The 288,358-nt window shown below is 47.2% G+C and overlaps 3 protein-coding genes across 4 annotated transcripts; 1 reads left to right on the top strand and 2 right to left on the bottom strand.

Moving 5' to 3' along the window:
* Window positions 1-7,416: 7,416 nt before the first annotated feature.
* On the bottom strand, window positions 7,417-119,125 carry LOC123764816 (GDP-D-glucose phosphorylase 1). Its single transcript, XM_069302835.1, has 10 exons — window positions 119,115-119,125; window positions 118,572-118,707; window positions 113,080-113,307; window positions 99,444-99,590; window positions 97,952-98,139; window positions 58,020-58,122; window positions 34,023-34,123; window positions 24,815-24,963; window positions 22,927-22,992; window positions 7,417-8,837 (listed from the first exon to the last, which is right to left on the bottom strand). The coding sequence occupies exons 1-10, from the start codon at window positions 119,123-119,125 to the stop codon at window positions 8,707-8,709; spliced, it is 1,260 nt and encodes a 419-aa protein (XP_069158936.1). The 3' UTR covers window positions 7,417-8,706.
* Window positions 119,126-148,135: 29,010 nt separating this feature from the next.
* LOC123764817 (RING finger and SPRY domain-containing protein 1) lies at window positions 148,136-248,500 on the top strand. 2 transcript variants are annotated; one of them, XM_069302673.1, is made up of 14 exons: window positions 148,136-148,220; window positions 162,686-162,982; window positions 164,467-164,561; window positions 166,207-166,990; window positions 181,728-181,893; window positions 183,885-184,070; window positions 186,653-186,860; window positions 203,479-203,594; window positions 207,438-207,581; window positions 222,322-222,536; window positions 227,757-227,912; window positions 236,410-236,514; window positions 238,219-238,339; window positions 245,447-248,500. In XM_069302673.1, exons 4-13 carry the CDS (start codon window positions 166,953-166,955, stop codon window positions 238,331-238,333), a joined length of 1,449 nt encoding a protein of 482 aa, XP_069158774.1. In that variant the 5' UTR covers window positions 148,136-148,220; window positions 162,686-162,982; window positions 164,467-164,561; window positions 166,207-166,952; the 3' UTR covers window positions 238,334-238,339; window positions 245,447-248,500. The 2 variants fall into 2 exon arrangements, with proteins under 2 accessions (XP_069158774.1, XP_045608955.1); XM_045752999.2 differs by lacking the exon at window positions 166,207-166,990.
* On the bottom strand, window positions 248,000-266,739 carry LOC138351193 (involucrin-like). The gene is made up of 2 exons (XM_069302834.1): window positions 266,473-266,739; window positions 248,000-248,314 (listed from the first exon to the last, which is right to left on the bottom strand). The coding sequence occupies exons 1-2, from the start codon at window positions 266,737-266,739 to the stop codon at window positions 248,000-248,002; spliced, it is 582 nt and encodes a 193-aa protein (XP_069158935.1).
* Window positions 266,740-288,358: the final 21,619 nt, after the last annotated feature.

Here is a 288,358-nt window from a genome sequence, read left to right as displayed (position 1 = left end):
CCTCGCCGCAGTAGGGTGTGGAGGGGGGGGGGGTTCCGGCTTGTCGTGGCTGCGAATAAAGGGAACAGAAGAAGCCGGCGTTGAGCGCCAAGCGGGCAGAGCGCAGTGGAAGGAATAGCGGTTGGAGGTAAGGGCCCCTAACCTAATGATAGATGAGGTAAAATTAAATAGAATACTATTACGTAGTAGGAAACAACAATGGCGAAGGAACAAGAAGAGTAAAATAGCCCAGAAGGCCGGATGGCCAAAGATCGTTAGCGACCGTATGGCCAACAGCATGCTGGCTGCGCTGGCCAACAACAAGCTGGCCGACGTCATGCTAACCGACTGGCTTGAGCTTGCCGAAAGGAAGGCCGAATGGCCAGTTTTTGCATGACACCGTGCGCGAGGCCATGCTAAACTTCTCGGTAGCGTCCAAATGTAACTTAATGTACTGTCGATACGATGAAGAATGGGTGGTCAAATATAATGCACAATATTCAGAATATATAATGAGGGAAACGAGTGTAATAGGACGAAATAACCGGAGGAAAAAAAAAATTGTGGGGGGGGGGCCCCCACCCGAATGCACTGCAACTAGCGTACCCTAGCTGAAAATAACTTAAAGGCACAGAGGCAAAGCAATAGATTAATACAAATCCTAATTGATAGTCCCTTAATAACAAATTGAACGTGAAACTTAAACAAAGAGTAAATTGCGGGAGAAAAATTTGCCGTAATAAATACAAATCAAATTGCGAGTCCAACAATAACAAATTTAACAGATACGCAGACGTAGGAGGAACCAAGGGGACGTTTCCCACAGGCGAGCCCGCACGGCTGGGGGGGGGGGGGCGGAAATGACAGAGGGCCGAAGAGAAGATAACGTCGCCGAGGCGCGCTGGACGGCACACAACCCGGTCTGAGATAGGACATAGGCCCAAAAGCGAGAGGCGATAACGTAGAATGGGATGGAAGTAAGCGGGCGAGACCGAGTAAACAGGGAACCAGGGGGGGGGGGGGCAACCGATAAGCCGCGGCTCGCGCACCGCTAGCCATACCTAAACATACCTAGACAGGAAGGGGAGAAGCATAAAGGTAACCCAGCAAAAGACTAGTAATTAGTAATTAGTAACTCTGCAAATAGCACATCCTGGCTGACTTTACTTAATAATTTACTTAGTAACTCTGCAAATAGCACATCCTGGCTGACTTTACTTAATAATTTACTTAGTAACTCTGCAAATAGCACATCCTGGCTGACTTTACTTAATAATTTACTTAGTAACTCTGCAAATAGCACATCCTGGCTGACTTTACTTAATAATTTACTTAGGAACTCTGCAAATAGCACATCCTGGCTGACTTTACCTAATAATTTACTTAGTAACTCTGCAAATAGCACATCCTGGCTGACTTTACTTAATAATTTACTTAGGAACTCTGCAAACAGCACATCCTGGCTGACTACTTAATAATTACATAGTAACTCTGCAAATAGCACATCCTGGCTGACTTTACTTAATAATTTAATTAGTAACTCTGCAAATAGCACATCCTGGCTGACTTTACTTAATGACGTAAGGCAAGGAAAAATGAACAAACATACTGAACACAGCAACGCAAAATTAAACATGCGACATGAGCAAAGCATCAACTGTCGGAGTAAATTAAGGTAGGCTGTTTGGGAAAAGGAATCCGTGGTAATCTGAAAGCAGGAGGCATGTTAGTGCTGAAATGTAGAACGTAATTAAGAGGAAGGGCAAGGCATGGCGCGAGATGTCTGCCAGTACAAAATAAGAAAACCTTCCATATAAAGTGAGTAAAAATCATAATTTACAGTGTCTTAGGAAGGCTAAGAACGGGATATCATTAAATATACGACGTTCCCGACGACGCTTCGACGCCGCCATCTGCTGGAGTGTACCGTGCCCCAGGCAACGTGGGGGCCACCCCCCTGTCCAGGTCACCTGAATAGGGGCAAGGCATGGCACGTGATATCTGCAGGTACAAAATAAGGGTATACAATCGGCGTGCATATATAACCCTTTTTACATTAAGAGAACGGAGGTGAAGCATAACATAAATATAACCAAATAAGTAACGTGAATAAACTGCAAGAGCCAAGCGTAAATACTGTAACCACTGAGGAAACCAAACTGCAAAGCTAAGCATAAACTACTGTAACTACCGATGAAACTAGGCAAAAATGCAGGGCCAGGAGACGAGAAGCTAAAATAAGGGCCCGCGAATACTGCAAATAGCACATCCTGTCTGACTTTACTTAATAAATCTTAGGAACTCTGCAAATAGCACATCCTGGCTGACTTTACTTAATAATTTACTTAGTAACTCTGCAACTAGCACTGCCTGTCTGACTTTACTTAATAAATTACTTGGTAACTCTGCAAATAGCACATCCTGGCTGTCTTTACTTAATGACGTAAGGCAGGGTAAAAGTGGGCAAGCATACTGAACACAGCAATGCAAAATTAAACATGCGACATGAGCAACGCATCAACTGTCGGGGTAAATTAAGGAGGCTGTTTGGGAAAGAGAGTCCGAGGTAACCTGAAACAGGAGGCATGTTAGCGCTGAGATGTAGAACATAATTATGAATAGGGCAAGGCATGGCACGTGGTATCTGCAAGTACAAAATAAGGGTATACAATCGGCGTGGATATATAGCCATTTTACATTAAGAGAACGGAGGAGATGCATAACATAAATATAACCAAATAAGCGACGTGAATAAACTGCAAGAGCCAAGCGAAAGTACTGTAACTACTGAGGAAACTAGGCAAAATGCAGGGCCAGGGAACGTAAAGCAAATTAAGGGCCCGCAAATACTGCAAATAGCACCTCCTGGCTGACTTTACTTAATAAATTACTTATAACTCTGCAAATAGGACATCCTGGCTGACTTTACTTAATGACGTAAGACAAGGAAAAGTGAACAAGCATACTGTAACACAGCGAACGCGAAGATTTGAACGTGCGACATGCACAAGGCTACGAATGCCTGAGTAAAAAGTTAGGCTGGTGGCAAAGTGAATCCGAGGTGATCTGGAAGCAGAGGCATGTCAGTGCTGAAATGTAGAACATAAATATGAATAAGGGCAAGGCATGTTGCGAGATGTCTGCTAGTACAAAATAAGAAACCTTCCATATTTTCTCACACCAAGTGTGAGAAAGTCTTAATTTACAGTGTCTTAGGAAGGCAACGAATGAGAATCATTAAATATACGACGTTCCCGACGACGCTTCGACGCCGCCATCTGCTGGAGGATACCGTGCCCCAGGCAACATGGGGGCCACCCCCCTGTCCAGGGCACGGCCCCTGGAACTGGACGCCGAGGACTTAACGGACATAACGAAGTCATCCTGGATTGCCGGCGGCAACGCCGAACCCAGGGCCTGTGGTGCGTACCGTTAGACGTAAACCTGCCGTCGTCGTCGAGCTGATCTCGGGTCCTTGCTCCAACGCCGGCGTCTCCCTCCGACGAAGAAGAACAACAGACGACACAGGCGGACGAACGCTGAACTTACGACGTAGGAGGAATCCCTGCTACAACGGACGTGCAGGGCGCTTAAGACAAACACACCAGGCTACACTGGCCAGGCGGGAGCGCCTGGGAACCAACCTGCCGGCAACACCGGCCAGACGGAGGACATGGAGTAACGGTCCTGGCTACCCCCCAGGCAAGCAGGGCACGTGCCTGAGGGCCTGGACGGCGGAAAGCTTGAAATAACACCGGGCAACACCGGCCAGACGTACGTCTGGGGACTACATGCCGGACTTACACCGGCCGACGGACGTCTGGGGACATCTTGATCGGCGCCACTCTGGGGAAGACGTACCTGGGGACTCCGGGACACCGAAGAGCCTGGGGCTAACACCCCGGGCAACACGGCCGGGCGAGACGTCCGAGGGCGACGTGCCTAGCAGAGAACACACCACACACGGCAAGGACCCCGTGGCCTACCAACCACGCGCTGCCACACGGCATGGTCAGGGCCTAGACGAAAAGGGGAGGGGGGGGGGGGGCCGCACACAGGCGCGGCCGTACGGGCGCAAGGCAGCCCGAGCCCCGACGTGGGAAGCTGTGGCGCAAAGCCACGTGGATTAGCACACAAAAGGGAACAGGAAGGGCGGGACACAGCCCAACCGTGCGCGCCACGGAACGCCGTGCCACGTGGCAGCATGACCAGGCGCGTGCCCCGTAGCAGGCCCGGGCGGAGGGCTGGACCTGGCCACGAGTCGTCGCCAGGGGCGACGCTTGTCCGCTCAGGGAGACCCGACCCCTGGGGACATCCCAGGGAAGCCGGCAGACCGGCAACAGGGAACACCCGAGGGAAAAACCGGAAAGACGCAGAAGCACGCCCTGCCGGCCAGGCACGTGACGACCCGGCAAGGCATGCATGGGCCCCAAGGCGGGGCCCGCCATAGGGCCGCCCACGCCTGGCCACGTGTCGCCGCCGCCGAGAACATGCGCCCCGGGCGTAGGACCGAACCTGGCCACAATCCGTCGCCGACGGCGACACATGTCCTCGGACAAGGCGAAGCCTGGCCCCCTGAGACACCCAGGGAAACCCGGCGGGCCGGCGACAGGGAGCCCCGAAGGAAAGGCGGGAAGGACGCCGAAGCACGCCCAGACGACCAGACACGTGGTCGATGGCGGCGAGGGAAGGGCCCCAAGGCAGAGCACAAAGTGCGTAGGGCCCACCACGCCTGGCCACATGGCGACGCCGGCAATGGCACGCCTGGCCGCCGACGGGGCCCCGGGCAGGGCGCGCGCCTGGGCACGCCGCGCTGTGGGGCCCCTTGGACACGGACGGGCACGGCTGGACGGGGCCCCAGAAGAGAGGAGACCGAACGCAGGCCACTAGGGACGCGACCCGGGGCACGCCGACCCTAAGCCAGCCACGCGACCAGCACGGCACGGGGGCGCCCGGCACAGGCCCAAGGAGGGCGCCCCAGCTCTCTGGGAACTAACAGCAGAGAGCCCAAAGGACTAACTAAGGCGGCACACACGTACCGCGAGGGGATGGCGCATGGCACACGCCGCACTGGGGAAGACCTGACTAGAATTGAACAGAAAACCTCACCTTGGGTTTAAAAGTGTAGGGCAGGAGGGCCCTGCCGGAACAGTCTGGGGTGTCGAGGGCCCCAGGATGTCCGTGAGAGAGAGGTCAGGTACCGAGGCGGCTGGCGTGTTGTCCATCTCGTGCGAAGTCGGGCGGCCGGGGAGTGGTTGCGAGGGCAGCGGCGAGGGCAGGCGGAGTGAGGCAGAGCCCCATTGTGCGCCCGTATTTATACGGCCCCAAACTGCCCGCGCAACGCCGCGGGACGCGCTGCGCAATTGTTTCTTTCTCCCCCGCCAGAAAAATCCCCGCTTGCGATCAAGCAGTGACCATTTGTGGTACAGCAGTTGCTCTGTAAACATTACTTAATAAATTAAGGTACCCCCACTCCTGGCTTGTTTTTTCTCCCCGATCAGAATAGAATCTTATCTGCACACCCCACTTGTTGCTTCCCTTCCGGAAAATCAAATTCAAATTTAAATTCAAATTTAATTTTTTATTCAGGTAAAAGTACATACATTGATGAAAAGTTACAAACATAATGTTGGATTTATAGATAGAGCTAGTACATATAATACCTAAAGCCACTAATACGCATAGAGTTTCGGGCAAATCAATATTTGCAATGGCGTTCATATGTACATTGAATAGTGTGGGGCTTAAGACTCTGCCTTGGAGGGTCCCGAGTGCCATATTTATCGTTCTTGCGACAAATTTATTGAAGCAGACCTTGGCTATCCTCCCTGTGAGGTAGTCTTCAACCCATCTCATGAGTCTCCCCTTGACACCCATGCATGCAAGCTCGTCCAGGATCCCAATTCCCTGCGCTTTGTCGAAGGTTACTTTGATGTCAACAAATACAGAGTACCTAGCCATGTCAATAGCCAAGTAAACAAAAAAAAATAATTAACTATACAATTTGCTGTGCTCCGTCCTTTAATAAATCCATTGACCCCTCCCCTAACCTGCCTATTTTGTGCAACAGTCGGTTTAGGATGGTCCTTTCAAGCATCTTGCAATTGCATGACATGAGACAAAGTCTCAAAAAAGACTTCCCAATACTCATGTTTGTGTTAGTTTATTGTGCACCCCATACTCATGTTGAGTGGTAGTTTATTGTGCACCCCATACTCATGCCGAGTGGTAGTTTATTGTGCACCCCATACTCATGCTGAGTGGTAGTTTATTGTGCACCCCATACTCATGCTGAGTGGTAGTTTATTGTGCACCCCATACTCATGCCGAGTGGTAGTTTATTGAGCACCCCATACTCATGCTGAGTGGTAGTTTATTGTGCATCCCATACTCATGCTGATTGGTAGTTTATTGTGCACCCCATACTCATGCTGAGTAGTAGTTTATTGTGCACCCCATACTCATGTTGAGTGGTAGTTTATTGTGCATCCCATACTCATGCTGAGTGGTAGTTTGTTGTGCACCCCATACTCATGCTGAGTGGTAGTTTATTGTGCACCCCATACTCATGCTGAGTGGTAGTTTATTGTGTGCCCCATACTCATGCTGAGTGGTAGTTTGTTGTGCATCCCATACTCATGCTGAGTGGTAGTTTATTGTGCGCCCCATACTCATGATGAGTGGTAGTTTATTGTGCGCCCCATACTCATGCTGAGTGGTAATACATTGTGTACCCCATATGCATCCTGTGAGTTGTGGGGAACTCACCACTCACAGGATAGTGATGATGCAATGAAATGGTTCATTGTGTGAATAATGTACCCCATATGCATCCTGTGAGTGGTAGTTCATTGTGCACCCTATACTCGTCTTCAGTGGTACAGTAGTTAATTTTGTACCCTATACTCATCCACAAGACGTGTATTTCACTAGCATTTTAATATAAATTAAGAATAAGGGCTCAATTGGCTTTTGGACCCCTAATCAAATTAAGAGCCATCACTAATTATCATGACAAATGGCCTAGACTCCACTTCTGCCTCTGACAGGCAGAGGCAGTTTTGATTATTGCCGCAAGAGGTGGGTAGTTTATCGTGCACCCCCCAGTTCTGGGCAGCAGGCATTGGAATGTGAGCATATGACCCCATCCCCTCCTATGTTAATAAAAATATAATAATAATAATAGAGAGGAATTTTCAGGGGAAAGTGCCAAGCCATTACGACTATATAGCACTTCGAAGGGCTCAGGATAATGATTTGGGATGGGATGGTGGGGAAAGAATGGTGCCCAACTACTTGGATGGTCGGGGATTGAACGCCGACCTGCATGAAGCGAGACTGTCACTCAACCATCCAGCCCAAGTGGTTGGGTTAATAATAATGGAAAACTTACTATAATACCATAGTGCTTGAATGAAGGTGAAGGAAAGACTCCAATAAATGTGTAAGTGTATTAAAAACTTTTGGATGTACCCTACATCCTTTTTCAAGATACCGTATACAATGTTCTGTTCTGAACATTGTATACAGTGCATCAGGATGCATCCCCACAACAGTTAACTCCTGGGAACCTACTTACTGCTAGGTGAACAGAGGCATTAGGTGAAAGGAAACGTGCCTAACAATTTATGTCCCACCCGGGATTCGAAACCGGCATTCCTGATTGTGAGTCGAGAATGAACTGAATGGTAGCACTGTACAGTACAACTCTCATACTATGTTTAGGATAATGTTGTCATTGATACTAATGCATAATGTACACAAGTTCTCTGGAATATTATACTTCCTGGAAATATATTTATGGATGATAACATATACATATGCATATGTTTACTTCACATAAAAGAAGGCCTGGGAGAAGGGGGATGGGAAAGGACAAGCTGGAATGGGGGAGAACAAGGCAGAATGTGGGAAGGCAATAAATAATGGGAAGAGTAGCAGAGGGAGAGGATATTATGTCAAAATATGTAGGTTTTTATTAGATTTGTCTGATTTCATAGAAGTAGATAGCTAACTCTTGGACATCCTGTATATTAGCATCAATATCTAGACTTTGTATGTGAGATTATGATTCACAATGCTTCAAGTATATGTTCTAGAAGAATGAAGTGAACATCCTTTTTCTGATACATTCATAAGTGCTTACTTCCTGTGAAAATGTGTTAAACGTGTTATGTCAATAACAAGGGAATGATTTACACAACGGCACATTATCTTGTTTTAGTACAAAATCTAAAAACAATCACAAGACCTGGATAAACAAGTATCATATTGAGATTCTTATCTTGAGATGATTTTGGGGCTTAGCATCCCCGCAGCCTGGTCCTCAACCAGGCCTCCTTTTTGTTACACATACTCCCAGGAAGCAGCCCGTGGCAGCTGTCTAACTCCCAGGTACAGTACCTATTTATTGTTAGGTGAACATGGGCAATCAGGGTGAATGAAACTCTGCCCATTCCACCTCCGCCGGGGATTGAACCCCGAACCTTAGAACTACGGATCCCGAGCGCTGGCCACTCTGCCGTCTGACCCCCAGTGCATAGTAGTGCATAGTAAGAAGACGTAACGTGTCCAGAAACATACATGGTACAGTGTAATAACTAATCAGTAAACGTTAACAATTCTCAACAACTCATAAAAATTTCTAAAAACTTTAATTTGTATTTATTAATATTTTTTTAATTTTGACAAATGGCAGACACAGCATCAGCAGCATATAAAAGCAGCTTACTCTAAAATACTGTTTTCGGAGAACAACTCGGTAATTTTGTCATTCATGGCTACAAAATGGTCTTCACACACACTTTTTGTAGTGTGGGTGATAGCTTCCTCCGACAGGCCGCTCCAATGTTCACTTGCTGAAGGAAACATGAAATTTATTAGTATTTTCATCACACACATTATAGAATAACCAATAAAGATACAGTTTACACTTCTTTCTGAGTATCAGTAGTCATACACCAACAATACTGTATACAGTACAGTCACACACCAACAATACTGTATACAGTACAGTCACACACCAACAATACTGTACACCAGTACAGTCACACACCAACAATACTGTATACAGTACAGTCACACACCAACAATACTGTACACCAGTACAGTCACACACCAACAATACTGTATACAGTACAGTCACACACCAACAATACTGTACACCAGTACAGTCACACACCAACAATACTGTATACAGTACAGTCACACACCAACAATACTGTACACCAGTACAGTCACACACCAACAATACTGTATACAGTACAGTCACACACTAACAATACTGTATACAGTACAGTCACACACCAACAATACTGTATACAGTACAGTCACACACTAACAATACTGTATACAGTACAGTCACACACCAACAATACTGTATACAGTACAGTCACACACCAACAATACTGTATACAGTACAGTTACACACCAACAATACTGTATACAGTACAGTCACACACTAACAATACTGTATACAGTACAGTCACACACCAACAATACTGTATACAGTACAGTCACACACTAACAATACTGTATACAGTACAGTCACACACCAACAATAGTGTATACAGTACAGTCACACACTAACAATACTGTATACAGTACAGTCACACACCAACAATACTGTATACAGTACAGTCACACACTAACAATACTGTTGTAACGGTTCTATTGTTACGTAAAGTATGGTGACAAATAAACACAGACACTAAGATACTATATATATATTTGGTCGAATATACAGAAGTACACAGGTGATACGTTGGTGTGAGTTGAGCGCACTGAGCGTTGGTACAGTATCTCGCAAGTGTCTGCTCTAGACCACACTTGAAAGTAGACTAGTTAATGTTCGCTACACCGCTGCTTATATTGCTCGGGCATCTCACCGTGTTGCCCGGGCAACGCCTCACCTCATTCATCTCCAAAGGTTGACAGGAACATTAACACTATATTTGGAGCGAGTATATTATTGGGATAATCTACTCGCTACAGAACTCCCCCTCCCAGGGGATGAAAGGAAAAATACTTGATCAAGGAACTTAGCTGGTCGGTGAATTGTACGCCCTGCTCGCGTTACATAACCATCAAAGTTAACTTCCTCCTCTTCGCTGATGTCATCTAACTGGGGTCGTAGGGTGGGAGGTCGCACAGGATCGTCCGTCGTCGTAGGATCAGGTTGTGGTGCGGCTGGTAACTGGGGTTGTAGGGTGGGAGGTCGTACAGGATCGTCCGTTGTCGTAGGTGGCGGTGCTGCTGGTAACTGTGGTCGAAAAGTGAACTGCGTAGTCGGAAATTGAAATTGAAATTGAAATTGAAATAAGTTTATTGACGGATGTCGGCGGATGTGTCTCTGGATTTAGCAGTGTTGCAGACGTTGAGACGAAGCCTGGAGCAGAGCAGAGAGCTGAGTGAGGCCGGAGTCGTGGAGCTCTATGTGGGAGAGCATGGCGGCTCGATTGAGAATTGTGAGTGTCTAAACTCGGGGAGCGAGAGCGTGGCGGCTCGATTGAGAATTGTGAGTGTCTAAACTCGGGGAGCGAGAGCGTGGCGGCTCGATGCGGTCGTAGTCTGCTGTCTGCTCTGTGTCGAAGCTGTAGCGTCTTGGATTGATTAGGACTGTACACGCCGAGTACTACATTGTTGACTGTGGAAATTGTAGTCTGGTACTAAAAGATGTAGGCAGTGTGTGGACAAGCTCGGTGTAGCAGGAGAGAAGAATGTGCATAATTGTTGCGTCCTTGGGTCGCTGGTGGAGCATTTAGATCCGGGGCGGATGGGCTCGGGCACCAGGACATTAGGAGGTAATGTAGGCACGTAGTTAGGACAACGAGGTAATCACATCTAGAGCTGAATTGTCCTGAAGGCGACGAAGTGTCGGAAACGCAAGCTGTAAGTCCTGTACTGCGCAAAGGGCTTGAGTCGGCCGAGTATCAAAATACAGTGAACGTGTAGACGAATCTGATGACAGAGCAGCTGTCGTGGGCGTAGGACGAGCAGTGCCCTGGCAGCGACGGAGAGTCGGCAGGACAAGCTGTAGATCCAACATGATGTAATCATTGATGAGGCTGTCAGATGAGTGAGTAGTGATCGTGGAGCAGCAAGCCGTAGTAGATGAAAATGCAGAGATGATCGCGATGAAAATCATAGCTGTGGCAAGGGTGTTGGCAACGTTCCACGACAGGTGGCTGCGGTCCACAGCAAGCAGCAGCAGTGGAGGTCCAGTGAGAGTCCATGTTGTAGTCCATCGTGGCTGGGTATCGTCGAAACTCTCTGGGGTCACCAATGTAACGGTTCTATTGTTACGTAAAGTATGGTGACAAATAAACACAGACACTAAGATACTATATATATATTTGGTCGAATATACAGAAGTACACAGGTGATACGTTGGTGTGAGTTGAGCGCACTGAGCGTTGGTACAGTATCTCGCAAGTGTCTGCTCTAGACCACACTTGAAAGTAGACTAGTTAATGTTCGCTACACCGCTGCTTATATTGCTCGGGCATCTCACCGTGTTGCCCGGGCAACGCCTCACCTCATTCATCTCCAAAGGTTGACAGGAACATTAACACTATATTTGGAGCGAGTATATTATTGGGATAATCTACTCGCTACACTGTACACAGTACAGTCACACACCAACAATACTGTATACAGTACAGTCACACACTAACAATTCTGTATACAGTACAGTCACACACCAACAATACTGTATACAGTACAGTCACACACTAACAATACTGTATACAGTACAGTCACACACCAACAATACTGTATACAGTACAGTCACACACTAACAATTCTGTATACAGTACAGTCACACACTAACAATACTGTATACAGTACAGTAATGCATCTACTGTAGTGTACACCAGTAGAGTAATGCATCTACTGTAGTGTACACCAGTACAGTAATGCATCTACTGTAGTGTACACCAGTAGAGTAATGCATCTACTGTAGTGTACACCAGAACAGTAATACATCTACTGTAGTGTACACCAGTAGAGTAATGCATCTACTGTAGTGTACACCAGTAGAATATTACATCTACTGTAGTGTACACCAGTACAGTAATGCATCTACTGTAGTGTACACAAGTAGAGTAATGCATCTACTGTAGTGTACACCAGTAGAGTAATGCATCTACTGTAGTGTACACCAGTAGAGTAATGCATCTACTGTAGTGTACACCAGTAGAGTAATGCATCTACTGTAGTGTACACCAGTAGAGTAATGCATCTATTGTAGTGTACACCAGAACAGTAATACATCTACTGTAGTGTACACCAGAACAGTAATACATCTACTGTAGTGTACACCAGTACAGTAATGCATCTACTGTAGTGTACACCAGTAGAGTAATACATCTACTGTAGTGTACACCAGTACAGTAATGCATCTACTGTAGTGTACACCAGTAGAGTAATATATCTACTGTAGTGTACACCAGTACAGTAATGCATCTACTGTAGTGTACACCAGTAGAGTAATGCATCTACTTTAGTGTACACCAGTAGAGTATATCTTGAGGTTACCTTGAGATGATTTCGGGGCTTTTTAGTGTTCCCGCGGCCCAGTCCTCAACCAGGCCTCCACCCCCAGGAAGAAGCCTGTGACAGCTGACTAACACCCAGGTACCTATTTTACTGCTAGGTAACAGGGGCATAGGGTGAAAGAAACTCTGCCCATTCTTTCTCGCCGGCGCCTGGGATTGAACCCAGGACCACAGGATCACAAGTCCAGCGTGCTGTCCGCTCGGCCAACCGGCTCCCTTAATAATAATACATACATCTATTGTAGTGTAATACATCTACTGTAGTGTACACCAGTACAGTAATGCACCTGATATACTGTACACCAGTACAATTATCCACACACTCGTTCACTGAGTGTGGGTCTTGTTATGTCACCTTCAAGTCTCTTCTCTACTAGCACTGACATCTTTAACATTCTTAACCCGTCAGGTGCGCACACAAGTGACGCTACTAAAAAACCAGCGTTGAATGTAATGAAACGCCATTTTCTGGGTGAGTCCCGGAGGCTCCTCGAAGCTATCTCAGGCTGATATCCTAATGTCAGACTTTGGCATCAGTCATGTGTATGGAGTTCTTAGGCCTACCGGGGACCACGGCCAGAACCAGGCTCCCTCAGAGAGGCAAGGGGAGCAATGGCCTATAGAAGCCCCCGTGTGGTTGGAAGCATTATATGTCTGCCAACGACCGGAACAGGCACCCCAGAAAGGTAAGCGCCTCAAAACAAACCCCTATTCTGGTTAAAATTGCTACCAAAAGCCGAACTAGTGGAAAGAACTTCCCAACAGAAAACAAGCAAACTAGTGTGACGCCGCCGCGCCGCTGTCTGCGCAGCACCCCCCTTCCCGGGAGGGGGAAGGGGGAGCCCCAGACCCTCCACGCTGGCTACCCACACCTCAGTTCTTGAGGCTGGATGTCAAAAACGTGAAAAAAACGCCGACCGGAGGGAGAGAGGGAGGGATGCCGGGGAGCCTCCGGGACTCACCCAGAAAATGGCGTTTCATTACATTCAACACTGGTTTTCTGGGGGAAGCCCCGTCGGCTCCCCAGAGCTAACTACCCACAGACGGAAAAAGAGGCACTTACCATGGAGGCGGTCATCGCTCACTCCTCAACTCGAAGAAGAGACAACTGGCTGCAACCGCCGACCCAAAGCAACACAGGCCTGACGTAGCCCAGAGACATTCACAAGGTAACGAGCAGCCAGGACCCTGTTCGACCGCCAAAATCTCCGCGCCCGAATATCAGACCAAGACATATTCCCAAAGACGGCAGGAAGAGCCGCGAACTTACGAACGTCATGGGCACGAGGATAGACCTCAGGCTGGCTGGACTTAATAACCCTGCGGACGACCTGGGAGACTCGAACCTGCGAACAGGGAAGAAGGGAAACCGGATCAACCAACAGCGCGTCCCCAGACACAGAAGCCGTGGTGCGCAAATAACGGCAAAGCGCCGCAACCGGACATAAAACATGATGCATCCCCGGCCTGACCAACCAAGCATCAACCACCCATGGACCCCTCCGGAACGCAGCAGTCTCATTCTTCGCCAGAAAAGAAGGAGATGGCTGCAAGCGAACAAAACTATCACCACGACCAAAAGAGCAGAAACCCCTGCGCCGGAGGAGAGCATGAAGCTCCTCTACCCGACCTCCAGAGGCCAAAGCCAACAAGAAAAGTGCCTTGGAAAAACAATCCTGGACCGAAGGAGCCACAACGAAATGAGAAGATGAAAGGAAAGCGAGCACTCTGTCCAAAGACCAGGACGGCTCAGGCGGCGCATTAGCAGGCCGGAGGTGAAACAATGCACGAGACACCTTACGAAACGGCGCAGACGTAACATCGATACCGAAGGCAAGCTGAAGCGGCTCCGCCAGCGCCGCACGATACGAGGCGACAGTGTTAGGCATAAGATGATGGTCCTGAAACAACCACGAGAGGAAGGACAAGACCACCCGAACAGACAAGGAACTAACATGACGAAGACGCAAAAAGAAACAGAAGGACCGCCAGGAAACTTCATACTGACGCCGAGAAGAAGCCCTCAGGTGAGACACCAACAAGGAGGCCACCTGATCACCATAGAGATGATGATAAACTCGAGTCAAAAAACCCATACGCGAAGACTCGAGGAGAAAATCGACCCAGCCACGTGACGTACCAGCTCGAACTGCTGAAAGAGGTGGAGCCGCTGGAAAACCCTCGGGTTCGGACACCGAGCAACCAGTGCATGAAACCAAGGCTGGGCCAGCCACCTAGGGGCCAGAAGGACAACTCTCCCCTGTTAACACTTTCAGCGGATGAGGACTCCTCCCGGCGTCCTGTTTCGCCTACCCGCTCCCGCATGGTGGACATAAATTTATGTCCTCTTTTAAAATATTTGTATAAAATTCAATTTTTATCCGATTTACTTTGGGTTTGTTTTAAACTGCGCGCCATGAGGCTCTCTTTCTCACCACTAGGCTGCATGGTACAATAAGTTCATGAAAGGTTCACAAACATAACAAAAGTAAAAACATTTCGTGTGTGTTTGACGCTCACTGATATGTTCCAGCGTAGTTTTATATTTGGCGCTATTCTATCTTACGCTTTGTTGATCTTTTTTTACCTACGGGCTCATAGAACATTCTATTGCGAACACATTGACACAAAAATGAATGACGTACATAGAATAATAATGTCATGAGAGTGAAATAAGTATAAACTTTCAAAGCGCCGTGTGTCGTCCCGTCACCGATACCGGGTAACAATTTCACCACTTCCCACACTCTTGCGGGTGGGCCGCAATTATTATTCTACGCTTATATTCATATCACCGTGTTGGGAATTTCATTGCGAGTCCAATGATGCCAAAATTAACGCTGTAGGACAAGTGTGGAGGTGATAACAATCCCAAGAGTAAAAACATTTTGTTGCTGTTGGGCGCTCACGGCGAGTCATCTTCGTAGTTATTTATTTGGTGCTGGTATCCCTATAAGTTTTGTGACTCTTTTTTACTGATGTTCTTCTAGAGAATTTTATTGCGAACACGTTGGTACCAAAATGAAATATGTAGCTCGAGAACTAAGGTCAGGAGAGTAAAAAGAGTATACACATTTTTGTTTTTACGCTTACGCGGCAAAAACGCCGCGAGCACATACCGCTTTTTTTTTTTTACCATCCGAATGGGGCCCGAAAGTGTTAAGTCTCTAAGCAAGTCAGGACATGGAGCAACAGCCGAACTGGGGGAAAAAGGTACAGGAATCCCCACCTCGACTAGTCTAGCCGAAAGGCGTCGACCCCGACGGCCTCGCGATTGGGGAAGGGCGCCGCATAAACGGGAAGACGCCGCGACCACGCCAACACAAAGAGGTCCACCTCGGGGCACCCGAACGTCTGGCAAAGCCAATGGAAGGACTCGTCATCGACCGTCCACTCCGTGGAGAGGGGAACGAAGCGAGACAGGGCGTCGGCCAAGACATTGAACAAGACCTGTACATGAACCGCCAGGAGAGCCAAACCCCGAGAACTCAGCAGACGAGTCACCCGAAGCGACCAACCCCAAATAGACAAGGACCGCATCGAACCCCTGCGGTTCAGGCAATGAACCACCGGAGAGCAGTCCGAATGGAGCCGAATCGTCGATCCGCGGGCCACCCGAATCCTCCCCAGAGCAAACCACACTGCCGCGAACTCTCGCACCGTGCTGTGAGCTCGACGGAAGGATGGATCCCAACGCCCCTGGCCGGCCTGGTGAGCACTGATCACAAAACCCCAGCCGAGAGACGACGCATCTGTGTATACATCGAGCGAGGGCTCGGGTAGGCGCCAAGGCACTGAACCCCGAAAAACCCGAAGATGAAGCCGGTGACGCAGCAACCAATGCAAGGCCCCTGGGGGTCGAACTCTGCGATCGCGAGAGAGGCGGAAGGGGGAACCCCGAAGGAACCAGAACAGCCGACGAAGCCAAACCCGACCCGGCGGGTAGACCACCATCGTGAAGTTCAGGCTCCCACACAGCCCCTCGAACAACCGCCGGGTGACCCGAGGGCCCTCCAGAAACAGACGAAGGCGGGACCGCAGCCGCAGGAGAGACTCCGGAGGGAGAGACAAGGAGGCGGTTCGAGAGTCCCAAACGAGACCCAGCCAAGTCCGAACCTGAGAGGGAACCAGATGGGACTTCCTCCAGTTCACCAAGAACCCGAACCCGGCGACCTGGGAAAGAACCAAATCCCTGGCTAGCAAGCAAGCTGACCGGCTGGGAGCCCAAACCAGCCAGTCGTCGAGGTAGGCCAACACCCGAACACCTAGGAGACGCAAACGAGCCACCACAACCCGTGTAAGGCGCATGAACACGCGAGGTGCCAGGTTCAACCCGAATGGGAGAGAACGAAAGCGATAACTCAGACGCCCCACAACAAAACCGAGCCAGTCCCTGAACCGTGGATGAATCGGGACATGCCAATAAGCGTCCCGGAGGTCCAGGGACACCATCCAAGCGCCCGGCTCCAAGAGGAGCCAAACCTGAGACAGCGTAGTCATCCGAAAGGAGGGGCAATGAACCCAGGGGTTCAGACGGGACAAGTCCAGAATGAACCGCAAGTCCGCGCAGTCCCGTTTCGGAACCGAAAACAGACGGGAAACCCATCTGAGGGACGACGTCGTTTCGACGACACCCAAGCATACCCACTCTAAGACGACTCGACAGAGCGCTGGGAAAGGAACCTGCCCTGCCAGCCCCGACCCCCCCCAAGGGGGGAGGGGCCACCCAACGCCACCGCAGGCCGCCAGACACGACCCGAAAGGCCCACGAATCGTAGGACCAGGCGCAGGCAAACCGCGCAAGCCGCCCCCCATCGCCCCATCAATGGGGCAAACTGCGAAAGAGCCGGTGACCCCTACGAGACCCAGAACCCCGCGCCGACCAGACGAGGGAGGGTCCACAAGAGGAGCCAAACCCGAACCTGACACCAGAGGCCTACCACGACGAGAGGAACCCCGAGCCCTGGCACGACCCTTCCGGGAAGACCCACCCCAGGACCCCCGGAAAACTAACAAGTCCGACATCAAACGACAAGCCACCGATGTAGCCTGAATAAACTGCGCCACGGCCGACTCCTCAAACAGAAGAGGACAAAAAGGTGAAGAACGCCTAAGAGCCAGAACCCAAGCAGATTCCACGGAGGAACCCAGCACCGTCTGCCGACACGCGAGACGGGAAGCATAAAACAGGGAAACCGCATCCCGCAAAATCAGCGTGAACAGCTTCAACAAGGCAGCCGACGAACGCGTAGCCGAGGACAAGGTGGCAGACCCCGGGACGGACCCAAGCGTCCTCACATCCTCCACGAGCCAATCCGAGGACAGCTCTAGGAGGGGGAAAAGAACCGCAAGGCCGAAGCCAAAAGGCCCCGGGCGCGCAAGTCCTCCGCAACAAGCGCCGCCGAAAGGGTGGGAACCTGCACATGGAGCTGAATAACGCCCACATCGCGGGGAAGGGCAGGGGCAAACAAGCACTCATTCAGGTACTCAAGCTCACCCCCCAGGAAAACCTGAAGCACTGTGGAAGCTTCCCGCCACTCCAGTGTGCGGGAACGACAGAAGGAATGCCAGGAATCCAGAACAAACAAGGGGCAGTCTGCTAGCCAGGACGACTCCGGAACCTCGTAACGGAGCCAGAAAGGGAACGAAGTCCCAAACCTGAACATGGACGGATCCATTTCCGAGGCATAATCCGGGTCACGCAGGAGGTAAGCTGCAAAGGCCACCTACACCACACCAGGTTGGATGCGATAAGCTGAAAACCTCCGAAAAGACGGAACCGACGTACCCGGGGGAACACGGAACCGAACCCGGGAAGGGGCCGACACCAAATCCAACTCGTAAGCAGAGGGGGGAAAAGAAAACCCCACTCCTTGTAACAATAAGCCCCGCTCAGAGGGAAGAAAAACCCAGGCGGGGTCAAGCGGGGCCCAAGGCCCCCAAGTCAGCCCCTCCCCAGCCTCGAGGTCCTTCACCACAGGACCCGAGGCCGAGTCCTCTCCCCAAGCCCCGACCCAACAAGACAAGGACGGAGCAGCCGGAAAAGCTGGAGGAAGGGGGGCCCACTGATCAGACCCAGAAGCTTCGGCCAGGAGACAAGACTCGAATGCCTCTGCCGCCCCCCCGGAATGGGGCACCCCCCGAAGCTGCCCGAGTCTCGAGATCAAGTAACCCCTGCTCCGATCCCGAAACCCTCAGACGCTTCGGGGCCGGAAGCAGGAGGGGGGGGCCAGAACGAACAGAAGGGGAAGGACGAAGAGGTGCGGACTGAACCAGGATCGAAGCAACTCCCACCCCCAAGTCCGGGTCTCGAAAAGCAAAGCGGGGCAGCCCCGGGGCATCCGGGTGAGCAACCAACCGAGGGCGTTGCAACAGACGAAACCTAGACTGCAACGCCGCCTGTACCCAAAGAGATTCATCAGAGGATTGGGTAAATTGAATCACAAGCAAGCAGCAACACTCTCAGGACTCAGGGTCGAATGTATCACCAACCCAACAGGCAGAGGCAAAAACAATGAGGGTCACCCTGAGACAAGGGGACCAAGCAACCCTCAAACTCGCACACAACGAACGGGGACACCGGGTTCACATCCATCAGACCCACGCGCCCCCTAGGGGATTCCCAGGGTCCTGAGCGTTTACTTTAACCCTTAAACTGCGCAACGCGCCTGCAGGCTCATGTCTGGTTTGCGCAACGCGCCTCCGGGTATTTGTATTTTTCACGTTCCATTCAAAACTCCCGCGGCTACATGGGGTTCACATCAGCTTCCTCAGGGCTCTTGTAAACAGACGCCATCTTTAAAAAAAATCGTGGTCCACCTTCCCGAGTGTGAGAGCCTCAGTAGTGTGTGAGCAACCAAGGCTGGCGCTTGCAGCATGAGCGCACAGCACTGCTGTTCAGCATGTGACCACAGCATCGCCTAATAATGTCAAAATATATATATAACTTGTATTATTTAGCTATGATAGTGTTATATTAGAGCCTGAGTGTGATAATGACTGGGTACAATGTTCAAATATCAGTGATCCAATGCTGTTCACAATGTTCACAGCGCTAGCCACAGCACCACAGCATTATTTCGTTCATCTAGGAATCTTCAAATGATTTCTTAGGTTCCTTTTCAAAATATACGTGTGGTCAATTATTCATTTACAGGAATTAGTGACCAGGATTGTGATAATAGCAGGATTGTGGTTATAATTAGCGTTGTGCGTAGTATTGTGGAAGGAGGAATTTTGATGAGGGAGGGAGGGCGGGCAAGAATTGAGGTAGCCTCATTGTGTGTGTGGCTGCCACTCTTGTTTTGCTCACCATACTAGCTTAGTGGTTCGCTATGGGCAACACATATGTACATGGGTATATATAGTGTGTGTATATTGTGTAAGAACAGCAACAGGAGAATGTTGAGAGGAGCTATTTTGGTGAGGGAGGTGACGTAATCGTAGCGTCATCTGCTGTGTGATTTTTCATGCAGTGTATGGTGGCCACTGTACTGTTTGGACACAATACCGGCTTACTTGCATAGTTCTGGTAAATAAAACATGTAGATAGGTATATAGAATATGTGTAATAAGAACTATAACAACATGGTGGGAGGAGCAATGTTGGCGAGTAAGATGTTGGAGTGAGGGAGACAGGCTGGGTGTGGCTGCTCTCACTCGTGGTGTTCTGAATGTGTTCATGGCCAAATGCTCCTATAGGCCCATACGAGGCAGCTGCTATTGGCCCATACGGGAAAGCTGCTATTGGCCCATACGAGGCAGCTGATATTGGCCCATACGGGAAAGCTGCTATTGGCACATACGAGGCAGCTGCTATTGGCCCATACGAGGCAGCTGATATTGGCCCATACGAGGCAGCTGATATTGGCCCATACGAGGCAGCTGATATTGGCCCATACGGGAAAGCTGCTATTGGCCCATACGAGGCAGCTGATATTGGCCCATACGGGAAAGCTGCTATTGGCCCATACGAGGCAGCTGCTATTGGCCCATACGAGGCAGCTCCTATTGGCCCATACGAGGCAGCTGCTATTAGCCCATATGCGGCAGCTGCTATTGGCCCATACGAGGCAGCTGCTATTGGCCCATACGAGGCAGCTGATATTGGCCCATACGAGGCAGTTGATATTGGCCCATACGAGGCAGCTGCTATTGGCCCATACGGGAAAGCTGCTATTGGCCCATACGAGGCAGCTGATATTGGCCCATACGTGAAAGCTGCTATTGGCCCATACGAGGCAGCTGCTATTGGCCCATACGAGGCAGCTGATATTGGCCCATACGAGGCAGCTGATATTGGCCCATACGAGGCAGCTGATATTGGCCCATACGGGAAAGCTGCTATTGGCCCATACGAGGCAGCTGATATTGGCCCATACGGGAAAGCTGCTATTGGCCCATACGAGGCAGCTGCTATTGGCCCATACGAGGCAGCTCCTATTGGCCCATACGAGGCAGCTGCTATTAGCCCATATGCGGCAGCTGCTATTGGCCCATACGAGGCAGCTGCTATTGGCCCATACGAGGCAGCTGATATTGGCCCATACGAGGCAGTTGATATTGGCCCATACGAGGCAGCTGCTATTGGCCCATACGGGGCAGCTGCTATTGGCCCATACGGGGCAGCTGCTATTGGCCCATACGAGGAAGTTGCTATTGGCCCATACGAGGAAGCTGATATTGGCCCATACGAGGCAGCTGATATTGGCCCATACGAGGCAGTTGATATTGGCCCATACGAGGCAGCTGATATTGGCCCATACGAAGCAGCTGCTACGCGGTGTTCTGAATGTGTTGATGGTGAATGTATATAGTGTGTGACAGTGTATAGTGTGTAAATAGATTGTATATATACACAAATTAGCATGATACATAGTAAATATGTGCTGCATATGTGTACACAAGTTTCATGCACGTAACACAGTGTCTACAGACAGTACGGATGTTGTACTGCGATATTATAGTGTACGTGTTCATTATACATTGGATTGGCACATAAAAACAATGAAAATGTATTTGGAAACGTGCGCAAAAAATGAACGAAAATATATTCGCGGCAACTCGCGCGCCCTGCCCCGAGCGCCCCACCGCCCCCGAGAGCTTATGGCACGGGCGCACGGGGAATGATGACGTCACGCCCCATCTTCCGGACCCCATAGCAGCCAAAGTAAGTACAATTTCGACTTTTTTTTTACATACCCATACTGAGGGAAGGGTTTTTGACACTTTAAAAAGAAAAAAGAATTTTTTCCAGAGAATTTATTTCCTGCGCACTGCGGGGGTGTCACATTTGGAGGCAACGCAGTTAAGGGGTTAAGAGGACTCGCGCTCAGGTAGTCCCAGGCAGGGCGCTGCTAACCTACGCCAAAAACTACCAAGCAAACTTCTATAGCTGTACCCCAGGGACGTGTACACTCACGGGGACCTAGCAGGGGGCGCCACCGAGGAGAACAGTGGAAGGGCAAAAACTAACGGAATAAAATGACAGAACCCCCCACCAGGCAAAAACAAAAAGAAAAACAAAACCCCGCAAGAGAACAGCGAACCCCAAGGAACAGAGCCGGCCGCTATGTTGGGAATTCAAGCTGTGCAGCACCCTGCGCCCCTACCAGTGCAAACTGCCTCTTACCTGCCGGTAACAAGGGAGAACAGAACACCCAAGAGCCTAACAGGCGGCCGAAAAACTGAAAGGTAAAACGGACCAGCAGAGGCAGACCCCAAGGAGCCTGTGAAAGGTGGCCCCAAGCCCCAAGGGTAGTACTTACAGGGCACCTAGGGAAGGCAGCTCTAGGCGCATGCAGCCCGAGTACTGAAGATAACTCCTGGCTCTCGCACCCACAAAAACAACCACCACACGCAAAGCACAGTGCTGTAGCAACACCGGAGCCAGAGCACATGACCTTCGCCTATAGCATCAGCCTCAAGAACTGAGGTGTGGGTAGCCGGCGTGGAGGGATTGGGGCTCCCCCTTCCCCCTCCCGGGGAGGGGGGAGCTGCGCAGACAGCGGCGTGGCGGCGTGTGACGTCACACTAGTTTGCTTGTTTTCTGTTAGGGAGTTCTATCCACTTGTTCGGCTTTTGGTAGTAATTTTAACCAGAATAGGGGTTTGTTTTGAGGCGCTTACCTTTCTGAGTGCCTGTTCCGGTCGATGGCAGACATAGAATGCTTCCAACCACACGGTGGCTTCTATAGGCCATTGCTCCCTTGCCTCTCTGAGGGGGCCCGGTTCTGGCCGTGGTCCCCGGTAGGCGTAAGAACTCCATACACATGACTGATGCCAAAGTCTGACATTAGCATATCAGCCTGAGATAGCTCCGGGAAGCCGACGGGGCTCCCCCCAGAAAACAGTATCTTAGAATAATAACTAATTTTATTTATAGTACTTACAGTATATGGGTACATGCCCAGCAAGTTCACAGGCTGCAGCAGCAAATACAGTAATATCCTTTATACCTGCACATGAAAAAGAAAATGTACAGTACAGTATATTAATAACATTTCTCACAAAAATCCAGTGTTGAATGTAACAAAATGCCAATTTCTGGGCAAGTCCAGGTCCCTCCCTTACTATATACCAAGAGGGTACCCTCAACTAGGTCACATCAGTCTGTAGGCCTACCAGGGACCAGTGCTAGAACCAAACCTTCTCACAGAGGTGCAGGGAGCACTGACTTTTATTTTTGCCACTTTATGGGTCTATACCATGGTTTATCCTTCCCAGGTTGTCTGCAGTGTTATGGGATCTAGCTACTTGTGATCTACCCTTGTGTGCAAGATGTTGGGAACCAGTACACTACGTTGGAAAATGCCAACATTGTACCAATCTATACAAATGTTGATAGCATGTTGGGAAGTATGCCACTATTTCAGCGGTGTTTGCGAACATGTCCTGGGCTGATATTTGGGCGCAGGGGTTTTGGAGGTTGAACAGGGTTCTGGCAGCCTGGTATCTGGTTAATGTTTCTGGATTTCGGCACCCTTGTGTGGCTTTGGTCATGTGTCTGGGCTGGGGGTCTCATCCTCGTCGCATCTTCTGCAGTGCTTCCTCCTCCCTGGTGTGTTTCCGTATCTTTCCCTTCTCAGTGGGTAGTTACGTTCAGAGAGAAACAAGAGGCTTCCCCCAGAAATAGAGTAAACTATTCTATGAAGGTAGTGTTTCTCAAGAGCAAGTAAAACTAAACCACAGACATGGCCATACTAGTTTTTTACCCAAACCTATTAACCTGTAATAAAGTTTAAGGTTAATACATGATGATCAAACTACACATAAAAAAACAAAGAAAGAACGGTGTTTGGGCCGTCCTGAACAATTAATTTAAAATCGTGATAATGGTCCAGAACAGACCAAAGCCTAGTTTCTTCATTTCCTCATGTGTGATTTGGTCATCATATCTTCAGCCCCATTATGTAGATGATGAGTCTCAGTAATATTAATACATTTTGCAGTTCAAACCTAATTATGTTAAACCTTGTGTTGCACTCAGGTGTCGGGTCAATGGCCAGTCAGCCTGGTGCAGATAGTTCTCAGGCGTCACAAATATCCAGTCAGCCTCATGCAGTTTGTTCCAGTTAGCTTATTGTGAGTAGCTCTCAGGCACAAAACAAATACACTGAAATGAGACTACATATAGAAACGTTGAAAATGGGATACCAGAAAAATATAAAACAGATCCCAGCCTATAATATAAATTTTTAAGAAGCAAATTGCAAGTAAAATATAAAAACCTGAGATTAATAATAAGAAACAGATTCAGAGACCAAAAAAGAAATGTGTGAAACATTAAATGAACAATTTCAAAGTGTGTTTGTGTAAAACAAGGTTTTTCAACATCCAAACACAATAGGGAATCTAGGGCATAACCCAGAGTTATGGCCTAACTATATGTACTAGATGGAGTTGGACCTTGGGTTATGAAAGAACACACACCCCACGCACAACATTCCACTACAAACAGGCAATCCTAGCAAACATATGGAAAATGCCAACATTGTACCAATCTATACAAATGTTGATAGCAAAGTCAAAATTATAAATCTGTATCATTGTAAGTCACATCATTGGAAAAGATAATTCAAACAAAATAGTAGATTTCTTGGACAAATGACATAATAACAGACAAGACAGTATGGCTTTCCAACAGGAAGGTCTGGTGTAACAAATTTACTTGGCATTTGTGATACAACCACAGAGATCTTACATGAAAGAGATGGTTGTGTTTAATAATACTTATTTTAGAACAAATTTCATTGCTAGACAAACATACAAGTAACCTACCATAGCAGAGTTTGCGAGCCCAGAGAATAACTCTTATTGTGTCATATCTGCCAGCAATGGAGTTACCATCCAGAGACGTACCACGAGTGATGTATAAATTATGAGCCATCTCTTCACGGTGGAACAGTTTTATGACTTTCATTACAGACCTGTTCAAAGAACAAAATAATAAATAATGTAGCAAATAATCTCTCATCTGAGGTAGTCCAGTTGGCCAATTATACCTATGCTATGGTGAATAAAATTTAAGAACTGTATATTACTGAAGTAACATGAGTGTATGAAACACCTACTTCCGGTCAACTGGCCTCCACACCTGGCAACAAGCCACAGGCTTCTCAACCAGTTCCACCATTGACAAAATTGTGACGTCAATTCCAGAAGTCTGGAGAAATCACAAATAGGTGTCACCAATTACTCTTCTCAGATGCTCAGGGTGTGAACACCTTTAGCTGTCATTGATTTTGCTATGGCAGGTCATTATCAGGTTATGGTGTTTTGGTAAAGTATGTTGTAGCCTTTTGGGTGTATTTAACTTGTCTCAATCTCTATCCAAGTCTAAAGAGTTTTTTTCAGTGTTCTTCATTTATGTTTGTTTTTAAGTATCTGGGTGTACTCATGTCGGAAGACATTACCTTTAAAGAACACAATAAAGTATCCGTCACAACTGCAAGAAAAATGACAGGTTGGATAACAAGAACTTTTCACACTAGAGATGCTATACCGATGATGACACTTTTCAAAACCCTTGTGCTCTCTAGAGTGGAGTACTGCTGCACAATGACAGCACCTTTCAAAGCTGGAGAATTTGCTGACCTGGAGAGCGTGCAGAGATCCTTTACTGCTAGAATCCACTCAGTAAAACACCTAAACTATTGGGACCGAATAAAGAGCCTAAATCTGTACTCCCTTGAGCGCAGGCGGGAGAGATACATAATAATTTACACGTGGAAAATATTAGAGGGGCTGGTCCCAAACCTGCACACAGAAATAACATCACATTTGACCAGAAGACATGGCAGGATGTGCAGAATAACCCCGTTGAAAAGTGGAGGTGCAACAAGTACTCTGAGAGAGAACTCTATCAACATCAGAGGCCCGAGACTGTTCAACACGCTTCCGCTACACATAAGGGGCATAACTGGCAATCCCCTCACAGTGTTAAGAGAGAACTGGATAAGCACCTCCAAAGGATACCTGATCAACCAGGCTGTGACTCATACGTCAGGCTGCGAGCAGCCGCGTCCAACAGCCTGGTTGATCAGTCCAGCAACCAGGAGGCCTGGTCGACGACCGAGCCGCAGGGACACTAAGCCCCGGAAGCACCTCAAGGTAACCTCAAGGTAAGTACTGTGTACACACCAGATTGTATGTCAAATGTTAAAGTAATTTATTTTGTTTTTTAATTAAATTAGTTTGTATTTTACTTGAGTGTTTTTCTGATACTTTAATTCTTGCCCCACTATACTTACACCGCAAAAGCAAATGCATTTTCTGTTTTCTTCTGTGTCAGTGTGAAGCCTACCACCTGTTGGGTCTCTGTGAATCCTACCACCTGCCAGGTCACCGTGAAGCCTACCACCTGTTGGGTCTCAGTGAAGCCTACCACCTGCCGGGTCACCGTGAAGCCCACCACCTGCTGGGTCACCTTGAAGCCCACCACCTGCTGGGTCACAGTGAAGCCCACCACCTGCTGGGTCACAGTGAAGCCCACCACCTGCTGGGTCACCGTGAAGCCCACCACCTGCTGGGTCACAGTGAAGCCCACCACCTGCTGGGTCACCGTGAAGCCCACCACCTGCTGGGTCACTGTGAAGCCCACCACCTGCTGGGTCACCGTGAAGCCCACCACCTGCTGGGTCACCGTGATACCCACCACCTGCTGGGTCACCATGAAACCCACCACCTGCTGGGTCACCGTGAAGCCCACCACCTGATGGGTCACTGTGATACCCACCACCTGCTGGGTCACCGTGAAGACCACCACCTGCTGGGTCACCATGATACCCACCACCTGCTGGGTCACCGTGATACCCACCACCTGCTGGGTCACCGTGAAGCCCACCACCTGCTGGGTCACCGTGAAGCCCACCACCTGCTGGCTATTACCGCAGTACTTTTTCATCTAACAACACATAAAGGGCATTTAAGTACATCATAAGGGGAAAGCACCAACAAGACACAATAAGAGAAAAAGACCTGCCAAAGCTCATTAACTTTTTATACAGGTAATTGGAAACAAAGCCGTCGAAGATTGAGGAAAGATGTACACGTTCGTAAGTACTTGCGTAACTTCTTCGTGAATCTGGTCCCTGGGAGTGGATATAATCCCAACACTAACACAAGACACTCATGTGAGCAGGATAACATCACCAGTATATGGCAAGTTAGTAAAAATAAGAACATTATTTAAGAATCTAAACAAGGAGGCTTTATAGTCCATACACTGCCTACGTGAGACTATTACTGGAATAAGCACAACCAGCATGGAACCCACACCTCATAAAGCACAATTAGAAACTTGAGAAAGTGCAGAGGACAGGCTGAGGGAACTCACCCCCTTATAACCTTAGAATGGTGAAAAAAAGCATAGGGGGATATGATCACTACATATAAAATCCTGGTGAAAAGGACTTAGGGGGATATGATCACCACATATAAGTCCTGATCAGAACAGAAAATGTGGAAAAAGGAAGCCTATTTAAAATAAAAGGAGGCAAAGTAAGAGGATATTGGTGGAAGCTGAAAACCAAATCAAGGTATAAGGCAATTCTTGTACCCTTTACAGATCAGCAAATGGAATGTACTGAAGAAAGAGATTGAAGCCAATTCCATCCACAACTTAAAAAAAAACCAGCGTTAAATGTAATGAAACGCCATTTTCTGGGTGAGCCCTGGAGGCTCCCTGGAGCTTATCAGGCTAATGTATGTTATGTTAGACCGAGACATTAGCTATGGAGTTCAGACCTACCAGGGACCAGCGCCAGAACCTGGCCCCTTCAGAGAGGTTTCAGGATGCAATGGCCCTGGAAAACCCCCCTTGTGGTTGGAGGTTTTCCTTATCTGCCATCGACCGGGGTCAGGCACCCAGAAAGGTAGGCATAACACAACAAACCCCACATGGTAAAAACTACAACAAAAACCGAGCAGAGAGGTAGAAAACTCCCTACAATCCCATAGAACAATCAAACAATCAATTTACTGCCGCGCTGGTCGTCCGCGCAGCCCTCTCCCCCCCCTCCGGAGGGGGACGGGGGCCCCGGACCTCACCGCGCCAGCTGCCTTCAGTTCGGAAACTAGGCTTCAACCAACACGAAAAACCCCGCCGACCGGATGGGAGGGAGGGTTGCCAGGGAGCCTCCGGGGCTCACCCAGAAAATGGCGTTTCATTACATTCAACACTGGTTTTCTGTGGGGAGCCCATACGGCTCCCTGGAGCTAAATACCCAAAGAGAAGGAATTAGGGACTTACCCGGTAGGCGGCGGCCACAAACTCCTCAACGCGAAGTCGAGACAACTGGCTACAACCTGCGACCCAAAGCAACGTTCAATGGGACGTTCACCAAATAACGGGCGGCCAGGACCCTGTTCGACTTCCAAAATCCACGCGCCCGAATATGAGCCCAAGACATGTTACCAAATATGGCAGCCAAAGCTGCAAACTTCCGAACGTCATGGGCGCGAGGATAGACCGCAGGCTGGCTAGACTTAATAACCCTGCGGACAACCTGGGAGACCCGAGCCCTGGAACAGGGAACGAGGGAAACCGGATCAACCCAAAGTGCATCCCCAGCAACCCTAGCTGAAGCGTGCAGGTAACGGCGAAGTGCTGCAACCGGACACAACACATGATGCACCCCTGGCCGAACCAACCAAGCATCATTGACCCACGGACCCCTCCGGAAAGCAGCCATCTCGTTCTTCGCCAGAAAAGATGGAGAAGGCTGCAAACAGACAAACCTACCCCCCAGGACCAAAAGAGCAGAAACCCCTGCGCCGGAGAAGAGCATGAAGCTCCCCTACCCGGCGCCCAGAGGCCAATGCCAACAAAAACAAAGCCTTGAAAAAACAATCCGGAACCGAAGGGGCCACCACAAACCGAGGAGAGGAAAGATAGGAGAGCACCCTGTCCAAAGACCAGGATGGCTCAGGAAGAGCATGAGCAGGCCGGAGATGAAACATAGCACGGGAAAGCTTACGAAACGGGGCGGATGTGAAGTCCACCCCGAACGCTAGCTTGAACGGCTCCGCCAGTGCCGCACGATACGAGGCGACAGTATTAGGCATCAAATGACGGCCCTGAAAAAGCCAAGAAAGAAAGGACAAGACAACCCGATCCAAAAGAAGAGACAACCTACGAAGAGCCAGAAAATGGCGAAAAGAATGCCAGGAAACTTCATACTGTTGCCGAGACGAAGCTCTCAGGTGGGACACCATCAACGAAGCCAATTATCACCATCACCATATCACCATATCACCGAAGATCACCATAGAAATGGTGATACACCCGCGTCAAAAAGACCAGATGCGAAGAGCAGAGGAGAAGTTCGAACCAGCCCTGTATCGGACCGGGTCGACCTCCTGAAAGAGGCGGAGCCGCGGGAAACATCCCGGGTTCGGGCACCGAGCCAAGAGCATCGGAAACCAAGGCTGGGCCGGCCACCAAGAGGCCACAAGGACTAATCTCCCTGGGAATGTCTCCAACCGAACCAGAACCCGAAGCAACAGCTAGACCGGGGGAAAGAAGTACAGGTAACACCACCTCGACCAGTCCTGCCAAAAGGCATCCACCGCGAATGCCTCGCAGTCGGGGAAGGGCGTCACATAGACTGGGAGACGCCGAGACCACGCAGACGCGAAGAGGTCCACATCTGGGAGACCGTACGTCTAGCAGATCTAACGAAACGAGGCTCCGTGGACAGGGGATGGAAGCGAGACAGACCGTCCGTCAGGACATTGGACACTCCCCGGACATGAACCGCACGGAGAGCCAAAGCCCGGGAATCCAGCAGACGAACCACTCGAAGAGACCAACCCCAAAGAGCCAAGGACCGAAGAGAACCCCCACGGTTCAGGCAATGAACCACCGGAGAACAGTCCGAATGGAGGCGAATGGTCGATCCCCGAGCGACCCGAACCCTCCGAAGCACGAGCCAGATTGCCGCGAACTCCCAAACCGTGCTGTGAGCCCAATGGAAGGACGGACCCCACCGTCCCTGGCCTGCCTGGTGAGCACTGGTCACAAAGCCCTTGCTGAGAGACGACGCATCCGTGAACACATCGAGCGATAGCTCGGGAAGGCGCCAAGGCACCGAACCCCGAAAACCCTGAAGAGGAAGCCGGTGACGCAGCAACCGACAAGGCCCACGGAGGACGAACCCAACAATCGCGAGCGAGGCGGAAGGGACGTCCCTGAAGGAACCAAAACAGACACCGAAGCCAAACCCAACCAGACGGGTAGACGAGCACGGCAAAGTTCAGACTCCCGCACAACTGCTCGAGCAACCGCCGAGTGACCTGGGACCCCCTCAGAAACAGCCGACGGCTGTCCCGCAGCTGCAACAACGCCTCTGGAGGGAGAGACAAGGCAGCGGTCCGAGAATCCCAAACAAGACCCAGCCAGGTCCGAACCTGGAACGGAACCAGATGGGACTTCCTCCAGTTCACCAGGAACCCGAACCTGGTGACCTGGGAAAGAACTAAGTCCCTGGCGAGCAGACAAGCCGACCGACTGGGAGCCCACACCAGCCAGTCGTCGAGGTAGGCCAAAACCCGAATCCCTATTAGACGCAGACGGGTCACCACAACCCGGGTCAGACGCGTGAAAATGCGAGGTGCCAGATTCAAGCCAAAAGGTAGGCATCGAAAATGGTAAGCGTGACGCCCCACCACGAAACCTAACCAGTCCCTGAACCCTGGATGAATAGGAACGTGCCAATAAGCGTCCTTGAGGTCCAGGGACACCATCCAGGCACCCGGCTCCAACAGAAGCTGGACCTGAGACAGAGTAGTCATTCGAAAGGAAGGGCAAGGAATCCAGGGGTTCAGACGAGACAAGTCCAGAATGAACCTCAGATCTGCACAGTCTCGTTTCGGTACTGGAAACAGACGGGAAACCCACCTGAGGGACGTAGTCATTTCGACCACGCCCAAGCACACCCACTCCAATATGACTTGACGAAGCGCAGAGAGGAAACCTGCCCTGTTAGCCCCGAACCCCCCAAGGGAGGACGAGGTGCTCAACGCCACCGCAGGTCGGATGACACGACCGAAAAGGCCCACAAATCGTGGGACCAAGTGTGAGCAAACAGAGCGAGCCTCCCCCCCCCCCATCGCCCCGTCAACGGGGCAAACCACAAAAGGGCCGATGCCCCTTACGAGAACCCAAATGTCGAACAGGGCGATCACCGCGCCGACCAGACGACGCTGGCCCCAAAGGGAACAACGGCTCAGAAACTGGCACCAATGGCCCACCTCGACCAGCGGAACCCTGAACCCTGGCACAACCCCTCCGAAACTGCTGAGAACGACCACTTCGGAGAATCAACAAGTCCGCCATAGGACGACAACTGGACAAAGCCGCGTGCAGAAACTGGGACACCGATGTCTCTGCAAACAGCAACGGACAAAACGGAGACGAAAACCTAAGAGTCAGGGCCCAAGCGGATTCCAAAAAGAGAGCGAGCACAGCCTGACGGCACGCGAGGCGAGAAGCAAAAAACAGAGACACCACTTCCTTCAGGATGGGCGCAAAGAGCTTCAACAATGCAGCCGACGCCCTAGCTGCCGAAGACAGCGCCCCAGACGAAGGCCCTTCACCCAACGCTCCCACATCCTCCTCAAGCCAAGCAGAAGACAGCTCGAGAAAGGAAAAGAAACGCAAGACCGAAGCCAAATGCCCACGGGAGCGCAACTCCTCCGCAACCAATGAAGCCGAAAGCTGAGAAACCTACACGTGAAGCTGGAAAAGGGCAACATCCTGAGAAAGCACAGGAACAAATAAGCACTCATTAAGGTGCTCAAACTCGCCCCCCAGGTAAACCTGCATAAAAGTAGCATTTCCCGCCAATCAAGCGTCCAGGTCCGACAGAAACCATGCCACGCCCTCAACGAAAAGAAAGGGCAGTCTGCCAGGCAGGAAGACTCCGGAACCTCCAAATGCACCCAAAAACAGGAAGAAGAACCGAACTCAAACGAGGACGGATCCAATGGGGAGGCATAACCCGGGTCTCACAAGAGGTATGCAGCAAGAGCTTCCCGAGCCACCTTCGCGGAGATGCGGGAAGTAGCAAACCCCTGGAAAGACGGATCCGAGGTACCCAAAGGCGCCCGGAACCGAACCCGGAGAGGAGCCGAACCCAAATCATACTCATACAGGGAAAGGGGGGTAAGAAAACCCCCTCCCCCTGCAACAATAAGCCCCGCTCGGAAGGCAAAAGCACCCAAGCGGGGTCACAGGGGGCCCAAGGCCCCCAGGTCGACTCCTCCCCCAGCCCCAGGATCCCCCACGTTGGGACCCAGGGCAGAGCTGTCCTCCAAACCCTCAACCCCTGAAGAAAAGGCAGAGTCCAAGGGAAAGGCAGACAAGAAGGGGGTCTGCTGGCGGGACCTAGAAGCCTCGGCAGGAGGAACCGGCTCAAATGCCTCCGTCCACGACCCGGATGGGGCAGCCCCCGAGGCAGCCCGAGTCTCATTACCAACTAAACCCTATGCTGAGGCCGAAACCCTCAGACGTTTCGGAGCCGGACACAGGGAAGGAGGTGCAGGAAGAACCACAGGGGAAGGACCAGGGGGCGCAGCTGGAGCCAAAACCATAGCAACCAATGCCCCCAGGTCAGGGTCCCTAAAGCCAAAACGGGGCAGCCTCGGGGCATCCGGGTGGGAAACCAACCTAGCACGTTGCAATAACCTAAACCTAACATGCAACGCTGATGCTGCCTGTACCCTAATAGGAACATCCTCAGAGTAAAACTGGAGCACAAGCAGAGAACATGACTCGCAAGACTCCGGGTCAAAGGTGTCATTGACCCAACAGGCAGCATGACGGAGGCAAAACAGGTGACTGTCACCCTGAGACAAGGGCACACTGCAACCTTCAAACCCGCACAAGGCAGGCTGGAACTCGGGAGACGCATCCATGGGTCCCCGAGCCCCGACATGGGTTTCCAGGGCCCGTAGGTTAGCAACTACGGGAAGCCCGGGAAAGGTGTTGCTTACCGGTTGAGAAACCCAACAACAAAGGTAGATGATAACACTGAAAATCCCCTGGGACGTGTACAAGCATGGGGGGCCTAGCAGAGGGCCACCAAAACAATCACCATAGAAATGGTGATCTAGGGAAGGAAACCCCTAGCCGCATGCAGCCCCGGCACTGATGAGGTACTCCTGGCCACCACACAATACACAAAGACAGCAGAGAACGCCACACGAGGCAAACACTGCTCAGGAATTTGAGGCCAGAGAAGCGTCTATCCCGGTTGACACTAGCTTGCGAACTGAAGGCAGCCGGCGCGGTGAGGTCCGGGGCCCCCCTCCCCCTCCCGGGGGGCTAGGGAGGGCTGCGCGGACGACCGGCGCGGCAGTAAATTGATTGTTTGATTGTTCTTTGGGATTGTAGGGAGTTTTCTACCTCTCTGTTCGGTTTTTGTTGTAGTTTTTACCATGTGGGGTTTGTTTTGTTATGCCTACCTTTCTGGGTGCCTGACCACGGTCGATGGCAGATAAGGAAAACCCCCAACCATATGGGGTTTTCCAGGGCCATTGCTCCCTGAAACCTCTCTGAAGGGGCCAGGTTCTGGCGCTAGTCCCTGGTAGGTCTGAACTCCATTGCTAATGTCCCGGTCTAACATAACATACATTACCCCGATAAGCTCCAGGGAGCCATAGGGGCTCCCCACAGAAAATATAGTAGAACTTTTAACATCGAGAGAAGTAATTAGTACATCAGGTATAAATGGCCAGGAGATGAGGCATTACTGCAATAGTGGTTTTTTATGTGCGAGATACAGAGGACCATAATGAATCATGACTGTGCTGGGAGGTATTAACTTGGGTACAAGTGTTTAAGAAATTAAAGATGTATTACAACTGACCAAGTGATAATGTGTAGTAGGACAGATATTCTAATATAAAGTTTACTTGGATACAAGACTGATAATTACTATGGTTGAAGTTTGATATAGGTAACGTCAATGTAACGGTAAATCACCTGGTTAACTCATCAACGGCCCCATTTTCAAGCTGAAAAACATAACCGGGAGCATGGTAGTCCTTGAAGATATAACAAGGTCCAGCCAGTCTCAGACATTCCTGAAACGAAATGAAAATGGTACTGTCTCCACTCGATCATCCGGACTATATGGGAAGGACCCCCAGCCGGATTATCACATTTTTCGGATAATGGTACTTTTTCACCTACGAGTCCAAAAGTGACCATTTCCAACTATTTTTATACTACAGACAACATAATTTGAATTGCCTTGCCACATACAATTATTAAATATTCAACTAGAAACCTCAACTTACCTTGTTGGTGTTCGTCTTCTTGATTGATGCCACACATCTTGAAGTTAAAAATTCTTAACAACTTACGTAACCTATACTAACACAACACTAAAATTAACACTTAAAATTACTGTACAGTTCATTAAGCTAAGTTAGTTTTGACTGCCAGCTGCTGAAGCCTCACTGGTTGAGGGCATTTGGGTTGCCTGTGAGGCCTCACTTGTTGAAGGCGCTTGCTTGCACCTCACTTGTTGAAGCGCTTGCTTGCGCCTCACTTGTTGAAAGCGCTTGGCTTGCCTGTGGCGCGGCACTTGTTGAAGGAGCTTGGCTTGCCTGTGGCGCCTCACTTGTTGAAGGCGCTTGGCTGCCTGTGACGCCTCACTGTTTGAACAACACGTAACTTGTCTTTAATTGCTAGGACAATCTTCTTCCTCTTAACACTTCCAGAACAATTGATGCTGCTACCAGACATATTCTTGGCCAAAAATGTTCAAAATTACTATGAAAATTAAGAAAGTTATTTAAAAAAATATTTCACTAATGGCGCAACACTGTGAGGCCGCACTGGTTGAGGTGTATAACAGTGACTTGTCTTTAATTGTTAGGACAACTTTCTTCCTCTTAACACCTCCAGAACGATTGATGCTGCTACCAGACATAGTCTTGGCCAAAAATGTTCAAAATTACTTTGAAAATAAAAAAGTTATTTAAAAAAATATTTCACTAATGGCGCAGCACTGTGTATAACACGAGGGACGGCCGCACATGGGTTGATCAGTGTTGGACGGGTCCACTTGGGGTGGGGCAGCTATAGCACGTTACGTAGGCCGCCAGGAGGAAAAAAATTCACAATATTTTTTAAGGAAACTTCAGCCTTTGCACAATGCTTTTAGGAAACTTATTTATTTGTTATTACATAATTACTAGTACTTATTTCATTTGTTTTTGGCTATGATTAATTGTTCTAAAATTAATGGTAATTCCTGTACCCAGGTGGTCCCTCCTGACGCACCCCTCCCACCCTCCCAACACCACCCACCCACCCCACCCCCCTCCTCCACCATGCGTCTAGAGCCACAGACGGGATTAATACGGTATGGCCGTATTTTCATCCGGCCAAACTAGCTTTTATCCGGTTCCTGTGGCCATTTTGGCCGGATATTGTGATAACTTTATCCGATCACGATTTTGGCCGTATAAGGGCGTTTTCCGGATGTTTGAATCCCGGATAATCGCGGGGTTACAGTAATTGTTACTTCATTACCTTAAATTGTCACCTCACAGAAAACTCACAAATGCTTATAAATATGGATTTAAATATATCAACATGAAACAAAGATTACAAACTGAATATATAAAAATTCATGAAAGACCTGAGCAAATGGTCAGGTCTTTCTTTAACCACTGTGCTGCACCAACCGAGAAATCTTGTTCTGAGAGTTGTACAATTTTTTTTTAATTAGGCTATATTTTAATGTTTTTTCTGGGGGGAGCCCCGTCGGCTCCCCGGAGCTTTACCGGCTGATATGCTAATGTCAGACTTTGGCATCAGTCATGTGTATGGAGTTCTAGGGCCTACCGGGGACCACGAGCCAGAACCTGGCCCCCTCAGAGAGACAAGGGGAACAATGGCCTATAGAAACCCCCGTGTGGTTGGAAGCATTCTATGTCTGCCATCGACCGGGTCAAGCATCCAGAAAGGTAAGCATTCCAAAACAAACCCCTATTCTGGTGAAAATTGCTACCTAAAGCCGAACTAGTGGATAGAACTCTTCAACAGAAAACAAGGAAACTAGTATGACGTCATAAGTCACCGCGCCTCTGTCTGCGCAGCTCCCCCCTCCCCGGGAGGGGGAAGGGGGAGCCCCAGACCTCCCACGCCGGCTATCCACCCATCAATTCTTCGGCTGATGCTATAGGCAATGGTTATGTGCTCCGGCTCCAGTGGTTGTTTCAGCACTGTACCTAGAGTGTGGTGTCTGTTTTCTAGGTGGTGCGTGAGCCGGGAGTGATTCTTCAATACTCGGGCTGCATGCGCCTAGGGTTCCCTTCCCTAGGTGCCCTGTAAGTACTGCCCTTCTGGCTTGGGGCCACCTTCCACAAGTTCCTTGGGTCCTGCCCCTGCTTGGCCGTTTACTGCTTGGTTTTCGGCCGCTCTTTGTGTGCTCGGGTGTTCTGTCTCCCTTGTTCGCCTTAGAGTAAGGGGCAGTTTTTGCACTGGTGGGGCGCAGGGTACTGTGCAGCTTGTCTTTGCCAATCATAGCAGCCGGCTCTGTTCCGCTTGGGTACGCTGTCCTCTTGCGGGGTTTTCTTTTTCTTTTTGTTTATCTACCTGGTGGGGGGGGCCTGCCTTCGTTCTTGCCCCTTGTGTCCCTTGTGTTCTGAGTATTTTCTGGTGGTACCCCTGCTAGGTCCCCGTGAGTGTACACGTCCCGGGGGTTCAGCTCTTAGAAAGTTGTTTGGTAGCTTTGGGTGCCGGTTAGCAGTACCCTGCCTGGGATTACCTGAGCGCGAGTCCTCTTATAGTAAACGCTCGGGACCCTGGGAAACCCCTGGGGGCGCGCGGGTCCGATGGATGTGACCCCAGAGTCCCCCCCTCACTTCCAGCGAGTTTGAGGGTTGCTCTCACCCTTTGTCTCTGGGCGACTCTCTGTTTTGCCTCCATCTGCTGCCTGTGGGGTCGGTGACACCTTCGACCCGGAGTCCTGCGAGTTTGGTTGCTCGTTGTGGCTCGGTTACCCAGTTGTGCTAACAAAGCGGGTGCGGGCAGCAGGGGCGTTGCACTTGAGCCTTGGTGGTGGCAACGTTCTCGTGGTTTCCTCCCCGGGAGCCCCGGGGCTGCCCCGTTGTAGTTCGTTTTGGGACTTGGGGGTGTTGGTTGCTTCGGTTCCATCCACGCACCCTTGTCTTTCCCCTGGATCACCCTTCCTGCCTGCATCCGGTTCCTTACCGTCTGTAGGTTCGGGGCAGGGTTTTTGATGGTGTTGAGACTCGGGCAGTCTCGGGGAATTCCCCTTCCGGGGTAGTGACGGGGGCATTTGAGCCTGTTCCTCCAGCCATGTTGTACGAGTCTGCCAGTGGGCTCCCTTCATTAGTGTTTTCACGGCTGCCCTGGTTTTCTGGTACGGCCGGGGATTTGGGGGAACGGCTCAACCCCGGGGCCTGTCGTGTAGGTTCCCGGGGCTGGGAAGGGGCTGACTTGGGGGGCCTTGGCCCCGTTGGACCCCGTGGGGGTTTTTATCCCCCTCTAGGCGGGGCTTGTGGTTACGCGGAGTGGGTTTTTCCTCCCCACTCACCGTACGTGCTGTTGGGCGTCGGCCTCTCCCCGGGCTCGGTTCCTTGGCCTTTGAGTCGGTTGGTTCCGTCCTGTGGGTGGATGTTTCCTCCCACCCTTTTTTGGGACGGTGTTTTCGTCATGTTTCCCCGTTCGATGGGGTTCTGCGTGACTTCTGATCTCGGGTGCGCCTGCGCCTTCGTGTGTCTTCGGGACTAGTGTTGGCTTCTGTGTTCTCGAGGGTACGGGAAGGTTTTTTCGCTACTTCCCGCATTATTGGAACGTCTGTCGGCTCCTCGTCCTTGTCGCCCTGTTGGGCTGCTTGTCGCCCGGTTGGGCTGCTTGTCGCCCGGTTGGGCTGCTTGTCGCCCGGTTGGGTTCCTTTTTGGGCTCTTTGCTTCTTTGGCCGGTTTTATTGTTCCTGCTTCCTCTTTTGGCTACTTTTCTCGTGCAGTAGTCCTGGCTGGCGCCTTCCCACAGGGAGGGTGTGCGGTTCGGCCAGCGTGTTATGCGCATGCGGCGTGGAGTTTGTTTTGGTCCGGGCAGTGTTTCAGTGCTGGTGTTTTGCGCCCTTTTGCTACAGTGCTTCGCCTCTCGTTCTTCTCCCTGGCTGCGGTATGTGCCCCTTCGCGCCGGGGGTGTCCTGGTTCCCAGTTGTGGGGAGGACACCGCGGTTTTCCCTGTGTCATGGGTGTGGACCGCCTCCTTTGCCTCTCCCTGCTCTCCTGCGGGTCCGGCAGGGTCCGGCTTTGGCGTCTTCACCTGGCGGTGCTCCCAGGTTCTTCTGGGCACGGTTGAGTCGTGTCAAGTTCGTGCCACCATTCGCCAGGTGAGTTTCTGCGGTCTGGCGTCTTTTGGCCGGGCGCTGGATGCGGTGTTGTTTATATACCTGTCTTTATTTAGGTATATTTTTGTACGACTGAGACCGTTCGCACACCAGTGACTGTCCCTTTTTTCAACCCTTCCTGTCCCCCTCATGTGCATGTCCAACCCATGCTGGAGTCATTCAGGGGACCCTCCTTTTTAATGTTGTGAGGTGTGGGGGTTGCAGGGTTGGTTCTGTACTCACCTGGTAAGGCTCCTGGCTGTGCTTGCAGGTTTTGAGCTCTGGCTCTTGGGTCCCGCCTATCTGGTAGAACTTGCGGGATAGTACCAGTGGAGTGCAGTGGTGCTATTGGCACATTTGGGGAACACTGTCTTACCATCAGAGGTCTGTGCTTGTTACACGACCTACTTGCGTGCATAAGCCTTCTTGCTGGTTCGTCCATGGACTTCCAGGGCGCACTAGCCTGTTTTCGTATGGCAGTTCTGGCCCGTCCTGGTTGTGGGGGTATGTGGGCCGGTGGACTGCTCCTAGCAGCTGCCTGGTGGGCCACCCTCTGGCCGGTCTAGCCTGGCCTTGGGCCGGGCTTCAGGTGTAAAAGAGCTCCCAGTACCTCATCCAGCGGGTATCAAGCGGGGTTTCTCCGCCGTCGGTCGCCTGGTGCAGGTTTCTGGGCCTACAGGGTTTTGTCGTGTCTCCGTTGGTCCTGTCTGGGGTCTGCTTGCTCCGTTCTCTGCCTTTGCAGAAGGGCGTTGCTATTTACATGTTGCATGTTGCAGTGGTGCCTGTTGCTGCTGCTGCACGTGTGCATTGGTACCGTGTTTCACGGTGGCGTGTCCTTGTTCCTGTATCCGGTTGTGGAGTGGCACTTTGCTGCCGTTTTGTGCCTGGAGACTGCGTGGGGGTTTTTCTGTCCCTGCCTAATTGTCCACCCCTGGTTGTTCTCCGTGGGTTTTTTGTGCTTCTGCTCTTTCTTCCTGCCTCCTCTGCAGCAGGGATGTTCTGCGTGTGTTCTTAGGCGTTGGTCAGCCTGTGTCCTGTGATGTGCTTCTTTGTCTCGGTCTATTGCAGTTGTTCGTACCCCTTGGTTCGGGTACTGTTCTGGCGGCGACCCTTCCGCCTTCTTTGGTTTCCTAGCTTGCCCTGCCGGTTGGTTTTTTTTGGGGTCTTGCGATGTCTCGCGTCGGACCCGTCGTTTCTGAACTCCTGGCGGGCTTGCATGCTTTGGGGAGTTTTTCTGTTCGGCAGACGTTCCATCTCCTTGTGCCGCCTGGGTTTCGGTGGTCGCGCCCGAGATCTTCCCACGGCTCCGCCTTTTTTCCTGGGCTCGGAGGGGCCTTGTCGGAGCTGCTTTTGTTCTGCCTCGCGGTCTCGCCTCTGGTTGGTGGTCGGGTGGCTTCGTGGTAGTGTCCCACCTGCGTGCTTCTCTTGGCGGCAGTATGGGGTATTTTGGCGGTCCTTCCTTTTCCTGTCCCTTCTTAGGTGGTTACTCTTGTTAGCTTGGTTTACTCTCGGCTTGGTTTTCTGGTGGGGGTTGGGGGCCGTCGTCTTGCCACATACTGTCGCCTCTTTTCGTGCGGCGCGGGCGGAGCCGCTTCAGCTTGCTTTTGGTCTTGGTGTTGCTTCTGCACCGTTAGTCAGCTGTCTTGTGCGTCGTTTCACGTCCGGCCTGTTCGTGCGCCGCTTGCACCATCCTGGTCTCTGGTCAGCGTGCTCTGTATTCTCCTCGGTTGGTAGTGCCCCTTCGGTTCCGGTGTGTTTTTTCGTCGGCTCTTTCCTTTGGGCCTTTGCCTCTGGGGGTCGAGTCGCTGAGTTTTCTTGCTCCTTCGGTTTTAGCGTTTTGGTTGTTTGGTGGCAGCAGTCTCCATCTTTTCTGGCACGGGGTGGGGCTGCTGCATTCTGGAGGGGTCCAGGGTTTGTTGGTGCTTCGTTGGTCGGGCCGGGGGTGTGTCGTTTGTGTTCAGTGGCGGCCCTCCGCTGTTGTTTGCGTGCCACGGCGTTTGGGTCCGGAGCGCGTTTTGCGTTGCTCCGGTTCTGTTCTTCCCAGTTCGCGGGTGATAGTGTCCCGGGTGGTCAGCCGTGTTCTTGCGGCTAAGCTGCCTGTGTTCTTCCCTCATGCCTGTGGCGTTTGTGGCTTCGCTGCTCTTGCTGCCGTCTGGGCGACATGGCCTTGCGGTCTTTCGGGCATGGATTTTTGGTGTTCGTGCAGGGGCCTTGCTGCTCGTGGTTCTCGTGTTGTTCTCGGGATTTTCGGGGCTGTGGCGCCTTGGGTTGGCGTTTGCTGCCGGTTGTCTCACCTCCTTGGGGGGTGCGTGGTGTCCGCCTCCCGGTTCTGTTCCTTTGACCTTCCTCTGTGGGTAGTTAGCTCGGGGAGCCGACGGGGCTCCCCCCAGAAAACCAGCGTTGAATGTAATGAAACGCCATTTTCTGGGTGAGTCCCGGAGGCTCCCCGGCATCCCTCCCTCTCTCCGGTCGGCGTTTTTCGCGTGTTTTGACATCCAGCCTCAGAACTGATGGGTGGATAGCCGGCGTGGGAGGTCTGGGGCTCCCCCTTCCCCCTCCCGGGGAGGGGGGAGCTGCGCAGACAGCGGCGCGATGACGTATGACGTCATACTAGTTTCCTTGTTTTCTGTTGGGAAGTTCTTTCCACTAGTTCGGCTTTTGGTAGCAATTTTAACCAGAATAGGGGTTTGTTTTGAGGCGCTTACCTTTCTGGGGTGCCTGTTCCGGTCGTTGGCAGACATATAATGCTTCCAACCACACGGGGGCTTCTATAGGCCATTGCTCCCCTTGCCTCTCTGAGGGGGCCAGGTTCTGGCTCGTGGTCCCTGGTAGGCCCTAGAACTCCATACACATGACTGATGCCAAAGTCTGACATTAGCATATCAGCCGGTAAAGCTCCGGGGAGCCTCCGGGTCTCACCCAGAAAATGGCGTTTCATTACATTCAACGCTGGTTTTTTAATGTTTTCATCACTCTTTGTTTTGAAATTAAAATAGTTGAGTTTGGAAATGTTTTGACATTAACTTTACCTTAACATTTATAAAAACAACAAAAATATGTCCTTAACAATTGCACTAAAAAGTTTTTGCCAAAAACAGGTGTGCAGTGCAGGGGTTAAACATAACATTGTTTTGCCATTACACTTCTCTGGCATTAGGGTTATACCTGGAGCATACCTGGAGTATGGGGGTTCTTCTACTCCCCAAGCCCAGCCTGAGGCCAGGCTCGATTATAGGGTTATAAACTAGTGGAACAAATTACCTGCCAACATAATATTGTGGGATCACTGGAGTGGTTCACACGAGGCAAGACGTATATGCTTGGGTGGACATAATCAGCAGCAGGAGCCTCATGTGAGCCAATAGGACTTTGGCGGCTACCTTTATTCTTATGTTGTTGTCCTTGAGTACAAGTACTGTATAAGTACTATAACTTGACTCAAGTACATACTCAAGTACAACTTGAGTATATACTCAAGCTGTGTGATATGGGGCCTGACAGCTGAGTGGACAGCATTCGGGATTCGTAGTCCTGAAGTTCCGGGTTCGATCCCCGGTGGAGGCAGAAACAAATGGGCAAAGTTTCTTTCACCCTGATGCCCGTTACCTTGCAGTAAATAGGTACCTGGGAGTTAGACAACTGCTACGGGCTGCTTCCTGGGGTGTGCAACAAAAAGGAGGCCTGGTCGAGGACCAGGCTGCTGGGACGCTAAGCTCCGAAATCACCTCAAGATAATATTAAGATAACCTATACTGTGGCATGCCAGAGGCTGCTACAGTGTGACGCCAAGTCATCATGTGTTCAATATTACACAAGTTTGTCTTAAATTTGTTGCATTTTTTAGCAGTGTAGAAGATCGTGAAGATGTTGAAAATATCAACTTTGGAGAAATTATTAGTTGTAATTAATATTTTGCTTGAAAGGGATTACTCAACTCTAACAAAACTACACAAGTCTATTGCTTGTAACTACATAAGAAATAGAGAGCACCACAGCAGGCATTTTGCCCATGCATATTGGATAAACTGTCTATCTTAATAGCATTAACTGGCAGCCCTTTTCTAACTAACCGCAAGCTTCCAAATCACAATCCAGTTCCAATTTGTATATACAGTGACACCTCGACTTACGAATGCCCCTCTTTACAAATTTTTTGGGTTAAGAGCCCAATTTCTTCGTGAAATTTGAATTGGGTTGCGAGTCCAATTTCTTTGTAAAATCTGATTCGGGTTACAAGCTTTGCCTCGAGTTACGTAGTTTGTTGATACGCACATGGGTGACCAAGCACGTGGTTCCTGGTGGCACGGTTGCCCGCGCTTCAGTTTACTAATGCCTCCCTTAATGACGATCGCGCATGAATACTTTGTAAAGAATTTCATTATTTTTCTGCTTTTTGGGGTTTTGAACATAAAACCAGCGTTGAATGTAATGAAACGCCATTTTCTGGGTGAGTCCCGGAGGCTCCCCGGAGCTATCTCAGGCTGATATGCTAATGTCAGACTTTGGCATCAGTCATGTGTATGGAGTTCTCAGGCCTACCGGGGACCACGGCCAGAACCGAGCCCCCTCAGAGAGGCAAGGGGAGCAATGGCCTATAGAAGCCCCCGTGTGGTTGGAAGCATTCTATGTCTGCCATCGACCGGAACAGGCACCCAGAAAGGTAAGCGCCTCAAAACAAACCCCTATTCTGGTTAAAATTGCTACCAAAAACCGAACTAGTGGATAGAACTCCCCAACCGAAAACAAGCAAACTAGTGTGACGTCACACACCGCCGCGCCGCTGTCTGCGCAGCTCCCCCCTCCCCGGGAGGGGGAAGGGGGAGCCCCAGACCCCCCGCACCTGAGGCTGACTCTTGAGGCTGGATGTCAAAAACGCGAAAAACCGCCAACCGGAGGGAGGGAAGGATGCCGGGGAGCCTCCGGGACTCACCCAGAAAATGGCGTTTCATTACATTCAACGCTGGTTTTCTGGGGGGAGCCCCGTCGGCTCCCCGGAGCTAACTACCCACAGACAGAAAAAAGAAGGACTTACCCGGGAGGCGGTCGTCGCTCACTCCTCAACTCGAAGCCGAGACAACTGGCTGCAACCGCCGACCCAAAGCAACACAAGCCCGACGAGGCCCAGGGACATTCACAAGGTAACGAGCAGCCAGGACCCTATTCGACCGCCAAAATCCCCGCGCCCGAATATAAAACCAAGACATATTCCCAAAGACGGCAACAAGAGCCGCGAACTTACGAACGTCATGGGCACGGGGATAGACCGCAGGCTGGCTGGACTTAATAACCCTGCGGACGACCTGAGAGACCCGAACCCGCGAACAGGGAAGAAGGGAAACCGGATCAACCCACAGCGCGTCCCCGGACACAGAAGCTGTGGCGCGCAAATAACGGCGAAGCGCCGCAACTGGACACAAAACATGATGCACCCCCGACCTGACCAACCAAGCATCAACCACCCATGGACCCCTCCGGAACGCAGCAGTCTCATTCTTCGCCAGAAAAGAAGGAGATGGCTGCAAACGAACAAAACAATCACCACGACCAAAAGAGCAGAAACCCCTGCGTCGGAGGAGAGCATGAAGCTCCCCTACCCGACCCCCAGAGGCCAAAGCCAACAAGAAAAGTGCCTTGGAAAAACAATCCTGGACCGAAGGGGCCACAACGAAACGAGGAGATGAAAGGAAAGCGAGCACTCTGTCCAAAGACCAGGACGGCTCAGGCGACGCATGAGCAGGCCGGAGGTGAAACAATGCACGAGACAGCTTGCGAAACGGCGCAGACGTAACATCGATACCGAAAGCAAGCTGAAGCGGCTCCGCCAGCGCAGCACGATATGAGGCGACAGTGTTAGGCATAAGATGACGGTCCTGAAACAACCACGAGAGGAAGGACAAGACCACCCGAACAGACAAGGAACTAACACGACGAAGACGCAAAACGAAACAGAAGGACCGCCAGGAAACTTCATACTGCCGCCGAGAAGAAGCCCTCAGGCGGGACACCAACAAGGAGGCAACCTGATCACCATAGAGATGATGATAGACTCGAGTCAAAAAACTCATACGCGAAGACTCGAGGAGAAGATCGAACCAACCACATGACGTACCGGCCCGATCTACTGAAAGAGGTGGAGCCGCGGGAAAACCCTCGGGTTCGGACACCGAGCAACCAGCGCCTGAAACAAAGGCTGGGCCGGCCACCAAGGGGCCAGAAGGACAACTCTCTCCTGGTAAGTCTCTAAGCGAGTCAGGACCTGGAGCTACAGCCGAACCGGGGGAAAGAGGTACAGGAACCCCCACCTCGACCAGTCTAGCCGAAAGGCATCGACCTCGACGGCCTCGCGATCGGGGAAGGGCGCCGCATAAACGGGAAGACGCCGCGACCACGCCGACGCAAAGAGGTCCACTTCGGGGTGCCCGAACGTCCGGCAAAGCCAACGGAAGGACTCGTCGTCGACCGTCCACTCCATGGAGAGGGGAACAAAGTGAGACAGGGCGTCGGCCAAGACGTTGGACACGCCCCGTACGTGAACTGCCAGGAGAGCCAAACTCCGAGAACTCAGCAGACGAGTCACCCGAAGCGACCAACCCCAAAGAGACAAGGACCGCATCGAACCCCCGCGGTTCAGGCAATGAACCACCGGAGAGCAGTCCGAATGGAGCCGAATCGTCGATCCGTGGGCCACCCGAATCCTCCCCAGAGCAAACCACACTGCCGCGAACTCCCGCACCGTGCTGTGAGCTCGACGGAAGGACGGATCCCAACGCCCCTGGCCGGCCTGGTGAGCACTGGTCACAAAACCCCAGCCAAGAGACGACGCATCCGTGTACACATCGAGCGAGGGCTCGGGTAGGCGCCAAGGCACTGAACCCCGAAAAACCCGAAGAGGAAGCCGGTGACGCAGCAACCGACGCAAGGCCCCCGGGGGTCGAACTCTGCGATCGCGAGAGAGGCGGAAGGGGGAACCCCAAAGGAACCAGAACAGCCGTCGAAGCCAAACCCGACCCGGCAGGTAGACCACCATCGCGAAGTTCAGGCTCCCGCACAGCCCCTCGAGCAACCGCCGGGTGACCCGAGGGCCCTCCAGAAACAGACAAAGGCGGGACCGCAGCCGCAGGAGAGACTCCAGAGGGAGAGACAAGGAGGCGGTTCGAGAGTCCCAAACGAGACCCAGCCAAGTCCGAACCTGAGAGGGAACCAGATGGGACTTCCTCCAGTTCACCAAGAACCCGAACTCGGCGAGCTGGGAAAGAACCAAATCCCTGACGAGCAAGCAAGCTGACTGGCTGGGAGCCCAAACCAGCCAGTCGTCGAGGTAGGCCAACACCCGAACACCTAGGAGACGCAAACGAGCCACTACAACCCGTGTAAGGCGCGTGAACACGCGAGGTGCCAGGTTCAACCCGAACGGGAGACAACGAAAGCGGTAACTCAGACGCCCCACAACAAAACCGAGCCAGTCCCTGAACCGCGGATGAATCGGGACATGCCAATAAGCGTCCCGGAGGTCCAGGGACACCATCCAAGCTCCCGGCTCCAAGAGGAGCCGAACTTGAGACAGCGTAGTCATCCGAAAGGAGGGGCAATGAACCCAGGGGTTCAGACGGGACAAGTCCAGAATGAACCGCAGGTCCGCGCAGTCCCGTTTCGGAACCGGAAACAGACGGGAAACCTATCTGAGGGACGATGTCGTTTCGACGACGCCCAAGCGTACCCACTCCAAGACGACTCGACAGAGCGCAGGGGAAGAAACCTGCCCTGCCAGCCCCGACCCCCCAAAGGGGGGAGGGGCCACCCAACGCCACCGCAGGCCACGAGACACGACCCAAAAGGCCCACGAATCGTGGGACCAGGCGCGGGCGAACAGTGCAAGCCGCCCCCCCCATCGCCCCGTCAAGGGGACAAACCGCGAAAGGGCCGGCGACCCTTACGAGACCCAGAACCCCGCACAGCGCGAACACCGCGCCGACCAGACGAGGGAGGGTCCGCAGGAGGAGCCAACCCCGAACCCGACACCAGAGGCCTACCACGACGAAAGGAACCCTGAGCCCTGGCACGACCTTTCCGGGAAGACCCCCCCGGGACCCCCGGAAAACCAACAAGTCCGACATCGGACGACAAGCCGCCGACGCAGCCTGAATAAACTGCGCCACGGCCGACTCCTCAAACAGAAGAGGACAAAAAGGTGAAGAACGCCTAAGAGCCAGAGCCCAAGCAGATTCCATGGAGGAACCCAGCACCACCTGCCGACACGCAAGACGGGAAGCATAAAACAGGGAAACTGCATCCCGCAAAATCGGCGTGAACAGCTTCAACAAGGCAGCCTACGAACGCGCAGCCGAGGACAAGGTGCCGGACCCCGAGACGGACCCAAGCGTCCCCACATCCTCCACGAGCCAATCCGAAGACAGCTCCAGGAGGGAAAAGAACCGCAAGGCCGAAGCCAAAAGGCCCCGGGCGCGCAAGTCCTCCGCAACGAGCGCCGCCGAAAGGGAGGGAACCTGCACATGGAGCTGAATAACGCCCACATCGCGGGGAAGGGCAGGGGCAAACAAGCACTCATTCAGGTACTCAAGTGCGCCCCCCAGGAAAACCTGAAGCACCGTGGAAGCTTCCCGCCTAGGAAGCCACTCCAGCGTGCGGGAACGACAGAAGGAATGCCAGAAATCCAGACCAAACAAGGGGCAGTCTGCTAGCCAGGACGACTCCGGAACCTCGTAACGGAGCCAGAAAGGGAACGAAGTCCCAAACCTGAACGTGGACGGATCCATTTCCGAGGCATAATCCGGGTCACGCAGGAGGTAAGCAGCAAAGGCCGCTCGCACCACACCAGGTTGGATGCGATAAGCCGAAAACCTCCGGAAGGACGGAACCGACGTACCCGGGGGAACACGGAACCGAACCTGGGGAGGGGCCGACACCAAATCCAACTCGTACGCAGAGGGGGGAAAAGAAAACCCCACTCCTTGTAACAATAAGCCCCGCTCAGTGGGAAGAAAAACCCAGGCGGGGTCCAGCGGGGCCCAAGGCCCCTAAGTCAGCCCCTCCCCAGCCTCGAGGTCCTTCACCACAGGACCCGAGGCCGAGTCCTCTCCCCAAGCCCCGACCCCACAAGACAAGGACGGAGCAGCCGGAAAAGCTGGAGGAAGGGGGGCCCACTGGTCAGACCCTGAAGCTTCGGCCGGGAGACAAGACTCGAAGGCCTCTGCCGCCCCCCCCCCCCCCGGAAGGGGCACCCCCCGAAGCTGCCCGAGTCTCGAGATCAAGTAACCCCTGCTCTGACCCCGAAACCCTCAGACGCTTCGGGGCCAGAAGCAGGGGCGGGGGACCAGAGCGAACAGAACGGGAAGGACGAGGAGGTGCGGACTGAACCAGGATCGAAGCGACCCCCACCCCCAAGTCCGAGTCTCAAAAAGCAAAGCGGGGCAGCCCCGGGGCATCCGGGGAAGCAACCAACCGAGCGCGTTGCAACAGACGAAACCGAGACTGCAACGCACGCGCCGCCTGTACCCGAATAGAATCATCAGAGGATTGGGTAAATTGAGTCACAAGCAAGCAGCAACACTCACAGGACTCAGGGTCGAAAGTATCACCGACCCAACAGGCAGCATGGCAGAGGCAAAAACAATGAGGGTCACCCTGAGACAAGGGGACCGAGCAACCCTCAAACTCGCACACAGCGAGTGGGGACTCCGGGATCGGACCCACGCGCCCCCTAGGGGATTCCCAGGGTCCTGAGCGTTTACTTTAAGAGGACTCGCGCTCAGGTAGTCCCAGACAGGGTGCTGCAAACCGGCACCCAAAACTACCAAGCAAACTTCTAAAGCTGAACCCCAGGGACGTGTACACTCACGGGGACCTAGCAGGGGGCGCCACCGAGGAGAACAGTGGAAGGGCAAAAACAAACTGAATAAAACGACAGAACCCCCCACCAGGCAAAAACAAAAAGAAAAACAAAACCCCGCAAGAGGACAGCGAACCCCAAGGAACAGAGCCGGCCGCGATGTCGGGAAATACAAGCTGAGCAGCACCCTGCGCCCCTACCAGTGCAAACTGCTTCTTACCTGCCGGTAACAAAGGAGAACAGAACACCCAAGAGCCCAACAGGCGGCCGAAAAACCGAAAGGTAAAACGGACCAGCAGAGGCAGACCCCGAGGAGCCTGTGGAAGGTGGCCCCAAGCCCCAAGGGCAGTACTTACAGGGCACCTAGGGAAGGCAGCCCTAGGCGCATGCAGCCCGAGTACTGAAGATAACTCCTGGCTCTCGCACCCACAAAACCAACACCACACGCAAAGCATAGTGCAGTAGCGACACCGGAGCCAGAGCACACGACCATCGTCTATAGCATCAGCCTCAAGAACTGAGGTGTGGGTAGCCGGCGCGGGGGTCTGGGGCTCCCCCTTCCCCCTCCCGGGGAGGGGGGAGCTGCGCAGACAGCGGCGCGGCGGTGTGTGACGTCACACTAGTTTGCTTGTTTTCGGTTGGGGAGTTCTATCCACTAGTTCGGTTTTTGGTAGCAATTTTAACCAGAATAGGGGTTTGTTTTGAGGCGCTTACCTTTCTGGGTGCCTGTTCCGGTCGATGGCAGACATAAAATGCTTCCAACCACACGGGGGCTTCTATAGGCCATTGCTCCCCTTGCCTCTCTGAGGGGGCCCGGTTCTGGCCGTGGTCCCCGGTAGGCCTAAGAACTCCATACACATGACTGATGCCAAAGTCTGACATTAGCATATCAGCCTGGGATAGCTCCGGGGAGCCGACGGGGCTCCCCCCAGAAAAGTAATTATTATATATCATGCCATGGGTCCCAAGAAAGTCAGTGGTAAGGTTCAACCTAAGAAAACACATGTGAGGATGACCATAGAGCAAAAACAAGAGATCATTCATAAACATGAAAATGGTACAGGGGTTGTTAAACAAGCTAGGCAGTACAACAAATCTATGTCAACAATATGCACTGTAATTGCTAAGAAAAAAACCAGCGTTGAATGTAATGAAACGCCATTTTGTGGGTGAGCTCCAGAGGCTCCCTGGAGCTTATCGGGCTAATGTATGTTATATTAGACCGGGACATTAGCTAAGGAGTTTAGACCTACCAGGGACCAGTGCCAGAACCTGACCCCTTCAGAGAGGTTTCAGGGAGCAATGGCCCTGGAAAACCCCTTTGTGGTTGGGGTTTTCCTTATCTGCCATCGACCGGGGTTAGGCACCCAGAAAGATAGGCATAACAAAACAAACCCCACATCGTAAAAAACTAAAACAAAAAACTGAACAGAGAGGTAGAAACTCCCTGCAATCCCAAGGAAACAAGCAAACAAGCAAACATCACACTTTACTGCCGCGCCGATCGTCCGTGCAGCCCTCCCCGCCCCAAGAGGGGGAGAGGGGAGCCCTGGACCTACCGCACCGGCAGACTAGCATCAGTTCGGAAGCTAAGCTTCAACCAACACGAAAAAACTGCCGACCGGTGGGAAGGAGGGTTGCCAGGGAGCCTCCGGGGCTTACCCAGAAAATGGCGTTTCATTACATTCAACGCTGGTTTTCTGTGGGGAGCCCCTACGGCTCCCTGGAGCTTCATACCCAACGAGAAGGAAAAGAAAGGGCTAACCTGGGAGGCAGCCGCCACAATCTCCGCAACGCAAAGCCAAGACAACAGGCTGCAACCTGTGACCCAAGGCAACATGAACGCACAGGAGCACACGCGCATAAGGAATGGGCAGCCAAGAACCTGTGCGACTCTCAAATCTCTGTACCCGAAATGAGCCCTAGACATCACCAACACAGCAGCAAAAGCTGCAAACTTCCGAACAGCATGGGCGCAAGGACAGACCACAGACTGGAAATCTGAAAAACTCTGCGGACGACCTGGGAGACCAGAGCCCTGAAACAGGGAACGAGGGGAACTGGATCAACCCAAAGTGCATCCCCCAGACACGGTACGCAGGAAACGGCAAAAAAAATAAAAAAAAATAAAAAAATAAAAAGCGCAACCAGATAACACAGGACGCACCCCCGGCCAAGCCAATCAAGCATCAATAACCCAAGAACCCCTCCGGAAAGCAGCCGTCTCAACCGTCGCCAGGACGGAGAAAGGCTGCAAACATACAAAACTAACCACCAGTACCAAAGAGCAGAAACCTGAACCGAAGGGGCTACCACAATCTGAGAAGATAAGAAGGCACCCTGATCAAGGACCAGGATGGCTCAGCCGATGCATGAGCAGGCCGGAGGTGAAACAAAACACAAGAAAGTGTACGAAACGGGGCAGATGTGACGTCCACCCCGAATGTAAGCCGGAGCGGCTCCGCCAGTGCTGCACAAAACGAGGCGACAGTAAGAAACATCAAATAACTGTAGTCCTGAAAACCCAAGAAAGGACAAGACAACCCGATGCGAAGGAGAAGACATCCTACGAAGAGCAAGAAAAAGTGCATAGAAACACCAGGAACGTCATACTGTCGCTGAGACGAATTCGCAGGTGGGACACCATCAACAAAGCCACCTGATCACCACAGAGATGGTGATACCCGCATCAAAAAACCAGACGCGAAGAGCCGAGAAGAAGGCCGAACCAGTCCCGTACAGGACCGATCCTACCTGCCGAAAGAGGCGGAGCCGTGGGAAAATGGCCCGGGTTCGGACACCTATCAAGCAGCGTCTGAAAATAAAGCTGGGCCGGCCACCAAGGAACCATAAGGACTACTCTCATGGGAATGGGCTCCAACCGAGCCAGAACCCGAAGCAACAGCTGAACCGGGAGAAGAGGAACAGGTACCCCCACCTCGACCAGTCCTGCCGAAAGGTATCCACCGTGAATGCCTCGCAGGCGGGTAAGGGCGCCACATAAAATGGGCGACGCCTAGACCACGTCGACTCGAAGACGTCCAGGGCCAGGAGTCTATACGTCCGACAGAGCCAACAAAACGAGTCGGCGACGACTGGCCAATCCGCGAACAGAGGAATGATCCTAGACAGCTGTCTGCCAGGACGCAGGATACACCCCGGACATGAACCTCACGGTTAGCCAAACCCCGAGAATCCAGCAAACAAGCCACTCTAAGGAACCAACACCAAAGGTCAACACCTAAGAGAAACCCTATGGTTCCGAAAAAGAACCACCAGAGAACAGTCCGAATGAAGCTGAATGGTAGAGCACCGAGTGACCCAAACCCTCCGAAGCGCAAACCTGACAGCCACGAACTCCCGAACCGTGCTGCGAGCCCGACGGACGGACAGACCCCACCATTCGCGGCCGACCTGGTGAGCACTGGTCACAAAGCCTCAGCCGAGAGATGACCGTCCGTGAACACATCGAGCGAAGGCTCGGGGAGGTGCCAAGGCACGGAACCCTGAAAACCCCAAAGAGGAAGCTGGTGACGCAGCACCAACACAAGATCCCCGGAGGAACGAACCCAACGATTGCAAGAGAGGCGGATGGGAAGTCTCCGAAGGAACCAAACAGACGCCGAAGCCAAACCCAACCCCGCGGGCAGACCAGCACGTCGAACTTCAGACTCCCGCACAACTGCTCAAGCAACCGCTGAGCAACCTGGGACCCCCTCATGAACAGCCGAAGGCGGGACCACAGCCGCAGCAAGACTTCTGGAGCGGAAGACAAGGAGCGGCCCAAGAGTCCTAAACAAGGCCCAGCCAGGTCCAAACCAGGGACGGAAACAGATGGAATGGCCTCCAGATCACCAGGAAACCAATCCCGGGGATCTGGAAAGAACGACACCCCTGGCGAGCAGACAAGCAGACCGACTGGGAGCCCACACCAGCCAGCCGTCGAGGTAGGCCAGACACCGAATCCCAAGCAGACTCAGACAGGGCACCAAGATCTGGCAAAGATGCAAAAATAAACCAAGTGCCAATTACAAAATAGGGAAGGCAACAAAAGCGGCAAGCCTGAAACCCCACCACCAACTGTGCCAGTCCCGGAAAACTGGAGAGGAACGTGCCAAGAATTGACCTGGAGGTCCAGGGCCACCATCCAGGCACCCGGCCCCAACAGAAGCCGGACAGGAGACAACAGTCCTCCGATGAGGGCATAGAAACCAGGGCGCAGACTGAAGAAGTCCAGAAGAACCGCAGATTCGACAGGCCCATGTCTGCAAAGAGCAGACAGGAACCCCAGAAGAATGGGGCGGATCGACTACGTCCAATGCACCCACTAAGATGACATGACGCAGCGTAGCGGAAGAAGCCCACCCCGCCAGCCCTGAACCCCCCCCCCCCCAAAGGGGGAGAAGCTGTCCACCGCCGCCACCAGAGGCCAGAAGACAACCAAAAGCGCCCACTAACTGCGGGACCATGCGAAAGTCAACAGAGCAAGCTGCTCCCCCAGCGCACCGTCAACAGAGAAAGGAACAGAGCCCCTTCCGAAAGAAAAAGTATACATACACATATATACATATCATGTACTGTATATACACATACATATACACATACACAAGGTATGTTACACACACGTGTGTATGCACATACACATGTGCACACACACACAGTGTACATGCGTACACACACACACATACACGTGAAAAGAAAAGTACAAGCCGCCGACCAGTGGGCAGAGAGCACCACACCGGCCAGGCAAAGAAGGCACAAAACTGCATCAAAAGGCCCACCTCGACAACAAAACCTCAAAGTCCCAGCATGACCACAACACGTGCCATGGCCCAAAAAGATCAGTCTGCAAGCCAAGAAGACCCCGGAACTCCAGAAGGCAGAACCGGGTCACACACACACGAGGAAACAAAGGCCCCCCCTGAACCCACAAAGGGGGCCCAAGAGGAAGAAACCTCCGAAACGAAACCAAAGAACCCAAAGGAACCCGGAATTGAACCAGGGGGAGCCCAAACCACCACATTTGCCGGCGGAGATACACCACAGAAGGCAAAGCACAGCCCCCAGACAGAAACCCCTGGGAAACGGTCAAAACAGACAGAAAACCGAGGGACAATGTGTGGGAGCAAGCATAACAGCCAGGAACACTGAGCCCAAACCCAAGGGCCCAGACCCAAAACAGACAAAATGGAAAACCCGGTGTAAAATCAACACGCAAACGTTCCCAGAGGAACAGGAAACGGGCAGAAAACACCAGAAAAGCAAAGAAACGACAACAGGAGAATAAAACCCCTGAAAAACGGTGAAAACTCACCCAAGACACTCGCTCGCACACCCAGGCGCATGTAAACAAACCGCAACGCCGCCCTGGTGGCCACGCCGGGAAACCGGTAGAAGAAAATGACCACCAGAACAGAGGGCTGTGACCAAAGCAAAAAATAGGAAAACACGCCAGCAAAAGTGGGAAGCAAGCAGACTGGATGGGCGAAAACTCCGCCCAAAAGCAGAAAACCCAGACAGGGGCAAACCACCCCAGAACTGCTAGCAGGCATCCCCCACAGCCCCGGGAACCAGCAAAAGAGGCCCCAGGGCAGAGCCGTCCTCCAAACCCTCTGCCCTTAAAGAAAAGGAAGAGTCCATGGGAAAGGCAGCAAGAAAGGGCCGCTGGTAAGACCCAGAAGCCATGGCAGGAGGAACAGGCTCGAAAACCTCTGTCCCCAACACAAACGGGGCAGCCCCCGAAAACCGCCCGAGTCTCGGCCCCAACTAAACCCCGCCCCGACCCCGAAACCCACAGATGGTCCAGAGCCGGGAACAGGGAGGGAAAGGGGCGAACAGCACCTAACCAAAACGGGCCGGCCTCGGGGCATCCGAGTGGGAAACCAACCTAGCGTGTTGCAGCAACCTAACCTAGCTTGCAACACTGATGCCACCTGTACTCTGAACAGTAATAACATCAGGAGAGTACTGGAGAACAAGCAGAGAATATCTCTCGCAAGACTCTGGGTCAAGGAGTCAGTGACCCAACAGGCAACATGACGGAGGTAAAAGTGGCGACTGTCACCAGGAGATAAGAGCACAGCAACCAACGATCCTGTACAAGACGGGTTGGGACCTGGAAGACACATTCAATGGTCCACCGAGCCCAGACAGGGGTTTCCAGGGCCCGTAGGCTGACTGCTACGGGAAGCCCGGGCAAGGTGTTGCTAACCGGTTAAGAAACCCAAAAATAACAAGAGGGAAGAGGATAGCACTGAAAACCCCTGCGACGTGTACAATCACTGGGGGGGCCTAGCAGAGGGCCACCAAACACTACCAGTGGAACTGTAGCCACACTGGGCAGACCCCCACCAGGCAATTGAAAATAAAAACAAAAGAAAAAACCCGCAAAAGTACACAGTCTCCAAAGGCAACAGGAACCGGTCGCCGCGTAGATGGCAGGTCGCGCAACACCTTGACGCCCTAACCAGCACAATACCAGTCCCTACCAAGGGCCAAACAAGGGCCCCAAGCCCCAGCTGGCCCCAAGGGCGAGGCAAATACCGAGCAGCAAGAACCTCTACAGGAATGGTTCCCGAACACCCCAGGGAAGATAACCCTGTCACGCAGGGGCAGTACTCACAGGGCGCTTAGGGAAGGAAGCCCCAAACGCATGCAGCCCCGGCACTGATGAGGAACACCTGGCCACCGCACAACACAACACACGGCAGTAAACGTCACACAAGGCAAACACCGCCTAGGAAACTGAGGCCAGAGAAACGTCTATCCCGGTTGATATTAGCTTACGAACTGATGCTAGGCAGCCGGCGCGGTATATCTGGGGCTCCCCCTCTCGGGGAAGGAAGGGCTGCGCAGACGATTGGCACAGCAGTAAAGTGTGATGTTTGCTTATTTGCTTGTTTCCTTGAGATTGTAGGTAGTTTCTACCTCTCTGTTTGGTTTTTTGTTTTAGTTTTTTACCATGTGGGGTTTGTTTTGTTATGCCTACTTTTCTGGGTGCCTAACCCCGGTCAATGGCAGATAAGGAAAACCCCAACCACAAGGGGGTTTTCCAGGGCCATTGCTCCCTGAAACCTCTCTGAAGGGGCCAAGTTCTGGCGCTGGTCCCTGGTAGGTCTGAACTCCTTACCTAATGTCCCGGTTTAATATAACATACATTAGCCCAATAAGCTCCAGGGGCTCCCCACAGAAAATATTATGAGTGCTAAAGTGGCAAAAGGCATATCAACAGTTACGAAACAAAGAACACAAACACTTGAGGATGTTGAAAAGTTGTTATTAATTTGGATACACAACAGGAGTTAGCAGGTGATAGCGTTTCAGAGACCATCAATTGTGAAAAAGCAAGGCTACTGCACGAATATCTTATAAAGAAAACCCCTGGAATGAGTGATGCAGATATGAAAGCGTTTAAGGCAAGCAGGGGATGGTTTGAGAAATTTAGAAAAAGAAGTGGCATTCACAGTGTTGTGAGAGTTGTGAGTTGGTGGAGGAACACAGCGAAGAACTGACCACCGAAGAACTCCCAGCCTTTCACAAGGAGCAGCAACAAGAGGCAGCTGAGGAAATTTCTTCAGGGGAGGAGGAGGAGGCGTACAGAATGTCCCTTCCTCAACAATTAAAAAGTGGTGCAGACTATGGGAAGAAAAGCAACCTTTGTTGAAAGAACTCACTCAGAGCAAGCTGTAGTAGGCCATTGCCTTAACCTTAACACTTTCGCGCTCTCGGCGCTCAAAAAAAACAATACCCCAGATGCTTTCGGCACTTCGCGCGCCTACGCGGTAAGACCGAAAAAGTGTACACTCTTTTGACTGTCCTGACAAAAATTGAAGGCGCACGTATTTAAATTTGGTATCACTGTGTTCGCAATGAAATTGTCTATAAGAGCATACCTATAAAATGCCGCCCAAGCATAAGGAGTATCAACACCAAATAAAAAACTATGCAGATCACTCGCCGAGAGCGCCAAACAGCAACAAAATGTTTCCACTTTCTTAATGGTTGCGAAGCCTACAGTTGTCCTACATCGCTAATTTTGGTATCATTGGAATCGCAATAAAATTCTCTACACGGACATATGCATATGAATGTTTAATATAGGTAATTGCCCACCCGCAAGAGTGTGTGAAGTGGAGAGTAGTTAGCCGCGAGCGCACTGGCGAAAACACAGGGGGGAAATCATGCTTGGAAAGTTTATACGTTTCCTGACCCTACTTTTCTATGTACGTATTTCTTTTTTATACCAATGTGTTCGCAATAAAATTTTCTATAAGATGAACTGTATAACATTGGTACAAAGCATGTGTAAGAGAAGCGCCAAATATAGAACCACGTCGCTCAGTATGCGTTCGCGGCAGAAACGAACGCATTGTTTTCGTTCGTTTGATGTTTGTCATGTTTATACTTGTTGAAACATTTTATAATTTGTATGACAGTGATCGCAGTAAAATTCCCTACACAGACATATACATAACACATACAAATATTTCCCACGTGTTGGATATATCAACGGCTAAAGGGAACCCTCTGCCACACGCTCGCCACACCCCCAAACATACTTTGTGTATTTTTTTTTTTACTCATAGAAGTTTATGTGATATAATATTCATTCTGGTACCAAAAAATTCGCAAATAAATTCTCTACAAAACAAAAGTATCCCCATCCATTTCGGTTAAAAAATGGAATTTATAGAAATATTTTTTCGATTGACGAGAAAAGTAGGCAGTTATGCGGAATCGTAAGAAAAACCAGTGACGAGTTATCTCTAATATAAAGCGCGAAAGTGTTAATAATGACACAGTGATGCCTCACTACAGACAAGTGTTACAATGTAGGGAAAACAAGTCTCCATGGAAAGGTTTTTAGTGAAAAAAACAAGCAGTGAGCCACAACCAGGTTCTAGTGGAATACTGTACATGCAAAACATAGGAGAGAAAGTACCCCAGAGAAGTCATCACTTCTCTACTAAATATTTGTGTTTATTAGGTATGAAATGTATTTTAATGTTAATATTATGGGGAGTGTGGAATGGATTAACTCAATTTACATTATTTCTTATGGGAAAATTCGTTTCGGGTTGCGATTTTTGCGTTACGAAGCGTCTCTGGAAATGGATTAAATTCGTAAACAGAGGGGCCACTGTTTTATCATCGCTAAATAATAGCAGTTATATATATATTTTGACTTTTTAGGCAATGCTGTGGTCACAAGCTGAACATCAGTGCTGGTAGCTCATGCTGCGTGCACCAGCCTTGGTTGCTCACTCAGTACTGAGGCTCTCACGCCCCGACAATGTTGCCCACAATTTTTTTTGTAAATGGCGTCTGTTTACAAGAGTCCTGAGGACGCTGATGTGAACCCCATGTAGTTGCTGGACTTTTAAATCTTACATGGGGTACTCCCAACCATACATAGCTGTGGTGCACAGTCCTGCAATAGTTACTCACCCCAGCTATATATGTATTGTGCCTTAAAAAGGTTAAAACTTTATAATGCAACAAAAATGAAGAAATCAAACAAAGCTCAACAAATTAGTGCGTATAACTGATAAGACAAAGTACTTATAACATTCAGAATAATAAAGCTTACAAAACATTGTGTCTACTAAAGCTGATCAAACATAAATAATATGTATTTTTAAGACAAAAGTGGACAGCCTCATAGGGTGCAAAACGCTGAGGGTAAATCTTGCACAAGCCACGGACTTCCTTTCCCTGTAAAACAAATATTTAAGTGAGTCCATTGAGCACTTACAGCAGTCTCAATGTGAAGTTCGTGGGGCAGGTAATAGATGTGGAAGTGCTGATGGTTCACTGATGCATAGCCACCAAGAGAATTAAAAGCAATTCTAAGATCTCTGTAAAAACAAATTGTGAAAATTAAGCAGCACTATTAAATTACCTATCTGTCACCAGCTCATCCTCTTAAGGTTTCCTAATGTCAAGAAACTGTCGTACTAAAGTGCCCTTATCCGAACCTACCAGAGGATCCAAAACAGAAAACAGGACAACCTGTCAATTTCATGAGCTGCTACCATTTTCTAGTACTATGGAATTTGGTCTTAAGCAGAGTATACGTCAAATGCAACATTCTATTAGGAGAACAGGTTGCTGTTATATGGTATTCACAACAAGATATAATAAATTTATGTACAACTGAAACACCGCTGCAGAAACCACAGCAAACAGTATGAGGGGTGACAACATAAACTGAAAGAGAGAAGACAATGATTAGGTAAAAACCCAGCATTAAATGTAATGAAGTGCTTCTTTCTGGTTGAGCCCCGGTAGCTCCCTGAATCTATCCCATTGAGGTTGCTCGCTTTTACTAGGCCCCCATCAGTTATAGAGTTCTGCTTGGCCTAACGGAGACTGAAGCCATAACTTGACCCTCCTCATAAAGGAACAGGGCGCAAGTAACATTCTGCCACCCCATCAGGAAAGCATCTAAAAAGTCAACAAAGCATTACAGTCCACTGCTGAGTTCACAAGAACCAAAACCTCAAAAATTGAAACTCCCCAAACAATATACAGAGCACCACTTGGTTTCCGAACTTTAGTTATCTGAAACTTCCAGTTTCCCGATTGGGGTTGGTAGGAAGGGGTCCGCCAAGCGTCACGCCGGCCTGTGGTGGTGGGTGGGAGATGGTCCAGCTTGCCCACTGTGACTTCACAGATTCACGCCCTATTATTCCTATTATTTTGAATTGTCATAAGGTTGAAATGTTCATTCTGTGCTTTTGTTTTACATATCTGCACAATCAAGAAACATCTGTGCACTGTGTCGGCTCCAAATGCACACACTGCGTCAGTGATGGCTGACTGGTGGGTGGATGGATGGGGGAGCTTAGGTGGTAGGCAGTATGAGAGAGAGGGGGGGAGAATCAGTGAGAGAGGGGGAGAATTAGTCAGAAAGGGAGGGAGGGGAAGGTACAACCCGTTCTCACACAAGACAGCACATATATGACTTAATGCTTAAAGTCAATATGTTGAATGTGATTTAGTACATATGTGATATATTTCCAGTTACCTTTTTTACCAAGGCCCAAACTCATGCTCACGTACCAATTTACGTCTCACAGTACCCGTCCATCAACGTAGACAGCAGAATAGTCGTGATTGGTTCAATTATAATGAAAATTGTAGTTTTCAGGTCCCACATGGGTTGTGAAATTTACCTACTATTGTCCATGCTCTTAGAATATTACAGATCAGCTACTTTCTATTGAAGGCTCGTAGTTTTGTTTTGAGAAATATTAGTTGTTCTTAGTAAATTATAATAAGCACTATAAATTATTACATAGAATAACAGTGCTTCACCAATCAATATTATATGCCATAGTTTGCGCTTTAAAAATCTTTAAAGAATGTTTTGTAGGAATGCTAACAGAAAACGATTTTATGTTGGAATGTTTATGGGGTAAACTACTGCAAACTTGGGGATCACTTCCACCCACAGTAAGGGTATGGAGTCCAATACCATCCACTGGATGTGTATGGCGTCCAGTACCACCGACAGGATGGGTATGCGGCTCACAACCACCCACAGGATGGGTATGGGGTCCAATAACACCCACTGGATGTGTATGGCGTCCATTGCCGCCCACAGGATGAGTATAGGGCCCAGTATCGCCCACGAGATTAGTATATAGGGTCCACTGCAGCCCAGAGGGTCGGTAAAGGGTCCACTACCGCCCACAGGGTTGGTAGGGGGTCAACTGCCGCCCACAGGGTCGGTAGGGGGTCTACTGCCACCAACAGGGTCGGTATGAAGTCCACTGCCACCCACAGGGTCGGTATGGGGTCCACTATACTGCCCACAGGGTCGGTAGGGGGGTCAACTGCCGCCCACAGGGTCGGTATGGGGTCCACTACTGCCCACAGGGTCGGTATGGGGTCTACTGCCACCCACACGGTCGGTATGGAGTCCACTGCCGCCCACAGGGTTGGTATGGGGTCCACTATACTGCCCACAGGGTCGGTAGGGGGGTCAACTGCCGCCCACAGGGTCGGTATGGGGTCCACTACCGCCCACAGGGTCGGTATGGGATCTACTGCCACCCACACGGTCGGTATGGAGTCCACTGCCGCCCACAGGGTCGGTATGGACCCTGTGGGCGGGAAAATCTAATTTGTTGATGTTAAATAATATAAGGTTCAAATTTATTAAGATACATACTTTAAAAACTATTTCTATTTGAAATTTAAATAACATAAAAAGAGTACAGAATATAACAAATACCGACTATATAAAAGACCTGACACTTGCAACACTTAATTATGCTATTGTAACACATTGAAAGTAATAACATTATTTGATTCAGCAAAGCATTTGGTAAGGTTATAATAATAATAATAATAATAATAATAATAATAATGTATTAATTAAGTATTTTAAATTATAATTCACAACTTGCTAGCGCACAAGAAACAAATCCACGAATCATCATTACATTCTGTAACACCTACACATGATCCATGGTTCCAAATATTGCAACGGTCACAGCATACCATCAGCTTCAAATCATTTGGCTTTTTGCAAATGCAGTACATTTCCATCGAGCATGACCGGATGATTCGTTTTCTTCTCAGTGTCTAAGCTGCAGGGAATGAGATGAGGCACTTTCCTTCAAAGTTCTCTTAAAGATGTTGTCTCATTCTGCACATCATACGAGGTTCACCGGATCTACACCACTTGCAAGTGATGCAGCAAACGCCACAGCATATACCCCACTCATACTTGAGTCCCTGTGTCTGCTGACATTCATTATATTGCATGTCAGCTTATCATCCTGGCAATTAGCAAGAGCACACACAAGATAACTGCAGTAGATTTGGATGGTAATTTATGCCTGGTGTCTTATATGTTAATTTGTCCAGTTACTCCAATGTTGGAAACGTTGATGGTTGGTGACCCAGTGACAACCATTAACTTGGATAATTTGAATAAATTCACCAATTGTAACTGACCAGGAGAGGTCCTGCTACAACGCTGGGTCACGAAGGCCTTCTACGCTTGGCACAGTTTGATGAGGTCACATGCAGATTTTATGTGAAGGTCAGAGAGCTGTACATTTGTTCCAATGTTCATTATCTCGTCATCTGTTAAATAATTTAACATTGTCGAATGTGAAGCACTGTTATCACTCTCCTTATTGTTGCATTGGTGTGAGGAGTGGCAGTGATTGGTGCAGTTTATTTTTTCTTTAATAGGGACATATATTTGTACCGCAGATACCAGTACAGTTGCACTGTTTCTTTATATATTTTATACTTGGGTTAGCAAGGCGAGACTCTTCTCTTAACGTGATACTGTTGGTATCAAATAGAAATAGTTTTTAAAGTATGTATCTTAATAAATTTGAACCTTATGTTATTTAACATCAACAAATTAGATTTCGAATGTTAAAACCAATTTCAACCAATTAAAGAATTTATCCTTTAATGTTAAAAATTGTTCAAACTGAAATAAATATATAACACTGTACAGTATAGTTGTGTTTGCCTGCCATAGCCTGCCACAGCCTTGAGAGCACGGAGCCTCTCTCTACATTGGCGACCCAGTCTGGCTAAAACATTGCGGTACAGTAGAACCTCAAGCCCAGGTATTTGTATCTGGTTACATAGTCGAGCAGAGAGCCATCATCCAACTGCATTTTGCGAACGGCCCCACCCCGTCTGGGTGGGTGTCGGTTCAGGATCTTTGTTTTCTCTACTGAGATGACTAAGCATAGTTCCTAACATGTGTACAATACAGAGTTCAGAGCATTTTGGGTGTTGGTATACCCATTGGTGTGGATCAGTATATCATCCACATAGCTAATGATGTGTTCGCTGGACCTTCTAGTTACTAAATTTAAAAGTGCATTGATTAACACATTGAACAGAGTACGACTGAGGACACCTCCCTGTGGAGTGCCAAGTTCAAAATCTCTCGTTACACGCCTATACCCTTGGAACAGTACAGATGACTTCCTGTTGAATAGATAGCCTCTTATCCACCGTAGAAGCCATCCTCCAACATTCATTTTAGCAAGTTCTCTCAGAATGACGTGTGGGTTAGCAATGTCAAAGGCTGACTTAAGATCTAGGAAAGTGGTATATGACCTATCAGTATGCAGGGTGAGGAATGTGGTAATACAGTGACGTTCACTCTCTCCATGCGTGAAGCCATATATCTGGGGAGACAACATATTATTAATTTTGTAAAGGAGACGGTTGAGAACCATCCTCTCAAGACACTTACAAAGACAACTAGTGAGGGAGATTGGGCGAAAAGCACTCGGCTGGTGAGGTTTAGGAATGGGAATAATAACACTGTTGGTCCATGACTTAGGAAGCTCCCCATTTACATAGCTCATATTATACAATTGAAGCAAGGGATTCCCTGGAACTAGCAGAAGCATATGCAGTATGGCGTAAGTAACTCCATCCTCCCCGGGTGATGTAGCTTTGCCTTTATGTAGAGCAGAATCTAATTCGTATTCAGTAAAAAGCATGTCACAGTCATCCTCTTGATGAAGCATGAAGTCAAGGAGCCTTGCTCTATCAGTATATCTATTATTTAATTCATTCTGTGAGGGTAGAGGAAGATTGTCAAAGCTGGAAGTCGTGGCCCAAGCATCAACAAGCTCATTTGCTCTGTGCAGAGGATTAGGGTACGAGATCTCTGCAGCATTTTTCCCATTGACCTTGTTGATATCTTTCCATGCCCGACTTAGTGCCGTGTGAGAATTGAGACCACGGACAAAAGTTTCCCAGTCTGTCTGCCCCAGCTCCACCATACGTTCCCTGGCCTTAGCCAGAGCCGCTTGAAAGAGCCGAAGCATTTCAGCAGTGCGGGTCCTTCTACAAGCTAGTCCAATTATTCTGGCAGTGCGTTTTAGTGCATGCAATTTAGAATCATTATAATAAACATAAGTGCTATGACCAGTGCAATTTGGGTTACGTGGCCCAGACGATGGATCAAGTGATTCTATAAACTGCTCGATAGTACCTGTGAGCTCATTGTTAAAATCTTCAACTGATGAAGGCTCAGATGAACTGCACCAATCTGACACATGAGCAACAAGATTGTCTCGTTGATCGATGGGCTCAGCCAGCCTCTTCCGCTTGAACACTCCACCAGGGAGGATAGAACTGCCAATGTTTACAGTGGCTAATATGCCCAGATGATCAGACGCCATATCTGGCACTATTGACGAGGCGCACACGGCGTGGGAGACGTTGACACCCAGACATAGATCAAGAATCCCTCCGTAGATATGCGTCGGTTCAAGGTCACCCACAATCTGTGCATCATCGTGACTACCTAATAGTGACAACAGTTGGTTGCCGTTACGATTATTGAACTGCGAATTACCAATATTCCTATGCCTAGCGTTATAATCACCTATAATGATGGTAGGCTCAGTCTGAATACAGATAGGAAGGTCAGCATAATTAAAGTTACAAGGAGTTGATTATTTAGTACACAGTTGTTTTTCTCTTTAATTGGATGATAGAGGGGGAGTCTTTAACGTGATTGGGAATACATACATACACACACACACACACACACACACACATACATACAAACATACATACATACATACATACATACATACATACATACATACATACATACACGTCCAGTCAGCATATAGCTATTTCGAGACAAAATCCAATACAGTTTATATTGGTGAAACGCCACTGTGATATGAGGAGTTGAAATATCACAGGAACTGTAGGTTAATGTGTGACATAAGTGAGGTTAGATGAGGCATCTACAAGCATCAGCTGGTGGCTGATGGAGTGTTGTGGAGGCTGGTGGTACTATGTCCAGATGTTGGAGGGTGGATTTGACTCTCCCACCCTCCCTCCCCCTCCCCCCCCCCCACATTGACCGCAGTACGTCTAAGGTTACTTTCCACTCTCGCTTACCAAGGGTATAACCCCCGCCCCTCCCAACACACACACATGCATCAGATTCTTAACTTACAATATTTATGATTTACCAATTTATGTTACTACACTGACTGTCAATTTCACAATATTGTATAAACTTTGATGAATCGCTCGTCTATGGGTCATCCAATAATGTTATTTTATTTTTTATTTTATTTTATTTATGCATATACAAGAATGTACATAAGGAATGTGAGGATACAATTATGGTAATTACAGTCTTGTAAAGCCACTAGCACGCGCAGCGTTTCGGGCAGGTCCTTAATCTAAGAAAATTTTAAGGAGGTAAATACTTGCAAAATTTATAGACAAAAAAATGATAACAGATTACATGGAATGAAAAAAAAAAGATGAGAGAAAATTATAGGTACAGTATATTAAAGCACATAGGTAGCTATGATTGATTGCAATGACAGCTTAAAATGGTAGTTGACAACAAATTGGTAGGCACAATACAGCAGAAACAATATAAGATTGATTGCAATGACAGCTTGAATGGTAGTTGACAAAAATTGGTAGTCACAATACAGCATATGGCTAGCACATAAAAGAAGACAGCAATGAACACAATGATAAGGTTGTTTGATATTACATAAAAATTAGGAGATTGGGTACCACTAGGTACAGAGCAAATTTAAAGCTCAGTGTAGGAAACTAAATAGATGAAGTTAGGTACTTTTTGGTTTTGCTTTTAAATAAGGCAAAAGTTTTACAGTTTTTCAATTCACTAGGGAGTGAGTTCCATAGACTAGGTCCCTTAATTTGCATAGAGTGTTTACACAGATTAAGTTTGACCCTGGGGATATCAAAGAGATATTTATTTCTGGTGTGGTGATAATGGGTCCTATTACATCTGTCCAGGGAGAGTTTCAGAGCATGGTTTGCATTTAAGAACAGGGTTTTGTAAATGTAGTTGACACAAGAGAATGTGTGGAGGGAGTTAATATTTAGCAAGTTTAGAGATTTAAACAAGGGAGCTGAGTGTTGTCTGAAAGCAGAGTTAGTTATTATTCTGATAGCAGATTTTTGCTGTGTGATGATGGGCTTAAGGTGGTTTGCAGTGGTAGACCCCCATGCACAGATACCATAATTAAGATAGGGGTAGATTAGTGCATAATATAGTGAGAGGAGAGCAGAGTTAGGAACATAATATCTGATTTTGGAGAGTATACCAACTGTCTTAGAGACTTTCTTAGTTATGTGTTGATTGTGGGTGCTGAAGTTGAGTCTCTTGTCTAGGAATAGGCCAAGAAACTTGCCATCATTTTTATTACTGATGTTAATGTTGTCTATCTGTAGCTGAATTGCATTTGATGATTTGCTTCCAAATAAGATGTAGTAAGTCTTTTCGATGTTTAATGTTAGTTTGTTCGTTGACATCCATAAGTGGACTTTTTTTAATTCATTATTCACAACATTATTTAGTGTATGTGGGTTGAGGTTTGAGTAGATAAGGGTAGTATCGTCAGCAAACAATATAGGTTTGAGAATATTAGAGACATTAGGCAGATCGTTTATATATATAAGAAATAGAAGAGGTCCTAAGATGCTGCCCTGTGGCACTCCAACGGTAATTGGTAGAGTGGAAGAAGTTGTATCATTGATGGTTACATATTGGTGTCTGTCACTAAGATAGGATCGGATGTAGTCAAGGGCAAGGCCTCGGATTCCATAATGCTGGAGTTTAAATAAGAGGTAGTTGTGATTAACAGTATCAAAGGCTTTTCTTAGGTCAATGAAGAGTCCAATCGGAAACTCATTTTTGTCAAGGGCTGAGTAGATAATGTCAAGGAGACTAATGATTGCATCATTGGTACTCTTTTGGGACCGGAAGCCAAACTGGCAGGGGCTGAGTATGTCGAATTTTACGAGGTAGGAATAGAGCTGTTTGTAAATAATTTTTTCAAATATTTTTGATAGAATGGGTAGATTTGATATTGGTCTATAATTGTTTATGTCCGCCGGATTGCCTCCTTTATGGACTGGCGTTACTCTTGCTTTTTTGAGGATATCAGGGAAGGTGTGACACTCTATAGATTTGTTGAACAGTAGTGCTATGGGTGGGGCAAGGGCATGGGAGGCTCTCTTGTACACAATGGACGGAATTTCACTGGTGTTCCCTGCCTTGGTTTTTAGAGAGTGTATGATGGACACAACATCTGCCGGGCTGATTGGTGAAAGGAGAAGAGAGTTTGGATAGCTGCCTGAGAGATATGTGTTAATATGTGTCTGAGTCTGTGGGATTTTACTGGCAAATGTTAGCAGACTTCTAGATGTTACCACTGCTAGGTTTAGGCTCAGCTACAAGTACCTCTGGAAGTTTGTAACATCTGATGATGTAGATTTCAACTCTTTAACATGCCTAACTACTCAGCAATTCACAACTGTCGTCAACTTCAGAGAGGTGGTGGCACTGCTCTTTACTACCACCAAGAACTAACATGCTTAAAAGAAATTAGAACTAGAGACTGCTATGGGGAGTATATCTTCGATAGCTTCAGAGTCAAGGGTGCCGAGTCTGTCCTGTCTGTGGGTGCAGTCTATAGAATTCCCAACACTGATGTGTCTGTATTCAACTCAAACCTTAGAAATCTAATACTTGATAACAGACTGAACAAAAACCACCTAATTATCGCAGGGGACTTTAATATTGACCTCTGCGAGCCTGAACACCCTACTGCTGTTAGCTTCCTCAACTGTATGAATTCCTGCTTCCTCATACCCTTAATCACTAGACCTACTAGAATCACTGATAGCACTGCCACGACTCTAGATCACATCTGGACCAACATAACCTCTCCGCTTACTTCAGGTATAATCACCGATAGCACTACAGACCACTACCCCACATTTCTCTTAACTAACATTAGCAAACCACCTCTAGAAACAAGGGAGTTAAGCTTTAGGCTGCACAATGAAACTGCTATAAACAATTTTATAACTGCTGCTGATAATGTCAACTGGGAGTCCGAGTTAGGTAACATAGGGGACATCAACCTAGCTGTGCAATCTTTTCTACAAACAACTCTTAGCCTTTATAACACCCACTGTCCTAGGCTTACAAAACAAGTCACAAGCAAAAGGCTTAACAATCCTTGGCTTACAAAGGGAATACTGAAATCCATTAACAAAAAACACGACCTTGAGAAGAAGTATAGGTTAGGAATTGTCTCCAAAGAATTCTCAAAGAATTACTCATTATTGCTATCTAAGATAATTAGACGAGCCAAAACTAAATACTACGAAGATAAATTTACTCAAATAAAGAGCAACATTAAACAAACTTGGAGCACAATTTCACAAATATTGGGATCAAAGAAATCTTTAAATAACAAACCGACTCTTCTGTCTAATAACGATGGTCAGCTTTCAGCCTCTGATTCTGCTATTGAGTTCAATAGGTTCTTCTCTTCCATTGGTTCATCCCTTGCAAATGATATTCCATCTTCCAGTACTGACATTAAGGACTATCTTACAGGTAACTATCCACAGTCTCTGTACCTAAAGCCTATTAACTCCACTGACGTCAATGAGATAATCCTTTCCCTTAAAACCAAGTCTGGTGCCCTTGAGGAGATACCAACTTTAATTTACAAAAAAGCCTCCAGATCTTTAGCCCCTGCTATTGCTTTGCTCTTCAACAAGTCACTTGAACTCCAAACCTTTCCAGGTATTCTAAAAAAAGCGAGAGTAACGCCTGTCCACAAATGTGGTGACCCCACAGATGTTAACAACTACAGACCTATATCAATCCTGCCAAACTTGTCAAAAATTTTTGAAAAACTTATATATAAGCAGCTTTACTCATATCTAGCCAAACTCAATATACTTAGCCCTTGCCAATATGGCTTCAGACCCAAAAAAAGCACTAACGATGCACTTATTAGTATGCTTAACTCGATTCATACAGCTCTTGATAAAAAGGAGTTCCCTGTTGGGTTATTTGTGGACCTGCGTAAAGCTTTTGATACTGTCAACCACCTTAACCTTCTTCTTAAATTACATCATTATGGAGTCAGAGGACACTCCCTACAATACCTCGAGTCCTACCTTACTGACAGGCTCCAATATGTTTCTGTGAATAATACAATTTCTCCCACCCTACCCATCAACATTGGTGTTCCTCAGGGCAGCATACTTGGCCCTCTCCTCTTTCTCATCTACATTAATGACCTTCCAAATGCCTCCCAACACCTCAAACCAATTCTATTTGCTGACGACACAACCTTCATTTACTCCAGTCCTGACCCTCTTGCTCTAAATGCCACAGTAAATACTGAGCTAAATAAAGTCCATCTTTGGCTAACTGCCAACAAACTCACCCTTAACATTGACAAAACTTTCTATATTCTGTTTGGCAATAAATCCTCTAGTCATATAAATCTCAAAATAAACAATACCCAAATTTGTAACAAATTAGATGGCAAATTCCTTGGCATTCTCATTGACCACAAGCTGAATTTCCAGGGACACATTCTAAATATATCAAAAAAAGTTTCAAAAACTGTGGGCATTCTTTCTAAGATCAGATATTATGTACCACGCCCTGCCCTGGTGACTCTCTATTACTCCCTTATCTATCCTTATCTCAACTATGGTATTTGTGCTTGGGGTTCTACTACCCAAAATCACTTACGTCCTCTAATTTACCCAACACAAAGCTGCTATTAGAACAATATCCAACTCTGGCCCCAGACATCACTCGGTACCCCTACTCAAATCTCTGAATATGTTAGATATTAAGTCTCTGCACATTCTCTCATGTGTATTATACATATATAAAACGCTAAACTACAATGCCAATCCTGATCTTAAAAGCTTCATAGAAGGTTGTAACAGAACCCATGAGCACCACACCAGAAATAAATACAGTTTTGATATTCCTAGAGTACGTCTTAATCAAACTAGAAATGCTCTGCAAATCAAGGGGCCCAGAATGTGGAATGACCTTCCCAACCATGTTAAAGACTGTACCTCTCTCAACCAGTTTAAGATAAAAACTAAACACTACCTAATAAATTCCCTGTAATCTACCTCACTCCTCTATTGTCAACCCATGTCTGTTATTTTCTTTTTTTTTTAATCAACACTGTTTGTCAACCTATTGTATTTGTGCTGCTTTTTCAGTCATGTTCCCCCTTTTTTATCTTTATTTGTATTTGTTCTCAACACTTTTTATTCTTTATGCTCAATTAGTATTAAGTTCTAGATATTAATGTTTTTCTTGCCCGAAACGCATTGCGTAATAGTGGCTTTAGGCACTGTATGTACTAGCTCTATCTATATATCAATCCATTAATGTAACATCACTTGTATGTATATACCTTACCTGAATAAACATCTGAATCTGAATCTGAATCTGAATTTGACTAAATGTAAACTCTGTCAGCAGAACTATTCGCATACTTTGCGTCTTTATATAATGGAATGTGAAAAATCGCGGAATTTAAAGATAACAACATCAATAGTGTCCATGAAATGTGTAAGTACTTCATTCATAATGATGTGCTGCTCGAAATCTTAGTGAAGTATCCAAAATTTGCTTACTGTAGGTAATGCATACACATGACTGTAAAGCTGCCGCCCAGTTGGGTGGGTGTGGAGCACATGACTGTAAAGCTGCCGCCCAGTTGGGAGAGTGGAGCACATGACTGTAAAGCTGCCGCCCAGTTGGGTGGGTGTGCAGCACATGACTGTAAAGCTGCCGCCCAGTTGGGTGGGTGTGCAGCACATGACTGTAAAGCTGCCGCCCAGTTGGGTGGGTGTGGAGCACATGACTGTAAAGCTGCCGCCCAGTTGGGTGGGTGTGGAGCACATGACTGTAAAGCTGCCGCCCAGTTGGGAGAGTGTGGAGCACATGACTGTAAAGCTGCCGCCCAGTTGGGTGGGTGTGGAGCACATGACTGTAAAGCTGCCGCCCAGTTGGGTGGGTGTGCAGCAAGACTAATAACTGTGTGACTCACCATAAATGTAAAGTGCCTTGTATAGTGACTGTTGTGAGCCTCTTGTTGAATCACTTGTGACACAAAAGATTACTGATGTGTGTATTTGTGGTGGTGATTAAATATGTATGTGTATGTATATATGTATACATATGAATATGTACATGTATGCATAAGTATGTGTACATTAATAATTTTGTAACTAGCGTCAAAAGATTGTTATTTGCTTAGCTAAACGAACTAGAGGGTTCAGTTCCTGAACCAATTATGTGCCTCTGTAATCCTTTACACCACCGCCCACGGGATGTGTATTATGGGGTGCATAATAAAGAAAGAAAATGAATGGACCGAACCCCACAATTCATTTAGCTAAGCAAGTTACAATCTTAATGAGCTAGTTACAAAATTTACTATAAGTCGTCACATCATAAATGGGTTCGAGATGGACCACAAGTAGTGCATTACATAAATTTATCAGTATTGTGCAGCCTGTGATCCCCGCCTGGCTGGATACTGATACCTAGGTAATTTTCATGTGTCCGGACACCGGCAATAAGGTGGTATTATTTATTTAACTTAAGATATATATATTTTTAAATGTTGTCACATTAACGGCTACATCTTCCTTTCTTCTGACATATAGATTTTTAAGATTAATTAAAATATATGGAAACTAATTATACAATTTATTGGCTGGTGTGCAGGGCTTCACACTCTCAGAGCAAGCCATCAAGTAACTATCAAAACGCATATATCTTCGTTTTCACTTCAGTTATATTTATGACAAAGGATTTTAAATGTAGCCTATATTTCTACCTTTCAGATGACATAAATACTTTCGTTAATTACAATATCTAGATCAAACTAACATTGATTTTCAAAAGGTTGTATATTTTCCATCAATGGAGTGCATCAGCCAAGAAGCCTTCTTTAAAATATGAATATCTTTCCTCACCCAATAAGATCTAATCTCTGAATAAAACGCAAAAAACGACTTGATTGTAACCTATCCACCGCTGCCCATTGGATGGGGGAGAGGGGGTTATGTGTAGGATAAACATATCAATTGTGACACTAGCCCTCCATATATGTCAGTTGCTTAAATTATAAACTGTACTTGTGGTCGGACTCGAGCCCATTGTTGATGTGACAATGTGCATTGACTTTTGTAACTAGCTTATCAAGATTATAACTTGCTTGGCTATATGAATTGTGGGGCTCATTCCCTGAGCCCATTATGTGCCTCTGTAACACTCCACTATCGTCCATAGGATGGGTATGGAGTGCATAATAAATGAACTAAATTAAGCTCTGCCTTTTTGATAACATATACAATTATTAGCTTTATTTGTGAATCTCAATTAATTAAACAATATATCGCAGAGCCTGTAGGGTTCGGTGAGATGAGCGAAGAGACATGGGAGATTTTACATAAGTACAGTACATGGTAGTTTAAGTAGCGAACGCATGTCAACGAATAACGAGTATATATAACAAAACCATTGTCCTATGAAGTCGATTTAACTTCCAAACATATATTTTTTAATTAATGTTAAATGTTTTCTGGCTAGTTATGTTAGATTTTATTAAAAATACGTATTCTACTTGTTAACATTATAATTTAAATTTGTGATAATTTGAGCAGAGAAGTGCGACAACTGGATATGCCAACAAACACTTTCCAAACAACGATATATCTTGGATAAGTCGCTCCACAACATTGCTGCTTGGACCATCGACTTCCTTTGATGCTACTTATTTCATAATGAAATTATATTAGTTTGGAGTATATATATGTTTTCTCATGTTCTGCATTCAGCACCCACATTATAGTGAGTAAATATATCATATTACTTCATTACTTAAATAATGCTAGGAGGGTTTGAGTAGCTTTGGGTATTTAGTGCACAGAATCTCCAATAGATGGGGCGAGAGTCGCCCCATCTCTCTCACCCGAGAGAGAGAGTCGAAACTTAATTTAAAATTTATATATCTTTGTTCTCGAACATGATATATTTCATTTGGTGCAATTATAATAATGTTCATATATCGGTCTTTCTGGAGGCATATAAGATTTTAGGCTTTATTAGCGTATCTTTGTTAATTATACAATATATCGGCAAGTGCGTAGGCGTCTGCACTCCATGCCCGACAAGCTACTGAGCACTACTATAAAAACATATGTATCTTCACTTGAGCTATAAATATGTCTATTGTAATGTATTTAAAATGAAGCTCTTATTTCTATCTTGCTTAAGACTTATAAAACATTTGTGTTTATTAACGAATTTACGTGAAATAAACATTGATCTGAGAGAGAGTTGCTCTGTCGTTCAGTCTGTACGGGGTGGGAGCTCCGTAATTTTTAAAATACAATAATCTTCATTAGAAATTTAAATATGTCTATAGTAAAGTGTTTAAAGTGAAGCTTATATGTCTGTCTTTCTTGAGACATATAAAACATATATGTTTACTAACGAATTCACGTGAAATAAACATTGTTCTGAGAGAGAGTTGCTCGGTCGATCGATCTGTCCGGGGTCGGAGCTCGGCTATTATAAAAGTACACGTATCTTCGGTTTAAATTTAAATATGCCCATGGTAAGGTATTTAGAATGAAGCTTATATTTCTATCTTTCTTGTGACATATAAAACTTTTACGTTTATTAAGGAATCTGTGTGAAATAGGCATGGTTCTGAGATGAATGCTGCGGTTTTCGAGCTTGACGCGCGGCAATGGACGCCATACACATCCAGTGGGTGTTATTGGACCTCATACCCATTCTATGGGTGGTTGGAGCCCCATACCCATTCTATGGGTGGTTGGAGCCCCATACCCATCCTGTGGGTTGTAGTGGACGCCATACTCATCCTGTGGGTGGTATTGGACTCCATACCCTTCCTGTGGGTGGATGTGATCCCCATACTCATCCTGTGGGTGGATGTGGCCCTCATACCAATCCTGTGGGTGGTATTGCACCCCTTACCCACCTAACAGGTGGTAGTGGACAATATACCCATCTTAGCTATAGTTGGTATAGTAGACACAATACCATCCTGTTTGCAGTAGTTTACCCAATAGACATTCCAACGTAACATCGTTTTCTGTTAGCGTTCCTACAAAACATCCTTTAAAGATTTGTAAAGCACAAACTATGGTATATAATATTGATTGGCGAAGGACTGGTATTCTATGTAATAATTTATAGTGCTTATTATAATTTACTAAGAACAACTAATATTTCTCAAAACAAAACTACGAGCCTTCAATAGGAAGTAGCTGATCTGTAATATTCTAAGAGTATGGACAATAGTAGGTAAATTTCACAACCCATGTGGGACCTGAAAACTACAATTTTCCTTAAAATTGAACCAATCACGACTATTCTGCTATCTAGGTTGACAGACGGGTACTGTGAGACGTAAATTGGTACGTGAGGAAGAGTTTGGGCCTTGGATAAAAAGTAACTGGGAATATATCACATATTTACTAATTCATATTCAACATATTGACTTTAAGCATTAAGTCATATATGTGCTGTCTTGTGTGAGAACGGGTTGGGAAGGTAACGAGAGATGCTACGAGGTTGGCAGGAAGGGAGGGAAGTAGTGAGAATTAGGGAGGGAGGAAAAGGCTAGCAGGCAGGCTGGCTGGCAAGCAGGATGGCCAGCTGACAGGCTAGCAGGCAGGCAGGCAGGCAGGCAGGCAGGCTGGCTGGCAGGCTGGCTGGCTGGCTGGCTGGCAGGCAGGCAGGCAGGCAGGCAGGCAGGCAGGCAGGCAGGCTGGCTGGCTGGCTGGCTGGCTGGCTGGCTGGCTGGCTGGCTGGCTGGCTGGCAGGCAGGCAGGCAGGCAGGCAGGCAGGCTGACTGGCTGACTGGCTGACTGGCTGGCTGGCTGGGAAGGAAGCAGGCAGGCAGGAAGCAATGTATGAGTGTTGAGGTGAACCACGTGACCTTTGAGAGAGTGTGTGTGTATGGGTTGGGGGGGGAGGGGGAGGTGTGTCGGTGGTGGCGGAGGGACCAGCTGATTCCGTAAGCCTAACCACACTCGACAGACCTGTGACCCAGATTTGTTTCTTAAATGTACATCATCGTATATTTTAGGCAGGCTGGCAGGCAGGATGTTCCTGCAGGCTGGCTGGCAGGATGTTCCTGCAGGCTGGCTGGCAGGATGTTCCTGCAGGCTGGCTGGCAGGATGTTCCTGCAGGCTGGCTGGCAGGATGTGCCTGCAGGCTGGCTGGCAGGATGTTCCTGCAGGCTGGCTGGCAGGATGTTCCTGCAGGCTGGCTGGCAGGATGTTCCTGCAGGCTGGCTGGCAGGATGTTCCTGCAGGCTGGCTGGTAGGATGTTCCTGCAGGCTGGCTGGCAGGATGTTCCTGCAGGCTGGCTGGCAGGATGTGCCTGCAAGCTAGCTGGCAGGATGTTCCTGCAGGCTGGCTGGCAGGATGTGCCTGCAGGCTGGCTGGCAGGATGTTCCTGCAGGCTGGCTGGCAGGATGTTCCTGCAGGCTGGCTGGCAGGATGTGCCTGCAGGCTGGCTGGCAGGATGTTCCTGCAGGCTGGCTGGCAGGATGTGCCTGCAGGCTGGCTAGCAGGATGTTCCTGCAGGCTGGCTGGCAGGATGTTCCTGCAGACTGGCTGGCAGGATGTGCCTGCAGACTGGCTGGCAGGATGTGAATGCAGGCTGGCTAGCAGGATGTTCCTGCAGGCTGGCTGGCAGGATGTGCCTGCAGACTGGCTGGCAGGATGTTCCTGCAGGCTGGCTGGCAGGATGTGCCTGCAGGCTGGCTAGCAGGATATTCCTGCAGGCTGGCTGGCAGGATGTGCCTGCAGGCTGGCTGGCACGATGTTCCTGCAGGCTGGCTGGCACGATGTTCCTGCAGGCTGGCTGGCAGGATGTGCCTGCAGGCTGGCTGGCAGGATGTGCCTGCAGGCTGGCTGGCAGCATGTTCCTGCAGGCTGGCTGGCAGGATGTTCCTGCAGACTGGCTGGTAGGATGTGCCTGCAGACTGGCTGGCAGGATGTGAATGCAGGCTGGCTGGCAGGATGTGCCTGCAGACTGGCTGGCAGGATGTGCCTGCAGGCTGGCTAGCAGGATGTGCCTGCAGACTGGCTGGCAGGATGTGCCTGCAGACTGGCTGGCAGGATGTTCCTGCAGGCTGGCTGGCAGGATGTGCCTGCAGGCTGGCTGGCAGGATGTGCCTGCAGACTGGCTGGCAGGATGTGCCTGCAGGCTGGCTGGCAGGATGTTCCTGCAGGCTGGCTGGCAGGATGTGCCTGCAGGCTGGCTGGCAGGATGTGCCTGCAGGCTGGCTGGCAGGATGTGCCTGCAGACTGGCTGGCAGGATGTGCCTGCAGACTGGCTGGCAGGATGTGCCTGCAGACTGGCTGGCAGGATGTTCCTGCAGGCTGGCTGGCAGGATGTGCCTGCAGGCTGGCTGGCAGGATGTGCCTGCAGGCTGGCTGGCAGGATGTGCCTGCAGACTGGCTGGCAGGATGTGAATGCAGGCTGGCTGGCAGGATGTGCCTGCAGACTGGCTGGCAGGATGTGCCTGCAGACTGGCTGGCAGGATGTGCCTGCAGGCTGGTTGGCAGGATGTGCCTGCAGGCTGGTTGGCAGGATGTTCCAGCAGGCTGGCTGGCAGGATGTGCGTGCAGGCTGGCTGGCAGGATGTGCCTGCAGACTGGCTGGCAGGATGTGCCTGCAGGCTGGCTGGCAGGATGTGCCTGCAGACTGGCTGGCAGGATGTGCCTGCAGGCTGGCTGGCAGGATGTGCCTGCAGACTGGCTGGCAGGATGTGCCTGCAGACTGGCTGGCAGGATGTGCCTGCAGACTGGCTGGCAGGATGTGCCTGCAGACTGGCTAGCAGGATGTGCCTGCAGACTGGCTGGCAGGATGTGCCTGCAGACTGGCTGGCAGGATGTGCCTGCAGGCTGGCTGGCAGGATGTGCCTGCAGGCTGGCTGGCAGGATGTGCCTGCAGGCTGGCTGGCAGGATGTGCCTGCAGGCTGGCTAGCAGGATGTGCCTGCAGACTGGCTGGCAGGATGTGCCTGCAGACTGGCTGGCAGGATGTTCCTGCAGGCTGGCTGGCAGGATGTGCCTGCAGGCTGGCTGGCAGGATGTGCCTGCAGACTGGCTGGCAGGATGTGCCTGCAGACTGGCTGGCAGGATGTTCCTGCAGGCTGGCTGGCAAGATGTTCCTGCAGGCTGGCTGGCAGGATGTGCCTGCAGGCTGGCTGGCAGGATGTTCCTGCAGGCTGGCTGGCAGGATGTGCCTGCAGACTGGCTGGCAGGATGTGCCTGAAAACTGGCTGGCAGGATGTGCCTGCAGGCTGGCTGGCAGGATGTGCCTGCAGGCTGGCTGGCAGGATGTGCCTGCAGGCTGGCTGGCAGGATGTGCCTGCAGGCTGGCTGGCAGGATGTGCCTGCAGGCTGGCTGGCAGGATGTGCCTGCAGGCTGGCTGGCAGGATGTGCCTGCAGGCTGGCTGGCAGGATGTGCCTGCAGGCTGGCTGGCAGGATGTGCCTGCAGGTTGATACCTGGTTGATGGGGTTCTGGGAGTTCTTCTACTCCCCAAGCCCGGCCCGAGGCCAGGCTCGACTTGTGAGAGTTTGGTTCACCAGGCTGTTGCTTGGAGCGGCCCGCAGGGCCACGTACCCACCACAGCCCGGCTGATCCGGAACTTCTCTTAGAAAACCGTCCAGTTTTCTCTTGAAGATGTCCACGGTTGTTCCGGCAATATTTCTTATGCTCGCTGGGAGGACGTTGAACAACCGCGGACCCCTGATGTTTATACAGTGCTCTCTGATTGTGCCTATGGCACCTCTGCTCTTCACTGGTTCAATCTTGCATTTTCTTCCATATCGTTCACTCCAGTACGTTGTTATTTTACTGTGTAGATTTGGGACCTGACCCTCCAGTATTTTCCATGTGTATATTATTTGGTATCTCTCTCGTCTCCTTTCTAGAGAGTACATTTGGAGAGCTTTGAGACGATCCCAATAATTTAGGTGTTTTATCTCGTCTATGCGTGCCGTATATGTTCTCTGTATTCCCTCTATTTCAGCAATCTCTCCTGCTCTGAAGGGGGAAGTGAGTACTGAGCAGTACTCGAGACGGGACAGCACAAGTGACTTGAAGAGTACAACCATTGTGATGGGATCCCTGGATTTGAAAGTTCTCGTAATCCATCCGATAATTTTTCTGGCTGACGCGATATTTGCTTGGTTATGCTCCCTAAACGTTAGATCGTCGGACATCATTATTCCCAAATCCTTGACATGCTGTTTTTCTACTATGGGAAGATTCGATTGTGTTTTGTACCCTGTATTATGTTTCAGATCCTCATTTTTGCCGTACCTGAGTACCTGAAATTTATCACTGCTACCAACATCATGTTATTTTCTGCTGCCCAATCAAAAACTTTGTTGACATCTGCTTGTAGTTTTTCAATGTCTTCAGCAGAGGTAATTTTCATGCTGATTTTTGTGTCATCTGCAAAGGACGACACGAAGCTGTGGCGTGTATTTTTGTCTATATCAGATATGAGAATAAGGAACAGTAGCGGTGCAAGGACTGTACCTTGAGGTACAGAGCTTTTAACATCGCTTGGACTCGATTTTATCTGATTGACTGTTACTCTTTGTGTTCTGTTCGACAGGAAATTGAGTATCCAGCGTCCTACTTTTCCAGTTATTCCCATTGACCTCATTTTGTGAGCTATCACCCCATGGTCACATTTGTCGAACGCCTTTGCAAAGTCTGTGTATACAACATCTGCATTTTGCTTTTCTTCTAGGGCTTCTGTGATTTTGTCATAGTGGTTGAGTAACTGTGACAGACAGGATCTTCCCGCTCTAAATCCATGTTGTCCTGGATTGTGCAATTCATTGTTTTCCATAAAACTAGAAATTTGATTCCTAATCACTCTTTCAAACACTTTTATTATGTGTGATGTTAGTGCAACTGGCCTATAATTTTTTGCCAAGGCTTTACTCCCCCCCCTTGTGCAACGGAGCTATATCTGCAGATTTAAGTGCTGCTGGTATCTCCCCTGTATCCAGGCTCTTTCTCCATATTACGCTGAGTGCTCTCGCTACTGGTACTTTACATTTCTTTATGAATATTGAATTCCATGAGTCAGGCCCAGGAGCTGAGTGCATAGGCATATTATCAATTTCTCTTTCAAAGTCTTCCGAGTTTGTGGTAATATCCGTTATATTATCTGCAGCTTGAATGTCATTCATAAAGAAGCTGTCTGGGTCATCAACTTTCATGTTGTTTATTGGTGTGCTAAACATAGCCTCATACTGGCTTCTTAGAATTTCACTAATCTCTTTGTTGTCCTCTGTGTACGTACCTTCATTTGTAATTAACGGTCCAATACTGGTCGAGGTTTTGGATTTTGATTTTGCGTATGTGAAAAAATATTTCGGATTTTTCCTTATCTCTTGTATAGCTTTCTGTTCCAATTCCATTTCCTCAGACTCATATGATCGCTTCAACGTTTGTTCTATTTCCTCAATCTCCCTGCTTAGGCTTGTTTTCCTTGCTTGTGATAGTTGTGTCTGCCGAAGCATTTCCGTTATTTTTTTCCTTCTCCTGTACAGTCGTCTCCGTTCTCTTTCTAGAGTGGTCCTCTTTCTGCCCCTCCTCACAGGCACGTGCTTCAAGCAGACCTTGTAAGCTTCAGCTGTCAGTTGAGCTATTCCCTGTGTGGGAGTTTTGTCGCTTAAGACCGTCTCCCATTGAATGGTTGCAAGGTCTACATTTATTTTTTCCCAGTCAATCCTCTTATTGTTGAAATTGAATTGATTGAATATTCCTTCTCGCTTGTTTGGTCTCTTAGACCTACTACCGTTATTTATGCTAGTTCGCACTTCAATGAGCTTATGGTCTGAGTATGAAGTATCTGAGATTGTGATATCCCTGATTAGTTCATCATTGTTTGTGAATAACAAGTCTAGTGTGTTTTCGTTCCTAGTTGGTTCTGTAATCTGTTGATTGAGCGAGAATTTGTCACAGAATCTCAAAAGTTCTCTAACCTGTGGTTGGTTATTTCCCGGGTCATTCCCTGCTATGATATTTGTGTTTGCCGTTCTCCATCTTAGACTCGGTAAATTGAAATCTCCAAGAAAGATAATATCTGGAGCTGGGTTTGCTAGGTTGTCAAGTATGTTCTCTATTTTGTGCATCTGCTCTGTGAATTCCTCAATCGTTGTATCTGGCGGTTTATATATTAGAATAATAATTAAGTTTAGTTTCTCTACCTTCATTCCAAGTACCTCTACCACCTCATTAGTTGAATTTAGTAGTTCTGTGCATACCAGGTCTTCTTTAATATACAGACCTACTCCTCCATTTGACCTAGTTTTTCTATCACATCTATATAGATTATAATTTGGAATCCAGATTTCACCATCCATGTAATCTTTTGTATGAGTTTCCGTGAATGCCACAAATATTGAGTTTGACTCTAATAGAAGGCCATTTATGAACTTAACTTTATTTCTTGACTTTGGCTTTAAACCTTGAATGTTTGCAAATATGAATGATTGTCCATATTGTGTGTCACTTCTGGAAGGTTTTGGTAGTTCTCCCTCCTCTCTACCCTGACCCAGGGTGTGTTGTTGTGGCAATGGTTTGTCCAGTTTTGGAAGTGATACTGGGGAGTGTGGTAGTCTCTGTGTAGTTGGGGGGGTGTAGTATGTGTGGGCTTGATGCCGAACTGTAGTCCAGTCTTGGGCATTGGGCTGGCTGGCAGGATGTGCCTGCAGACTGGCTGGCAGGATGTGCCTGCAGGCTGGCTGGCAGGATGTGCCTGCAGGCTGGCTGGCAGGATGTGCCTGCAGGCTGGCTGGCAGGATGTGCCTGCAGGCTGGCTGGCACGATGTGCCTGCAGACTGGCTGGCAGGATGTGCCTGCAGACTGGCTGGCAGGATGTTCCTGCAGGCTGGCTGGCAGGATGTGCCTGCAGACTGGCTGGCAGGATGTGCCTGCAGGCTGGCTGGCAGGATGTGCCTGCAGACTGGCTTGCAGGATGTGCCTGCAGACTGGCTGGCAGGATGTGCCTGCAGACTGGCTGGCAGGATGTGCCTGCAGACTGGCTGGCAGGATGTGCCTGCAGACTAGCTGGCAGGATGTGCCTGCAGGCTGGCTGGCAGGATGTGCCTGCAGGCTGGCTAGCAGGATGTGCCTGCAGACTGGCTGGCAGGATGTGCCTGCAGACTGGCTGGCAGGATGTGCCTGCAGGCTGGCTAGCAGGATGTGCCTGCAGACTGGCTGGCAGGATGTGCCTGCAGACTGGCTGGCAGGATGTGCCTGCAGGCTGGCTGGCAGGATGTGCCTGCAGGCTGGCTGGCTGGCAGGATGTGCCTGCAGGCTGGCTGGCAGGATGTGCCTGCAGACTGGTTGGCAGGATGTGCCTGCAGACTGGCTGGCAGGATGTTCCTGCAGGCTGGCTGGCAGGATGTGCCTGCAGGCTGGCTGGCAGGATGTGCCTGCAGGCTGGCTGGCAGGATGTGCCTGCAGGCTGGCTGGCAGGATGTGCCTGCAGACTGGCTGGCAGGATGTGCCTGCAGAATGGCTGGCAGGATGTTCCTGCAGGCTGGCTGGCAGGATGTTCCTGCAGGCTGGCTGGCAGGATGTGCCTGCAGGCTGGCTGGCAGGATGTGCCTGCAGACTGGCTGGCAGGATGTGCCTGCAGACTGGCTGGCAGGATGTGCCTGCAGGCTGGCTGGCAGGATGTGCCTGCAGGCTGGCTGGCAGGATGTGCCTGCAGGCTGGCTGGCAGGATGTGCCTGCAAGGCTGGCTGGCAGGATGTGCCTGCAGGCTGGCTGGCAGGATGTGCCTGCAGGCTGGCTGGCAGGATGTGCCTGCAGGCTGGCTGGCAGGATGTGCCTGCAGGCTGGCTGGCAGGATGTGCCTGCAGGCTGGCTGGCAGGATGTGCCTGCAGACTGGCTGGCAGGATGTGCCTGCAGGCTGGCTGGCAGGATGTGCCTGCAGGCTGGCTGGCTGGCAGGATGTTCCTGCAGGCTGGCTGGCAGGATGTGCCTGCAGGCTGGCTGGCAGGATGTGCCTGCAGGCTGGCTAGCAGGATGTGCCTGCAGACTGGCTAGCAGGATGTGCCTTCAGGCTGGCTGGCAGGATGTGCCTGCAGACTGGCTGGCAGGATGTGCCTGCAGACTGGCTGGCAGGATGTTCCTGCAGGCTGGCTGGCAGGATGTGCATGCAGGCTGGCTGGCAGGATGTGCCTGCAGGCTGGCTGGCAGGATGTGCCTGCAGGCTGGCTGGCAGGATGTGCCTGCAGACTGGCTGGCAGGATGTTCCTGCAGGCTGGCTGGCAGGATGTGCCTGCAGGCTGGCTGGCAGGATGTGCCTGCAGACTGGCTGGCAGGATGTGCCTGCAGACTGGCTGGCAGGATGTTCCTGCAGGCTGGCTGGCAGGATGTGCCTGCAGGCTGGCTGGCAGGATGTGCCTGCAGGCTGGCTGGCAGGATGTGCCTGCAGACTGGCTGGCAGGATGTGCCTCCAGGCTGGCTGGCAGGATGTGCCTGCAGACTGGCTGGCAGGATGTGCCTGCAGACTGGCTGGCAGGATGTGCCTGCAGACTGGCTGGCAGGAATGTGCCTCCAGGCTGGCTGGAAGGATGTTCCTGCAGGCTGGCAGAATGTTCTTGCAGGCTGGCAGGCAGGCTGGCTGGCAAGATGTTCCTGCAGACTGGCAAGAAACATCTAAAGGATGTTTGCCAGACGTCTTAACAATCAGCTAGGAACAATTAAGGACTTTTATAAAGCAGATCAGGACTTCACTTATTGTCGAGTCCAAACAAAGTACGGTCGCATTTACGCTATGAACCTGTCGATTTTTTCCCCTAGAGTTTTATTTTATTTTCATTTATTTTTTTTTAGAAAAATTTCTTTTTACATTTCTAGTTTTTTTTCCCTCTATTTCTCGTTTACGAACTGACATGTTAACCGACGGGTCTCGTCCCCAAGGGGTTCGGAAACCAAGTGGTGCTCTGTAGACAAATGATCAAATTTCCAAAAACTAACTTCCAAAATTTCCAAAATTCACACAGCAAAAATCTGCTATCAGAATAATAACAAACTCTGCTTTCAGACAACACTCAGCTCCCTTGTTTAAATCCCTAAACTTGCTAAATATTAACTCCCTCCACACATTCTCTTGTGTCAACTACATTTACAAAACCCTGTTCTTAAATGCAAACCATGCTCTGAAACTCTCCCTGGACAGATGTAATAGGACCCATTATCACCACACCAGAAATAAATATCTCTTTGATATCCCCAGGGTCAAGCTTAATCTGTGTAAACACTCTATGCAAATTAAGGGACCTAGTCTATGGAACTCACTCCCTGGTGAATTGAAAAACTGTAAAACTTTTGCCTTATTTAAAAGCAAAACCAAAAAACCAGCGTTGAATGTAATGAAACGCCATTTTCTGGGTGAGCCCCGGAGGCTCCCTGGAGCTTATCGGGCTAATGTATGTTATGTTAGACCGGGACATTAGCTAAGGAGTTCAGACCTACCAGGGACCAGCGCCTGAACCTGGCCCCTTCAGAGAGGTTTCAGGGAGCAATGGCCCTGGAAAACCCCCTTGTGGTTGGGGTTTTCCTTATCTGCCATTGACCGGGGTTAGGCACCCAGAAAGGTAGGCGTAACAAAACAAACCCCACATGGTAAGAAACTACAACAAAAACCGAACAGAGAGGTAGAAAACTCCCTACAATCCCAAGGAAACAAGCAAACATCACACTTTACTGCCGCGCCGATCGTCCGCGCAGCCCTCCCCACCCCGGGAGGGGGAGGGGGGAGCCCCGGGCCTACCGCGCCGGCTGCCAAGCTCCAGTTCGGAAGCTAAGCTTCAACCAACGCGAAAAAAACCGCCGACCGGTGGGAGGGAGGGTTTCCAGGGAGCCTCTGGGGCTCACCCAGAAAATGGCGTTTCATTACATTCAACGCTGGTTTTCTGTGGGGAGCCCCTACGGCTCCCTGGAGCTTCATACCCAAAGAGAAGGAAAGAAAGGGCTAACCCGGGAGGCGGCCGCCACAAACTCTGCAACGCAAAGCCAAGACAACCGGTCGCAAACCTGCGACCCAAGGCAACAAGAACGCCCAAGAACAGACGCACATATGGATGGGCGGCCAAAAACCTGTGCGACCCCCAAATCCCTGCGCCCGAAACGAGCCCGAGAAGTCACCAACACAGCAGCAAATGCTGCAAACGTCTGAACAGCACGGGCGCAAAGACAGACCGCAGGAAGAAGGAAAACACTGCGGACGACCTGGGAGACCCGAGCCCTGAAAACAGGGAACGAAGGAACCGGATCAACCACAGCGCATCCCCAGGCACAGTACGCCGACAACAGCAAAAAGCACAACCGGACAACACAGGACGCACCCCCCGGCCAAACCAAACAAGTACCAATACCCCAAGAACCCCTCCGGAAAGCAGCCGTCTCGACCGTCGCCAGGACAGAGAAAGGCTGCACACCAATAAAGCTACCACCAGTACCAAAGAGGAGGAAACAAACCGAAGGGGCTACCACAAACTGAGGGGAAGAGAAGAAGGCACCCTGAACAAGGACCAGGATGGCTCAGGCGACTCATGAGCAGGCCGGAGGGGAAACAAAACGCGAGAAAACGTAATAAACGTCATACTGTCTCCAAGACGAAGCTCGCAGGTGGGACACCGTCAACAAAGCCACCTGAACACCATAGAGATGGTGATACCTGCGTCAAAATACCAGACGCGAAGTGCCAAAGAGAAGGCCGAACCAGTCACGGACAGGACCGATTCGGCCTGCTGAAAGAGGCGAAGCCTCAGGAAAAACGCCCCGGGAACGGACACCTATCAAGCAGCGTCTGAAAAGAAGGCCGGGCCGGCCACCATGGAACCATAAGGACTGTTCTCGTGGGAATGGGCTGCAACCAAGCCAGAACCCGAAGCAACAGCTGGACCGGGAGAAGAGGGACAGGTACCCCCCACCTCGACCAGGCCTGCCGAAAGCCTCCACCGTGAAGTCCTCGCAGGTGGGAAGGGCGCCACAAAACGGGCGACGCCTAGACCACGCCGACCCGAAGACGTCCATGGCCAGGAGTCCATAAGCCCAACAGAGCCAACAAAACGAATCGGCGACGACTGGCCAACCCACGAAGAGGAATGAACCGAGACAGCTGTCCACCAGGACGCAGGACACACCCTGGACACGAACCACATGGTTAACCAAACCCCCTGCGGTTCCGGCAAGAACCACCAGAGAACAGTCCAAACAGAGCTGAATGGTAGAGTACCTAGTGACCCAAATCCTCCGAAGCGCAAACCAGACAGCCATGAACACCTGAACCAGGCTGTGAGCCCGACGGACAGACAGACTCCATCAACCTCGGCCGACCTGGTGAGCACTGGTCACAAAGCCCCAGCCGAGAGACGACCCGTCCGTGAACACATCGAGCGAAGGCTCGGGGAGGTGCCAAGGCACGGAACCCCGAAAACCCCAAAGAGGAAGCTGGTGACGCAGCACCAACACAAGATTCCCAGAGGAACCCAAGGAATGCAAGAGGCGGAAGGGGAGTCTCCGTAGGAACCAACCGACGCCGGAGCCAAACCCGACTCCGTGGGCAGACAAGCACGCCGAAGTGCAGACTCCCGCACAACCGCCCAAGCAACCGCTGAGCAACCCGGGACCCCCTCCTGAACAGCCAAAGGCGGGACCACAGCCGCAGTAACACTTCTGGAGGGAAGACAATGAGGGGCCCAAGAGCCTGAAACAAGGCCCAGGTCCGAACCCGGGACGGAAACAGAAGGTAAAACCTCCAGATCACCAGGAAACCAAACCCAGCGATCTGGAAAGAACCATCCCCTGGCGAGCAGACAAGCGGACTGACTGGGAGCCCACTCCAGCCAGTCGTCGAGGTAGGCCAGACACCGAATCTCAGACGCAGACAGGGCACTAAGATCCGGTAAAGATGCAAAGAGTATACAAAGTGCCCTTTACAAAATAGGGAAGGCAATAAAAACAGCAAACCTGAAGCCCCACCACCAAAGCATTATATGACAATCATATGAAGACATATTATGACATATGACAATCATTATATGACAATATGACAATTATAATCAAAGCATTATATGACAAAGAGTGCTGGGAAGACGGGACACCACGAGAGTAGCTCACATCCTGTAACTACACTTAGGTAAGTACACATAGGTAATTACCAACCGTGCTAGCCCCAGAAAAACTGGAGAGGAACGTGCCAAGAAGTGACCTGGAGGTCCAGGTCCACCATCCATGCACCAGGCCCTAACAGAATCCGAACAGGAGACAACAGTCCTCCGAGGAGGGCAGAGGATCCAGGGCGCAGACTGAAGTAGTCCAGAAGAACTGCAGACTGGAAAAGCTCATGACTGCAAAGAGCAGACGGGAAGCCCAGAAGGATGGGGCGGATCGACCACGCCCCACGCACCCACGAAGAGGAAATGACGAAGCGCAGGGGAAGAAGCCCACCCCGCCAGCTCTGAACCCCCCCCAAGGGGGAGAAGCCGTCCTCCGACGCCAGCAGAGGCCGGAAGACAACCCAAAGCGCCCACCAACAGCGGGACCAAGCGAGAGGCAACAGAGCAAGCTGCTCCCCCAGCGCCCAGTCAACAGAGAAGGGAACAGAACCCCTTCAGAAAGAAAAAGTACACTACCGAAGTCATGAGGAGACAACGGGAATGAAACCACACTTCACTGGAAGATGAAGTGAGGGGAGACCTGATCACCACATTCAAGACACCCAAGGGAATCGACAGGGGTGATAAGGACAGGCTATGTAACACAAGGGACACACGCACTAGGGGACACAGGTGGAAACTGAGTACCCAAAAGAGCCACAGATTTTTTTTTTTTTTTTTTTTTTTTTTTTTTTTTTTTTTTTTTTTGTGTCAGAATGGGAACGGGAAAGCACTAGGAAGTAATGTGGCGACTCCTCACACAAGTAACGAGGCTGACCCCCATACAATGTCACATGTAGACATGACAGAGCCCAAGAGGCACAGGATCCGATACACCTGGAGGTGAAGCTGGAGGAGGCAGAAGTCACACTGCAGCAAGCTCCTGGAAATATCGAATTACCTAAGTATTGGGAACAGGTTGAGGGCTATAGTGGTGTCCCAGGTTACATAAAGGTTCAGGGAAGAGTAAAAGCAAATAAAATACAATAAACAAGTAAAACTGAGTGAAAATAGTCGAGTGGAAAAGTTTGTTTTGGTCTAGAACAAAATCAAAGATGGCCGCCGCCGCCACCCCCACTGAGAAGGTAGACACACCATCAGATGATGGTTTCAAAGGATTCTCACCACAAGATATAAGGAAAGGAGGTGTTCTTGGCAGGTTAGAGATAATTGAGGACATGCAAATGAAGTATGAAGAAAAAGTGCTTAAATTAGAAGAGGACAATGGAGCTCTTTGGAGTGAGCTTTGCACTCTAAAAGGGAGTATGCTTCAACAAGGTAAGATTATTACTGCATTAACAGACAAGGTAACAAATCAGGAGGAGCAAATCAAGGAACTAGTGAAAGAAAATGAGGCATGGAAAGTGAAGTGTGGTGACTTTGAAGAAATAAACAAGAAGATAGACTCATATGGTGAACAACTCCAAGCAAGCCTAAGGGCTAACATAGAGTTAGGTAAGGATCTCCAACTGGAAACTTCACTGACAACTCACATAGAGGTGGTGAATAAAGAACTAGAAAAGTATAAAGAAGAAATAAAAGCGACATATGCTCAAGTTGTAAAAGAGAAAGAGACTATCAAAGAAGTGTGTTCGGAAGTCAAAACCAGAAATGACCAACAAGAAGCAGAAATTAGGCAAGCAATTAGGAAAGAACTGGTTACCAACAGTAAACTGGTACAAAACACTGCAGATAGAACTAAGTCCATAATCATTTTTGGATGTTTAGAGAAGGAAATTTCATCTAGGGTGGACCGAGCGGCAGAAGAGATGAAAATCATAGAGAAAATAGTAGGTTTAGGAGAAGGCTCAAAGGAAAATGTCAGTGATTTTAGAAGAATAGGAAAATATGAGAAAGAAAAGAACCGCCCCTTAAGGGTGACCTTTAATGGAGTGAAAAACATGATGGAAGTGCTAAGAAATGCCAGGAAACTGCAGAGTGATGAGGTTGGCAAATCTTGGTCAATAAGACAAGACCTCTCCAAGGAAGACAGAGAAAAGCTGAAAATGAACTTAATTGAGGCAAAACGGCTAAATGGGGATAGAAATGAAGAAGACAGAAATTCTTTTTTTTACAAAGTGACAGGGACTGGAAAGCTTGTGAAATGGTACATAAAAACAAAGCAACAAGATCAGTAGTGGAAGGGGGAGTAAAGAGCAAAGGAAAAGGGAACAGGTTCCTGAAAATTGTATATACCAACATAGATGGAGTGAGGTCAAAAACTTTGGAGTTGCAAGATATAATCCAGCTTAGGGTCCCAGATATTGTTGCATTATCAGAAACGAAACTTGAAGGAAATATAATAAATGAAGTCATATTCCCAAGAGGCTACTCAGTTTGGAGACGTGACAGGAAAACTAGGAAGGGAGGAGGAGTGGCTGTACTGGTGAAAAAACACCTGAAGGTAAAAGAGTTAATATTTGAAAACCCTCGAGATATTGACATAATGGCATTGCAGGTCTGGAATCAGGATGATAACCTGATAATTGTAAATACCTACAGCCCACCAGCAAGCAACACGTGGACAAAGGAAGAACTGGATGACAAACGAGAGGGCCTCATAATGGTCATGAGAGATATTATTGTACAAGCAGATAAAGATAAATCACGACTGTTGATACTGGGGGACTTCAACTTTAGAGCAATAGACTGGGAGGCCTATGAAGCAAGAACGGAGGACTTTTGGACATGCAGATTTGTGAACCTCATTCTGGAGACATTCTTGTATCAACACATAAAGCAAGCCACAAGAATGAGGGAAGGAGATATACCGTCAGTACTGGATCTAGTATTCACCAGGAAAGAAGAAGAGATTTTTGACATCCAGTACCTTCCTCCCTTGGGAAAGAGTGATCACGTCCTGTTAGACATTAAATATGCTTTAAGATATCATCTAGAAGAAAATGGGGACATTGAAACAGTTGATAAACTCGATTTAAAGAGAGGCAACTATGGGGAACTTCGAAATTTTTTTAATGAGTGTAATTGGACAGAATTGTTGCTAGGCAGGGAAGTAAATGAAATGTATGCCAAATTTTTAAAACTATACGAGGAAGGCACACAAACATTCATACCAAAACAGAGATGCAGGACCAGAAAACAGGATTGGTTCGACAGAAATTGTGAGAGGGCAAGAGACCAAAAGACACAAAAATGGAATCAGTATAGGAAGAGGCCAAACCCCCAAACATACCAGCGATACAAAGATGCGAGAAACAATTATACAGCAGTAAGGAGAGAGGCAGAAAGAAATTTTGAAAAAGGGATAGCATATAAATGTAAAACAGAACCGGGCCTATTCTACAAATTCATAAACAACAAATTGCAGGTAAAGGATAATATCCAGAGGTTGGAAATGGGAAACAGATTCACGGAAAATGAAAAGGAAATGTGTGAAACATTAAATGAAAAGTTCCAAAGTGTGTTTGTACAAAATGAAATCTTCAGAGAACCAGACACAATAAGAATTCCAGAGAACAACATAGAGCGGATAGAGGTGTCTAGAGATGAAGTGGAAAATATGCTAAAGGAGCTCGGGAGGAACAAAGCAGCTGGCCCAGATGGCGTTTCACCATGGGTTCTGAGAGAATGTGCATCTGAGCTCAGCATTCCACTTCACCTGATCTTTCAGGCATCCCTGTGTACAGGAATCGTAGCAGACGTGTGGAAACAGGCTAACATAGTTCCAATCTACAAAAGTGGCAGCAGGGAAGACCCCCTCAATTATAGACCTGTATCATTGACAAGTAATTACCTAAGTGTAGTTACAGGATGAGAGCTACAGTGTAATAGTGAAAGTATTGGAAAAGCTAATCAAAACTAAATGGGTAGAACACCTGGAGAGAAATGATATAATATCAGACAGACAGTATGGTTTTCGATCAGGAAGATCCTGTGTATCGAATTTACTCAGTTTCTATGATCGGGCCACAGAGATATTACAGGAAAGAGATGGCTGGGTTGACTGCATCTATCTGGACCTAAAAAAGGCTTTCGACAGAGTTCCACATAAGAGGTTGTTCTGGAAACTGGAAAATATTGGAGGGGTGACAGGTAAGCTTCTATCATGGATGAAAAATTTTCTGACTGATAGAAAAATGAGGGCAGTAATCAGAGGCAATGTATCGGAATGGAGAAATGTCACAAGTGGAGTACCACAGGGTTCAGTTCTTGCACCAGTGATGTTTATTGTGTACATAAATGATCTACCAGATGGTATACAGAATTATATGAACATGTTTGCTGATGATGCTAAGATAATAGGAAGGATAAGAAATTTAGATGATTGTCATGCCCTTCAAGAAGACCTGGACAAAATAAGTATATGGAGCACCACTTGGCAAATGGAATTTAATGTTAATAAATGTCATGTTATGGAATGTGGAATAGGAGAACATAGACCCCCACACAACCTATATATTATGTGAGAAATCTTTAAAGAATTCTGATAAAGAAAGAGATCTAGGAGTGGTTCTAGATAGAAAACTATCACCTGAGGACCACATTAAGAATATTGTGCAAGGAGCCTATGCAATGCTTTCTAACTTCAGAATTGCATTTAAATACATGGATGGCGATATACTAAAGAAATTGTTCATGACTTTTGTTAGGCCAAAGCTAGAATATGCAGCTGTTGTGTGGTGCCCATATCTTAAGAAGCACATCAACAAACTGGAAAAGGTGCAAAGACATGCTACTAAGTGGCTCCCAGAACTGAAGGGCAAGAGCTACGAGGAGAGGTTAGAAGCATTAAATATGCCAAAACTAGAAGACAGAAGAAAAAGAGGTGATATGATCACTACGTACAAAATAGTAACAGGAATTGATAAAATCGACAGGGAAGACTTCCTGAGACCTGGAACTTCAAGAACAAGAGGCCATAGATTTAAACTAGCTAAACACAGATGCCGAAGAAATATAAGAAAATTCACCTTCGCAAATAGAGTGGTAGACGGTTGGAACAAGTTAAGTGAGAAGGTGGTGGAGGCCAAGACCGTCAGTAGTTTCAAAGCGTTATATGACAAAGAGTGCTGGGAAGACGGGACACCACGAGCGTAGCTCTCATCCTGTAACTACACTTAGGTAATTACCTGTTGATGGACGGTTGAGAGGCAGGACCAAGGAGCCAGAGCTCAACCCCCACAAGCACAACTAGGTGAGGACATATATTGTAAAAGCACAAGCCGCCGACTAGTGGCAGAGAGCACTACACCGGCCAGGCAAAAGGCACAAAACTGCATCAAAAGGCCCACCTCGACAGCAAAACCACAAAGTCCCAGCACAACCACAACATGTGCCAAGACCCAAAAAGCTCAGTCTGCAAGCCAGGAAGACCCCGGAACCCCAAAAGGCAGAACCGGGTCACACGAGGAAACAAAGTCCCCTGAACCCACAAAAGGGGGCCCAAGAGGAAGAAACCTCCAGAACGAAACCAAGGAACCCAAAGGAACCCAGAATCGAACCAGGGGGAGCCCAAACCACCACATTTGCCGGCGGAGAACACCACTAAAAGGCAAAGCACAGACCCCAGCAGAACGCCCTGGGAAAACGGTCCCAACAGACCGAAAACCGAGGGGCAAGGTGTGGGAGCAAGCATAGCAGCCAGGGGCACTGAGCCTAAACCCATAGGCTCAGACCCAAAATCAACACCCAAACGTTCCTAGAGGAACAGGCAACGGCAAGAAAACACCAGAAAAACAAAGAAACGACAACAGGAGAACAAAAACCCTGAAAATTTTTTGAAAACTCACCAGATACGCTCGCTCGCACACCCAGACGCATGTAAACAAACCGCAACGCCGCCCTGGTGGCCACGCCGTGAAACCGGCAGACGAAAATGGCCGCCAGCAGGGGCTGTGACTGACGCTAAATACACAAAAACACGCCAGCAAATGTGGGAAGCTAGCAGACTGGAAGGGCGAAAAACGCCGCCCAACAGCAGAAAAACCCCTGAAGGGGCAAAACCGCCCCAGAACTGCTAGCAGGCAACCCCCACAGCCCCGGGAACCAACAACAGAGGCCCCGGGGCAGAGCCGTCCTCCAAGCCCTCCGCCCTTAAAGAAAAGCAAGAGCCCATGGGAAAGGCAACAAGAAAGGGCCGCTGGTAAGACCCAGAAGCCTTGGCAGGAGGCACAGGCTCAAACCTCCGTCCCCCACCCGAACGGGGCAGCCCCCGAAAACCGCCCGAGTCTCTGCCGCAACTAAACCCCGCCCCGACCCCGAAACCCGCAGACGGTCCGGAGCCGGGAACATGGAGAGAAAGGGGCGAGCAGCACCTAACCAAATGGGGCGGCCACGGGGCATTCGAGAGGGAAACCAACCTAGCATGTTGCAGCAACCTAACCTAGCTTGCAACATGGATGCCGCCGTACTCTGAACAGTAATAACATCAGGAGAGTACTGGAGAACAAGCAGAGAATCACTCGCAAGACTCCGGGTCAAGGTGTCAGTGACCCAACAGGCAGCATGACGGAGGTAAAATTGGCGACTGTCACCCGGAGACAAGGGAACAGCAACCAACGATCCCGTACAAGACGGGTTGGAACCCGGAAGACACATTCAATGGTCCCCCGAGCCCAGACAGGGGTTTCCAGGGCCCGTAGGGTAACAACTACGGGAAGCCCAGGCAAGGTGTTGCTAACCGGTTAAGAAACCCAAACATAACAAGAGGGTAGATTATAGCACTGAAAACCCCTGAGACGTGTACAAGCACGGGGGCCTAGCAGAGGGCCGCCAAACACTACCAGTGGAACTATAACCACCTTTGGCAGACCCCCACCAGGCAAGAAAATGAAAAACAAAAGAAAAACCCCGCAAAAGTACACCGTCTCCAGAGGCAACAGAAACCGGCCGCCGCTTAGGTGGCAGGCTGCGCAACACCTTGACGCCCTAACCAGCACAATACCAATCCCTACCCAGGGCCAAACAAGGGCCCCAAGCCCCAGCTGGCCCCAAGGGCGAGGCAAATGCCGAGCAGCAAGAACCTCTACGGGAATGGTTCCCGAACGCCCCAGGGAAGATAACCCTGTTACGCAAGGGCAGTACTCACAGGGCGCTTAGGGAAGGCAGCCACTAAGCACATGCAGCCCCGGCACTGATGAAGTACTCCTGGCCACCGCACACCACAACACACGGCAGTGAACGCCACACAAGGCAAACACCGCCTAGGAAACTGAGGCCAGAGAAGCGTCAATCCCGGTTGACATTGAGTAGAAGTAGTAGAAGAAGCTAGAAGAAGTTGAGTAGAAGAAGCTAAAGTAGTAGATAAAATTGTTGGCCTCGTGGAAGGTCTTACAAACAGAGAGAATGTGTGCGACTACAGGAGAATAGGCAGGTACGTAAAAGGGAAAGATCGACCTTTGAGGATCACCCTAAACGGTGCCAAACAGATGGAAGAAGTACTAAGGAATGCTAGAAAATTGCAAAGGGATGAGGATGGGAAAGGGTGGTCATTAAGACGAGATCTTTCAAAAGAAGATAGAGAGAAGCTGAAACTGAACCTCGCCGAGGCAAAACATTTAAATGAGAGCAGGAATGAAGAAGAAATAAATTCTTTTTTCTACAAAGTGATAGGGGTAGGCAAACCAGTAAAGTGGTACATAAAGGCAAACCAACAAAATCAATAGAGAGAGGGGGAGTGAAGAATAAGGAGAGGGGGAACAAGTTCCTGAAGATTGCATACACCAACATAGATGGAGTGAGATCGAAGATACTGGAGTTAAGTGATGTAATACAGCTGCAGACACCAGACATTGTTGCACTCACGGAGACAAAACTTGAAGATGTAATTTTAAATGAGGTCATATTCCCGAGGGGCTACTCAATTTGGAGACGGGACAGAAAAATTAGGAAAGGCGGTGGCGTTGCTGTGCTGGTAAAAGAACACCTAAAGGTGAAGGAAATAATGACTGCCAATCCACAAGAAGTTGACATAATAGCACTAGAGATCTGCTATGAGGATGATAAACTAATGATGATAAATGCATATAGTCCACCGCCAAGCAGCACATGGTCAAAGGAGGAGCTAGATAGTAAACGTGAAGGTCTTATAACAATAATGAGAGAGATTATAGCGAGAGCGGATAACGATAGATCACGACTGTTGATAGTCGGTGACTTCAACTTGAAATCCATAGACTGGGAAGCATATGAAGCTAAAACAGAAGATTTTTGGACCTGTAAATTTGTAGACCTCATCCTGGAAACATTCTTGTATCAACATGTTAAACAAGCTACGAGGATGAGGGAAGGGGACGTTCCCTCCATGCTAGATTTGATATTTACCAGGAAGGAGGAAGAGATATTTGACATTCAGTACCTTCCTCCCTTGGGTAAAAGTGACCATGTCTTTTTGGGAATAAAGTATGCAATGCGTTATAAGCTGGAAGAAAATAAGGAGGTTGAAGCAGTTGAAAAACCAGACTTCAGGAGAGGACATTATGGTGACCTTAGAAATTTTTTTAGTGAGTATAATTGGACAGACTTGATGCTAGGCAAGGAAGTGAATGAGATGTATGGCAAGTTTTGTGAAATATATGATAAAGGCACAAAAAAATTGATACCAAAACAGAGATGCAGAACTAGGAAACAGGATTGGTTCAATAGAAATTGCGAGAGGGCTAGAGACCGAAAGACACAAAAATGGAATCAATACAGGAAGAGGCCGAACCCCCAAACATACCAGCGATACAAAGATGCGAGAAACAACTACACGGCAGTGAGGAGAGAGGCAGAAAGAAATTTTGAAAAAGGGATTGCGGACAAATGTAAAACAGAACCAGGTCTATTCTATAAATTCATAAACAACAAATTGCAGGTAAAGGATAATATTCAGAGGTTGAAAATGGGAAATAGATTCACGGAAGATGAAAAGGAAATGTGTGAAACACTAAACGAAAAGTTCCAAAGTGTGTTTGTACAAAATGAAATCTTTAGGGAACCAGATACAATAAGAATTCCAGAGAACAACATAGAACACATAGAGGTGTCTAGAGACGAAGTGGAAAAAATGCTCAAGGAGCTCGGTAAGAACAAAGCAGCTGGCCCAGATGGCGTTTCACCATGGGTTCTGAGAGAATGTGCATCTGAGCTCAGCATTCCACTTCACCTGATCTTTCAGGCATCCCTGTGTACAGGAATCGTAGCAGACGGGTGGAAACAGGCTAACATAGTTCCAATCTACAAAAGTGGCAGCAGGGAAGACCCCCTCAATTATAGACCTGTATCATTGACAAGTGTAATAGTGAAAGTATTGGAAAAACTAATCAAAACTAAATGGGTAGAACACCTAGAGAGAAATGATATAATATCAGACAGACAGTACGGTTTTCGATCTGGAAGATCCTGTGTATCGAATTTACTCAGTTTCTATGATTGAGCCACAGAGATATTACAGGAAAGAGATGGTTGGGTTGACTGCATCTATCTGGACCTAAAAAAGGCTTTCGACAGAGTTCCACATAAGAGGTTGTTCTGGAAACTGGAAAATATTGGAGGGGTGACAGGTAAGCTTCTATCATGGATGAAAAATTTTCTGACTGATAGAAAAATGAGGGCAGTAATCAGAGGCAATGTATCAGAATGGAGAAATGTCACAAGTGGAGTACCACAGGGTTCAGTTCTTGCACCAGTGATGTTTATTGTGTACATAAATGATCTACCAGTTGGTATACAGAATTATATGAACATGTTTGCTGATGATGCTAAGATAATAGGAAGGATAAGAAATTTAGATGACTGTCATGCCCTTCAAAAAGACCTGGACAAAATAAGTATATGGAGCACCACTTGGCAAATGGAATTTAATGTTAATAAATGTCATGTTATGGAATGTGGAATAGGAGAACATAGACCCCACACAACCTATATATTATGTGAGAAATCTTTAAAGAATTCTGATAAAGAAAGAGATCTAGGAGTGGTTCTAGATAGAAAACTATCACCTGAGGACCACATAAAGAATATTGTGCAAGGAGCCTATGCTATGCTTTCTAACTTCAGAATTGCATTTAAATACATGGATGGCGATATACTAAAGAAATTGTTCATGACTTTTGTTAGGCCAAAGCTAGAATATGCAGCTGTTGTGTGGTGCCCATATCTTAAGAAGCACATCAACAAACTGGAAAAGGTGCAAAGACATGCTACTAAGTGGCTCCCAGAACTGAAGGGCAAGAGCTACGAGGAGAGGTTAGAAGCATTAAATATGCCAAAACTAGAAGACAGAAGAAAAAGAGGTGATATGATCACTACATACAAAATAGTAACAGGAATTGATAAAATCGACAGGGAAGACTTCCTGAGACCTGGAATTTCAAGAACAAGAGGTCATAGATTTAAACTAGCTAAACACAGATGCCGAAGAAATATAAGAAAATTCACCTTCGCAAATAGAGTGGTAGACGGTTGGAACAAGTTAAGTGAGAAGGTGGTGGAGGCCAAGACCGTCAGTAGTTTCAAAGCGTTATATGACAAAGAGTGCTGGGAAGACGGGACACCACGAGCATAGCTCTCATCCTGTAACTACACTTAGGTAATTACACTTAGGTAATTACATTAGCGAACGAACTGAAGCTTGGCAGCCGGCGCGGTAGGTCCGGGGCTCCCCCCTCCCCCTCCCGGGGTGGGGAGGGCTGCGCGGACGATCGGCGCGGCAGTAAAGTGTGATGTTTGCTTGTTTGCTTGTTTCCTTGGGATTGTAGGGAGTTTTCTACCTCTCTGTTCGGTTTTTGTTGTAGTTTCTTACCATGTGGGGTTTGTTTTGTTACGCCTACCTTTCTGGGTGCCTAACCCCGGTCGATGGCAGATAAGGAAAACCCCCAACCATATGGGGTTTTCCAGGGCCATTGCTCCCTGAAACCTCTCTGAAGGGGCCAGGTTCTGGCGCTGGTCCCTGGTAGGTCTGAACTCCTTAGCTAATGTCCCGGTCTAACATAACATACATTAGCCCGATAAGCTCCAGGGAGCCGTAGGGGCTCCCCACAGAAAGTACCTAATTTCATCTTCTTAGTTTCCTACACTGAGCTTTAAATTTTCTCTGTACCTAGTGTTAACCAATCTCCTAATTTTTATGTAGTATCAAACAACCTTATCATTGTGTTCATTGCTGTCTTCTTTTATGTGCTAGCCATATGCTGTATTGTGACTACCAATTTTTGTCAACTACCATTCAAGCTGTCATTGCAATCAATCTTATATTGTTTCTGCTGTATTGTGCCTACCAAGTTTTGTCAACTACCATTCAAGCTGTCATTGCAATCAATCTTAGCTACCTATGAGCTTTAATATATTGTACCTACAATTTTCTCTCATCTTTTTTTCATTCTATGTAACTTGTCATTTTTTTGTCTATAAATTTTGCAAGTATTTACCTCCTTAAAATTTTCTTAGATTAAGGACCTGCCCGAAACGCTGCACGTACTAGTGGCTTTACAAGACTGCAATTACCATATTATGTATCCTCACATTCCCAATGTACATTCTTGTATATGCATAAATAAATAAATAAATAAATAACTAATCTGTCAGTTCCAACCCATTGCCATTCAGGTACAATCCAGGCCACCAGGAGGGGGGGCCCTGAAGCCCTAGCTCCCCACTAACCCTCCCAACCCTGAAAACACAAACCGAAACTGTCTCTATTTTCCGCTTGTTATAACTTGTAATAAAGTTGTTACATCTTGGCTTAACGTGTTCATGACCTATTAGAACGTTCTTACAACTTGCTATATTGTTTGTTATAACTGGTTAGGTGGTGTTAAAACTTCCTCGAACGTTGTACCAACGTCGTAGTTTCGGTGTGTGTTTGGCAGGAAGTCAGTTCTGGAGCAGATAAACAACCCTCTATTGTACCATCAACCAACGAGCCAGGAAAGGAGGGAGGTAGCTAGTCTGCCCACAAAACAAAACAAACGCAAGACAAACAAAACAAACTTCTGCCAAGTCTGGCAGAAGCATGGAAGGAACAATATTCTGGCAGCCCCAAATATGGCTCAACCAAAACCAAACTCAAACAAAACTCTCGCTAATCAATGAGGAACCTGAAACCAGCAACCGGGAAAGAATCCCCACACAAGAAAGGTTAGTGGCCACAGGTGAGGACGCCATGGCACATCCTAGTGGGGAGAGAGCTGGAGACCAACCCCCAGTAACAGCCGAACACCAAGGGAGCACATGCCACTGAAGTGAACCCTTCAAAAACTTGGAAACAAAATATGGTGCGGTACTAAATTTGAACTTGAGGGCCGTTTACTGATATCAGAATTAATAATTCATAACCTGATTGTTATATGTTGCTCACAATGTAGTATAATGTAATACATTATGACATTCCCTGCAGTGCTGAATTTCCATAAACAAGATATATTACCAGCCCCAGGTGTGAAGAGGCATGTTTAGGGTACATATTGAAATCTAACACAGCCAAGGGTGAAGGAGATAAAGCCTAAGATATCCTCTGGCAACGATACCTAATTGGTGAAAATTTGTAAACAATCACAGAAAATACTTGAATAATCTAGTTTCTAGATCAACATATAACATCCGTACTTTCTACTCACGGTGTCTGTGAGAGGAGAATTGAGTGGAGAGCAAGCAGGAGGCCTTCCTCGCTTACCACCTGAGGTCGACACCGGGCCAAAAATGGCACAAGTAAACTGTGGCTGTAACAGATCGGTGCCGTGTTGATAGTCAGGCTCCCTTCCAACCCACTTCTTCCATTGCCTGCTATTTCTTCCCCATCAATCACCTGTTCATAATATAAATCAACATGTATTGAAAATTTACAAAATTGTAATAATATTAGTGCAGAACTTTGTATGTGAGAAACAAGGTTTCCACACATTAAATAAACAACAACTAACATATTCTAATATGAATAATAACATTTCAAGAAGGAGCATTATATTGTGTTTGGTGAAAAGAAAGTTTAGTTAAAAGATCATGCAATTTTTTTACAATTTTATAATACTGTACGATATTTGATGACTTTCAACAACAAATATTTGCCAATTAACTTTGTTGAAAAATGTTTACAGATTATTAAACAAAACTTATCTGTAAGACCAACACACCAATATTTCTATTACATGTACCGGCATGTGATTCTTAATGAGAATAATGATTATATTATTATTATTACCAGTGATTAGAAAGAACTAACATTTCTACAATTCCAATGCCAATGCCAATTACACTAAAACGTCAATTCCGATACAGTTATTAAATCAGATTCTGATTTTTTCTAAAGAATAGTTTGATACTCTCATAACCCTTCAGCTGTGTATCCCATCATGTGATGGGGCGAGTAATTATACTCAGACTGTGCATCCCATCATTTGACAGCCTGTCTTCATAACCAAAGGATAAAGTTCATTCCAAGCACCCACCAAACCCTGTTTATGAATGAAAAACGGTTTACACACGATTCACAACGCTGTAATACAAATAACTACAAATACAAATAATTGCCAACAGAACCTAGACACCTAACCTCCCTCTCCAATGCTTAAATATGCACAGTATGCTAATATACACTATAACAATATTAATTTATATTTGAGAAACTTCCTATTTTGAATGAACAGCATGTTAAAATTGATGAATGCATCTTTGGGGTCAACTGCTGGATGGAATGGACTTGGTCTGAGGACAGGTTGCACATGAAGTATTAGAGTACAGCCTAAAATTTTAAAACTCCTGCGGGCTCACATCTGCTTCCTCAAGCCTCTAGTAAACATACACCAATTGGAAAAAATCATAGGCACCATTCCTGGGTATGAAGGCTTCAGAGCTACTAAGATTGGTGCATGCAGCATGAGCTAACAGAACAGCTATTCAACTTGTAACCACAGCATCATTAAAAAATAACAAAATATATGTGAAACTGCTATTATGCTGTGATGATAGTATTATAGAAGAGCCTGACTGTGATAAACGACTGTGTATAATGTTCAGATATCAGTGAACACAGCGCTACTTATGACATTCACAGCACTAGGCAAGCACCTAAAGAAATCTGAATTTTGGAGATATCTGAGAAAATTATCTCACCTCTGGAGATATCTGATTGTAGAGAAGTCTTGCAAGAATTTCTTGTTTCTTGATCTTAGTGAAATTGAAAGTTTCAGGATCAAATGGCTGTGTAACATTGAAAATATTTTGTGGTTTTCTCCTCATCGTTTTCCGATTGGCATTCATCTGAAAAGGTAATAAAATAGGTAGGAACTCATAGTTAAGACTTCACTTCATTATATCACCCTAGCCAATAAAGTCCAAGTAAATAACTTGTAGGGAAAAATCCAGCACCGAATGTAATGAAATGTTTCTTTCTCAGACCTCTCAGAAGCTCCTGTGTGCTACAGAGTAACCAAGCCTAGAAGAACACACCCAGACTCTTCGAACAATGAGCACTTCACCCCACTGCCATTGGCCGGCCTGGTGAGCACTGGTCACAAAGCTCCATCCGAGAGACAATGCGTCCGTGACCACATCGAGCAAAGGTTCGGGTCCCAAACGAATCCAGAAAGCGGATTCCAAAAAAGAGAGCGAGCACAGCTTACAGCATGCGAGACGAGAAGCAAAGAACAGACACTGCCTCCTTCAAGATAGACGCAAACAGCTTCAACAGCGCAGACGACGCCCAAGCTGTCGAGGCCAACACACCCGACGAAGGCCCAGCACTCAATGCCTCTACATCCTCCTCAAGCCAGGTCGAAGATAGCTCGAGAAGAGAAAAGAAATACAAGACCGAAGTCAAATGCCCATGGGCGTGCAAATCCTCAGCAACCATGGACGCTGAATGGGTAGGAACCTGCACATGCAGCTGTACAAGGCTAACATCCCGAGAAAGCACAGGGGCAAAGAAGCCGCATTAACCCCTTAGACCGCGCATATTACTGCGAATTTAGGGGGCATAACATAAAAAAATATTTGAATTATGTAAAAAAACTGAAAAATGTTAAACAAATCTCCAACTTATTGGCTTCAGTGTCGTGAAACTCTCAAAAATATTTTCAGAAATTGATTTTAGACAAATTTTTGAAAAATAAGAACGTTTTATTGATAAGAAGAACAGCTTCTAATAACTGTAACTGAAGGATTATGCAATAATAAAGAAATGCAAGCACTTGTCCTATGCTCAAAGAAAAAGAATAGTAGTAATAAGTGTCCACAAAGTGGATATGCAGCTGGTGCCTTTATATATATATATATATATTTTTTTTTTTTTTTTTTGAGATATATGCAACAGTTGTTACATTCCCCGGAGCTATCCCAGGCTGATATGCTAATGTCAGACTTTGGCATCAGTCATGTGTATGGAGTTCTCAGGCCTACCGGGGACCACGGCCAGAACCGGGCCCCCTCAGAGAGGCAAGGGGGAGCAATGGTCTATAGAAGCCCCCGTGTGGTTGGAAGCATTCTATGTCTGCCAACGACCGGAACAGGCACCCAGAAAGGTAAGCGCCTCAAAACAAACCCCTATTCTGGTTAAAATTGCTACCAAAAGCCGAACTAGTGGATAGAACTCCCCAACCGAAAACAAGCAAACTAGTGTGACGTCACACACCGCCGCGCCGCTGTCTGCGCAGCTCCCCCTTCCCCCTCCCGGGGAAGGGGAAGCCCCAGACCCTCCACGCCGGCTACCAACACCTCAGTTCTTGAGGCTGGATGTCAAAAACGCGAAAAAAACGTCGACCGGAGGGAGGGAGGGATGCCGGGGAGCCTCCGGGACTCACCCAGAAAATGGCGTTTCATTACATTCAACGCTGGTTTTCTGGGGGGAGCCCCGTCGGCTCCCCGTAGCTAACTACCAACAGACGGAAAAAGAGGGACTTACCCGAGAGACGGTCGTCGCTCACTCCTCAACTCGAAGCAGAGACAACTGGCTGCAACCACCGACCCAAAGCAACACAGGCCTGAAGGGGCCCAGGGACATTCACAAGGTAATGAGCAGCCAGGACCCTGTTCGACCGCCAAAATCCCCGCGCCCGAATATAAGACCAAGACATATTCCCAAAGACGGCAGCAAGAGCCTCGAACTTACGAACGTCATGGGGACGGGGATAGACCGCAGGCTGGCAGGACTTAATAACACTGCGGACGACCTGAGAGACCCAAACCTGCGAACAGGGAAGAAGGGAAACCGGATCAACCCACAGCGTGTCCCCGAACACAGAAGCCGTGGCGCGCAAATAACGGCGAAGCGCCACAACCGGACACAAAACATGATGCACCCCCGGCCTGACCAACCAAGCATCAACCACCCATGGACCCCTCTGGAACGCAGCAGTCTCATTCTTCGCCAGAAAAGAAGGAGACAGCTGCAAACGAACAAAACAATCACCACGACCAAAAGAGCAGAAACCCCTGCGCCGGAGGAGAGCATGAAGCTCCCCTACCCGACCCCCAGAGGCCAAAGCCAACAAGAAAAATGCCTTGGAAAAACAATCCTGGACCGAAGGGGCCACAACGAAACGAGGAGACGAAAGGAAAGCGAGCACTCTGTCCAAAGACCAGGACGGCTCAGGCGACGCATGAGCAGGCCGGAGGTGAAACAATGCACGAGACAGCTTGCGAAACGGCGCAGACGTAACATCGATACCGAAAGCAAGCTGAAGCGGCTCCGACAGTGCAGCACGATTTGAGGCGACAGTGTTAGGCATAAGATGACGGTCCTGAAACAACCACGAGAGGAAGGACAAGACCACCCGAACAGACAAGGAACTAACACGACGAAGACGCAAAAAGAAACAGAAGGACCGCCAGGAAACTTCATACTGCCGCCGAGAAGAAGCCCTCAGGTGGGACACCAACAAGGAGGCAACCTGATCACCATAGAGATGATGATAGACTCGAGTCAAAAAACCCATACGCGAAGACTCGAGGAGAAGATCGAACCAACCACATGACGTACCGGCCCGATCTGCTGAAAGAGGTGGAGCCGCGGGAAAACCCTCGGGTTCGGACACCGAGCAACCAGCGCCTCAAACCAAGGCTAGGCCGGCCACCAAGGGGCCAGAAGGACAACTCTCCCCTGGTAAGTCTCTAAGCGAGTCAGGACCTGGAGCAGCAGCCGAACTGGGGGAAAGTGGTACAAGTACCCCCACCTCGACCAGTCTAGCCGAAAGGCATCGACCCCGACGGCCTCGTGATCGGGGAAGGGCGCCGCATAAACGGGAAGACGCCGCGACTACGCCGACGCGAAGAGGTCCACCTCGGGGCGCCTGAACGTCTGGCAAAGCCAACGGAAGGACTCGTCGTCGACCGTCCACTCCATGGAGAGGGGAACGAAGCGAGACAGGGCGTCGGCCAAGACGTTGGACACGCCCCCGTACGTGAACCGCCAGGAGAGCCAAACCCCGAGAACTCAGCAGACAAGTCACCGGAAGCGACCAACCCCAAAGAGACAAGGACTGCATCGAAACCCCGCAGTTCAGGCAATGAACCACCGGAGAACAGTTGGAATGGAGCTGAATCGTTGATCCGCGGGCCACCCGAATCCTCCCCAGGGCAAACCACACTGCCACGAACTCCTGCACCGTGCTGTGAGCTCGACGGAAGGACGGATCCCAACGCCCCTGGCCGGCCTGGTGAGCACTGGTCACAAAACCCCAGCCGAGAGACGACGCATCCGTGTACACAGCGAGCGAGGGCTCGGGTAGGCGCCAAGGCACTGAACCCCGAAAAACCCAAAGAGGAAGCCGGTGACGCAGCAACCGACGCAAGGCCCCCAGGGGTCGAACTCTGCGATCGCGAGAGAGGCGGAAGGGGGAACCCCGAAGGAACCAGAACAGCCGTCGAAGCCAAACCCGACCCGGCGGGTAGACCACCATCACGAAGTTCAGGCTCCCGCACAGTCCCTCGAGCAACCGCCGGGTGACCCGAGGGCCCTCCAGAAACAGACGAAGGCAGGACCGCAGCCGTAGGAGAGACTCCGGAGGGAGAGACAAGGAGGCGGTTCGAGGGTCCCAAACGAGACCCAGCCAAGTTCGAACCTAAGAGGGAACCAGATGGGACTTCCTCCAGTTCACCAAGAACCCGAACTTGGCGAGCTGGGAAAGAACCAAATCCTGGCTAGCAAGCAAGCTGACGGGCTGGGAGCCCAAACCAGCCAGTCGTCGAGGTAGGCCAACACCACGCCGACCAGACGAGGGAGGGTCCACAGGAGGAGCCAAATCCGAACCTGACACCAGAGGCCTACCACGACAAGAGGAACCCTGAGCCCTGGCACAACCTTTCCAGGAAGACCCACCCTGGGACCCCCGGAAAACCAACGAGTCCGACATCGGACGACAAGCCGCGACGCAACCTGAATAAACTGCCCCACAGCCAACTCCTCAAACAGAAGAGGACAAAAAGGTGAAGAACGCCTAAGTGCCAGAGCCCAAGCAGATTCCACGGAGGAACCCAGCACCGTCTGCCGACACGCGAGATGGGAAGCATAAAACAGGGAAACCACATCCCGCAAAATCGGCGTGAACAGCTTCAACAAGGCAGCCGACGAACGCGCAGCCGAGGACAAGGTGCTGGACCCCGGGACGGACCCAAGCGTCCTTACATCCTCCACGAGCCAATCCGAAGACAGCTCCAGGAGGGAAAAGAACCGCAAGGCCGAAGCCAAAAGACCCCGAGCGCGCAAGTCCTCCGCAATGACTGCCACCGAAAGGGTGGGAACCTGCACATGGAGCTGAATAACGCCCACATTGTGGGGAAGGGCAGGGGCAAACAAGCACTCATTCAGGTACTCAAGTGCGCCCCCCAGGAAAACCTGAAGCACCGTGGAAGCTTCCCGCCACTCCAGCGTGCGGGAACGACAGAAGGAATGCCAGGAATCCAGAACAAACAAGGGGCAGTCTGCTAGCCAGGACGACTCCGGAACCTCATAACGGAGCCAGAAAGGGAACGAAGTCCCAAACCTGAATTCGGACGGATCCATTTCCGAGGCATAATCCGGGTCACGCATGAGGTAAGCTGCAAAGGCCGCTCGCACCACACCAGGTTGGATGCGATAAGCCGAAAACCTCCGGAAGGACGGAACCGACGTACCCGGGGGAACACGGAACCGTACCCGGGGAGGGGCCGACACCAAATCCAACTCGTACGCAGAGGGGGGGAAAGAAAACCCCACTCCTTGTAACAATAAGCCCCGCTCAGTGGGAAGAAAAACCCAGGCAGGGTCCAGCGGGGCCCAAGGCCCCCAAGTCAGCCCCTCCCCAGCCTCGAGGTCCGTCACCACAGGACCCGAGGCCGAGTCCTCTCCCCAAGCCCCGACCCCACAAGACAAGGACGGAGCAGCCGGAAAAGCTGGAGGAAGGGGGGCCCACTGGTCAGACCCTGAAGCTTCGGCCGGGAGACAAGACTCGAATGCCTCTGCCGCCCTCCCGGAAGGGGCAACCCCCGAAACTGCCCGAGTCTCGAGATCAAGTAACCCCTGCTCCGACCCCGAAACCCTCAGACGCTTCGGGGCCGGAAGCAGGGGCGGGGGACCAGAACGAACAGAAGGGGAAGGACGAGGAGGTGCGGATTGAACCAGGATCGAAGCGACCCCCACCCCCAAGTCCGGGTCTCGAAAAGCAAAGCGGGGCAGCCCCGGGGCATCCGGGGAAGCAACCAACCGAGCGCGTTGCAACAGACGAAACCTAGACTGCAACGCACGTGCCGCCTGTACCCGAATAGAATCATCAGAGGATTGGGTAAATTGAGTCACAAGCAAGCAGCAACACTCACAGGACTCAGGGTCGAAAGTATCACCGACCCAACAGGCAGCGTGGCAGAGGCAAAAACAATGAGGGTCACCCTGAGACAAGGGGACCGAGCAACCCTCAAACTCGCACACAGCGAGTGGGGACCCCGGGGTCACACCCATCGGACCCACGCGCCCCCTAGGGGATTCCCAGGGTCCTGAGCGTTTACTTTAAGAGGACTCGCGCTCAGGTAGTCCCAGGCAGGGTGCTGCAAACCGGCGCCCAAAACTACCAAGCAAACTTCTAAAGCTGAACCCCAGGGACGTGTACACTCACGGGGACCTAGCAGGGGGCGCCACCGAGGAGAACAGTGGAAGGGCAAAAACAAACTGAATAAAATGACAGAACCCCCCACCAGGCAAAAACAAAAAGAAAAACAAAACCCCGCAAGAGGACAGCGAACCCCAAGGAACAGAGCCGGCCGCGATGTCGGGAATTACAAGCTGAGCAGCACCCTGCGCCCCTACCAGTGCAAACTGCCTCTTACCTGCCGGTAACAAGGGAGAACAGAACACCCAAGAGCCCAACAGGCGGCCGAAAAACCGAAAGGTAAAACGGACCAGCAGAGGCAGACCCCGAGGAGCCTGTGGAAGGTGGCCCCAAGCCCCAAGGGCAGTACTTACAGGGCACCTAGGGAAGGCAGCCCTAGGCGCATGCAGCCCGAGTACTGAAGATAACTCCTGGCTCTCGCACCCACAAAACTAACACCACACTCAAAGCACAGTGCAGTAGCGACACCGGAGCCAGAGCACACGACCATCGCCTATAGCATCAGCCTCAAGAACTGAGGTGTGGGTAGCCGGCGCGGGGGGTCTGGGGCTCCCCCTTCCCCCTCCCGGGGAGGGGGGAGCTGCGCAGACAGCGGCGCGGCAGTGTGTGACGTCACACTAATTTGCTTGTTTTCGGTTGGGGAGTTCTATCCACTAGTTCGGTATTAGGTAGCAATTTTAACCAGAATAGGGGTTTGTTTTGGGGCGCTTACCTTTCTGGGTGCCTGTTCCGGTCGATGGCAGACATAGAATGCTTCCAACTACACGGGGGCTTCTATAGGCCATTGCTCCCCTTGCCTCTCTGAGGGGGCCCGGTTCTGGCCGTGGTCCCCGGTAGGCCTAAGAACTCCATACACATGACTGATGCCAAAGTCTGACATTAGCATATCAGCCTGGGATAGCTCCGGGGAGCCGACGGGGCTCCCCCCAGAAACGAAAGGTAAAACGGACCAGCAGAGGCAGACCCCGAGGAGCCTGTGGAAGGTGGCCCCAAGCCCCAAGGGCAGTACTTACAGGGCACCTAGGGAAGGCAGCCCTAGGCGCATGCAGCCCGAGTACTGAAGATAACTCCTGGCTCTCGCACCCACAAAACCAACACCACACGCAAAGCACAGTGCAGTAGCGACACCGGTGCCAGAGCACACGACCATCGCCTATAGCATCAGCCTCAAGAACTGAGGTGTGGGTAGCCGGCGTGGAGGGTCTGGGGCTCCCCCTTCCCCCTCCCGGGGAGGGGGTAGCTGCGCAGACAGCGGCGCGGCGGTGTGTGACGTCACACTAGTTTGCTTGTTTTCGGTTGGGGAGTTCTATCCACTAATTCGGCTTTTGGTAGCAATTTTAACCAGAATAGGGGTTTGTTTTGAGGCGCTTACCTTTCTGGGTGCCTGTTACGACCCTGGGTTCTTCAGTGGAAACCAGAGGTCAAAATTGAGTTATTAAACTTTCCTATAATATAGTTGAACGCATCACGAGCTGAAATTGTTTGTATCTTCCCTGCCAAACGTAAGACTATTCTTGTTTCTCAAAGAGCAGTTAAAGACTGAGCTGGGGGTTGATTATTAAATAATAACATAGGCACCAACTATGTTTACTAATACTTTAATCATTTGTAAAGTAACAATATGTTGCATAGGGGAAGATTTTTAATGTGCTTAGCTGCACGATCAATTAGGCTCCTTCCGGCACCACCAAATGCGGGAGGCCTAAGCTGGTCGCTGGGAGCGGTCTTCTTCTTCTGGCTGGCGTTCGTGGGGACGAGACCTACTCTGTAGCTGCACCCCTACTCTTCTCCCTTCTCCTCTTACTTATTTCCCTTACCTTAAGTTCCTGTACCATTAAGTTAAGTACGGTGTGTTTTAAGTGTGCCTACTCTGGTAGTAAAGATTGGTGAGACCTGGGGGTAGTATTTGCCAGTGTTTTGGGTACCCCTAAGTGTTGTGTTTTGTATTAGGGTACCACGTGGTCTCACTACCCTAAGCTGCATCCAGCTTCAGTGCTTATTCAGTAGTACTTTACCCTAGCTTGTTCTTAGTGTAAACCTTGTATCCTGCTTATGTGGACCAAGGCTTTTAACGTAAGATAGGGTGGTAAAGTAATTATTATTATTGTTATTGGTGTGAGTGTATATGGGGGGTTGTTAAGGGGTTAATAAATAAGTAAATTAGAACAGAGTATCCCTTCTTCTTGTGTGGGAGTGTATTGATCAACCCTTAGTCTGACATGGTCTAGAAGCAAGTTATTATTACTGTGGATAGTTTATTTTGGGGGCCGGGCCTTTTAGCTCTCCCATATTTGATAACTCTGTTTTCTAACTACCCTTACCCCTTAATAGTACCAGTTCCCCACAGCAAGTCCACCATTTATTATAACAGTGCCTGTTCCGGTTGATGGCAGACATAGAATGCTTCCAACCACACGGGGGCTTCTATAGGCCATTGCTCCCCTTGCCTCTCTGAGGGGGCCCAGTTCTGGCCACGGTCCCCGGTAGGCCTAAGAACTCCATACACATGACTGATGCCAAAGTCTGACATTAGCATATCAGCCTGGGATAGCTCCGGGGAGCCGACGGGGCTCGCCCCAGAAAATATTTTTTTAGGGGAATTGTTTTTTAAGATTTTAGTTATTTTTTCTCCTTTGTTTATTAACTGATTTTGTTTTAACCTTTACATCTTGGAGAATGCATATGTTTTCATAACTATGTGAAGATAGAATGAAATTGGTCAAAAAATAAGTCAGTCACAACTAGCAAAACTTGGGACTCTTAATTTTTGGGGGTTGATTTTTTCTCTGATTTCAAACTCTATTTTCTTTGTCTCTTTAGGTTGTTTTAAAGATTAGGGACCATATTAGGGCTTTTTCACTTATAGAAAGTATACCCTAAATATATCCCCTAAATCATTATAATTATTATTATTATCTCTATATTTTGTGTTTTTTGGGGGTTATTTTTTCTTTACTTCATTTCAACACATATTGACCTACAACCTTCACATATTCAAGTATGAATGAAAAAAACAGTATTTATTAAAATATACAATTAAATTAATGAATTAAAACTACCTTTATTCATTGTTGATAACTTCAACTTCAATTATCTCTGAAACCAGAGTTTCAACTTTGAGTGGCTTCTAAAATTCCAGTTTTTAACCGAATCTCACTATTTTGACATATTGTGTGCTCTGCTGTCTGTTCTACAATCCCATCAGAATGGATTTTTCATAAACTTTATACATTTGGAGTTATAATTTCTTATAACCCCGCAAGCACAAGGAGGCGAGCACATAACACCCTCGACACAGGAAAACGTACCACCGAACAGGCACCTCCACTGTTGTGCCGTGGAACAAGGTGGAGGCGGGGCCCCGAACTCAAGCATGGTTAGACAAGCATAGGAGAGGGGCAGGATGAGTACAGGCAGGAGTCGCCTCGTAAGGGCCAAGAGGCCACCCGCAGTCACCCGTGAACCGAGGAAAGAATCGGGTGGTGAGAACAAGAGCTGCCACGTATGGGCCAATAGCCCTGCAGCAGGCACCTTGGTTGTTACGTTCTACGTTCTCAAGTAAGTATGTACACCCACCCCGACTTTCAAAAACAAAAACAGCGTCAGGACGAAGGAGACACCAGACCGCACCAACTCGCCTGCAGAACATAGGCACTGAAGGGCCATGATGCAAGCCTATGAGAACGTAGCCACCAGAGGCAGCCAGGGTGCCTATGCCGGAGAGGAGGAGGGGAGCTGCGAAGGAGGCTCCCCCCCACCCAAAAACACAGAGAAAAACCTCGTGACTTCCCCACAGCGGCACTCCAGAACACCCTCAAGAGCAACGGGGCACGGATTGGAGAATGATAAGAGCGAGAGGCGAAGCCCCCGATAAAATATGGACGCAGAACACCAATACGCGTGCACACCGCCCGGAACCAAAACAAACTCCCACGGCACATGCACAGGACACGAAGAAAAGTAGCCCAACAAGGCGACAAGTAGCCCAACCGGCCGCAAGTAGCCCAACAAGGCGACAAGTAGCCCAACCGGCCGCAAGTAGCCCAACCGGCCACAAGCAGCCCAACCGGCCACAAGCAGCCCAACCGGCCACAAGCAGCCCAACCGGCTACAAGTAGCCCAACCGGCTACAAGAAGGCCAACCGGCTACAAGAAGCCCAACCGGCTACAAGAAGCCCAACCGGCTACAAGAAGCCCAACCGGCTACAAGAAGCCCAACCGGCTACAAGAAGCCCAACCGGCTACAAGTAGCCCAATCCGACCACAAGGAGCCCAATCCGGCATCCCGGACCAGAACGGAAGGAACCATTACGGAGGCAAACTCCGGGTCACTTAGGAGGGAAGCCGCAAAGGCCAACCGCACCACAAGCGAAGAGATGCGGGTAGCCGAAAACCACCGGAAGATGGAACCGAAGAAACCACAGGAACACGGAACCAAACCTGGGGAGGAGCAGAACCCAAGTCTAAATCGTACGCAGAGGGGGGAAGAGAAAACCCCACTCCTTGCAACAGTAAGCCCCGCTCAGAAGGACGGAAATCCAGGCGGGCCCAATGGAGCCCAAGGCCCCCAAGGCTGCTCATCCCCAACCCCAGGAGCCTCTACACCAGGCCCCGGGGCCGAGTCGTCCTCCAAAGCCCTGGCCTCACAAGAAAAAGCCGGGGCAGCCGAGAGAGCTGGAAGAGAAGGGGCCCACTGGTCAGACCCCGGAGCAACGGCCAGAGGAACAGACTCGAATGCCTCCGCAGCTACCCCGGACGGGGCAACCCCCAAAACTGCCCAAGTCTCAGAAACCTCTAACCCCGCCCCGACCCCGAAGCTTTCAGATGCTTAGGGGCCGGAAGCAGGAGGGGGGAGAACAAAATGAACCACCGAAGGGGAAAAACAAGGGGGCGTGGACGGAACCAAGGCCAAAGTGACCAAAACCCCCAAGTCTGGGTGACTTGTGGAAGGCAACCCCAAGCCCCAAGGGCGGTACTTACAGGGCACTCAGGGAAGGTGACCCTAAGCACATGCAGCCCGAGTACCTGAGAATACCATTCCCAGCTCACACGACCACCGTAAGAGCAGCACTGAGACAAAACCGGAGCTGGAGCCACACGACCATGTACTATCCCATCAGCCGAGGAACTGGGGCGGGGATCGCCAGTGCTGGGGTCTGGGGCTTCCCCTTCCCCCTCCCGGGGAGGAGGGAGCTCCGCAGACATGCGGCGCGGCTCGTGTGACGTCATGCTTGTTTGTTCGTTTTTCTTGGGAAGTTCTATCCACTCGTTTGTCGATTTTCATTGTTAACCAGAATAGGGGTTTGTTTTGTGGCGCTTACCTTTCTAGGTGCTTGTCCCGGTCGATGGCAGATATAGAATGCTCCAAATCACATGTGCATTTCTATGGGCCATTGCTCCCCGTGCCTCTGTGAGGGGGGCCAGGTTCTGGCTCGTGGGTCACCGGTAGGCCTAGAAGTCCACCCACATCGACTGATGCAAAATAGTTAGGGTACCCATATCAGCCATAGATAGCTCCGGGGAGCCGTAGGGGCTCCCCCCAGAAAAATTGGAAAATGTTTGTGCAAGTTTTAAAAACTTATGTTACATTATTTTTTGTCAAATCATATATGTATGTATTGCATGGTCTAAGGGTTAAGGTGCTCAAATTCGCCTCCGAGGTAAACCTGCAGAATGGTAGAAGTTTCTCACCACTCAAGCGTGTGGGTCCGACAGAACCCATGACACGCCCCCAATGAAAAGAACGGGCAGTCTGCCAGCCAGGAAGACTCCAGAACCTCCAAACGCACCCAATATGGGGAAGAAGAACTGAACTCAAACCTCTGGAAGGAAGGAGCCGAGAAACCCAAGGGAACACGGAACCAAACCCGGGGAGGAGCTGACCGCAAATCATACCCATTCAGGGAAGGGGAGTAAGAAAACCCCCTTCTCCCTGCAACAAGAAGCCCCGCAAAGAGGGTACCAATACCCAAGCGAGAGGTCAAAGAGTGCCCAAGGCCCTCAGGTCAACTCCTCCCCAGCCCCGGGATCCCCCAAGTCGGGACCCGGGGCAGAGCAATCCTCCATACCCTCAACTCCTGAAGAAAAGGCATTGTCCAGGGGAAAGGCAGAAAAGAATAGGGGCCCCTGCTGGTGGGACCCAGAAGCCTAGGAAGGGGAAACCGACTCGAATGCCTCCATCCCCAACCTGAACGGGGAAGCCCCTGAAGCTGCCAGAGTCTCATTACCAACTAAACCCTGCCCTGATCCCGAGACCTTTAGACATTTGGAGCCGGAAGCAGGGAAGGGAGGGAGCAGGATGATCCTTCCCCTGCAACAGGGTAAGGACCAGGGAGCGCGGACTGAACCAAAGTTGAAGCGACTAATGCCCCCATGTCCAGGTCCTTATAACCAAAGCGGTGCAATGGTGGGGCATTCGGGTGGGAAACCAACCTAGTGCATTGCAGCAACCTAAACGTATCATGCAATGCAGATGCTGCCTGAACCCTAAACCTTCAAACCCACACAAGGTGGGCTGAAACTCGGAAGACGCATCCATAGGTCCACCGAGCCCTGACAGGATTTTCCAGGGCCTGTAGGCTGACTGCTATGGGAAGCCCGGGCAAGGTATTGCTAACCGGTAAAGACCCCAAAGCTCACAAGGGGGGAGAGCAAAACCCTGAAACCCCTGCGACATGTGTAATCATGGGGGCCTAGCAGAGGGCCACCAACATATTTTAAGTGGAACTATAGCCACACCAGGCAGACCTCCACCAGGCAAGTTGAAAACAAAAACAAAAGAAAAACCCTGCAAAAGTACGTCCCCAGAAGAAACAGGAACTAGCCGCCGCATAGGTAGGCAGGCTGCACAACACCTTGACGCCCCAATCAGTACGATACCAATCCCAACCCAAGGCCAAGCAGGGGCCACGAAACCCCAGCTGGCCCCCAAGGCGGGGTAAGTGCGGAGCTATGCAGCGATGGAGTGTGACGTTTGCTTGTTTGTTTGCTTCCTTAGGATTGGAGGGCGTTCTACCTCTCTGTTCGGCTTTTGGTTATATTTTTCTTACCATGTGTGGTCTGTTTTGTTATGCCTACCTTTCTAGGTGCCTAACTCTGGTCGATGGCAGATAAGGTTAACCCCCAACCACAGGGAAGGGGGTTTTCCAGGGCCCTCCCTGCACACCTCTAAGCGGGCCATATTCTGGCTAGTGGTCCTCAGTAGGCAGAACTCCATAGAATAATGCCCCGGTCTGATGATTCGCACATTAGGCCGATAGCTCCAGGGAGCCGAAGGGGCTCCACACAGAAAATACTATTTTCAGGGAACCACTATTTGACTCCTCCAGAAAATACTGTATCATAATTAACATAAAAGCTGAGAGAATAGTTAAAGATATTTTGGATGTTGTAGTTCTTAGGTTAAGGGTGTTGGGGATTTTATGTATTATACCTAAATATTACAGTCTAGATGAAGAACATGGTAGTCAATCTTATTAACACAAGTTTTCAAGGTAACTGAGTACAATATCTGATTATTACTTCTATTTTCATCACTCAAGATTATAGTTCAACTGACTTTGCACCCAAAGCCCTCATAAATTTTACTGTACTGTACTGTATTTACAAAGATGAGTGTTACTTTCATTTTCGTAATCAATTTTTTCATAACAGAACTATATCTTGCCACTGACCTGAGCAACAAGTTTATACTTTCCTGGTATTATTTTTGTTTCGACATCATCAACTTGGTAATTAAATAAAGCAGCATCCCTTGCTGCCTCCCATTTTTTCAGTAATAATGAATCAAATGGAGACATTTTATCTAGCCCATGTTCACTGCTTGTTGTGTATATAAAGTCTTTGTTAGAATATTTGAACATGAAGTCACGAGTCATATCCACGTCGTTATTAAACATAACCTGCAATTAGAAAGACCATCAATAACCTGAACTAGATCAATATTTGAAATACTGTACATAAATTGAATTACTGAATGCATCTAATTAATTTTTGAACAACTATCTCATGTAAGGCGTATTTCCCATTCCAAAATATTTTGAAAGAAAATCAATTAATTGGAAATCTTAAAAAACCTTTAAACTTTAATTCTTTTCATTAGCTATAAGAATTAACCATTAAATATAGTATCATAAACACTTATTTAAATGCTTTTTAAGAGACAAATTTATCCTAAAAAATATTTTTAATACACAAAGAACTCACACTAATGTGATGTATACTATTGAGAAAATTAATTGGAGCAATGAGGTGACTGGAACCAGCGATCAAGGTACTCTCAGCCATGCACCTTACCTCTGTACCATGATATAATGGTACAGAGGTAAGATGCACGGCTGGAAGTACTCTGATCGCTGGTTCCTGTTATCTTTTAGCCCAACCACTTGGGCTGGATGGTAAAGCGACGGTCTCCCTTCATGCAGGTCGGCGTTCAATCCCCGACCGTCCAAGTGGTTGGGTAAGATTCCCTTCCCCCCATCCCATTCCAAATCCTTATCCTGACCCCTTCCAAGTGCTATATAGTCATAATGGCTTGGGGCCATTATGCTCCAACTGATTTTCTAAATGTTTTTAATACTGAATATATATTATAATAGCTTCAATATATTATTAATAATGGTAATCATCAATGAACACTTCCCTAATGACCAACAGTATCAAAAGCTTTGCACAAGTCAAAGAATATTATGTATTCTTTTCCAGTTGGTCGAGGGAAACCCCCGCAGAGATGGTCGAGAGAGAGCCCCGCAGAGGTGGTCGAGGGAGAGCCCCACCGAGGTGGTCGAGGGAGAGCCCCGCAGAGGTGGTCAAGGGAGAGCCCCGCAGAGGTGGTCAAGGGAGAGCCCCGCCGAGGTGGTCGAGGGAAAGCCCCGCAGAGGTGGTCGAGGGAGAACCCCGCCGAGGTGGTCGAGGGAGAGCCCCGCACAGATGGTCGAGGGAGAGCCCCGCAGAAGTGGTCAAGGGAGAGCCCCGCAGAGGTGGTCAAGGGAGAGCCCCGCCGAGGTGATCGAGGGAGAGCCCCACAGAGGTGGTCGAGGGAGAACCCCGCCGAGGTGGTCGAAGGAGAGCCCCGCACAGATGGTCGAGGGAGAGCCCCGCAGAGGTGGTCAAGGGAGAGCCCCGCAGAGGTGGTCGAGGGAGAGCCCTGCCGAGGTGGTCGAGGGAGAGCCTCGCAGAGGTGGTCGAGGGAGAGCCCCGCAGAGGTGGTCGAGGGAGAGCCCCGCCGAGGTGGTCGAGAGAAAGCCCCACCGAGGCGGTCGAGGGAAAGCCCCACCGAGGCGGTCGAGGGAGAGCCCCACCGAGGCGGTCGAGGGAGAGCCCCACCGAGGCGGTCGAGGGAGAGCCCCACCGAGGCGGTCGAGGGAGAGCCCCACCGAGGCAGTCGAGGGAGAGCCAGATCCAGATGAACAGCTCACTATAGTAACAGACTATGTCACTGGCCAAAAGTAGAGGTAGGTAAGGCAAGATAAATAACTCTGAGAAGGCATAAAACAGTATAACTACACTGTACAATTATGATATGAGGAGAGGATTTGAACTGGGATAAGTTAGGATATGAGGATTAAACATTGCAACAGTGTGGACTAACATCTGAGTCAATGATCAGGGTGAGGGAGGGCCACACTAACCCACCGTGCCAGTGACCAGGGTGAGGGAGGGCCACACTAACCCACCGTGCCAGTGACCAGGGTGAGAGAGGGCCACACTAACACACCGTGCCAGTGACCAGGGTGAGGGAGGGCCACACTAACAGTGACCAGGGTGAGGGAGGGCCACACTAACCCACCGTGCCAGTGACCGGAGAGAGGGAGGGCCACACTAACCCACCGTGCCAGTGACCAGGGTGAGGGAGGGCCACACTAACCCACCGTGCCAGTGACCAGGGTGAGGGAGGGCCACCCTAACCCACCATGACATTGACCAAGTTGAGGGAGGGCCACACTAACCCACCGTGCCAGTGACCAGGGTGAGGGAGGGCCACACTAACCCACCGTGACAGTGACCAGGGTGAGGGAGGGCCACACTAACCCACCGTGACAGTGACCAGGGTGAGGGAGGGCCACACCAACAGTGACCAGGGTGAAGGAGGGCCACACTAACCCACCGTGACAGTGACCAGGGTGAGGGAGGGCCACACTAACTCACCGTGACAGTGACCAGGGTGAGGGAGGGCCACACTAACCCACCGTGACAGTGACCAGGGTGAGGGAGGGCCACACTAACAGTGACCAGGGTGAGGGAGGGCCACACTAACAGTGACAAGGGTGAGGGAGGGCCACACTAACCCACCCTGCCAGTGACCAGGGTGAAAGAGGGCCACACTAACCCACCGTGACAGTGACCAGGGTGTGGGAGGGCCACACTAACAGTGACCAGGGTGAGGGAGGGCCACACAAACCCACCGTGACAGTGACCAGGGTGAGGGAGGGCCACACTAACCCACCGTGACAGTGACCTGGGTGAGGGAGGGCCACACTAACCCACCGTGACAGTGACCAGGGTGAGGGAGGGCCACACCAACAGTGACCAGGGTGAAGGAGGGCCACACTAACCCACCGTGACAGTGACCAGGGTGAGGGAGGGCCACACTAACTCACCGTGACAGTGACCAGGGTGAGGGAGGGCCACACTAACCCACCATGACAGTGACCAGGGTGAGGGAGGGCCACACTAACAGTGACCAGGGTGAGGGAGGGCCACACTAACAGTGACAAGGGTGAGGGAGGGCCACACTAACCCACCCTGCCAGTGACCAGGGTGAAAGAGGGCCACACTAACCCACTGTGACAGTGACCAGGGTGTGGGAGGGCCACACTAACAGTGACCAGGGTGAGGGAGGGCCACACAAACCCACCGTGCCAGTGACCAGGGTGAGGGAGGCCAACACTAACTCAGTGACAGTGACCAGGGTGAGGGAGGGCCACACTAACTCACCGTGACAGTGACCAGGGTGAGGGAGGGCCACACTAACTCACCGTGACAGTGACCAGGGTGAGGGAGGGCCACACTAACTCACAATGACAGTGACCAGGGTGAGGGAGGGCCACACTAACCCACCGTGACAGTGACCAGGGTGAGGGAGGGCCACACTAACTCACCATGACAGTGACCAGGGTGAGGGAGGGCCACACTAACTCACCGTGACAGTGACCAGGGTGAGGGAGGGCCACACTAACTCACCATGACAGTGACCAGGGTGAGGGAGGGCCACACTAACTCACCGTGACAGTGACCAGGGTGAGAGAGGGCTACACTAACCCACAATGACAGTGACCAGGGTGAGGGAGGGCCACACTAACCCACCGTGACAGTGACCAGGGTGAGGGAGGGCCACACTAACTCAACGTGACAGTGACCAGGGTGAGGGAGGGCCACACTAACTCACCATGACAGTGTCCAGGGTGAGGGAGGGCCACACTAACTCACCATGACAGTGTCCAGGGTGAGGGAGGGCCACACTAACTCACCATGACAGTGTCCAAGATGAGGGAGGGCCACACTAACCCACTGTGCCAGTGACCAGGGTGAGGGAGGGCCACACTAACAGTGACCAGGGTGAGGGAGGGCCACACTAACAGAAACCAGGGAGAGGGAGGGCCACACTAACAGTGACCAGGGTGAGGGAGGGCCACACTAACCCACCATGACAGTGACCAGGGTGAGGAAGGACCACACTAACAGTGACCAGGGCGAGTGAGGGCCACACTAACTCACATTGACAGCGACCAGGGTGAGGGAGGGCCACACTAACCCACTGTGACAGTGACCAGGGTAAGGGAGGACCACACTAACAGTGACTAGGGTGAGGGAGGGCCACACTAAGTGACCAGGGTGAGGAACGGCCACACTAAACCACTGTGCTAGTGACCAGAGTGAGGGAGGGCCACACTAACCTATCATGCCAGTGACCAGGGTGAGGGAGGGCCACACTATCCCAGTGACAGTGACCAAGGTGAGGGAGGGCCACACTAAGAGTGACCAGGGTGAGGGAGGGCCACACTAACCCACCCTGCCAGTGACGAGAGTGAGGGAGGGCCACACTAACCCACCGTGCCAGTGACCAGGGTGAGGGAGGGCCACACTAACTCACCATGACAGTGTCCAGGGTGAGGGAGGGCCACACTAACTCAACGTGACAGTGACCAGGGTGAGGGAGGGCCACACTAACTCACCATGACAGTGTCCAGGGTGAGGGAGGGCCACACTAACTCACCATGACAGTGTCCAGGGTGAGGGAGGGCCACACTAACTCACGGTGATAGTGTCCAAGATGAGGGAGGGCCACACTAACCCACTGTGCCAGTGACCAGGGTGAGGGAGGGCCACACTAACAGTGACCAGGGTGAGGGAAGGCCACACTAACAGAAACCAGGGTGAGGGAGGGCCACACTAACAGTGACCAGGGTGAGGGAGGGCCACACTAACCCACCATGACAGTGACCAGGGTGAGGAAGGACCACACTAACAGTGACCAGGGTGAGGGAGGGCCACACTAACTCACATTGACAGCGACCAGGGTGAGGGAGGGCCACACTAACCCACTGTGACAGTGACCAGGGTAAGGGAGGACCACACTAACAGTGACTAGGATGAGGGAGGGCCACACTAAGTGACCAGGGTGAGGAAGGGCCACACTAAACCACTGTGCTAGTGACCAGAGTGAGGGAGGGCCACACTAACCTATCATGCCAGTGACCAGGGTGAGGGAGGGCCACACTAACCCAGTGACAGTGACCAAGGTGAGGGAGGGCCACACTAAGAGTGACCAGGGTGAGGGAGGGCCACACTAACCCACCGTGCCAGTGACGAGAGTGAGGGAGGGCCACACTAACCCACCGTGCCAGTGACCAGGGTGAGGGAGGGCCACACTTACCCACCGTGACAGTGACCAGCGTAAGGGAGGGCCACACTAACCCACCGTGCCAGTGACCAGGGTGAGGGAGGGCCAAACTAACCCACCGTGACAGTGACCAGCGTAAGGGAGGGCCACACTAACCCACCGTGCCAGTGACCAGGGTGACGGAGGACCACACTAACCCACCGTGACAGTGACCAGGGTGAGGGAGGACCACACTAACCCACCGTGACAGTGACCAGGGTGAGGGAGGACCACACTAACCCACCGTGCCAGTGACCAGGGTGAGGGAGGACCACACTAACCCACCGTGACAGTAACCAGGGTGAGGGAGGACCACACTAACCCACGGTGACAGTGACCAGGGTGAGGGAGGGGCCACACTAACCCACCGTGCCAGTGACCAGAGTGAGGGAGGGCCACGGGAGCTTTGCCACGGCCCGCGCTGCCACGTTTGTTTACATGACGTCATCGTCTCCCACTGGGTGCTGTCTTATTTATTTATTTATTTATTTATTTATTTATTTATTTATTTTCATATAAGAAGGCATATTGGGGGTTAAGAGAGTACATAGGAATGAAGATTTTATATTCTTGTAAAACCACTAGCACGCATATAGCGTTTCGGCAATTTGTAGCGAAATTGATAAATGTTTGACAAAGATTAGTATATAAATTATAATAAAATTTGAGGTTATTCAACAGGTACATTGTAGCATAATTTGAGGATTATTTCTAGGTATAATCCTTTAAAATATGCGTTCAGTATGACAACCATGATATAAGACTGCTGAGTTTGATCTTGGCGCGCGGATTGAACGCTCCTGGCTGGACTTTCTTTCCACACCTTACCTGGAACTCATCTTTGAATTCAGCTGGCTTCTTTGGGCCAGTGTGGGCTCACTGCAGCTACCCAGGGGCTCACAGGACCGGGGGAGGCCGGAGCCTCCCTAATGGACGCCTCCCCGAGCGGGGGGCGCCATGGATGTTGACAGCAAGTCCCAGAGAGGAAAACGTCTGCTGGAAAATGAGTCGGCTGATGCTGCCCCAGAGCGAGACGCTAAGAGGATGTCTTCCCCTTCAGAAGACCTTAGTCTTGTGGTACCCCGTTCCTCGTTTGTGGTAGTCCTAATCCAGTCAGAATCAGGTCAGTGCGTCTTTGCAAATCCTCGTACCTTAATTAGGTGCAGCAATCGAGGCTTCCGTATTGTGGCCACATTGCCTGCCTGAGACCATACGTACCCTGGGTAGGGGTGCAGCACTGAAGCTACATATTAGAAAGGAGGCTCTATCACACATCTGTGTATCCGACATTATTAAGTTGGGGGACTGGCCTGTCAGGTGCCGACAGGTATTGTCGCAGGAGGAGGAGTCTCGGGCCCGGTATGGGAAGATTGGCCCAATTGACCAGAGTGTAGATGTGGATGACATCCAGGCCGCTCTGCAGGTATTAGGGGGTGCATCAGCGAGATTATTGGAAGTTACCAGGATTCGCGGAGCAGCAGGGCCGACATCCATGGTCCGTGTAAAGTTCGATGGGCACCTCCCTGACCGAGTAGCACTACACAGGACCTCGTATCAGGTTCAGCCCTACAATTTCCCTGTTTTACGATGTTACGCTTGTCATCTATTGGGCCACAGTCGCCTGACCTGCCGTAATACAGCACGTTGTGCAAACTGCGGCAAAACAGGCCATTCAGACAGAGATAACGGTGGGTGCTCTGCTGCACCTCGCTGCTTTTTATGCCATGGCCATCATAAGGTTACGTCTAAGAGTTGCCCTGTATATCTTGAGGCCCTCCAGTTGGACATCGATCATAAAACAGCGGGGACACCTCGACATGAGCTGTTCCAGAAGTTGCGCACCCTCAATCAGCCTATCGCTTCTTCTCGCCTCCAGGTTCCCCCTGGTCGGGCCTCTTCACAAGTAGGAACTAGCAGACGCTCTTGCCTGTCCCAGTCACATGCCACATACGCCCAGGTTGCTAATCGATTTTCCCTCCTGGGTAGCCTTGACATTGACGGAAACTCATCCACGGATACAGACATGGACGCTCAGTCTCGGCCGGAGCCTAGCACTCGTCACCCTCCTGCCTTTCCTCAAAGAAGCCAACACCGGCGTCGTCGACACACCCATCGATCAGGAGGTACTGCTCCAACAGACAGCCCTGATGATCCTCTGGTCCCCCAGGCACTTTCCCAAGGGATTGTGACACCGGGGGAACATGAGGTTACCTTGAGGTTACCTTGAGGTGCTTCCGGGGCTTAGCGTCCCCGCGGCCCGGTCGTCGACCAGGCCTCCTGAGGCCCAGAGTGAGGCTCCCACCAGTCGCAGACGCCGTCAAGAGAGTTCGCGAGCCGACCACTGCTTCCGTCAGGCAGAGAGAAGCATAGATCAACATCCTCTTGACTGGAAGTCATTGATACCACACATTTTACTTACTTTGTATGAGGGTTTTATGGCCTTTTTTAGTGGTTCCCCCTTTGGAGACGTTTGTGGTGGTCAAAAAGTTAGCTGTTGTATTTCAGGGATAATGGCGCCCCATCCTGAGAATACTGTGGTGTTTTGGAATGCCCGCTCCCTTTTTAAGAAGACGCAATTTCTACGCTATTTTATCGCCAGCGCACCACCGTTGATCGTGGGACTCTGTGAGACTTGGCTTACAGACGATCTTTCCTTCACAGTGCCGGGGTATTCTGTCTATAGGCAAGATCGGCCAGTACGGGGTGGAGGGGGACTTGCCCTCTTGGTCAGGGACTCAGTTCCCAGCTCCTTGCTCCGGATTCACTCCTTCCCGGGTGGACATTTATAATTCATGGCAGTGAAGGTCGCCCTCTCCCATGGGTGGGGCACCTTTGGAGTTCTGTATAACCCCTGTCTACCGGTAACGAAGAAGGAACTAGAACACTATTTTGGTCAGATCACAGACACCTGCCTCGTCATGGGTGACTTTAACGCTCGGCACTCATCATGGCAACCCATGCTATCGGGTCGCCACCACAACATGGCTGGCCGAGCCCTATTTCAGTTTCTCCTTGACTCCCCAGACCTCTCCTTACTGACGCCGCCAGTTTTGGGAACTCGGATAGACCCGCTAAATGGCCATACTTCAACACTCGATCTTTGCATTGGAAGAGGCCCCTTCACGATGGCGCAGATATGGACCGGGCCGTACCTGGGTAGTGATCACCTGCCCATCGTCATCTCTTTCGGGGGCACTGTTCGTCCTGCTCTGACCTCCCGTAGATCCAAATGGATCTTCTCGGAAGAGGGGTGGCATGGCTATGAGGTGGATGACTGGTTGACCCTTCCCCCAGTTACTGCAGATCTCCATGGGTCAGCAGATGCTCTCTCCGAGTCCCTCTTCAGTGTAGGCTCTCGTCACTTCAGGAGGACTAGTGGCCAGACAACCAATCCTTCCCGCTGTGGGGCACCGTGGTGGACTCCTGAATGTCGGCAGGCAGTACTGGACCGGCGACGTGCGTGGAATTCGTGGCGGCGCCACCCTACTCCACTGCAGCGGCAGACCTTCCGCAGGGCGGACGCCAGGTGTAGACAAACAGTCCTCCTTGCCAAACGCAAGGCCTGGGCTGATTACTGTGCCTCTCTCCGATTCGACTCCTTCTCTGCGGGAGCCTGGGCCTTTGTTCGTAAGATGACAGGTAGGTACTCCCGGCCTACCATCCCACTCAGAGACCCCAGTGGTAATGGGGGCCTAGGGGGAAGTACAAATAGCCGAACTCTTGGCTGACCACTTTGAAGATGTTTACCGTTCCCCGCTCCTCTCTGTGAGTTCCATAGGTTGGGGCTCCCGACAGGGTATAGGACTAGCTCAGGACCTGGATCGCCCATTTACATCTGTTGAGCTGAAGGACGCTCTGTCACTCTCTAGGTCGGGCACTATGCCAGGGATAGACAACGTCCCATATGAATTTGTTCGGAGGGCACCCAAGAACTTTCAGTCCCACCTCCTTTACTTCTACAACGCCTGCTGGTCCTCTGGTGTCTTCCCTGCCCCGTGGAAACACGCCATTCATTCTTCTACCATTGGCCAAGTCAGGGAAGGATCCGTCTGTCTCGACTTCATATCGGCCCATAAGTTTGCTTCCATGTCTCGGGAAACTGATGGAACGTCTTGTTCACACCCGGCTACAATGGGGGGTGGAAATCAGTGGATTTCGGCCGGGAAGAAGCACGATGGACTGCCTCCTCTCCTTGGAACATCGAATAATGGACACTTATCGCCGGAGAAGAGTGCTCCTTGCAGCATTCTTCGATGTCAAGAGTGCATTTGACTCTGCTTCTCATTCTGCTGTCCTTCAGAGTCTGGCTCGACTAGGTTTCTCGGGTCCGGCGTTAAGGTGGTTCCAAAACTATCTACAGGGCCGCTCATTCAAAGTGGCGGTTGGTGGAGTCGTCTCTACGTCCCGCCCTGTCTCGCGTGGTGTCCCTCAGGGAGCGATTCTGAGCCCACTACTATTCTCTATTCTGTCTGATCTCCCTGTATTCCGGGGGGTCCAGGTTTTAGCCTATGCCGATGATGTAACCCTCGTGGCGGATGGTGACACTCCTAGAGGCACAAGGCTCCCTGCAAAATGCCGTGACTGTGTTCTCAGCAATTGTGCTGGGGAAGGGGCTCTCCATTAACCCTGTGAAAAGTTGCGTCATGAGCTTCACCTGGACCCGCTTACCAGACCAGCCAGTGGTGACCCTCGGGGGCTGTCGTCTCCCGATCGCTACCGAACACAGGTAGCTGGGGGTCGTTCTAGATAGCACTCGGCTGACGTGGAGGCATCATGTCGACTACCTTCGGGCCTCATGCCTTCGTCGCGTGAACATCATGAAACGGGTCTCTGGTGCGGCTTGGGGGGCTTCACGGGAGTCGCTCCTAGCTCTCTACAAGGCCTTCATTCGTAGCAAGATCATGTATGCGAGTGAAGTCTATGGCTCAGCAGCAGCATCTGTCTTGTCAAGGCTGGATCCCATTCAAAATGGTGCCCTTCGCTCAGCGTTAGGAGCTATGCCCTCCTCGCCAGTTCTTTCTCTCCATGCCGAGTCGGGGCTATGGCCCCTGAGCTTTCAACGTCTTCTCGCCCACTGCCGCCAACTTCAACGGATAGTGCGTCTCCCTGCTACCCATCCACTTACTCGCCTCCAGCTCGAGGCTAACTGGTGGAATGTGCCGGCTGGACACTCCAGACGCCGTCAGTTGCCTTTCGTCGTTCGGGCCTTGGATGCATATTCAGTTTTCCCTTCCCGTCCCTGTACTCACCCCTGGCCCGATCATCTCACCGGTGCCTCCATGGGCAGAAGAGATCATTCGAGTTTCTGTCGACTTTTCCAAGCCTCCTCGTCGGAAGAGAGAGTTAGAGGGTTTGGCTCCTTTAATTTTTGCAGACCTACGAGCCTCCTTATACTCTGGATACTTAGAGGTTTACACGGATGGGTCCCGCAAAGATCAGCCACCATCTACATCTGCGGCAGCATACTTTGCTCCTTTTTCTTTCTGTCAGACGTGGAAACTCTCCCCTGCTCATTCGTGCCTGGCCGGGGAATTGTTTGCAATCTTACTAGCCTTACGACTCCTTCGACAAGTTTCAGGGCCCTCTGCAGTGGTTTTCTACGTGGACTCAATCACAGCCCTACATCTGATATTATCTCGGCGTCCACGAGTCCATCGTCATACTGTGTCACAGATCCGTGGAGAACTACTGTCATACTCTGTTACTCCAGGTTGGTCCATCTATCTCCAATGGGTTCCGTCACATGTCGGTATTAAAGGCAATGAGGTAGCCGACGCAGCAGCAGGGATGGCGCATGCTCTCCATGACTCTACAAATGTGCCTCTAGACCTTTCCGAAATTCTCCCGCAACTCCGGGCGGCTTGCCTCGCGAGTTGGGAGGCAATGATGGAGCCAGCACTCAGGTCCTCCTCTTTGGCGGGTCTACGGGAGGATTCCTCCCCGCGTCCATGGACTCGTCATCATTCTCGACTCCTTGACACTGCCATCACTCGTCTCCGGATTGGGCACACTTGCCTGGCCACACATCTCCATCGTCTACGGCTGGTAGATTCCCCATATTGCCAGTGGTGTCCGACTGTTACGGACCCGGATCCAGCGTCCGAGCCTGGAGCAGTGACGACCACGCCATCTGTGGCTCAGCTCCCGAAACCCCCTCCAAATGGACGACGACACCTGGTGAGGACGAGGTGTACTGGCCACGAGGGCCAGTTTCCAGTCCTGTTCAGCTCACAACACAGCCGCTGCTGACCTCTGGTGAGGTGGTGCTCAGACGACAACGCCATCTATGGAGTGGATACGTCGGGCGTTTGTGTCTGAGCCTGTAAGTGAGGTGCTTTTGTGTGTACCTGTTACTGATGACGTGTCTGCTTACAGAGTCGACCTGGGACTGCTGTAAGGGAAGTTGAGTCAGTCTACCCAAGGCAGCCGTCTCGACACCAAGTGTTTTGCTGCAGCAGCTGTGAGTCGCCTCCCGGATGAACACTGTGGTGTTACCCTGCCTGTGAAGCGGCAGTTGAGGATTGTCATACCCGGGACTGACTGGTGGAGACGCTTTACCACTGGGGTATTGTGGACAGGAGAGTGATCTGTGGTATCACACGAGGCTCCTGACTAGGGCGCTACCCTAGTATCGCTCGTGGAGTGGCCTGACCAGCGTTGCTGATCCGGAACCTGCCAGCAGTCTGCTGGACTTGTGGTTGACGGCCTCCACGGCGGTGCCCCCAGTGAAACTGTGTTTTGGCTGGCCTGTGGCCGGGGTAGACTCAGCTTTTCGAAGGATTCGTCGTGAGGCCACGAGAGCACCGAGAAGATCCAGGGTCTTCAGAAGAAGACTACTTTGTTAATAATAGTGTTAATACCCCTCCCCCTGTGTAACCTTTTATATATTATTTATTGGTGGCGGTTATTATATTATATTAAGTTTTGACTTTATTTCCCTTCCCATTTTAATTTACTTGCGTCGTGGATCACATCCCTTGAAAGCCACTACTGGCTTGGGGCCGGATACCCTTCCTCTAACGACATCAGAGAAAGAACCCAGTTGCGACCCGAGAGGGCCGTAACACCGACCCAGGAGGATACAGTGGAGCACCTTCTACTTCACTTCCCTCGATTTCATAGCGCTCGCATCAGACTACAGAGTTCCTCGTCACGGCCCTTGTGGATTTGTTCATTTGATGCATCACGTTAGTGAGATCTCTGTGTGTGGGTACAGAGTTCCGTTCGTAGGCTGAATATTCCCCGCCTCGCAGTTCCCGTTCTCCTTGACGGGGCAGGTGCGAGAGACGAAGACGTCCATCATGACATCCTTCGCCATACCTTCCGCTTCATCCGTCATGTCCGCGGCCTGAAGAGACTGTAAAATTTGTGGCCTGAGGAGATTGTAGGGTCTATGGCCTGAAGAGACTATAGGGACCCCATCCCTCCGCTATTTCCTGGTATCGGGCAGCCGGGGCGCATCCGATCCCACGATCGTCGTCGCCCCTAAATCAACACGACAACAACAACCATGATATAAGATGATAGCAATGATTACAATGTTGAAGTTGTATGGCTTAGGCACATATATTTGGAGATTTTTTTGTATTAACAAGCTTAGCTTGTATTAACTGTGTTAATTAACTGTGTGTTAACTGTGTATTAACACAGCAATGTGTATACATAAGAACACCCAACTGCTGTTAGCTTCCTCAACTGTATGAATTCCTGCTTCCTCATACCCTTAATCACTAGACCTACTAGAATCACTGATAGCACTGCCACGACTCTAGATCACATCTGGACAAACATAACCTCTCCGCTTACTTCAGGTATAATCACCGATAGCACTACAGACCATTACCCCACATTTCTCTTAACTAACATTAGCAAACCACCTCTTGAGTCAAGAGATACGTTTTAGACTATACAATGAAACTGCTATAGACAATTTTATAACTGCTGCTGATAATGTCAACTGGGAGTCCGAGTTAGGTAACATAGAGGACATCAACCTAGCAGTGCAATCTTTTCTTCAAAAAACTCTTAGCCTTTATAATACCCACTGTCCTATGCTTACAAAACAAGTCACAACCAAAAGGCTTAACAATCCCTGGCTTACAAAGGGAATACTTAAATCTATTAATAAAAAACATGACCTTGAGAAGAAGTATAGGTTAGGAATTGTCTCCAAAGAATTCTCAAAGAATTACTCATTATTGCTATCTAAGATAATTAGACGAGCCAAAACTAAATACTACGAAGATAAATTTACCCAAATAAAGAGCAACATTAAACAAACTTGGAGCACAATTTCACAAATATTGGGATCAAAGAAGTCTTTAAATAACAAACCGACTCTCCTGTCTAATAACGATGGTCAGCTTTCAGCCTCTGATTCTGCTATTGAGTTCAATAGGTTCTTCTCTTCCATTGGTTCATCCCTTGCTAATGATATTCCATCTTCCAGTACTGACATTAAGGACTATCTTACAGGTAACTATCCACAGTCTCTGTACCTAAAGCCTATTAATTCCACTGACGTCAATGAGATAATCCTTTCCCTTAAAACCAAGTCTGGTGCCCTTGAGGAGATACCAACTTTAATCTACAAAAAAGCCTCCAGATCTTTAGCCCCTGCTATTGCTTTGCTCTTCAACAAGTCACTTGAACTCCAAACCTTTCCAGATATTCTAAAAAAAGCGAGAGTAACGCCTGTCCACAAATGTGGTGATCTCACAGATGTTAACAACTAAAGACCTATATCAATCCTGCCAAACTTGTCAAAAATTTTTGAAAAACTAATCTATAAGCAGCTTTACTCATATCTAGCCAAACTCAATATACTTAGCCCTTGCCAATATGGCTTCAGGCCCCAAAAAAGCACTAACGATGCACTTATTAGTATGCTTAACTCGATTCATACAGCTCTTGATAGAAATGAGTTCCCTGTTGGGTTATTTGTGGACCTGCGTAAAGCTTTCGATACTGTCAACCACCAAAACCTTCTTCTTAAATTACATCATTATGGTGTCAGAGGACACTCCCTACAATACCTCAAATCCTACCTTACTGACAGGCTCCAATGTGTTTCTGTGAATAATACAATTTCTCCCACCCTACCCATCAACATTGGTGTTCCCCAGGGCAGCATACTTGGCCCTCTCCTCTTTCTCATCTACATTAATGACCTTCCAAATGCCTCCCAACACCTGAAACCAATTCTATTTGCTGACGACACAACCTTCATTTACTCCAGTCCTGATCCCCTTGCTCTAAATGTCACAGTAAATACTGAGCTAAATAAAGTCCATCTGTGGCTAACTGCCAACAAACTCACCCTTAACATTGACAAAACTTTCTATATTCTGTTTGGCAATAAATCCTCTAATCAAATAAATCTCAAAATAAACAATACCCAAATTTGTAACAAATTAGATGGCAAATTCCTTGGCATTCTCATTGACCACAAGCTGAATTTCCAGGGACACATTCTAAACATATCAAAAAAAGTTTCAAAAACTGTGGGCATTCTTTCTAAGATCAGATATTATGTACCACGCCCTGCCCTGGTGACTCTCTATTACTTCCTTATCTATCCATATCTCAACTATGGTATTTGTGCTTGGGGCTCTACTACCCAAAATCACTTACGTCTTCTAATTACTCAACACAAAGCTGCTATTAGGACAATATCCAATTCTGGCCCCAGACATCACTCGGTACCCCTACTCAAATCTCTGAATATGTTAGACATTAAGTCACTGCACATTCTCTCATGTGTATTATACATATATAAAACGCTAAACTATAATGCCAATCCTGATCTCAAAAGCTTCATAGAAGGTTGTAACAGAACCCATGAGCACCACACCAGAAATAAATACAGTTTTGATATTCCTAGAGTACGACTTAATCAAACCAGAAATGCTCTACAAATCAAGGGGTCCAGAATGTGGAATGACCTTCCCAACCATGTTAAAGACTGTACCTCTCTCAACCAGTTTAAGTTAAAAACGAAGCTATACCTAATAAATTCTCTGTAACCTACCTTACCTCTCTGTTGTCAACCCATGTGTGTTTTTTTTTTTCTTTTTTTCAAATCAACGCTGTTTGAATGTAATTTTCTGTAATAATTTGTAATGGTATTTGTGCTGCTTTCTCAACAATGTTCCCCCCTCTTTTACCTCTATTTTTATTTGTTCTCAACACATTTTATTCTTTTTCCCATTAGTTTTAAGCTTTAGTCATTAATGTTTTTCCTGCCCGAAACGCTTTGCGTAATAGTGGCTTTAGGCATTGTATGTACTAGCTCTATCTATAAAGCCAACAAACTTTGTAAAATCTCTTTATGTATGTACCTTACCTAAATAAAAATTATTATTATTATTATTATTATTATTATTATTATTAAGTATGTTCAACAGTTTTGGCATTTACGGCTTGGGCGGGTAGGCCGTTCCATGGGTTTATAACCCTGTGAGTGAAGATGCATCTAATAATAAATAAATAAATGAATAAATAAATAAATAAATGTTTATTCAGGTAAGGTACATACATACAAGAGATTTTTACAAAATTGCTAGGTTTATAGATAGAGCTTGTACATACAATGCCTAAAGCCACTATTACGCAAAGCCATTCGGGCAGGAAAAACATTAAAGACTAAAACTTAATACTAATTGAGTTTAAAGTATAAAATGTGTTGAGAACAAATAAAAATAAAAATAAGAAAGGGGGGAACATGGTTGAAAAAGCAGCACAATGTAACACCGCTCTATAATGTAACACCACTATAATAGATACTAAAATAATAATGTAAACACTACTTATCCTGAGTAACACTTCCCCATTGGTTGCACTTGGTAACACTGTTATGAGCTGACATATGATGGTAACACCGGAACTAAAAGGTACACTGCCAACAAGGAAATGCTACACAGGATTAAACACGCTGCCACCATCTGCCTTTGACCATTGAGACTATCAAGCAACGAGGCAAGAAACATTGCTTGACATGGAGAGTACTTTCTATGACTGTCATTAATTATGAAAACGGTTGTCAGCCACTATATCCAAAAGGCTAAGAGGATCCAACAATTGACACCGACGGGAAATTTAACATGAGTTTATTGAGAACAAAATTATGCTAATCACTACTTATAAATCCTACTCTAACACTGGCAAAAAGTTAAGAAATTTGGACATGGAACAAAACCTCAGAGATCACACACATTACCTTAAGACCTCTGTCTCTCCCTGGCTGAGATGTTCTTCACAGACCCGCTCTCGATCCTGGTGTCCCACACTCTCCCTCACTAAGTCTCTACAGGACCTCTATATACAACCCCCACAGGGGGGAGGGGGGGGAGATCTGCTGTTGCTACCTACAACAAGAATGTAAGAAGTCGGCCACATGTGCACAAACACTTAAAAATATTTCAATTAAGCTTGTTTGACATTCACCATACACTCTTCAAGAGAGGAGTTATTAATTACGTGTGTGACTGACCTCTGACCTGGCCAAAAGGGGGAGATCCATGGATGTTTACACATAAGAATCTGGAGTCTAATTCCATTTGCAATGTTTGACAAGAGTATCATGAAATATTACATACTTGAAACTATGCTGACTAAGACTAACCCAGGAATTTTTTTAATCAACATACAAGATAATCCGGAGGTCATCTGGGCTGACCTCTTGGAGAAGGCTTCCCTGAGTGTGAACTCTAAGGGGGGGGGGGTCAGACATGTTACAACAAATATAATTAGGTCGACAAACAGCGTTGTTTAAGAAAACAGACATGGGTTGACAATAGAGGGGTAAGGTAGGTTACAGCGAATTTATTAGGTAGTGCTTCGTTTTTATCTTAAATTGGTTGAGAGAGGGACAGTCTTTAACATGATTGGGAAGGTCATTCCACATTCTGGGTCCCTTGATTTGTAGAGCATTTCTAGTTTGATTAAGTCGTACTTTTGGAATATCAAAACTGTATTTGTTTCTGGTGTGGTGCTCATGGGTTCTGTTACAACCTTAAATGAAGCTTTTGAGGTCAGGATTGGCATTAACATGATGACGTCCTCACCCTGGATGACGGATGACATCTCCAGTTCTACATTGTGGCTTGTTTAGCTTGAAACAGTCGCTCCTCGTTTGTGTTACATCTGACCTTTTGAAGAAATTATCTGAAACAACATCCTCTAACTTGTTCAGTATTTGAAGAGTTTCAATAAGATCACCCATGTCAGTCCTGTGGCCTTGTGGCCCTCAACCGTTACTGATACTAGAGATGACTTAGCTTTGGAATGATTTTTGTTGCCCGGTGTTGCAGTTTCTCCAAAGCAGCTATGTCCTTCTACATCCAGAGCAGCTGTGTCCTTCTGAATGGTGGATTGTGACTCCAAGGTCTTATTCTTCATCAATGTGCGGCAAGGTAATATGCCGGTAATTTGGTGAGCCGTGGGTTGTTATGCTCCACATGGAGCATTAGGATTCCTTGTTCATTATTGCGTATTGTTATTATTGTGTATTGTTCTCATCTGCTTTTGTCTCAAAAATTCTTGCATCGTACCTGTAAACATTTTTTTTGACAATTTTACTGTAATTATCCTATTTAAAATCATATGTACCTGTAAAGTAAAGCTGTATTGTACCTGTTAAACACTTTTTATCAATTTTACTCTTATTTCTCTAATACTTTGTTAGTTTAAGGATTTGCTCTAAGGTCAGTTTAAGGACTTGCCAGAAACGCTATGCAGGCTAGTGGCTTTATAAGATTGTAATTCCAACTTAAACTATGTTCTCTCTTAACCCCCAATGTACGTTCTTGTATATAAATAAATAAATAAATAAGTAAATAAATAAATAAATAAATATCATGAAAAGTTTTCCACTTCTCGATATTAAAATGCATTTACCAGTCTTCTGACCATTTGTGGAGATCATGCATGTAGATCACTTTGTAAGGATTCAATATAATTTTCATGTCCTACTTTACCATAAATCTTTATGTCATTGCAGAACGAAGCCTTGAGGATAATCCTTGGGTGCCCTCGTACCACAAAGATACTTAATGTGAGAAAGGAACTTAACATTCTAAGCGTTGTTGATCGTGTTACTGAAATTAACTGTCAAATTGGTATAAAAATGCTTAGGCTAACTCATCCTAATCCTTGCACAGAAGCCCTCCAGAATTTCTTTATTGAAGATCAGCATTGTTCCAAATGGATAACAAAAACAGGAACTCAACTCAGAATGTATCAGGTTCATGATTTTATTTATTTATTTTTATTTATTTATGCATATACAAGATCACATATACATATCAATACAATATCATATCAATACAATACAATATCATATCAATACAATACATATCAATGATATACATATCAACCTATTGTATTTGTGCTGCTTTTTCAGTCATGTTCCCCCTTTTTTTATCTTTATTTGTTTTTGTTCTCAACACTTTTTATTCTTTATGCTCAATTAGTATTAAGTTCTAGATATTAATGTTTTTCTTGCCCGAAACGCATTGCGTAATAGTGGCTTTAGGCATTGTATGTACTAGCTCTATCTATATATCAATCCATTAATGTAACATCACTTGTATGTATATACCTTACCTGAATAAACATCTGAATCTGAATCTGAAGAATGTACATTGGGAAAGTGAGGATACATAATATGGTAATTACAGTCTTGTACGCACTAGTACGCACAGCGTTTCGGGCAGGTCCTTAATCTAAGAAAATTTTAAGGAGGTAAATACTTGCAAAATTTATAGACAAAAAAATGATAACAGTTACATGGAATGAAAAAAAGATGAGAGAAAATTGTAGGTACAGTATATTAAAGCACATAGGTAGCTAAGATTGATTGCAATGACAGCTTGAATGGTAGTTGACAAAAATTGGTAGTCACAATACAGCATATGGCTAGCACATAAAAGAAGACAGCAATGAACACAATGATAAGGTTGTTTGATACTACATAAAAATTAAAAGATTGGGTAACACTAGGTACAGAGCAAATTTAAAGCTCAGTGTAGGAAACTAAGAAGATGAAATTAGGTACTTTTTGGTTTTGCTTTTAAATAAGGCAAAAGTTTTACAGTTTTTCAATTCACTAGGGAGTGAGTTCCATAGACTAGGTCCCTTAATTTGCATAGAGTGTTTACACAGATTAAGCTTGACCCTGGGGATATCAAAGAGATATTTATTTCTGGTGTGGTGATAATGGATCCTATTTCATCTGTCCAGGGAGAGTTTCAGAGCATGGTTTACATTTAAGAACAGGGTTTTGTAAATGTAGTTGACACAAGAGAATGTGTGGAGGGAGTTAATATTTAGCAAGTTTAGGGATTTAAACAAGGGAGCTGAGTGTTGTCTGAAAGCAGAGTTAGTTATTATTCTGATAGCAGATTTTTGCTGCGTGATGATGGGCTTAAGGTGGTTTGCAGTGGTAGACCCCCATGCACAGATACCATAATTACCATACCATGCTATCAGTGATTCTAGTAGGTCTAGTGATTAAGGGTATGAGGAAGCAGGAATTCATACAGTTGAGGAAGCTAACAGCAGTAGGGTGTTCTGGCTCGCAGAGGTCAATATTAAAGTCCCCTGCGATAATTAGGTGGTTTTTGATAACAGACTGAACAAAAACCACCTAATTATCGCAGGGGACTTTAATATTGACCTCTGCGAGCCAGAACACCCTACTGCCGTTAGCTTCCTCAACTGTATGAATTCCTGCTTCCTCATACCCTTAATCACTAGACCTACTAGAATCACTGATAGCACTGCCACGACTCTAGATCACATCTGGACAAACATAACCTCTCCGCTTACTTCAGGTATAATCACCGATAGCACTACAGACCATTACCCCACATTTCTCTTAACTAACATTAGCAAACCACCTCTTGAGTCAAGAGATACGTTTTAGACTATACAATGAAACTGCTATAGACAATTTTATAACTGCTGCTGATAATGTCAACTGGGAGTCCGAGTTAGGTAACATAGGGGACATCAACCTAGCAGTGCAATCTTTTCTTCAAAAAACTCTTAGCCTTTATAATACCCACTGTCCTATGCTTACAAAACAAGTCACAACCAAAAGGCTCAACAATCCCTGGCTTACAAAGGGAATACTTAAATCTATTAATAAAAAACATGACCTTGAGAAGAAGTATAGGTTAGGAATTGTCTCCAAAGAATTCTCAAAGAATTACTCATTATTGCTATCTAAGATAATTAGACGAGCCAAAACTAAATACTACGAAGATAAATTTACCCAAATAAAGAGCAACATTAAACAAACTTGGAGCACAATTTCACAAATATTGGGATCAAAGAAGTCTTTAAATAACAAACCGATTCTCCTGTCTAATAACGATGGTCAGCTTTCAGCCTCTGATTCTGCTATTATAATAATAATAATAATAATAATAATAATAATAATAATTTTATTTAGGTAAGGTACATACATAAAGAGATTTTACAAAGTTTGTTGGCTTTATAGATAGAGCTAGTACATACAATGCCTAAAGCCACTATTACGCAAAGCGTTTCGGGCAGGAAAAACATTAAAGACTAAAGCTTAAAACTAATGGGTAAAAAGAATAAGATGCTGATGAACTCATATTGAGTTCAATAGGTTCTTCTCTTCCATTGGTTCATCCCTTGCAAATGATATTCCATCTTCCAGTACTGACACTAAGGACTATCTTACAGGTAACTATCCACAGTCTCTGTACCTAAAGCCTATTAATTCCACTGACGTCAATGAGATAATCCTTTCCCTTAAAACCAAGTCTGGTGCCCTTGAGGAGATACCAACTTTAATTTACAAAAAAGCCTCCAGATCTTTAGCCCCTGCTATTGCATTGCTCTTCAACAAGTCACTTGAACTCCAAACCTTTCCAGATATTCTAAAAAAAAGCGAGAGTAACGCCTGTCCACAAATGTGGTGATCTCACAGATGTTAACAACTACAGACCTATATCAATCCTGCCAAACTTGTCAAAAATTTTTGAAAAACTAATCTATAAGCAGCTTTACTCATATCTAGCCAAACTCAATATACTTAGCCCTTGCCAATATGGCTTCAGACCCAAAAAAAGCACTAACGATGCACTTATTAGTATGCTTAACTCGATTCATACAGCTCTTGATAGAAATGAGTTCCCTGTTGGGTTATTTGTGGACCTGAGTAAAGCTTTTGATACTATCAACCACCAAAACCTTCTTCTTAAATTACATCATTATGGAGTCAGAGGACACTCCCTACAATACCTCAAATCCTACCTTACTGACAGGCTCCAATATGTTTCTGTGAATAATACAATTTCTCCCACCCTACCCATCAACATTGGTGTTCCTCAGGGCAGCATACTTGGCCCTCTCCTCTTTCTCATCCACATTAATGACCTTCCAAATGCCTCCCAACACCTCAAACCAATTCTATTTGCTGACGACACAACCTTCATTTACTCCAGTCCTGACCCCCTTGCTCTAAATGCCACAGTAAATACTGAGCTAAATAAAGTCCATCTTTGGCTAACTGCCAACAAACTCACCCTTAACATTGACAAAACTTTCTATATTCTGTTTGGCAATAAATCCTCTAGTCAAATAAATCTCAAAATAAACAATACCCAAATTTGTAACAAATTAGATGGCAAATTCCTTGGCATTCTCATTTTCCACAAGCTGAATTTCCAGGGACACATTCTAAATATATCAAAAAAAGTTTCAAAAACTGTGGGCATTCTTTCTAAGATCAGATGTTATGTACCACGCCCTGCCCTGGTGACTCTCTATTACTCCCTTATCTATCCATATCTCAACTATGGTATTCGTGCTTGGGGCTCTACTACCCAAAATCACTTACGTCCTCTAATTACTCAACACAAAGCTGCTATTAGGACAATATCCAACTCTGGCCCCAGACATCACTCGGTACCCCTACTCAAATCTCTGAATATGTTAGACAGTAAGTCACTGCACATTCTCTCATGTGTATTATACATATATAAAACGCTAAACTATAATGCCAATCCTGATCTCAAAAGCTTCATAGAAGGTTGTAACAGAACCCATGAGCACCACACCAGAAATAAATACAGTTTTGATATTCCTAGAGTACGACTTAATCAAACTAGAAATGCTCTAGGCCCCTTGAGAAATGCTCAAGGGGCCCAGAATGTGGAATGACCTTCCCAACCATGTTAAAGACTGTACCTCTCTCAACCAGTTTAAGTTAAAAACGAAGCTATACCTAATAAATTCCCTGTAACCTACCTTACCCTTCTATTGTCAACCAATGTCTGTTTTTCTTTAAAGAGCGCTGTTTGTCGACATAATTGTATTTGTGCTGCTTTTTCATCTATGTTTTCATTCTACTCATTATGCTCAATTAGTATTAAGCTTGTCATTTAAGTTTATCATGCCCGAAACGCTTTGCGTAATAGTGGCTTTAGGCATTGTATGTACTAGCTCTACCTATAAGTCAGATTCAGATTCAGATGTTTATTCAGGTAAGGTATATACATACAAGTGATGTTACATTAATGGATTGATATATAGATAGAGCTAGTACATACAATGCCTAAAGCCACTATTAAGCAATGCGTTTCGGGCAAGAAAAACATTAATATCTAGAACTTAATACTAATTGAGCATAAAGAGTAAAAGGTGTTGAGAACAAATACAAATAAAGATAAAAAAAAAAAAAAAAAAAAAAAAAAAGGGGAACATGACTGAAAAAGCAGCACAAATACAATAGGTTGACAAACAGTGTTGATTAAAAAAAGAAAATAACAGATATGGGTTGACAATAGAGGAGTGAGGTAGATTACAGGGAATTTATTAGGTAGTGTTTAGTTTTTATCTTAAACTGGTTGAGAGAGGTACAGTCTTTAACATGGTTGGGAAGGTCATTCCACATTCTGGGCCCCTTGATTTGCAGAGCATTTCTAGTTTGATTAAGACGTACTCTAGGAATATCAAAATTTAACTGTATTTATTTCTGGTGTGGTGCTCATGGGTTCTGTTACAACCTTCTATGAAGCTTTTAAGATCAGGATTGGCATTATAGTTTAGCGTTTTATATATGTATAATACACATGAGAGAATGTGCAGTGACTTAAGATCTAACATATTAAGAGATTTGAGTAGGGGTATCGAGTGATGTCTGGGGCCAGAGTTGGATATTGTTCTAATAGCGGCTTTGTGTTGGGTAATTAGAGGACGTAAGTGATTTTGGGTAGTAGAACCCCAAGCACAAATACCATAGTTGAGATAAGGATAGATAAGGGAGTAATAGAGAGTCACCAGGGCAGGGCGTGGTACATAATATCTGATCTTAGAAAGAATGCCCACAGTTTTTGAAACTTTTTTTGATATATTTAGAATGTGTCCCTGGAAATTCAGCTTGTGGTCAATGAGAATGCCAAGGAATTTGCCATCTAATTTGTTACAAATTTGGGTATTGTTTATTTTGAGATTTATAAGACTAGAGGATTTATTGCCAAACAGAATATAGAAGGTTTTGTCAATGTTAAGGGTGAGTTTGTTGGCAGTTAGCCAAAGATGGACTTTATTTAGCTCAGTATTTACTGTGGCATTTAGAGCAAGAGGGTCAGGACTGGAGTAAATGAAGGTTGTGTCGTCAGCAAATAGAATTGGTTTGAGGTGTTGGGAGGCATTTGGAAGGTCATTAATGTAGATGAGAAAGAGGAGAGGGCCAAGTATGCTGCCCTGAGGAACACCAATGTTGATGGGTAGGGTGGGAGAAATTGTATTATTCACAGAAACATATTGGAGCCTGTCAGTAAGGTAGGACTCGAGGTATTGTAGGGAGTGTCCTCTGACTCCATAATGATGTAATTTAAGAAGAAGGTTATGGTGGTTGACAGTATCAAAAGCTTTACGCAGGTCCACAAATAACCCAACAGGGAACTCCTTTTTATCAAGAGCTGTATGAATCGAGTTAAGCATACTAATAAGTGCATCGTTAGTGCTTTTTTTGGGTCTGAAGCCATATTGGCAAGGGCTAAGTATATTGAGTTTGGCTAGATATGAGTAAAGCTGCTTGTATATAAGTTTTTCAAAAATTTTTGACAAGTTTGGCAGGATTGATATAGGTCTGTAGTTGTTAACATCTGTGGGGTCACCACATTTGTGGACAGGCGTTACTCTCGCTTTTTTTAGAATATCTGGAAAGGTTTGGAGTTCAAGTGACTTGTTGAAGAGCAAAGCAATAGCAGGGGCTAAAGATCTAGAGGCTTTTTTGTAAATTAAAGTTGGTATCTCCTCAAGGGCACCAGACTTGGTTTTAAGGGAAAGGATTGTCTCATTGACGTCAGTGGAGTTAATAGGCTTTAGGTACAGAGACTGTGGATAGTTACCTGTAAGATAGTCCTTAATGTAAGTCAACCAATCTTTGTAAAAATTTATTGTATGTATGTACCTTACCTAAATAAACATTTCATTTTATTTTATTTTATTTTATTTTATTTTATTTAAGATAGGGGTAGATTAGTGCATAATATAGTGAGAGGACAGCAGAGTTAGGAACATAATATCTGATTTTGGAGAGTATACCAACTGTTTTAGAGACTTTCTTAGTTATGTGTTGAATGTGGGTGCTGAAGTTGAGTCTCTTGTCTAGGAATAGGCCAAGAAACTTGCCATCATTTTTATTACTGATGTTAATGTTGTCTATCTGTAGCTGAATTGCATTTGATGATTTGCTTCCAAATAAGATGTAGTAAGTCTTTTCGATGTTTAATGTTAGTTTGTTCGTTGACATCCATAAGTGGACTTTTTTTTAATTCATTATTCACAACATTATTTAGTGTATGTGGGTTGAGGTCTGAATAGATAAGGGTAGTATCGTCAGCAAACAATATAGGTTTGAGAATATTAGAGACATTAGGCAGATCGTTTATATATATAAGAAATAGAAGAGGTCCTAAGATACTGCCCTGTGGCACTCCAACGGTTATTGGTAGAGTGGAAGAAGTTGTATCATTGATGGTTACACATTGGTGTCTGTCACTAAGATAGGATCGGATGTAGTCAAGGGCAAGGCCTCGGATTACATAATGCTGGAGTTTAAGTAAGAGGTTGTTGTGATTAACAGTATTAAAGGCTTTTCTTAGGTCAATGAAGAGTCCAATCGGAAACTCATTTTTGTCAAGGGCTGATTTGTACCAAGATTTGTTGATTTGTACCAAGAGAAACAACAACGGCACTTTCCTGCACCGTGGGAGGTTACACCCTTTCCAGTCTTAATCCCTCCCTTTCCACCCAAGAAGCAAATTAGAGATCAGCCCAAGCTTCGTCTTGAGGCAAAACTCAACGCCTTAATCCATATTGATGCTCTGTCCACAGAGCATTCTCTCTCTCAAATCATATACAGTGATGGTTCCCTACACCGCACCACGGGTGCAGCTGGAAGTGCAGTTTTTTTTTTTTTTTTTTTTTTGAGATATATACAAGAGTTGTTACATTCTTGTACAGCCACTAGTACGCGTAGCGTTTCGGGCAAGTCCTTAATCCTATGGTCCCTGGAATACGATCCCCTGCCGCGAAGAATCGTTTTTTCATCCAAGTACACATTTTACTGTTGCGTTAAACAGAGGCTACAGTTAAGGAATTGCGCCCATTAAATCCTCCCCGGCCAGGATACGAACCCATGACATAGCGCTCGCGGAACGCCAGGCGAGTGTCTTACCACTACACCACGGAGACTGCTGTTGTTCTGACAATGGGCGATGGCTTGTACTTTGAGTGGGGAGTCCGTATAAACAACTGGGCCTCTACCCTTCAGACTGAACTATTTGCCTTGATCCTTGCACTGAAATGTGTACAAGTCTCCAAACTTGATACATTAATTGTAAGTGACTCCTTATCATCCTTAAGCTTGGGGCTCTACTACCCAAAATCACTTACGTCCTCTAATTACTCAACACAAAGCTGCTATTAGGACAATATCCAATTCTGGCCCCAGACATCACTCGGTACCCCTACTCAAATCTCTGAATATGTTAGACAGTAAGTCACTGCACATTCTCTCATGTGTATTATACATATATAAAACGCTAAACTATAATGCCAATCCTGATCTCAAAAGCTTCATAGAAGGTTGTAACAGAACCCATGAGCACCACACCAGAAATAAATACAGTTTTGATATTCCTAGAGTACGACTTAATCAAACCAGAAATGCTCTACAAATCAAGGGGCCCAGAATGTGGAATGACCTTCCCAACCATGTTAAAGACTGTTCCTCTCTCAACCAGTTTAAGTTAAAAACGAAGCTATACCTAATAAATTCCCTGTAACCTACCTTACCCCTCTATTGTCAACCCATGTATGTTTTTTGTTTTTTTTGTTTTTCAAATCAACGCTGTTTGAATGTAATTTTCTGTAATAATTTGTAATTGTATTTGTGCTGCTTTTTCAACAATGTTCCCCCCTCTTTTACCTCTATTTTTATTTGTACTCAACGCATTTTTTTCTTTTTACCCATTAGTTTTAAGCTTTAGTCATTAGTGTTTTTTCCTGCCCGAAACGCTTTGCGTAATAGTGGCTTTAGGCATTGTATGTACTAGCTCTATCTATAAAGCCAACAAACTTTGTAAAATCTCTTTATGTATGTACCTTTACCTAAATAAAAATTATTATTATTATTATTATTAAATGCTCTCAACTCTTTAAGACATAACTGTAACATGCTCGTGTCCGAAGCTAGACACAAATACAACAAAATTGTTAAGGATGGTAATAGAGTCCATTTCATGTGGTCTCCATCTCATGTTGGCCTCCGAATGCATGATAGAGCTGATAAGTTAGCCAAAGAATCTGCCTTTAAAGGAGCCGTTGAGTGTAACCTTGGATTGTCAATGAGCAATCTGAGAGCAGCAATACACCGAGAACTTCAACAAGATCTTGTAGATCTGAGGCAAAGTGAAATTGACACCAGTAATTCCATCTATCATCATACTATCATGTAAGAGGAGCCACACATCTATGGATCATCCAATAAAATCAGCAGACTTCTAGATGTTACTACTGCTCGGCTTAGACTCGGTTACAAGTATCTCTGGGATTTCTCATTATCTGCTGATGTAGACCTGACCAAATGTAAACTGTGTCAACAAAATTATTCGTACACCCTCCGTCACTATGTGATGGAGTGCGAAAAGATACGTGAATTTAGAGACAATTCTATAACCAATGTTCCAACGATGTGTAAATATTTCATTCAAAATGATCTGTGGAAAATTAGGAGCAAAATGCCATTTTCTGCATCCTCGAAAATGCAGGAACATGTTGGCGAGGGGTACATGCCGTTTTGGAACAGAGTGTAGATACTTCCACCCTAAATTATGTCAATTTTCAATTAGGGACAAAAAATGCTACAATCTTCAGTGTCCGGAATTCCATGTGAGAGGTACAGAGCGTTATAGACGGGAAGATCAATATGACACTACTGGAAATTTTTTAGAGGAAGGCAGAAACAGAGTAGTAAATATAAGAGAGAGGAACAGTCAGATGGAACCACTACAGGATTACAGAGGGGAACGGAGATACCCACAAGACTGGAATTCAAATTACCAACAAGCAAACAGGTACTACACCAGACAACACCCGTCCTACTACCAAAACTGGACGAATCACTTCCAAAACGACACACCCTGGACGCAAACACAGTGGCCTCCTTACCAGAGCCTCAGATATTAACACCAAGTAAGCCTTCCAGCACTTCCACTAACACGATAACATCATTTATATTTGCCAACATCCAGGGTATAAAAACACGCAAAACCAACAAAGTTCAATTTATAGATGGTCTCCTTCATGAGGCAAATGCAGTGTTTGCAGCTCTAACAGAAACCCACACAAAGGACTACCATGATGGTGAAATATGGATCTCAGAGTACAATCTTTTCAGATGTGATAGGAAACACCGGCTTCAGGGTGGGGTCAGCCTCTACATCAAAGACACACTCATCTGTACTGAGCTGCTAAACACCTCAAATGATATGGTGGAAGAGCTGATAATCAAAATAGAGATTTTAAATGTAGTTATTGTCCTCGTATATAAGTCACCGGAGGCAAACCCTCAGCTGTTTAAAGACCAACTAATGAAAATAGAACACTGCTTGGAAAACCTCACAAATCCAGCTCCGAACATCATCCTGCTTGGGGACTTTAACCTACGGCACCTGAAATGGAAGCACCTGGCTAATACAGTAATATCAGAAAGAATACCAGGAAGTAGCCTAAATGAACAGGCACATGCAAATGACCTGCTACGGATGTGCGACAGGTTTGCCTTAAACCAGCAAATAGTAGAACCAACTAGGAAGGAGAACACGCTGGACCTCATTTTCACTAATAATGATGAATTGATCAGGAACATAATGATTACAAATACCTGTTACTCAGATCACAACTTAATTGAAGTTATGACAACCATGGGGAGTAGACCTTCAAAACCAGTCCAGATTCCCGGTGGAGGAGATTTCAGCAAATTCAACTTCAATAATAAACAGATAAACTGGGAGCAAATAAACCAGGACTTCACAGAAATAAACTGGGAAGAACAGCTAGAAAATGCAAACCTGAACCAGTGCCTGGAAAAAATAAGCTCAGTAGCACTAGAAATATGTTCAAACCGCATACCTCTAAGAAAAAAGAGGAAGAGATGCAGATTGGAACGGGAACGTCGTTCCCTATATAGGCGAAGAAAACGAATCGCGGAACAACTTGAGAGTCGCACCCTATCTCAAGAACGGCGAAGAAGGTTAGGTAGAGAAATAGAAACAATTGAACGGAAGCTACAAGAATCATACAAAACCCAGGAGAGGCAAAGAGAGCAAAAGGCCATCAGTGAAATAGAAAGAAATCCGAAATATTTTTTCTCCTATGCAAAATCAAGATCAAAAACCACATCTAGTATCGGGCCCCTGCGAAAGGGAGATGGAACTTTCACCGATGACAACAAAGAAATGAGCGAGCTACTGAGGACGCAGTACGACTCTGTTTTCAGCGAGCCATTAAACACACTAAAGATTGATAACCCAAATGAATTTTTCATGGATACGATACCAACATCAAATCATATATCAGACGTCACCCTATCCCCACTGGATTTTGAAGAAGCCATAAACAGTATGCCTATGCACTCTGCACCAGGCCCGGATTCTTGGATCTCCATATTCATAAAGAACTGTAAAAAACCACTATCGCAGGCCCTCCACATTTTGTGGAGACAAAGCCTAGATACTGGCGTTATTCCTGATATACTAAAAACAGCAGGAAATAAAGCAGAGGCAAAAAATTACAGACCGATAGCGCTAACATCGCACATCATAAAAATTTTTGAGAGAGTGCTAAGAAGTAAAATCACAAAATACATGGAATCACAGCAACTCCATAACCCCAGACAACATGGTTTCAGAACAGGGCGCTCTTGCCTGTCGCAGTTGCTGGACCACTATGATATGGCATTAGATGCTATGGAAGACAAACATAACGCGGATGTAATTTACACAGATTTCGCAAAAGCTTTTGATAAATGTGACCATGGTGTTATTGCACATAAAATGCGTTCAAAAGGAATTACCGGAAAAATAGGCAGATGGATCTACAATTTCCTGACCAACAGAACCCAATGTGTAATAGTCAACAAAATAAAATCCAGCCCATCAACCGTGAAGAGCTCAGTCCCCCAGGGTACTGTGCTTGCTCCAGTACTTTTTCTCATCCTCATTTCGGACATAGACAAGAACACAACCTATAGCACTGTATCATCCTTTGCAGATGACACTAGGATCTTCATGAGAGTAGGCAACATAGAGGACACGGCGAACCTCCAGTCAGATGTAGATCAGGTCTTTCTATGGGCTACAGAAAATAATATGGTGTTTAACGAAGATAAGTTCCAGGTCATGCGCTATGGAAAAAATGAAAATATAAAAACGGAAACCACGTACAAAACTCAGGCAAATCATAACATAGAACGAAAAGGCAATGTAAAGGATCTGGGTGTACTCATGTCGGAAGACCTTACCTTTAAAGAACACAATAAAGTAGCCGTCACAACTGCAAGAAAAATGACAGGTTGGATAACAAGAACTTTTCACACTAGAGATGCTATACCGATGATGATACTTTTCAAAACGCTTGTGCTCTCTAGAGTAGAGTACTGCTGCACAATGACAGCACCTTTCAAAGCTGGAGAAATTACTGAACTGGAGAGCGTGCAGAGATCCTTTACTGCTAGAATCCACTCAGTAAAACATCTAAACTATTGGGACCGACTAAAGAGCCTAAAACTGTACTCCCTTGAGCGCAGGCGGGAGAGGTACATAATAATTTACACGTGGAAAATATTAGAGGGGCTGGTCCCAAACCTGAACACAGAAATAACATCACATGAGACCAGAAGACATGGCAGGATGTGCAGAATACCCCCGTTAAAAAACAGAGGTGCAACTAGTACTCTGAGAGAGAACTCTATCAACATCAGAGGTCCGAGACTGTTCAACACGCTTCCACTACACATAAGGGGCATAACTGGCCGACCCCTCACAGTGTTCAAGAGAGAACTGGATAAGCACCTCCAAAGGATACCTGATCAACCAGGCTGTGACTCGTACGTCAGGCTGCGAGCAGCCGCGTCCAACAGCCTGGTTGATCAGTCCGGCAACCAGGAGGCCTGGTCGACGACCGGGCCGCGGGGACGCTAAGCCCCGGAAGCACCTCAAGGTAACCTCAAGGTAAGGTACCAGAAATTTTAGCCAAATATCCCCAGTTTGCAAACTGTAGGTAGTAACTGAGTGATTGTAACCTATCCACCGCTGCCCACTGGATGGGGGGCGGTGTGCAGGACAAACATATAAATTGTGACACTAGCTCTCCACATATGTCAGTTGCTTAATCTAGAACCTGTACTTGAGGTCGATCTCGAACCCATTGTTGATGTGACGACTTATATTAAATTTTGTAACTAGCTCATCAAGATTGTAACTTGCTTAGCTAAATGAATTGTGGGGTTCAGTCCCTGAGCCCATTATGTGCCTCTGTAACCCTTTCCACTACCGCCCACGGGATGGGTATGGGGTGCATAATAAATGAACTAAACTAACTAACTCCAGTCGGATTCATTCCCACTTGGCACCACTCTGCTTTCTTTGTTTTAACCATTGTTTTATCCATTCTAGTATTCTCCCATTTATTCCGTGTGCATGTAATTTCCTTGTCAATCTTTCATGTGGTACCTTATCGAAGGCTTTCTCAAAATTCATGTATATTACATCCACCGGAAGTTCTTTGTCTAAGTAGCTGGTTACCGTTTCCAAAAATGTGAGCTGGTTTGTAAGGAATGATTTATTTTTAACAAAGCCATGTTGCGTTACAAGATTGTTCATTGTGAGATGGTGAATGGTTCCCTCCCTAAGGATTCTCTTCAAGGACTTGCAGATGGTGACTTCAAAAACTGTGGGCATTCTTTCTAAGATCAGATATTATGTACCACGCCCTGCTCTGGTGACTCTCTATTACTCCCTTATCTATCCTTATCTCAACTATGGTATTTGTGCTTGGGGTTCTACTACCCAAAATCACTTACGTCCTCTAATTACCCAACACAAAGCCGCTATTAGAACAATATCCAACTCTGGCCCCAGACATCACTCGGTACCCTTACTCAAATCTCTGAATATGTTAGATATTAAGTCACTGCACATTCTCTCATGTGTATTATACATATATAAAACGCTGAACTGTAATGCCAATCCTGATCTTAAAAGCTTCATAGAAGGTTGTAACAGAACCCATGAGCACCACACCAGAAATAAATACAGTTTTGATATTCCTAGAGTACGTCTTAATCAAACTAGAAATGCTCTGCAAATCAAGGGGCCCAGAATGTGGAATGACCTTCCCAACCATGTTAAAGACTGTACCTCTCTCAACCAGTTTAAGATAAAAACTAAACACTACCTAATAAATTCCCTGTAATCTACCTCACTCCTCTATTGTCAACCCATGTCTGTTTATTTTCTTTTTTTTTCTTTTTTTTTAATCAACACTGTTTGTCAACCTATTGTATTTGTGCTGCTTTTTCAGTCATGTTCCCCCTTTTTTTTTATCTTTATTTGTATTTGTTCTCAACTTCTTTTATTCTTTATGCTCAATTAGTATTAAGTTCTAGATATTAATGTTTTTCTTGCCCGAAACGCATTGCGTAATAGTGGCTTTAGGCATTGTATGTACTAGCTCTATCTATATATCAATCCATTAATGTAACATCACTTGTATGTATATACCTTACCTGAATAAACATCTGAATCTGAATCTGAATCTGTGATGTCAAGATGATCGGATGGTAGTTTTCTGCTGAGATCTTTCTGCCTTTTTTTTTTTTAATAAGGATGACAGGAACTATCAGAGGGACTATGCATACCCTTGAAACTTTTTTTTTTTAGAAAATATCTGGACAAAGGGATAGTTCCCATAGATTGGAAGTATTATAATAGGTTATCTGAGAATGCAGTTGTATTAGTATTGGGAAAGAAGGGCTATTAATTAGTGCCGCCCGCATTCACCCACATGGGCTGCCGCCCCGTGGAATCCTAGTGTGCAAGGGTGTTGTTGTGCGACAGTTAAGCGGTCTTGCTGTCTGTTGTAAGGACTGTCTCGGCCCTCCTTGTAACGTGCCGTCTTCTTCGCCGGTCCTCGAGCGCGCGCGAAGTTCGCTGAAGATCCAAGAGTATGCAGAGCTGCGCTGAATCAGAGGCCGATTCCCCCAGGGTCGACCTCGTTACTGGCGTTGTCGCTGGAGCCCGCTCTTACAGAAACCAGCCCCACAAGGCTGGCCCCAGGGCAGGTGTGGGAGCTGGAACCCGTCTGCACAGAGGCCGACTCCCCAGTGTCGACCTCATTGTGGCTCTGGAGCCCGCCTTCGGGTTCCAGTCAGGTTTCGCCGGTCCTTGAGGAATAATCCTCAAGGAGGATTATTCTCAAGGACCTATCTCAAGGACCTCAAGGATTTATCCTCAAATCCTCAAGGATAAATCAAGGAGGTCCTTCATTTATCTTCTGGAAGTATTAACGCAGTAAGGGTGGGCAGAAGCAGGCATGCAGTGGCAGTGGGACAGTGGACTTAAGCAGGCGCCTCTAGAAGACTCTCATAGTAGATAAATTTAATAATAGGGGGAAAATCAATGCTGGCCTCTTGGCGCCTGGTTAGGTCAAGAATGGCGGTTCGGGCTACACCGGCAGGCAGGGCGCCTATAGTTAGGCCAACAAGGGCGGTGCGTCACCAGCAGTTATCCATCTTACCATCACAGTGCAGATGCCCAACTTGGACGACTGCAACGTAGTACAGTCGTCCTACATCTCGGGGGTAAATCGTCCAAGAAATAAAGGGGGGGGGGGGCCTTTTAACCAGTGGCAAGAATCACGAGGCCACAAATAACAGAAGTCCAGAAGGCGTCATGATGGGTAGTTGGCGTTGTCTAAGCTGTACCTCGGATGTCCGGATCAGAGTGAGGAAGCTTTGGGCGTGTAATAGCATGCGGTGGGCACAATGAAGTCTTTGTTGTTCCAGCGTGGACCTGTACGGAAACCTGAAGGAAAACTGGCAATACGAAACCAAATAAGTGGGAACAGGATGTTTTACAGAACCGCAAGGCATTGTAATACATCATGCAGGTAAAATAATAAAATATAGAGAGGCGTGCCAATATGCAACTGCCTGCTTACGCCTCCCATGGGTGTAGCCGAGGACCTGTACCACCATTTTTATTTGGCCTACAGTTGTGAATGATTTAATAACCGGCTAAGTTGTAAAGTGCGAGTATGGTCCTTACTTATCCATGTTTCCGTTAAAATAAAGAACATAGGGAATGGGGAAGTAATAAAGAAGACAGAATATAAGAGATGCTTTTTCACCCTCAAGGCTATAAACCCATGGAACCGCCTACCTGCCGGAGCCGTAAATGCCAAAACTGTTAAAATTCAAAATCCAACTTGAAAAGTTCATCAAGGCAAATAATTAGCTTTGATTAGCCACCGGTTTCCGGTCCTCGTCGAGGCCACTATTGTCAGTGGCCCCTCAGGTAAATTCAGGTAAATGATTGACCATGCTGTGTCATGGGGATATTAGATGAACTAATTGCTGGCTTCTGACCTACACTCTATAACCTTTCACACATATTTTTATTTTTTTATTAACAAGCTTAGGTATACAGAGCAATGTGTTGTTATTTGAAATTCTATATGAAAGATTACACAGCTTAGATCAAAAACTAGCTATAGTTCATCTAATATTCCCATATCACAGGATGGTTAGTCACACATGGAATCAGGGGAGAAAATACCAGCCTCGATACAAAAACAAATCAACTCTGACTACAAATCAGGAGAGAAAATGAAGTGTTAGACTGATCTATGAGTCCCCACTAGCAAAATCTGGGAACAGCCCAAGAATATCTTCCAAGATTCCTGAGTGAATGAAGTAATTGCAGAGCTCAAAGTACCTCATACCATCTGGACTGAAGCATAGCAGATTTGCAGAATGGGGAATAAATTTTATAATATTTTACATTGTTAATGCCAAAAACTGCTTCAACATTTGTGTGGGTTCCAGGATTAATCTTTCAGCTGAGATCATTGATGTAAAGGTCCTAATTAACATAATACAGACATCAGTGATTAATACAATGCTATGCTGTGCAAATAATAAATTAACTATTGTATGATAATACTGATTTAGCTGCATTAATTAAAATACGACATACAAGGCCTAAATATTTTGACTTCCGGAATTGTATATATTCTGGCGCGCGTCGGACGTCACTTGTTTCTTGTTTACCTCGGGATGTGATGTGATGAAGGGAAGATAATATTGGTGCCTGATGAGTCCCGGTGAGTCCTCAAGAGTCCTCTGTGGCCCCTGTCACCGTAGTGCCTCGGTGTGGCCCCTGTCACCGTAGTGCCTCGGTGCGGCCACTGTCACCGTAGTGCCTCGGTGTGGCCCCTGTCACCGTAGTGCCTCGGTGCGGCCCCTGTCACCGTAGTGCCTCGGTGCGGCCCCCGTCACCGTAGTGCCCCAGTGTGGCCCCTGTCACCGTAGTGCTCCGGTGTGGCCCCCGTCACCGTAGTGCCTCGGTGCGGCCCCTGTCACCGTAGTACCTCGGTGTGGCCCCTGTCACCGTAGTGCCTCGGTGTGGCCCCCGTCACCGTAGTGCCTCGGTGTGGCCCCTGTCACCATAGTGCCCCGGTGTGGCCCCCGTCACCGTTGTGCCCCGGTGTGGCCCCCGTCACCGTAGTGCTCCGGTGTGGCCCCCGTCACCGTAGTGCCTCGGTGCGGCCCCTGTCACCGTAGTACCTCGGTGTGGCCCCGTCACCATAGTGCCTCGGTGTGGCCCCCATCACCGTAGTGCCTCGGTGTGGCCCCTGTCACCATAGTGCCCCGGTGTGGCCCCCGTCACCGTTGTGCCCCGGTGTGGCCCCCGTCACCGTAGTGCCCCAGTGTGGCCCCCGTCACCGTAGTGCCTCGGTGTGGCTCCCTGTCACCGTAGTGCCTCGGTGCGGCCCCTGTCACCGTAGTGCCTCGGTGCGGCCCCTGTCACCGTAGTGCCCCAGTGTGGCCCCCGTCACCGTAGTGCCCCAGTGTGGCCCCCATCACCGTAGTGCCCCGGTGTGGCCCCCGTCACCGTAGTGCCCCGGTGTGGCCCCCGTCACCGTAGTGCCCCGGTGTGGCCCCCGTCACCGTAGTGCTCCGGTGTGGCCCCCGTTACCATAGTGCCCCGGTGTGGCCCCCGTCACCGTAGTGCCTCCGGTGTGGCCCCGTCACCGTAGTGCCTCGGTGTGGCCCCCGTCACCGTAGTGCCTCGGTGTGGCCCCCGTCACCGTAGTGCCCCGGTGTGGCCCCCGTCACCGTAGTGCCCCGGTGTGGCCCTCGTCACCGTAGTGCCCCGGTGTGGCCCCCGTCACCGTAGTGCCCCGGTGTGGCCCCCGTCACCGTAGTGCCTCGGTGTGGCCCCCGTCACCGTAGTGCCTCAGTGTGGCCCCCGTCACCGTAGTGCCTCTGTGTGGCCCCCGTCACCGTAGTGCCTCGGTGTGGCCCCCGTCACCGTAGTGCCTCGGTGTGGCCCCCGTCACCGTAGTGCCTCGGTGTGGCCCCCGTCACCGTAGTGCCTCGGTGTGGCCCCCGTCACCGTAGTGGCCCGGTGTGGCCCCCGTCACCGTAGTTACTTGGTTGATACCTGGTTGATGGGGTTCTGGGAGTTCTTCTACTCCCCAAGCCCGGCCCGAGGCTAGGCTTGACTTGTGAGAGTTTGGTCCACCAGGCTGTTGCTTGGAGCGGCCCGCAGGCCCACATACCCACCACAGCCCGGTTGGTCCGGCACTCCTTGAAGGAAACAATCTAGTTTCCTCTTGAAGATGTCCACGGTTGTTCCTGTAATATTTCTGGTGCTCGCTGGTTGGACGTTGAACAACCGTGGACCTCTGATGTTCATACAGTGTTCTCTGATTGTGCCCATGGCACCTCTGCTCTTTACTGGTTCTATTCTGCATTTTCTTCCATGTCGTTCACTCCAGTATGTTGTTATTTTACTGTGCAGATTTGGGACCTGTCCCTCCAGTATTTTCCATGTGTATATTATTTGGTATCTCTCTCGTCTCCTTTCTAGTGAGTACATTTGGAGAGCTTTGAGACGATCCCAATAATTGAGGTGCTTTATCTCGTCTATGCGTGCCGTATATGTTCTCTGTATTCCCTCAATTTCAGCAATCTCTCCTGCTCTGAAGGAGGAAGTGAGTACTGAGCAGTACTCAAGACGGGACAACATAAGTGATTTGAAGAGTACAACCATTGTGATGGGATCTCTGGACTTGAAGGTTCTCGTAATCCATCCTATCATTTTTCTGGCTGACGCAATACTTGCTTGGTTATGCTCCCTAAACGTTAGGTCGTCGGACATCATTATTCCCAAATCCTTGACATGCTGTTTTCCTACTATGGGCAGATTCGATTGTGTTTTGTACCCTGTATTATGTTTAAGATCCTCATTTTTGCCGTTTTGGAGTACAGTACCTGGAATTTATCACCGTTAAACATCATGTTATTTTCTGCTGCCCAATCGAAAACTTTGTTAATATCTGTTTGTAGTTTATCAATGTCTTCAGCAGAGGTAATTTTCATGCTGATTTTTGTATCTGCAAAGGATGACACGAAGCTGTGACTTGTGTTTTTGTCTATATCTGATATGAGAATTAGGAACAGCAGTGGTGACTGTACCTTGAGGTACGCTTTTAACTGCGCTCGGTCTCGATTTTACTTGATTGACTGTTACTCTTTATGTTCTATTCGACAGGAAATTGAGTATCCAGCGTCCTACTTTACCAGTTATACCCATTGACCTCATTTTGTGTGCAGTCACTCCATGGTCACATTTGTCGAATGCCTTTGCAAAATCTGTGTATACGACATCTGCATTATGTTTTTCCTCTAATGCCTCGGTGATTTTGTCATAGTGGTCAAGTAGCTGTGAGAGGCATGATCTTCATGCTCTAAATCCATGTTGGCCTGCATTGTGGAGGTCATTGGTTTCCACGAATCTAGTGACCTGACTCCTGATCACTCTCTCAAATGCTTTTATTATGTGGGACGTTAGTGCAACTGGTCTGTAATTCTTTGCCAATGCTTTGCTACCACCCTTGTGTAGAGGGGCAATGTCTGCTGCTTTAAGCGCATCTGGCACTATACTGAGTGCCTGTGCTACTGGCACTTTGCATTTCTTTATAAATATTGAATTCCATGAGTCTGGACCCGGGACTGAGTGCATGGGCATATTGTCAATTTCTCTTTCAAAATCTGCCACGCTCGTGTTGATATCAGTTATATTTACAGGTGTTTGAGTATCATTCATAAAGAAATTGTCCGAATCTTCCACTTTCATGCTGAGTATCAGAGTGCTAAACATGTCCTCGTACTGCTTTTTTAGGATTTCACTAATTTCTTTGGCATCATCAGTGTATGAACCTTCACTAATACGAATAGGTCCAATACTGGCAGTGGTTTTCGCTTTTGATTTAGCATATGTATGTGAAGAAATATTTTGGGTTTTTCTTTTATTTCTTGAATTGCTTTCTGTTCTAGTTGCCTTTCTTCAGTCTGATAGGAATGCTTCAGTCTCTGTTTAATTTCTTCAATCTCCCTGTTTAAATTACTGTATTTCTTCTCTGTATGGAGAGTTGCGACTGCTTAAGCATTTCCGTTAATTTCTTCCTCCTTTTGTAATGTCGTCTGCGTTCTCTTTCTACATTGGACCTCTTTCTGGCTTTCCTCAAAGGGACATGTTTCAGACAGACTTCATATGTTTCAGAAGTCAGTTTTTCTATTCCTTGTGTAGGATTTTTATTTCTTAGAACATTTTCCCATTGAGTGTTTGTAAGTTCCCTGTTTATTTTCTCCCAGTCTATCCTCTTATTATTAAAATTGAATTTATTGAATAGCCCTTCTCGCTTGTTGTTTCTCTTGGGCCTACTACCATTATTAATGTTAGTTTGCACTTCAGTGAGCTTGTGGTCCGAGTACGTAGTATCTGAGACAGTAATGTCTCTGATTAGCTCCTCATTGTTCGTGAATATCAGGTCCAGCGTCTTTTCATTCCTAGTTGGTTCTGTAATCTGCTGACTGAGCGAGAATTTGTCACAGAATCTCAGTAGTTCTCTGACCTGTGGTTGGTTATTTCCAGGTTGACTTCCTGCTGTGATGTTATTGTTTACTATTCTCCATTTTAAACTGGGTAGATTGAAGTCTCCAAGGAAGATGATATCTGGTATTGGCTTTGCTAGGTTATCAAGGATATTCTCTATTTTGTGGATCTGTTCAGTGAATTCCTCAACTGTTGCATCTGGCGGTTTGTATATTAAAATAATAAGTAGATTCATATTTTCTATCTTGATTCCAAGGACCTCTACCACCTCATTGGACGAGTTCAGGAGCTCTGTGCATGCCAGCTCTTCTATACAGACCTACTCCTCCACTTGACCTAATTACTCTGTCACATCTATATAGATTATAATTCGGAATCCAAATTTCACTATCCATGTGGTCTTTTGTGTGGGTTTCTGTAAATGCACCAAATATTGAGTTCGATTCTATTAGGAGGCCATTTATGAACTTGACTTTATTTCTTGATTTTGGTTTCAAGCCTTGTATGTTTGCAAATATGAATGATTTCCCACATTGCGTGTCAACTTTGGTGGGCTTTGGTAGTTCTCCCCCCACTCTACCCAGGTCCAGGGTGTGTTGTTTTGGAAGTGATTCGTCCAGTTTTGGTAGTAGGACGGGTGTTGTGTGGTGTAGTACTTGTGTGCTTGTTGATAATTTGTATTCCAGTCTTTTGGGTATCTCCCTTCCCCTCTGTAATCCTGTAGTGTTTCCATCTGACTGTTCCTCTCTCTTATACTTACTACTCTGTTTCTGCCTTCCTCTAAAAAATTTCCATTAGTGTCATATTGATCTTCCCGTCTATAACGCTGTGTACCTCTTGCGTAGAATTCTGGACACTGAAGATTGTAGCATATTTTCCCTAATTGAAAATTTACATAATTTAGGGTGAAAGTATCTACACCCTGTTCCAAAACGGCATGTACCCCTCGCTAACATGTTCCTGCATTTTCGAGGATGCAGAAAATTGCATTTTGCTCCTAATTTTCCATATTTGCAAATTCCTTTAGCGTAGAATTTGCAAATATGTTCCGGTTTTGCATTTTTCAAGGTATGTATATCTGTGTCTGTTTTGTCTACCTCTTTATTGGAGCCATCTCCGATTTTCGTACCAATTCCTTCATTTATGCACTCTGTCTCACTGATGCTCTCATCGTTTATATTACCTGGCTCTGCAATATTGCTGTTATTTTGTACCACCATACCCTCTTCGTCCACACTACTGCGGTTCTCTAAACTATCTGTTCCTGAGTTTTGGTCGTTATCCAATGTTGTCTTTTCCCAGTCCGCATATATCACTGGTAGCTTTTCTGTGAATGATAATATCTGTGACTCGGGAATGTTTTTCATCAGTTTAGTTATGTTCTCCAACATTAATCTGTCATCTTTGCAAACCCAGTAAATTCCTTGCCTTTTTGTGCATCCAGGAGATAATTCTGCACAGCCCAGGTGAAATCTTGTGTTACAGATGCAACACTTGACACCTACATTACGTTTTCCCAATACTCCCGAACACTTGCCACACCTCTCCATTGTCTGATGTATTGTATTGTATTTGTGCTTCACTGTATGGATCACTTGTTGATGTCAGTCCTTTTAACTCTTTATAAAATTATATGTATATATGTATATATTAATATATATAATATTATATGAATACCATATATTTGTAATATTATGTATGTTATTTTGTTCAAACTTTGTGGCAGGTACTTAGCGTAGGGTAGCGAAGCTGGTCCCGGGTGCGGTACAGTTGACCTCTTGTTGTCCCAGGTTGATGTTTCTAGTTACTTGATTTATAACGCTGATTTATTCTTTGCTTGTATTCTTACAAGGAATTTTCTACCTAATTTCCGGCTTGCAATGGTACTCACTCACTTATTACTAATTCCTAGATCCCCATTTCCATATTACACTATATATTTTCTGTACTTTATCACTGTGGGACTGCCCTGAGGTAGGCCTCGTGGCTTGTGTAAACACAGCCTAGCTGATGCCGCCTCTTGCCAATATTCTATATTTCTAGTATTCTATATTTATAATATTCTATGCACGATTTTCCTACACTTCCAACTTATGTGTGTGTTGTGATACCTGTTCCACTTCACTGTTCCACGAATCACTGTTCACTATTTTTTTCCTCATACCGCCTACATGCATGTACACAAAGCCTCGTACACTGGCTCCCACTTGTATCCCATTTATTCTCTATTTAACACAAAGTTCCATTGTTAATGACTGTTTTCAATTTTCCAGCGGGTCACTATGCACTTTATGATGTCTGTAATCAGTAATCCATGGCTGTAGTCCTAAGAAATCCCTGGGCGCCAGTACCTCGATTAGTGCCTCGGTGTGGCCCCCATCACCGTAGTGCCTCGGTGTGGCCCCCGTCACCGTAGTGCCCCAGTGTGGCCCCCGTCACTGTAGTGCCCCGGTGTGGCCCCCGTCACCGTAGTGCCCTGTTGTGGCCCCCGTCACCGTAGTAATTACCTAAGTGTAATTACTTTTTCTCATCCTCATTTCGGACATAGACAAGAACACAACCTATAGCACTGTATCATCCTTTGCAGATGACACTAGGATCTTCATGAGAGTATGCAACATAGAGGACACGGCGAACCTCCAGTCAGATGTAGATCAGGTCTTTCTATGGGCTACAGAAAATAATATGGTGTTGAACGAAGATAAGTTCCAGCTCATGCGCCATGGAAAAAATGAAAATATAAAAATGGAAACCACGTACAAAACTCAGGCAAATCATAACATAGAACGAAAAGGCAATGTAAAGGATCTGGGTATACTCATGTCGGAAGACCTTACCTTTAAAGAACACAATAAAGTAGCCATCACAACTGCAAGAAAAATGACAGGTTGGATAACAAGAACTTTTCACACTAGAGATGCTATACCGATGATGATACTTTTCAAAACGCTTGTGCTCTCTAGAGTAGAGTACTGCTGCACAATGACGGCACCTTTCAAAGCTGGAGAAATTGCTGACCTGGAGAGCGTGCAGAGATCCTTTACTGCTAGAATCCACTCGGTAAAACATCTAAACTATTGGGACCGACTAAAGAGCCTAAAACTGTACTCCCTTGAGCGCAGGCGGGAGAGCTGCATAATAATTTACACGTGGAAAATATTAGAGGGGCTGGTCCCAAACCTGCACACAGAAGTAACATCACATGAGACCAGAAGACATGGCAGGATGTGCAGAATACCCCCGTTGAAAAACAGAGGTGCAACTGGTACTCTGAGAGAGAACTCTATCAACATCAGAGGTCCGAGACTGTTCAACACGCTTTCACTACACATAAGGGGCATAACTGGCCGACCCCTCACAGTGTTCAAGAGAGAACTGGATAAGCACCTCCAAAGGATACCCGATCAACCAGGCTGTGACTCATACGTCAGGCTGCGAGCAGCCGCGTCCAACAGCCTGGTTGATCAGTCCGGCAACCAGGAGGCCTGGTCGACGACCGGGCCGCGGGGACGCTAAGCCCCGGAAGCACCTCAAGGTAACCTCAAGGTAAGGTACCAGAAATTTTAGCCAAATATCCCCAGTTTGCAAACTGTAGGTAGTAACTGAGTGATTGTAACCTATCCACCGCTGCCCACTGGATGGGGGGCGGTGTGCAGGACAAACATATAAATTGTGACACTAGCTCTCCACATATGTCAGTTGCTTAATCTAGAACCTGTACTTGAGGTCGATCTCGAACCCATTGTTGATGTGACGACTTATATTAAATTTTGTAACTAGCTCAACCGGGCCGCGGGGACGCTAAGCCCCGGAAACACCTCAAGGTAACCTCAAGGTAACCTAAGTGTAGTTACAGGATGAGAGCTACGCTCATGGTGTCCCGTCTTCCCAGCACTCTTTGTCATATAACGCTTTGAAACTACTGACGGTCTTGGCCTCCACCACCTTCTCACTTAACTTGTTCCAACCGTCTACCACTCTATTTGCGAAGGTGAATTTTCTTATATTTCTTCGGCATCTGTGTTTAGCTAGTTTAAATCTATGACCTCTTGTTCTTGAAGTTCCAGGTCTCAGGAAATCTTCCCTATCGATTTTATCAATTACTGTTACTATTTTGTATGTAGTGATCATATCACCTCTTTTTCTTCTGTCTTCTAGTTTTGGCATATTTAATGCCTCTAACCTCTCCTCGTAGCTCTTGCCCTTCAGTTCTGGGAGCCACTTAGTAGCATGTCTTTGCACCTTTTCCAGTTTGTTGATGTGCTTCTTAAGATATGGGCACCACACAACTGCTGCATATTCTAGCTTTGGCCTAACAAAAGTCGTGAACAATTTCTTTAGTATATCGCCATCCATGTATTTAAAAGCAATTCTGAAGTTAGAAAGCATAACATAGGCTCCATGCACAATATACTTTATGTGGTCCTCAGGTGATAGTTTTCTATCTAGAACCACCCCTAGATCTCTTTCTTTATCAGAATCCTTTAAAGATTTCTCACATAATATATAGGTTGTGTGGGGTCTATGTTCTCCTATTCCACATTCCATAACATGGCATTTATTAACATTAAATTCCATTTGCTAAGTGGTGCTCCATATACTTATTTTGTCCAGGTCTTCTTGAAGGGCATGACAATCATCTAAATTTCTTATCCTTCCTATTATCTTAGCATCATCAGCAAACATGTTCATATAATTCTGTATACCAACTGGTAGATCATTTATGTAGACAATAAACATCACTGGTGCAAGAACTGAACCCTGTGGTACTCCACTTGTGACATTTCTTCATTCCGATACATTGCCTCTGATTACTGCCCTCATTTTTCTATCAGTCAGAAAATTTTTCATCCATGTTAGAAGCTTACTTGTCACCCCTCCAATATTTTCCAGTTTCCAGAACAACCTCTTATGTGGAGCTCTGTCGAAAGCCTTTTTTAGGTCCAGATAGATGCAGTCAACCCAACCATCTCTTTCCTGTAATATCTCTGTGGCTCGATCATAGAAACTGAGTAAATTCGATACACAGGATCTTCCAGATCGAAAACCATACTGTCTGTCTGATATTATATCATTTCTCTCCAGGTGTTCTACCCATTTAGTTTTGATTAGTTTTTCCAATACTTTCACTATTACACTTGTCAATGATACAGGTCTATAATTGAGGGGGTCTTCCCTGCTGCCACTTTTGTAGATTGGAACTATGTTAGCCTGTTTCCACACGTCTGCTACGATTCCTGTACACAGGGATGCCTGAAAGATCAGGTGAAGTGGAAAGCTGAGCTCGGATGCACATTCTCTCAGAACCCATGGTGAAACGCCATCTGGGCCAGCTGCTTTGTTCTTCCCGAGCTCCTTTAGCATATTTTCCACTTCATCTCTAGACACCTCTATCCGCTCTATGTTGTTCTCTGGAATTCTTATTGTGTCTGGTTCTCTGAAGATTTCATTTTGTACAAACACACTTTGGAACTTTTCATTTAATGTTTCACACATTTCCTTTTCATTTTCCGTGAATCTGTTTCCCATTTTCAACCTCTGGATATTATCCTTTACCTGCAATTTGTTGTTTATGAATTTGTAGAATAGGCCCGGTTCTGTTTTACATTTATCCGCTATCCCTTTTTCAAAATTTCTTTCTGCCTCTCTCCTTACTGCCGTATAGTTGTTTCTCGCATCTTTGTATCGCTGGTATGTTTGGGGGTTTGGCCTCTTCCTATACTGATTCCATTTTTGTGTCTTTTGCCCTCTCACAATTTCTGTCGAACCAATCCTGTTTTTTGGCCCTGCATCTCTGTTTTGGTATGAATGTTTGTGTGCCTTCCTCGTATATTTGTAAAAATTTGGCATACATTTCATTTACTTCCCTGCCTAGCAACAATTCTGTCCAATTACACTCATTAAAATTTTTTTGAAGTTCCCCATAGTGTCCTCTCCTTAAATCGAGTTTATCAACTGTTTCAATGTCCCCATTTTCTTCTAGGTGATATCTTAAAGCATAATCAATGTCTAACAGGACGTGATCACTCTTTCCCAAGGGAGGAAGGTACTGGATGTCAAATATCTCTTCTTCTTTCCTGGTGAATACTAGATCCAGTACTGACGGTACATCTCCTTCCCTCATTCTTGTGGTCTGTTTTATGTGTTGATACAAGAATGTCTCCAGAATGAGGTTCACAAATCTGCATGTCCAAAAGTCCTCCGTTCTTGCTTCATAGGCCTCCCAGTCTATTGCTTTAAAGTTGAAGTCCCCCAGTATCAACAGTCGTGATTTATCTTTATCTGCTTGTGTAATAATATCTCTCATGACCATTATGAGGCCCTCTCGTTTGTCATCCAGTTCTTCCTTTGTCCATGTGTTGCTTGCTGGTGGGTTGTAGGCATTTAAAATTATCAGCTTATCATCCTGATTCCAGACCTGCAATGCCATTATGTCAATAGTGCCCCGGTGTGGCCCCCGTCACCGTAGTGCCCCGGTGTGGCCCCCGTCACCGTAGTGCCCCGGTGCGGCCCCCGTCACCGTAGTGCCACGGTGCGGCCCCCGTCACCGTAGTGCCACGGTGCGGCCCCCGTCACCGTAGTGCCACGGTGCGGCCCCCGTCACCGTAGTGCCCCGGTGCGGCCCCCGTCACCGTAGTGCCCCAGTGCGGCCCCCTCTCTCTCCCCCAGCCCACACCACTCACCATATTCCCCCCCCCTCTCTCCCCCAGCCCACACCACTCACCATATTCCTCCCCCTTCTCTCCCCCAGCCCACACCACTCTCCATATTCCCCCCCTCTCTCCCCCAGCCCACACCACTCACCATATTCCCCCCCCTCTCTCCCCCAGCCCACACCACTCACCATATTCCCCCCCTCTCTCCCCCAGCCCACACCACTCACCATATTCCCCCCCCCTCTCTCCCCCAGCCCACACCACCCCTCTCTCCCCCAGCCCACACCACTCACCATATTCCTCCCCCCTCTCTCCCCCAGCCCACACCACTCACCATATTCCTCCCCCTCTCTCCCCCAGCCCACACCACTCACCATATTCCTCCTTCCTCTCTCCCAGCCCACACCACTCACCATATTCCCCCCCCCTCTCTCCCCCAGCCCACATCACTCACCATATTCCTCCCTCCTCTCTCCCCCAGCCCACACCACTCACCATATTCCCTCCCCTCTCTCCCCCAGCCCACACCACTCACCATATTCCCTCCCCTCTCTCCCCCAGCCCACACCACTCACCATATTCCCCCCCTCTCCCCCAGCCCACACCACTCACCATATTCCTCCCTCCTCTCTCCCCCAGCCCACACCACTCACCATATTCCTCCCCCCTCTCTCCCCCAGCCCACACCACTCACCATATTCCTCCCCCTCTCTCCCCCAGCCCACACCACTCACCATATTCCTCCCCCCTCTCTCCCCCAGCCCACACCACTCACCATATTCCCCTCCCCCTCTCTCCCCCAGCCCACACCACTCACCATATTCCCCCCTCTCCCCCAGCCCACACCACTCTCCATATTCCCCCCCCTCTCTCTCCCCCAGCCCACACCACTCTCCATATTCCCCCCCTCTCTCCCCCCAGCCCACACCACTCACCATATTCCCCCCTCTCTCTCCCCCAGCCCACACCACTCACCATTCCCCCCTCCCCCCTCTCTCTCCCCCAGCCCACACCACTCACCATATTCCCCCCCTCTCTCTCCCCCAGCCCACACCACCCCTCTCTCCCCCAGCCCACACCACTCACCATATTCCTCCCCCCTCTCTCCCCCAGCCCACACCACTCACCATATTCCTCCCTCCTCTCTCTCCCAGCCCACACCACTCACCATATTCCCCCCCCCTCTCCCCCAGCCCACACCACTCACCATATTCCTCCCTCCTCTCTCCCCCAGCCCACACTACTCACCATATTCCCCCCCTCTCTCCCCCAGCCCACACCACTCACCATATTCCCCCCCTCTCCCCCAGCCCACACCACTCACCATATTCCTCCCTCCTCTCTCCCCCAGCCCACACCACTCACCATATTCCTCCCCCTCTCTCCCCCAGCCCACACCACTCACCATATTCCTCCCCCCTCTCTCCCCCAGCCCACACCACTCACCATATTCCTCCCCCCTCTCTCCCCCAGCCCACACCACTCACCATATTCCCCCCCTCTCCCCCAGCCCACACCACTCACCATATTCCTCCCCTCTCTCCCCAGCCCACACCACTCGCCATATTCCCCCCCTCTCCCCCAGCCCACACCACTCACCATATTCCTCCCCTCTCTCCCCAGCCCACACCACTCTCCATATTCCCCCCCTCTCCCCCAGCCCACACCACTCACCATATTCCTCCCCCCTCTCCCCCAGCCCACACCACTCTCCATATTCCCCCCCTCTCCCACAGCCCACACCATTCTCGATATTCCCCCTCTCTCCCCCAGCCCACACCACTCACCATATTCCCCCCCCCTCTCTCCCCCAGCCTACACCACTCACCATATTCCCCCCCCTCTCTCCCCCAGCCCACACCACTCACCATATTCCCCCCTCTCTCCCCCAGCCCACACCAATCACCATATTCCCCCCCTCTCTCCCCCAGCCCACACCACTCACCATCCCCACCCTCCCAGTCCACACCATTTGCTCTTCAATCCAAGAAAGTTAAAGAAGATAATTGTGTTAAGAATATATGATAATTGTATTGTTGTAAAGGCACACATATGTTTTCACCCATCCCTGCTGCATTATAAACATGTGTCCTTACACTGTATCACAAGTCGAGTGTCATGGTTAGGAGTCGAGTGATGTTTACGTTTACTGTAATGACTCTCGTCCCAAAATATCGTCTGTTGTGAAAACTTGCACATTGCAAGTACAGCAAACTGTGCAGCACAGTATACAGTACTGTAATTACTTAAGAGTAGTTACAGGATGAGAGCTATGCCCGTGGTGTCCCGTCTTCCAAGCACTCTCTCATTTAACGCTTCAAAACTACTGATGGGTTTGGCCTTCACCACCTTATCACTTGCCTGAATTTACCTGAGGGCCACTAATACTAGTGGCCTCGATGAAGACAGGAAGTCAGTGGCTTGACAAAGGCCTCTCCATTTGCCCTGATGATCTTTTCCAGCTGAATTTTAAAACTGCAGAGTTTTGACATTTACGGGTTCAGCGAGTAGGCGGTTCCATGGGTTTACAACGCTACAGGAGATCCACTTAACACTTTCGCGCTTTAGATTAGAGATAACTCGTCGCCATTTTTTCTTACGATTCCGCATAACAGCCTACTTTTCTCGTCCATCGAAAAAATATTTCTATAAATTCCATTTTTTAACCGAAATGGATGGGGATACTTTTGTTTTGTAGAGAATTTATTTGCGAACTTTTTGGTACCAGAATGAATATTATATCACATAAACTTCTATGAGTAAAAAAAAAAATACACAAAGTATGTTTGGGAGTGTGTCGAGCGTGTGGCAGTGGGTTCCCTTTAGCCGTTGATATATCCAACACGTGGGAAATATTTGTATGTGTTATGTATATGTCTGTGTAGGGAATTTTACTGCGATCACTGTCATACAAATTATAAAATGTTTCAACAAGTATAAACATGACAAACATCAAACGAACGAAAACAATGCGTTCGTTTCTGCCGCGAACGCATACCGAGCGACGTGGTTCTATATTTGGCGCTTCTCTTACACATGCTTTGTACAAATGTTATACAGTTCATCTTTTAGAAAATTTTATTGCGAACACATTGGTATAAAAAAGAAATATGTACATAGAAAAGTAGGGTAAGGAAACGTATAAACTTTCCAAGCATGATTTCCCCCTGTGTTTTCGCTAGTGCGCTCGCGGCTAACTACTCTCCACTTCACACACTCTTGCGGGTGGGCAATTACCTATATTAAACATTCATATGCATATGTCCGTGTAGAGAATTTTATTGCGATTCCAATGATACCAAAATTAGCGATGTAGGACAACTGTAGGCTTCGCAACCATTAAGAGAGTGGAAACATTTTGTTGCTGTTTGGCGCTCTCGGCGAGTGATCTGCATAGTTTTTTATTTGGTGTTGATACTCCTTATGCTTGGGCGGCATTTTATAGGTATGCTCTTATAGACAATTTCATTGCGAACACAGTGATACCAAATTTAAATACGTGCGCCTTCAATTATTGTCAGGACAGTCAAAAGAGTGTACACTTTTCGGTCTTACCGCGTAGGCGCGCGAAGTGCCGAAAGCATCTGGGGTATTGTTTTTTTTTGAGCGCCGAGAGCGCGAAAGTGTTAACTTGTCGACTGTGTACCTGTGTTTGCAAAAATTAACTTGTTATTGTTAATGGTGGCTTTATGCAGCACGGTATACTGTGCACACTGTAGTACACTGTAATTACACTAAGCCATTAGTATAGTATACAGCATTCAAGGTACATTGTATACAACACCTTGAGGAAGGATGTAGGTTACAGACAACAGTTTAGTTTTAATACACTTACACATACATTGAGTCTTTCCTTTGCTGTCATTCCAGCACTACAGCTTTGTAGTAAGTTTCTCGAAAAAGTTAGTCTTATGCAGAGAGCTTTAGGAAATAATTGCCTTCAGTAAACTAATGCTGTGAGCATGATTTAATCAAAATCTTTGGAGAAGTAACTTTATTTTTTTTCCAGATTGTGTTGGTGGAGCCAGTGGGGAGATGGTGTTCGAGTGGAGCAATTACTGATGTGTCCCAGTCAAATTACCTATTAATAATGTATAAACGAGGCTTTTGTTCGAACAATAACATGAGACATACAAGAACTAAATTAAGGTTAATTGTACCATGATCTAGATGGAACAGGAGTACCAATGTGTGGAGTGTGTGTGAATTAGTGATGGGGACGTGTTGTTGCAAGACACAGCCTGAGCCTGGCAGTAATGATGACATCATCATCAACAGAGAAGATATAGAGTTCATTTCGGGATCGGTGAGTACTGTATTCAAATACAATGTGAGGTTCAGTTGTTGTGTAAATAGGTACAGTACTTTGATTGTAGGCTTTGTGTGTTTCATTCATGTACTACTGGATATGTATTGCTGGTAATATTGAAGCATGTGTGCAATAAACATGACAGAATATGTATTGCTGATAACATTGAAGCATGTGTGCAATAGGCATGACAGAATATGTATTGCTGATAACATTGAAGCATGTGTGCAATAGGCATGACAGAATATGTATTGCTGATAACATTGAAGCATGTGTGCAATAGGCATGACAGAATATGTATTGCTGATAACATTGAAGCATGTGTGCAATAGGCATGACAGAATATGTATTGCTGATAACATTGAAGCATGTGTGCAATAGGCATGACAGGATATGTATTGCAATGGTAAAAGCTAGACGTAGATATATAAGAATACTTAGCAAGAGGGTAAATATAAAAATGTTGTAGATTCCTTCTCACAGTGGCCTGCAGGAACATGACAAAGTTGATGCCCTTACTAAGGCTACAGTAAATAAAGACAGTATTGAATGGAATCTTGAGTTATCAAATAGATCCCTTAAAAGTGTCATTTGACGAGAATTCCTGGATGGATTTGAAGAAAGCAGAACAGTGCAAAATGGAACTAGCAGGTCCATTGTTCATCACAATGAAATGTGTGAAGTAAAACATGTGTATGGGGCAAGTAACAAAGTCAGCAGACTAACAGATGTCACAGCTCGTATTAGACTTGGCTACAAGTATCTCTGGTAGTTCGGCTTGTATAGGGATCTAGATGAAGTAAAGTGTAAAGTGTGTGGACAAAGACAGGGACACACACACACTCGAACAATATATCTTGGTTTGTATTAAAATTGAGCCATTTAGAAATAAATCTAAGCTCACTCTGTATATGGCAGCCTATCTTATTACCATGGATAAACTACCTGAAATCCTTGCACTTTATCCACATTTCGCTTCCAGTAGATAAACGACATATGAGATTCAGAAAAAAGTAGTGTACAGTATTGTGAGGACTAATAATAAACAGAAGCTCCCCTGTGACTCTGTAATATCCCCATTGGTCAAACTATTATGTATTAGCGATAAGACCTACCATTAATGTATAATGACTTTCTGTAAATATATAGCTCTTGAAATAGCACTTTCTCTGTAACTAGCTGACATTGTAACTATAAGGTGTGAAGGATAGATGAAATTGTTTATGTAATAATCTAAGATGAGGTTTGATAAAGGCCTTTTGTGCCCCTCTGTAATGCTTTTTGCACTACCGCTCACAGGATAAGTATGGGGTGCACAATAAACTAGCCGCCTTCGGTGGCAACAATCGGAAAATGGTAACAGTGAAGCATGTGTGTGTAATAGACATGACAGGATATGTATTGCATGGCAAGTGTTAGTTATTTGTAGTGTATAGAAAATATTTATTATTAAGTGTTAATAATGAGTGATTAATTCTCAGGTCAGCGAAGATGGCATCAACAGTACAGCTCTCTCGAATCTTACGGACAAGTTTGTGTTGGACACTGTGGCAGTCATAAGGACCTTAGTGGACAAGTAAGTCTTCCTCTAAGATTTCCATCTCCTCGCCTCTCTCTTGCCTACTTAATGGCCGTGCCTCCCTTGTCTCATCACAATTGACTAGATAATGATCCAGGACGGACCAAAAACGTTGTCGTCTCTTCAATTTCTAGTATGTGCCACATTATTGTGACTCATCCTCTGCAGTAAGTGGTTGTATTGACCTTGGGGGTTATTCTATAATAACCATTTTGTGTATGAGAAATATGTTGTAATGTTGAGTCTTCATACCAGATTCAACCAATATAAGAGAACATGGAAATGAACATGAAAATGAAACAGGAGATACCTTTCTGCAGAACCAAGCCCATTACTAAACTGCTCAACTCCTTGAGGGTGTTGAACAAAGAAGGTGGAGCACACTTGGTACACAAAAACATAATGAATCTCGCCGCCTTGACAAACACTGAGGGTTTGAACTTCGAGTTGCCTGGACCAGATGCAGGCTGCACCAAACATTTGTTTAGCTTGCGTCAGTAAGCTTTTCCTAAGATTGATTTTTTCACCAGTGGCTCCATGCTGCTAGCCACACTGAGATTGCTCTACACCTGTAAGGCACATCAGCCATTGCAAGTCCTTTAATAGCCTTCCAGAGGCCAAAGGCCAAAATGTGGCACCTCCCCCCCTCCTCCCCTCCCTTTCTCCCCCCTCCTCCCCCCTCCTTCCCCCCCTCACAGAGGTGCAGGGAGCAAGGGATTCATGCTCCCCTTCACTGAAAAAACGATTCCCAGAAAGAAAATGTAGCAAAACAGATAACTGCAAAGTTCACAGAAATTCAAACAACTGTGGAAACAACTGTGCAGTTAGGTTCCCTCCTAGTTACAGGTGAGATCTACAATGTGGCAGCATCATGGGAGCTGCCTGCTCCAGATGTCAACAATGATCAGTCCTTTACTTGATGTCAGAAAAGTCTGACTTGCTCCTTGAATCACCAGCTCTTTCGTATTTAGTGTTGGATAACCTTTGGATTCTGTACTATGGGGGACCCATTTGTTTGTGAATCATTTGAATATTTTGTGTTTGCTTACCTTACCTTGTGGCAATTAGGAGGATCAATGTCCTTGCCATCCAGTCTCTGATCACGACTCTTGGTTGGTGGTCTGGTCAGCCAGACTGTTGGATGTGGCTGCTCGCAGCCTGATCTATGAATTGCAGCCTGGTTGATCACGTACCCTTTGGAGGTGTTTATCACGTTCTCTTTTTGAATACCGTGAGAGGTAGAGGTATATAGAGGTATAGGTATAGAGATAGAGGTAAAGAGGTAGAATACTATAAGAGGTAAGTTATGCCTCTTATGTGTAAAAGGAGCATGTTGAAAAGCCTTGATGCTTGTGCATGTGCTTAACTCCGGCACTGCGCTTACTGATATATCTTGGGTGATGGGTACTTGCTGTTACTGCCACTGTGCCAGTAACCGGGTTCTTGATGTTATAACCTCTTTTATAGTATCCGACCCCAAGTCGGTAGTATGCTTTCAAGAACTGTAGAAGTGCAATGAATAAATAAGGGGGGGGGGATAAACAATACTCAATTCCCTTCACTAATATATTTACCTTCACCATTAAATATATATATATAAATAGATTATTACTACATTTACAATAGTGTCACTTTTACACAGGACACAAATGCGTTTCCAGTGTTCACCAACTCCAGTTGATTGCGACGTCCCAGTACCTTATCCACTCGTACTGGACAACACTGGAGAGTTCACCTTTCTACATGGGCCAGTCCACCCCACACAGTATCACGATGTGGGTGGATACCGCACCTTCGCTCTCCATTTACTCACTAGCAGAGGGCTTCAGCAGCACGCTGACAGAGGGTCCCAAACAACCATATACAGGGGTAGCTGACTCCTGGCAGAAGCCTCTAGCAGCTTGCTAGCAGCACTTCACACTAGGCACATCACTGTAACCCTTAATAGCCAATCCTGGGGTATGCTGATCTTCACCAACACTGCGTACGTAAACTAGCAGCTAACACACTGCTTCGATCGACGGCGGCTTGCCTAGTCTTGTTTCAGGATCAAGATAAGGGTTCGTGGACTGCCCAAGGTAAATTGCCTTCCTCAGTACAACTGCCGCCACACGTCACTTCTGTGGACATAAAAAGTCATTAATGATATGGACAGGACACTGGGAGAAACCATGAGGTAACACTCATTTACTGGGGAGTTGACATTATGCTCGTAGCACAACCTAGATGGTGCTGATCGTGACACGCCACCCACCAGAGGTCATCCACATTGACCTCTCCTAACTAGGGCAGGAAACAGGAGCCACTCATCGCAGCCATGCCACCACCAACAAATGGCGTGGTCCACATAACGTCCAATACCAGGGGAACTGAGGTGCCGACCAATAGATGACGCCTAAATCGCCACTCCATTCTCTAATGAAGATGTCAGTAACGTAACACTTGCCTATCAATGTCTGCAGGGGAGTGAGGTCTAGCTCTTTATACCCCGCCTACTAGCCTTGTCCCTGTTGAGTTTCCACTTAACTATTCTAACTTTCAAATTCTTTGTCAAATTAGGCCTCAACCCTTAACACTTCAGCGCGGTAATGATGCAGCATTGCGTTGTTCTTTTACTCGGGGGTAGTCCAGTAACGACGCAGCATTGCGTCGTTTCCGGCGGCAAATTGGCGGCGGCTTCAGGAGGGGGCGTGCCGCAGTTTTGGACATTATATGCATATGCATCTGTAGGGAATTTCATTGCGAATACATTGATACCAAAATGAAAGATCTAGGACGAGAATTGAGATGTCCAAAGTGAAGACAGTGTACACATTTTATTGCTCTTGCACGCTCCCGGGTAACACACTCTCACTTTCTCGCCTGACTTTTGGGTTTTATATGCACTTAGTCCTGTACAGAATTCTATTGCGAACACATTGATACCAAATTGAAAAACCTAGAACGAGAATTGAGATGACAAAGTTGAAGAGAGTACTATATACACATTTCGGTATGACCATGCTCTATTGTAATGAGAGACGCCTTGGGGTGGTGCAGCGTGCTCTTTCTGGTAATTTTCATCTTGTCGGCGGGTGGAGCGCACCGCTGTTTTTGACATTACAGTACAACCTCGATTCAACGTACTATATGGGACCAACCCCAGTGCGTTGGAGCGTTGGATTCGTTGCAAAAAGTGACCTTCAGGAGGCATTTGCATCAGTCTTTTTTTTTTCTTGTACACAATAAAAATGCATTATCATATTATATACTGTACCTATATATTATTACCCTACTAAAAAATACTGTTAGATTTGTTATTTACCTTATTGTTGGAGTTTTGTCCATCTTGAAGTCTCATGGAGATGTGAATGCTGTACAGTGTAAATACGTACTGTAGTGTATTATACCGTTAACACTGTGTTGATTAAGTAGTTCTGCTGTATGTTGAGTACTACAATACAGTTTATGAAAACTATTGTACACTAAAATTACTGCAACTTTAATTTTAACACTATGTACACACTTAAATTTAACACTTGTTCTATCTATTCACGCCACACATGACGTTTTTAGATGTTTGCATCAGCTTTGCTGGTGCTTTGCTGGTCGCTGGTGCTTTGTTTGCAGCAGATTTGCTGCTGCTGTGGCTTCAGCTGCTTCTGAGCTGGTGCTGGCTGCTGTTGTACCAGTGCTGGGTACAGCTATGCTCGTGCGGGGCACGGCTGTTCTCGTGCGGGGCACGGCTGTTCTCGTGAGGGGCACGGCTGTTCTCGTGCTGGGCACAGCTGTTCTCGTGCTGGGCACGGCTGTTCTCGTGCTGGGCACGGCTGTTCTCGTGCTGGGCACGGCTGTTCTCGTGCTGGGCACGGCTGTTCTCGTGCTGGGCACGGCTGTTCTCGTGCTGGGCACGGCTGTTCTCGTGCTGGGCACGGCTGTTCTCGTGCTGGGCACGGCTGTTCTCGTGCTGGTTGATTTTCTGCTACGAGTTCTTGCAAAATATTGCTTCATTTTTGGCATTAAAAAGGCACTATTAGTAAGCCCCTGAGACATTTTGTTGTTTAACAATGCAGCTGTAGTCCAAAAATGGTAAATTCCACAATTATTCTTCCACCGGCGGTTAAATACTGTACGTTAATCACAGACAAAACTAAGGGCACTGGGTGCATACTGTACGAACGCAGACTAGGTCTATATGTACACCCTTCAGTAGGCTAGTGTTTAAGCCAGATCCAGTAACATAAATTTCTCTCAAATATTCGATTTACATCAAATTATATAATTTTGGGTTATATATTTAGTTTAACAAGAATATTACAATAATAAGAGATATAAAAAATACTTTTCTGGGGGGAGCCCCGTCGGCTCCCCGGAGCTTTACCAGGCTGATATGCTAATGTCAGACTTTGACATCAGTCATGTGTATGGAGTTCTAGGGCCTACCGGGGACCACAGCCAGAACCTGGCCCCTCAGAGAGACAAGGGGAGCAATGGCCTATAGAAACCCCTGTGTGGTAGGAAGCATTCTATGTCTGCCATCGACCGGGTCAAGCATCCAGAAAGGTAAGCATTCCAAAACAAACCCCTATTCTGGTGAAAATTGCTACCTAAAGCCGAACTAGTGGATAGAACTCTTCAACAGAAAACAAGGAAACTAGTATGACGTCATACGTCATCGCGCCGCTGTCTACGCAGCTTCCCCCTCCCCGGGAGGGGGAAGGGGAAGCCCCAGACCTCCCATGCCGGCTATCCACCCATCAGTTCTTCGACTGATGCTATAGGCACCGGTTATGTGCTCCGGCTCCAGTGGTTGTTTCAGCACTGTACCTAGAATGTGGTGTCTGTTTTCTAGGTGGTGCATGAGCCGGGAGTGATTCTCCAGTACTCGGGCTGCATGCGCCTAGGGTTCCCTTCCCTAGGTGCCCTGTAAGTACTGCCCTTGGGGCTTGGGGCCGCCTTCCACAAGTTCCTTGGGTCCTGTCCCTGCTTGGCCGTTTACTGCTTGGTATTCGGCCGCTCTTTGTGTGCTCGGGTGTTCTGTCTCCCCTGTTCGCCTTAGAGTAAGGGGCAGTTTTTGCACTGGTGGGGCGCAGGGTACTGTGCAGCTTGTCTTTACCAATTATAGCGGCGGGCTCTGTTCCGCTTGGGTACGCTGTCCTCTTGTGGGGTTTTCTTTTTCTTTTTGTTTATCTACCTGGTAGGGGGTCTGCCTTCGTTCTTGCCCCTTGTGTCCCTTGTGTTCTGAGTATTTTCTGGTGGTACCCCCCTGCTAGGTCCCTGTGAGTGTACACGTCCCGGGGGTTCAGCTCTTGGAAAGTTGTTTGGTAGCTTTGGGTGCCGGTTAGCAGTACCCTGCTTGGGATTACCTGAGCGCGAGTCCTCTTATAGTAAACGCTCGGGACCCTGGGAAACCCCTGGGGGCGCGCGGGTCCGATGGATGTAACCCCAGAGTCCCCCCCCTCGCTTCCAGCGAGTTTGAGGGTTGCTCTCACTCTTTGTCTCTGGGTGACTCTCTGTTTTGCCTCCGTCTGCTGCCTGTGGGGTCGGTGACACCTTCGACCCGGAGTCCTGCGAGTTTGGTTGCTCGTTGTGGCTCGGTTGCCCAGTTGTGCTGACAAAGCGGGTGCGGGCAGCAGGGGCATTGCACTTGAGCCTTGGTGGTGGCAACGTTCTCGTGGTTTCCTCCCCGGGAGCCCCGGGGCTGCCCCGTTGTAGTTCGTTTTGGGACTTGGGGGTGTTGGTTGCTTCGGTTCCATCCACGCCCCCTTGTCTTTCCCCTGGATCACCCTTCCTGCCTGCATCCGGTTCCTAACCGTCTGTAGGTTCGGGGCAGGGTTTTTGATTGTGCTGAGACTCGGGCAGTCTCGGGGAATTCCCCTTCCGGGGTAGTGACGGGGCATTTGAGCCTGTTCCTCCAGCCGTGTTGTATGAGTCTGCCAGTGGGCTCCCTTCCTTAGTGTTTTCACGGCTGCCCCGGTTTTCTGGTACGGCCGGGGCTTTGGGGGAACGGCTCGACCCCGGGGCCTGTCGTGTAGGTTCCCGTGGCTGGGGAGGGGCTGACTTGGGGGCCTTGGCCCCGTTGGACCCCGTGGGGTTTTTTTATCCCCCTCTAGACGGGGCTTGTGGTTACACGGAGTGGGGTCTTTCCTCCCCACTCGCCGTACGTGTTGTTGGGCGTCGGCCCCTCCCCGGGCTCGGCTCCTTGGCCTTTGAGTCGGTTGGTTCCGTCCTGTGGGTGGATGTTTCCTCCCACCCTTTTTTGGGACGGTGTTTTCGTCATGTTTCCCTGTTCGATGGGGTTCTACGTGACTTCTGATCTCGGGTGCGCCTGCGCCTTTGTGTGCCTTCGGGACTAGTGTTGGCTTCTGTGTTCTCGAGGGTTCGGGAAGGTTTTTCGCTACTTCCCGTATTATTGGAACGTCTGTCGACTCCTCGTCCTTGTCGCTGTTTTGGGCTACTTGTGAGCCGATTGGGCTACTTGTAGCTCTGTTGCGCTACTTGTCACCCTGTTGGGCTACTTGTGGCCCGGTTGGGTTCCTTTTTGGGCTCTTTGCTTCTTTGGCTGGTTTTATTGTTCCTGCTTCCTCTTTTGGCTACTTTTCTAGTGCAGTAGTCCTGGTTGGCGCCTTCCCGCAGAGAGGGTTGTGCGGTTTGGCCAACGTGTTATGCGCATGCGCCGTGGAGTTTGTTTTGGTCTGGGCGGTGTTTGTGCTGGTGTTTTGTGCCCTTTTTGCTACGGTGCTTCGCCTCTCGTTCTTCTCCCTGGCTGCGGTATGTGCCCCTTCGCTCCGGGGGTGTCCTGGTTCCCAGTTGTGGGGAGGACGCCGCGGTTTTCCCTGTGTCATGGGTGTGGGCCGCCTCCTTCACCTCTCCCTGCTCTCCGGGTCCGGCAGGGTCCGGGTCTGGCGTCTTCACCTGGCGGTGCTCCCAGGTTCTTCTGGGCACGGTTGAGTCGTGGCCAGTTCGTGCCACCGTTCGCCAGGTGAGTTTCTGCGGTCTGGCGTCTTTTGGCCGGGCGCTGGATGCGGTGTTGTTTATATACCTGTCTTTATTTAGGTATATTTTTGTACGACTGAGACCGTTCGCACACCAGTGACTGTCCCTTTTTCAACCCTTCCTGTCCCACTCATGTTCATGTCCAACCCATGCTGGAGTCATTCAGAGGACCTACCTTTTTCATGTTGTGAGGTGTGGGGATTGTAGGGTTGGTTCTGTACTCACCTGGTAAGGCTCCTGGCTGTGCTTGCAGGGTTTGGGCTCTGGCTCTTGGGTCCCGCCTATCTGGTAGAACTTGCGGGATAGTACCAGTGGAGTGCAGTGGTGCTATTGGCACAATTGGGGAACACTGTATTACCATCAGAGGTCTGTGGTTGTTACACGACCTACTTGCGAGCATAAGCCTTCTTGCTGGTTCGTCCGTGGACTTCCAGGGCACACTAGCCTGTTTTCGTATAGCAGTTCCGGCCCATCCTGGTTGTGGGGGTAAGTGGGCCGGCGGGCCGCTCCTAGCAGCTGCCTGGTGGGCCACCCTCTGGCCGGTCTAGCCTGGATTTGGGCCGGGCTTGGGGGTGTAAAAGAGCTCCCAGTACCCCATCCAGCAGGTATCGAGCGGGGTTTCTCTGCCGTCGGTCGCCTGGTGCAGGTTTTTGGGCCTGCTGGGTTTTGTCGTGTCTCTGTTGGCCCTGTCTGGGGTCTGCCTGCTCCGTTTCTCTGCCTATGCAGAAGGGAGTTGCTATTTACATGTTGCATGTTGCAGTGGTGCCTGTTGCTGCTGCTGCACGTGTGCATTGGTACCGTGTTTCACAGTGGCGTGTCCTTGTTCCTGTGTTCGGTTGTGGTGTAGCACTTTGCTGCTGTTCTGTGCCTGGGGATTGCGTGGGGGTTTTCTGTCCCTGCTTGATTGTCCACCCCTGGTTGTTTTCCTGGGGTTTTTGTGCTTCTGCTCTTTCTTCCTGCCTCCTCTGCAGCAGGGGTGTTCTGCGTGTGTTCTTGGGCATTTTTCAGCCTGTGTCCTGTGATGTGCTTCTTTGTCTCGGTCTATTGCAGTTGTTCGTACCCCTTGGTTCAGGTACTGTTCTGGCGGCGACCCTTCCATCTTCTTTGGTTTCCTACCTTGCCCTGCCGTTTTTTTTTTTTTTTTTGAGGTCTTGCGATGTCTCGCGTCTGACCCGTCGTTTCTAAACTCCTGGCGGGCTTGCATGCTTTGGGGAGCTTTTCTGTTCGGCAGACGTTCCATTTCCTTGTGCCGCCTGGGTTTCGGTGGTCGCGACAGAGATCTTCCCGTGGCTCCGCCTTTTCCTGGGCTCGGAGGGGCCTTGTCGGGGCTGCTTATGTTCTGCCTCGCGGTCTCGCCTCCGGTTGGTGGTCGGGTGGCTTCGTGGTAGGTGTCCCACCTGCGTGCTTCTCTTGGCGGCAGTATGGGGTATTTTGGCGGTCCTTCCTTTTCCTGTCCCTTCTTAGGTGGTTACTCTTGTTAGCTTGGTTTTCTGGTGGGGGTTGGGGGCCGTCGTCTTGCCACGTACTGTCGCCTCTTTTCGTGCGGCGCTGGCGGAGCCACTTCAGCTTGCTTTCGATCTTGGTGTTGCTTCTGCACCGTTAGTAAGCTGTCTTGTGCGTCGTTTCACCTCCGGCCTGTTCGTGCGCCGCTTGCACCATCCTGGTCTCTGGTCAGCGTGCTCTGTCTTCTCCTCGGCGGTAGTGCCCCTTCGGTTCCGGTGTGTTTTTTCGTCGGCTCTCTCCTTTTGGCCTTTGCCTCTGGGGGTCGAGTCACTGAGTTTTCTTGCTCCTTCGGTTTTAGCATTTTGGTTGTTCGGTGGCAGCAGTCTCCATCTTTTCTGGTGCGGGGTGGGGCTGCTGCGTTCTGGAGGGGTCCAGGGTTTGTTGGTGCTTCGTTGGTCGGGCCGGGGGTGTGTCGTGTTTTGTGTTCAGTGGCGGCCCTCCGCTGTTGTTTGTGTGCCACGGCGTTTGGGTCCGGAGCGCGTTTTGCGTTGATCCGGTTCTGTTCTTCCTGGTTCGCGGGTGGTGGTGTCCCGGGTGGTCAGCCGTGTTCTTGCAGCTAAGCTGCCTGTGTTCTTCCCTCATGCCTGTGGCGTTCGTGGCCTCGCTGCTCTCGCTGCCGTTTGGGCGACGTGGCCTTGTCTTCCGACGTGGCCTTGCGGGAGCTGCGCAGACAGCGGCGCGGTGACGTATGACGTCATACTAGTTTCCTTGTTTTCTGTTGAAGAGTTCTATCCACTAGTTCGGCTTTAGGTAGCAATTTTCACAAGAATAGGGGTTTGTTTGGAATGCTTACCTTTCTGGATGCTTGACCCGGTCGATGGCAGACATAGAATGCTTCCTACCACACGGGGGTTTCTATAGGCCATTGCTCCCCTTGCCTCTCTGAGGGGGCCAGGTTCTGGCCGTGGTCCCCGGTAGGCCCTAGAACTCCATACACATGACTGATGCCAAAGTCTGACATTAGTATATCAGCCTGGTAAAGCTCCGGGAAGCCTCCGGGTCTCGCCCAGAAAATGGCGTTTCATTCCATTCAATGCTGGTTATTTTAGAACCGATTTATTAATTTTATTATTTCGAAGCCGTAGATCACTGAACTGTGGCAACGAAATCGAACGAAACAAGCATGGTGTTGTGTTCGATTTCCAGTAACATAAATTTCTCTCAAATATTGGATTTACATCAAATTATATATTTTTGGGTTATGTATTTAGTTTAGCAACATTATTCCGATAATAAGAGCTATACAAATACTTACTTTAGAACTGATTTATTAATTTTATTATTTCGAAGCCATAGGTCACTGAACTATAGCGACGAAATCGAACAAAACAAGCATGGTGTGTGCACACAGATTAGACCCGTCCACTCGCGCTGGACTTGTGAGCCGCCCATAACATGAATAATTTCTCAAATAGCAGATATCTATCATATTACAGTATATTTTTGGTTTTATTTAGTTTAGTTTAATTAGGATAATAAAGTAATTAAAACATCAGTTTTAGAAATGATTTATTAATCTGAAACATTCAAAGTCATGGGTTACTGAACTATAACGACACAGACGAAAGTGAGTGAAACCTCACTGTAAAGTGATGTTTACAGTACAGTATTCCCTTATCTGTCCACCCTCACTCATCTTCTTTCATCACAGAAAATGTACTGTATATTAAAAGATTTTCAACACATTAGCTAGCTATTCATGCTTCAGCCTTTAAATTAATTTACAAAGATACGTGTGCCACAAATCAGTGAACGAAAGTCATTGAAACTCAGTCGTTCACTTGTGTGGATCACTCTGGCTGGTGTTTGGTTAATATGCTTTACTTGTTGTGTGGACCATTCTGGCTTGTGTTTGGTTCATATGGTTCACTTGTTGTGTGGTCCATTTGTGGGATCCAACTTGGCTTATGAAGGAATTATTAATTGTAGATAGAATGAGACAGTTTTCCACCACTCTGTGAACTCTGTCCCAACATCGTAAGCTTGTGGACCACTTGTGCGGTCCACTTGTGTGATTGAACTTCTCATATGAGCAAATTATTAATTGTAATATGTGATATAATGGGAAAGTTTTCCACCAGTCTGTAAACTCTGTCTCGACATCATAAGCAAATCCGAACATCCCCCGCTTCGGCAAACCATTGTTCGGTGAACCGGGTGAGTAAATCCGGCCTAAAAAATGTGCAAACTAGACGGAGATTCGTTGAATTGGGGTACGTTGAATCGAGGTTGTACTGTATATGCATATACTTCTGTTGGGAATTCTATTGCGAACACATTGATGCCAAAATGAAAGACCTAGGACATGAATTGAGGTGACCAAAGTGAAAGGAGTGTACACATTTTATCGGTCTTGCGCGCTCCCGGGGTAACACGCTCTCACTTTCTCTGTTTGCTGCAGATGGTATGCTGGGCATTTGGACTTAATATGCCTAATCCTGTAGAGAATTCTATTGCGAACACAATGATACCAAATTGAAAAACCTAGGAAGAGAATTTAGATAACCAAGTTGAATAGATTATACACTTTTCAGAATTACCGCACGCTCCCGCGGAATGCCCAAACCCACCCGGAGTAGTGTGGTGCATGCGTGCCTAGAGCATCGAAGTGTTCAGTTGCGCAACACATCATATGATGGGTTAAGTGACTTGCTATAAATTGAGCATCCCATCATATGATGTATTGGAGTACTACGCAAGATTTAAACGGTCCACGGATACATGGGGTTCACCTCGTGTTCACCTTCATCAGGGCTCTTGTAAACAAACGCCATTTTAAAAAAAAATCGTGGGCAAAATTCCTGGGTGTGAGGGCCTCAGTATTGAGTGAACCACCAAGCCTGACACACGTAGCATAAGCTCACAGCACTGCTGTTCAGCTTGTGACCACAGCATCGCCTAAAAATGCCATAATATACATGTTCATGCTATTATTTAGTGATATTAATTTTTTATTTTTTTTGAGATATATGCAAGAGTTGTTACATTCTTGTACAGCCACTAGTACGCGTAGCGTTTCGGGCAGGTCCCTGGAATACAATCCTCTGCCGCGAAGAATCGTTTTTTTATCCAAGTACACATTTTACTGTTGCGTTAAACAGAGGCTACAGTTAAGGAATTGCGCCCAGTAAATCCTCCCCGGCCAGGATACGAACCCATGACATAGCGCTCGCGGAACGCCAGGCGAGTGTCTTACCACTACACCACGGAGACTGTATTACAGAAGACCCCTGATTGTGATAAAAATAACCAGGATTCTGATAATAGCAAGATTGTTGTGATGATTAGCACTGTAGTGGGAGGAGTAATCTTGGTGGGGAGGGAGGTAGCATTGTCTGCTGACTGTGTGTGACCACCCTTTACTGTCTGGACTCACTATACCAGCTTAGTTGTTCGCTATGGTAAACAAAACATGCAGATACTTATGTATAACGTCTGTATATAAAAGCAAAAACAGTATGGTGGGAGGAGAATGGTGGCGAGTCAGGTGAGGTGAGGAAGGGAGGGAGTGGCAGCCAGTGGCGGGCTGCCACTGGTTGCCACTGCCACTCAGCATACCAACTTAGTGGTTCGTTATAGTGAACACGAATGTAGATACTTATATATAACGTGTATATACAGTGTAATAACAGCAAAAGGAGTGTGGGGAGAAGCCATTTTGGTGATGGGTGTGGCAACATCTGCATAATTTGTCATGTTGGTAGAGATGGCCACTATGCTCTTTGGGCATTATACTGGCTTAGTTGAACAGTTGTGGTGAACAAAACATGTAGATACTTATATATAACGTCTGTATATAGGGTAATAACACTACAAACAGTATTGTTGGTGTGAAATTTTAGTGTGTCTGACCTTGAATGTGTGAGAAAAGCAACCGCCACCAGACTGTGTGTAGCGACTTCTCTTAGTGCCTGAACTAACTATATCAACTTAGTTGTACAGTTATGGTGAACAAAACATGTAGATACTTATATATAATGTCTGTATATAGTGAATAAAAGCAAAAACAGTATTGTGGGAGGAGAATGTGGGTGAGTCAGGTGAGTTGAGGGAGGGAGGAAGTAGCAGCCAGTGGCGGGCTGCCACTGCCACTCAGCATGTCAACTTAGTGGTTCGTTATAGTGAACACGAATGTAGATACTTATACAGTGGCACCTCGACATACGATTGCCCCTACTTACGATAATTTCAAGTTACGATGTAAATTTTATCGAAAAATGCAACTCGACATCCGATGGTGTCGTCGACTTCCAATATTTGTTGGTACACGTTCGGGTCGACTGAGCGCATGGATCCCGGTCACGCGGCCAACCTGCCTCAGTTTACTACAGCTGCCAGCTTAGTGACAATCGCGCCTATAAGAAATTCCGCTTTTGTGGTGATTTTTTGCATTTTGAACATTAAAGTAATTATTATATATCACGCCATGAGTCCCAGGAAAGTCAGTGGTAAGGCTCAACATATGAAAACCCGTGTAAGGATGACCATAGAGCAGAAACAAGAGTACAGAATGTCTCTTCCTCAACAATTAAGAAAAATGTGTGCAGCATGGGAAGAATTGCAAACCTTTACTGAAACGACTCGCCCAAATCAAGCTGCAGTAGGTCGTTGCCTTAACCTATTCAATGACTGATGCATCATTGCAGACAAATGTTAAAACGAAGGGAAAAACAAATGTCTCTTGACAAATTTGTAGCGAGACAAACAAGCACTAAACCACAACCAGGTCCTAGTGGTATTCAGGCAAAATGTAGGAGAGAGAGAGAGAGAGTACCCCAGAGAAAACATCACTGCCTGATGTGATAATGGAAGGGGACTCCCCTTCCAAACAGTAACAACTCTCCTCCTCCCCCCTCATCACCATCTTCTATACGCCATCAAGAGCCCTCCATAAAGGTAAGAGAAACTTTGGTACTGTATTGTAGTTAGAAAAAAAAACATTGTATTCAGTATAAAATGTATTTGTATGTTAATATTTTGTAGGGTGGGGAACAGATTAATTCAAATCCCTTTATTTCTTATGGCAAAAATCGCTTCGACTTACGATATTTCGACTTACAATCCGTCTCTGGGAACGGATTAGCATCATAAGTCGAGGCCCCATTGTATATAACGTCTGTATATAGTGAATAAAAGCAAAAAAGTATGGTGGGAGGAGAATATGGGCAAGTGAGGTGTTGAGGGCGTGAGTGGCAGCGAGTGGCTGGCTGGTGTGTGGCGGTCACTCCTCGTTGCTTTTTGACTCATAATACCAACTTAGTGGTTCGTTATGGTGAACAAAACATGCAGATACTTACATATAACCTGTGTATATAGTGTAATAACCGACAAAGTATTTGTTCACTGTTTGATGAACATAATTGAATCAACAATATGCACACCATATTTTTGAGTACAGCGATGATTCACTCATTTTATTATATAAATATATCACACTACACTATTGAATAATATTACAGCAAAAAACTATGAAATATCAATCAGACATTGAAATAATTAGGTAATTATCTCTTTGTGGCCAATCCGGCCTGACAGCTGGAGAGCAACAGACCGCCTGGGACGCACACTGAATCAGTGCCTGTTTTTTGCCAGACTTCCCCACCCTATAGCGGGCAATATATGCCACTTACGATTTTTTTATTATTTTTCCCATGATCAGAGAACACAAATTAACAGGTTTAGAAGAATTTTTTTTTTTTTTTTTTTTAGTATGCCCCTGTGGGTGACAAATGCTGATTAGCCCTGAGCATCACAAGGGTTAAAGGTGTGGATGGAGGTGGCTTCTACAACTTCATGTTTTAGAGCATTCTACTTGTTAATTACCCGTACAGGGTGCGAGTACTTTCTTACATCCATTCGGTTCATTTGCATTTTCAGCTTCTACCTGTGTCATCTTTTCCTGCTTTCTCTCAATCTGAAGAGGCTATCCTTGTCCACTTTATTCCTCTCAGTATCTTGTAAGTTGTGATTATATCCCCTCTGTTTCGTCTATCCTTTAGGGTTGTGAGATATAGTTATTATCTTTATTATCTTAGTTCATAGCTTAACCCTCATAGCTCTGGCACCACTCTTGTTACAAACTTTTGTACTTTTTTCAGTTTTGGCTTTATGCTTCACAAGGTGTGGATTCTATACCGGTGTTGCATATTTCATTATTGGTTGAACAAATGTTGTATAGATTGCTTTGAAGGAGTCCTGAGTCAGGTTCCTAAACTGTGTTCTTATATTTGCCAGCATCCAATATGCTGCCTGTGTCATTCAGTTTGTTTTTACCTTTGGTGCGAGTGTCGCAATTGTATCCACTCCCAGATCCTTCTCCCTTTTTAATTCCTGTAGCTGCCTTCCCTGTATGGTGTAGATGCCTTCTGGTCTCCTCTCTTCATTTCCCATCCTCATTACCTTGCACTTATTGGGATTGAATTCTAGTAACCATTTGTCTGACCACTCCTGGAGTTTGTCAAGGTCATCCCGTAACTTTCTGCAGCCCTCGTCTGTTTTCATGCTTCTCGTGAGCTTTGCATGATCTGCACGCATTGACATGTCTGAGCTCACCCCCCTCGGATAGGTCAATCACATAAATTAGGAGCAGCAGTGGTTCCACGACAGAGCCTTGTGGGACCCTTTGTTAGATTCCTCCAGCTTGAAACCACCTCTCTGACTGTGACTCTGCTTTCTGTCCTTCAAATACTTCCCTTACCCAGTTCAGTGTATTCAGTTATCCCAGCCTGGTTCTCCATGTTGTACACATCTTCCATGGAGAACAGTGTCAAATGCCTTTTGGCAGTCTTGGAAAAATACAGTCTACCCAGATTTCCATTTAGTGTCTTATTTTGGTAACCTTGTCATAAAACTCAATCTTGTCAAGCATACCTTTCCATTTCTAAATCCATGCTGATTTTTGGTCACAAAGTCAATTTTACTAAGATGCTCCACCATTCTTGACCTGATTACTTTCTCCAGCATTTTACAAGGAATACACCACGTGACCACTCCTGAATTATTGGACTGAACATTGAGAGCATGATCGGTGCCACTGATTCTGCCTTGGTGGATGCTTTGTGTGTCGAAACTATTTCCTTGGTTTCCTGTTCAAAGGCTCTTGTCTCTCGGGTTGTCTGTAGTGTTATAAAGTTTAGCCAGCCTGCAGTCTGTACTCGTGCCCATGATGTTCATAAGTACACCACTCGTGTAGATGTTTTTGCTAATATGTCCTAGGTTGATATTGGAACCCACGGGTTCTGCCGGTCGAACGGGGTTCTGGCGATCTAGTACTTGGTTCATTTTCCCGAGCCTCGTCACCCTTGGGTTGCATTGTGTTGTCTCTCTTGACCTGTTGCCTCGGCCTTGTTGTACCTACCTGCTGTTCCTCCTCCTTCTTGGGGAGTCCTTTCTTTTTCATTTTCTGTGGGTTCAGCTTCAGGAAGCCACAAAGAGCTCTTCTCCAGAAACCCTGCATTTATGTAATGAAATGCCATTTTCTGTGAGGTCCTATGGCTTCCTGATTTTCTCCTTCCCAGGTTGTCAGTTGTGTGTGTATCTGCTTCAAAACTGATTGCTCTAGTCAGTGGATAGCATGATCCCCCACCCCCACCCTTTTTCCCTAAACGAGTGGAAGGGATGGGGGTAAATGAGCATACACTTGTTTCTAGAAATTAGATCTTTGATTACATTGTTGGGCTAGTTCTTTTGGTCGTTTGTGAGGCTTCAGTCTCTTTTGAACCAAGCTTTGGTATGTATTGGTTTGTTGACTTTCTGGGTGCCTTTCCTGGTGAGGTAGTGGAGTGTCACCTGTTTCCTGTGCCTCTCTGAGGGTGCCAGGTTCTGGCTCTCTTACCCCGTAATCTGAACTGAACTTCTAGGATGTTGCAATCTAGTAATTGGGAACCATCTTAACGAGATAGCATTTGGGAACCACTGGAGGCTCGACAGAAATTGGCATTTCATTACAGTTGATGCAGGGCTGTTTTTTTGGTCTCTGATTTTGTGGCTTGAAAGTCTGTCCCTCAAATATGCAACATTCCCCATTTTTAGTAGCCTCCTCCACCCTCTTGTAGATTACAATGATATGCTTCTGCCAGGTGTAAGATGAAAACAAACAATTTAACTATTGTTAGTTATTGCCCTTTTTCCAAAACTACGTAAACAATTTTTAGATCAAACTACCATGTTGTGGAAAGCACTTTGATGCTGCAATGTCTTCTCAATGACATTTGTTATTACTGTATTACCGAGTATAATTAATTTTGCTAGAAATTAGGACAAGAATGCAACATTCTTCTGCGCCCTTTGCTTCTAGTAGTAGGGGAGGGGATTGCAGATTGCTTCCATTCCCTGACCCCCACACCTGGGCCACGGCTGCTCGGTGGGATGCACCTGCCACTCGTGGCTTCACCAGGTTGTGTCTGGAGACTGATCTAACTCATAATCATTATCATGTACAACATTAATATATTCCCTGTGGTTCTGCTCTTTATTGTAAAGGAACAAGTCCGGTCACTTTATTACTTACATTAAAGTTAGTGAGAGTTCCTGACAAGCTGAGTGAGAGCTAGTGAGAGCCTCAGAGCCCCAGTGGACTTTCTCTTTGATATACAGTATATCATGTTAGTGTATTTTTCTGTGTAATTAAAGTTAGTACAAATTTATGGACTATACTGTGTATGAAATTATTGTACCCTTTTACAGTGATCAGGATCCTCCACCCTCAATGCTTCAGCTGCACTCCATAGCAGACAAGGAAGCTGGTTGGCTTGTAGTTGTGCGGTCGATGGTGCAAGTAATTCCCCTGAATGACCCTCTTGGGCCAGCTGTCATCACACTCCTGCTGGACGACTGCCCATTACCCAGCAAGGTTTGTCATCCTACTTACAGTATGGTCTTGCAAGGGTTTTATTTATTGCTTTCAACATGAAATTAACCCTTAAGCGGAGCAACTGTTAAATGCTGACAGCCCCGTGGTCCCCCAAGAAAAAAGTACTTGTTCTTTTGACATTGTTAATTAGCCTCCAGGAAGCACAAAAATCAAAGTAAAAACTAATTAGCTAAGTGTAGTTAGAGGATGAGAGCTACGCTCGTGGTGTCCTGTCATCAACGGCCCCACGGCCCGGTCTCCAACTAGGCCTTCCGGCTGGTTGTCTGGTCAACCAGGCTGGCTAGAAAATATTAATATTAACAAAGCAACAAGGAACTGCAACTGAACACTTTGCCCTCAAGAAACTAAGTCCCAATTGGACAGGCAAATGATAGTCAAAACTCCTTGAAAAAGTTAAATTCCCAAATGACTTAAAAAAAAAAAAAAAGTCCCCACAAAGGAAAATATAGAACACATCGCTTAACCACGAGATTTAAAAGTCTAAAAATATATAAAATTATACACTATATAGCAGTAAATAGTTACCTGGGAGTTAGACAGCTGCTACGGGCTTCCTGGGGATGTGTAACAAAAAGGACGCCTGGTCGAGGACCGGGCCGTGGGGACGCTAAGCCCTGAAACCATCTCGAGATAACCTCAAGATATCTTTAATACAATAATCCACAAATAATCACTGTTTTACCTTACCCGACAAAATACAAATATTCCTACTTGCTCAACAGAGCACCAAAATTTTCCACTTAATGCTATCATGACTTTCAGACCAGTGAAGGCAGGCAGCTAGTCCACCCCCCACAGGTCAACTGCACAGTACCAACTTAACATAATACTTTATATCCTCTCGGGGTACTAAAAAGTACAATTTAAATAGACCCGAGTCAAGAACGTCAGAACTATAACATACGCAGATGTTGTGGGTAATAATAATAATAATAACTTGCAACAGTAGTTAAATAAATATTGGCAGGCCCCCAACCCAGGTTAGGTGCTCTGAAGCACAAGACACAAACACACCACACTGGCCAGTGCACACACGTGCACAACGTTCAAACATGTACAGTAGTTCACAGACGTCCAAAACAATCTATCGAAATATTAAATACAGACACAACATAAATATACATCCACAACACGTATAGCAATAGCAATCCCATTACAATATATGTAAATAAATGGTGTCATATGTTCAATTGGTTAACAAGTATATCACAGTGTATCCAGCCATAATTGGTTTACGCTGAGTCGTAACACATCTATGTTCTGTGTGAAGTGTTTGGAGAGTTATTTGGTGATTTTGAGTATTTGTTTTCTGTAAACCTCCTGTTGTATGTAAAGCTGCGCTAACTTTTTCTGGTGGTTGACCAGACTACCAACCTGGGGCCAGATTCATGAAGCAGTTACGCAAGTACTTATGAACATGTACATCTTTCCTCAATCTTTGACGGCTTTGGTTACATTTATTAAACAGTTTACAAGTATGAAAACTTGCCAATTAACTGTTGTTATTGTTATAAGCAGCCTCCTGGTGCTTCGGAGCTCATTAACTGTTTAATAATTGTAAACAAAGCCGCCAAAGAGTGAGAAAAGATATATAGGTTCGTAAGTGTTTGCGTAACTGCTTCGTGAATCTGGCCTCGGGAGGCTTGATCAGATATTGGGCCATAGGGATGTTGATCATTGGAATCATCGAAAGGTAACTGAATGATAAGGGGTGCCAGATTGTCACCCGCACCCTGTGCTTCTGTGAGGGGAGGGGGGGGGGGGCAGGTTCAGGCTCTGGTCCTCGGTAGACCAAGCACAACTTACACAACTAACTTAATCTTTGAGTGTGGTGCAATCTCGGCACATTAGCTTCAGGGAGCTGATTTTCTTATCAACAGACATAAATAGTTTTTACTACTGTTGCAATAATTTTTCATATTTTTTAGATGGAATAGATCCTCACAAAAATTTTGTAATTTCTTTTATAGGAAACAGTCGTTCATCTGAGCAAGTTTTTCAAGTTGGGTGGTGATAGTGCAGGGGATAGTTGGAAGGAGCCCCGCCTTCATCGCAACATTTGTGTTGTCTTGGGGTGTATTGCTGAGAAACTTGCTGGCCCAGCCTCCATAGCACTGCTCACCCACACTACCCTCCAGTACTTGGTGGCACACTTGGTAAGTCACTGCTGGCTGGTGTGAGCTTCCAGTTAGTCTGCATGTTTACTAGCCAGGGATTTGGTTCTTTCCAAGTGTAACAAGCTAAGCAGGTTTAAGAAGTTTATAGATCTTGTATTATTATACATGGACAATCTAGTTGTTGGGAGTGAGAGTGTAGTTCTGACCTGATTCTTGCTAAAGGTCAGACAACAGGGTTTAGAGCTTATGTGTGGGATCAAGGTTGTCACATCAAATTTTGATGGCCTGGGGAAGTCCATCCACGGACCACCCTTGCAGTGGAAAATTATGAGACCACCTTATATATTTTGTAAAAGGGACAGTAAACCAATCATATTAATTTGGTGGGGCTCCACCACTTTGCTAAGGAGGTCTCATAATTTTGAGACCTCCTTTGCAACCTCCCCACCTTAATTTTGAGACCTCCTTAATCTTGAGGAGGTCTTATAAAGACGCCAAGTTCGAAGGTCCTCAGCTGCCAAGGTAGCTGAAAGAGTGGGAACCTGAGCATGCAACTACACTAGACCCACATCACGAGAAAGCACAGGGGCAAAAAGGCACTCATTGAGAACTCAAATGAGCCCCCTAATAATACCTGCAACACCGAAGAAACCTTCTGCCACTCAAGCGTCCGGGTACGACAAAAGCCACGCAAAGCTCCAAGATAGAGAAAAAGGGGCAGTCTGCCAGCCAGGAAGACTCCAAAATCTCATAACATGCTCAATACGGGGGAGAAGAACCAGTGTCAAACGGTTCAAAATGATGGAGTTCGTCATTTGCTCTGTCCGGTGGTGGTTCTACACTGCTACCTTCATGCTACTGATTCTGCCTCGTTAGACGTTTGTGGGTTGATCCTGTTTTCCTTTGTTCCCTGTTCCATGGCTCTTATATCTCGGGTCATCCGCAGTGTTAAGTTTAGTCTGGCCAGCCTGCAGTCTATCCTCGTGCTTATGATGTTTGGAAGTATGCTGCTCTCACGGCTGTGTTTGCTAATGTGTCCTGGGCCGATACTTGGGCGCAGGGGTTTTGGTAGTCTTATCAGGGTTGTGGTGGCACAATATTTGATGAATGTTCTTGGGCTTCAGTGTTTGTGTGTGGCCTTTGGTCATGTCTCTTATCCGGGGCGGGGGGGTCTATTCTTCGTCCGGACTTATGTGGTTCCCTCCTTTCTAATAAGTTCTGATGTATTCTTCCTTCTCAATAGGTCATTAGCTTCAGAGAACTGCAATAATGAGTTACCCCCAGAAAACCAGCATTGAATGTGATGAAATATCACATGTGATAATGATGAATATGATAATGATGTCTAAAGGCCTAACATTTAGGGAGCAAAACCAAGCAAATATTGCATCGGCCAGAAAAATTATAGGATGGATTACGAGAACTTTCAAATCCAGGGATCCCATCACAATGGTTATACTATTCAAATCACTTGTGCTGTCCCATCTTGAGTACTGCTCGATACTCACTTTCCCCTCCAGAGCAGGAGAGAAATTGGTGAAATAGAGTACAGAGAACATATATACAGTATACATAGACACATTAAAGCATCTAAAAGTTTGGGATTGTCTCAAAGCTCTCCAAATATACTCGCTAGAAAGGAGACGAGAGAGATATAAAATAATATACACGTGGAAAATACTAGAACCAGTGAAGAGCAGGGGTGCCATAGGCACAATCAAAGAACACTATAATCATCAGAGGTCCGCGGTTGTTCAACATACTCCCACCAAGCATAATATTGCCGAAACAACCGTGGATGTCTTCAAGAGAGATATAGATTGTTTTCTTCAAGGGGGTGCCAGACCAACTTGGGCTGTGGTGGGTATGTGGGCCTGCGGGCCGCTCCAAGCAACAGCCTGGTGGACCAAGCTCTCACAAGTCAAGCCTAGCCTTGGGCCGGACTTTGGGAGTAGAACAACTCCCAGAACCCCATTTGGCAGGTAAATGCCATCTTACAGGTGAGTCCCGGTAACTCCCAGGTAGTCTGTTGGGTCTTGTTTGTATCTCTGCTCCAGAACTGAGAGCTCAGACCCCTGGAGGAAGTGATCCCCCTAACTTCCAAATGAGTGGAGGGGAGGTGAGTGCCAAGGAGCAAGTTTTGATTATTAATTTACATAGTTGGGGGAATTCATTAGGCAGATTATGAGATTTCAGTCTCTTTTGAACCCGGCAATGGTTTGTTTTGACTCGCAGACCTTCTGGATGACTTTCCCAATGAGGTGGCGAAATGCTACTGCTCCCTGCACCGCAGAGAGTGAGGCCAGGTTCTTGCTCTGGTCCCCACTCAGCCTAAGAACTCCACAACTGATGCGACTTGGTAGATGGAAACCATTTTGGTGTGCATCTTCAAAGAGTCACTGGGGCTCACCTACAAATAAGCGTTTAATTACATTCAATGCCAGGTTTTTGGCCTACACTCTTATTTAAATTTAATTACTGTCGTGTTTTCCTGGAGTTATATTCCAAGAGAAGCATCGGGAAGCTACCGAGGGAGGCCCTCCAGAAAAAGCTTTGATTACATTCATCACTTAATTTATAATATCTCTATTATTTATTACCAGTTATTTTTGTGCCAACAGAATGAGAGTAACCATCCGTGTGTGATCCTCTTCGCACTGATAGCCCTCGAGAAGTTTGCCCAGACGAGTGAGAACAAGACGAGTATCAGGCAGTGCCTCAGTCAGGGTGTGTGTAACCCACTTAGGACGCTAGAATCATGGATGAATCACACAGACTTTGTGCACCGCCAAGTTGGTTTCTGTGCACAATGGTGTCTTGACAACTTGTGTAAGTTGATTGATTTGTAGCAAAGTATAATCTAACTGTAGCAGTCTCCGTGGTGTAGTGGTAAGACACTCGCCTGGCGTTCCGTGAGCGCTATGTCATGGGTTCGTATCCTGGCCAGGGAGGATTTACTGGGCGCAATTCCTTAACTGTAGCCTCTGTTTAACGCAACAGTAAAATGTGTACTTAGATGAAAAAACGATTCTTCGCGGCAGGGGATCGTATTTCAGGGACCTGCCCGAAACGCTATGTGTACTAGTGGCTGTACAAGAATGTAACAACTCTTTTATATATCTCAAAAAAAAAAAAAAAAAAAAAAAAAAAAAAAAAAAAAAAAAAACTAGTTATGCCGTATGGAAATGTAAATATTGAATCCTTCTTTGAAAGTTAAACTGAATTAACATAGATCTTCTAAGGTACATTGTCAACATGTTATAATAATTACCCTTATATTCTTTTGAGTAATCCTTGCTAGAGTGCTTTTTAGATTTTTTAAATTTGTAATTCATTCATGATTATACTTTTTTACATGCTATAATTATTTTAAATGTGTCCAGTTTTTGCTATGTTTAACCTACAATGAATTTAATGTCTACAAATTATGATATGTAATTTATTCACTGTTGTTTATTACCTTGAAAAAAGTTGTCTGCAAGTTTAAAATTTTGGCTTGTATTCATATTCAATTTATTGTTTGCTTCTGCTCATCATGATGGCCTATACAGTGGTACCTTCATTTACGACTTTAATCCGTTCCAAGAGACGGGTCGTAAACCAAAAAATCTTAAACCAAAACGAATTTTCACACACGAAATAATGAATTACACACCCAAAAATATTAACGTCAAATACATGTTATACAGAATACTACCCATATGTTATACTACGATATATCTTGCCTCTATTGAGGACTCGTTGTTTGCGTTTGGAAGACAGTGAGGAGGGGGGAAAGGGAGGAGAGGTGTTAGTGTTTGAAAGGGGAGTCCCATTCCATTATAACATCAGGCAGTGATGACATTTCTGGGGCACCTACTCCTACGTTTTGCATTTTGTCTGCATACCACTAGGACCTAGTTGTGGCTCCCTGCTTGCTTGTCTAAGAATCTGTCCAAAGACACTTATTTTTCCCTACATTTTAACACTTAACAATCCTTGGCTTACAAAGGGAATACTTAAATCCATTAATAAAAAACATGGCCTTGAGAAGAAGTATAGGTTAGGAACCGTCTCCAAAGAATTCTCAAAGAATTACTCGTTATTGCTATCTAAAATAATTAGACGAGCCAAAACTAAATACTACGAAGATAAATTTACCCAAATAAAGAGCAACATTAAAAATCCTGGAGCACAATTTCACAAGTATTGGGATCAAAGAAGATTTTAAATAACAAACCAACACTCCTGTTCAATAACGATGGTCAGCTTTTAGCCTCTGGTTCTGCTATTGAATTCAATAGGTTCTTCTCTTCCATTGGGTCATCCCTTGCAAATGATATTCCATCTTCTAGTACTGATGTTAAGGACTATCTTACAGGTAACTATCCACAGTCTCTGTACCTAAAGCCTACAAATTCCACCGACGTTAATGAGATAATCCTTTCGTTAATGAGATAATCCAAGTCTTAGTGCCCTTGAGGAGATACCAACTTTAATTTACAAAAAACCTCCAGATCTTTAGCCCCTGCTATTGCATTGCTCTTCAACAAGTCACTTGAACTCCAAACTTTTCCAAATATTCTAAAAAAAGCGAGAGTAACCCATGTCCACAAATGTGGTGATCTCACAGATGTTAACAACTACAGACCTATATCAATCCTGCCTAACATGTCAAAAATATTTGAATAACTAATCTACAAGCAGCTTTACTCTTATCTAGCCAAACACAATATACTTAGCTCTTGTCAATATGGCTTCAGACCCAAAAAAAGCACTAACGATGCACTTATTAGTATGATTAACTTGATTCATGCAGCTCTTGATAAAAATGAGTTCCCTGTTGTGGACCTGCGTAAGGCTTTTGACACTGTCAACCACCAAAACCTTCTTCTTAAATTACATCATTATGGAGTCAGAGGTCACTCCCTGCAATACCTCAAATCTTACCTTACTGACAGGCTCCAGTATGTTTCTGTGAATAATTCGATTTCTCCCACCCTACCCATCAACATCGGTGTTCCTCAAGGCAGCATACTTGGCCCTCTCCTCTTTCTCGTCTACATTAATGACCTTCCAAATGCCTCCCAACACCTCAAACCAATTCTATTTGCTGACGACACAACCTTCATTTACTCCAGACTGGACCCCCTTGCTCTAAATGCCACAGTAAATACTGAGCTAAATAAAGTCCATCTTTGGCTAACTGCCAACAAACTTACCCTTAACATTGACAAAACTTTCTATATTCTGTTTGGCAATAAATCCTCTAATCAAATAAATCTCAGAATAAACAAACCCAAATTTGTAACAAAATAGATGGCAAATTCCTTGGCATTCTCATTGACCACAAGCTGAATTTCCAGGGATGATTCTTTCACCCTATGCCCCCTGTTACCTAGCAGTAAATTGGTACCTTGGTGTTAGTCAGCTGTCACGGGCTGCTTTCTGGGGGGTTGAGGCCTGGTCGAGGACTGGGCCGCGGGGACACTAAAGCCCCGAAATCATCTCGAGATAACCTCAAGATATATTGTCAACCCATGTCTGTTTTTTTAAACAACGCTGTTTATCGACCTAATTGTATTTGTGCTGCTTTTTCAGCCATGTTTTCCCCCTTTTTTACTTTTATTTTTATTTGTTCTCAACACATTTTATGCTTTAAACTCAATTAGTATTAAGTTTTAGTCTTTAATGCTTTTCCTGCCTGAAACGCTTTGCGTAATAGTGGCTTTAGGCATTGTATGTACTAGCTCTATCCATAAATCTATCAATTTTTGTAAAATCTCTTGTATGTATGTACCTTAGCTGAATAAACATTTATTATTTATTATTATTATTACTTGTCTGTAGCAAGACATCACATTGTCATTAAAAAGGTTAATGCAATGGCCTGCTACAGCTTTATCTGTGCGGGTTTTTTCAACAAAACTTTGCACTTCTTCCCATACTGCACACTTTCTTAATCAGGCAGGGGCATCCTCTACTGCCTCTACTTGACTATTTTCTTAGGATGAACCTTACTACGGACTTTCTTGGGACCCATGGCATGATATATAATAAGAACTTTACTGTTTAGAAACCACAAAAAGCAGAAAAAACAATTAAATTCTTTAAAAGAATTCAAGCACTGTCGTCACTAGATGTGAGGCACTGGTAAACTGAGCATGCCTCGCCTGCACCCAGCACCATATGCTCGCTTAACCCATATGGGTATCAACAGACATCGTATTCCAAGGCAAACGTCATGCACCAAGGAATTTTACGAGGAATTTGAAGTTGTTTACCAAAAAAAATCGTAATTTAAGGCAATCGTAAACTAAGGTACCACTATATGTCATTTAACTTGTCTCAGACCCATCATCATATGTTTTTGTTATCCACATTCTGCTTAACCTTTTCCCTGCCACAGTTCATTGTCATCACTTCAAGCAGTTTGCTTTAATAATTGATTTTATTCCTGGTGCTGAGAAAAATGTTTTAAGTAATGTTATGTTTTACCGGGTTCTCTGGAACCAGTAAATGCAGCGTCTTGAGGAGCCAGAATCGAATGTCACCTCAAACCCTAGCACCTTAAACTGGCAAGAATGACTTAAACTCTTTCATTCACTCGTCTGTTTCTGTTTCTTGTAATGAGGTCACCGAGGTAGCTTCACGAGAGTCTCAGCCCTAGGAGTCCATATTGCTTATCAGAGCCACAACCTGGCCCTCACACATTTCCACCAGTGTTTATCACCTTTTCAGCTGCCCCCTTTTCCAAGTAGAGCTTGGGACTCGAATACAGTATCAATGTAAGCTATGTTAATAAATTGAGTACCTAGCTGAATAATTACCTAAGTGTAGTTACAGGATGAGAGCTACGTTCGTGGTGTCCCGTCTTCCCAGTTCTCGTTGTCGTATAACGCTTTGACACTACTGACAGTTGTGGCCTCCAACACCTTCTCACTTAACTTGTTCCAACTGTCTACCACTGTTTGCAAAAGAAAACTTTCTAATATTTTTTCTGTGGGAGTCTCTTCAGCTCCCTGGAGCCATCGGACTGATATTACCTATATTAATCTGGGGCTTCAGTCAAAGGATTTCTGCCTACCGGGGTCCACAAGCCAGAACCTGGCCCCCCTCAGAGAGGCACAGGGAGCAATGGCTAAGGAACCCCCCCCTCCTCCTGAGTTTGGGAGTATTCAATGTCTGCCATCGACTGGGGGTTAGACACCCAGAAAAATAGGCATCCCAAAACAAACCCCACTTTGTAGGTAGAAAATTGCAACCCAAGACCGAACAGGGAGCCAGAACTCCCTGAAACGAGCAAACGTCATCACCCCACTGCACTGCTTCTCTGTGCAGGCCCCCCTCCCCACCCCGGGGGAAGAGGAAGCCCCAGACTCTCGCACTGGCTGCCCACTCTCCAGTTAGCAGACTGAAGCTTGCTGGGGCGGTTGTCAACTCTGGCCTCGGTTTCCTGCCATGCATTGTGCCCTTGTGGTGTTGTCTGCCGATTGTGGTGTTGCCTACTGATTGTGGTCACTTCCAGTGACTCGTCTCTCCGCGTGGTTCATATCTGGAAAATGTCCAGCGTCCTGGTGGATAGCCTGCCACGTTTCATTCCCCTGTCCACGGAATGGATGGTAGACGCCGACGCCTTCAGTTGGCTCTGCCGAACGTAAAAAGCCCTTAAAGTGGATCTCTTTGCGTTAGCATGGCCCCGGCATCTCTCAATAAATGTGGCGTTCTTCCCCGACTGCGGAGCCGTCGCGGTGGACGCTTTTCGACAGGACTGGTTGAGGTGGGATTACCTGTACCTCTTTCCCCCTGGTTCAGATGTTGTTTTGGATTTTGGCTTGTTTGGAGTCTTATTGCAGGAGAGTCGTCCTTGTGGCCCCATGGGGGTCGGCCCAGTCTTGGTTTGAGTCGCTGCTTGCTCGGTGTCTGAGGGGGGGGGGCATTTTTTTTTTTTTTTTTTTTTTTTTTGGGAGATATATACAAGAGTTGTTAAATTCTTGTACAGCCACTAGTACGCATAGCGTTTCGGGCAGGTCCCTGGAATACGATCCCCGCCGCAAAGAATCGTTGTTACAACCAAGTACTCATTTTACTGTCGAGTTAAACAGAGGCTACAGTTAAGGATTTGCGCCCAGTAAATCCTCCCTGGCCAGGATACGAACCCATGACAAAGCGCTTGCGGAACGCCAGGCGAGTGTCTTACCACTACACCACGGAGACTGTAAATGTGCAGGAAATATGTGCAGACAAGCGGCATGTTCTGCCTTAGATTGCAATTTTCTACCAAGTGTGGTTTGTTTTGGGACACCTATCTTTCTTGGTGCCTAATCCCAGCAATGGCAGACGTAGAAAGCTCCCAAACACAGGAAGGGGGAGGGTTTCCTTAGGCCATTTCTCCCTGTGCCTCTCTGAGGGGGCAAGGTTCTGGCTCATGGTCCACCATAAGCAGAACTCCTTCGACAGAAACCCTAGACCAATATAGGTAACATCAGTCCGATAGCTCCAGGGAGCCTCTGGGGCTTGCTCAGAAAATGGTATTTCATTACAGTATTGAACATTCAACGCAGATTTTCTATGAGGAGCCCCTACGGTTCCCTGGAGCTTATCGGGTTAATGTGTGTTATATTAGACCGGGACATTAGCTAAGGAGTTCAGACCTACCAGGGACCAGCGCCAGAACCTGGCCCCTTCAGGGAGGTTTTAGGGAGCAATGACCCTGGAAAACCCCCTTGTGGTTGGGGTTTTCCTTATCTGCCATCGACCGGGGTTAGGCACCCAGAAAGGTAGGCATAACAAAACAAACCCCACATTTTAAAAAAATTAAAACAAAAAAACAGAGAGGTAGAAACTCCCTACAATTCCAAGGAAACAAGCAAACATCACACTTTACTGCCGCGCCGATCGTCTGCGCAGCCCACCCTGCCCCGAGAGGAGGAGGGGGGAGCCCCGGACCTACCTCACCGGCTGCCTAGCATCAGTTCGTAAGCTAATGTCAACTGGGATAGGTGCTTCTCTGGCCTCGGTTTCCTAGGCGGTGTTTGCCTTGTGTGGCGTTCACTGTCGTGTGTTGTGTTGTGCGGTGGCCAGGAGTACCTCATCAGTGCAGGGGCTGCATGCGCTAAGGGGCTTCCTTCACTAAGCGCCCCGTGAGTACTGCCCCTGCATGACAAGGTTATCTTCCCTGGGGCGTTCGGGAACCATTCCTGTAGAGGTTCTTGCTGCTCGGCATTTGCCTCGCCCTTGGGGGCCAGCTGAGGCTTGGGGCCCCTTGTTTGGCCCTGGGTAGGGACTGGTATTGTGCTGGTTAGGGCGTCAAGGTGTTGCGCGACCTGCCATCTAAGCGGCGACTGGTTCCTGTTGCTTTTGGAGACGGTGTACTTTTGCGGGGTTTTTCTTTTGTTTTTATTTTCATTTGCCTGGTGGGGGTCTGCCTAATGTGGCTATTGTTCCACTGGTAGTGTTTGGTGGCCCTCTGCTAGGCCCCCGTGATTGTACACGTCGCAGGGGTTTTCAGTGTTGTCCTCTATCCCCTTGTTTTTTTTGTTTTTCTGTGGGGAGCCCCTACGGCTCCCTGGAGCTTATCGGGCTAATGTATGTTATGTTAGACCGGGACATTAGCTAAGGAGTTCAGACCTACCAGGGACCAGCGCCAGAACCTGGCCCCTTCAGAGAGGTTTCAGGGAGCAATGGCCCTGGAAAACCCCATATGGTTGGGGGTTTTCCTTATCTGCCATCGACCGGGGTTAGGCACCCAGAAAGGTAGGCGTAACAAAACAAACCCCACATGGTAAGAAACTACAACAAAAACCGAACAGAGAGGTAGAAAACTCCCTTCAATCCTAAGGAAACTAGCAAACAAGCAAACATCACACTTTACTGCCGCGCCGATCGTCCGCGCAGCCCTCCCCACCCCGGGAGGGGGAGGGGTGAGCCCCGGACCTACCGCGCCGGCTGCCAAGCTCCAGTTTGTTCGCTAATGTCAACCGGGATTGACGCTTCTCTGGCCTCAGTTTCCTAGGCGGTGTTTGCCTTGTGTGGTGTTCACTGCCGTGTGTTGTGTTGTGCGGTGGCCAGGAGTACTTCATCAGTGCCGGGGCTGCATGTGCTTAGTGGCTGACTTCCCTAAGCGCCCTGTGAGTACTGCCCTTGCGTAACAGGGTTATCTTCCCTGGGGCGTTGGGAACCATTCCCGTAGAGGTTCTTGCTGCTCGGCATTTGCCTCGCCCTTGGGGCCAGCTGGGGCTTGGGGCCCTTGTTTGGCCCTGGGTAGGGATTGGTATTGTGCTGGTTAGGGCGTCAAGGTGTTGCGCAGCCTGTCACCTAAGCGGCGGCCGGTTTCTGTTGCCTCTGGAGACGGTGTACTTTTGCGGGGTTTTTCTTTTGTTTTTCATTTTTCTTGCCTGGTGGGGGTCTGCCTAAGGTGGTTATAGTTCCACTGGTAGTGTTTGGCGGCCCTCTGCTAGGCCCCCGTGCTTGTACACGTCTCAGGGGTTTTCAGTGCTATAATCTACCCTCTTGTTATGTTTGGGTTTCTTAACCGGTTAGCAACACCTTGCCCGGGCTTCCCGTAGTTGTTACCCTACGGGCCCTGGAAACCCCTGTCTGGGCTCGGGGGACCATTGAATGTGTCTTCCGGGTTCCAACCCGTCTTGTACGGGATCGTTGGTTGCTGTTCCCTTGTCTCCGGGTGACAGTCGCCATTTTTACCTCCGTCATGCTGCCTGTTGGGTCACTGACACCTTGACCCGGAGTCTTGCGAGTGATTCTCTGCTTGTTCTCCAGTACTCTCCTGATGTTATTACTGTTCAGAGTACAGGCGGCATCCATGTTGCAAGCTAGGTTAGGTTGCTGCAACATGCTAGGTTGGTTTCCCACTCGAATGCCCCGTGGCCGCCCCGTTTGGTTAGGTGCTGCTCACCCCTTTCTCTCCATGTTCCCGGCTCCGGACCGTCTGCGGGTTTCGGGGTCGGGGCGGGGTTTAGTTGCGGCAGAGACTCGGGCGGTTTTCGGGGGCTGCCCCGTTCGGGTTGGGGACGGAGGTTTGAGCCTGTGCCTCCTGCCAAGGCTTCTGGGTCTTACCAGCGGCCCTTTCTTGTTGCCTTTCCTATGGACTCTTGCTTTTCTTTAAGGGCGGAGGGCTTGGAGGACGGCTCTGCCCCGGGGCCTCTGTGGTTGGTTCCCGGGGCTGTGTGGGTTGCCTGCTAGCAGTTCTGGGGCGGTTTTGCCCCTTCCGGGGTTTTTCTGCTGTTGGGCGACGTTTTTCGCCCATCCAGTCTGCTAGCTTCCCACATTTGCTGGCGTGTTTTTGTGTATTTAGCGTCAGTCACAGCCCCTGCTGGCGGCCATTTTCGTCTGCCGGTTTCACGGCGTGGCCACCAGGGCGGCGTTGCGGTTTGTTTACATGCGTCTGGGTGTGCGAGCGAGCATTCTCTGGTGAGTTTTCAAATTTTTTTCAGGGTTTTTGTTCTCCTGTTGTCGTTTCTTTGTTTTTCTGGTGTTTTCTTGCCGTTGCCTGTTCCTCTGGGAACGTTTGGGTGTTGATTTTGGGTCTGAGCCTATGGGTTTAGGCTCAGTGCCCCTGGCTGGTATGCTTGCTCCCACACCTTGCCCCTCGGTTTTTGGTCTGTTGGGACCGTTTTCCCAGGGCGTTCTGCTGGGGGCTGTGCTTTGCCTTTCAGTGGTGTTCTCCGCCGGCAAATGTGGTGGTTTGGGCTCCCCCTGGTTCGATTCTGGGTTCCTTTGGGTTCTGGAGGTTTCTTCCTCTTGGGCCCCCTTTTGTGGGTTCAGGGGACTTTGTTTCCTCGTGTGACCCGGTTCTGCCTTTTGGGGTTCCGGGGTCTTCCTGGCTTGCAGACTGGTCTTTTTGGGTCTTGGCACATGTTGTGGTTGTGCTGGGACTTTGTGGTTTTGCTGTCGAGGCGGGCCTTTTGATGCAGTTTTGTGCCTTCTTTGCCTGGCCGGCGTAGTGCTCTCTGCCACTAGTCGGCGACTTGTGCTTTTACAATATATGTCCTCACCTAGTTGTGCTTGTGGGGGTTGAGCTCTGGCTCCTTGGTCCTGCCTCTCAACCGTCTATCAACAGGTAATTACCTAAGTGTAGTTACAGGATGAGAGCTACGCTCGTGGTGTCCCGTCTTCCCAGCACTCTTTGTCATATAACGCTTTGAAACTACTGACGGTCTTGGCCTCCACCATTTTCTCACTTAACTTGTTCCAACCGTCTACCACTCTATTTGCGAAGGTGAATTTTCTTATATTTCTTCGGCATCTGTGTTTAGCTAGTTTAAATCTATGACCTCTTGTTCTTGAAGTGCCAGGTCTCAGGAAATCTTCCCTGTCGATTTTATCAATTCCTGTTACTATTTTGTATGTAGTGATCATATCACCTCTTTTTCTTCTGTCTTCTAGTTTTGGCATGTTTAATGCTTCCAACCTCTCCTCGTAGCTCTTGCCCTTCAGTTCTGGGAGCCACTTCGTAGCATGTCTTTGCACCTTTTCCAGTTTGTTGATGTGCTTCTTAACACTTTCGCGCTATCTGGACGCGCCGGCGGGTTCGGTTTCGTCTAACGTAAACGCATAGTGGACATAAAGTTATGTCAACTTTTAAAATATTTGTATAAAATTCAATTTTAATCCGATTTCATTGGGGTTTGTTTCAAACGACGCGCCATGAAGTTCTCTTTCTCACCACTAGGCCGCCTGGCGCGTCGGCCTACCCGGTCACGTGACGGGCCCATTGTTTTCGTGTCACGTGTCGTGAGTCGATCACGCTCCCCTCACGCGCCAAACTCGAGCATTTTTACCCGTTTCCGTGTGGATTATACCCAATTACTTCATCAAAAATGGATCAAGGTCAAGGCCCAAGCACTTCTACGCCCAAGGAAGCCTCCAAGTCATCGAGAGTGGACAAAATAATCTTCCAGGCCTTGTGGAGGATTTATCAGAAGCTGAAGGTGATGTAGAGGTATTGGAGGAAGATTTTGGAATCCACAACGATTATAGTGTACCTAGAGCTAGAGGGAATGATACGGCAACGAGTGATGAGGAGTGATCATGAAAGGTGTGAACCACTTCGATCAAATGGTTAAATATTACCATTTTACCAGGAAAACTTACAAGTGGACCAAAAAGATTACCTTTTATTTCCTGCAAATGGCATTGCATAATGCCTATGTTTTGTACAAATACAACACAACTGATCGAAAAAAGCTAACATTGCTACAGTTCCACGAAGTGGCAATCTGGGCCTTATTGCACTGGGACACAGAGGAGTGGCCTAAAACAACATCATCATCTCAACACTTGCGGCACGCTCCAGACATAAATGATGACACAGCTCCTGCCAATGCTGACACCATGCCAACTCCCGGACCATCTGGTGTGAGGCGGCCTTTGTTCACTACACCACCTCAAGATGAAGCAGACAACGAATCTGAACCCGACATGTCTGCCACACTGCCAGTTGACGAAACTGTTTTGTCAGATGAATCTGACTCTCCTGCAACTCCTGTTACACCTCCAGCGAGAGGATCTGGCCGCCCTATTGTTGATTCAGAAAATCGCATGAACTACAAACTGAAACATGAAATTTACAGACTGCCCAAACGTCTCAAGTGTCATGCATGCGCACGGTCCGGTAAAAGGAAGGACACGAACTATGGATGCAAGACCTGTGGTGTTGCACTCTGTGTTGTTCCCTGCTACACCAATTACCACCGGAAACAGGTGTATTGGGTGGTGAAGAAGTAACCACCCGCAACAGCTTCACTCCACCTACAAACCATCTGTTGAGCAACTTCAGGAATGAAGAACCTGAAGAAGGTGGAGTGAAGAACAAATGCTCAACTTACTGTTCCACAACCAGCCTTCCCTTGGTAAGTACACCTATTTGGTCCAAGTTTGTGTAGTATAATTTAGCTCATAGAACATTCTGTTGCGAAAACATTGCCACGAAAATGAATGACATACATACAATAATAATATCAGAACAGTGAAATAAGTATAAACTTTCAAAGCAACGTTTCGCGCGTGTGTCGTCCGGTCACCGTTACCGGGTAACAGTGCGCCCACTTCCCACACTCTTGCGGGTGGGCCGGGACCATTATTCTACGATTATATTCATATCACCGTGTTGGGAATTTTATTGGGAGTCCATTGATACCAAAATTAAGGCTGTAGGACAATTGTAGAGGTGATAATAATCCCAAGAGTAAAAACATTTTGTTGCTGTTGAGCGCTCACGGCGACTCATCTTCGTAGTTATTTATTTCATGCTGGTATCTCTATAGCTTTCGTGACTTTTTTTACTGATGTTCTTCTAGAGAATTTTATTGCGAACACGTTGATACCAAAATGAAATACGTAGCATGAAAACTAAGGTCAGAAAAGTAAAAAGAGTATACACATTTTTGTTTTTACGCTTAAGCCATAAAAACGCCGTGCGCACATACGGTTGGCTGAGTGACCTTCGCCGAGAGCGCGAAAGTGTTAAGATATGGGCACCACACAACAACTGCATATTCTAGCTTTGGCCTAACAAAAGTTATGAACAATTTCTTTAGTATATCGCCATCCATGTATTTAAATGCAATTCTGAAGTTAGAAAGCATCGCATAGGCTCCTTGCACAATATTCTTTATGTGGTCCTCAGGACCACATAAACCAGGTGTATAGGTTCCTGTGCCTCTTGGGCTCTGTCATGTCTACATGTGACATTGTATGGGGGTCAGCCTCGTTACTTGTGTGTGGAGTCACCACATTACTTCCTAGTGCTTTCCCGTTCCCATTCTGACACTAAAAAAAAAAAAAAAAAAAAAAAAAAAAAATTAATTCTATCTGTGGCTCTTTTGGGTACTCAGTTTCCACCTGTGTCCCCTTGTGTGTGTGCCCCTTGTGTTACATAGCCTGTCCTTATCAACCCTGTCGATTCCCTTGGGTATCTTGAATGTGGTGATCAGGTCTCCCCTCACTTCATCTTCCAGCGAAGTGTGGTTTCATTCCCGTAGTCTCTCCTCATGACTTCGGTAGTGTACTTTTTCTTTCGGAAGGGGTTCTGTTCCCTTCTCTGTTGACTGGGCGCTGGGGGAGCAGCTTGCTCTGTTGCCTCTCGCTTGGTCCCGCTGTTGGTGGGCGCTTTGGGTTGTCTTCCAGCCTCTGCTGGCGTCGGAGGACGGCTTCTCCCCCTTGGGGGGGGGGTTCAGAGCTGGCGGGGTGGGCTTCTTCCCCTGCGCTTCGTCATTTCCTCTTCGTGGGTGCGTGGGGCGTGGTCGATCCGCCCCATCCTTCTGGGCTTCCCGTCTGCTCTTTGCAGTCGTGAGCTTTTCCCGTCTGCAGTTCTTCTGAACTTCTTCAGCCTGCGCCCTGGATCCTCTGCCCTCCTCGGAGGACTGTTGTCTCCTGTTCGGATTTTGTTAGGGCCGGGTGCATGGATGGTGGCCCTGGACCTCCAGGTCACTTCTTGGCACGTTCCTCTCCAGTTTTTCTGGGGCTAGCACGGTTGGTGGTGGGGCTTCAGGTTTTTATTGTCTTCCCTATTTTGTAATGGGCACTTCGTATACTCTTTGCATCTTTACCGGATCTTAGTGCCCTGTCTGAGTCTGAGATTCGGTGTCTGGCCTACCTCGACGACTGGCTGGTGTGGGCTCCCAGTCAGTCCGCTTGTCTGCTCGCCAGGGGATGGTTCTTTCCAGATCGCCGGGTTTGGTTTCCTGGTGATCTGGAGATTTTTCCATCTGTTTCCGTCCCGGTTTCGGACCTGGGCCTTGTTTAAGGCTCTTGGGGCCCCTCATTGTCTTCCCTCCAGAAGTGTTACTGCGGCTGTGGTCCCGCCTTTGGCTGTTCCGGAGGGGGTCCCGGGTTGCTCAGCGGTTGCTTGGGCGGTTGTGCGGGAGTCTGCACTTCGGCGTGCTTGTCTGCCCGCGGAGTCGGGTTTGGCTACGGCGTCGGTTGGTTCCTGCGGAGACTCCCCTTCCGCCTCTTGCATTCCTTGGGTTCCTCTGGGGATCTTGTGTTGGTGCTGCGTCACCAGCTTCCTCTTTGGGGTTTTCGGGGTTCCGTGCCTTGGCACCTCCCCGAGCCTTCGCTCGATGTGTTCACGGACGGGTCGTCTCTCGGCTGGGGCTTTGTGACCAGTGCTCACCAGGTCGGCCGAGGTTGATGGAGTCTCTGTCCGTCGGGCTCACAGCACGGTTCGGGTGTTCATGGCTGACTGGTTTGCTCTTCGGAGGGTTTGGGTCACTAGGTACTCTACCATTCAGCTCTGTTTGGACTGTTCTCTGGTGGTTCTTGCCGGAACCACAGGGGTTTGGCTAACCGTGTGGTTCGTGTCCGGGGTGTGTCCTGCGTCCTGGCGGACAGCTGTCTCGGTTCATTCCTCTTCGTGGGTTGGCCAGTCGTCGCCGATTCGTTTTGTTGGCTCTGTCGGGCATATGGACTCCTGGCCATGGATGTCTTCGGGTCGGCGTGGTCTAGGCGTCGCCCATTTTGTGGCGCCCTTCCCACCTGCGAGGACTTCACGGTGGAGGCTTTCGGCAGGACTGGTCGAGGTGGGGGGTACCTGTTCCTCTTCTCCCGGTCCAGCTGTTGCTTCGGGTTCTGGCTCGGTTGCAGCCCATTCCCACGAGAATAGTCCTTATGGTTCCTTAGTGGCCGGCCCGGTCTTCTTTTCAGACGCTGCTTGCTAGGTGTCCGTACCCGGGGCGTTTTTCCTGAGGCTTCGCTTCTTTCAGCAGGCCGAATCGGTCCTGTCCGTGACTGGTTCGGCCTTCTCCTTGGCTCTTTGCGTCTGGTATTTTGACGCGGGTATCACCATCTCTATGGTGTTCAGGTGGCTTTGTTGACGGTGTCCCACCTGCGAGCTTCGTCTTGGAGACAGTAAGACGTTTCTTACGTTTTCTCGTGTTTTGTTTCCCCTCCGGCCTGCTCATGCGTCGCCTGAGCCATCCTGGTCCTTGTTCAGGGTGCCTTCTTATCTTTCCCTCAGTTTGTGGTAGCCCCTTCGGTTCAGTTTCCTGCTCTTTGGTACTGGTGGTAACTTTCTAGGTGTGCAGCCTTTCTCTGTCCTGGCGCCGGTCGTGACGGCTGCTTTCCGGAGGGGTTCTTGGGGTATTGGTGCTTGATTGGTTTGGCCGGGGGGTGTGTCCTGTGTTGTCCGGTTGTGCTTTTTGCTGTTGCCGGCGTACCGTGTCTGGGGATGCGCTGTGGTTGATCCGGTTCCTTCGTTCCCTGTTTTCAGGGCTCGGGTCTCCCAGGTCGTTCGCAGTGTTTTCCTTCTTCCAGCCTGCGGTCTGTCTTTGCGCCCGTGCTGTTCAGACGTTTGCAGCTTTTGCTGCTGTGTTGGTGACGTCTCGGGCTCATTTCGGGCGCAGGGTTTTGTGGGTAGCACGGGTTTTTGGCCGCCCATCCATATGTGCGTCTGTTCTTGGGCGTTCTTGTTGCCTTGGGTCGCGGGTTTGCGACCAGTTGTCTTGGCTTTGCGTTGCAGAGTTTGTGGCGGCCGCCTCCCGGGTTAGCCCTTTCTTTTCCTTCTCTTTGGGTATGAAGCTCCAGGGAGCCGTAGGGGCTCCCCACAGAAAACCAGCGTTGAATGTAATGAAACGCCATTTTCTGGGTGAGCCCCGGAGACTCCCTGGAAACCTTCCCTCCCACCGGTCGGCGGTTTTTTCGCGTTGGTTGAAGCTTAGCTTCCGAACTGGAGCTTGGCAGCCGGCGCGGTAGGTCCGGGGCTCCCCCCTCCCCCTCCCGGGGTGGGGAGGGCTGCGCGGACGATCGGCGCGGCAGTAAAGTGTGATGTTTGCTTGTTTGCTAGTTTCCTTGGGATTGTAGGGAGTTTTCTACCTCTCTGTTCGGTTTTTGTTGTAGTTTCTTACCATGTGGGGTTTGTTTTGTTACGCCTACCTTTCTGGGTGCCTAACCCCGGTCGATGGCAGATAAGGAAAACCCCCAACCATATGGGGTTTTCCAGGGCCATTGCTCCCTGAAACCTCTCTGAAGGGGCCAGGTTCTGGCACTGGTCCCTGGTAGGTCTGAACTCCTTAGCTAATGTCTCGGTCTAACATAACATACATTAGCCCGATAAGCTCCAGGGAGCCTCCGGGGCTCACCCAGAAAATGCCGTTTCATTACATTCAACGCTGGTTTTTTTTAACCGGTTAGCAACACCTTGCCCGGGCTTCCCGTAGCAGTCAGCCTACGGGCCCTGGAAACCCCTGTCTGGGCTCGGTGGACCATTGAATGTGTCTTTCGGGTTCCAACCCATCTTGTACAGGATCGTTGGTTGCTGTGCCCTTGTCTCCGGGTGACAGTCGCCACTTTTACCTCCGTCATGCTGCCTGTTGGGTCACTGACACCTTGAAAATTTTCAAGGAAAATTGCCCGAAATGAGCCCTAGACGTACCTGTTGAGTTTCCACTTAACTCCGGGGTCTTCCTGGCTTGCAGACTGATTTTTATGGGTCTTGGCACGTGTTGTGGTCGTGCTGGGACTTTGGGGTTTTGTTGTCGAGGTGGGCTCCCTGGAAGAAGAGTCCATGGGAATTCGTGCAGCCTTTCTGTTTTCTGTCGGTTTTCTGTGGGGAGCCCCTACAGCTCGCTGGAGTTTCATACCCAAATAGAAGGAAAAGAAAGGGCTGACCCGGGAGGCGGCCACCACAAACTCCGCAACGCGAAGCCGAGACAATAGGCTGCAACCTGCGACCCAAAGCAACAAGAACACACAGGAGCAGATGCACATAAAGAATGGGCGGCCAAGAACCTGTGCGACCCTCAAATCCCTGCGCCCGAAATGAGCCCTAGATGTACCTGTTGAGTTTCCACTTAATTCCGGGGTCTTCCTGGCTTGCAGACTGATCTTTTTGAGTCTTGGCACGTGTTGTGGTCGTGCTGGGACTTTAAGGTTTTGTTGTCGAGGTGGGCCTTTTGATGCAGTTTTGTGCCTTCTTCGCCTGGCCGGTGTGGTGCTCACTGCCCACTGGTCGGCGGCTTGTAATTTTCTTTTCACGTGTATGTGTGTGTGTACACATGTAGATGTACACGTGTACACTGTGTGTGTGTATGCACATGTGTACAGTATGTGCATTGTGACGGGTTGTGGTATCGCAGCTATACTGAACCAAGATGGTATGGCTCTCCTGCACATAATAAAACAAAAATGCTGCTATTGGCCTTGCAGTGTGTAAGTTGCAGGTGGAAACAAATAAAATTCATCAAATAAATAATTTCTGTTTTCTAAATTTCTAAATATATTGAGCCATGTGTCTTGGTGCCCTACAAGCTTGGTGAGGATGAAGGGGTCTCTCTTTCCTCTAGTGTTCCCTCTTCTCCTCGGATATGACTAGTGCCTCGCCTTCTAAATTCATCCACTTCTATTTCAGCCGAGTTTCATGCCATGTTGATAATTATTTTCAAAAGTGTATAGAATGTTAAATGAAGTAAAGGAAAATGGATAAAGATTAACAAAATTGTTTCTTTTGCAGTTATATGCGAAGGCCGTCCATACTCCTATGAAAATGTTGATACAACTCACCTAAATGCTATGTTAAATAACAATGACGTTAGTGAATACCTCAAAATCTCTCCTGATGGATTGCAGGTAAGTTTGACATTTCTGGTGGAAGTGCCCCAGTGGCTCCCTGAATCTTGATGAGATTGCTCCATAGTGAAAGGTTGCAGCAGTTGTGAAAGTTCTGTTTGGCCTTCTGGGGACCAGAACCTGAACCTGGCCACCCCCCTCACAGAGGTGCAGGGACAATCTGTCACCCTACTGGAAAAAGCCTCCAAAAAGTCAGCACAGCTTTACAGGCAACTGAAGGATTCACAGAAAATGAAGCCTTGTAACAGTCAAACAATTCTGCAAACAATTCACGCAGAACAAGGGATTTACTCAAGATTGCTCGTAACTCATTGTTACTGACTGCCATTACCAGGTGTCCCAGCTTCAGCCCTCAGTCGACTCCCTATCTCTGTTATGATGATGACGCATGACTCGTAGCTCCTCTGGTCCTTCAGACTGCGGGCAAATTCCACTACTTCAAGCCAAGTGCTGGTCATCCGTGAACTGTGTTTCACTTTTTAGTATAGGCTTCACTTGCATGTTTTGGTTCTGGCTTGTCGTTTGGGCTTGGCTCTTGTTGCATTTTGGACTGCATGCACTGAAGGTTTTTTCCCAGTGTGCTCACTATTATGTTGCTGCACAATTAGTGTTATCTTCTATGGTGACCTTATCTTCTATGGTGTTTGGGAGTTTGTCCCCGAGTGGCCTAGCCACCGGGGTGGAGAGCCTCGTCTTGGGCTATTGAAGGATCTTTGATTCCTCTGTTCGTGCCTTTGTTTGGAGGGTGGTGTTTGGTGTTTGAAAGCATTTTTTGGTTTGTGTTCGGGCACGCTTGCTTTCATGTGCTTATTTGCACGCTGCAGTCACCACTCACTGCCTGGTTGTTTTGACTGCAGTTGGTGACTGTTGTTCTGGTGAGCAGCCTGCGTCACCGGAACATGTAATGCGTCACATTACATTGTTTGCTTAGTTAGCTTCTGTCAGGCCCCTGGGAATCTTCTGTAAGGTCTCTGATGTGGTCCATATGGATCGGCTCTTTGAGCTTGCCCTTGCTGAGTGTAAGTTTAATGGGTGTTCATCATCTTTGCTACCTAAGAATGATAATTCTTTCTAGCCACACCATGCTGACTGTTTGGTTAGTGACACCTGCGATCCTTAGTCCTGTGAGGTGTGCTTTCACCTGGTCTGAATTAACATGCCTCCAACTGAGAGCTAGAATCTTATCAGCAGCTGCCATTCTGTGTGCTCTGCTTGCTCGTGTTAGGCATTTGCCGCAATAGTGATTGGCTGGATGCCTCAGAGTTAGCCCCTATGGTGTTTAGGGATTCCGAATTGGTTGTGTTGATGACCTCCACCTGGACTAATCCCATGTTTCCTCTTCCTTCCCCTACAGGTGTAGTTCAGCTTGCTTCTGGTCCCCACCTTCCTCCCCCAGATTCCAGCTAAGAAGTGTCTGAGGGTTTTGGGGTTGGGGCAGGGTTTAGCTCAGGGTGTAGCTAGGCCTTCTCTGGTAATGGTCCACATCGATGGTAGAGGCAATTGAGCCTTCTGGTCCCGCTGGTGTTTTGGAGCGTTCGCCTTCACAAATGCACGCCTACCCCAAGCCGCCTCATTGGGAGGACACCTTTCACTCTCAGGTGTTGTGTGAGGACTTTGGCTCTGCTCCGGATGCTTTGAGGGAGGCTTCAAGATGTGAAGGGAGCCCAAGGAGTGCCCTTGGGTGTCTTTCAGCCCTTCATTTTTCAGCCCAAGGGGCAGCGATTAGGTCTGTTGCTTCAGTTGCACACCACAGTGTAGCATTCTTTAAGGAGGATTCAGCTTCCTCTAGGCTTAGTGCTCTGACTTCACTCTGACTGCTTCCTGATGGTTCATTGCCTTAACAGAGCGGGAGGGGGGGGTTGACTTCGGTCCATATCCATGTAGAGCTGGATGTTTCTTGTAGCTTGGCTTTGACTTTTCGGGGTTTTGTTCTTAGTGTGGTTCTCGTTCAGTGTGTGTCCAACATTCTTGCAGATGGGTTTCTCACGTCCATCTCATTTCCACAGGGTGAACCATTGATGCATTCTGAAGTTGGCTCTGCGAGACATTCGATTACTCCGAGGTGGACCTCTGTGTATCTGTGGAACCAGCATCTACTCTCCTATGTAGCTCCGTTACCTGATCGCAGAATATGCATGGTGGATGCCTTTTGACTGGACTCAAGGTGGAGGTGTATTACCTCTTTCCCCTAGTATTCACCTAGTTGTGTTTGCAGGGGTTGAACTTTGCTCTTTCGGCCCGCCTCTCAACTGTCAATCAACTGTTTACTAACTACTATTTTTTTTTCCACATCATACCTGATCCAGGATCCATACCTGATCAGGATACCTGATCAACCAGGCTGTGACTCACACGTCAGGCTGCGAGCAGCCGCGTCCAACAGCCTGGTTGATCAGTCCAGCAACCAGGAGGCCTGGTCGACGACTAGGCCGCGTGGACGCTAAGCCCCGGAAGCACCTCAAGGTAACCACACCCCCCCCCCCCAGGAAGTGGCCCGTGACAGCTGGCTAACTCCCAGGTACCTATTTACTGCTAGGTAACAGGGGCATTCAGGGTGAAAGAAACTTTGCCCCTTTTTTTCTGCTTCGTGCGGGAATCGAACCCGTGCCACAAAATTAAGAGTCGTGCGCGCTATCCACTAGGCTACGAGGCCCCCTGTTCAGTTGGTGTTGTGGGTGCTGTCCAGTCTGGAGTTGTACTCAGGGAGGGTGATCCCTCTTGCTTCTTTGTGGAGGGCCTATGCATCTGGGGTTTTGATGCGTATTTATTGCCATTTGTGTGGTGAGAAGTTGGCTAGTTGGTGTCCCGCCTACATCTTTCCTTGTTGTGGCAGTATGAGATTCCCTGCCATTCGTTTTGCCACTCTGTCTCTTTGTTGTCTTTCTTTGGTCTCGGTCAGGTCTGTCTTATCCTTTTTGTCTTTGTTGTTTCTCAATCAGCATGAGATCCTGATTGAGAAACAGGCTTGTGTTTGGCCTACAGGGGACCGGAGACAGAACCTGGCTTCTCACAGAGGCACAGAGAATGGGTGACAAATCCGCCATCCTCCTCTCTCTCCAGGTTCATTGGTTCGTCTTGGGTTGTTCACTCAACCTGTCCTCTTGAATTCTGTAGTACATTGCATTTTGACATATAAATCCCCTAAGGCCAAATACTGGTGTATTAAAAATTATGGCCACTTCAAAATTGACACAATGTCCCGTTTTCTATTTGTGGGTTCTCGAATAGGCTAGGTTCGGACAATTTAGTACATCAGTTTAGTGACTGTGAATGCTCGAGAGAATGGGCTGGTTCATTAGTTGGGGAGCCAACTGAGGGCTGGGGCTGTGGTGCCTGGTGGCAGTAATTGGCACTAACAAGTTCTGAACTAGCTTGAATGATCCCTTGTTTAGTGTGAATTGTTTGTGAAGTTGTTAGGCTGTTCGAGGCTTAAATTTTTGTGAATACAATAGTCTGTAAAGCTGTTCATCCTTTCTGGTGCCTTTTGTCAGTGGGGTGGCGGACTATCACCCGCTTCCTGTTCCTCTGTGGGGGAGATGGGGGCAGGTTCTGGTTCTGGTCCTCTGTAGACCAAACACAGTTCCCATGACTGATGCAACCTTTTAGTATGGAAGCTCAGTGTGAAGTTTAGTATGATTTAGTGTGAAGCCCCAATGGCTTCCCTTCAGGGAGTCACTGGGGCTTCTCGAGGAAGAGGTGTTTCATTACATTTAACACTGGGTTTTTCCTTATAGTGCTTTATTACAAGTTTGGTATCATTTTCTGTAATTAAATTCTTTAACATTTCAGTGCCAAAATATTGACGGGAAAATATTGAATTAATTTTTTTTGTATTTTTTTCAGGCACGCTGTGATGCATCATCATTTGAAAGTGTTCGGTGTACGTTCCAAGTTGATACAGGAGTGTGGTACTATGAAGCCACTATTATAACTGCTGGTGTGATGCAGATAGGCTGGGCTACGAAAGACAGCAAGTTTCTCAATCATGTATGTGTCTTGCAGTATTTCTGTAAATATGTTTTTATATTTTTGGGGGTGGAGAGGGACCAGTGTGGCTCCTCAAAGCTGTCTTACTAAGATGGTTTCCCAACTGTTAGATCACATCAGCCATGGAGTTGTTTGGTCTACCAGAGACCAGAACCTGGCAACTCAGAGGTGCAGAGAGCAGGTGACACTACCACTGCGTCGGGTAAGCATCCAGAAAGTCGGCAAATCAATGCAGGCCACTGCTGTGTTCAAAAGAACAGGAGCCTCGAAACTGCCAAACAAATTCCAAAAAGAATGTAAATAATTGATCTAATTTCTCGATGCTAGAGTGAGCACGTTAGCACTAATTTGTGCCAATAAGGGGGGGGGGGGTGTCGGGGCTCCAGGTCTCTCCAGCTGACAACCTGGGAACTCCCCAGGTTGTCTACCAGCTGCATGAGTCCTGCTCCTTCTTGGCTAAGTGTGTATCATCCTTGGACTTTGTCCTGCGGAGGCCATTTGCTTGGTGTTTTTGTATACTGTATTTGGTTAACTTCATGAGTGTGAATTTTTTCCAGTTTGTGTTGTGTGGACGGGGCTTGTCAAGTACTTGGAGCTGCATATACTCTTGGCTACCTTCCCTGTGCTCCCTAGTGCTCTCCCTGTACTGTCAGTTCTCTTCTTCTGTGTGCTCGGGGGATCGGTCTTTAATGGCGAGACCACCAGGGTGGGGCTTTACCTCGGGTGTGTGTCGGGGGTCTTTGAGACCCATTGTCTAAACCTTTGGACCTTTGGTTGAGGCGAACATTTTGGCTGGTTGGGGCACATTGTTTTTTATTATTATTATTATTATTATTATTATTATTATTATTATTATTATTATTATTATTATTATTTTCTACCACAGACGTGGCCACACAGTTACAATGCTAACCAGCATATATACATTTTCTTCTGTCCTCCATGGACAGGGTTAGAGATGTGTTAAACATATAGTTCAAGGGTTTATTGAACAATCAACCACAAAAGGTGATTCGGTGCTTTTAAAATGCTAAGCTAACCTACATACGTAAATACATAGATACACAGATTTACGTATGCCCTACATAAAGTGTTCGATGTGTCTTTTACATAGTGTCATTAACACTTTCGCGCTCTCCGCAAAGGTCACTCAGCCAACCGAATGTGCGCGCTGCGTTTTTATCGCTTAAGCGTAAAAACAAAAATATGTATACTCTTTTTACTCTTCTGACCTTAGTTCTCATGCTACGTATTTCATTTTGGTACCAACGTGTTCGCAATAAAATTCTCTAGAAGAACATCAGTAAAATAAGTCACGAAACATATAGGGATACCAGCACCAAATAAATAACTACGTAGATGACTCGCCGTGAGCGCCCATCAGCAACAAAATGTTTTTACTCTTGGGATTGTAATCACCTCCACACTTGTTCTACAGCGTTAATTTTGGTATCAATGGACTCGCAATGAAATTCCCAACACGGTGATATGAATATAAGCATAGAATAATGATGCAGCTCGCCCGCAAGAGTGTGGGAAGTGGTGAAATTGTTACCCGGTATCGGTGACGGAACGACGCACGGCGCTTTGAAAGTTTATACTTATTTCACTCTCATGATATTAATTTTCTATGTACGTCATTCATTTTTATGTCAATGTGTTCGCAATAGAATGTTCTATGTGCCCATAGGTAAAAAATATCAACAAAGCGTAAGTTAGAATAGCGACAAATATAAAACAACGCAGGAACATATCAGTGAGCGTCAAACACACACGAAATATTTTTACTTTTGTTATGTTTGTCAAGTTTATACTTGTTGCACACAGTTATTTTTGGTTGTATATTGATTGGAATAAAATTCCCTAAACAGACATATGCATATAATACATGATATGGGGGAAGAATTACCAGTATAAACGGGTAAAGTCACCCACCTGCAACCCGTTTGGGACAAAATACCATTTGATCGAAGTTATCCACACCTTTCATGAACTTATTGTACCATGCAGCCTAGTGGTGAGAAAGAGAGCCTCATAGCGCGCAGTTTGAAACAAACCCAAAGTAAATCGGATAAAAATTGAATTTTATACAAATATTTTAAAAGTAGACATAACTTTATGTCCACTATGCGTTTACGTTAGACGAAACCGAACGCGCCGGCGCGTCCAGATAGCGCGAAAGTGTTAATGTGCATTTACAAAGGTGAAATGTAATTCTGATCAGCTTCCATACATACTTTATACACATACATATACATACACACACACATGCATTCACATACATTTGTCTCTTTTACTCTGACAGGGTGAGATAGCTGATAGAGAAACTAGTGTGGAATTAAGCACTTAATCACTGAAGGTGATTAAGGTACTTTTACAAGCTCAGGTTATATAGTTACATCACATACATACATTGTATAATTGATACATTACATGGTTAATCTTGGGTACAAGTCCAATATATCATCAAGTGTTCCAGTACTCATATAGTAATTACACAGTTCAGCATACCTTAGCCCAGGAGGGCAAAAGTCAGTCAATATGGGACATTCTACAATATAATGTTCAAGAGAGTGCATGTTTTCTCTTTCACAAAGTTGACACATTGTGTACTCGACATTTGGGTTTTGAGAAAGCTGCCAGATATGTCTATATCCCAGATGTTCACATATGACATTCACATATGGGACTAATAGAACAAGAACCCGGCAATGTGATGTTACAGTGGCCAGAATACGCCTTGGATATAGACGTATCTGGCAGCACATTGGGGTGTTTGCATGCATGTTTTACATGGCACACTGAGGTTACCTTCAGTCACATTAACTAGGCTGTGTTGGTCTACCTATATAATTCCCTATGAGCATCCCCAGTGCCTGGGTGTCCTGTTTGGCCATTCCTTCAGGCCCTGGTAATCCCTTTGGTTTTGGTGTAGTTTATGGATTTCCCTTTAGATCTGCTCTTGCCTAGTGTGAGTTTTAGGGGTGTTTGTCATCCATGTCAAGGAAATGACCATCATTCTTTATGCCTCTGCCATGTTGTTTGTTGTTCGTCTTGTTTTTTAGGGACCTGGCATTGAGGGGTGTTGACATTTCCACCATGGTTATCATCCTTTCTCTTCAGGTGTGGTGCACCTGGCTGCCATTCCTCTCCTCCTGCATCCAGCTCCGAAATGCCAGAGGGTCTCAAAGTTGGAGCAGGGTTTTGCTCGGGATGTGGCTCGGCCTTCTCCAGGGGTGGCTCCTTCCACTTTGGGTGTGAAAACAGTCGAGCTGCCGTGTCCTGCTGTGGTTTCAGGGGTTTTCTTTCTTCTGTCTTACCTCTTCTTCCAAAACCTCTCCTCCTGAAGAATTTTTTTTCTGTCTTGTGCAGTGGATGTAGATTTTGGGATTCTGGCCAAGTCGAATTTTTCAGGGTTTCATTCCTTAGTACCTTTTCCCTGCCCTCGCTCGACATTTTCACAGACTCCTCGGCTATTGTTGGGGTTTTGTGACCAGCTCTCACCAGTCTGGCCAGGGTTGTTGGCCGCCTCTTTCACCGGGCACATATTATGGTTCGGGAGTTTGTGGCCATTTGACAGGCGCTGTGGAGGGTTTGAATTCCTCCTGGCTCTGTGATCTGGCTCCATTTGGACTGTTCCCCCATGGTTCATTGTCTCAACCAGGTGGAGGGAGAGTCTCTTCTGTCCTTGTCTCTTTGGTGCTGGTCTCTTCGAGTAGCTCTTCTGCTGAGTTCTCGGGGTTTGGTTCTCCATTTTCTTTCAGGAAATGACTTTCAGGAAATGGCATGAAGAGCCAAAACCCTGAGCTGCTGAGCAGATGATAGCTGCTTTTGAGGGTTGAAAGAAGTGTAAAATATAAACGTCCACATCTCGTCACAGAAAGGAGCAAACAAAATCAAAGACTTCTGGAATATCACTTGACCTAATGTATTGAGATTGCAATAAAGCAAACACTGCAACAGCCAAAAAGAATTATAGGATGGATAAGGAGGATCTTCAAAACAATAGATGCCATACCAATGATGGTACTCTTCAAAGCACTGGTGCTATTTCATATAGAATATTGTTTGGTCCTCATGTCCCCTTGCAAGGCAGGCCAAATTACAGAGCTGTAAAGTGTGCAGATCTTTTACTGCAAGCATACATACAGTGAATCGTGCAAACTATAAGAACCGATACAAAGCACTCAAACTACTCCATGGAATGGAGGCGAGATAGATATTTCATAATGTACACATGAAAAATGCTTAATTTAATGCATGTACCAGCACATGCATGAAATGTTGCTGGAACACTAGTGGAAGCTTACTAAAGAGAATTGGACAAGTTTGTGTTGGTGCTGGGGTAGAATTAGTCTCAGAATCATTAACATATAATCTACACATAATGTAGCCCTCTCCAGGGCACTGTTTAACTATAGTATACCTATGACAATATTTAACTCTGCCCATGGCGGCATTTAACTCTCCATGGCAACACATTTAACTCTCCATGGCAACACATTTAACTCCATGCATGGCGACCTATATTCCCAACATTTTGCAAGCATAATCCTTACTTTGAGTTCTTTACAACTTTATTATATACTGTACAATAAAATAATTATTAATTAATATTTTAATGTTTAAGGTGAATTTAATTATATGCAAGACAAGTAAGTATCTTATCTCACTTTTAAATATTTTCTTTGTAATTATAATTTATTTTTTGTTACCCCGTCTTATTTCTTTGTTGCATCCCTTCTGATATTAATTACAGTAAATGATTTAAACCATTTCTGTGGGGAACCCCTCTGGCTCCCAGGTGTGGGAACCGACCTGTGAGATTTATATGAATTTATATTTACGTTAATTTATATACTTCGATAGCAATTTGTATAATGATAAGTGGACTGTATTTCTGCAATAATCTCATAATCTCACAAATCGATCCTCTACACATTAGGGGGGGTTATTAAATTAATATATATGCAGCCAATCAAACTACAGTAACTACATACATTGAAAAGGTTCCTTATCTTATAGTACAGCAGGTTAGTCCACCAGGTATAACTAGGGTGTAGACACCAAATTATCCTCTTTGAGGTAGCTTCTATCACCCAGTAACTGGTGCACATAATCTTGCATCCTCGTCTTGACCTGTCAAAAGTGCGCTAGCTGTGAAGCCAGAATCCTATATATGACAAGTATTTCAGAGAAAACTGTACATGGAACATGAAGACCTGGCTTAATTACCTTTAGTTTGAGGCTTCCACGTGATCTAACCGGGTCACCCTATATCCTGACATTAATGGCCATAAATGAATGATAAACGGGTTTCGGAAAGAACACTTAACTTGAATTGTAGACATCGTGTTGGAGATGGTACCTTTGGTTTCCATAACACTACGTCCAAGTAAAATTAACAGGAGCCGAATTTGCTCCCGTGTGAGCCTCTGGTCTCGTTATAAACAATGGCTGTTTAACACTCCATACTATTGACGTTACTGGCCGACATTGTCCAGAATGATAGGAGCCGAATTTGCTCCACACGTCTCGGAGGTGACACAACAATGACTGCCCTCCTTCCTCCCTGACGCCTGGCCTACTTTGTCCAGATTTCAGAAAGTGATAGAAGGGTCACATTTACTCTACTTTAATATTGATAATTAAGTTAATTTATATAAGATGTTTTTATGATGGTAAAGTCCAAAGACTAATGTATTTAAGAATAATTCCCACCATAATAGGTGGAGAATATAATAGTATGTGATGATGATATCCCGTTTTCTTTAGATGGTAATTCCACTACAAGTTACGTTTTCTATGGGTTACTTGTTTATACAACACAGCTCTTATCTGTCTGTATGATATTATTATTAAATGGTGTCGGATTTTCCGACATAATTCCCCAGGGGGCTGCTCACGGGTCGAAGTCCTGTTTAGAACAGACGAACACCGATACTCCTCCTTCGAATTATTACATTAATTTGATGTTAGTAGTTAGTAATTACACATTTGTGTGTCTGTTCGTACAGGACGGATGTCCCGTACTAGAGTTGCAGGGGTTAGAAGTCTAATGCGATTTCATTTCCCTGTCAACTCTTGAAAGGCTAATATTCAAGCCTTATTACTTATTATTTAACCCAGAATACTGAATGTGATCAAGTACTACAGTCAAGTATGATTCAGGGACTGCAGTGAGATCAGTGACATCAGATATAACTTGAAGTTTCTTCAGGTAACTGGTCACTGATATATAAACACTGAGGCCCATGGAATACATCTTGATTAAATAATAAATGTATCAAATCAGTCATCAGATTTATTGGGGTTTAATTTAGTTAATTGATTCAGAAGATTGAATAGCTCATCATTAAAGTAAAGTATGGTTCTGAGACTGCAGTGGGTTCAGTGACATTGGTCGCAGTGACTTGTAGCTGTTTTAGGCTACTGTTCACTGATTTGCCACTGAGGCCTCATGAACTCATCTCCAGCTTTAAATGATGATACTAACATCAACCTCTGTTGGTATAGTCAGCTGTAATCTCCTTAGTATAATGCTACTGGAGAAATATAATCAGCTGACAAATTTAGATTTCTACTGGTATTGTTTATCTGCAGGCATAGGTCTCCTCAGGCTTGATACTGGACCTGAGAGTAATTTACCTCCTGCTGAGTTTAACATGGTTATGCCCTGATATTTAGTAGGGCTACCAATGAATTGATGGTAGTAGTCTGTCCCCACAAGGACAGCCATTTGGCATTTGATTTGCTCAAATTTACCTGCAGCTGCTTGATAATAGCTTTCCAGGTCAGCATAATCAACTGTTGATTGTTGTGACAAATCTTCACATTTCTTGATCTGTCTTGTTAAGTGGCCTTTAAGACCTGCAAGGGTTCTTTTCATTCTCCCTGCATTATCCATACTGGCTAGTTGGTGAAGCCTTGTGGGGCTTGTACTTGGGCTGCTCATAATACTGAACAAACACTAATGGTAGCCTAGGGTAAATTCTGAACTCACTAGGCAATAATCCTACCTCTACTAGAGGTTAGCACTTAAAATTAATACACATTATATATATACAATCATACACACTAATGATTTGAGTGATAAACCAGTGTCACTGGAAGTACCTTTAGGTTAGCTCTTCTATATCACCCTAGGATGGAAGAGACACTAATTAATCACTCAAAGGTGTAATGATCATAAGTAAATTATTATATATACAACTCAACTCGAGTTGATAAAAATTACACCCAAAATAGGGTCTGGACCATTCATTAATGGTGTTAGGTTGTTGAATATAGTACAACTGACTATGGTAATAATGGGACTAGGATGAACGATAATAGTTCAACTAGTCAATGGTAATATCCTACCCTGTTGTGGGTTGGCAATTAGTAAATATTATACTGTGATCACTAGTGCAATATATATTAAATAATTCTCTATTTTGGAGAAATAATATACACAATTATTGATAATAGCCTCTTAATTAGCCTCTATGAAACTTCTAATATTATCTAGAAGTATTAAATATTATTAGTGACCTCGCGAAATAAAGTCCACAAAATTCGTAGATAATCTCTCGCGAAATGTAACACCACGAAATCCGTGAACAATCTCACGAAGACCCCAGCCACTAATTTGGCTGGCTTCTATATTAGCGCTGTCATTTCACAGAATAACACGCCACCAAATGTCTGTGGGTGTGCATGAAACCGCTGATGAGGCTGAACTGAACTGAGGGAGGCTCCTGAGCTCCCTCGAGGCTACGCTTCCGTCTTTGACTGGCTGGCCTTTGTTTAAATAACACTGCACTAGTATATTTAATGAATCCACTGGTTAACTGGTTCATCCGGTACTAAGATGACCAAATGTGGGTTCAAAGGATCAAATAATCCGTCATCCGGTTCGAAGATGACCAAATAATGTGGGAACCGACCTGTGAGATTTATATGAATTTATATTTACGTTAATTTATATACTTCGATAGCAATTTGTATAATGATAAGTGGACTGTATTTCTGCAATAATCTCATAATCTCACAAATCGATCCTCTACACATTAGGGGGGGTTATTAAATTAATATATATGCAGCCAATCAAACTACAGTAACTACATACATTGAAAAGGTTCCTTATCTTATAGTACAGCAGGTTAGTCCACCAGGTATAACTAGGGTGTAGACACCAAATTATCCTCTTTGAGGTAGCTTCTATCACCCAGTAACTGGTGCACATAATCTTGCATCCTCGTCTTGACCTGTCAAAAGTGCGCTAGCTGTGAAGCCAGAATCCTATATATGACAAGTATTTCAGAGAAAACTGTACATGGAACATGAAGACCTGGCTTAATTACCTTTAGTTTGAGGCTTCCACGTGATCTAACCGGGTCACCCTATATCCTGACATTAATGGCCATAAATGAATGATAAACGGGTTTCGGAAAGAACACTTAACTTGAATTGTAGACATCGTGTTGGAGATGGTACCTTTGGTTTCCATAACACTACGTCCAAGTAAAATTAACAGGAGCCGAATTTGCTCCCGTGTGAGCCTCTGGTCTCGTTATAAACAATGGCTGTTTAACACTCCATACTATTGACGTTACTGGCCGACATTGTCCAGAATGATAGGAGCCGAATTTGCTCCACACGTCTCGGAGGTGACACAACAATGACTGCCCTCCTTCCTCCCTGACGCCTGGCCTACTTTGTCCAGATTTCAGAAAGTGATAGAAGGGTCACATTTACTCTACTTTAATATTGATAATTAAGTTAATTTATATAAGATGTTTTTATGATGGTAAAGTCCAAAGACTAATGTATTTAAGAATAATTCCCACCATAATAGGTGGAGAATATAATAGTATGTGATGATGATATCCCGTTTTCTTTAGATGGTAATTCCACTACAAGTTACGTTTTCTATGGGTTACTTGTTTATACAACACAGCTCTTATCTGTCTGTATGATATTATTATTAAATGGTGTCGGATTTTCCGACACCAGGAGCTACCGGACTGATATATGATATATTAGTCTGGGGCATCAGTCGATTGGAGTTCAGCCTACCAGGGATCAAAAGCCAGAACCTGTCCCCCCCCTCCCTCCATCCCAAGAGATGTACAGGGAGCAATGGTCTATGGAAACTCCCCCCTGTGTTTGGGAGCATTCCATGTTTGCCATCGACTGGGGCTAGGCACCCAGAAAGGTAGGCATAACAAAACACACCCCACATGGTAAGAAATTGCAACCGAAAACCGAACAGGGAGGCAGAACTCCCCAAAATTTAAAGAAACGAGCAAACAAGCAAACATCATACACTGCCGCCGCGCTGTTTGTCTGCTCAGCCCTCCCTTCCCTGGAAGGAGGAGCCCCGGACCCCCCCCCCCCCCAGTGCTGGCTACTTACACCTCCAGTTCGTAGGCTGATGTGCTATGGGGGTGGTTGTCAACTCTGGTCTCGGTTTCTGTGCAGACATTGAGCCTTCTTGGTGTTTTCTGCTATTTGTGGTGGTGGTCAGGAGTAACTTCAGTGTACTGGGGTTGCATGGGTTTAGCGCTACCTTCCCTAAGCGTCCTGTAAGTACTACCCATAGGTTCTAGGGTTCCCTTCAATAGGGCCTTTGGAAACTACTTCTGTAGGGGTTCTTGCTGCTTGGCATTTACCCTGCCCTTGGGGCCAGCTGGGGTTTCGTATCCTTTGTTTGGCCTTGGGTAGGAAGTGGTGTTGTTGCTAGTTGGGGCGTAAGGTGCTGTGCTGCTTGCTTACCTACACGGCGGCTCTATTCCTGTTCCTTCTGGTGGCATTGTATTTTTGTGGGGTTTTTCTTTTACTTTTGTTTTCCTTGCCTGGAGGGGGTTTGTCTTGTTTGGCTGTTGGTCCACATTGGGTATGTTGGTGGCCCTCCTCTAGGCCCCTGTGATTGTACACATCACGGGGGCTTCCTGTAGCAGACAGCCTACGGTCCCTGGAAAACCTTGTCGGAGCTTGGTTGACTGATGGTTGCATCTTCTGAGTTCCACCTTGCCTTGTGTGAGTTTGCAGGTTGTTCTGTGCCCTTGTCTCTGGGTGACAGTCACCTATTTTGCCTCCATCATGCTGCCTGTTGGGTCAACAACACCTTTGACCCGGAGTCTTGCGAGACGTGTTCTCTGCTTGTGCTGCAATTTACCCATTCTATTGTCACTGAGGTTCAGGTTCAGGCGGCATCCGCGTTGCATGCTTGGTTTAGGTTGTTGCAACGCACTAGGTTGGTTGCCTGCTTGGGTGCCCCAGGGCTGCCCCGTTTTGGTTTTAGGACCCGGACTTGGGGGTGTTAGTAGCTTCGACTCTGGTTCAGTCCGTGCCTGCAAGTCCTTTCCCGGTTGGTGTTGTTTGCCCTGCTCCTTTCCCCTTTCCCCCCTGCTCTCGGCTTCCAAACATCCGAAGGTTTCGAAGTCAGGGCAGGGTTTAGTTGGTGATGAGACTCGGGCGGCTTGTGGGGCTGCCCCATTAAAATCGGTAACAGAGGCATTCGAGCCTGCTCCTCCTGCCGAGGCTTCTGGGTCCTACCAGCAGACCCCCTTCTTTCCTGCTTTTCCCCCTGGACTCCAACCACTTGGGCTGGACGGAAGAGCAACGGTCTCGCTTCATGCAGGTCTGCGTTCAATCCCTGACTGTCCAAGTGGTTGGGCACCATTCCTTACCCCGTCCCATCCCAACTCCTTAACCTGATCCCTTCCCAGTGATATATAGTCGTAAAGGCTTGGCACTTTCCCCAGATAATTCCCTCCCTTCTGTGGACCCTGCCTTTTCTTCAGGGCTGGAGGGCATGAAGGATGGCTCTGCCCCAGGGTCTGGTTTGGAGGATCCCAGGGCTGGGGAGGAGTTGTCCTGCAAGACAAATAAGGGGGCTGGACAAATATTTGCAGGACAAATAAGTTGTCCTGCAAGATCAAAGGGGGCTTGGGCCCCCTTTGATCCCATGTGGATTTTAGTGCCCTCTTCACTGGGTTTGTTGATGCAGGGGGAGGGCTTTTTTTTACCCCCCTTCTTCCCTGTATGAGTATGATTTGGGGTCTACTCCTCCCCATGTTCGGTTCCAAGTTCCCTTGGGTTCCTCGGCTTCCTCTTTCCGTAGATTTCTGCCTCTCGAATCTTGCCTAAGGAGGTTTGGGAGGCTGTTGCTGCTTACCTCCTGCGTGACCCAAATTATGGCTCTGTGATGGATCCGTCCTCGTTAGAGTACGGTTCTTCCTCGTACTGGGTGCATTATGAGGTTTCAGAGTCATCCTGGCTTGCAGACTGCCCTTTCCTTTTGCAGGGGGCGTGGCATGGGTTTTTGTTGGACCCTTATGCTTGAATGGCAGGAGGCTGCTACCAGTCTGCAGGTTTACCTGGGGATGAGTTTTGAGTGCCTTAATGTGTGCTTGTTTGCCCCTGTGCTTCCATGGGATGTTGGCCTTCTACAGCTACACATGTAGGTTCCCACCCTTTTGGCGTCCTTGGCGGCTGAGGACTTGTGCACTCGTGGAAATTTGGCCTCTGTCTTGTGCTTCTTGTCCCTTTTTTTAATTTATCCTCGGACTAGCTTGGGGAGGATGTGGAGGTGTTGAGTGCCGGGCCTTCGTCTGGGGTGCTGGCCGTGAAAGCTAAGGTGTTGGCCACACTGTTGAAGCTGTTTGCGCTGATTCTCGGGGAAGCGGTGTCTCTGTTCTTTGCTTCTCACCTCGCATATTATCAGGCCGTGCTCGCTCTCTCCTTGGAATCTGCTTGAACCCTGGCTCTTAAGTTTTCATCACCTTTTTGTCCATTGCTGTTTGCAGAAGCTGCTGTCACTCAGTTCTGCAGGTGGCCTCATCTAGTTGTTATCTATGTCGGATTTGTTGCTTCTCCAGGGGTGGCCATTCTAGGGCTTATTAGAAAGGTCGTGCCAGGGTTTGTGGGTTCTTCCAGTTGGGGTGGGCCATTGGTGCTGGTTTCGAAGCCAGCATTGTCTGGTTGGAGCAATGCTCGCTCTGCTCGTCGACTGGATTCTTGTAAGGGGCGTCGGCCCCTGTTCACGTTCCTTCAGGAATGTCCCTTCCGCCTCTCTCTCTCACGATTGCTGGTTTCGGATTCCAGGGGCCTAGCGTCGGTTGCTGCGTCGCCTGCTTCCTCTTCGGGTTTTTCGGGGTTCAGTGTCTTGGCGCCTCCGCAAGCCCTCGCTCGAAGTGTTCACAGAGACCTCATCTCTCATATGGGGTTTTGTGACCGGTGCTCACCAGGCCAGCCAGGGGCAGTGGGCTCTGTAATTCTGTCAGGCTCACAGCACGGTGCGGGAGGTCGCGGCGGTTTGGCTGTCCCTTTGGAGGGTTTGGGTTGCTCGGGGTTCTACGATCCGGCTCCATTTGGACTGCTCTCCGATGATTCATTGTTCGAACCACAGTGGTTCTCTTTGGTTCTTGGCTCTTTGGGGCTTGTCACTTTGGGTGACTCATCTGCTGGATTCTTGGAGTTTGGCTCTCTGTGCGGTTCATATCTGGGAAGTGTCCAACGTCCTGGCTGACGACCGGTCTCTGTTCATTTCCCTGTCCACAGAATGGACGGTCAACGCCGACTTCTTCAGTTGGCTCTGCTGGACGTATGGAGCTCCCAGAGATGGACCTCTTCGTGTTGGGGTGGTCTCGGTCTCCCATTATATGTGGTGCCCATCCCCGACTGCGGAGCCTTCGCGGTGGACACCTTTTGGTAGGACTGGTTGAGGTGGGGTTACCTATACCTCTTTTCCCTGGTCCAGCTGTAGCTTCGGGTTCTGGCTCTTTTTGGAGTTTTATCGTGGGAGATAAAACCTTGTCCTTGTATCCTTGGAGTTGTCCTTGTGGCCCCTTTGGGGCCGGCCCAGCCTTGGTTTCAAATGCTGCTTGCTCGGTGTCCGAACCTGGGACGTTTTCCGCGGCTCCGCCTCTTTCAGCAGATCGGACCAGTCTGGTACATGGCTGGTTTGGTCTACTCCTTTGCTCTTCTCGTCTGGTCTTTTTGACTCGGGTGTATCACACACATATATGGTGATCAGGTGGCTTCATTTATGGTGTCCCACCTGCGAGCTTCATCTCAATGACAGTATTAAGTTTCCTGGCGTTCTTTTTGCCATTTTCTCTTTCTTCGTAGGTTGTCTTCTATTTGTGATCGGGTTGTTTTGTCCTTTCTTTCTTGGCTTTTTCAGGACTGTCATTTGATGCCCAATACTGTCGCCTCTTATTGTGTGGCGCTGGCGGAGCCACTCCAGCTTGCGGTCAGGGTGAATGTCACTTTGGCCCTGTTTCACAAGCCTTCTTGTGCTTTGTTTTACCTCTGGTCTGCTCATGCGCTGCCTGAACCATCCTGGTCCTTGGACTGGGTGGTCTCCTTTCTCTCTTTTTCCTTGGTTTGTGTTGGCTCCTTCAGTTCAAGATTGTTTTTCCAAGGCCCTCTTTCTGTTGGCATTGGCCTGGGGGTCGAATGGGTGAGCTTCATGCTTTCCTCCAGTGCAGAGGTTTCTGTTCTTTCGGTCCTGATGGTCAGTTTGTTCGTTGCAGCCGTCTCCTTCTTTTCTGGCGAAGAACGAGACGGTGGCTTTCCAGAGGGGCCCTTGGGTCATTGATGCTTGGTTGGTCAGGCCGGGTGTGCATCATGTGTTGTGTCCAGTTGCGGGTCTTCGCAGTTATCTGCGCGCTTCAGCTTCTGTGGCTGGGGACGCTCTTTGGGTTTATCCGGTTTCCCTCGTTCTCTGTTCCAGGGCTCGGGGTCCCCCCTTGTCATCCACAGGGTTATTAAGTCTAGCCAGCCTGTGGTCTACCATCGTTCCCATGACATTCGTAGGTTTGCTGCTTTGGCTGCCGTTTTTGGGTAATACGTCTTGGGCTGACATTCGGGCACGGGGAGTTTTGGAGGTCAGACAGGGTCCTGACCGCCTGTTATCTGGTCAATATTCCTGGTCCCGGTCATTCATGTGTGACAACTAGCTGCATTCGTGTGCAGCCAGTTGTCTCGCCTTTGAGTTGATGTGCACGTGGCGGCCGCCTCCCGGGTTACTCCCACTTTTTACTTCTCTTTGGTTAGATAGCTCCAGGAAGCCGGAGGGGCTCCCCACAGAAAACCAGCATTGAATGTAATGAAATGCCATTTTCTGGGTGAGCCCCAGAGGCTCCCTTGCACCCTCCCTCCCTCCCTCCCTCCCTCCCTGTCCCTTCCTCCCTCCCTCCCTCCCTGTCCCTTCCTCCCTCCCTCCCTGTCCCTTCCTCCTTCCCTCCGGTTGGCAGTTTGCATTTTGTTTTTAATGCTCAACCTCTGAACTGAAGGTGTGAGTAGCTGGCATGGGGGTCCGGGGCTTCCCCCTCTCCTTCCCGGGAAGGGGAGGGGGTGCGAGGATAAACGGCGAGGTTGCAATGTAAGATGTTTACTTGTTTCTTTAAGTTTTGGGGAGTTCTGCCTCTCTGTTTGGCTTTCAGTGGCAGTTTCTTACCAAGTGGGGTCTGTTTTGTTATGCCCACCTTTCTGGGTGTCTAAACCTGGTCAATGGCAGACATGGAATGCTCCCAAACACATGGCAGTTTCCATAGGCCATTGCTCCCTTTGGCTCTCTGAGGGGGGGGAAGGTAGGTTCTGGCTTGTGGTCCCTGGTAGGCTTAACTCCAATTGACTAATGCCCCAGACTAATGTACCATATATCAGTCCGATAAATCCAGGGAGCCTTTGGAGTTCATCCAGAAAATGATGTTTCATTACATTCAACTCTGTTTTTTTTTTCTAGGAAGGATATGGGATAGGTGATGACGAGGTGTCTGTAGCTTATGATGGATGCAGGCAATTGTTTTGGCATAATGCCCAGAGTGAGAGTCACACGCACCCGAGCTGGCAGCCGGGTGACGTGCTCGGTTCCCTCCTGGACCTAAACAAGGCTCAGGTCATCTTCTATCTCAACGGTGATCCTTTACCACCTCTCACCCAAGTCTTTAAAAATGCAACGTAAGTAACCTAAAGTCATTTCACTTTATATTTGGTTTTAAAGAAGCACGTGTTTTATAAATGAGGTTTAGGTAGGAGGTTCCAAATACTTCGCATTTGCAAATACATCCTGGTAGGAGGATCTAAACTATACTGTTATTTATGAAATGATAAAATTACTTGCATATAAAATAGATTATAGAGTTGATGGACATCCCTCGTTCAGGGATACACTGCTTTGTGAGTAACCTTTAGGTTGTTCTCCAAGATGAAGGAGCGTCTTGCAGCAGGACAAGTCTTATGTTTAGTCGGGGAAGATAGATAACATACGTCTGTGCGACAGGAATCTTTTCAAGTGTCTGTCAGGTCATACTGATGCTATGAAGGTATTGGAAAATAGTCAGTCAAACTGAAATGACTACCAGAAGGTATTCAATGTTCCATAAAATTAAAGGTTCTTGGTAAAACTAACTGGAAGCCCCAATGATTGCCAATTAGCTTTGGTACAAACTGCCAGTTTCCCCACCTGGCTGTAACAACCAAAATGTACAGGGTGCCTTGATTCCAGCCATTGCATAATGACTGACTGGTCCCATACTCACTGTTGGGTGGGCTGACTACTACTGACTCACTACTTCTGACTACAAATCTTGCTTGCTGGCAAGATATGTAGAGAAGGCAAGATATGTAGAGAAGGCAAGATATGTAGAGAAGGCAAGATATGTAGAGAAGGCAAGATATGTAGAGAAGGCAAGATATGATATCGGGCATGTTTTAAAAAGCTCGCTTTGACCTCCTAATTTTTTTTTCTCATTTCATGTGGAGATGGTTGAGGAGGCATTAGCGGGCGCACATTTGTACTTGGTGTTGTATGACTATATGTTGCGGCTGAAGCTTGGCTCGTGCTCTCCACGTGGGAATGGTCCCAGGCTGGGTGTGATCAAGCTCCTGTAAAGACTCGGGTGTCTTTTGTGCCTGTTTCCCCACGAGAGCTTTTTTTTCCATTATATTGCCCTTGGTTATTTTTGCCGAGATCCAGCAGCATCTTGAGAGTTCTTGCGGAGTCATTCTTGGCAGCCTCGGCAGCTATTTGATGGTAGGTTCTGGGGTGTCTCCCAGGGCATCCCAAGGGCACCTATATGTTCTTCTTCCTCTGCACTATGCCCACTATCAGTTAGGCTGCTCAAGGTGACCCAAATTTTGGAGTTTTAGTCCTGTATCTTTCCTGAGGTTTAATCATTGCAGCATGGATTTGGCTTCTTGATTTGTAGAGGATTCTTTCCTATATCCATTGTCCAACCTTCCAGAACGCAGAATCGTTTTGATCGCCTTGTAGATCGTTTCCCTAGATATAAGCTCTTTGGTGTGTCCTGGTCCATTTTGGTTCATGTTTGGCGGGAACACCAGGACACCTTCCATTATCCTTCTGAAATTGGTGCTGGTTTGGCTTTCCTCCCATCTCTGCTCGATCCACACATAGTTCATCCTCTGGGCTCGTTCTGGCTAATGACACTGGTCTGGTTACTGATGGCAGCTGCATAGTGCCAGCTCTGGATCATGTTTTACAAGTTTACCCTACAGGGTTCTCTTTCATTGAGGCGACTTCTTTGGATTTTCAGCGATTGGTTCCTTGGCAGTCTTTGACTCTTATAGTTCAAGCTCTTTCCGAGTGTGTCCAGTATGGCCTGGAGTTTTGTTTTCAGCTGTAATCTTGCAGGAGATAGGTGTTGGGCTCTAATTTTATTTCTTACTATCCTCAGTGTTTCATAGATGGTGGCAATGTGGTTTGCATTGTATGCATCACTTCCCTGAAGGGCTTGGCTCTCTATTATTGGAGAGTGCTTGGGTGGTTCATGTCACCATCTGGGTGGATCTTCTCATCCTCTCCCAGTGAGGCATTAGAATAATTTCTGCAGCTTCTCTTTGTTCTCTTGCATCCTTACACTTGATGACTTTGTTTACTTAGCAGTAAATAAATACCCAGAAGAGAGGTGACTGCTGGGGTTTGCATCCTGAGATAGGAACAAAATGGACTTCAAGAAAAACTGATGCCATTTTCTTCAAGAAAAAGCTACATCCACTCAAACCAAGGTTGGTTTGAGTGGAAGCTAAAAGGCTATTACCCCAGGAAAGCAAGATCTGTAATGCTGTAGCTTTGCTGAAACAGGGATAGGCACAATCCTGGGGGTGAGTTGTGAAGGTTAACATCCCAAAGATTAAAACTTAGAATAGGTCTTATTAGATGCACTTGAGCTTGGTGAGAACAGGCTTGCTGGTTGCAAGATGTGTGTTCTCATCATTCTTTTGCCTTACCGTCTTGACCACAGGCAAGGATAGCAGAGTAAAATACAATTGGGCACGACATACAATATGAGTAGATTGAGAACACTCACAGTGGGAAGATGGTGGACAAACAAATCCAAAGATGTTTACTCAGCTCTAATTGAAGACCGACAGTTTCAAGATGAACACTAAACCCTTTAATAGAATGTGGTCCCCCTGTATTGAGAGCCAGGAAAGACAGTGTAGTTGGATCTTGAAGTATCTGTACACAGACATATTTACTGATTGGTGAACCCCTCGTGGTCGCAGTGTAGGTGTCAACACCTGGTGGTATTTGGGGTAGTGGTAAAGGGTAAACTAACAGTCAGCTGAGCAATACTTGCCAGTCTGTTGGAGTGTAAATAAATGAACCTTCTAGAGGTCATTCTGGCGTGGTTGGAATCTGTTTCTCTGTATGCCCATTAATGGGCCAGTGGAGCCAGATTGAATAGATTCGTGCTGCATCAGGAATGGGAAGATTACAAAGACCTGGCTGGTACTTTTGTGTTCATATGAGGGTGAAATATTGTTTAAGGGAGTGACTGAGTGGGCACAGTTCAGAAAATTTATTGAAAAATTTAAGTGTTTTCTAAAAACATTAGTACATTACTATATATAGACATTTACTCAAGACAATTACATAGTATTTCTGGGTAGATAAGTCATCTGGATGATTGCTTTTAAATTCTCCAATTTAGCTATTAACCCTTACACTGCTGAGGGGTCCTTGGGACATTTACACCCCTGTGCGCAAGAAAAAAAAAAATTAAAATTTTTTTTTTCGTCTTCTAAACATGTTAATTTGTGTCCCCTGAGCACGGAAAAAAAAATAATAATCGTAGGTGACATATTTTTGGCGCAATTAACCGAGGAAGTCTGGCCAAAAAGTGGGCGTTGACAGAGCGGTCGTCAGACCCGGTCAGCGTCACCCGCGCTGACAGATGGGAGTTGCCACAAAGATATTATTACCTAATTGTTTCAATGTCTCCGATTGATTTTTTCTTAGTTTTTTTGCAGTAATATTATTCAATAGTGTGTATTGTAGTATATTTTTATAATAAAAGTGGTGAATAATCGCTATACTCAAAAGTATGATGTGCATATTAGTGATTCAATTATTATGTTTATAAAACAATAAACAAATAGTTTTGCTGCTATTACACTCTATACGCAGGTTATATATAAGTATCTGCATGTTTTGGTCACCATAACGAACCACTAAGTTGGTATGGAGAGTCGAAAAGCAACGAAGAGTTACCGCCACACACCAGCCAGCCACTCGCTGCCACTCCCTCAACACACGCACTAAACTTTCTCCCCCAACAATACCATTTGTGGTGTTATTACACTATATACAGACGTTATATATAAGTATGTATATATTTTGTTCACCACAACTGTACAGCTAAGCTGATATAGTTAGTTCAGGCACTAAGAGTCGTCGCTATACACAGATGGCGGCTGGCGGCTCCCTCACTCTTTCAAGGTCACGCGCACTAAACTTTCTTCCCAACAATACCTTTTGCAGTGTTATTACCCTATATACATATATTATATAGAAATATCTACATGTTTTATGCACCGTAACTGTACACCTAAGCTTGTAGTGCGCCCAAAGAGCATAATGGCCACCCTCTAAACAGCTAGACAAATTGTGCAGACGACGTCACCTCCGTCACCCATATGGCTCCTCCCAGCATAATCCTTTTGCTGTTATTACACTAATACACACATTATATATAAGTATCTACATTTGTGTTCACCATAGAGAACCACTGACCTGGTATGGTGCAACCCGTTCTCGCAAATTTAATAAGTCAATATTGACTTATTAAATATGTGCATAGGTGACATACTTAACATAATAGATACCCTTAAAAAGATTCATAGAAAACACCGACCTTACCTAACCTACTTAATATGTTAAGATAAGCATCTTATTGCTTCGTAATTACAATTATTACCTAACCTATAATAGGTATAGGTTAAGTAATAATTGTAATTACGAAGCAATAAGATGCTTATCTTAAGATACTAACAAGGTTAGGTAAGGTCGGTGTTTTCTATGAATCTTTTTAAGGGTATCTAATATGTTTAGTATATCACCTATGCACATAGTTAATAAGTCAATATTGACTTTACGAATTTGCGAGAACGGGTTGTATGGTGAATGCAAACAATAACAGCTAGCCACACAGTCAGTAAACGATGCTGTCTCCCTCCATCTCTCAGCATCACTCCTCCCACAGCGCTAATTATTACAACAATCCTGCTATTATCACAACCCTGGTTATTTATATCACAGTCATGGGTCATCTGTAATATTGTCATCGCTAAATAATAACAATTATATATTTATTTTGACATTTTTCGGCGATGCTGTGGTCACAAGCTGAACAGCAATGCCGTTCGCTCATGCTGCGTGCGCCGGCCTTGGTTGCTCCAACAGTACTGTGGCTCTCACACCTGAGAATATTGCCCACGATTTTTTTTTTAAATGGCATCTGTTTACAAGAGCCCTGAGGAAGCTACTGTGAACCCCGTGTAGCCGCAGGCCATTTGAATCAGGCCTGGCACCCTATGGCGTATATATACGCCATGCGCACCATGGGACATGTTACTCAGGGCGTATATATACGCCATGCGCAGTTTAAGGGTTAAAGAGTTTCTTTAGATAGTTGTATATATCATTGTTAATATTGAAATTGAAATAAGTTTATTGAGGTATAAATACACACAAAGGAATGAGATAGCTCGAGCTATTCTCGCCCCGTTGAGTACAACGTGTTCATATATGTACATATATAAACACGTCATAAACACTAAGCATATTGCCGAACATTCTCAGTGATAAATTGTTAATGTTCGTTAATATGGTAACTACACATCATTGTAATGAATGACCATTTTTGTTAACAGTTGTGGATATTTTGCTGCTGCCAGCTTCATGTCCTTCCAGCAGTGCGAGTTCAACTTCGGAAAAAAATCGTTCATTTATCCCCCAAAGGACATTCCCTTCCAGAGCTTTAATGACCATGCCTATCTCAAAGACAGTGAGAAGATTATATTACCCAGGTATGTTTTAATGAGCTTTACAAATCGTTGCATTATGCACCCCCCTCCTCCTGTTTTGGTAGTACTTATAGTAACAACGAGGACCATAGTATATACTGGCGATGAGTCACAATAACGTGGCTGAAGTATGTTGACCAGACCACACACTTGAAAATGAAGGGACGAGGATGTTTCGGTCCATCTTGGACCATTCTCAAGTTGATTGTGACTTGATCATTCTCAAGTCTCACAATCACAATCGACTTGAGAATGGTCCAGGATGGACCAAAACGTCGTCGTCCCTTCATTTTCTAGTGTGTGGATTGGTCAACATAATATATACTGTACACCCACCTACAACCAAATTAGAAAGTAGAAATCTGAACGATTGAGTTGGACAGACCGGAAAACTATTTTTCTGTGGGGAGCCCCTACGGCTCCCTGGAGCTTATCGGGCTAATGTGTGTTATGTTAGACCGGGACATTAGCTAAGGAGTTCAGACCTACCAGGGACCAGCGCCAGAACCTGGCCCCTTCAGAGAGGTTTCAGGGAGCAATGGCCCTGGAAAACCCCATATGGTTGGGGGTTTTCCTTATCTGCCATCGACCGGGGTTAGGCACCCAGAAAGGTAGGCGTAACAAAACAAACCCCACATGGTAAGAAACTACAACAAAAACCGAACAGAGAGGTAGAAAACACCCTACAATCCCAAGGAAACAAGCAAACAAGCAAACATCACACTTTACTGCCGCGCCGATCGTCCGCGCAGCCCTCCCCACCCCGGGAGGGGGAGGGGGGAGCCCCGGACCTACCGCGCCGGCTGCCAAGCTCCAGTTCGTTCGCTAATGTCAACCGGGATTGACGCTTCTCTGGCCTCAGTTTCCTAGGCGGTGTTTGCCTTGTGTGGCGTTCACTGCCGTGTGTTGTGGTGTGCGGTGGCCAGGAGTACTTCATCAGTGCCGGGGCTGCATGTGCTTAGTGGCTGACTTCCCTAAGCGCCCTGTGAGTACTGCCCTTGCGTTACAGGGTTATCTTCCCTGGGGCGTTCGGGAACCATTCCCGTAGAGGTTCTTGCTGCTCGGCATTTGCCTCGCCCTTGGGGCCAGCTGGGGCTTGGGGCCCTTGTTTGGCCCTGGGTAGGGATTGGTATTGTGCTGGTTAGGGCGTCAAGGTGTTGCGCAGCCTGCCACCTAAGCGGCGGTCGGTTTCTGTTGCCTCTGGAGACAGTGTACTTTTGCGGGGTTTTTCTTTTGTTTTTCATTTTCTTGCCTGGTGGGGGTCTGCCTAAGGTGGTTATAGTTCCACTGGTAGTGTTTGGCGGCCCTCTGCTAGGCCCCCGTGCTTGTACACGTCTCGGGGGTTTTCAGTGCTATAATCTACCCTCTTGTTATGTTTGGGTTTCTTAACCGGTTAGCAACACCTTGCCCGGGCTTCCCGTAGTTGTTACCCTACGGGCCCTGGAAACCCCTGTCTGGGCTCGGGGGACCATTGAATGTGTCTTCCGGGTTCCAACCCGTCTTGTACGGGATCGTTGGTTGCTGTTCCCTTGTCTCCGGGTGACAGTCGCCATTTTTACCTCCGTCATGCTGCCTGTTGGGTCACTGACACCTTGACCCGGAGTCTTGCGAGTGATTCTCTGCTTGTTCTCCAGTACTCTCCTGATGTTATTACTGTTCAGAGTACAGGCGGCATCCGTGTTGCAAGCTAGGTTAGGTTGCTGCAACATGCTAGGTTGGTTTCCCACTCGAATGCCCCGTGGCCGCCCCGTTTGGTTAGGTGCTGCTCGCCCCTTTCTCTCCATGTTCCCGGCTCCGGACCGTCTGCGGGTTTCGGGGTCGGGGCGGGGTTCAGTTGCGGCAGAGACTCGGGCGGTTTTCGGGGGATGCCCCGTTCGGGTTGGGGACGGAGGTTTGAGCCTGTGCCTCCTGCCAAGGCTTCTGGGTCTTACCAGCGGCCCTTTCTTGTTGCCTTTCCCATGGGCTCTTGCTTTTCTTTAAGGGCGGAGGGCTTGGAGGACGGCTCTGCCCCGGGGCCTCTGTTGTTGGTTCCCGGGGCTGTGGGGGATGCCTACTAGCAGTTCTGGGGCGGTTTTGCCCCTTCAGGGGTTTTTCTGCTGTTGGGCGTCATTTTTCGCCCTTCCAGTCTGCTAGCTTCCCACATTTGCTGGCGTGTTTTTGTGTATTAAGCGTCAGTCACAGCCCCTGCTGGCGGCCATTTTCGTCTGCTGGTTTCCCGGCGTGGCCACCAGGGCGGCGTTGCGGTTTGTTTACATGCGTCTGGGTGTGCGAGCGAGCGTCTCTGGTGAGTTTTCAAAAAATTTGCAGGGTTTTTGTTCTCCTGTTGTCGTTTCTTTGTTTTTCTGGTGTTTTCTTGCCGTTGCCTGTTCCTCTGGGAACGTTTGGGTGTTGATTTTGGGTCTGAGCCTCTGGGTTTAGGCTCAGTGCCCCTGGCTGGTATGCTTGCTCCCACACCTTGCCCCTCGGTTTTCGGTCTTTTGGGACCGTTTTCCCAGGGCGTTCTGCTGGGGTCTGTGCTTTGCCTTTTAGTGGTGTTCTCCGCCGGCAAATGTGGTGGTTTGGGCTCCCCCTAGTTCGATTCTGGGTTCCTTTGGGTCCCTTGGTTTCGTTCTGGAGGTTTCTTCCTCTTGGGCCCCCTTTTGTAGGTTCAGGGGACTTTGTTTCCTCGTGTGACCCGGTTCTGCCTTTTGGGGTTCCGGGGTCTTCCTGGCTTGCAGACTGAGCTTTTTGGGTCTTGGCACATGTTGTGGTTGTGCTGGGACTTTGTGGTTTTGCTGTCGAGGTGGGCCTTTTGATGCAGTTTTGTGCCTTCTTTGCCTGGCCGGCGTAGTGCTCTTTGCCACTAGTCGGCAGCTTGTGCTTTTACAATATATGTCCTCACCTAGTTGTGCTTGTGGGGGTTGAGCTCTGGCTCCTTGGTCCTGCCTCTCAACCGTCCGTCAACAGGTGTATCGGTTCCTGTGCCTCTTGGGCTCTGTCATGTCTACATGTGACATTGTATGGGGGTCAGCCTCGTTACTTGTGTGAGGAGTCGCCACATTACTTCTTAGTGCTTTCCCGTTCCCATTCTGACACTCAAAAAAAAAAAAAAAAAAAAAAAAAAAAACTAATTCTATCTGTGGCTCTTTTGGGTACTCAGTTTCCACCTGTGTCCCCTAGTGCGTGTGCCCCTTGTGTTACATATCCTGTCCTTCTCAACCCTGTCGATTCCCTTGGGTATCTTGTATGTGGTGATCAGGTCTCCCCTCACTTCCTCTTCCAGTGAAGTGTGGTTTCATTCCCGTAGTCTCTCCTCATGACTTCGGTAGTGTACTTTTTCTTTCTGAAGGGGTTCTGTTCCCTTCTCTGTTGACTGGGCGCTGGGGGAGCAGCTTGCTCTGTTGCCTCTCGCTTGGTCCCGCTGTTGGTGGGCGCTTTGGGTTGTCTTCCGGCCTCTGCTGGCGTCGGAGGACGGCTTCTCCCCCTTGGGGGGGGTTCAGAGCTGGCGGGGTGGGCTTCTTCCCTGCGCTTCGTCATTTCCTCTTCGTGGGTGCGTGGGGCGTGGTCGATCCGCCCCATCCTTCTGGGCTTCCCGTCTGCTCTTTGCAGTCATGAGCTTTTCCCGTCTGCTCTTTGCAGTCATGAGCTTTTCCAGTCTGCAGTTCTTCTGGACTACTTCCGTCTGCGCCCTGGATCCTCTGCCCTGCTCGGAGGACTGTTGTCTCCTGTTCGGATTCTGTTAGGGCCGGGTGCATGGATGGTGGACCTGGACCTCCAGGTCACTTCTTGGCATGTTCCTCTCCAGTTTTTCTGGGGCTAGCACGGTTGGTAATTACCTATGTGTACTTACCTAAGTGTAGTTACAGGATGAGAGCTACTCTCGTGGTGTCCCGTCTTCCCAGCACTCTTTGTCATATAATGCTTTGATTATAATTGTCATATTGTCATATAATGATTATCATATGTCATATGTCTTCATATGATTGTCATACAATGCTTTGGTGGTGGGGCTTCAGGTTTGCTGTTTTTATTGCATTCCCTCTTTTGTGAAGGGCACTTTGTATACTCTTTGCATCTTTACCGGATCTTAGTGCCCTGTCTGCGTCTGAGATTCGGTGTCTGGCCTACCTCGACGACTGGCTGGAGTGGGCTCCCAGTCAGTCCGCTTGTCTGCTCGCCAGGGGATGGTTCTTTCCAGATCGCTGGGTTTGGTTTCCTGGTGATCTGGAGGTTTTACCTTCTGTTTCCGTCCCGGGTTCGGACCTGGGCCTTGTTTCAGGCTCTTGGGCCCCTCATTGTCTTCCCTCCAGAAGTGTTCCTGTGGCTGTGGTCCCGCCTTTGGCTGTTCAGGAGGGGGTCCCGGGTTGCTCAGCGGTTGCTTGGGCGGTTGTGCGGGAGTTTGCACTTCGGCGTGCTTGTCTGCCCGCGGAGTCGGGTTTGGCTTTGGCGTCGGTTGGTTCCTACGGAGACTCCACTTCCGCCTCTTGCATTCCTTGGGTTCCTCTGGGGATCTGGTGTTGGTGCTGCGTCACCAGCTTCCTCTTTGGGGTTTTCGGGGTTCCGTGCCTTGGCGGCTCCCCGAGCCTTCGCTCGATGTGTTCACGGACGGGTCGTCTCTCGGCTGGGGCTTTGTGACCTGTGCTCACCAGGTCGGCCGAGGTTGATGGAGTCTGTCTGTCCGTCGGGCTCACAGCCCGGTTCAGGTGTTCATGGCTGTCTGGTTTGCGCTTCGAAGGGTTTGGGTCACTAGGTACTCTACCATTCAGCTCTGTTTGGACTGTTCTCTGGTGGTTCTTGCCGGAACCACAGGGGGTTTGGTTAACCGTGTGGTTCGTGTCCGGGGTGTGTCCTGCGTCCTGGTGGACAGCTGTCTCGGTTCATTCCTCTTCGTGGGTTGGCCAGTCGTCGCCGATTCGTTTTGTTGGCTCTGTTGGGCTTATGGACTCCTGGCCATGGACGTCTTCGGGTTGGCGTGGTCTAGGCGTCGCCCGTTTTGTGGCGCCCTTCCCACCTGCGAGGACTTCACGGTGGAGGCTTTCGGCAGGCCTGGTCGAGGTGGGGGGTACCTGTACCTCTTCTCCCGGTCCAGCTGTTGCTTCGGGTTCTGGCTCAGTTGCAGCCCATTCCCACGAGAACAGTCCTTATGGTTCCACTGTGGCCGGCCCGGCCTTCTTTTCAGACGCTGCTTGATAGGTGTCCGTACCCGGGGCGTTTTTCCTGAGGCTTCGCCTCTTTCAGCAGGCCGAATCGGTCCTGTCCGTGACTGGTTCGGCCTTCTCTTTGGCTCTTCGCGTCTGGTATTTTGACGCAGGTATCGCCATCTCTATGGTGTTCAGGTGGCTTTGTTGACGGTGTCCCACCTGCGAGCTTCGTCTTGGAGACTGTGTTACGTTTATTACGTCTTCTCGCGTTTTGTTTCCCCTCCGGCCTGCTCATGAGTCGCCTGAGCCATCCTGGTCCTTGTTCAGGGTGCCTTCTTCTCTTCCCCTCAGTTTGTGGTAGCCCCTTCGGTTTCAGTTTCCTCCTCTTTGGTACTGGTGGTAGCTTTATTGGTGTGCAGCCTTTCTCTGTCCTGGCGACGGTCGAGACGGCTGCTTTCTGGAGGGGTTCTTGGGGTATTGGTACTTGTTTGGTTTGGCCGGGGGGTGCGTCCTGTGTTGTCCAGTTGTGCTTTTTGCTGTTGCCGGCGTACCGTGCCTGGGGATGCGCTGTGGTTGATCCGGTTCCTTCGTTCCCTGTTTTCAGGGCTTGGGTCTCCCGGGTCGTCCGCAGTGTTTTCCTTCTTACTGCGGTCTGTCTTTGCGCCCGTGCTGTTCAGACGTTTGCAGCAATTGCTGCTGTGTTGGTGACGTCTCGGGCTCATTTCGGGCGCAGGGAATTGTGGGTCGCACAGGTTTTTGGCCGCCCATCCATATGTGCGTTTGTTCTTGGGCGTTCTTGTTGCCTTGGGTCGCAGGTTTGCGACCGGTTGTCTTGGCTTTGCGTTGCAGAGTTTGTGGCGGCCGCCTCCCGGGTTAGCCCTTTCTTTTCCTTCTCTTTGGGTATGAAGCTCCAGGGAGCCGTAGGGGCTCCCCACAGAAAACTAGCGTTGAATGTAATGAAACGCCATTTTCTGGGTGAGCCCCGGAGGCTCCCTGGAAACCCTCCCTCCCACCGGTCGGCGGTTTTTTCACGTTGGTTGAAGCTTAGCTTCCGAACTGGAGCTTGGCAGCCGGCGCGGTAGGTCCGGGGCTCCCCCCTCCCCCTCCCGGGGTGGGGAGGGCTGCGTGGACGATCGGCACGGCAGTAAAGTGTGATGTTTGCTTGTTTGCTTGTTTCCTTGGGATTGTAGGGTGTTTTCTACCTCTCTGTTCGGTTTTTGTTGTAGTTTCTTACCATGTGGGGTTTGTTTTGTTACGCCTACCTTTCTGGGTGCCTAACCCCGGTCGATGGCAGATAAGGAAAACCCCCAACCATATGGGGTTTTCCAGGGCCATTGCTTCCTGAAACCTCTCTGAAGGGGCCAGGTTCTGGCGCTGGTCCCTGGTAGGTCTGAACTCCTTAGCTAATGTCCCGGTCTAACATAACACACATTAGCCCGATAAGCTCCAGGGAGCCTCCGGGGCTCACCCAGAAAATGGCGTTTCATTACATTCAACGCTGGTTTTTTACTTGTTGCTTTGACAAACTAACCTAACCTTTCTAGGCCTAATACATGATATCTGAGGCCTAATATAGTACTTATGTGTGTGTTATACTAGGCCTAGGAATATTTAAGTTTGTGTTTTAGCCTCATTTATTTTACAAGAATATATTACTATTATCTAAAAGCTAAGTACGTACATATTCGTGTCTGTTGACGATCGTCGCAATAGGTACTATCTTAACAAGAGGATGGGTTGCAGCATGGCATACAACTTGCATTGAATTGGTGTCCATACCTGTGACATACTGACACATATATAACTTGATTCTGTTATTGAACACTAGTTTGTACATGTGGCACAGTGACACATAACTTGATTCCATTATTGAAAAGTAGTTCATACATGTGGCAGAGTGACATATAATGCCATGCTATTATTAAACAATAGTCCATACACGTGACAATGATACATATGACTCCATACTACTATTCAAGACAAGTACAAGTTGCCCTCTTTGTCCTTCTCTGTGGATAGTTAGCCTCAGGGAGCCGACAAAGCTTCCCTCTGAAAACCAGCGTTGAATATAATAAAGCGGCAGTTTCTGGGTGAGCCCCAGAGGCTCCCCTGACACCCCTCCCTTCCCCAGGTATATAGTGAGAAATGAAAATGTAGCGTAAATATTGGATGTGGTGCACAACAGTCCGAGAGTTGTTAGAGTGAAAGGAGTGTGTCAAGATGGTTGAATTATAATAAATGAACAGTTTACAATAATGGTGATGAGAGTAAATATTGAGTCAATTTGAAGGGATTAAGTGTGAACAGAATGCCAGAATTGTTAGGCCATAAGCCTAGATAGAACCAGTTTGAATTATTTTTCTGCACATTTTGTTTTAAATAAGAGTCATGAAGTAGCTTATAGCACGTTGAATGAAGCAGAGAATTATGGAGAATAGTGGTTGTGTGTGATGGTGTTGTGTGTGATGGTGCAGTGTGTAACACACAAGGTGTTGTGTGTGATGGTGCAGTGTGTAACACACAAGGTGTTGTGTGTGATGGTGCAGTGTGTAACACACAAGGTGTTGTGTGTGATGGTGCAGTGTGTAACACACAAGGTGTTGTGTGTGATGGTGCAGTGTGTAACACACAAGGTGTTGTGTGTGATGGTGCAGTGTGTAACACACAAGGTGTTGTGTGTGATGGTGCAGTGTGTAACACACAAGGTGTTGTGTGTGATGGTGCAGTGTGTGACACACAAGGTGTTGTGTGTGATGGTGCAGTGTGTAACACACAAGGTGTTGTGTGTGATGGTGCAGTGTGTAACACACAAGGTGTTGTGTGTGATGGTGCAGTGTGTAACACTGAAGGAGTTGCAAGTGGAGTGTTTGTCTGCATGTTTCTAATCATGACTTGATGTATTACACACACACATATACCAGCAGCCCCCGCAGCATAGTGGTAAGACATTCGCCTGGCGCTTCATGAGCGCTTTGGCCTGGGTTCGTAGCCTGGCTGGGGAGGATTTACTGGGCTCCAATCCTTAACTGTAGCCTCTGTTTACCCTACAGTAAGATGGGTACCTCGTTGTTAAACGATTTGGTGGGTCGTATTCCAGGGGTCGCATTATAATAAAATAAATACACATCTTCTGGGATTCTTCCTCCACATAGCATAAAAGTGAGAAAAAGGGTGGTGGTAGTGCTTGTCGTGGTGGTGACCATTATATGTTATATTTGGCTTTTTAACATGAGTTTCTCATTTCACATTGAGAAACTTAATAAAATTGGTATTAGGAATCATCCTTTACAAGTTTTCCTTGTGTTTATAATGTATATTTTAGGTTTATTATGGTTGATTATATTTTAGGAAAGACCACAAAGATTTCTTACTTATTTCAGACACATCAGGCTTCAGAAGCTACGTGCCATGAGTGTCGAGGAAGGAGCATGCACTCTGTGTTTTGATGAGAGTGCCGCTGTTACTCTCCTGCCATGCACTCACAGGTAGGAATAACACAAATTTATTAATTACTGAAATTACTACTATATTGTAAGGAAAGAAAAGGAAGGGAGAGAAGGTGCATAAGTAGCCCTGCTGATAAGGAAGGGCTGGAGCTTTCACGAGATGGAAATTTCGGGCTGTGACGGGTTCAGAGATCACATAACAGGAACTATGACTATGGGTGGACCTAAGATAATAGTGGCAGTTATTTACAACCCTCCATTAAATGACAGAAGACCCAGACAGGAGTTTGATAGGAACAACATGGCAACCAATAATATAATAGAGAAAGCAGCTTCAGTTGCCTGCAGGAGTGGCTCCAGACTCTGAATCGTGGGCGATTTCAACCATGGAAAGATAGACTGGGAGAATGGGGACCCACATGAAGGTGCAGAGACATAGAGAGCCAAACTCTTGGAAGTGGCAACAAGGAACTTTCTGAACCAACATGTCAGGGGACCCACAAGAATGAGAGGCAATGACGAACCAGCTAGACTTGACCTGATATTCACCTTGAATGAGTCAGAAATAAGAGAAGTCAAATTTGAAGCCCCCATAGGAATGAGTGCCCACAGTGTATTGACATTTGATTATCTGGTGGAGGTAGGGATAACCTATCCAAGGATGGGATCGGAAGGGACAAGACTGAATTACCGGAGAGGAAAATATGATGAGATGAGAAACTTCTTAAAGGGAATACCATGAGAAACAGAACTCAGAGAGAAGAATGTACAGGATATGATGGACTATGTCACCCAGAAATGCCAGTAAGCTGCAGATAGATTTATCCCGGTCCAAAAGGAGTAAAGCGAAAAGCAATAGAAGAATCCATGGTTCAACCAGGAATATAAGGTATCGAAGCAATTGAGTAAAAGAACATGGAGAAACTACAGGAATAACAGAACACCAGAGATCAGGGAGAGATACCAGAGGGCAAGATATGAGTACCTCAGAGTGAGGAGAGAAGTAGAGAGACAGTATGAAAATGACATCGCGAGTAAAGCTAAGACCCAACCAAAACTGCTCCACAGGCATATCAGGAGGAAAACAGCAGTGAAGGAACAAGTTATGAAACTGAGAAAAGGGGAGAATAGATCTCCCCTCTACACAAGGGAGGGAGAAAAGCATTGGCAAAGAATTAGACCAGTTGCACTAACGTCCCACATAATAAAAGTATTTGAGAGAGTGATCAGGAGTCGGGTCACTAGTTTCATGGAGATAAATGACCTCCACAACCCAGGCCAACATGGATGTAGTTATTTGATTTACATGTTTTTATACCCTGAATGTTGGTACATACAAATGATGTTATCATATTTGTGGAAGTGCTGAGTATTTTACTTGGCATTAATATCTATGGTTCTGATAAGGTTGTCACTGTTTATGTCCTGCCTTGCCACTCTTATCTCTTCTCTCACTGTGACTGTTGCTCAAGTATATACTCCATTGTTCACTGAAGTACTGTACCTTCCTCTGTCACCACTGTTGCCTGTTTCTCCACCTTGTGTTATCAGGTTATGTCTGTATGCTTGACTACTTTGTTCAATGTGCAGTATTTCTTGAGCTTCCTTAACATTTGGTGAGATACTTGGCTTGAGATCATGTGGTGGGTTGTATTGCTTTTGTGATGCAATATTGCATACCTCACAGATTTCAATTATTTCCTCCTCATCCGAAGTATAATAAAGAATGTTTGTTGTTTACAGAGGGTTCTGCAACAGATGTGCTCTGCAACTAGATTATTGTCCTATGTGTCGGCGGCATATTGAGGAGAGAAGAGAAGTGGAGGAGAAGCCAAATGCTGAGGAGGATGTCACATGACCCACGGTAAGCAGTAAAATTTTTGTCTTTTCTGTACTGCAAACAATCTCTGATCATTTCTTTACTTATTCTGTGAGACAGAATCAGAGTTTCCCCATGTGGGAGTACCTCCTATTTCTAGCCCTAAGCAGCGGAAGGGCAATAACCGATGAGTGAATGAGCTAACTTCATAACTTTCAGTGAAGTTACTGGAGTGAATTCATAACTTCATTCTTTATGAATGATACTCAAATACCTGTAAATATAACTGATATCAACACGAGCGTGGCAGATTTTGAAAGAGAAATTGACAATATGCCCATGCACTCAGCTCCGGATCCAGATTCATGGAATTCAATATTTATAAAGAAATGCAAAGTGCCAGTAGCACAGGCACTCAGTAAAGTGTGGAGGAAGAGCTTGGACACAGGGAAGATACCAGATGCGCTTAAAGCAGCAGACATTGCCCCTCTACACAAGGGTGGTAGCAAAGCATTGGCAAAGAATTATAGGCCAGTTGCACTAACGTCCCACATAATAAAAGTATTTGAGAGAGTGATCAGGAGTCAGGTCACTAGATTCATGGAAACCAATGACCTCCACAATCCAGGCCAACATGGATTTAGAGCAGGAAGATCATTCCTCTCACAGCTACTTGACCACTATGACAAAATCACTGAGGCATTAGGGAAAAACATAATGTAGATGTCGTATACACAGATTTTGCAAAGGCATTCGACAAATGTGACCATGGAGTGATTGCACACAAAATGAGGTCAATGGGTATAACTGATAAAGTAGGACGCTGGATACTCAATTTTCTGTCGAACAGAACACAGAGTAACAGTCAATCAGGTAAAATCAAGCCCGAACGCAGTTAAAAGCTCTGTACCTCAAGGTACAGTCCTTGCACCACTGCTGTTCCTTATTCTCATATCAGATATAGACAAAAACACAAGTCACAGCTTTGTGTCATCCTTTGCAGATGATACAAAAATCAGCATGAAAATTACCTCTGCTGAAGACATTGATAAACTACAAACAGATATTAACAAAGTTTTAGACTGGGCAGCAGAAAATAACATGATGTTTAACGGTGATAAATTCCAGGTACTCAGATACGTCAAAAATGAGGATCTTAAACATAATACAGGGTTCAAAAAACAATCGAATCTGCCCATAGTAGGAAAAGAGCATGTCAAGGATTTGGGAATAATGATGTCCGACGACCTAACGTTTAGGGAGCATAACCAAGCAAGTATTGCGTCAGCCAGAAAAATGATAGGATGGATTACGAGAACCTTCAAGTCCAGAGATCCCATTACAATGGTTGTGCTCTTCAAGTCACTTGTGTTGTTCCGTCTCGAGTACTGCTCAGTACTCACTTCCCCCTTCAGAGCAGGAGAGATTGCTGAAATAGAGGGAATACAGAGAACATATACAGCACGCATAGATGAGATAAAGCACCTAAATTATTGGGATCGTCTCAAAGCTCTCCATATGTACTCACTAGAAAGGAGACGAGAGAGATACCAAATAATTTACACATGAAAAATACTGGAGGGACAGGTCCCAAATCTGCACAGTAAAATAACAATGTACTGGAGTGAACGACATGGAAGAAAATGCAGAATAGAACCAGTGAAGAGCAGAGGTGCCATGGGCACAATCAGAGAACACTGTATGAACATCAGAGGTCCACGGTTGTTCAACGTCCTTCCAGCGAGAATCAGAAATATTGCAGGAACAACCGTGGACATCTTCAAGAGGAAACTAGATTGTTTCCTTCAAGGAGTGCCGGACCAACTGGGTTGTGGTGGGTATGTGGGCCTGCGGGCTGCTCCAAGCAACAGCCTGGTGGACCAAACTCTCACAAGTCAAGTCTGGCCTCGGGCCGGGCTTGGGGAGTAGAAGAACTCTCAGAACCCCATCAACCAGGTATCAACCAGTGAGTGTCTCAGTTTTGGAGCTTGCCTTCTCCCTGGCGTATGAAGTTCACGCCTCTGCGTCTTCGGGTTGGTTCGTCTTCCAGCTGTGGCCTCCTCCGTCCCCAAGCCCGGGCGTTGCGCCCGCAGCAATCCATTCCGAGGACATTATCAGATGGGGAGTTTGACTGGGGGGGTGGGGAGGTTCATCTGTCAAATGATAATGCAGGTGTCCTAAGGCCAGCTCAGCATGGACAGAAACCTCATGTAGAGCAAAAAGAGAAATGCTGGCTTGATCCTGATTTTCAGTACAAATACAGACTGTGAAAGCAGTCCTCTCCCATTAATATTCCAGATATCCAGATAATTCCTCTCCAATTAATATTCCAGATATCCTTGTGCACAGGAATCTTAGCAGATATATGGAAAAAGACAAACATAGTAACAATTTATAAAAAGAGTAGTTCAGAGGAACCTCTAAATTATGTACCCATATCATTAACAAGCGTGGTAGTCAAAACACTAAAAACAATAGTTAAAGCCAAATGGGTTGAACACCTAGAGAGTAATGACATAATAACGGATAAACAGTATGGTTTCTGGGGGAAGCCCCTTCGACTCCTCGGAGCTTATCCAGGCTGGTATATAACTATTAGACTTTGGCATCGGTCAGTGTGAATGGAGTTCTTAGTCCTACCTGGGACCATGAGCCAGAACTTGGCCCCCCTCAGAGAGGCACGAGGAGCAATGGCCTATAGAAATGCACATGTGATTTGGAGCATTCTATGTATGCCATCAGCTGGGTCAGGCACCCAGAAAGGTAAGCATCCCAAAACAAACCCCTATTCTGGTTGAAACTACTACTAAAAGTCAAATGAGTGGACAGAACTCCCCAAAGAAAAAAAAGCAAACAAGCATGATACCACCATGTTGCTGCACCCCTGTCTGAGCAGCTCCCCCCCCCTTCCCGGGAGGGGGAAGGGGTAGCCCCCAGACCTCTTGCACCGGCGACGCACACCGCCAGTTCTCGGCTGATGTGATTGAGGCTTGGTCGTGTGAATCTAGCTCCTGTTTCTTGTCTCGGTACTGGACCTTGTGTTTAGTGCTGTCTTTAGGGTGGTGCATGTGGTGGGAGTAATCTTCACTGGTACTCGGGCTGCATGCGCTTAGGGTTTCCTTCCCTAAGTGCCCTGCAAGTACTGCCCTTGGGGCTTAGGGTTATCTTCCACAAATCACCTTGGGTCTACCTCTGTTGGTCTTTTGCTGCTCAGTAATTAACCACCCTGTGAGTGCTGGTGGTTTTCTTCCTCCCTTGTTTCCCTTAGGGTAAGGGGTAGTTCGTACTGGTACTGCACAGCTAGTTATCACCTCTTATAGCGGCCGGCTCTGTACCGCCTGAGTACGTTGTCCTCTTGCGGGGTTTTTCTTTTATTTTTGTTTTCCTGCCTGGTGGGAGGGGGGGGGGGGTCTGCCTTTTGGTTTGTAGCCACCTGTCCCTGACCTAGGTTTTATATATCTGTGTTTCTGGGTGGTACCCCCTGCTAGGCTCCCATGAGTGGATACGTCCCGGGGGTTGAGCTTTTAGCAGTTTTGATTGATAGACTTGGGTGCCAGTTCACAGTACCCTGCCTGGGCTTACCCTTAGCGAGACTAGTCTCAGGGCCCAGGAAACCCCACAGGGGTGCCAGGGGGTCCGATGGATGCGACCCCTGGTTCCCCTCTCACCTTCTGCAAGTTTGAGGGTTGCCTTGTCACCTTGTCTCAGGGTGACTCTCACTGTTTTTGCCTCCGTCCTGCTGCCTGTTGGGTCGGTAACACCTTCGACCCAGAGTCCTACGAGAATTGTTGCTTGTTTGTGACTCCATTTACTCTGTCCACTGATAACTTTATACGGGTGCAGGCGGCTCAGGTGTTGCTTGCTAGATTTAGGTTACTGCAACGCACTCGGCTGATTGCTACCCCGGAAGCCTCGAGGCTGCCCCGTTTTGCTTATAGGGACCCGGACTTGGGGGTGTTGGTCGCTTCAAACTTGGTTCAGTTCGCACCCCCTTGTTCTTTCCCTGCGGTGGTTCATTCTGGTTCCTGCTTCCGGCTCCGAAGCGTCCGAGGGCTTCGGGATTTGGGCAGGGTTTAGAAGGTTCCGAGACTCTGGTGGTTTTGGGAGATGCCTCTTCCGGGGGGGTGGGGGGGGGGGCATTCGAGTTGGCTCCTCCAGCCATGGCGATGGGGTCTGACTAGTGGGGTCCCTTCCTCCCTGCCTTTTCGGCTGCCCCGGCTTTTTCTTGTGAGGCCGGGGCTTTGGAGGATGACTCGGCCCCGGGTCCTGGTATGGGGGTTTCTAGGGTTGGGGAGGGGCTGACTTTGGGGCCTTGGGACCCATTGGAACCCGCCTGGGTTTTCCTACCCTCTGAGCAGGGCTTACTGTTACAAGGAGTGGGGGTTTTCTTTCCTCCCCCCCTCCATGGGTACGAGATGGATTTGGCGTCGGCTCCTCCCCGGGTTCGGTTCTGTCCTTCTGTAGGTTTTCGGCTTCCTGCGTCTCGCTGACTGAAGTGCAGGCGGCCATTGCGGCTTTTCTCCTGCGCGACCCAGATTATGCCTCTATAATGGATCCGTCTTCATTCAGGTTTGGGTCTTTGTCTTCATACTGAGTTCGTTATGAAGTTCTGGAGGACGGTGGTCAGGTTTACCGGGGAAAAGGGGGGGTTGAATTCGAGCTCCTCAATGCGTGTTTGTTCGCCCCTGCCCTTCAGCGGCATGTTGGCATGGTTCAGCTTCACGTGCAGGTTCCCTCCCTTTCGGCTGCACTAGTGGCCGAGGACTTGCGTGCTCGTGGCTTGCTGGTTTCGGTGTTGTGTTTCTTTTCCCTCCTGGAGCTGTCTTCGGATTGGCTTGCGGAGGATGTAGAGGTGTTTGGGGCCGTTCCTGGGTCTGGTGTCTTGGTCTTGGCGAGCGTGCATCATCTGCACTGCTGAAGTTGTTTGCGCCGGTCCTGTGGGATGCGGTGTCACAGTTTTTTGCTTCGTGTCTTGTGTGTTGGCAAGTGGTGCTCGCTTCCTCGTTGGAATCTGCCTGGGCCCTGGATCTTAGGTTGTCACCATTTGTCCCTTGCTATTTGCGAGTCTGCAGTTGGGCAGTTTCTGCACGCAGACTCTTCTAGTTGTCGGACTTGTTGGTCCTTCGGGGGTCCCAGGGAAGTTCCTCCTCCATGCCTGGGCTTGGGGTTCCTCTCATCGTGGTAGACCATTGGTGCCAGTTTCTGGGTTGGTGCTACCTTCGGACCCGTCTTAGTTGATCGGCGTGGTGATCGCTTTGTGTGTACGTCAGGTTCTCGTCAGGAACGTCGGCCCTTTCGCAGTTTGCCCTATTGACGGGGCGATGGGGGTGAGACTCGCTCTGTTCACTCATGCCTGGTCTCACGATTTGTGGGCTTTATGGGTTGCTCGCGGATCGACGATCAGGCTCCATTCGGACTGCTTCCTGGTGGTTCATTGCCTGAACTGAGGGGGTTAAATGATGTCCTTGGCTCTTTGGGGATGGTCGCTTCGGGTGATTCGTTTGCTGAGTTCTTGGGGTTTGGCTTTCCTGGTCGTTCACGTTCGGGGGTGTCCAATGTCTTGGTGGACGGTCAGTCTCGGTTCATTCCCTATTCCTCGGAATGGACGGTCAACACAGACTCATTCAGTTGGCTCTGCCGGACATACGGGCTCCCGGAGGTGGACCTCTTCGCGTCGGCATGATCAAGGCGTCTCCTGATATATGTAGCACCCTTCCCCAACTGCGAGGTCGTCGGGGTTGATTCTTTCCGGTAGGACTGGTCGAGGTGGGGTTCCCTGTATGTTCCCCTAGTTCCGCTGTTACTCCTGGTCCTGGCTTGCTTGGAGACTTCTCAGGGGAGAGTAGTCCACTTGGCTCCTTGGTGGCCGGCCCAGCCTTGGTTTCAAGCGCTGCTTGCTCGGTTTCCGAACCCAGGGGTTATCCTGCGGCACTGCCTCTTTCAGCTGATTGGTCCGGTCCATTATGTGGCTGGTTTGATCTTCTCCTCAAGTCTTTGTGTCTGGTGTTTTTTGACTTGCGTCTATCACCGTCTGTTTGGTGATTGGGTGGCTTCATTCATGTTGTCCCATCTTCGTGCTCGTCTCGGGGCAGTATGTAGTTTACTGGCGGTCCTTCCTTTTCTTTTTGTTTCTTCGTAGGTATACTTCGCTTTCTGTTAAGGTGGTCTTGTCCTTTCTCTCATGGCTATTTCAGGACTGTCTTCTTATGCTGCATACAGTCTCCTTGTATCGTGTGGCGCTGGTGGAGCCGCTATGGCTTGCTTTTGGTTTTGATGTGCCTTCTGCGCTGTTTCGTAAGTTGTCTCGGGCTTTGTTTCCACTCCGGCCTGCTCATGCACCGCCTGAGCTGTCCTGGTCTTTGGACGAGGTGCTCTTGTCTCTCTTCACCTTGTTTTGTAGTGGCCCCCTTCGTTTCAGGATTGGTTTTCAAAGGTTTCTGCTCCTTTGGTTTCTAGTGATAGGTTTGTTCATTTGCGGCCCTCTCTTTCTTTTCTAGCAAGGTTGGGACGGCTGTTTTCTGGAGGGCCCCTGGGGGTTGTTGATGCTTGGTTTGTTTGACCGGGCATGCATCTTCTTGTGTCCAGTTGTGGCTCTTGGCTGGGGCTGCCCCTATAAACCCAGGGTTGAATGTAATGAAACACCATTTTCTGGGTGAGACCCAGAGGCTCCCCGGCATCCCTCCCTCCCATCTCCAGTTGGCAGTTTTGTCTGTGTTTTGACATCCAGTTTTCGAACTGAAGGTGTGAGTCGCCGGTGCGAGGGGTCTGGGGCTTCCCTTTCCCCTCCCGGGGAGGAGGGAGCTGCGCAGAAGGCGGCGTGGCTACGTGATGATGTCATGCTTGTTTGCTTGTTTTTCTTTGTAATAATATTTACCATTATTGATTGTATGCTGAGATAGCATGACACAGTTGAGTGGGGATGTGTCCCACCTCATGAAGGTGGAATTGATGTTATTACTAACTTCCTCTTATATCTTTCCATCATTGTATTATAAATCACCAGTTGTGAACACATTGAGGAGCAAATACGTATATAGAAGTTCATGAATCCTAGGATAACTTTGACATTAAAAAGGCTCTTTATGTACATCCCTCCATCCATCCATTTAAAGTAGGGTGGTAAGAAATATTAAATCTGATTTTACTTTCCAGGAATATACTGACACCACCTTGAAGACATTTCCATCACAGATAGCCTGAATCCTGGAGATTGGTTGAACACGTAGCTGTTGAAAGTTACCCTGTACAACAGTGTAGTGGAACTGTGGCTGTTTTGTACAAAATTTACTTTGATCATTGATTTCAAAATGGTCATGGGATGTTGCAGCCAATTATTGATAAATGCGCACGAGTATAATGGGAAGACACCTGCAGAACTGACTTTCTAAGTTTTTTATATAATTGTTATGCATTACAATGTTAATTATTTACCCTTAAATGTGGTGGTCAGCTCTGCATTGTCCTTTTGCTATCTGGATACCTTTTATAGGAATCAAATAGATTATAATATTATAAGTAATGTAGGTAGATGATGAGCATAGGCATTACTAAATAGAATGATCTGTAGCCAGTAAATATGCTCTTTTTTTTTTTTTTTACTTAATTTTATTTAATGTATCCTGTTATTTAATTTATATATTCAGTTGCTTTAGCGACATCTGACTTGTCATCTTGTTGACAACAAAAATTTTTTGCATTTAAATGTGTCGTATCAGCCAAGCTTATACAAATGATATTTAGGATATCTTGAGCAGCTGTGATTGAGAAGTTAACACTTTGCATCACACATGAGAAAAAGTTGATGGCCTTCTCTTAACATTGAAAGAATTGAGCATTGGTGACATGATATATTATGATCATTCTGTTGGCCCGGGCTTTTACCGCACGACGCCAAGCTCATATTATTGCTAACCCAGACAGTGAGATTCAGTGTAAAAGAATTTAGCATTTCTAAATGTACAGTAAGTGTAAAGAACATTTATTTTAAATCTTGAAAATTATGCTACATGTTGTTTTGTGCTACTGCCATGTGTTGGTCACTCAAAGACAGATTTGGTGTAGTTAGAAATTGAGTCATTTGTATTTAGTATATTTCTCAAGTATTGAGAAAAGTAAGAAATCATTTGTCACAATTTTATTATAGCATTTTGGGTTTTCAGATTTTTTAGTATTAAAGTGTGAGAAAGAGTGTAATCTGGAGTGAAAGATGTTACTTCTGCCTGAGGATCAGTATTGGTTACAATTTGGCCGTGCTTGCAAGGACAGGTAAATATAACCTTAGCGTATTGAAAAAAAAAGGTAATTTAAAGTATTACTCTCTATATGGTGGTACAGTACGTTATATACTGACCAAACATTGTTAAAGAGCATAAAGGATGGTGTCGTGTAAAAGAACCTGTAATTGCAGCAGTTTGAACGACCTGTGTGAAGTGTGATGACTGCTGTGTGCGAGTACACCTGAACAATCGCCTGCATGTGTCTGTTGACGTGTGGTTACACAATGACTATACAGTGCCCTCTAGGTTGGCAACCAGGCCCTAAAATAACAATACCCACTTTCATTTGTTATGGCTTTTATGCACGGAATGTATTCTTAAGATGTTCTAGATTATGAAATGTACATAAATGTAGAGATGGTATCCAGCCAGCAATGACACAGTGCACGTTCTCGCGAGTGATGGCTCCAGACGTTTGGGACGGCCGGTAGATCATAGATTACTTCCATGATTGAATTAGATGTTCTTAATTCATGTACAGAAGAATCTTTTAATTGTGGTTCTTTTTATATGTAATTCTATCGCTTTTTTATTGGAACTGTATATATGTAAATAGGTTTTCAGGGGTGATGTTGAGAAAATATGTTGTAATTTCTATATCTTCATGCAGACATGTGTTGCAAACTATTTCTCTTGTGCATACATATGTTGCAAGCAGCATATCTTTGAGAAGACATGTTGCAAGCTGTCTCTCTTCATGTAGATGTGTTGCAAGTGGTGTCCTTTCATGCAGACATGTTGCAAGTGGTGTCCTTATGTGCTGACATGTTGCAAGTGGTGTCCTTATGTGCTGACATGTTGCAAGTGGTGTCCTTATGTGCTGACATGTTGCAAGTGGTGTCCTTTCATGCAGACATGCGTTCATTGAATTCCTTCTTTTTCTCATTAGTCATAATTAAGCCTGCTTTATATATAATACATCAGTTATAAAAAGAAATAAGACTTTTCACACACACATTCATATTGAACAACAGTCCAGTAACCATGTACAAGCTAATCAGAAGGTGGAATGGAATAAAAGTGTTTTAGGTGTTCCGGTTGCAGCCTTGATCGCCCCTTGTTGAAGGGAATTGTTCTAGCAATACAAGGATGTGTGCATATTGCAGAGGATAACTCGTGCAGTATCAGGATGTGTGCATATTGAGGAGATAACTCCGAGAGTTCCTGGAGGTACTGTCACTGTATTCATTAATACCGTATTGCTTTCTCTCATTTGCATTGCCAGATTATTGCTGTTATTTACAAAACTACTTCCAATAACCAATTAGAATATATATACTGTATAGCATGTTTGTATATTGAATAAAGCATGTGTTGTTAAATATTTTTGCTGCTCTAAATAAATGTGACAAATGTGCAGAACAGCTGAAAAGTTGAAGTTAAGGTTTTATGTATCATCATCTTGATGGGGTCTCATCATGTTGGTTATCTACTTGGTGGGCCTCATCATGTTGGTGATCATCTTGATGGGGGTCTCATCATGTTGGTTATCATCTTGGTGGGCCTCATCATGTTGGCTATCATCTTGGTGGACCTTATCATGTTGGCTATCATCTTGGTGGGCCTCATCATGTTGGCTATCATCTTGGTGGGCCTCATCATGTTGGCTATCATCTTGGTGGGCCTCATCATGTTGGCTATCATCTTGGTGGGCCTCATCATGTTGGCTATCATCTTGGTGGGCCTCATCGTGTTGGCTATCATCTTGGTGGGCCTCGTCATGTTGGTTATCATCATGGTGGACCTCGTCATTTTAGTTAATAATTTACAAGCATTTTAATTTGAAAAATTAATAAATTGAATATGTACAGTATACATTTTTATTTTAGAATACAGTAGTCACTGTGTGGTACTTGTTACCCCTTGATTATACAGTATGTGTGTTTTATTTTTGTCATGTTTTATAGCTAACAATTAAAGTTTATATAAATTTTAAATTTAAAAGTTCCTTGAGATTGCTGCAGTAGCATAATCCTGATGGGTGTGGGAAAGTGTTTGATATAAGATGTCCAACACAGTCTTCAAGAGGATAGTACACATTATGGTTGTGGAGGTTCGTGTACACAGTGTGGTCAATGTTTTGTTCGGTGAAGTTCGTGGTATTGTGTACCTTGACTTTAGCAAAGCTTTTGATACAGTGCCACATGAAAGACGGATTAAAAAGATAGAGGCTCATGGTATTGGGGTGCTATATTAAATTAGGTGCTGTATTAAGCTAGAAACAGAGAGTTGGTATAAATGGGGTTAAGTTAGAGTGGGAAAATGTTGTAAGTGGAGTGCATCAAGGCTCTGTCCTGGGACCTCTGTTAATCATAACATATATGAATGATTTAGATTCAGGTTTGAGCAGCAATACAGTATTTGCAAATTTGTTGGGAGATAAACATGGGAAAAACTCGATATCACTTCAAGACGATCTAAATATGGTCAAAAGATTGGCAAATGCAGTTTAATGGTGATAAATGTAAGGTTTTAGGGCTAGGTGGTGGTGGTGATATAGTTAAAAGATACGAGCTAAACGGTGTCGAGATTGTGAAAGGGATCTGGGAGTTAAGATTAGTAAGAATTTAAAACCAAAGGATCAATGCATGAATGTTCGTAATATGGCAAATAGGACACTGGGATTTATTAATCGAAGCGTTAGTAACAAGACATCTGGTGGTGTTCTTCAGCTATATCTTGCTCTGGTTAGGCCCCATTTAGATTAAGCAGTTCAGTTTTGGTCACCGTATTATAGAATGGATATAAATTCACTAGAAGGCATCCAGCGTAGGATGACAAAGTTAATTTCACTAATTAGAAACCCTGTCATATGAAGAAAGATTGACAAAGCTTAAATTACATTCTCTAGAACGGTGAAGAATTGGGGTAACATAATATAGGTGTACAAGGAGATGAATGGGCATAATAATGGGGTAATAAAAGTATCAACACAAAACAATGGGTATAAATTGGATAAGTTTAGATTTAGGAAAGACCTGGGTAAATACTGGCTTGGTAACAAGGCTGTTGATTTGTTGAAAAATTACGTAATAGAGGTAGGATCCCTTGATTGTTTCAGTCGTAGGTTAGACATATATGAATGAGATTGGGTGGATATAGATAGGAGCTGCCTCATATGGGCCAATAGGTCTTCTGCAGTTGACTTCATTCTTATGTTCCTATTGGTATTTTAATTAACATAAAAGTGTAGCTACTTAATCTCTCCTAGGCCTACCATAGTACACATTTGTTCCATAATAGGCCTAGAAGAGCATAGTTTAGATTTTTCTTGGGCCCTTTATAATATCAAAAGTACAAAATGTGGATTTTCTTGGGCATTACAGTCCACTTTTGTACATAGCCTCCATGGCTGCTGTGTGTGTACTGTCACCTCTAGAGAATAGATTGTAACAAGAAGTGAGGAAGCAGTGTGCTGGTAATCCCTGGAGCACGTTGAACCTCAACATAGCACTTGATGATCTCTATGTGTATCTCAAACTCACTCACTCACTCTTTTTTTTACTGTGGGGAGCCCTGTTGGCTCCCTGAAGCTATCCAAAGTTATATAGTGTTATATTAGTTTGGGGCCATCAGTCACAGGAGTTCTTATGCCTACCGAGGACCACGAGCCAGAACCTGGCCTCCTCATAGAGGTGCTGGCAGTAATGGCCTATTAGCACTTTACATTTAAAGTACGGTATGTAATATTTGCCATCGACCGGGGTTGACTGTCGGGTTGAAAATTGCGAGCTACGGCCTCCAAATAGCAAGAGCACTTCCCCAAAAGAAAATCAAACAAGCAACACTTCATCCAACTAGTCCCCCACTCATTAGCACTACCCTCCCCCCATCCGCTTTGTGGGGGGGAGGGGGAGTTGGCCAGGATGAACCAGCAACCCATCAATTCAGTTCTTGAACTGATGAGCTGGCGGTCGGACGTCGCCTCTGACCTCAGTTTCCTGTGACGGATTTTTGCTTGTGAGGCCAGTCTGGCCATTTTGTTGTGTGTTTGCCAGGTGTATTAGTGTACAGTACTGGATCTGCACATGCCTAGGGACACCTACCCCAGGTGCTTCATAAGTACTGCTCTTGTGTTTTAGGGTTATTGTGTTTCAGGGTTATCTTCCTTGTGGTTTCTGGGGCTCAGGGAGAGTCCAAGTGGAGCGCTTGGGTTCCATTTGATCCTCTTCGGGCCCTTGTGCCCTCTTTTTCAGGGGCTGCATCTGCAGGGGAGGGGGGTTTTCGTACCCTTCTTCCCTTCATGAGTTTGAGTTGGGTGGGATTTTTCCCCCAGGTGCAGTTTCAGGTGCCTTTGGATTCCTCGTATTTGTCTTTCCGAAGGTTTTCTTCCTCTTGGATTTCTCCTGTGGAGGTTCAGGAGGCTCTTGGCGCTTACCTCCTGCAGGACCCGGGTTATGGATGAATCTGGCTTCGTTTGAGTTCGGTTTCTCTTCCCCTTTTTGGGTGCGTTAGGAGTTTCAGGAATCTTCCTGGCTGGCAGACTGTCCTTTCTTTTCTCTTGGAGCTTGGCACGGTTTTTGTCATACTCGCACACTTGAGTGGCGGGAGGTTTCTACTGTGTTGCAGGTATTATTGGGTGGCTCTCTAGAGTTTCTCAATGAGTGCCTCTTTGCTCCCATGCTTCCTCGTGATATTGGTCTGAGGCAGCTTTATGCTCAGGTTCCCACTCTTTCAGCTGCTTTGGTGGCCAATGCCCTTCTGACTCGGGGGCATTTTGGCTGCGATTCTTTGGTGTTGTGGAGCTGTCTTTGAGTTGGCTTTCAGAAGATGAGGGGTCACATGGTGGAGGCCCCTCGGCAAGGGGTCTTTGTCTAGGCTGCTTTGGGTCGTCTGCCTTATTGAAGCTGTTTGCGCCGCTCCTCCAGGAGGCAGTTTCCATGGTTTTCACCTCCAGTCTTGCGTGTCAGCATGCCGTGCTGGCTCTTTCATTGAATTCAGCATGGGCCCCCTGGCTCTTCAGGCAGTTTCACTGTTTTGTCCTTTTGTGTTTCCGGAGGACTGTTGCTCAGTTTTTGTCAGCGGCTTCTGCAAGTTGTTGTCCCATTTCTGACTTGTTGGTTCTCCAGGGTGGTTCTCGACTCTCCCGGATGAGTTGACCCAGGGCTTGGGCTGGGTGTGGTCAGGTTAGGCCTGTGATGCCAGTTTCCGAGTCAGTGCCGGTGCCTCCTTCCTCTAGTCGTTGCAGTGTTATGCTGCACAGAAGTCAAGCCCTTGAGGTTCGCATTGGTCCCTTCGTGGGTCGCCCTGTTGACAGGGCAATAGGGGAAAGGTTGGTTCTTTTTGCTCATGCCTGGTCCCACGATCCATGGACTTTTCAGTTTTTTTTTTTTTGCGGCCTTCGGTGGCATTGGGCAGTTCTTCCTCCCTTTGAGGGGTGCAGGCTTCTTTTTTGACCATACCTGCCTCTGCAGGCAGGGTATGGTCAAAATGACTTCATTTCTAAGGTGAGTTTCCCCACCTGTTTTCAGTTCCGAAATGGGACTGTGCAGATCTCCAGTACATTCTGGAGTTGTCTCATCTAAACTGATTGATTCCGTGCCCCTCCTTTTGGATGACTGCGTTGTCTCAAGTCCGGCTTCTTGAGCCGGGTGCGTGGATAATTTCCCTGGACCTCCAGGACACATATTGGCATGTCCTTATCCATCTGGTGTTCAGGGATTGGTTAGGTTTCATGATGGGGCAACAGCTTACTGCTTTCATTGTCTTCCCTTTGGGCTGAGTCTGGCACTTCGCATGTTCACGCGTATGACTCGGGTCTTGGTGGCCTGTCTTCATCTAGGTCTTGGTCTAGGTCTTCAGGTTTTGGCCTATCTCAACAACTGGTTGGTTTGGGCTCCCAACCAGTCTGCTAACCAAGGATCTGCTTCTTTCCCAGCTCTCCGGGTCTTGGTTCCTGGTGATCCGGTGGAAGACCCAATTGGTTCCATCCTAGGTTCGGACTTGGCTGGGGCTTGTGTGGGATTCCCGAACGGCATCCCTTTCTCTCCATCCCACGGCCTTGCTCCAGCTGCGGTCCCGCTTTAGGAAGTTTTTGAGGGGGGGACCCATATCACTCAGCAGTTCCTCGAGCAGCTGTGTGGGAGCCTGAACTTTGCTGGTTTATCCACTGGGCAGGGTATGACTTCGGAGGCTGTTCTGGTAACTTCAGGGCAGCCTTTTTGTTGCTGCTTTCATGATCGTTGGGTTCGTTCTCCGGTGCCCTTGCGCTGGTTGCTTCATCACCGGCTTCCTCTTCAGGTTTTTCGGTGTTTGGTACCATGGCACTTTCCTCTTCCCTCGCTCGAAGTGTTCACGAACACCTCGTCACTCGGTTGGGGCTTTGTGACTAGTGCTCACTAGTTAGACCAGAGGCGTTGGTAGCTGTCCTTGCGTCGGTTCACAGCCTGGTGCGGGGGTTTGTGGCAGGCGCTGCATTGGATTGGGCTCCCTCGGGCCTCAGTGATCTTTCTCCATTCGGACTGCAGCCCCGTGGTTCATTGTCTCGGCTGGGGGAGGGTCTCTTCAGTCCATGGCTCTTTGGGGCTGGTTGCTTTGTGTAGCTCTTCTGCTGAGTTCTTCGGGGATAGCTCTCTATGCTGTTCATGTTTGGGAAGTGTCAAACGTCCTGGCAGTTGGCCTGTCTCGCTTCATTTCTCTTTCCACATAGTCAATGCCAGTTCCATCCTTTGACTTTGCCGGATGTACAGGCACCCGGGGGTGAACCTCTCACATTGGCATGGTTTCGGCCTCTCCCGTTGTATGTGGCGCCGTTTCCCAACTGCGAGGCCCTCACGGTGGATGCTTTTCAGCAGGACTGATTGAGGTTGGGGTTCTTGTACCTCTTTTCCCCTCGTTCAACTGTTGCTCTGGGTTCTGGCTCAGCTGGAATGCTTTCAGAGAAGAGTTCTTCTGGCTCAATGTGGCCAGTCCAGTCTTGGTTTCAGGTGCTGCTTACATTGGCCACATTCCTGCTGTGGCTCTTCCTTTTTCAGCAGGTCAGGCTAGTGAGGTACCTCGCTGGTTCGCCTTACTGCTCCGCAATATGCATCTGGTATTTCTGAGATGTGTGTATCATCATTTGTATGGTGATCAGGTGGCTTCTTTGATGGTGTCCTACCTGCGATCTTCGTTTCGGCAACTGTATGAAGTTTCTTGGCGGTCTTTCCGCCATTTTATTTCTCTTCGTCGGATTCGTTGGTGTCAAACCGTTTTGTTTTGTCCATTCTCTCGTGTCTTTTTCTGGATTGGCATCTCATGCCGAATACTGTCGCTTCTTATCGTGTGGCATTGGCAAAGCCACTGCAGCTTGTGTTTGGAGTGGATGTCACTTCTGCTCTGTTTTGCAAGCTTTATTTTGCATTTTTTCACCTCCGGCCTGGTCATGCGCCGCCTGAGCCTTCTTGGTCATTGGTAGTTTGTAGTAGTCCCTTTGGTTTGTGATTTTTTTGGAAGGTGTTGTTTTTGTTGGCCTTTGCCTCTGGGGGACGGGTTGGGGAGCTTCATGCTCTTCTCCAGTGCTGGGGGTTTTGTTTCTTTGGTGTTGGTGGTAATTTTGTTCGTTTGCAGCTGTATCCTTCTTTTCTGGTGAAGAATAAGATGGTGGGCTTCCGAAGGGATCTGTTCGTTGTGGATGCTTGGTTGATTAGGCTAGGGGTGCGTCACTTTCTGTGTCCGGTAGCTGCTTGACACCGCTAGCTGGGGGCTACCGGTTCTGCGTCGATGGATGCGCTCTGGGTTAATATGGTTTCCCACGTTCCCTGTTCCATCGCTCATATTTCTCAGGTTGTCCACAGTGTCATTAAGTCTAGCCAACCTGTGGTCTACCTACGCACCCACGATGTTTGAAAGTACTTGTATGTCGCTCTTTCGGCTGTCTTTGGTGGTATGTCTTGAGACGATATTTGGGCACGGGGGTTTTGGAGGTTGAACAGGGGCCTAGCTACCAAGTATCTCATGAACGTCTCAGCTCCTCTGTGGCCGTGTGTGGCCTTGGGATGCCTGTTGCAGCTGTCTGTCTCTTTCTCGCTTTGAGACCTGCAGTGCTGCTGCCTTACTGGTAAGGCCCTGTTTACCTTCTCTGTGGGTAGTTAGCTTTAGAGAGCCAATGGGGCTCCCCACAGAAAACCAGCATTGAATGTAATGAAACAGCAGTTTCTGGGCGAGCCCCAGAGGCTCTCTGACACCCTCTCTCACTTTGGTCGGCAGCTTTCATCATTCAAGAACTGAATTTGTGGGTTGCCGGCTCAACTGGGCCGACTCCTCTTTTCCCCCGCAGAGAGGGGAAGTAAGTAGCACTAATGAGCAGGGGGGGGCGGGGGCGACTAGTTGGATGAAGTGTTGCTCGTTTGTTTTCGTTCTGGAAGAATTCTTTTACTATTTTGAGGACGTAGCTTGTATTTTTCAACCAGATAATAGTCTGGTTTGATTTACCTACCTTTCTGGGTCCTTCCCCGGTTGATTGCAATTATGACATACTTTAATGTGAAGTGCTCCTGTGCCATTGCACCCTGCGCTTCTCTGAGGGGGCCAGGTTCTGGCTTGTGGTCTCCGGTAAGCATAAGAACTCTGTGACTGATGTCCCCAACTAACAAAGCACTACATCAGTTTGGATAGCTTCAGGAAGCTACTGGGGCTCACCCAGAAACTGGCATTTCATTACATTCAACGCTGTTTTTTTTTCCTCAAATGCTGTCTACTCCTAGTTAATAATACAGTATTGTGTTACATATTGGGTAATACAACTTTCATTATTGATTATTTACCTTTGTTTCTTAATATCCTTTATTTAGGTATTCCAATTATTAAAGTATATTTTCAGTAAAGCATAGCCAAACTCTCACAAACAGGGATCAGACTGTTCCATTTAGTCGAGGATTCCAGTCAAATGAGAGGTTTTGCCATTTTATGCTACCGGCTTATGCTCAGGCTGTGACTCATACGTCAGGCTGCGAGCAGCCGCGTCTAACAGCCTGGTTGATCAGTCCAGCAACCAGGAGGCCTGGTCGACGACCGGGCCGCGGGGACGCTAAGCCCCAGAAGCACCTCAAGGTACCCTGTATTAGAACTTGGTTTTAATTTTCTTTCCCATCCTCAAATAATAGAACACAACTTGCAGTTGAAATATGCTGGATGGTAAAATAATTGTAACAAATTTAAGGAAAAGTGCAAAAGTGCTATTTATGTGCTAGCCCTCAGAGGAGTTTCCAGGAGCCCTGGGCACTGGAATTACAGGGGGACCCCATTCATATCAGAAATTTTGCTCTGCTGGACAAGTCCTCTTCTTGGAGCTTTGGTGGGCCTTGTGATACTCAATGCGCATGATTGCCACTATGCTCTTGTTGCTGGGTTACAGTTGCTGGTGGTATCTCTCTCTTTTCTTTGTGCAGATAACTAAGTGTAGTTACAAGATGAGAGCTACACTCATGGTGTCATCTTCTCAGCACTGTCATGTTATTCTTTAAAACTACTTACAGTTTTGGCCCCCACCACCTAATAACTTAACGTATTCCAACCATCTACCTCTCTGTTTGCGCAAGTAAACTTTCTAATGCTTTTTTGGAAGCTTTGTTTCCTTAGTTTGAATCTGTCCTTTTGTTCTTGAAGTTCCAGTTTTCAAAAATTTTTATTCGTCAGTTTTGTCGATACCTGTTGATATATTGTTCATAATGATCATATTGCCTCAATTTATTTATTTATTTTTTTTTTTTTTTAGCTTTTGTATATTTAATACCTCTAGTCTCTCCTCGTAGCTCGTTTTTCAGTTCCAGAAGCCATTTGGTTGCGTGTCTTTGCACCCTTTCTACAGTAGTTTATTGATGTGCATCTTGAGATACGGACACCATAAAACTGCTGCATATTCCAACTTTGGTCTCATAAAGGTCATGAACAATTTCTTTAATATTTTGCCATCAATGTACTTAAAATGTGATTCAAAAGTTGGAAACCATAGCATGTGCTCTGGCACAGTCATTTATATGGTCTTCAGGTGACACTTTTCTATTCAGAACCAACTGTAGATCTCACTTTTTATCAGAATTCTTTAAAGCTATTGCACATAATTTGTATGTTGATGATTGTCATACTATTGAGGAACACCTGGACAAAATAAACGTATGAGCTATACTTGGCAAATGGAATTTAATTTGAATAAATGCCATGTCGTGGAATGTGGAGTAGGAGAAAATAGGCCACACACAACCTACAAGTAAGTAATTATTAAAAGAAGGCACCAAACCGGGAATGCTATGTAGCACACACAACCCACAAATTTTGTGCAATAGCTTAAACAAATTCTGATAAAGAATTATTTAAAGAATTCTGAATAGGCACAGTTAATAAAATGTAAGGAATAACCAATGCAGCGAAAGACTTGTAAGTAAACAAAATTTCAGAATCGAGGAACTGAGGGTTACTGATGTGTAGAGCATAGAAGAAGAGAGAGAGAGATGAGAACACTTTGGATTCTCTGGGCCCTACAAATCAGTGACCCTCAGTTTCTTGATCCTGAAATTAATTATTTACAAGAATTTCTTTTGCTTCGGTTACCCCCATACATTTTATTAACTGTGTCTATTATCAAGCTAAAATAAATTTTTCATCGTAAATATGTTTCCAACACTAGAACCACTGTGCTATGCCATTCCCTTACATCTGAACTCAAAAATCTCAATAAAACCCTTCTTCATAATAATCTGGTTCATACTGCTCCTCCTGCTTCCAATGCTACTGGTGTCTACTCTAATTCTTGTTCATCTTGTCCTCTCCAATACTTTGGGGAAAATGGCCATACACTAAAGGACAGACTTAACGAACACAAAATAAGTGTTAAGTCTGCAGTCACAAACAATGCTCTTTTCTGTGGGGAGCCCCTACGGCTCCCTGGAGCTTATCGGGCTAATGTATGTTATGTTAGACCGGGACATTAGCTAAGGAGTTCAGACCTACCAGGGACCAGCGCCAGAACCTGGCAACTTCAGAGAGGTTTCAGGGAGCAATGGCCCTGGAAAACCCCATATGGTTGGGGGTTTTCCTTATCTGCCATCGACCGGGGTTAGGCACCCAGAAAGGTAGGCGTAACAAAACAAACCCCACATGGTAAGAAACTACAACAAAAACCGAACAGAGAGGTAGAAAACTCCCTACAATCACAAGGAAACTACCAAACAAGCAAACATCACACTTTACTGCCGCGCCGATCGTCCGCGCAGCCCTCCCCGCCCCGGGAGGGGGAGGGGGGAGCCCCGGACCTACCGCGCCGGCTGCCAAGCTCTAGTTCGTTAGCTAATGTTAACCGGGATTGACGCTTCTCTGGCCTCAGTTTCCTAGGCGGTGTTTGCCTTGTGTGGCGTTCACTGCCGTGTGTTGTGTTGTGCGGTGGCCAGGAGTACTTCATCAGTGCCGGGGCTGCATGTGCTTAGTGGCTGACTTCCCTAAGCGCCCTGTGAGTACTGCCCTTGCGTAACAGGGTTATCTTCCCTGGGGCGTTCGGGAACCATTCCCGTAGAGGTTCTTGCTGCTCGGCATTTGCCTCGCCCTTGGGGCCAGCTGGGGCTTGGGGCTCTTGTTTGGCCCTGGGTAGGGATTGGTATTGTGCTGGTTAGGGCGTCAAGGTGTTGCGCAGCCTACCACCTAAGCGGCGGCCGGTTTCTGTTGCCTCTGGAGACGGTGTACTTTTTCGGGGTTTTTCTTTTGTTTTTAATTTTTCATGCCTGGTGGGGGTCTTCGTAAGGTGGTTATAGTTCCACTGGTAGTGTTTGGCGGCCCTCTGCTAGGCCCCCGTGATTGTACACGTCTCAGGGGTTTTCAGTGCTATAATCTACCCTCTTGTTATGTTTGGGTTTCTTAACCGGTTAGCAACACCTTGCCCGGGCTTCCCGTAGTTGTTACCCTACGGGCCCTGGAAACCCCTGCCTGGGCTCGGGGGACCATTGAATGTGTCTTCCGGGTTCCAACCCGTCTTGTACGGGATCGTTGGTTGCTGTTCCCTTGTCTCCGGGTGACAGTCGCCATTTTTACCTCCGTCATGCTGCCTGTTGGGTCACTGACACCTTGACCCGGAGTCTTGCGAGAGATTCTCTGCTTGTTCTCCAGTACTCTCCTGATGTTATTACTGTTCAGAGTACAGGCGGCATCCGTGTTGCAAGCTAGGTTAGGTTGCTGCAACATGCTAGGTTGGTTTCCCACTCGAATGCCCCGTGGCCGCCCCGTTTGGTTAGGTGCTGCTCGCCCCTTTCCCTCCATGTTCCCGGCTCCTGACCGTCTGCGGGTTTCGGGGTCGGGGCGGGGTTTAGTTGCGGCAGAGACTCGGGCGGTTTTTGGGAGCTGCCCCGTTCGGGTTGGGGACGGAGGTTTTGAGCCTGTGCCTCCTGCCAAGGCTTCTGGGTCTTACCAGCGGCCCTTTCTTGTTGCCTTTCCCATGGACTCTTGCTTTTCTTTAAGGGCGGAGGGCTTGGAGGACGGCTCTGCCCCGGGGCCTCTGTTGTTGGTTCCCGGGGCTGTGGGGGATGCCTGCTAGCAGTTCTGGGGCGGTTTTGCCCCTGTCGGGGTTTTTCTGCTGTTGGGCGACATTTTTCGCCCATCCAGTCTGCTAGCTTCCCACATTTGCTGGCGTGTTTTTGTGTATTTAGCGTCAGTCACAGCCCCTGCTGGCGGCCATTTTCGTCTGCCGGTTTCCCGGCGTGGCCACCAGGGCGGCGTTGTGGTTTGTTTACATGCGTCTGAGTGTGCGAGCGAGCGTCTCGGGTGAGTTTTCAATTTTTTTCAGGGTTTTTGTTCTGTTGTCGTTTCTTTGTTTTTCTGGTGTTTTCTTGCCGTTGCCTGTTCCTCTGGGAACGTTTGGGTGTTGATTTTGGGTCTAAGCCTATGGGTTTAGGCTCTGTGCCTCTGGCTGGTATGCTTGCTCCCACACCTTGTCCCTCCGTTTTCGGTCTGTTGGGACCGTTTTCCCAGGGGGTTCTGCTGGGGGCTGTGCTTTGCCTTTCAGTGGTGTTCTCCGCCGGCAAATGTGGTGGTTTGGGCTCTCCATGGTTCGATTCTGGGTTCCTTTGAGTTCCTTGGTTTCGTTCTGGAGGTTTCTTCCTCTTGGGCCCCCTTTTGTGGGTTCTTTGTTTCCTCGTGTGCCCGGTTCTACCTTTTGGGGTTCCGGGGTCTTCCTGGCTTGCAGACTGATCTTTTTGGGTCTTGGCACATGTTGTGGTTGTGCTGGGACTTTGCGGTTTTGCTGTCGAGGTGGGCCTTTTGATGGTTTTGTGCCTTCTTTGCCTGGCCGGCGTAGTGCTCTCTGCCCACTAGTCGGCGACTTGTACTTTTACAATATATGTCCTCACCTAGTTGTGCTTGCGGGGGTTGAGCTCTGGCTCTTTGGTCCCGCCTCTCAACCGTCTATTACCAGGTGTATAGGTTCCTGTGCCTCCTGGGCTCTATCATGTCTACATGTGACATTGTATGGGGGTCAGCCTCGTTACTTGTGTATGGAGTCACCACATTACTTCCTGGTGCTTTCCCGTTACCATTCTGACACTAAAAAAAAAAAAAAAAAAAAAAAAAAACTATCTGTGGCTCTTTTGGGTACTCAGTTTCCATCTGTGTCCCCTAGTGCGTGTGCCCCTTGTGTTACATAGCCTGTCCTTATCAACCCTGTCGATTCCCTTGGGTATCTTGAATGTGGTGATCAGGTCTCCCCTCACTTCATCTTCCAGCGAAGTGTGGTTTAATTCCCGTAGTCTCTCCTCATGACTTGGGTAGTGTACTTTTTCTTTCGGAAGGGGTTCTGTTCCCTTCTCTGTTGACTGGGCGCTGGGGGAGCAGCTTGCTCTGTTGCCTCTCGCTTGGTCCCGCTGTTGGTGGGCGCTTTGGGTTGTCTTCCGGCCTCTGCTGGCGTTGGAGGACGGCTTCTTCCCCTTGGGGGGTTCAGAGCTGGCGGGGTGGGCTTCTTCCCCTGCGCTTCGTCATTTCCTCTTTGTGGGTGCGTGGGGCGTGGTCGTTCCGCCCCATCCTACTGGGCTTCCCGTCTGCTCTTTGCAGTCATGTGCTTTTCCCGTCTGCAGTTCTTCTGGACTTCTTCAGTCTGCACCCTGGATCCTCTGCCCTCCTTGGAGGACTGTTGTCTCCTGTTCGGGTTCTGTTGGGGCCGGGTGCATGGATGGTGGCCCTGGACCTCCAGGTCACTTCTTGGCACGTTCCTCTCCAGTTTTTCTGGGGCTAGCACGGTTGGTGGTGGGGCTTCAGGTTTGCTGTTTCTATTGCCTTCCCTATTTTGTAATGGGCACTTCGTATACTCTTTGCATCTTTACCGGATCTTAGTGCCCTGTCTGAGTCTGAGATTCGGTGTCTGGCCTACCTCGACGACTGGCTGGTGTGGGCTCCCAGTCAGTCTGCTTGTCTGCTCGCCAGGGGATGGTTCTTTCCAGATAGCCGGGTTTGGTTTCCTGGTGATCTGGAGGTTTTTCCATCTGTTTCCGTCCCGGGTTTGGACCTGGGCCTTGTTTAAGGCTCTTGGGCCCCTCGTTGTCTTCCCTCCCGAAGTGTTACTGCGGCTGTGGTCCCGCCTTTGGCTGTTCAGGAGGGGGTCCTGGGTTGCTCAGCGGTTGCTTGGGCGGTTGTGCGGGAGTCTGCACTTCGGCGTGCTTGTCTGCCTGCGGAGTCGGGTTTGGCTACGGTGGCTGTTGATTCCTGCGGAGACTCCCCTTCCGCCTCTTGCATTCATTGGGTTCCTCCGGGGATCTTGTGTTGGTGCTGCGTCACCAGCTTCCTCTTTGGGGTTTTTGGGGTTCCGTGCCTTGGCACCTCCCCGAGCCTTCGCTCGATGTGTTCACGGACGGGTCTTCTCTCGGCTGGGGCTTTGTGACCAGTGCTCACCAGGTCGGCCGAGGTTGATGGAGTCTGTCTGTCCGTCGGGCTCACAGCACGGTTTGGGTGTTCTTGGCTGTCTGGTTTGCGCTTCGGAGGGTTTGAGTCACTAGGTACTCAACCTTCAGCTCTGGACTGTTCTCTGGTGGTTCTTGCCGGAACCACCGCGGTTTGGCTAACCATGTGGTTCGTGTCCGGGGTGTGTCCTGCGTCCTGGCGGACAGCTGTCTCAGTTCATTCCTCTTTGTGGGTTGGCCAGTCGTCGCCGATTCGTTTTGTTGGCTCTGTCGGGCATATGGACTCCTGGCCATGGACGTCTTCGGGTCAGCGTGGTCTAGGCGTCGCCCATTTTGTGGCGCCCTTCCCACCTGCAAGGACTTCACGGTGGATGCTTTCGGCAGGACTGGTCGAGGGGGGGGGGGGGTACCTGTTCCTCTTCTCCCGGTCCAGCTGTTGCTTCGGATTCTGGCTCGGTTGCAGCCCATTCCCACGAGAACAGTCCTTATGGTTCCACGGTGGCCGGCCCGGCCTTCTTTTCAGACGCTGCTTGATAGGTGTCCGTACCTGGGGCGTTTTTCCTGAGGCTTCGCCTCTTTCAGCTGGCCGAATCGGTCCTTTGGGTGACTGGTTCGGCCTTCTCCTTGGCTCTTCGCATCTGGTAGTTTGACGCGGGTATCACCATCTCTGTGGTGTTCAGGTGGCTTTGTTGACGGTGTCCCACCTGCGAGCTTCGTCTTGGAGACAGTGCAGTATGACGTTTCTTACGTTTTCTCGTGTTTTGTTTCCCCTCCGGCCTGTTCATGCGTCGCCTGAGCCATCCTGGTCCTTGTTCAGGGTGCCTTCTTATCTTCCCCTCAGTTTGTGGTAGCCCCTTCGGTTCAGTTTCCTGCTCTTTGGTACTGGTGGTAGCTTTATAGGTGTGCAGCCTTCTGTCCTGGCGCCGGTCGTGACGGCTGCTTTCCGGAGGGGTTCTTGGGGTATTGGTACTTGATTGGTTTGGCCGGGGGGTGCGTCCTGTGTTCGGTTGTGCTTTTTGCTGTTGCCGGCGTACCGTGTCTGGGGATGCGCTGTGGTTGATCCGGTTCCTTCGTTCCCTGTTTTCAGGGCTCGGGTCTCCCAGGTCGTCCACAGTGTTTTCCTTCTTCCAGCCTGCGGTCTGTCTTTGCGCCCGTGCTGTTCCGTCATTTGCAGCTTTTGCTGCTGTGTTGGTGACGTCTCGGGCTCATTTCGGGCGCAGGGATTTGTGGGTCGCACAGGTTTTTGCCCGCCCATCCATATGTGCGTCCGTTCTTGGGCGTTCTTGTTGCTTTGGGTCGCAAGTTGCGATCGGTTGTCTTGGCTTTGCGTTGCAGAGTTTGTGGCGGCCGCCTCCCGGGTTAGCCCTTTCTTTTCCTTCTCTTTGGGTATGTAGCTCCAGGGAGCCGTAGGGGCTCCCCACAGAAAACCAGCGTTGAATGTAATGAAACGCCATTTTCTGGGTGAGCCCCGGAGGCTCCCTGGAAACCCTCCCTCCCACCGGTCGGCGGTTTTTTCACGTTGGTTGAGGCTTAGCTTCCGAACTGGAGCTTGGCAGCCTGCGCGGTAGGTCCGGGGCTCCCCCTCCCGGGGCGGGGAGGGCTGCGCGAACGATCGGCGCGGCAGTAAAGTGTGATGTTTGCTTGTTTGCTAGTTTCCTTGGGATTGTAGGGAGTTTTCTACCTCTCTGTTCGGTTTTTGTTGTAGTTTCTTACCATGTGGGGTTTGTTTTGTTACGCCTACCTTTCTGGATGCCTAACCCCGGTCGATGGCAGATAAGGAAAACCCCCAACCATATGGGGTTTTCCAGGGCCATTGCTCCCTGAAACCTCTCTGAAGGGGCCAGGTTCTGGCGCTGGTCCCTGGTAGGTCTGAACTCCTTAGCTAATGTCCCGGTCTAACATAACATACATTAGCCCGATAAGCTCCAGGGAGCCTCCGGGGCTCACCCAGAAAATGGCGTTTCATTAAATTCAACGCTGGTTTTCTGTCATGGTAGGGACTCTTAATCATCCAATTGATTGGTCTTCCTCTAATATAATCTTTCCTGCCTCTACTTAGACGCCTTCTTGTTGACTCGGCTCTGATACACAACCTATCCAACATGAACCTTAGTCCTGGCTTTGTTGCTGTCGACTCTTCTTTTTATTTATTTATTTATTTATTTATTTATTTATTTATTTATTTATTTATTTATATACAAGAAGGTACATTGGGTTTGTGAGAATACATAGCATAGTATTTACAATCTTGTAAAGCCACAATTACCTGCTGCAGTACTGTAAAATTAATTTTACCTGTTTTACCTGTAAAGCTGTAAAGTTACCTGTACAATTACCTGTAAAGCTGCAGTACGCACAGCGTTTTGGGCAGGTCCTTAATCTAACAGATAATTTTAAGTACGTAAATTCTAGCAGAATTAATAAAATGATAACAAATACATTACAAGAAAAAAAATGAGATGAGAGAGATTAGTAAGTATATTAAAGCACATTGGTATATTAAAGCTCTGATTGATTACATTGACAGCTTGATTGGTAATTTAAAGAAGATTAATAGACACCATACAGCAGATTGACAGCACATATAAGAAGACAGCAATGATCACAATGGTAAAGATGTTCTGATTGGGTACATAAAGATTGGGAGATTGGGTAGCAATAGATACAGTGCAATTTTAAAGCAAAATGTAAAAAAACTATGAAGGTGAAATTAGGTACTTTTTAGTATTGTTTTTGAATGACGCAAAAGTTGGACAGCTTTTCAATTCAATAGGGAGTGAGTTCCATAGACTGGGTCTCTTTATTTGCATAGTGTGTTTACACAGATTAAGTTTGACTCTGGGAATATCAAAGAGATATTTATTTCTGGTGTGGTGATAATGGGTCCTATTACATCTGTCCAGGGAGAGTTTCAGAGCCGGATTTGCATTTACGAACAGGGTTTTGTAAATGTAGTTGACACAAGAGAATTTGTGGAGTGAGATTATGTTTAGCATGTTTAAGGAGTTAAACAAGGGGGCTGAGTGTTGTCTGAAAGCAGATTTTTTTTTTTTTTTTGAGATATATACAAGAGTTGTTACATTCTTGTACAGCCACTAGTACGCGTAGCGTTTCGGGCAGGTCCCTGGAATACGATCCCCTGCCGCGAAGAATCGTTTTTTCATCCAAGTACACATTTTACTGTTGCGTTAAACAGAGGCTACAGTTAAGGAATTGCGCCCAGTAAATCCTCCCCGGCCAGGATACGAACCCATGACATAGCGCTCGTGGAACGCCAGGCGAGTGTCTTACCACTACACCACGGAGACTGTAAATTTGTTATTATTCAATAAATATAATTTGTTATTATTCTGATAGCAGATTTTTACTGGGTGATGATGGACTTGAGGTGATTTGCAGTGGTTGAACCCCATGCACAGATACCATAATTAAGATAGGGATAGATTAGTGCATAATATAGATAGATGAGAGCAGAGTTAGGTACATAATATCTGATTTTGGAGAGTATACCAACTGTTTTAGAGACTTTCTTAGTTATGTGTTGTATGTGGGTACTGAAGTTGAGTCTCTTGTCTAGGAATAGGCCGAGAAACTTTCCATCTTTTTATTGCTAATGTTTACAATGTCTATCTGAAGCTGAATTGCATTTGTAGATTTGCTTGCAAATAAGATGTAGTAGGTCTATTCTATGTTAAGTGTTAGTTTGTTAGTTGACATCCATAAGTGGACTTTTTTTAGTTCATTATTAACAGCATTATTTAGTGTATGTGGGTTGGGGTTAGAGTAGATGAGGGTAGTATCATCAGCAAACAAAATAGGTTTCAGAATGTTAGAGACATTAGGCAGATCATTGATGTATATAAGAAATAGGAGAGGTCCCAAGATGCTGCCCTGTGGCACTCCAACGGTTATTGGTAGAATGGGAGAGGTTATATTATTGATGGCTACACATTGGTGTCTATCACTAAGATAGGATCGGATATAGTCCAGTGCATGGCCTCGGATTCCATAATGATGGAGTTTACATAAGAGGTAATTGTGATTAACAGTATCAAAGGCCTTTCTCAGGTCAATGAAGAGTCCAATCGGAAATGTAATGTCCAATCGGTAAGTACTTTCACAGTACATACTTAATTGTGCCATCGGGAGGCTTAATATTTTGATTGGCCGGTGAGGGCCATCCGAAATTGCTATGGCCTTGCTGTCTGTTGGGTCCGGTGACATCTCCGACCCAGAGTCCTGTGGGATGTGTCTTCCCCCCCCCTTCCTTGTGCTCCATTCTCACTCGTCCCCATCTGATGTTCTGCCAGATTGGGCAGCAGTTGTGTTGCATAGTCTCTGATGCAATGTGACAGGCAGTGTACCTGTTTGGAAGCCTCGGAGGTGCCCCGCTTGGGTATTCAGGACTTGGCTTTGGGGGGCGTTGGTAGCTTCGGCCTTGCTACAGTCCGCGTCCCCTCTTCTTCCCCTGGTGGGTGTGTTTGCTCTTTTTCCTCCTCCACCCTACCCCCCCCCCCTCCACCTTCTCCCCACTGCTGCCAGCTCCTGGATGTCTGTGGGTTTTGGTGTCAGGTGGGGTTTAGCTCGGGATGAGGCTCAGGTGGCTTCGGGGGCTGCCCCTTTTGTTATGGGTTCAGAGATGGTTGAGCCTCTTCTTCCCACGAAGGCTTCTGAATCTCTCAAGCTAACTCCCTTCTATGAGGCCTTTCCCCTGGACTTCGCCTTTCCTTCTGGGGTGATGGGCGTGGATGGTACTGCCCTGGGGCCTTTGACAATGGTTTCCAGGGCTTGGGAGGAGTCTAGAAAGGCTATCTTGGGTTCCGTTTGACCCTGCTTGGGCCCTTGTGCCCTCTGCACAGGGGCTTCTTCTGTCAAGGAGGGGGTTTTTGAGCCCTCCTTCCCTTTCTGAGTTTGAGTTGTGTAGGGCTCCCAACCCCCTCTTCCCTCACTTCTGGTTCATTTCCAGGTTCCTTTGGGTTCCTTGGATTAACCTTTCCAGAGGTTTTCTTCCTCTCGGCTTTCCCTTACGGAGGTTCGTGAGGCGCTTGGTGCTCACCTTCTGCCGGACCCAGTTTACGCCTCGATGTCGGTTCCAGCTTTCTTGGAGTTCGGTTTTTCCCTGTTTGGATGTGTTCCGAGGTTCCAGTGTCTTCCTGGCTGGAGTTTTTCTTTTGACTGTCTTTTTCTCTTGGGGCGTGTACCTGCACACTTGAGTGGCGGCAGGTTCCTGTGTGTTGCAGGTGTTCTTAGGGGCTCCCTGGGGTTTCTTAGCGAGTGCCTCTTTGCCCCTGAGCTTTCTCATGTTGATCTGGTGCAGCTGCATGCTCGGGTTCCCTCTCTTTCGGCTGCTTTGGTACCTGATGACTTTCAGATTTGCTGTCTTTTTGCCTCTGTCTTGTGTTTCTTTGGTCTTCTGCAGCTGTCTTCGGATTGACTTTTAGAAGAGCAGGGGTGCAGGGTTGGGGGCCCTTGTCTGGGGTCTTTGTCTCAGCTGCTTCTGCATTATCTGGCTTGCTGAAGCTGTTGCGCAGATCCTCTGAGAAGTAGTCGATTTGTTTTTCACCTCTCGTCTCGCATGTCAGCAGGATGTGCTGGCCTTCTCGTTTGACTTGGCTTGGGCCCTGGCTCTTTAGTCTTTGCCATTTTGTTCTCTTTTGTTCCCCGAGAACTGTGTATCTCAGATTTTTATCAGCAGCTTTAATTAGTTGTCAGTTTATTTCTGATTTGTAGATTATCGGAGGGGGGGGGGGGGGGGAAGTTGCTCTTGGCCCTCTCAGAAAGATCAGGCTAGGGGTCTGGCTTCGTGGTAGGCCCGTGGTGCCAGTTTCTGAGTCGATGGTATCCTCGGTGCCTTCTTCGTCTGGTCGGCATGGTGTGTGGGACATTTGGGGCTTGACTCTAATTATTTAAATATTAATATAGTAAATTCAATTACGAAGGACCACCCACTTTTATAGTAAAGAGGGAAACTTAGAAAATGTGATCATTAGAACATTTTAGATGAACCAGTAACTATGGATAAAATACTAGAGAGTATGATCATTGAAATAATTAATGGGCTGTATAATTAAATGAATCAAAGCCTCAAACACCTACATTGGGGGGCTATTACTGGAACTCAGTACGTCCAGGAACTAGTGTGGTTCGTTCACTAATCCAATGTATAATAATCTAATCCTAGGAATACTTATGAAATCATTATCATTATCATTAAGGGGAACATAGATTATGAATATGTATAATAATAATTATAATAAACACATGTTAATCCAATGAACAGAGTTCTGCATGTAAAAGAGTACAGATAATAATTCGAGGAATACAAAAGGAATCTTAGCTTAATGACGATTCCTTAGAAGTTAGTCACGACGCTTCCTTAGAAGTTAGTCACGACGCTTCCTCTGATTCTCCTGGACTCGTCATGGAACACTGGGAGTTGATTAACATGGGAAATGACAGCTCGGAGAATTCTTCACACACGCTGCAAAAACAATTGTTTCCAGTAGCAACAGATTGAACTACTGGATTTCTATGTTCAATAAATGGATATTAATAAAAGGAGAAAGATAATGACCTGTGATTTTTAGTTGTTATACGTCGTCACGACAAGCTACCCAGCTATAAACCCACCCCCGATCTGATGCATCAAACAAGGATAAGGTACTTAGCTAATATGGGCACTGTGTAAGTAAAAGCTTGCCGAAGGTCGCGTCCTAGGCTCTAGACTTGTCTATCCTAGATAATGACGCACTCCACTGGCCGGTCACATGGAGTTACATAGAACCAAATTTAACAGGTTCCGTAAATGACACTGACACCAAGTGAAGGTATTGTCTGCAAGGTTCTTCACACCTCACAGTGGCGACTTTCTTCTGGAGATTTGATAGCGTTTACCCTGGTGGCTGGGTAATGGCGTCTCCTCGTGAGCACCCCGTGAACACGCCTACTCGTGAGCGTGTCAACACGTGGAATGGCGTCTCCTTCCGCGTCCCACATTTGTTGAACAAATTATTTATTATGGATATTGTCATTTCTCGCGGTTGTGCTTGAAATGCTCGGATTTGGACGGGTTTATTATTTGGAGGAGTTAAATATTATTATTTGTCCGTTTTATGATAGTAAACGAACAATGGAGAAGAATTATAATCTCTCCAGGGCATTCACGCGTGACGTTAATTTTATTACTAGATAACAGCTATAACTATAAACGCTCTATTTGGCTTTAGTTGGAGATCAGTTTATCTGTAATTAATTATCACACAGAACACCGTTGGTTATAGAGAATCAACTTCAATTCTCAGACACATTGGATATAAATGTGTTTATTACAATGGAATCTGACGCAATACTGGCGTCGGGTGACGTAAGAATTCTAGCCTTACTGTACAGATGTAATCATTAGTACACGTGAATTCTACGTTGGGTTAATTTTACTCACTACAATGATTAGTAGAATTAGTAGTAATTAATGAGAATACAACAGTGTTGTATTTAGTGTTGGAAATTTCCAACATAACTCCGGGGGGAGGATTCTAGGGTCGTAGTGTAATGTGAAGTACTGACACCTATCCTGAAGTTGGTATTAATATTAGTATATTAGTATGTTAATATGTTAGTATGTTAGTACACACATAACGAATGTCCCATATTTGTTAAGGACTTGCAAGAAACTTAGGTCTTGCTAATTTCATGTCAAATGAAACATGTTATTATGAATTACCTCAAGCTAATAATAAAGAAAGTTTACAATAACTCTGAGATTGGTGTCGTTATGACATGTAATGTGTATCTTACAAATCTCTAATCTGTAAACTCTCAAGTACTCTAGATAAATAATGTTATTTATAGCCTACACAATAATTAAGATTTAAATCACACAATTTAAACAACAGAATCTACTGTGATGGGAATGTCCTGAGTCATAGTGACTTGTAATGGTTTGTTACTTGACATCACCCCGCAGTATCATCATAGTTATCTAAATTGGGTGTAAAAGGAATTACTCTTGTTCAGAGTTGTAATAGGCTTGCAGATTCCGCCTACATTGTTGAGCAGCAGCTCTAGTGGGGCGGTTGCTCTGAGGATCAGAATTACTATCCTCAGAAATTACTGGGGAAACTGTGCCTGGCTGATGTTCTCGCTCAGCCAATTCAAGAGGAACCAGCTTCTCTAAAGTTTTTAGAGTAGTGTTGCCTCAGCATAAAACTTTCACCACTCTCAGGACACCTTGATGATCTGGATGAATGGCAACAATTTTGCCTATGGGCCACTCTGACCTTGGTCCATCGCTGTCCACTAGTACTAGGTCCCCTGGTTTTAATTGCACTTTATTGTAAGGACTCGAAGCTCCGTAGTGGTACTCTCGTAGAGCTGTGAGGTACTCTCGAGTCCACACCTCATTCCACCTGTTAATAACTCTGGAGAGATGCTGGTAGCTTTCCACCAAGTCTCCTCTGGTCACATGTGATGGGTCTACGGGGTCCTCTTCGGCTAAAGGGATGAGAGGGCTCAGTAGACCTCCATGGATCAAGTGTGAGGGACTCAGAGGTTCTCTCTGGGTGAAATCATCAGACAGGTAGGTTATTGGGCGGTTATTGACTCGCGCCTCGATTTCCACAACAATAGTTTGGAGTTCGGAGTAACTGACCTTTTGTCTGTGTAAAGTTTTCCTTAGACACTTCTTGACTGTGCCTACCATTCGCTCATAGAACCCACCTTGCCAAGGGGCTCTCGGTGCTATGAATTTCCAGTGACATTGTCGTCTCTGTAGAACCGACTGTACTTCTGGGTGGTTCCAGACTTCTCCTGCCACAAAATTGGAACCATTGTCCTATATCATTAATTTGGGACAAGATCTGCGAGCTGCAAATCTGCGGAAGGCCTGGATGAAGGCTTCAGCACTCATGTCTGAAGTGACTTCTAAATGTACGCCTCTGGTTGTAGCACACGTAAAGAGACAAATGTATGCTTTCACTGGTATATTATCTGGGTTGCCAGTGAGAAGTAAGGCTCCTGTGTAGTCAACACCAGTGGTTTCGAAAGGACGAAGATGAACCACTCTTTCCTCAGGGAGTGGTGGAGGTCCTGGGTAAGGACATACTCTGGCATCGTATCTTTTACAGATTTCACAAGATTAATAATTGACTTAATTGTCTGACGACCTTGAGGAAGCCAGTACTTTTGTCTAAGGTCGGTGAGAGTATCTAACACTCCACCATGTAAGGTACCATATTGATGGTGATGTAAAACAAGAAGTTTAGTGATGATGTGGTGACGAGGTAGAAAAATTGGATTCTTTGTGTCCAAATCAATTTTTGCATGAAGCAAACGTCCTCCACATCTTAGTATATTATGAGTGTTGGCATCATACCAGATACCTAGAGACTTAGTTAATTTATCTGGAAGATTTTCATATTCGCTTCCATATGTCTCTTGTTGTGCACGTTTGATCCAGTAGAGGATAGGATTGGGAAACTTATGTCGAATTCCTATCTTAGCAAGAAAATCAAACACATGTGCAGTTACTCTTAATAACTTGCTTAAGTTAGAATAATTGTGAGGATCAATGGCTAAGAATCGTTGAGGTTCTGGTTCTTTCATGGGAGTGGTGATATTGGTCACTATGACTTGTGGCTTTTGTTTGGGCCACTGACCACCAACAAGCCATGAATGTCCATTGAACCACAGCGAAGACTTGATAAGTTGTTTTAGTGTTAACCCTCGAGATAATAGTCTGCAGGATTGTCCTTAGTAGGAACATGTCTAAATTTATATCCAGCAGATAACTCATGAATCTCCCTGACGCGATTACTGACGTAGGGAGTTTTGTTGTTGTTGTTTCTTACCCATTGTAAGACTGCCTCGTTGTCTGACCACACTACAATCTCACCAAAGTGGATATTATTGAGTGTCTTTGTCAGGCAATGAGCCAATCTTACTCCCACCAGCAATGCAGTCAACTCCATTTGAGGTAAAGATCTCTTCTTAATGGGAGCAACTCTTGCTTTAGATGTGAGCAAAATTGATTGTGCATTATTAACTAAGTAGGCTACTGCGCCGTAGGCTTTGCAGAGGCATCGCAGAAAAACGTGCAAATTGGTGGTAAGTTTGGTCCTGAAGCATTACGAGGAAATTTCAAAACGCCTAACTGATTAAAATCCGTTGAGAGTATCTGCCATTTAGCTTGTAACTCACTTGGTAACGGATCATCCCATCCCATATGTTTCTGCCAGCACTCCTGGCATTAGGAGTTTGCCCCTTATTAATATAGGACTAAGTAGGCCTAAAGGGTCAAATGGTTGACTGACAAACGAGAGCAGTGTTCTCATGGTAAGGGTTGAGTTATCAGTTTGTACTGACTTGACATTCATCTCGTCAGTACTGGTGTTCCATTCCACGCCTAGAACCTTTAATTGATTGGGTACCTGATAACCTGGAAATTCTTTCTCGATTACCTGGTTGAGTAATTCATTATTTGAGGCCCATGACTGTAGTGGCATATTGGCTCCTAATAGTTCACGGTTAGCCTCATGGTAGATTTCTACCAGATCAGTTTGATCATTAGTTGTCCCCTGGAAATTGTCGACATACAAGTTGTCGCTAATGTCTGCCTTATAGGGGCTGTTTGATTTCCTCAAATGTGTGTCTAATGTTGCTTGCAAAAGAAACGGTGAGGACGTAGCTCCAAATAATACTGAGGCAAAACGATATGTGATAACTTCACTGTTAGGATCCAGTGGATCCTTAATCCAGAGGAATTTTGTGTAGTTACGATCCTCCTCCTGTAAACCTACTCGGAGAAAAGCTTTGCTGATATCAGCTGTATAGGCGAAAATACCAGTGCGAAAGCGTAACAGCACATCATGTAGCCTTTGTGTTAGGCTAGGTCCCGTTTGGAGACATTTAAAGACACACTGCTTGGCTTTACTTTAGCACTACAGTTAAAGACAATACGAATAGGTGTTGTCAATGAGTCTTTCACCACAGCGTGATGAGGTAAATAATGACCTATTTTTCGGTCATCGTTATCAACAACCTCATAAATTACTGTTAAGTTGTTGTTGGATGAGTTGATGATACATGTTCAGTTTGTCTGGCTGCTTCTGTAGTCGTGTTAATTGAGACTGTAATTGTGAGGCTGCCATAAAATAATTTACTGGAAGTTGTGGATGATCCAACTTCCATGGGAGTCTTACCCAGTATTGTTTATTTTCATAGACAACTGTATCCAGGTATTGCTGGTAAGTCCACGTATCATCAGGACTTGGTTGTTCAGGGATGATGCCTAAAGTATCTAAATCCCACAGACGATGTATTGGTGGGTCAGACTCAATATCCTCAGATATTTCCCTGAAACGTAGGGGTGACTGTTCCAAGCCTAGTCACGCTACTATTATGTTATTAGATTGTTGGTTTGTGGGCGTCGGATTTTGTCTGAAAAGCACCGGTCCTGTAAGCAATTTGCCTCCTGCGGACGACAACAAATTCATTCCGTGTTGTCTAGTGCATCAGTTATAAACTTGTAATAATGATCCGCGCCTATAAGTATTCCAACATCTGTGAGGCAGTCAGAATTTATTTTATAATCTGCTAGCCTCATGCGGTTTCGTTTAAGATGTCTCGCAGTGCGAGCTAACCCAGTGACTTGTAAGTCTGTAGGAAGTTTATCCACTACTACCGCGTGTATTGACTAGTAGAAGATCCGAGTCTCACTAATAACTTAACTACTTTGTAGTCACGAGGTCCACTATTTGACAAGAAACCAGAAATATTTAACCTCACTTTTGGCAGGTTTTAAATTTAACTCATCTACCAACTGTTGTGTGATGAAGGTTTTCTGTGAACCCTGGTCAAAAAGACCTCTAGTGTTAATTCTAGATCTTCGGTTTATTAGTCTAAGTGAGCTGTAGGCAGAGTGGTATTATTGCCTGACTCAGTAGCAAGTACATTTACTTCTTGATGCACTTTGCAATATTGCACTGCGGTAGAATTCGTGGAATTCTCCCCAGTGGTCATAGTTGGTGTAGAAGATTTTCTACATAAGGCGTAGTGGTGTACACCTTGGTTGCATCGGTTGCAGGAGCGTAGCTGCATTACACATTTTTTGGGATCATGAGAGCCCATGTACTTGGTGCACTTGTGTAATTCTTGCAACCTTTTAACCCTAACATTATAAGTAGGATAAACAGAGCATTGATAAGTAGTGTGTCCCTGATTGCAAAACAGACACTTTCTCTGGTTAATAGACTTGGTCTCTTTAGTAGACAAGTCATTGGTTATCTCAGAAGGAGACACCGAATATGTACCTACATTTCCACTCCTTTTCCCAGTGGATGGAGTAGTTTTTGGATTTATATTTATTCGACTTATTCAAACCCTGTTTAGGTTTGACTGAAGAGTCAGTATTAGTTGGTTTGGACTCAGGTTTAATTTTATCATGAGTCTTCAACCTGTTAACCGTTATCCTCAATCCCTCGAACATTGGTCAAGAGTGAGAAACTCGGTATTATAATGTGAGCAGAGCTCTGTCAAGACATTTCGAGGTAATTTCCTCTGCAATAGTAACTTGATAGACCATTCTGAAGCAGGTATATTAACTTTAGTACCTAAGGCTTTTACTAGAGACTCTACTTCTAGTCTGAAGCTTTGAAGTGACTCTGGTCTACTATTTGGTGCATTCAGATCTAGTAATTGATAATAGAGGGTAGCTATACTTAAACTCTTTGTTGCAATAGTTCAACTTCAAGAGTTTTATAGCTTCCTCATAATTACTCTCATCAAGAGTAAGGTTATGTATGACCTTTTTAGCCTCTCCTTTGAGAAGACTAAGTAGGTATGAAAATTTAGAAACCTTGTCCAAGGACGGTTTCTTATGGATGTGAACTTCAAATGAAGTCCAAAAATTGTCCCAATTTTCTGTATCTAATCCTGAAAATGTAGGTAAGTCTAAGGTAGGTAAACGAATCTCTGGTAGTTGGTTATTGAAGTGAGACCCTGTGTTACTGGTATTAGATCCAGATTGTTTATGCTAATTTAGATAGCCTGCAAATTATATCTTGAGTCTCATCTTCATACTGGGAGATGTCGCCTACAATTTGACTTACTTCATCAGGATCGATTTCTACAGTATTTAGCTAGAGCAATATAAGACTGACTTGTAGACTTGATCAAATTTCAGATCAGCCACTCTAACTGATGTCTCTAAGTGATAAGAGTCAATGGGAGTATCTTTAGATAAGCCCTCAGCCTTGTTAATTAATCTGGTCAAATGACCTTTAAGGCCAATGTAGGTTCTCCTTAATTGCTCAGGAGTAGCCATGTTGGGCTTGGGTCCAAACTTCATGGGATTAGTATATGTATTACTAATGAAGCTTGGATACTTGTTCATTAGTGGACAACTAACATTAAATGTAGCCTAATTTAAGGTGGCTAATTTATACTTTACCTCACTTGAGGTTAAATTTACCTACCTAACAACAAGTAGCTAGATATTTTGTGCACTGTCTGAACTTCACCATTAGTTCTCGTCCGGTTAGCTCTTCTATATCACCATCAGAGTTAATGGAGATTATCCAGCAATACACAAAATAGATACACGAAATAATGAATACAAGAGAAATATTATGGAGACACTCCAATCAGAGTTATCTCAAAGTTTAATCCCACCCTGTTTAGGGTCAGCACAAATAGTATAATACATACACTACTGACTAGCTTAGATCTAGTCGTGATAATTCCTAACTAAGAACTATAAATTTATTTAGTCTGGGCTTGTACCAAATTCAGCACAATCTCAGCCTAAATTCTACCTAATAAGATTGGTAAAGATTATTGTGGTGCAGTAAGGTGAATATAATTGTGCTGTATTTTTGTTTTTTTGGTTTTATAAGAGTGCACTTGCACACACAAGTGAAAACAATTATGTACAGTTATGTTTGGCTTGCCAGCCACAGCCGTTTGTGATAGTTGATGGTGTTGATTAGCTTGTGTTATGATCTCAGCCTACAGGAGAACGAGTCTCCCTCTTGAGAGTTATTCAGCAAGCCTGACCTAACTAGAAGGTCTAGCAAATATTGAGGTGATAAACCCATATGAAAAATAGTATGGTGGATTCAATGAGCAGTTTAAGATTATGGGCAGTAAGTAAGGAAATAGATAAATGACTGGCTAGGAGATGTGGACATTTTGCTGGAGGCGTGAGGCTCGCTTCTGGAGGGGCTTTGACCTCACTTGAGTGCCAGACATCGCAGGGGAAAGCCGCGCTCCGTTCGAGCTCCCGCCAGAAGGGAACCCCTAGTGATATATCTCGAAGAGAAGAGAAGTGTGTAGACGTGCCAGTGTGGAACCGAGCTGGGAACGTTGTGGTCTCAAGTCCTGGTCGACGAAGTGTTTAATTAATCGCCCAGAGGCATTATTGTGGGCCGTGGAAGCGCCGTGACCAGACGCCGTCAGAGGGAGAAGCGCCCTCGACCAGACGATCTGTGGTAAGCACGATATACGCCAGTTCATAGTGATTGCTTGTAGTTGGTCGTGTGCCCAGCGACAGTAGCGATGTTTATTTATAAGTTAGACATGTTTTAATAAGGCAGAAAGCCTGAAATAGGAGAGTGAAGAGGGAGGAGCACGGAGCGACGTCCGTCCCCTCTGAGCTCTGACAGACGACTGAGGGAGCCCGGCTCCTGACTTAGGAAGACCCTCCCAGCGAGTGAGGATCGCCGCCAGGCGAGGTGGAGTATGGACCCGCCCAAAACGTGGGAGTCCACTCTCACTGTATGTAGAGGACAGATAGAGGTTTGAGGCAAGCATATTGTGTGGTTATTTTTGTTTATGTGTTAATGGGGAACATTTTTATTGGAGTGTCGATGGGTTGCAGGTTTGTCTTTGAGGAAGAAGTTGCTGAGAACTTCGAAGCCAGCATAGATGAAGTAATTGATGAGACTCCAAGGTAGTGAAGCAGAGGACCTCGAGCTGTGAGGAGAAGCAGTGAAGAGGAGTGTCACGTGCTTCTGTAGAGGTGAGAAGCACCATAGTGCTCGAGGAAACTTCATGGTGTAGCAGCCAAGAGAGCTGTGGAGGAACCTAGCAGAAGGGTGAAGCACCTTAGTTGCTCAAGAAAACTTCATGATAGCAGCCTGGAGGAGCTGCAGAGGATCCTGGTAGTGAAGCCCGGAAGAACCTGAAAGATATTAGGGTAGTGAACTTCCAGAGGTGGAAGGGAAGTTCTGGTGGATTACTTGTAGGGAGTTGATAGTGTTTGGTTGTCATTAGTGTGCAAGACGCAGTGAGAGGTGAGTGGATTGTTTGCATTCTTATGTCAAGGAGTGTTTTATACTGAAGTTTAGAGTTACAGTCGTAGGCTGGATTACCTACAGATGTATGCGTTCCAGGACTGACAGTGATCGATTGATCATTGTTGTGTATCAATGAACATTTATACTGATATATGTTATTGCATTCAAATGCTGATTTTCTATATATATATTATCTTGCTGATGGTGCAACAGTGTATGTAGACTTGATCAACTTGAGGTGGTTGATAGTATCAGGTGGTGAACCAGGAGATAGGATACCACTTGATAAGCTGATAATAGAGTTCTGATGGTGTTGGAGTGCAACCTGATTGTGATATTATAGAGTATAGGATTCATTATTATTATATGTGTGTATGTATCGTGTATGTGCTTTGTCCAGTAAATGTATCCCAATTTGCTGGTGTTGCCCTTGTCCTAGTGAGGCTTCCCAGGAAGTAGTAAAGAAGGAGAGAGAGAGAGAAAGAACCAAGAACCACTGCTGTGGACAGGGTAGAAGGTAGTACTAATAAGCCAAAAGGGGATCGAGGAGATCATATTACCTAAGGAGAGAGTGGGGAGTCACAGCGGCTCGAGTGGGTGTGTGCACGTGACAACGAGGCTAGGTGTGGGAGCCGCATCCCCTAAATGTGTGACGTTGAGCCCCTCTCCAAGAGCCAGAAGCGCCAAGGGTGATCTCCTAGTGAAGTATAAGCACTCTACCGAGTTGTGGGTTGGGTTGTCCGTAGAGAAGGATCAACGACGACAACACCAACCAACCCACAGTCTATAATACTTGTCAACCACATGCAACCTAGATTCACCTGACAAGTGTACACCATCTCTGGTCAGGTTCTGTCTATAAGGTCTGGCTGTAAATTGGATATATGTGGCATCCAATCTCACTCGTTTTTTTCAGCCTGAAATTTATGTACTTAGCAGCTCTCTGGTAGTATTCTGGGGTTACTCCCCAACGATTATCTTGACTTGGTTGGCGAGGTTCCACTAATGTGAATACTACCGAATTACTGATGAGCTTGAAAGAAGAAATTATGACTTTAAGGTGATTCGATCACCTCAGCTGGATGACGAGTGGGATGAATGTCATTACCACCTAAGTATATAATGGTTAGATGGTGAGGCCACTCTAACGCAGGTGTTAGTGTGGAGTTGTTATAAAAGTTATGAGCTGTTGCTTCCTGGTGACCTAAAGATTCTCACTTCTGTGTGAGGTATAGGTCTAAGTGTTGTGGGTAATTGGCTATGACCCACTAAAGCTACCTTATACATGAGGTGAAAGTAGCAATATGTTGGTGTGACTTAGACCTAACTGATGTGTTACACTGTTGGTTGACACAATTAAATTAAATAGTCTAGCTTACATCACACAAGGATTAGTTATTAATGATTAATATTTGTAATTATAAATTTAAGCCTATCCGGTTCGATAAGGACCATAATGTGGGACATTTGGGGCTTGACTCTAATTATTTAAAATATTAATATAGTAAATTCAATTACGAAGGACCACCCACTTTTATAGTAAAGAGGGAAACTGAGAAAATGTGATCATTAGAACATTCTAGATGAACCAGTAACTATGGATAAAACACTAGAGAATATGATCATTGAAATAATTAATGGGCTGTATATTAAATGAATCAAAGCCTCAAACACCTACATTGGGGGGTATTACTGGAACTCAGTACGTGCAGGAACTAGTGTGTTCGTTCACTAATCCAATGTATAATAATCTAATCCTAGGAATACTTATGAAATCATTATCATTATCATTAAGGGGAACATAGATTATGAATATGTATAAATAATAATTATAATAAACACATGTTAATCCAATGAACAGAGTTCTGCATGTAAAAGAGTACAGATAATAAATTCGAGGAATACAAAAGGAATCTTAGCTTAATGACGATTCCTTAGAAGTTAGTCACGACGCTTTCTTAGAATTAGTCACGACGCTTCCTCTGATTCTCCTGGACTCGTCATGGAACACTGGGAGTTGATTAACATGGAAATGACAGCTCGGGAGAATTCTTCACACAAGCTGCAAAAACAATTGTTTCCAGTAGCAACAGATTGAACTACTGGATTTCTATGTTCAATAAATGGATATTAATAAAAGGAGAAAGATAATGGACCTGTGATTTTTAGTTGTTATACGTCGTCACGACAAGCTACCCAGCTATAAACCCACCCCCGATCTGATGCATCAAACAAGGATAAGGTACTTAGCTAATATGGGCACTGTGTAAGTAAAAGCTTGCCGAAGGTCGCGTCCTAGGCTCTAGACTTGTCTATCCTAGATAATGACGCGCTCCACTGGCTGGTCACATGGAGTTACATAGAATCAAATTTAACAGGTTCCGTAAATGACACTGACACCAAGTGAAGTATGTCTGCAAGGTTCTTCACACCTCACAGTGGCGACTTTCTTCTGGAGATTTGATAGCGTTTACCCTGGTGGCTGGGTAATGGCGTCTCCTCGTGAGCACCCCGTGAACACGCCTACTCGTGAGCGTGTCAACACGTGGACTGGCGTCTCCTTCCGCCCCGCTCCGCGTCCCGCGTCTGTTGAACAAATGATTTATTATGGATATTGTCATTTCTCGCGGTTGTGCTTGAAATGCTCGGATTAGGACGGTTTATTATTTGGAGGAGTTAAATATTATTATTTGTCCGTTTTATGATAGTAAACGAACAATGGAGAAGAATTATAATCTCTCCAGGGCATTCATGCGTGACGTTAATTTTATTACTAGATAACAGCTATAACTATAAACGCTCTATTTGGCTTTAGTTGGAGATCAATTTATCTGTAATTAATTATCACACAGAACACCGTTGTTTATAGAGAATCAACTTCAATTCTCAGACACATTGGATATAAATGTGTTTATTACAATGGAATCTGACGTAATACTGGCGTCGGGTGACGTAAGAATTCTAGCCTTACTGTACAGATGTAATCATTAGTACATGTGAATTCTACGTTGGGTTAATTTTACTCACTACAATGATTTGTAGAATTAGTAGTAATTAATGAGAATACAACAGTGTTGTATTTTGTGTTGGAAATTTCCAACATGGTGTTCGCTCTGTTAGACATGGTCATGACCAAACATGGTCATGGTGATGAAGATGGTATGTAGTGAAGGTGTTGCGGTGACAGGGGGGAAGATGAGTGAAGAGGGGGTAACATAGTATATATAGTGAAGATAGTACAGTATGTATGGTGATCCAGACAATTTCTTCAAAAGGTCAGATGTAACACAAACAAGGAGCAACAGATTCAAGCTCAAGCCACAGTGTAAAACTAAGAACGGGAGATTTATTTCACCCAGTGTTATAATCCCATGGAACTGCCTACCCGCCAAAACAAAATGCTGAAATCCTGCCAAAAAAATGACAAATTAGGAAAGAATCACGAGGGCAAAGCAGGGGGGGGGAAGACCTTTGAGAAGCTGCCAGCTTCCTGTCCTGTTGAGGCCACTAGTGGGTTATTAGCCCCTCAGATAAATTCAGGTAATTAAGGAAATTAAGTGGTTAGATGAGGGAGGACAAGGGGATGATGATATGGGGTGGGGGAGGTGGGACAATAGGGAAAGAGGGAAGAGGGGACAATGGAGTGGGAAGGCAGACCCGGGCACCGTCTGGTTCCCTCTACTATATATATACTGTATATATAATATGAAAGAATGTCCATGTATCTGGAGACCAGATGCTTGGGGCTAGGCGCTCCAAAATTTGTATTAGAAATGGTATGAGAGGGACATAAGCTGGTCAGGGTAGGACATTGTAATACTTTAAGAAATATAACATTTAACTCTGCACCTCCGAGTGATTTTCATTGTGTGACATAAATCTGGGATGAAATCGAGGATGAGATGTCCGTAGAGTGTGAAGATTTGCCGCTCAATTTCTTTATATATTTCCTACAAGAAGGGGTAGGAGAGAGAGGGGAGGGGGAGTGAAGAAAGAGCAGCCAAGGAGAGGGGGGGCCAAATAAAAGAAAAGAGGTTGGAGGAGGGAGAGACTTGCCCGAGCACCGCGGGTACTCTCCTATTGTAGGCATAATTGGAAATACATGTTGAAGGTTGGAGGGCCAGAGGGGGAGGGTAGGAAGCAGAGAGGGGCAAGGACAGGAAGATTGGAGTAAGTGGGATGAAGATAAGGGTGAAAATGTGGATGGTGGGAGGGAAGAGGGGGGGGGAGGCAGGACATAGTAATAGGAATGGGGAGAATAGAAGTAAAGGGGGAGGGAGGATGGGGGAAAAGTGTGGATAATAGGGAGGGGGAAACAAGAGGGGGGGTTTAGAAAAAGACTATCCAGGTTGTATATGTGAGTGTGCTCACCAGTTGTGCTTGTGGGGGTTGAGCTTCAGCTCTTTGGTCCCGCCTCTCCACTGTCAATCAACTGGTAATTACCTAAGTGTAGTTACAAGATGAGAGCTACGCTCGTGATGTCCCATCTTCCCAGTACTCTTTGTTATATAACACTTTGAAATTACTGAGAGTTTTGGCCTCAACCACCTCACCTATCTTGTTCCAACCATCTACCACTCTGTTTACAAAAGTGAATTTTCTTATATTTCTCCGGCAGATTTGTTTCGTTATTTTAAATCTGTGACTTCTTGTTCTTGAAGTTCCAGGTCTCAGGAATTCTTCCCTATCAATACACACAGAAATCACAATAGCGTGATGCATCAATGCACTGTCGTAGTTCAATCGATTAAGGCAGCATCTGGGATCCTCTTGGACGTAGGTTCGAACCCTCGTCACGGCCCTTGTGGATTTGTTCTTCCCTATCAATTTTATCGATTCCTGTTACCATCTTGTACATAGTGATGATATCACCTCTTTTTTTTTCTTCTAGCTCCTAGTTTTTGCATATTTAATGCCTCTCCTTATAGCTCTTGTCCTTCAGGTCCGGGAGCCATTTAGTGGTCTGTCTTTGCACGTTTCCAGTTTGTTGATGTGCTTCTTACAGAATGAGAGCTACGATTGTGGTGTCCAGTATTCCCAGTATTCATTGTCGTATGACACTTTGAAACTACTGACGGTTTTAGCCTTCACCACCTTCTCACTTAGCTTGTTCCAAATGTCTACCACTCTGTTTCCAAAGGAAAATTTTCTAATATATTTTTGGCACCTCTGTTTTCTTAGCTTAAATCTGTGTCCTCTTGTTCTTGAAGTTGCTGGTTTCAGGCATTCCTCTTTGTCAATTTGGTCAATTCATGTTAATATTTTGTAAGTGGTAATCATATCACCTCTTTTTTCTGGAGGGAGCCCCGTCGGCTCCCCGGAGCTGATATGCTAATGTCAGACTTTGGCATCAGTCATGTGTATGGAGTTCTAGGGCCTACCGGGGACCACGGCCAGAACCTGGCCCCCCTCAGAGAGGCAAGGGGAGCAATGGCCTAAAGAAACCCTCATGTGGTAGGAAGCATTCTATGTCTGCCATCGACCGGGTCAAGCATCCAGAAAGGTAAGCATTCCAAAACAAACCCCTATTCTGGTGAAAATTGCTACCTAAAGCCGAACTAGTGGATAGAACTCTTCAACAAAAAAACAAGGAAACTAGTATGACGTCATACGTCACCGCGCCGCTGTCTGCGCAGCTCCCCCCTCCCCAGGAGGGGGAAGGGGAGCCCCAGACCTCCCACGCCGGCTATCCACCCATCAGCTCTTCGGCTGATGCTATAGGCAATGGTTATGTGCTCCGGCTCCAGTGGTTGTTTCAGCACTGTACCTAGCGTGTGGTGTCTGTTTTCTAGGTGGTGCGTGAGCCGGGAGTGATTCTCCAGTACTCGGGCTGCATGCGCCTAGGGTTCCCTTCCCTAGGTGCCCTGTAAGTACTGCCCTTGGGGCTTGGGGCCGCCTTCCACAAGTTCCTTGGGTCCTGCCCCTGCTTGGCCGTTTACTGCTTGGTTTTCGGTCGCTCTTTGTGTGCTCGGGTGTTCTGTCTCCCTTGTTCGCCTTAGAGTAAGGGGCAGTTTTTGCACTGGTGGGGCGCAGGGTACTGTGCAGCTTGTCTTTACCAATCATAGCGGCCGGCTCTGTTCCGCTTGGGTACGCTGTCCTCTTGCGGGGTTTTCTTTTTCTTTTTGTTTATCTACCTGGTGGGGAAGTCTGCCTTCGTTCTTGCCCCTTGTGTCCCTTGTGTTCTGAGTATTTTCTGGTGGTACCCCCTGCTAGGTCCTTGTGAGTGTACACGTCCCAGGGGTTCAGCTCTTAGAAAGTTGTTTGGTAGCTTTGGGTGCCAGTTAGCAGTACCCTGCCTGGGATTACCTGAGCGCGAGTCCTCTTATAGTAAACGCTCGGGACCCTGGGAAACCCCTGGGGGCGCGCGGGTCCGATGGATGTAACCCCAGAGTCCCCCCCTCGCTTCCAGCAAGTTTGAGGGTTGCTCTCACCCTTTGTCTCTGGGTGACTCTCTGTTTTGCCTCCGTCTACTGTCTGTGGGGTCGGTGACACCTTCGACCCGGAGTCCTGCGAGTTTGGTTGCTCGTTGTGGCTCGGTTTCCCAGTTGTGCTGACTAAGCGGGTGCGGGCAGCAGGGGCGTTACACTTGAGCCTTGGTGGTGGCAACGTTCTCGTGGTTTCCTCCCCGGGAGCCCGGGGCTGCCCCGTTTTAGTTCGTTTTGGGACTTGGGGGTGTTGGTTGCTTCGGTTCCATCCACGCCCCCTTGTCTTTCCCCTGGATCACCCTGCCTGCTTGCATCCGGTTCCTTACCGTCTGTAGGTTCGGGGCGGGGTTTTTGATGGTGCTGAGACTCGGGCAGTCTCGGGAATTCCCCTTCCGGGGTAGTGACGGGGGCATTTGAGCCTGTTCCTCCAGCCGTGTTGTATAAGTCTGCCAGTTGGCTCCCTTCCTTAGTGTTTTCACGGCTGCCCCGGTTTTCTGGTATGGCCGGGGCTTTGGGGGAAACGGCTCGGCCCCGGAGCCTGTCGTGTAGGTTCCCGGGGCTGGGGAGGGGCTGACTTAGGGGGCCTTGGCCCCGTTGGACCCCGTGGGGGTTTTTATCCCCCTCTAGGCGGGGCTTGTGGTTACGCGGAGTGGGGTCTTTCCTCCCCACTCGCCGTACGTGCTGTTGGGCGTCGGCCCATCCCCGGGCTCGGTTCCTTGGCCTCTGAGTCGGTTGGTTCTGTCCTGTGGGTGGATGTTTCCTCCCACCCTTTTTTGGGACGGTGTTTTCGTCATGTTTCCCCGTTCGATGGGGTTCTACGTGACTTCTGATCTCGGGTGCACCTGCGCTTTTGTGTGCCTTCAGGACTAGTGTTGGCTTCTGTGTTCTCGAGGGTTCGAGAAGGTTTTTCGCTACTTCCCGCATTATTGGAATGTCTGTCGGCTCCTCGTCCTTGTCGCCGTTTTGGGCTACTTGTGGGCTGGTTGGGCTACTTGTAGCTCTGTTGGGCTACTTGTCGCCCTGTTGGGCTACTTGTCGCCCTATTGGGTTCCTTTTTTGGGCTCTCTTTGCTTATTTGGCCGGTTTTATTGTTCCTGCTTCCTCTTTTGGCTACTTTTCTAGTGCAGTAGTCCTGGTTGGCGCCTTCTCGCAGAGAGGGTTGTGCGGTTTGGCCAGCGTGTCATGCGCATGCGCCGTGTAGTTTGTTTTGGTCTGGGCGGTGTTTCAGTGCTGGTGTTTGCGCCCTTTTTGCTACAGTGCTTCGCCTCTCGGTCTTCTCCCTGGCTGAGGTATGTGCCCCTTCGCTCCGGGGGTGTCCTGGTTCCCAGTTGTAGGGAGGATGCCGCAGTTTTACCTGTGTCATGGGTGTGGGCTGCCTCCTTTGCCTCTCCCTGCTCTCCTGCGGGTCCGGCAGGGTCCGGCTCTGGCGTCTTCACCTGGCGGTGCTCCCAGGTTCTTCTGGGCACGGTTGAGTCGTGTCAAGTTTATGCCACCGTTCGCCAGGTGAGTTTCTGCGGTCTGGCGTCTTTTGGCTGGGCGCTGGATGCGGTGTTGTTTATATACCTGTCTTTATTTAGGTATATTTTTGTATACAATACAATACAATACAATACAATTTTATTTAGGTAAGGTACATACATACAATAAATATTTACAAGGATTGTTTGACTTATAGGTAGAGCTAGTACATACAATGCCTAAAGCCACTATTACGCAAAGCGTTTCGGGCATGATAAACTTAAATGACAAGCTTAATACTAATTGAGCATAATGAGTAGAATGTAAACAAGAAATGAAAACATAGATGAAAAAGCAGCACAAATACAATTATGGTCGACAAACAGCGCTCTTTAAAGAAAAAAAACAGACATTGGTTGACAATAGAAGGGTAAGGTAGGTTACAGGGAATTTATTAGATATAGCTTCGCTTTTAACTTAAACTGGTTGAGAGAGGTACAGTCTTTAACATGGTTGGGAAGGTCATTCCACATTCTGGGCCCCTTGATTTGTAGAGCATTTCTAGTTTGATTAAGTCGTACTCTAGGAATATCAAAAACTGTATTTATTTCTGGTGTGATGCTCATGGGTTCGGATACAACCTTCTATGAAGCTTTTGAGATCAGGATTGGCATTATAGTTTAGCGTTTTATATATGTATAATACACATGAGGGAATGTGCAGTGACTTAATGTCTAACATATTCAGAGATTTAAGTAGGGGTACCGAGTGATGTCTGGGGCCAGAATTGGATATTGTCCTAATAGCAGCTTTGTGTTGAGTAATTAGAGGACGTAAGTGATTTTGGGTAGTAGAGCCCCAAGCACAAATACCATAGTTGAGATATGGATAGATAAGGGAGTAATAGAGAGTCACCAGGGCAGGGCGTGGTACATAATATCTGATCTTAGAAAGAATGCCCACAGTTTTTGAAACTGTTTTTTGATATGTTTAGAATGTGTCCCTGGAAATTAAGCTTGTGGTCAATGAGAATGCCAAGGAATTTGCCATCTAATTTGTTACAAATTTGGGTATTGTTTATTTTGAGATTTATTTGATTAGAGGATTTATTGCCAAACAGAATATAGAAGGTTTTGTCAATGTTAAGGGTGAGTTTGTTGGCAGTTAGCCACAGATGGACTTTATTTAGCTCAGTATTTACTGTGGCATTTAGAGCAAGGGGATCAGGACTGGAGTAAATGAAGGTTGTGTCGTCAGCAAATAGAATTGGTTTGAGGTGTTGGGAGGCATTTGGAAGGTCATTAATGTAGATGAGAAAGAGGAGAGGGCCAGTATGCTGCCCTGGGAACACCAATGTTGATGGGTAGGGTGGGAGAAATTGTATTATTCACAGAAACATATTGGAGCCTGTCAGTAAGGTAGGATTTGAGGTATTGTAGGGAGTGTCCTCTGACACCATAATGATGTAATTTAAGAAGAAGGTTTTGGTGGTTGACAGTGTCAAAGCTTTACGCAGGTCCACAAACAACCCAACAGGGAACTCATTTTTATCAAGAGCTGTATGAATCGAGTTAAGCATACTAATAAGTGCATCGTTAGTGCTTTGTTTGGGTCTGAATCCATATTGGCAAGGCTAAGTATATTGAGTTTGGCTAGATATGAGTAAAGCTGCTTATAGATTAGTTTTTCAAAAATTTTTGACAAGTTTGGCAGGATAGATATAGGTCTGTAGTTGTTAACATCTGTGAGATTACCACATTTGTGGACAGGCGTTACTCTCGCTTTTTTTTAGAATATCTGGGAAGGTTTGGAGTTCAAGTGACTTGTTGAAGAGCAAAGCAATAGCAGGGGCTAAAGATCTGGAGGCTTTTTTGTAAATTAAAGTTGGTATCTCCTCAAGGGCACCAGACTTGGTTTTAAGGGAACTGAGACCAACTGAAGAAGATTGGTTTTAAGAACACTGAGACCGTTCGCACACCAGTGGACTGTCCCTTTTTCAACCCTTCCTGTCCCCCTCATGTGCATGTCCAACCCATGCTAGTCATTCAGGGGACCCACCTTTTTTCATGTTGTGAGGTTTGGGGGTTGTAGGGTTGGTTCTGTACTCACCTGGTAAGGCTCCTGGCTGTGCTTGCAGGGTTTGAGCTCTGGCTCTTGGGTCCCGCCTATCTGGTAGAACTTGCGGGATAGTACCAGTGGAGTGCAGTGGTGCTATAGGCACAATTGGGGAACACTGTATTACCATCAGAGGTCTGTGGTTGTTACACGACCTACTTGCGAGCATAAGCATTCTTGCTGGTTCGTCCGTGGACTTCCAGGGCACACTAGCCTGTTTTCGTATAGCAGTTCCGGCCCGTCCTTGTTGTGGGGGTATGTGGGCCGGCGGGGCCGCTCTTAGCAGCTGCCTGGTGGTCACCCTCTGGCCGGTCTAGCCTGGCCTTGGGCCGGGCTTGGGGTGTAAAAGAGCTCCCAGTACCCCATCCAGCAGGTATCGAGCGGGGTTTCTCCGCCGTCGGTCGCCTGGGGCAGGTTTCTGGGCCTGCTGGGTTTTGTCGTGTTTCCGTTGGCCCTGTCTGGGGTCTGCCTGCTCCGTTTCTCTGCCTTTGCAGAAGGGAGTTGCTATTTACATGTTGCATGTTGCGGTGGTGCCTGTTGCTGCTGCTGCATGTGTGCATTGGTACCGTGTTTCACGGTGGCGTGTCCTTGTTCCTGTGTCCGATTGTGGTGTGGCACTTTGCTGTTGCTCTGTGCCTGGGGATTGCGTGGGGGTTTTTCTGTCCCTGCCTGATTGTCCACCCCTGGTTTTTTCCTGGGGTTTTTGTGCTTCTGCTCTTTCTTCCTGCCTCCTCTGCAGCAGGGGTGTTCTGCGTGTGTTCTTGGGCGTTTTTCAGCCTGTGTCCTGTGATGTGCTTCTTTGTCTCGGTCTTTTGCAGTTGTTCGTACCCCTTGGTTCGGGTACTGTTCTGGCGGCGACCCTTCCGCCTTCTTTGGTTTCCTAGCTTGCCCTGCTGGTTCCCTGGCATTGAACGCACATAGTAGTGCACCCAGAAAATAGTCAGTGATATTCGAATGAATGTTTTAGCTGCCAAAGAAAACAGATTTGAGATTAAATTCCTATGGATACCATCACATGTTGGCATCTCAAGGCATGACACTGTTGATATGCTTGCTAAGTCAGCTTGCAGAAAAACCAGTGGTAGAAATTGATATGGGTGTTTCATTAGCAGTGACAAAGAGAATACTTAAACAAATATCTAATGAAAATCTCACCGACCTAACAAATTCTCAAAGACCTGAAAGTTGTAGCATTAAATATTATGATAGATATCGTGAGGAGACCATTCACATATGAGACTAATAGAACAAGAACCCGGCAATGTGATGTTATAGTGGCCAGAATACGCCTGGATATAGGACGTATCTGGCAGCTTTCTCAAAACCCAAATGTCGAGTACACAATGTGTCAACTTTGTGAAAGAGAAAACATGCACTCTCTTGAACATTATATTGTAGAATGTCCCATACTGACTGACTTTCGCCCTCCTGGGCTAAGGTATGCTGAACTCTGTAGTTACTATATGAGTACTGGAACACTTGATGATATATTGGACTTGTATCCCAAAATTGACCGTGTAATGTATCAATCATACAATGTATGTATGTGATGTAACTATATAACCTGAGCTTGTAAAAGCACCTTCATCACCTTCAGTGATTAAGTGCTTAATTGCACACTAGTTTCTTTATCAGCTACCTCACCCTGTCAGGG

The sequence above is a fragment of the Procambarus clarkii genome, chromosome 48, assembly GCF_040958095.1.
Source record: "Procambarus clarkii isolate CNS0578487 chromosome 48, FALCON_Pclarkii_2.0, whole genome shotgun sequence".
NCBI classification, from domain to species: Eukaryota; Metazoa; Arthropoda; class Malacostraca; order Decapoda; family Cambaridae; genus Procambarus; species Procambarus clarkii.
Note: the sequence above shows the minus strand (reverse complement) of the source record. Positions and strands in the feature narration are given on the sequence as shown.

What these genes read in the sequence shown, in the direction of transcription:
- LOC123764816 (XM_069302835.1), bottom strand. An exon ending in ACAATCAGATATCTCCAGAG is followed by an intron (nt 98,140 to 99,443) that starts GTGAGATAATTT and finishes TATTATGAACAG; the next exon opens with GTGATTGATGGGGAAGAAAT. An exon ending in GCCGTTGATGAGTTAACCAG is followed by an intron (nt 24,964 to 34,022) that starts GTGATTTACCGT and finishes TTCTTTGAACAG; the next exon opens with GTCTGTAATGAAAGTCATAA.
- LOC123764817 (XM_045752999.2), top strand. Translation starts at nt 162,890, where the DNA reads ATGGGGACGTGTTGTTGCAAGACACAGCCTGAGCCTGGCAGTAATGAT. An exon ending in GAGAAGATTATATTACCCAG is followed by an intron (nt 227,913 to 236,409) that starts GTATGTTTTAAT and finishes TACTTATTTCAG; the next exon opens with ACACATCAGGCTTCAGAAGC. An exon ending in CTCCTGCCATGCACTCACAG is followed by an intron (nt 236,515 to 238,218) that starts GTAGGAATAACA and finishes TGTTGTTTACAG; the next exon opens with AGGGTTCTGCAACAGATGTG.
- LOC138351193 (XM_069302834.1), bottom strand. Translation starts at nt 266,739, where the DNA reads ATGCAGCTGCACCAGATCAACATGAGAAAGCTCAGGGGCAAAGAGGCA. An exon ending in TAAACTGGGTCCGGCAGAAG is followed by an intron (nt 248,315 to 266,472) that starts GTGAGCACCAAG and finishes TAAAATGACGAG; the next exon opens with GTCCACCATGATGATAACCA.